This window comes from Zootoca vivipara, chromosome Z (assembly GCF_963506605.1).
Source record: "Zootoca vivipara chromosome Z, rZooViv1.1, whole genome shotgun sequence".
Classification (NCBI taxonomy): domain Eukaryota; kingdom Metazoa; phylum Chordata; class Lepidosauria; order Squamata; family Lacertidae; genus Zootoca; species Zootoca vivipara.
The window spans coordinates 36,911,760-37,200,117 of record NC_083294.1 but is presented as its reverse complement, the minus strand read 5'-3'; the positions used below and the strand labels follow the sequence as shown (position 1 = coordinate 37,200,117).

At 43.1% G+C, this 288,358-nt stretch overlaps 2 protein-coding genes across 3 annotated transcripts; one reads left to right on the top strand and one right to left on the bottom strand.

Moving 5' to 3' along the window:
* The first annotated feature begins 74,545 nt into the window (after positions 1-74,545).
* GRIA3 (glutamate ionotropic receptor AMPA type subunit 3) lies at positions 74,546-269,289 on the top strand. 2 transcript variants are annotated; one of them, XM_035112435.2, is made up of 16 exons: positions 74,546-75,278; positions 77,930-78,088; positions 123,175-123,414; positions 164,729-164,916; positions 181,215-181,268; positions 184,792-184,953; positions 191,169-191,336; positions 191,979-192,083; positions 195,487-195,594; positions 196,720-196,926; positions 205,234-205,610; positions 217,421-217,619; positions 232,977-233,224; positions 259,317-259,431; positions 262,332-262,596; positions 266,583-269,289. In XM_035112435.2, the coding sequence occupies exons 1-15, from the start codon at positions 75,188-75,190 to the stop codon at positions 262,575-262,577; spliced, it is 2,667 nt and encodes an 888-aa protein (XP_034968326.1). In that variant the 5' UTR covers positions 74,546-75,187; the 3' UTR covers positions 262,578-262,596; positions 266,583-269,289. The 2 variants fall into 2 exon arrangements, with proteins under 2 accessions (XP_034968326.1, XP_034968325.1); XM_035112434.2 differs by lacking the exons at positions 181,215-181,268; positions 259,317-259,431; positions 262,332-262,596; positions 266,583-269,289 and having other exon boundaries at positions 232,977-233,821.
* On the bottom strand, positions 251,483-252,832 carry LOC118083703 (mothers against decapentaplegic homolog 3-like). Its single transcript, XM_035112436.1, has 2 exons — positions 252,350-252,832; positions 251,483-252,262 (listed from the first exon to the last, which is right to left on the bottom strand). The coding sequence occupies exons 1-2, from the start codon at positions 252,830-252,832 to the stop codon at positions 251,483-251,485; spliced, it is 1,263 nt and encodes a 420-aa protein (XP_034968327.1).
* Positions 269,290-288,358: the final 19,069 nt, after the last annotated feature.

Genomic DNA, 288,358 nt, shown 5'->3' with positions numbered 1-288,358 from the left:
GGAGGCATGATCAGGGCACATTCCAGCCAGGCAAAAACACTCAATGAGTGTGAAGAGCAGGGCCACTGAGAGGCATGGCCTGGGGTGGCTGGGAAGAGTGTGTGACTTGGATTGAGTACTGATGCTTGGTTAGCGAGGTTTAGAAGCCTGAATTTCCCCACCAGTCTTGACATTTTTTAGCTCTGATTTAAATCATGCTTTGTTAGCAAGTATGGTAAAAGACCAGAGTTTGATCTTGGCTTGTTTCAGCCTCACAGCCCAGTTCAGACTTAACAACAGCATCATAAGAGCAAAAAACAGGAAACTGATTCTTGAGATCTCATCCTTAAAATATCATCAGAGATTGGGGAGTGTATGAGCTTTGAGCCTGAGCAGAATGCTAAACTATAGCTTGGCATTATGGCTGAACAAAGCCTAAATAATTTGCCCGTTCAGTAGAAGAAGGCCACCCAAGACAGAATCAATACGGAGATTATACAATATTTCTGAACACATTTCTGCTGTCACAGAAATTGGCATTACATGTTTGGTGTACTTATCTGCAAAAGTGGGCTTGTGGTTTCTCCAGTGGTATGGTGACTACAATCCTGCATTTTGTTAATGCATTTTGTCTTTGCAAAAACCAACCAACCAACCATGACCTGCTGACTGTGAGATTGAACGCATGATTGACAAGAAAAGGAAGGCCTTTCAGATCTGGCAAAGAGATAGAACCTGTGCCACTAAGGAAAAAAACCCTATGCCAATGCTAAGGCTGAGGTCAAAGAAGAACCAGAGAACTAAAAAACACCTGGTGGATAAAATAAGCTCAAGAAATCCAGCACTTAGCCGACACTCATGATGCACAGAGTTTTTTTAAAGCCACAAAGACCATCTATAGACCAATAAACCATGGCATATGCCCCCTACGCTCAGCAGACGGTATCACACTTCTAAAAGATAAAGAAGCTATTGCACTGTGCTGGAAAGAACATTACCAACATCTCCTTAACCGCAACTCCCCTGTAGCTGCTGAGGTCCTCTCACAAATTCCGCAAAAACAAGTTAGAGATGAGCTTGCAGTATCTCCAAATATGGGAGAGTTGTGTACAGCTATTAACCAAATGAAAAACAACAAAGCCAGTGGACCTGATGGGAAACCTGCCAAAATCTTCAAAGTGGGCGGAATTGAACTTACACAACAATTTCACAAGCTCATCGAAAAAATCTGGGAAAGAGAAGAAATCCCAGAAGACTTTAGGGATGCCATAATTATCAATCTCTTTTAAAAAGGTGACAGAACTGATTGTGGAAACTATTGAGGCATCTCTCTATTAGCTGCGGCTGGCAAAATTCTTGCAAGGATCTTAGCAAACCGCCTCATAACAATATCTGAGGTGACCCTTCCTGAATCCCAAAATGGTTTTCAGCCCTCTAGGGGGACAGTGGACATGATTTTCACCGCTCGACAGCTTCAAGAAAAATGCAGAGAGAAAAACCAACCCCTGTATATGGCATTTATTGACTTGACTAAGGCTTTCGACACTGTAAATCGTAATGCCCTGTAGACTGTCCTTCTGAAAATTGGCTGCCCAGATAAATTTGTAAACATCATTCGGCTTCTCCATGACAATATGACAGCAACAATCACAGATAACAATAGCTCTCAAAGTGAACCATTCACAGTGGGATCAGGTGTTAAACAGGGTTGTGTTATTGCCCCAACTCTATTCATTATTTTCATTGCCATGATCCTACACTTTGTCAAAGGGAAACTCCCCACCGGAGTAGAAATCATATATTGAACAGATGGAAAGCTCTTCAATTCAAAACCACAACCGCACCCTGCAGCGTTATCACTGATTTGATCCTGGCTTAATTGCATGACCTCTTGCCCATGAGTTCACTGCTTTTTCTTGTGAATTTCTTGAAAAGGAAGTGCTAAAACTCACAGTGAATGCCTCCCTTTCTCTTAGAATGGCAATGGCACCCACTTGAGAGGTACCGGAACCCACATGAGAAGAGCAGGAACTGAGTTCTGGTGAGTTCCCCCTGGGGGAAAAGCCCTGCTTGGGGCCCTTAGTAGCATCAGGGAATCAAAAATATTCCTATAACACTAAAACTAACCCATTGCATTCCTTCCTGTAAAATATTTAATAACTCTGCTTTCACAACTGAGTTCTAGTGGGTTTGGTGGAATTGCTCCACTGTTGGTGCAGCTTGCAGGGGAAGATAGGGGAGTGGAAGTGGCAATATAGGCTCCAGGAGTATCTTGGCATTGTGCCAATCCGGTGCTTCTCCTGGTATATTTGTACTGCATTGAAACTTGCCACCATAGCACTGCTCCCTCTCTTCGTCGCTGTATTCTGCAGTGACTCAGCCAGACAGAGGTTCCAGATGAGTGATGCAGTCCCACCTTGCCTCTCGGTGCTGCTGGAAACAACTATGGATAGTACTAATTCTAAAAAGGAAAGTGACTGGGTGCCAAATGAGTGTGTACCATCTAGAGAAAGCTTGTGTCCCTGGCTCCACCTGTGTTGAATCGGCTTATGCAATTCAGAATGGAAGCAGACGGCAGGCACATCACAGGCATTTGCCTGCAGGGGTAACTGTTCAAAATGACTCCAAGTAAGTGAGCCAAGCCACATGGTATGGTCTTGAATAACACATGAGTTCCTGTTTTGCTCACTAGAATCTGCTTCATAACTCATACAAAATTGCATTCCCTGTTGTGTGCAGTAGGCTTTTAAAGGCACAGTTAGCCTCTGGCAAAATACAGCCTACTTGCAGGGGTCTAACATGCCAGGGAAAGGGAATGTCCAATTATTCAAAACTTGGGGTTGGGGGAGAGAAAGGCAGGCAGGCAATGTGGACACATTCTTTGATTACTCATGAAAGGAGTTTGATCTTATCCCAGTAGTCAGAATTGTAACTCCTCAGTTGCAAACCTGTTGTTAGACATGCTAGGCTGCTATTTTTTTCTTCTTCAGTAGGTGTAATGATGTGCTGCTTCCAATTCCTTTGGCTGAAGGGACTTTGAATGCACAAGCTATGCTTGTTGCTCTGATGGAAAGTGGTAGTGGGGAACATGGAGTACATGAGGATTCAGTGGCTTGAATGGACCCAGCTCTTCACTGGATTGAATTAAAATGTGGGTGAATTCAGAAAAAGGGGAGCTCAAAAAACCTGCACGCCAATACAAGTTGGGTCAAAATGCTTCCAAAATTGGCCCTCTTGTGTATGCTATTTGTAAATAATGTATCTTTATAGTACTATTCATTAAAAATATCAGAGGTTTACAGCAGTAAACTTGTAAAATAACCCTATAGAAATTTATGGTTATAAAACCATAAACTAAACATACAGTAATTTAAAATCAGAAATCAGCTAACTGTTATGGAAGAATGGGTTCTTAATTGCCTGCGTAAACCTGCCATAATATAAAGGTTTTCAGCAGGCATTTAAAGGATGGCACAGAAGGCACCCAATGAATCCCCACTGGCAGAGTATTTCACAAGACTGGGCCAATGAAACTAAAGGTTCAGTTTTTTGTTGCTGTCAAATGAGCCTTGCCAACTTGGGGAACAATCAATGACGTTTCTGCAGATTAGCTCAGTGATCAAGCTGGGATATAAGGGTTCAGGGAGTCCCTCAGATACCCTGGATCTAAGTTGTTTATGGCTTTGTAAGTTAATCAAAGGACCTTGAACCTGGCTCAGTAGCAGATAGGCAGCCAGGGCGAAAGTTTTAACAATTGTGTCACATGTCAGTCAGATGCACCCATCAGCAGAGTGGCCACCACATTCAGCCCAACATCAGCCTCACACAATGTGCATTGCAGTTATTCAGCCTGAATGTTACCAATGCATGGATTACAGTGGTCAAGATTGTGGGATACCCAGCCTCATATAACCCATATGCTTAAGTCAAATTAATGCATGAAGAGGTTAAGTCCATAGAGTAAGATGTTCCTGCCAGGCTTAGTGAGGTCACTTCCTACCTTGGGAGGAAATGGGTAATTAAGCCTTGAGTCTACATCAGAAGATCAGGTTGCTCCAGCTCATACCACATGGCTATCACAAGCTACTCTTGAGTTCCTAAATTTAGGAACTTTCACCACTTTGTAATTAAGCCAAGTTTTATGATCTGTGCAACTTTTTCTGAATGCTGTATGGAAAAGCAAAATCTGACATTTGGAGTGTTTGTAAGTTAACTTACTACATGTGTGCTCTTTTTCTATGCTTTTCTATGCTAGGGAAAAGAGGAAATTTGGAACTCACTCTAAAAGGCATATAACAGCCTTTTATTTCCACACTTTACTTTGCTACATGTTTTGTGAATTTAAATTTCTGCTGGGGTTCTCTTGTCCAAGAATTGTATTTTGGCACCTAAGAATTCACTTTTCTATATTGTTTTCCTTGAACCAACCAAAATATACCTGTCCAAGAATGGCTGTATTAGGGATGGGTGAATCTGTTCATTGCAGGTTCTCATATTTCTCAATTATAAATTTGGTTCTCCACATCAGCATGCTATTTTTTAATATGAAAATTCAGCAGCCACCCCACCTCATAATCCACAATATAAATGAGAAGGAAACCAAGGTTTGACACCTTGTCAAAATTGTTCCCTTTCTGATGATTGGCAAAAAACCCAGTCACAGTGAAAGTGAGATAGAGGTGTTGGTGTTGCACACACAGTCCTTTTAAGAATCCTGGCCCTTGGTTTGTGTCCTTGCAAATACTATTTTTTTTGGGGGGGGGGGTCCCATGAAGCTGAATTGTGCACTCTGATCTCCAAAGAATCAGAAGCATTTTCATTTTGATTTTCTATTTCTTGCCCCACCTCCCTTCAGGGTTTGTTTTGCATTGCCCTCTTCAAAATCCCAGGGTCCTTGCCTAGAGCTCTCTGGGAATCCAAGAAATTTACACCAGGAATAAATTTAGTCTTTTCAATCCCTTTCTCTCCATGCTAGCTGTTTCTATTCAGCTCTCCTCAAAGATGCTCATCCAGGTATTACTGGAGGTAGAGGGGGGTGTATTTTCATTTCAAACTGTAACAGTTTATCAGCCACCTAGAGAATAGGTTTATGACCCTCCTTTCCCTAAGCAATACAAGATCCCCCTGCAAATCCTTCGCTGCTTTAGAAGATGCTCAGGCATTGTTATGCCTTCCTCCCTCCCCAGCCCCTGTTCCATGGAGCTGAGCTGGATTTGCAATAACACACGGTGAGCATCAAAGGAAAAATCAAACTCATTTGTCAATTGGTAGTTACCCTAGAGAGAAAGAAGCTGGCCACCTTATCTGTGTGGGTGTTCTTGGTTTTTCGTAATGCCTTCAAAAAGGAAAAAGGAAATAAAAAGATTTCCCACACAATAGGACTCAAGCATCAGCCTGCCAAAATCAGCACCCTGAGTTGTCTTGGCAAAGAGATACAGTGGAAAATTTCAACCTGACATTTAGAAGACAGCAGAAACAATTTAGATTACAGTTACAAATTAGTGAAGCCTCCCCTCCCTCTCTTCATAGATCTTTCCCTCATCCTAACAGAATCTGCTGAGATTCTGAGGCATGTGCTATGCCTCTCTATGGAGTGGCACAGCACCTAAGCAAATCTGTAATGTATATATGCTATACAGATATACTCAGATCATTCAGTTTGTTGAGGTAAGATATTTGCTGAGGAGGAGGTAGAGGAACATCCATTTAACCGTTGCAAATTGTTAAGGTCTAGTCAGAAATGGCATAATCTACAGCCCAAGGCTAGAACTATAAGCAGCCAACAGCTATCTTCTTGTTGTGTTTGCAAAACAGAACTATGAGGAGGCAATTTGCAAGCCAGAAGCGACTGAGCAGGTGTTTAACCCTTCTCTGCATGTAATTGTTACGTTGCGTCTACTCCCCAAACTGCTCCCCGTTCTGTTTTCCAGGAGCATTTCAGTTGCTGACACAGGGGTAAAACCTCATACGAGGAAAGAGTGGCAGGAGAAAGACACACAGTTGCTGTAGTATAGCAGCAAGCAAGGAAGAATTAAAGCTTATTCCTCCAACCTGCTGCTTCTCTGCTGCAGACCTCCCATGCCTAATGCAGCATTGCAGTGTCAGAGTCCAAGCCTAGCAAGACTCCAGGAGGATTTCAGGTGTGGAATTCTGAGACCTTCGGTGCACCAGGGATCCTGAAGATCTTGCTGTTCTAGTCAATCAGCCTGGTTAAAGAGCCCCAAGAACACCTTGCCTGGGCTCCCAAGTACCCCACAAACCATACCTGGATTCCCAGCCTCTACTCCAGCACCTGCCCTTGAAGCAGATGCAAGGTGTTGAGAAGAAATTCAGTTTCTACTCAATTCTGCATTTCCTTAAGCAATACACAGGCAAAAACACAGCACTCTGTCAAAATTCACAGTTCTGCAAATTTTGTAATGCAATCCTCCAACCAATAATGTGTAGAAAAATGCACCTATTCGTGGACAGAGACTATGTCAAGTCAAGAGCTGGTGGTGGAGGAGGAGGGCTTGCCTGGTGACTAGAGGGCTTCATTACAAGGGAACTGCTTGGGAAGATGGAAAAGCCAGAGAAGGACGGTTAATCTAAAGCATTTTTCACTCTGCTCTTATTTTTTTTAAAGGGCCTTACATATGATTAAGAAAAACAAGACTGTGACTGCCCTCACACAAAACAGACATGGCACACGAAAAAGAGCAAGGAAGAGGAAAACAAGTATGCTCAGACATTTTAGTGGCATGAACCGTAAAATAAATTTACTGTACATGCTCTGAATAACCTCAACAGGCTGGTTCCTGTGATGAGTTCAGCACCTCCCAATTCCTACAGTAGTTTTGCAGCAATTTTTTTTTAAAAAAAAGTTTTGATTTTTTCTTCTTCTTTAAAGTGAGATATGGAACAATTAAAAAAATACAGGATGGATAGCTGAAGCAAAGCGATAGTGAGAAAGGCAAAACTGACTGCTGAACCAGTATATGCTTTGCTTGCATGTGCGTATACCAATGTTTCATGAAATAAAGAGAGGAGGGAGGCAGTACATAAAACCAAGAGACTTGCTGTGGTTAATCAAGGGTGTTTGTGGGGTGTGAGGGAGAGAGAAATAATGTTTCTTGATATAGTAGTTAGTTTGATGGCAAAAGATTATAAATCTGGAGGAGATGACTGAAGGAGAGGACTAGACTAAGAGAGAAGGGAAACACTTGGGAGATTTCAGCCTGTATCTCCTCAGGTATTTATGGGAGCCACTGCCCAGAAGCGTGAGCTGAAGGGCAAGAGGCTATCAGCTGTGGCTCTCAGCCATCATTAAGCTATCAGTTGGGCAATCCTTGTTGACCCTAAACTGTGATGTGTTCTGGATCTGGTTGTCTGTTTTAGCATACTTGGTGAAATAGATTGTGAACTGTACATTTTAAGGTATTGGTTTTTACTGTATTGTTTATATTCGTTGTTCCCTGCTGGCGGAACCCACTCCTTAAAACCCACACCCCTCATTTAGAAGCACCCCTCTTTCATTGGGGAAGGCAGCCGCTAAAGTGGGAAGCACATGTCAGTTCTGGATTTATGATGGACTTTTCTTCCTAACTTCAAGTATATGTGCTTTTATCTCTAATCAGATAAAATAAGATATTACAACAGCCTCATGCACAGCTTGCTGTGTGTCCTCTTTTAACAGTAGATCTGTCTTCACCCCGAGACTAATGCAACAGCGGCACATTCACCCACATTCTTGTCAGCTTGATCTGCTAAGGTGCTCACAGCCAGTTAGCAGAGCAAATTCTGCCGGAGTGTGTAAATAAGCAAACACTGTTAAGCACAATACAAAGCAAATTGTTTTGCTGAAGGATACAGTGTAGGGGCACACGAGGAGTAAATTACATGTGGTCCTAATCCTTCAAAGAAAGTGGCCTGCCTGAGCTCAGTCCACAGCTGCCTTTCCCCTGCTTTCTTTTCTTCCTTCATCTTTGATTGATGCTGCCCAGAAATCATGTCATGAAACAAGATGTTTTCATTAGCTGATCTTTGGCTCAAAGGGGACAGGAATCTATTCTCAATTCTAATGTCTCTGGGCTCTTGTCTGGGCTGGTGCTCATAAAAGAAAAAAGAAAAGAAAAACCCTGAATGAAGCATCCGGAGCAAAGTAAGAAACAATAAACAGATTTGTTGGCTGGTTGAACCTAACGCTGAAATAGACCTACAAGGGGGAGTGCTGGGTAAATTAGATTTGAGGTAGTAATGGATAGGGCAGTGTGAAGACAAATGCAATTTTTGGCAGAGCATCACAGAAGCCCTGTGACACAGTGAGAAGGTGCTGGTCCTCTAGGTAAAGGTAAAGGGACCCCTGATCATTAGCTCCAGTCGTGACCAACTCTGGGGTTGCGGTGTTCATCTCACATTATTGGCGAGGGAGCCGGCGTACAGCTTCCAGGTCATGTGACCAGCATGACAAAGCAGCTTCTGGCGAACCAGAGCAGCACACGGAAACGCCGTTTACCTTCCTGCTGTAGCAGTACCTATTTATCTACTTACACTTTGACATGCTTTCGAACTGCTTGGTTGGCAGGAGCTGGGACCGAGCAATGGGAGCTCATCCCGTCGCAGGGTTTCAAACTGCCGACCTTCTGATCGGCAAGCCCTAGGCTCAGTGGTTTAACCCACAGACCCTTTAATTCTAGTGCTCTGTAACCCAAAGGCAGAGTGATTAATTTTCAGGGATGCAGACATCTAGTGTCTGGAAATTCTTAGGTAAACTCTTCGGCTATGAATCAGCCACCATTTATTCCATTTATTATGTCTATAGCAGCAGCTTTCAGAAACAAGATTGCAGGCACCAACCAAGAGCCCAGTTCCAATTTTCTCCATCCCTCATCTTCCATTCGAACAACACCCGACTTCTCACAACACAGAGCAGGGAACATGCCACCCCACCTGGGAAGCTGAAGAAGTGACACCCCCACAAGTGCCCTGGCAGCACTGGAGAAGCAGCACTGGCAGCAGCACCAGTTTCTAACAAGATCTCACTGGACCCTGGCACCACTTTTGGCACTGCTTCTCTGGCAGAAGAAGAGGTGGTAGGGTGGCTGCCTTTTTTGTTTCACCACCTGAGGCAGCTGCTTTGCTTCACCTTATGGGGCAATTACAAGAAAGTCACTGCAACTTCCTTTCACTGGAACTACATTATTTTCATTTTGCAAATCACACAGGGGTCAGAAAGGTACCAGCCCCACTCTACCTGTTGTGTCAGATCCCATAGCTGGACCTTCACTGAACCTTGTTAGCTTGGGATGGTGGAAGGAGACTGAGAGAAGGTATGATAGCCATCTTCAAATATCTCAAGGGCTGTCACACGGAAGAGAGAACGAGCTTGTTTTCTCCTGCTCTGGAGGGTAGGATTTGAACCAATGACTTCAAGTTACAAGAAAGGAGATTCCAACTAAACATCATGAAAACTTTCTGACTTTAAGAGCTGTTCGACGGTGGTCTCCCTTGGGAGGTTGTGGAGGTTTTTCCTTGGAGGTTTTTAAGCAGAGGTTGGATGGCCATCTGTCATGGATACCTTAGCTGAGATTCCTGCATTGCAGGGGTTGGACAACATGACTCTTGGGGTCCCTTCCACTTCTACGATTCTAAGATTCTATGAGCTGCATCCAACAAAGTCTGGAGACCACAATGTCAGGGAACACTACTCTGATGTGAAGCAAACTTTGAAGAAAAGATATCTAGTTTCCTCTAGAGAAGCATCCATGGTTAGTCAATCAATCTTTATTTACAGTTTTCAGCAATTAAGGCTAATTGTCATGCTCCGGGAGATGCCCTCAGGGGCTGGGGTGCCAGTTACAGAAGACAGAAGCCTTCATCATCAATGAGGGAATGGTTTCAAATACAGCACAGAGCATCAGCCTACAGTTGCAATCGAAATTATTCAAACCCCACTGCAAATCAGGTTGCAATTTCAGCTGAATTTGGAGAAGCCACTTGAAGCATCTGTTGTGTTGAGCTATTTCAATTGCTTTTGTTTTATTTGCTCATTGCAAACAGCTGAAAGTTTGTGAATTTTGATAATAAACTTGATTTGCAATGGGGGCTGAATAATTGCAACTGTAGGTCAAAACATAACCCAGATGCAAGGTCAGGAAACAATCCAAGGTCACAATCACAGGAAGTTAAGTATAGGGAGACAAGAAAAGTCATAAAAATGTATTTCCTCCCAGGAAACGGAGCTTCCCCTACATATCACCAAGCATACTGAAGTGTTAAGAAATGGAGTTCAGTCAGAGTACCTTTTTCTGTGGAGGGGGGTATTTGGAGCTTTTCCTGTATCTAACCCCCCCCCCCCTTTTTAAAAAAGGCCAAATATTATCCAACATTATTTTTTCATGGCTGAAATTCTCCCCACCTGCCTATTCTCCAAAATGTGACATTGTGGAAGATGCAAAATGACAATATATCTGTTTTCCTTGGGGAGGAGAGAATGTCACTGCCATTCACAATGGTGAGCCCCATCCCTGAAAAACTCTTGGAGAATTTCTCCTCCCCTGGAGAAATTCATTGAAATGGCCCTGTTAAGAAGCAGGCAATGAAAAATGATTATAGAGCCAAAGTTTTACCTTATCCAAGAAATAATTCCCTGGATACTTCATAATTTAACATTCTGAAAATGAGAAAACAGAGTAGCCTTCTCACCCTAAATCACCTTTATGATAATGGAAGTTTTGGTTGTTGGTTTTTTTTATTAAATTTCTTCACAAGATAAATTCTCAGCTCTACAGAGGTCAATGATTCCATTCTTTGCACCATTTCTATGATTTAGATGCCCTGCACAGTTCTTCATCTATATATGTATATATTTTACAGTTAGGGGGGGGAACTCGGTTCATCATCCCATCTGCAGAGATATCCATCTCTCTTTTTTCTTTGCAAAATATTCCCATTTCCAACCAAGCTCTTGAGATACAATTGGAGGAGAATGTATTAATCTCTTAGTCCCTGTGGGAAAGGATTTGGAACACAGAAGAAAACTAGCAACCCATGAAAGGAATAATTTGGATTGTTTGTTTTTACTATGGCAAAGAGAGAGGGATGAACTGAGATGTAAAGAATAAATTATGTATTTGGAGAACCACCCTTGCTTATTGATGAGCAACTTTAAGATTTTTTTCATAGGGGAACAGTTAGGGCCAGAGGCGCTAGCTTACAAGGGCAATAGGGGGGTGATACCACATGCATGACATCTTGACGTCATGCATGTGTGCATCACATGTCCTCTCCAAGCTGGGCAGAAGCTTCTCAGGCTTTGGGAAGGAGACACTAGGGGAACCTTTAGGGGACTAGCCTAGTCCCTCTAGTCCACTGACCACGCATCACTGCAGTAAGAGGTGTTTCAGTAATAGTGGTCTGGAGCCAAAAAGGCAGTCAGGTGAAGCTAGGCAGTCCAACACTAACTCAGCAATGCATTGGAGAGAAAAAAAGAGTGCTGTTGTGCTCATGTTCTGCTTACGTGCTTTCCACAGGCATTTGGTTGGCCACTGTGGGAGCAGGGAGTTAAGAGTGACCACCAGCATGATCCAGTAGGTTTTTCTTAAGCCAGCAACTTTATAGGAAGAGGTAGGTTGTTACTTGCCTCCTGTGTCACATTACCCTTGCATGTACAAGGACATAAGAAGACAAGCCATTGGCAGGCGGATTTAGGGCAGTATGACTGGTCCCCCCCCCCACACACACACAGCATGCTGAGCTGAGGCGGCAACTTCCCATCTCCTTCTCAAAGCCTAGTTAGCAGTTGCCCAGCTTTGGAGAGGAGGTAGGAGGTCTCTAGGACCCTGCCAGAGCCTTGTGCCTCCTTCCCAAAGCCCGACACCTCACTTAGCCAGCTTTGGGAAGACAGTGCAAGAGCTGGGGAAGAGCGTCAAATTTTTATCTCACACAGGACATCATATTACAAAGGCCTGGCCCTGCCATTGGTCCCACCCCCCCCCAGTCCAGCACACCTAGTTCCAGATTTCTGGGGGCCCTTGGGCGCAGGACATCAATGGGTCCTTGTCTGTTTGCTTTCCTTCTCAAACCACACTCCTACTCCCTCTTGGCCTCGTCAGACAATATGGCAACCCTCAATATGGCAATCCTCTATCATCAAATACTGTAACAAAAATATAAAATGTTGAGCTTATTTCCTCATCATTGAATGGATACACCACTTCTACACGTCAACAATAACCCCTTGAGTCTCTCTAGTATAATCTCACCCTTTACTGGAGATAAAATCATAACCTTCTCAAAGGCAAGCAAGTAAATCAATAACATTTGGTATTATAGCAACTCCCATATAAACATAAAAAGAACCCTGGTTGATAGATGAATGAATGGGCAAAGGATGGCCACTTTCTGTTCTCATAGTGGTCAACCAGATAAGTGAGCCTTGAGGGGGTTTCCCACCCCTAATTTAGGCCTCTGAAGTTTAAAGCTAGTACTTTGAATTGGGCGTGGAAATGGACTGGAAGCTCTGGTGGACTGGCCCATGAGAAAAGCCATTGTCCAACCTTACATGGAGGGCTACAAATTTCTCATCCCTGATTTAGGGCCTTAAAGGTCAACGCCAGCACTTTTAACTGGGCCCTGCGGCAATGCAGGTGATTCTCCTGCACATGGCACTGAGCCGAGGGAGCACAAAACACTGACACAGTAGCTCTGAGAGCATGCGCAGAGTGGGAGGGCACAAAAGTTTGTCCTCGCCCAGGGTGCCATATTACCAACACCCACCCCTGGCTGCAGCCTCCCCTCTCTTTCACCATATGCTTTTCTCTCAATCAGACTCCCGCTCAGTATCAAAACCCAGCTGGCAGGATTTTGATACCAGAAAAGAAGCTGCAAGGAAGTACGCCACAATCGAAATGAAAGGTTTAGCCACCTCCAGTCATGCTTCTACTTCCATATACCTGTCTGGGGCAGACCTGGATTGAATAAGAATTTTTAAAAGCCCTGCTAGTTCAACCCTATATTCCACTGAGGCCAGTATCCTGTTTACCACAGTGCCCAGTGAGATGCTTCCAGGAAGCTGACAAGCAGTGCCCTTGCTTGGCAGGAACTAATATTCAGAAGCATTTTGTTTCTGGAGCTGTCTACATTGTCTTCATGACTCACATGGCTTCAGTCCTACCATCTGCCAGCTGAGGCTCTGAGTGAAACATCACAATCCTGCTAACACACTCACAGACTGGGACATAACATAGGAAGCTTAGCTTATACCAAGTCAGACCACTGGCCCATCTTGCTCAGTACTGTCTACACTGGCAGGCAGAAACTCGAGTTGGAGATATTGAGAATTGGACCTGAGCTCTTTCACATGTGTGTACTACTTAGCAACTGACCCATCTGCACAAACCAGACTTTTGGATAAGGAAAAGCCGCTTCAATCTCCTACAACAATCTCCTGTGGGTGTATCAGGGCAATCAAACCATAAAAAATTCTCTTTTCATACATTGATCTCCCTTTCTGGCTCAGGGTCTCAGTCTTGGTTGTTTGTTTTTAAAATGTATTTTAATAAAGATTTCTTGTTTACAAAAGTATGTGCAATGTATCTTTTTTTCAAGTTACATTTTCTACAGATCAGTTTCATTTGTTGAGACATTAGTGTTACATTAAGAAGAAAAAGGGGGAAAGAGGTGAAAGGGGGAATGGTGAGTGGGGGTGGGGTCGGGTGGTGATGTTTCTATTTTACTTAATGTAAGTGTGGTGTTTTGTGTCAGCGTCGTTTGTGCCGGTTCTCTGTGATTCGCTTGTGTTCCTTTGGTGTTGATAGAGGTTGGGGGTTGGCCTAGGCTAGGGTGTGGTTGTTCATTTGTGATTGGCTGTGGTGAACTTTGTTTTCATGTGTGAATGGGGTGGGTGGATGTTTTGGATCAGGTTAGCCATATTGATTTGTATGGTGTCAGTAGATTCTTGTCATTGTCTTATTGGGCTATGAAGGGGAGCCATACCGGGGTGAAGGTGTCTTCTTCTATTTGTCCCCGTGTCAGTTTCAGTTTATTGGTTAATTTTTCTAGTAAGGCTGTTTTGGGGCCTCTGTCTTGTTGATAGGCATAGGGTATATGACTGGGGTCAGCAAGCTTTTTAAGTCCCCAGGCACAACTTAGACTTTTGAGTGAGTGCCATGAGTGCAACCCCCTCTAGGCACTTCTCTCCCTGTCCCCCAGATCACCCCCTCCAACAAAAGAGAAGGAGAGGGAGGGAGGGAGAGGGAATGTACACATTTTGTTTTTCCAAGAGATCTGGGTGGAAGTTGCACATAGAAGAATCGGTGTGAGCTTCGAACAGCACACAGATCTGGAAGGGGACGCAGGAAACAGCACTGCTGTTGAAACTTTCTCCTTGAGTCCTATGTACTTTTCAAGGAGAACAGGCTAACCACCCTCACAACCTCACAGCCAAGGAGGCAGTGAGTAAAGGGAAGCTTAGAGGTTTCATAGGTGCTAGGGGAAGATTTCGAGGGTGCCTTTGGGCCCCAGGCACCATGTTAGCAACCTCTGCTTTATGGAGAAGCCAGTATTACATAACAGTCACAATAAGCTTTCACATTTGCATAGTCAGACCACTGATGAAGCACAGTGCCAAGTCTGATATGCAGCTAACACAAGAGATGACTAGCAAACCAGGCAGAGCGAAGATTAGGACTTAATGTTCAGAGACATCATCTGGTACAGCCTTTCCTGGAACAGACCACAAGTAGGCTTTGACATGTTTGAATGCTCCTTCACTCCCTAGATGCAGAAAATCAGCCTCCAAAGAATGCTACTGAAGTGCTTGCTTTCCACTGACATCTCTCCCTGAATATATATGAGCCCATATACAGAACTGTGTAGCATAACTCAGTATATATATCTCTCTGTGTATGTATGTATCAATTAGTGTCTTTAAAATATGCATGTATCTTGCTTGAAGGGAGTTACTGAAAAGAAAGTGTACTTATATGAGTGCAGCTGGGAAGCTGATGAATTTGGTAAATAGCCAACACAAAGGAAGTGGGGGATTTCAAGCATAATGGGTGATTTGGAAGAAGGGACTAAGATTTGAGTTGGAGGAGGATTTCAGATGGTGTTTTAAGAGGCCTTCATAAAAGAGAAACAGACAGGCAATCAGAAAGGAAGCAACAGGAAATGAGGATTTAAATGTTAAATATTTTAAGCATAATCTCTGTGGGCAGCACTGCCTAAACTCCCTGCATAACAGACATAAAATGAAAGACGGCTAACAGGCCCCCAAGAAAGAAAACTTTTACTGAATAAAAATAAACTGTAGCTAATGTTTTTATCTGAGCTTCTGGCATTTGTAACTTGAATATTTTATTTTTAAAAAACTGTATTTCTTGAAAGAGTAGATACTTCAACCGATGACGAAAGCTGTGGCACGTGGATAGAGCAGATGCTGTTTGCACACAGAAAGTCCCAGGTCCAGCCCCTCAAATTTCTGAAGACTCAGCCTGGAGAGCTGCTGGCAGTCATTGTAGACCAGGTGCAGAGAACCATTGACTTTCCAGTGCTGCTGAACTACAGCTCCCATCAGCCATGCTTAGTGGGGCTGATGGGAGTTGTAGTTCAGCAACAACTGGCGGACCACAGGTTTGCCATGCCTGAGGAAGTGGGAAGAAACTGTGGTTCTCCAGATGTTATTGGACTCTGGTTCTCATATGCCTCAGCAGCAAGGCCAATGTTTAGAGAGGGTGGGGTTGGTAGTCTAATGAAATGTAGAAGACTAGTTTCCCACACCCTAGTGGAGGTAGTGTTGCGGCTGACTTGTAATGCAGTATAATATCCTGCATTACAAAAATGAGCTAGCTACCTAGGCTTTTTCACTGTGTGGCAAGAAGCATTTTCAGCTAGTAATGTCTGCACATTGACCAACTGTTAAAGAAATAGGATCAGAGCCCAATTTTAAAAGTTGATAACTATGGAAAGGATAGATAGTAGAGCACACTGGTTAGGTACATTATTTGGGTAGGCTGTAAGGAAGGCCTACCGTTACTCTCAGACCCGTTACTCATTATTCTTTTGTATAATGCTAACTAATATGAATATATTTACCATCGGTTCATTGTCATATAAAACCACCATTTCTGTAGTAATATACTAGTAATATGTTTGAAATAAATAAAATTAACAGTTCATGTATATGTGGCTGGGGGAGAGATTACAGTAAATGATTATATATAATATATATCTGACTGAATTCTCCCCCACCCCAGCCACACACATATTCAGTTGTTATTTTTTAAAAATAACATATTACTGGTATGATTTTTTTGTATACAAATCCAGGTTTCTACCTGCCCTAGGTGTGTGTATGGACAATGTAAGTGGATAGAGACACTCTCACATGCGCTCCTGATGTTGCGGGCAAATTTGAGGACGATCGGGTAAGCGGTTGTGGAGAAAGGTTCGTTGGAACAAACATGCACCCTCTACATTCATTTATAGATAGATAGATAGATAGATAGATAGATAGATAGATAGATAGATACCGGTAGATAGATGTTTCCTGCCTGGTCCTCTGTGATTCTTTTGAGAATCTTCCTTGAGGAGGTCTAATAAACACATTGCCGAACAGGTGGAAATATATCTGAATGTTGTAATATCTCTTAGAACTGATTGTGTTAGCTCCTAGCTTGTTACCAATTGGGGATGGAAGTAGAAATTTTCCATGCAGAAGGTCCTGGGTCCAATCTGCACCATTTCCAGGTAGGGCTGGAAAAATCCCCCATCTGAAACCTTGGAGAGCTGCCGCCAGTCAGTGTCAACATAGAAAAACTGTCTTATAGTGAGCCAGACCACCGGTCCATCTGACTCAGGATTGTCTACACTGACCTGCAGCAACTCTCCCAGTCCTAGGGTTCTCTCCCAGTCCTACCTGGCATCTTCTGCATGTAAAGTAAATGCTCTATCTCTGAGCTACAGCCCTTCCAGCAGTAGGCGAGCTTGGATTAAGCAGGCCCTTGTGTTCCTATGGAAAGATGCTCCGTGAACAATGTGTCTTCCTCTCTGATCCCCTCTGCACATTGACTACCTCATTTTTCCTCCATCCGCACAGCATTAGAATCTTGTAACAGAAGGGTCTTAGCTTCATTGACAGGCAAATTCCATATCGCAGGGCCTCAAACCTACACTATGGGAGAATTCAAGGCTGGCAAACTCAGCACATTTCCTGTGCAGCATTTATACCTTTCCACTCTTTTTCACACCATGAGGCAGCTTCGCCCCTCCCCCTATTCTCTAAACAGAATTCTAAAATATCTCTCTGGGCATTTTTTGTTTACAAAGAGTATATTTTCTATTATATTGCTGCACCCCCACCCTCACTTTTTCTTCAAGGGGAGTGACCTCTGAACATGACATCTTTTTGTAGAGCTGCAAAGAGGGTGGTTTCCCCCCCCCTTCCTGTGTCTGTTGCTGCTCAAAATAATGGAATGGCTTTAAATAGAGAGGTTAAAGGTCTGTTCGGCGAGGGCAGCTTCATACATATTTATTTGTATTTGATGGCAGGGAAAGAGAAACCAAGACTCACAACAGGATTGTTGAATGATAAAACAATGTGCTTACTTTATACACCACCAAGGGCTGTATCTGATTGTCTTAAATGCCCTACATCTTGTTCTGCAGTCCATAGCCCTTTCTGGGGCAAAGGTGTGGCAACATTCTCCACCCAAGGGCCACATTACTTTCTGGGCAACCTTCTGGAGGCCTCATTTCAGTGGTGGGTGGGGCCATATGCAAAAGTGGGAGGAATGGGGAGGTTGATGAATTTTACTTTTGTACAGTAGGCTGATTTCTACTCACACTCAAACATCCCTCTCTAGCCTCAATCCAGGCAATCAAGAGACATTGATCACAACACACAGGGTGATTCTCAAGTGTGTGGCTTAGGGAGGGGGAGGGTGTCTCTGGGTAGAGTCCTGAGGGCCATATAGAAAGGCCTTGGGGGGGGTCTCATTTAGGTACCCAGGCCTGAAGTTCCCCACTGCTGTTCTTTGGAGTGAATGCATTGCATTCCTGAATTGCAGGGGCTGAACTAAATGACCCTCAGTGTTCCTTCCAACTTGACAGTTTCTGACCTGGTTAGAGACTATAATTCAGAACCTTTCTGCTCACTGGAGAAGTCCACGGTTCATTTCCCAGTATAGGTAGACAGCAGTACTTTTATTTTATTTTTTATTATTCAATAAATTTGTATACCACCCTTCATCCAAGATCACAGGGTGGTTTACAATATAAAAACACTAAACAATAACCCCTCAACAGCTTAAAAGGTCATATATTGCATAATTAGCCAAAGGCCTAGGAGAAGAGGAATGTTTTGGCCTGGTACCTAAAAATATGGATCGAAGGTGCCAGGGGAGAGCATTCAAAAATGGGAAGCCACCACAGAAAAGGCCCTTTTTTCTGTTGCCACCCTCTAGACTTCTTCTCATGCAGGAGGCACATGAAGAAGATTATTTCAGGGTTTGATATGGAGAAAAGCAGTTATTGAGTTTTTAGAATGATGCAAAGTGGAGGATCATATTCGGAAAAGGTTGGGAATGTGTCTTATCTGAAGTTGCTGTATAACTCAGTCTCTCAATGTTCATGGCCCATACACCTGCCAGGAAGCTCCTTGCATCAGAGGACTGACCTATCACTATGTCCCTTACTTACACATGCATAAATGATTCTAGTTACAAGTAGGTAGCCGTGTTGGTCTGAGTCGAAGCAAAATAAAAAAATTCCTTCAGTAGTACATTAAAGACCAACTAAGTTTTTATTTTGGTATGAGCTTTCGTGTGCATGCACACGAAAGCTCATACCAAAATAAAAACTTAGTTGGTCTTTAAGGTGCTACTGAAGGAATTTTTTTATTATGCATCAATGAGTTAGACAAAAATCAAAAAGGACTAAGACTATCAATGGCAACTAGCCATGATGGCTGCAAGAACATAAGAGGAGCTTGCTGGATCAGGCCAATGGCCCTTCTAATCTCACAGTAGACAACCAGGTGCCTGTGGGAAACCAGGGAGCAGAACATGAGCACAAGAGCACTCCATGAATTTGTCCAATCCACTTTTAAAGCTATCCAAGTTGGTGACCATCACTGCCTCCTGGGGGAGTGAGTTTTATAGTTGGACTACATGCTGCTATGTTCTAGCTCCAGTGTTAGAGGAAGTATGCCTCTGAATACCAGTTGCTGGGATCTACAAGTGAAGAGATCACTGTTGTACTCAGGTTCTGCTTGTGAGCTTCCCATGGGCATCTGGTTGGCCACTGAGAGAACAGAATGCTAGACGAAATGGGTCTTTGGCCTCATCCAGCAGGGCATTTCTTATGTTCTTAAACCTGTCAAAAGAGTATATACAACACTCTATGCTGTATCCACCATACATTTTTTAAAACCAAAACCAAAACAAATTCTAGCCACTTGGAGCAATCCTTCACCAGCACTTTCTTCATATATTTTTCCAGTTGCTCCCTAGCATAGTTGTGGATGTGTGTGCTGGATCCAACCGTATTGGTGGAGAGAACCCTATGAGCTTTTTTACATTAAATGGCCTCCTCACTAGGAAGGAGAATGCTGATTTGGATTGAATAATGTTCCACAATTAGAACAAATCTGCAGGGCCAATCCTTAATCTACACCAGGGATACCAAACCACATCCAGGCAACTCTATCTAGCCCTTGGGACCCTTAGGCTATATCCTCTTCCCAGCTGCAACTGCTCGGGCTCATAATTCATGGACCCTTCATTTGACTGTTTTTGCTTGACCATAATATTTCACCGAACTCTGAGAAGGACTCTAGTGTGTCTGGATGTTGTATAGATACTGGTGTGTGATAAGAACATAAGATGGACCCTCTGGATCAAGCCAATGGCCCATCTTATCCAACATGCCATTCCCACAATCGCCAACCAGATGACTGTGGGAAGCCTGCCAAGCTGGACATGAGACAGTGGAGACAGAACATAGCCAATCATGGCTAGTACCCACTGATGGCCTTGTCCTCCATGAATTTGTCTAACCCTTTTTTAAAATAATAATAATAAAAAGCCATCCATGTTGGTGGCTATCACTGCCTCCTGTGTGGGTGAGTTCCATATTCAACTATGCACTACATAAAGAATTACTTTATTTCATCTCTAAGAACCTAAACATGGTGGTGTGCTTAGAGACCAGCCTACTGTACAAAGGTAAAATTGACACTCATTGCTCTACCCACTTTTACTTATGGCCTTATTCAGCACTAGCATGTGGCCCCTGGAAAGCTGCTTGGAAGGGAATGAGGTCCTTAGACTGAAAAAGGCTCCCCACCCATGAACAGCCCTTCACATGTGGTTGCATTATTCATGCACATAAAGCACAGCCATGTGAGAAGGTGCTACAGGGGAACAGCTACGACATGAGCGAATGAATGCAAGAAAGAGGCCTCAAGAGAATGCTGAAGGAACTTGACTACAATAGGAAGAAATGAAAAGGCGCTGCAATGGAGGTCCTTGCTAGATTATCTTAAATCTCTTTTGTAATCTCATCAGCATTACAAGTCTGGTCAGGCGCAGTTCAATCATGTTGCCTCTGTATTTGAGCTAGATATATATACTGTACATGGTATTTTTAAAATTAGTTGCCTGCGATTTATGGATTAAACTAAGAGAGACACAGAGCATCTTAAATCAATTCAGAGCTTTGTGTTAAATTACCTGGTGCCGAAGTATATTCTGGATGGCAGAATTCTTAATTGCACTGGTTAAAATGTATTTTAGTAGTACATGCTAAGCGGGGGGGGGGGCGCTTTGTGAATAACGCATTCAAAAGAGACCTAGCCAGCCCAGATCCTATGGTACAAGGATGTACCAGACTGATCCATCCTAGTCATATGTTTTCAAATATTCTGCCAGAAAGCTATAGCTATCCAGCGCTGACTCTACACCCAAGGAGATTGGGTCTGGCAAAGGGACCTCTGCTGACCCCTCCGATATCATTGCACCCCAAAAATTGTTTACCTGCTGCTGCCGGTGGTAGTGGTAGCAGCAACACTTTAATCTGTGTCAAGTGACTGCAAACAGTGACTTGACAAACATCTGGCAGAAGGCCAGGAGAGACTCTGAAGCATGATTTTTAAAAGAATATAGAAGCCAAGCCAAAGAATCTATTTGCATATGTTCAAAGGGTTGGGCTTGTACTAGTTGCTGGCACAAGTTGGTTTTAACTAAGGTTCAGCAGCAGCTCTCCTTCTTGGCTGTGGGAGTCCTTTATTAAGAAATGACCACTTTGGGTGTACACAGTGCAATCCTATACTTGCCTGCTACCCATAAGTGAGCTGCTTTGAGTTCAGTGGGGCTTAAATGTGCAAAGGGCTCCAGTCTCCCTAAGTGACAAGGGTTAGAAAATCAGAATTGGTAGAATCTACATGCAGTCTACAATATGGGAGTGGATTTAAATGCAAGCTTTCAAATCATCAACTGAAAATCATAAGATACCTACAAAATTTATGTTATTCAATGCCATATAGCAGGAATAGGGGAACCTGTTGCCCTCCAGCTCCTGTAAGCTCAAAACAACGGGGGGGGGGGGGTTGCGGCTGCTTCTGTGCTTCTTTCCATGCCTATTTGTGTTTGATTTAATCACTTTAAATCAGCTAACAGATTTTGACATTTTAAACTGGGGCTTAAATATTTTTGACAAATAAATTGGGGAGTAGTTTCAATGAGAACAAATTTGGAAGCATTTCTGCAAAAAAAATAAAAAATAAAAAAGAATAAAACCCAAACAGTCGATGAAGCTGCAACTGCCACGTTCATTATCTCAACCAACCTGTAACAGCCTTTGTAGATTTGCAGCTGCTGTCCAGAGCTCTGCCCATTTTAACCATCAGGTGGAATATGCTATCAAATAAAAATGAAATAAAATGCCCCCTTTTCATTTACTGAACTAGTAAACACAGAGTCAGCTCTGCTCCAGTTTCTATTAGACTTGGTGAAATGCATTTTGTGTTGTTTTTTCGGCAGCCTGAGTCATTTTTAAAAAAGTAATGAATTTTTTAGTGTTATTCAGTGTTTTATATTTTCAAAGACAGTAAAAACACGAGAAGAGCCTGCTGGGTCAGGCCAATGATTCCTCCAGTCCAGCATCCTGTTCTCACAGAGGCTGGCCAGATGTGTGCAGGAAACCTTCAAGCAGGACCCAAGCACAAGAGCATCCTCCCCACTCCATGGTTTCCAGCGACGGTTATTCAGAAGCATTACTGCCTCTGACTATGGAGCCAGAGCACAGCCATCATGACTACTAGGCATTTGATAGCCTTTGCCTCCATGATATATAAATGCTTTACCACTTAATAAAAAGAACTCTAGTAGATTTGAATAAAAATAGCAATTAAAAGTTTTTAAAACATAGGCATGATATAATTATCCAAATATAGACAAAACCATCCCTAATGAAATGGCACAGCTAGGTAGGTTTATCTAACCAAAAAGGTTTTTTTTAGCAGGCATCAAAAGCAGCACAATGAAGCTGCCTGCCTAATATCAATAGCACTGCATATTAGGCAGGGCGTTCCATAAAATTGGTGCTTCCATATTAAAAGATTATTTTATTGCAAGTGAAGAATGAATGTGCCAGTTCCAAGTGGGCACATATGGGATAAGGCAGCCTTTAAAGAAAACTACCAGTAGTCTCAAGCTGCTGAGGGCTTTACATGTTAATAAGAGCACCTTGAATTTGGTCATCAGTAGCAATGTGGCCCAGGTGGCGCTGTGGTTAAACCACTGAGCCTAGGGCTTGCTGATCAGAAGGTCGGCGGTTCGAATCCCTGTGATGGGGTGAGCTCCCGTTGCTTGGTCCCAGCTCCTGCCAACCTAGCAGTTTGAAAGCACGTCAAAATGCATGTAGATAAATAGGAATCGCTACAGCGGGAAGGTAAACAGCGTTTCCATGTGCTGCTCTGGTTTGCCAGAAGCAGCTTTGTCATGCTGGCCACATGACCTGGAAGCTATACGCTGGCTCCCTCGGCCAATAATGCGAGATGAGCGCGCAACCCCAGAGTCGGTCACGACTGGACCTAATGGTCAGGGGTCCCTTTACCTAGCAATGTGGCAGCCAGCCAGTTAAGATCTTTGAGGCTGGAGTTAAAGGAAGGTGCCCAGTCATGCCAGCATGCAACAGCAGCCACACCCCAAGAACTAGGGTTGCCATGTTTCAAAAGGGGGGGGGACCAAGGCACCACCTCATGATTTTCTGACTGACTAGCCTAAGATCCAGGACAAAGCACCCCCCGGACGCCAATTCTACCTTTGAAATCTTGACAGGAACAGCTTTGACTGGCCAGCTAAACCAGGTAGTCTCAACCCATTGGTGTGTTAGAGACTTCCTGGGCATGAAAAGACAGTCTCCAGTGGACTGAGTGGATGAAACCTCTAGTGGGTCCAACAGTCAAGAAGATGGTTTCTGCACGTGCTGCAGAGAGGGGCAGATGGGGCTTGTCAACCTGTGAAGCTAGTCCATCTAGGAGAAGGAAAACTCTGATCCTAAACTTCTGCTGCCTTGAGGAATATCTTTGGAAGAAGAAAAAAGCTAAGGAGTAAACCCTACACAAATCCAAAAACCATTATTTTCCCCAATGTTCTTAAACAGAGCGGCACTGCTGGCCTTGCCTCTGGCACCAAGCATCTCACTGAGCACCCCTAAGTGTCAATCTGCACCAAGGAAGCCTGCAGACGACCAGCTGCTCAAATGCAGACTGTCACGTTATTGATAATGCTGTGTATCCTTATTTTAGAACTTATTATGATTAAATGTGGAAATTGTTCAAATTGGTTGTGTACTTTTTGATGTGTTTTATTTATTGTTTATGATTATTTTTGTTATATTATATATATTTATATTATAAATTTGTTTCATGCTGTAAGCCACCTTGAGCATGGTTTTAACTATGGAAAGGTGGCATACAAATAAAATAATGAATGAATGAATAACCCAGATCATGCTGGTGCCTACATGCAAGCAGATGCTCATGCATAATGATCCCCAAAAGCAGGTGTCTGAACCAATTTTCAGAAGCCCTGGGTCAGCAATGCAGTCTTAGGAAGCTGCCTTATACAGTCATACCTCGGTTTAAGTACGCCTCGGTTTGAGTATTTTCAGTTTAAGTACTCCGTGGACCTGTCTGGAACAGATTAATCCACTTTCCATTACTTTCAATGGGAAAGTTCGCTTCAGGTTAAGTACACTTCAGGTTAAGTATGGACTTCCAGAACCAATTACACTCATACTTCGGGTTAAGTACACTTCAGGTTGAGTACTCCACGGACTGTCTGGAATGGATTAATCCACTTTCCATTACTTTCAATGGGAAAGTTCGCTTCAGGTTAAGTATGCTTCAGGGGTTTTTTTTGGTGTTTTTTTTAAAGTAAACTTTATTGAATCATTTTTAAAAACAAGTCCAGTAAAATTATATGTGCACAGAATCCATACAACAAATATAAAAATAAAACCACTTCCCAACTCTTAACGTGTCGCTTATTTCTCCTATTCACTATATTCTTGCGTTGTCATTTCTCCATTTATATCATATTAATATAATTCCCTTTCCTTTTCACTTGATTCTTTTAACAAAAAACCCCTATTCTCCTCTAACTTAAACAGACCCTTAACTCAGTTTGGATATTCTTCTTCCTAAAATATTCTTCCACATAATCCCACTTTCTAATCAATTTCTGTTTCGATACATTTCTTATTACGGCAGTCATTTTATCCAGATTCATAAATTCAACTAATTTTATCTGCCATTCTGCTACCCCTGGTGCTTCTTCTTTTTTCCAATTCTGACCTATCAATAATCGTGCTTCTGCACATCCATAAAGAAAAATATCTCTTCTATCCTTAGGAAGGTTTTCTGGGAGCAGACTTAATAAAAAGTATTCCGGTTTTCTTTTAAAAGTAACTTTCACTATTTTTTTTAATTCCTCATAGACATCCCCCCAAAATTTTTTAATTTTAATACAACCCCACCAGCAATGCATATAATCACCTATTCTGTTACTTCACTTCCAACAATTTTTATCAGCATTTTTATATATTTTGGCAATCTTATCCGGAGTAAGGTGCCAACGATAAAGCATTTTCAGCATATTTTCTTTGATTCCTTCGCAGGCCGTGAATTTCATTGTTCTCTTCAACAGATATGCTTCAGGTTAAGTACTCCACGGACTGTCTGGAATGGATTAATCCACTTTCCATTACTTTCAATGGGAAAGTTCGCTTCAGGTTAAGTACGCTTCAGGTTAAGTACAGACTTCCGGAACCAATTGTGTTTGTAAACCAAGGTACCACTGTATTGAATTAGACCATTTGTCCATCTAGCTCAGAGTTGTCTACACTGAATGGCAGAGGCTCTCTGGGATTTCAGACAGTGGGCTTTCCCACTGGGACCTTCTGTGTGCAAAGCAGATGCTCTTCCATGAAACTACAGCCATTTGACTTGTTTCCTGGTAACTGCATGGAGCTTTGAAGGGGAAATATCAGGTCCTTCCATTTCCCAGTAATGGACATCTATCAGATGTTTATTGCATAGAAGGATGAGATGAAGCATTAAACTTCTTGCCTATCTCCCCCCCCCCCCGTTTTCTTTCCTTTTCCTTCTTCCAGTTGACTAAATCCTTCTACTCACAAAAATATCTAGGAAGGTTTCACTCAGCTGAAAACCTATGCATAAATATTATATGAGCTCTATTGACCAAAATAAATATATACAGCTTCTCTTCTAATGGGCATTTTGAAGAGTCAGGAAGAGTTTTGATGACATGGGACATTATCCCAGCACTTGGCTCTCTCTCAGCGCTGACACAAGGTACTGGAGGAGGAGGAGGAGAAAACAGCAAACCTGAATGCAGTCCCCCCCCCCTGCTCTGCGCCAATTCTATGAACTTTCCTTTAGGTTACAGCGTTGTGGAGAGAGTATTCATCCTATAGTTTCAGGGCATGGCACAGGAATTGTCTGCATGGTCCTGGCTGGCATTGATCCTGTTCAATTTTTCCACAGCTTCCAATATTGTTCATCATGGTGGGCCCATTATCAAGATTCCTCTGGAGTCATTCTTGCACTTGTTCTTAGCAGTGAGTCAACTAAAGCTGCTGTAAGGCAAAGATTTGTCATCGCTGTTCCACAAGAAAGCATGAAGAGCCCTGCAGGACAGGACCAAAGGTCAATGTAACACAGCATCCTCTTTCCCACAGTGGCCAATCAGATGCCAGCCAGAGCAGCTGTGCTCAGGTTCTGCTTACAGGCTTCCCATTGGGGCATCTGGATAGCCACTGTGAGAAGAGAATGCTGCACTAGATGGACCTTTGGCCTGATCCAACAAGCCTCCCATCAGGTTCTCATGCCTCTGTGCCTCTTATGTTCCAAAGTATGGAACAAAGTAAGTGAAATCAACCTCCAAGAATGTGTGTAATCAATCTAAACCAGTAGCCATCAACACATTTCCTGGCAGTGAATTTCATCAATTCTGATGGTTGCAAGGAAATAAATTGCAGGTTGCAGAGAAAGAAAAATTCCCTGGATGCAAAGATTCAGGTTTGGGGCAATTACTCTTTGGTGAGAGAGCCCAGCAGAGATTTAAAATTACAAAATATGCAGCAGAGTAAAGCATGGAAATATATGTTGTTAGGCCTTTAAAACATGCCCCTCCATGGGGCTGTCCCTGAATAAGTCTGGCCCAACTCATAGCTGCGGACATGCCTTGGACCTGGTGTTTACCTCTATGGATGTTGGTGATCTGACATTAAGTAAAAGCGAAACAAAAGAAGCGCCATGGTCAGATCACTTTCTGGTGCAACTGCACTTCTCCGCAACCCTTCCTCTCTGCAGGGAGGTGGGACCGATTCGGATGGTCTGCCCCCGCTACTTAATGGATCCAATTGGCTTCCAGAGAGTGGTAGGGGATGTTTTATCCCATGTTGATGGCCTTTCAGCTGCTTCCCTGGTGGCCTGCTGGAATGCGGAGTTAACCAGGGCTATTGACTGTCTGGCTCCGAAGCGCCCTCTCCGATTGCATGGAGCCCGGACAGCCCCGTGGTTTTCGCCGTAGCTGAGGGTGATGAAACAGTCGTTGAGACGGCTAGAGCGCCGGTGGTGGAAAACTCATTCTGAATCAGACTGGACACGGGCTAGAGCTCAACTTCGACCCTAAAGGTAAAGGTAAAGGGACCCCTGACCATTAGGTCCAGTCGTGACCGACTCTGGGGTTGCGCGCTCATCTCGCATTATTGGCCGAGGGAGCCGGTGTATAGCTTCCAGGTCATGTGGCCAGCATGACAAAGACGCTTCTGGCAAACCAGAGCAGCACGTGGAAACGCTGTTTACCTTCCCACTGTAGTGGTTCCTATTTATCTACTTGCATTTTGACGTGCTTTAGAACTGCGAGGTTGGCAAGAGCTGGGACCAAGCAACGGGAGCTCACCCCATCACAGGGATTCAAACCGCCGACCTTCTGATCAGCAAGCCCCTAGGCTCAGTGGTTTAACCCACAGCACCACCTGGGTCCCTCGAGCCTACCAAGTGGCAATGGCGACGGCACAGAGGACCTTCTTCACCGTTTCTATTGCATCTGCAGAAAACAGCAGCAGGAGACTGTTCCAAGTGGTTCGCAATCTATCCGAACCACCTTTGTCATCGGGGCCTGGTAGGGACCCCATTATCACCTGCAATGCTTTTGCAAAATTTTTTTTGCGGATAAAGTCTCTCAGATTCGGAGGGAGGTAGACGCCACCGTGGGAGCAGGGCCGGGGCGGGAGAGTGCTGGATCCCTTTCTAGTCATGTTTCATGGGATCAATTTCAATCTGTTACCTCTGAGGATGTGGACAGGCTGCTTGGACGAGTGAAACCGACCACCTGTCTCCTTGACCCTTGCCCATCCTGGCTAATAAAAGCTAGCCGGGAAGGGCTGGGCGAAGGGCTCCGCAGGGTGGTAAATGCTTCCCGCTATGAGGGAGTCTTCCCAGCCCCGCTGAAAGAGACGGTCATTGAACCACTTCTTAAAAGAAACATCTTTAGACCCGGCCAATATGGCCAACTATCGCCCAGTCTCAAATCTACCATTCTTGGGCAAGGTGATTGAGCGAGTCAATGTAACACAGCATCCTCTTTCCCACAGTGGCCAATCAGATGCCAGTCAGAGCAGCTGTGCTCAGGTTCTGCTTACAGGTTGCAAGGAAATTATATATATATATATATATATATATATATATATATATATATATATAATTTCTGGTGTATTACCTCAACTCATTAGGGGAATAGCTGCCCCACATGCTTGGCCAGGGTTGATGGAAGTTGGTTCAACAACATATGAAGGGTTACAGGTTCCCATTCCACAGCGTTTGTATGCCATGGGTTTCTAAGATTTAGAAGCAGTGCCTTTTTAGTGGTGACCTCTTCACTGTGGAACTCCCTGCTCAGGGAAACCCCCTAAGTTCTTTCTCTCTCTTCCATACTCATGGATTTTTGGAGACCAACCATAACATTCATTTTGTGAATTCTCGTGAAGGAGGAATGGTGTGAACCAGGAATCTAGCTACTACTCCAAGCAGCTTGCATTTTTATTGAACTGTAGGAATCGAAGTGCTTCTAGGTGCATTAAGAATTATTAGAGTTATACAGGAACTGAAAAGACTTCAACACTAGATCATCCTTGATTTTGTTGTTGCTTTTGTTTTGTTTCTCATCCCTCTTTGACTGTGATCTATTCAATATGGGACTACTTATCTAGTGATACAGATTCATCAGTACAATACTGCCTATTGAGCTTGTGAGCTTAGAGGCAAGTTAAAAGCAAGTGCCATAAAAACACAATGTGAAACATTTGCCAGGTTGATTAGACTGTTGTAATGCACCTGTAATTTTCCCACAGCCATGTTGCAATGGGGAAATAGTCCCAAGGGGAGATATTATGGTTTCTAATTTTGTTCATCTTTCACTCTGTCCGTTTATAGGGTGCTGAATCCTTAACAATGCAGCTCCTACATAGGAGCAAGCCAGTGGGGGGCAGCAGTGCTATGGGCCTGCCCTCCTAGCATCACTGAACTTGCCTGTACAGTATGGTGGAGTGGTACAAGTGCACTGGCAGGAGCACAATAGGAGACTTCACTGTCATTCCTGCACTGCCCTGATCCTACCACTGCACTGTCCTAGCACATGGCAACACTGCTGTTACTGGGATTGCAAGGTCTTCCCCTCCCCTCTCCACTCATGGTTCTGCACCATTAACAATCTAGAACCTCCAGTCAATGCACACGTAGTCCTGGTGAGGTCATCGGATAGGTGTCCATAAGAACACAAGAAGAGCCCTGGCTTACTTGTTCAGCATTCTGTTCCAAACAGTTGCCAGCCAGGTGCCTTTAGGAAATCCAGTTGGAGGAATTGGGAGTAATAGCCTTTTCCACTTGCGATTCCCAGTGATTGGTATTCAGAGGCACATGGAATATATTTGGTCCTGGAGGTAGTATATTCATTCATAAAACCAGAAGAGCATTTCGTAACATGGGGCATGCTTTCAAAAGTATTGTTTAATGCAGAAGTAGCCAATGGGATGTTCTTCTGGTATTTTGGACTACAGTCCCCATCAGCCTCAGCCCGCATGGCCGATGGATCAGGGAAGATGGGAGTTGTAGTCAACAACATCTAGAGGGCACTACATTGGCTACTCCTGGTTTAAAGAAGGGTATGCTACTAAAGTTCCTTTGTCTTGCGTTATGTGAAGGCCAGTATAGCCAAATCACAGCTGAACTGAAAAGTGCCCATAAACATAATAGAGCTTGCAAAAGGAGAACAGAGATGGATTCAGTCAATTTTTTCCTTAGGGGAACTCTTAAAAAAAAACTCAACAAACTAGTTGCAGATTTTATTTTATTTTCCCCAGAAAGGAACAAAATGCAGGGGAAAAAATAGCTACAGTGTTTGTGAAGGATGGTAATGTCCCCCCCCCCATACACACACACACACACACTCACCAATGACATCCAGCAGTGGAGATTTGAGTATCTTTCTCTTCCATCAGTTTTCCTCCAAATGTGGAGAATCTGGATTACTAGTCTTTCTTCAAATGTATCTTAGTTCTTTGTTCCTAAAAAACAACAACCCTCCACTCCCAACACAGAATTTATAATAAAACCTCTTTCCCATGGATAGGCAAAGTAAGGCCCGGGGGCCAGATCTGGCCCAATCGCCTTCTAAACCCGGCCCGCGAATGGTCTGGGAATCAGCATGTTTTTACATGAATAGAATGTGTCCTTTTATTTAAAATGCATCTCTGGGTTATTTGTGAGGCATAGGAAATCGTTCATCATCCCCCCCCCAAAAAAATATAGACTGGCCCCCCACAAGGTCTGAGGGACTGTGGACCGGCCGCCTGCTGAAAAAGTTTGCTGGCCCCTGCTCTTACCCCTTAGTATATCAGCAACATTACTGCAGCAGAATATTTTAAAATAGTTTCACATGGTGAAACAGGAAATGACCTATCCAGATGATGTGATGATTTTCTTGCATCTTTTACTCTCTATGTGTCTTTTCCTTCCTTCCTTTTCCACTTCATTCCATTTCCTCCTCACACAGGTTTGTTGTTGTGTCATCAACATTCCACTGAGTTTTTCTAAACCCTGTTTGTTCTTTAGTAAACCCCAAGGATCCTCTTGAGTCTGCTGGATCCTCCCTCTTAAGTATAGATGCTGCTGTTTGGGCTACATAAGTACAGACACTTTCCCCCAGAAACAGAATATAAGAAGACATTGCACTTGACTGAGAAGCATAGCTATCCTGGCTGAACTTTTGGGTGCTCGATCCAATAGTCCCACTAACACACACACACACATACACACACACACACACACACACACACACACAGACTGCTCACAGGAGGACTATAGGGTTGTGTTATAAACTGCAAAACATAACCAAAGTATGCCAGAGTGTTTTCACTGGTTTCACTGGTTTTATATTTAGAACAGGTGTTGGGTATCTGGCTTTCCATATGTTGCTGAAATTCAACTTCCATCATCTCCAAAAAACTAGAGATGATGAACATTGTAGTTTGGCAACATATGGAAGGCCAAAGGCTCTCCATTCCTGCCTTAGGAACTTGCTCTACTTGTACCTAATAGCCCTTTCCATGTTTACTCAGAAGTAAATCCCATTATGTCTAATGGGGCTTATTCCCAGATGAGGGTGCATAGGATTGCATTGTTAGTCTACCTGAAAGTATTCCAGTAAAATGAAAAACACCTATCAGTAGAATGACTGCTAATGGAAATCTAACGTAGCCAGAATGTAATTAATTTCCTCTGAATCTCAACTACTCAAAATATAAGCATTTAATTGGCCTGGTTTGTACTTTAATAGAATGTGTTCACTTTATGTCTTTTAACAAGCTATGCCAAGTTATATAAAAATTGGGCATCCAATTGAAACCTCTTTCATTTACAGATACCTCCCAAATGAAAAGTTAATACACCAGTTGTAAAGAGAAATTACTACAAAATTATTCGAAAGCATGGAGAATTACTTATACCTAAAGGGCACAAACTCACAAAGGAAAGAGGAACAAAGTATACATTACTTTAAAAAAAAAATAGTGCTGTGACCTGGCCTCAACATTGCTCTTGAGTGGAGAATTCTCTGGCAGAGATCTCATATTAGAATAACTTGCCAAGCACGTGGATAGGGGAATCCAACATGATGATCTGCCATCATACTTAGCCATACTTGGCTGGGGATGTGGTCCAACAACATCTGAAGAACCATAGGTTCCCCATCCTTGCTTTAATGACCTTTTGTCCATCTACCCTCTGGAAGTCTCCACTCCCTGGTATCTGTGTCCTTCACCATATAGGACAAGAATGAGGAAAGTGTGGCCTTACAGATGATGTTGGACTACAACTCCCATCATCCATGACCATCAACCAGACTGGATGGAGACAATGGGTGCTGAAGTTCAATACCTCGAAGGCTAAAATCTCCATCCCTGACCAAACAGGTCTTTCACCGATCCTGAATTTGCCCCACACTCTAAAAAAGTGTGGGAAACATAGGAATATAAGAAAAAACCCACTGGAGCTTCCTGTGGGAATATCTAGTCCAATGCTCTATTCCCTGAATAGTGAACCAGATGTCTATGGGAAGCCCACAGGCAGGACATGAGCATAGTAGCTCATGTTCCATTGCAATTGGTATTCAGAGAAACAGTGCCTCTGATACTAGAGGTAATATGTAGCAGTTATGACTAGTAGATTTGGAAGGTCCTTTATCAGCCTTTATCGGCATAAGGGCTCTCAAAGCATGGGGCCCAGATTGTTGCACTGATTCTCCCACTCTCAAAGGGCTGCCAGTGTGGTTGGGTGAGGCTAGTGAGGGGCTTGACCAGGGCCTTACCTGGCCCCCGTTGGAGTTGGCCCTGCTTACCTTACACCTGAGGGACCCAGGTGGCGCAGTGGGTTAAACCACTGAGCCTAGGGCTTGCTGATCAGAAGGTCAGCGGTTCGAATCCCTGTGACGGGGTGAGCTCCCGTTGCTCGGTCCCAGCTCCTGCCAACCTAGCAGTTTGAAAGCACGTCAAAGTGCAAGTAGATAAATAGGAACCGCTACAGCGGGAAGGTAAATGGCATTTCTGTGTGCTGCTCTGGTTCTCCAGAAGTGGCTTTGTCATGAAGTGGCCACATGACCTAGAAGCTATACGCCGGCTCCCTCGGCCAATAATGCGAGATGAGCACGCAACCCCAGAGTCGGTCACGACTGGACCTAATGGTCAGGGGTCCCTTTACCTTTACCTTTCTACAGTAGGCTGAAAAAGTGTCTCTACCCTGCAGAAAGAGTCCAGAAAAAACCCTGATAATACATTACTGGATAAATTGAACAAAAACAGAACATAATATAAAGAGAAATAAATACAGAGATCTGTCTTTCTTAATTTGGGCCTCAAAGCAGGAAGACTTACAACTGCACATACAGGAGAACTCCCACAGAGCTACACAGCCAATCAGAAGAGGAGTTACCTTGGCAAAGATCATGCCGCTCTGACTGGTTGCTAGGCAATACCTCCACCATCACCATTCTTGGTTGGCTAATTAACTGTAAACTGTAAACGGAATTAACCCCAAGGTTACTAACTGACTGATTCCAATAAGTCAGTGGCCTCTCCCTCACTGTTCTTCTTCAAGCAAAGGTTGGACAGCTAACTGCTGGAGATGCTGTACCTCTGGATTTCCTGCATTGCACATATGATTGAACTCAATGCCCCTACAAGGACCCTTCCAACTCTATAATTCTTCTTCACCTTTGAAAAAAGCCACTGTGGCCAAATACTATGGGCACAGTATTTCAAAGCAAAAAACAAGTTTGGAACAGGTACTATAGAACCCATAGTTAATATTTTGAACATCTTTAGAAGGAATGACCTAAGAGACATTTCCAACATTCTGCTCTCAGTAGTGATTATGATCATCATCATATTTAACTAGTAAACAAAAAAAGCCACAATGAGCCTGTTGGTGATGCAATTTTCAGTGGTATGAGCAGTGAGCACTGGGGATGACAGTGCTGGGAGATTCCAGCTGGGCACATTGTACTGGCTCCATGAAAGATTCAGCAGTGCTGCAAGAGAAAAAAAATGCCTGGAGAAAAGTATCTATAATGAAGTTGTTTAAATCTGAGTTTATGGAGATTTGACGCATGAAGGATTTCCCAAGTTATTAAGCAGCAAGATTAATAGCTTCTTAAGTTTCAGCAGTGGCAAACAGAAAAGTCACACACTTCTTTTCTTCTTTCTCTTTCTTTCTGCAAACAACAAACTTTATCTCTCTAGCTGCAAACAAAGTCAGTTGGTAGAACATGGGCCTCCTTGATGGTCTTACTAAACGTAACCCATCAACATCTTGTAACCCATCAACATCAACTGGATGGTGGAGACAAGTTCAGCAGCAGTAGCAAATTGAATCTGATTAGTTTTGCTGTAGCCTGATAATATAATAATATTATCAGTTTGTGGTAGCATAGAGGTAGGCTTTATTCACTAGTGTGGAATGCCCGCTCTGCTGAAATACAATACTCTTGGGTATTGGCATACCATCAACTCTTGAAGACAAGTATTCCCCTGAAATTGAACTTCCTGATTTAATTGTTTTAATTGCTCTTTTAAACTTTTTTTAAAAAATTGTTACACTTTTTAATAGGCTTGTTTTTATTATATATGTTTAATTATGGATGTTTCTCATGTTTTCATGAAATTGTTCTATTGAGGGTTTGTTTTTGTTTTTTTGAACTTGTAAACCACTTCAAAATCATTTTGGCATGTAAGCAGCATTTTTAAAAAAATGAAAATGAAAATAATTTGTAGACTGGTATAGTACAGTGCCTGGAAGTATGAGCTACACATTAGGAAGCCCCCAGTTTGACTCTCATTTCTACCATGAACTCACTAGGTGGCCTTAGTTCTCCCAACTGCTCATCCTATATAATAAAGTGCAAGTGTCTCTGCGTCCAGTATTCCCTGTGTCCCTGGGTTTGCGCTACTGCGCATGTGCCCCACGGACACAGGGACTGGACGCACACAGAGCCCAATCCCCGCGTACTCCCCGTCCCCGCGCACTCACTCGTGCCCTCAAGCGGGGGGGGCGGAATGCGGTTCTCTCTCCCTCAACGGCTTCCCCTCCAAACCGCCGTTCCGTGCCTCGCCTCCCGACTAACGGCGCGAGCGGAAGAGGGAAAGGGACCGCGAGGGATTGTGACATGAGCGCGCGATGGAGCCACCATTCCCCACCCCCACCCCATCGCCGCATCCCAACCCCTCCTCCCACCCGGCGGTTCAGATAGCCGTAAAAAGACTGAGGCAAGGCGGGCTCGGCTCTGGGTGGGTTGGGAAAGGCAGGCGGGCGGGGGGAGATGCTACGATGTCGGGGGAAGCACACAATGGACACAGAGACACAAACAGCCTAGAGCGCCATGGGAGGGGCCGGAGAGTCCCGAGCCTCTGGGATGCAGCAGTGCTCTGTAGGACTTTGAATCCTCCTCCTGTTGTCGTGGCTCGGCGCCTGGAACTGGCTGCTGTTGCCGCTGCCGCTGCTGCTGCTGCTGCTGCTGAAGCACCGACAAAGCACCCAGCAGCGCCCCCTCCCTGACAATCCTTTGTGCTCTTTCTCCCTCTTTGTCATCTAGAGTCACAAGGGTACCTCTTCTCCATCTGTAGGTGCCAGCCTTACAGTCCCCTGGCCTCTCCTCATCCTCTTCCCATGATCTGTCTAGGGCTTCCAAACCATCCCAAACCTGAATGGAGCTGAAGGGCCCAGATCAACCTCATTGTATTTCGGATTGCAGTATCCATTTGAAGAGGTTCCACAAATGCAATCACTGGCTCACATTTCAAGTTTCCTCCTATAATGCCAAGAGTATAGGAGCTCAATCTATGGACTGTAATGAAGTGCATGAAATGAAAGAATCACATTTCAAATGCCACACACCACCAGCACAACTGTAGCTGCCTTCAAGACAGCCAAGGTCTCTCAAAGATGCACCACTCCTTCACCTCACATGGCTTGCCAAAAGAAAGAGAAGGATAGAAGACATAAGAAAAAAAATTACATAGAGCAAAAAGCCCAACATTGTTATGGAAACAAGTGTAGGGCTAAAATAATAAATGGATTCCATTCATTTTTTGTTTTAAGGAAAGAAAGAATCACACATTCCAGCAAAAGGTTAGGTTTCCTTAAGCCTAATTGCTTTCAGTGGGATTTAAGTGTATGTAAGGGTTGTGGCCATTCACCATGACTGTCACGTTCCCAATTTGTCAATAAAATCAAGCTCAAACAAACATGCCATGCATCGCTTCATGAAAGATGGAAATGATTGTTTGCCTTCCTCCTGGGAAAAGGTACCTCATAACACAAGAATTCCAAACCATCCAACAAAATTAATTGGCAATATGTCTGGGACAATGATAAGGAGTCTCATTACAGGAGACACATTTATGGAATTAACTGTAAAATGTGGGGATGAGCACAGGCTTTCAAGTAGGATTTGCTAAATCCATTGTGGAGGATAGGTATATCAGTATCATGACCCCATAGTCCAGCAGCATTCACAATACAGAATTGGATGCTAGAAAGTTCCCAGTTGAGGAGCTGGACCAGGTTTGGGTTTGGGGACTGCTGCTGGAGATCAAGAGACCTCTGGAAGACAGGAGTTTATAGAATAACCTTCCATAGTACCAGAATCTATACAGCCAGAACCAAGACCATCACAGGCACCTTTCCCTCCCAGAGTACCACACCAGTTCAGAGGCACAGGGAGTATACAGAACTCAGGAACAGGGAAGGGGTGCCCATCTTCAGACCATCACATGGGCTCTTTCAAAATCTAATTTACTGAGTAGTGGTGAAACTTTAGAGAGGTAGTCTGGGGGCAAAGGCTTTAAAACCGAGGCAAGGAAATTTGGGCCCTTCATATGTTACTGGGTTTCAACTCCCACCAAGCTCAGTCAGTGGGGCCAATTGTCCAACATCCTTGTGGAGGAGAGCTCTAAGGTTCTCCTGGAAAAATCTGAATATTCCTTTTAACTTCTTTGGAGAAAGTTGCTTAGTCAGAGCTCTCCATGGTCCTGAAACTCCTAACCTGTCTGGCATCACCCCACCAGCTCTGGCACAATATCTGGCCAGGACAATAGCAATAAATTGCTATTAGGCTTCATAGCTTAATGGAACTTCCACCTTCAGTACATCATTGAATACCAGTTTCTTGGGTGACCAACAGCTTGTAATTAACTAAGTTGCATAATCTCTACCTTCTTCATTGTACAGTAGAAAATGCAACATATTGATTTTTATCAATGTAAACACTGAGCAAGACATTGCATTATTTGATTATTGTATTATTTGGTTTTTTTAAAAAATAAATAAATGATATATAGATAATAAATAGATGGCTAGACAGACAGACAGACAGACAGACAGACAGGCATTGTCTTCATGTCCTGTCCATGGACTTCCCACAAAAATGTGACTGACAGCTATAGATAACAGCATGCTGGACTATATTAGGGATGTGGAACTTTTGGCCTTCCAGATATTGTTGGACTACAGTTCGAGTTGATCCCAATCAACATGGCCAATGGTCAAGGGTGATGGATGTTGTAATTCAACAACATCTGGAGCTCTATATGGACTTCTGGTCTGGCCCACTAGGGCTTTTGTTGTTTTATGAAGCATAAAATTCACCTGTGGACCATGGATAAGTCTCTACCTCTAAACTAAATCTATTTCATTGGTTGTTGTGAGGATAAAACAGGGGTGTCAATATACACAGAGCATGGTTATTTTTTTAAAAAAAAATGGTGGTTAATAAATATTTTTATTAAATGGATAAAAAATAAACAGAGCTCTGTAGATGAAAACTTGGCAATATAATGTGGGTCAGTTTACACATCAATATCTATCACTTGATAGCTACAGCATCAAGCGATGTCCTGTGTGCATAATAAAGCCATCACAGACAGAACTTGCATCAGATCACTGGAATCTCTAAGTTTGATGCCTTCTCAATAAGCATTTTGAAAGCATTTGCTGCCTGGAAGCATGTGTTGCATTTTGAAATAAGAAAAAGAAAAAGCCTGTTTTCATAGGAACGGTTTGATTCCATTAAACACTCTCCAGAATAACAATTGCTGAGAGCTGAAGAAATATTACATAATGGTTTCTAGAGCCATAGCTTGTGCAAGATGTCATTATGTCGTCATTTAGATGGTTAATGGCTTTTATTGGGAGATGACATTGTAAAACACAATTGCCTAGAGAGGAATGGATGTAGTTTGGTCCAAAGCTATGTAATAACAATGGTTTAGCAAAGGTAAGATTATTATTTTTCCTCCTATGACTAAGAACAATTTGTTGTATACTGCATCTCCTCAAGTGCTAGCCGTTTCAGTTAATTCAGGAATTGGGAACCTGTAACCTTCCAAATGTTGCTGGACCAGAATTCACATGCCCCTAATGCTTGACTATGCTGGGGAGAACTGATGAGAGGTGGAGTCCAGCAACATCTAGAGGGCCACAGGTTAACCACCCCTTAGTTCAAGCATCCAGTAGTTGGTCCTCAATTGTTGAGTGACAGGAAACTGCATGATCTACATGGATGTGTCAAGTGCCTGTCATCTTCAAAGGTAACCAGTCATTGATAAGAAACAAAGAAGAAGGAATTCAGCTAAAGATCTATCTATGGGTCCCAGGATATGGTCTGAAGATTATGCGGCTGCCACCTTGCTGGAGCATGGGTCTGGTCAGTGCCAAGATAGGTGACTTCCTGGGAACTACTTGTACACTGTCTTTAGTGCTATGGTGTAAGAAAATGGACTATAAGTGTAAGATAAATAAATAAACAACACTGTGTCTGTCCCAGAGCAACTGAATTTTAGAAGCATACCTCTTATAAATATGTCTTTTCTACTTCACTCTCATGATGGCCAAGAACTGTTGCCAGACCTATTATTTTCCAATAATTTGTCTATTTCCCTTTTGGAAGCCACCTTAAACCACCACTGCAACTTGTAGGTAGTAAATTCTATAAGGTAAAGGAATCCATACGCAACAGAAACATACACAAATCATTTATGGCAAAGGATGCTTCACTAGCTCATTTTCTGTCTGAAACCTTTTACCCTGAATCATTTCCATTGGCTGGCACACACACAAAATCCCACATGTAAAATTCAATCAATTTTCTTCCATTTTATTTTGGGGTTTTTAGTCCTGGGCACTTCTTAATGTACAGAAAGGAAACTGTATGAAGTAAGCGGATAATATGTAAGAACACTGTTACTTCTGTGCAGGTGCTAATGTCCTAGAAGGACTTTGTTCTAGGTCTACTCCTGTGCAAAATTCTGCAATGGAAAGTGGAGCAGGGGTATAACTGCAACCCTAAGTGTCTGGGCTAGGGGGCTCCTAATTTCAAAAATAGAAACAGCAGTATCAACATAACTTAAGATTTGCATAACTTCAATAGAGCAAGGAAGAATGAGCACTCCTTTATTACCTAGCTGTAGACAAATATACACCAGAAAGTCCTTCCTATTGAGGCCAGTGTGATTTACAGTATCAACCTAAATATCTGAAGAAGTGTGCATGCACATGAAAGCTCATACCAATGACCAATGGGTTTCTAAGGTGCTACTGGAATGATTTTTTGTATTTTGTTTCAACTACATCAGACCCACATGGCTACCTACCTGTAACCTGAATAACAGACATTAGCAATCTAAACAATGACGTAATTACATATTTCATATGCTTTGGTGCTGGAAGTCACTATGCCATATATCATCAGAAAGGTAGAATTCTATTTCAACAGAGTATTCTTTAATGGATTAAAACCTTTCAGATGAAACGTGCATTTCTGTAAAATACAGCACATACTTTTGTGCAGCAAATGCTTTCAACATGCTGACTGAGAAGTCATTAACCTCAGGGACATCAGTGATCCGACACTAAGTGACTATTTCATGCAAAATCTCAATGTCTTTCAAGTTCATCCTTCTCCCAGATCAGATTGCCTTCTTATCATGCTACTTTGTCATCGTCCCTCTACCACCAACATAGTGCTGCTTTGGACAGCTAACTGCTGCTATCTAAATCTGCCAATATGTCCTTATTTAACCTGGGATTACTGTAAACTATTGAAATCCACAGAATTTACTTCCAGTAAGTAAGTACGCATAAGGCTAGGCTGCACCTCCTTTGTTTCCAACTATTATCTGCTATATATTTTGGAAAGTTGTTTGTTTGTTGATATCAAAATCAAATTTTCCATTATGATTCCTGAGATCAATGAGCAGGTTTTCATCTATGGATATAACTGGGTGTCGATCTTAAGCAAGATGGCAGACAGAACCTTTCAAAACTGCAGATGGTGATGATTTGCTTTCTTCAAATTCCTGAGCAATGACAAATTCAAGACAGCTAGTATTAAAGATAATTAACCATGTACATATTCTTTTTTTGCTGCTGGTGAAGAATGAGTCCTCAAGGTGGCTTATAACAGACTGTTATAAAACACAGTTTCAAACAAAGTAAATTCTCCTGTATGTAAATTCACATACAACCCCCTGACTCTTGCGCCTCTGGCCAATGATGTAGCCAGAACATGCTTCTCCCCTTTTGGAGCCTGAGAGCAACTGGCATTTAAAGCAGACTGTTCTTTTAAGTACATAAAAGGTCTAGGTTAGGTGTGGGTTGACGCTTCTTCCACTGTGGGGTTCTTCCTGGGAGGCAGAGAGCCCACCCTAACAGTAACCCTTAGTCCAGAGGAAGGAATATTTTTCAGACTGAAAGCTACTTTCTTATTTGGACAATCTTCCAGGGTCTACATTCCAGAATAGGGTGGGGTCAAGTCAAAAGTGACGAGAGCAATGAATGTAAACACACTTTCACACCTGTCCTCCATCCAGGGAGGCAAGAAGCACTGTCCTAGTTCAAGGACACACTCCAACCATCTAACCACTTAAGGGCCAGTGGGGTATGTGGCCTGGGGAGAGTTATGAGCAGGCATCCCCAAACTTCGGCCCTCCAGATGTTTTGGACTACAATTCCCATCTTCCCCAACCACTGGTCCTGTTAGCTAGGGGTCATGGGAGTTGTAGGCCAAAACATCTGGAGGGCCGCAGTTTGGGGATGTCTGGTTATTAGGGACTGAAAGAGAGGCTGGAGGACTGCATACAGCCCAATGGGCCTAAGATTTCCCATTCTTGTTATAATCCTTGTTTGATTAGATGCCAGGAGAGGATATATTTATTAGGTATTATCCTCCCTGGGACCCAGGTGGCGCTGTGGGTTAAATCACTGAGCCTAGGGCTTGCTGATCAGAAGGTCGGCGGTTCGAATCCCTGTGACGGGGTGAGCTCCCGTTGCTTGGTCCCCGCTCCTGCCAACCTAGCAGTTCGAAAGCACGTCAAAATGCAAGTAGATAAATAGGAACCGCTACAGCGGGAAGGTAAACGGCATTTCCATGTGCTGCTCTGGTTTGCCAGAAGCGGCTTTGTCATGCTGGCCACATGACCTGGAAGCTATACGCCGGCTCCCTTGGCCAATAATGCGAGATGAGCGCGCAACCCCAGAGTCGGTCATGACTGGACCTAATGGTCAGGGGTCCCTTTACCTTTATTATCCTCCCTCCCTCACGTATGTGAGTTCAACAGAGTGCTTAAAGGGAAACTTAGGTAGGTTAGTTTTAGCCTTTTAGTATAAGAAATCCAAGATGCTGAAACTGGATTTTTGCCTTAAACTGGATTTTTTCTGGTATGACCTCCTGTTCCTCCATTTAAAATAAAACCCACCAACATCATCACATACAAAGAATGTTATAAAAGGGTTTTTTAAAAAATAAAATAAATAACATTTACTCACTCAGAATAGGTTTTGAAGAGTAACAGGTGCAGGAGCATGACGCAGGCAGGCTTAAATAGGTAATTAAGTTACTAAGGCATAGGAAGTCTAGTTTAAAAATGTAGCCAGTGATGCAGGTGCTGTCAGGTTGCAGACATGGTGGAAAAGAATGGAAAGAGAGTATGCCCAGACAGGGAGCAGCATATACCTTCTTCCTGTCAGGGCACAAAAGGGAAATGACGAGTGTATGTATCTCAGAGGGTTCTCTCTAGTAAGTTCACAGAAAAGCTCTGTGAGCCTCAGCCCCTTCATGAGCCTATCTGGCAAAACATGAATTGTTGGTTTGACTGCGTTAAATACCCCACAAATCCTACACACTGGAACTAAGATCCACTTTAATGAATGGGGCTCCACTTTAATGAAGAAAGGCATTGAATCACACTGCAGACCAATGTCCTTCTGCAACTGTTCTGCTGAGATAGTAACTTATTTGTTCATCTCTTAACACAAGTGTAAGGAGTAGGAGCCAAAAATGTTTTTACTCACATAGAAAACAAAAAATTATTAAGCGTGCTAATCCTTGCATGCCAGGCTTGATTAGGCTACAAACACCCTTGGAAGATTTTAGTTCTGCAGGTCTGTAACACCACATTATTTTGACCGAAGCCACATTTGCCAGGATAGCAAGGAAACATTTGTCCGTAATAACAACAAGTGTGTCTTCTTCATTCCATGGACAATCAATTTTCACATCAAGGGTTGAAATATGTATATGTATCTTACCTATTTTGAGTCTATATCTCATTAACTCATTTGGTTGAACAGAGGGAAAAAGCAAGATTTTTTTTGTTGTGGGGGGAAGCATCGCTTTCCTCTAAATGACCTTTCCCTCAACAAATATACCATTTAATTGAAACAAGAAACAAACGTTCCCCTGCTGTATATTTACTCAGAAACTTTTATAAAGGTCAAGCAGAAACAATTGTAAATGTGGCATTTAGCCTTTAGTATTTTGAAAAGTATTAATTGAATCTCCACATATACAAAGGGTACATTGCCTTTGTGTAGTCAGGAAACTTTGGAATAAAGAACAGTTCCCCCACCCAATAGAAATAATATTTCTGTTTTCCTGCTCTTTTTAAGATGTTTTTAAGATGTTTTTAAGATTGCTTTCTGATCTAAACAAACTGCAGCAGATTTCTTTTAAAACAAGAGAATATATTTTAAAATCCAAACTTTGAGTGGTATATTCATGCTCACAACCACCTTACGTTACACAGCAGTACGGAGTCAACTATTCCTTTGTGAAAGCATGATGCCACATTGCTTGCTTTTATCCTTATAGTGTTTGAATACCTAATTAGTCTTTGAAAGCAAGGTGCAGGCATTATCAAGCAAATGCTCAGGCCTACACTCCTACAATGGGGTTGCTTTTGCTCCCTGGAGTTTCCTCGTCCTCGTTTCTTTACTGTCACTGCCCATTCACCTCCCTCTCTGGATAAAAAAAAGCTGTGCCCAAGGTTCAACAACAACATTAATTTGCCTTGACCTCTCACTCTACAGGTAGGCATGTCCAAAGTCTGTTTGGGGGCCTAATCCGGCCCTCTGGTCAGTTTAACCTGGCCCCTGTGGCAGTTTATTTCTTGGGGTAAAATCCTTTAAAAAACCCTCAACTTAGGGGTAAAATCATAAAAAGCTCAACCACTCCAACCCTAAGAAAGGTCAACAACTTTTGTTGGCCCTTTGGTCGGCCCCCGTGGCCCTTCACTTCATCAAATCTGGCCCTCTTTGAAAAAAGTTTGGACAGCACTGCTCTACGGAATGGGCACCCTGAACAGCAATGAGGAGATGGTGGCAACTTTTAAGGAGGCAGAAACACAGAGGGCACCTTTGCCCACAGGCCCCCTTTAACTTGAAGCTGGCAAATGTATTTGGGAGGCATATATATGCTATAGAAATGCTAAACATTTCTATAGGAAATAGTTTCTGCATAATACAATTATGTTTTTCATTTGAGTGCCAGGCATCTTGCATAACATTTTGAAAATGCATCTTCTATAAATTGTTGCTTTTTCTTTCACAGTAATTATGAGTGATGACAGCTAGGTATAGACTGCTATATCCTGACCACATTTGGATTCTTCTTAGGGGCATCATGCCACTTCCTGGTTGTTTGATGTATGTTGGCTCCCAATGTGTGTCCAGGCGCAATTCAAAGGACTACACATTACCTTTTGTTGGTGGCACCACAAGGGCTGCCCTTAAAGCTGCAAGCTTCATGATCCACTGCAATCAGAAATCTATTTGTAATAGTACACATCTATCTGAGCAGTAGCAGTTTCTGAAGTTGCATAATGGCACATCCATGACTTCTTTTGGAAGAGGAGGCAAACATTAGCAGTGCATTGGGAAATTGTTTACAGTGAGAGCTGCATTCTTTTCTGGACAACTTTCCAAGAAGAAGAAGAAGAGTTTGGATTTGATATCCCGCTTTATCACTACCCGAAGGAGTCTCAAAGCGGCTAATAATCTCCTTTCCCTTCCTCCCCCACAACAGACACCCTGTGAGGTGAGTGAGGCTGAGAGACTTCAGAGAAGTGTGGCTAGCCCAAGGTCACCCAGCAGCTGCATGTGGAGGAGCGGAGACACGAACCTGGTTCCCCAGATTACAAGTCTACCGCTCTTAACCACTACACCACACTGGCTCTCACATGTCAGTGGTGTGGTCATGGCAAGATATAAATTTTACCTTGTGCAGCTGCCTACTTTCGACAAATGCATGCACCTCTCTATCCTTCAACCAAAATCACTTCAGGATGGTGTGAAGCAGGGCTGTGGATTGAAGAGACAGTGTGTGGATTGGAGAGCGTTCCAAGGACCAGACAGAAATGCTTGGAGCACTACAACTGGCCCATCTGCCTGAGATTTCCCACCCCTCCACTTAGCATGGTTATATTTTAACAACATGCCTCTCCTGATTCAGACATACACTCTCTGGATATGGTCTAAAGTAAGATGAGGCTACAACCTTGTGGAAGACAAGCAGGTCTGAGACTGCTCAGTGCCTGGGGATGTGACCACCTGGGAATCACATGTACACTGCTACCTTACGTTTTATGGTGGAAAAAAGGCAGGGTATAATGTAAGTTGGTTTTTTTTAAGTATTTGGCAAGTGTGCACAGGGCTCAAAATTACTGTTTATTATTTGTTCCTAAAAACTCATTTGCCAGTGCCGAAGAAACAATAATTCAGCAAATAGACCCCATTCCAAGAGCAGCCAGCAAAGAAAGGATTTACAAAAATCCAATAAAAAGCTTACATTTTTGTCACCATGTGATAACATTTCAAAGTAGTATGAGGAAGGGGTGAGGGAGAGGGAGGGAGAATGTGCTTAATAGAATTAGCCAGGGAATTGGATGCTCGAATATTTCAGTCAGATTAATGTTAATCTTAGCATGATTTACAACATAAAGGGAGCTTAGAGAATAAACACAGCAGACTTAATTCATCCCTGGAGTAACTTCATTAACTCCAGTGATGCTACTCTAGGCATAAATCTGGCCTGAGCCTCTAGGAGCAAGTTGGTGAAGTTCCTATTCTAGCTAAACTCTTTTTGGAGGAACATGTTTTAGGAAGGACTATGTGCAAACACTGGTCAGAAGTCAAGAATTGATAAAGAAAATGTCAAAAGCATGCCCTCCAAAGGCATCAAAGGGATGACAAACTTTGAACATCTGCACCCACATGTTCCATTGCTATCATTACAATCAAGAGGAATTATGGGGAACAAACAAAGGTCTCCATCCTCTGGACTGTAGCTCAGTGGTAAGGTATCTGCTTTGCATGCAGAAGGTCCCAGACACTGCTGTCTGAAACCTGGGGCGCTACTGCCACTATACTGAGCTAGATGGACCAATGGTCTGACTTAGTATAAGGCAACTTCCTTTGCTCTCTGCATCAATCAACTGATGGGCACTGAAAGTGCGCCCCCTTGAACTCTGATTGTACATGTGATTTGTATCCACACTGTGCCTGCAACTGGACTTCAGAGAAGTTGCTCTCAGCAATGATCAGCTGATTAGCACTGAGAGTAGTCAGTACCTGACATTATGATATCAAAAGAGGCATTCTCTCGTCTGAGTATGAAAGAAGGGAGAATACTTCTTTCAAAATGGTTTTCCATAGCAGACATCATTCAGAAGATGCATTCCCTTCAACACGAGAGAAAGACCATAGCTCAGTTGTAGAGCATCTGCTTTGCTTGGAGAACATTCCAGGTTCAGTCCCTGGTATCTGCAGGTAGGGCAGGGTACAGTTAGGGCTAAGAGTGCACCTAGTCTGAAATCCTGGAGAGCTGTTGCCAGTCGGTTTAGACAGTACTGAGTTAGGTGGACCAAGGGTCTGGCTCAGTATAAGCACCATTCTTTGCATCTATCTTATTTTAGGAGCAGGATGATAGTTCAATAGTAGAGCATCTGTTTCATAGAAGGTCCCGGGTTCAATTCTCAGCATGTCCAGGTAGGACTAGCAGCGATCCTTACCTGAAAAGCTGCTGATAGACAGTGCAGGCAATACTGAGCTAGAAGGACCAATGGGAAATTCTGATGTCCATTGAGACCAGTATTCACTGACAATAATGTTTTACAGTCTCACACATGTTTTCCCCAGCCTTACTACATAGTATTTTTAACTGCATTCTGCTCCTGGGCATAACATGTTTTGGAGATAAGCAAACATGTTTCCTTCTCTTGAGTTTTTGCTTAATGCATGTGCTATTTTATTTATTGTTTATGACTACTTTTGTTATGTTTGTAAATTTGTGTTTTTTCATATTGTATGCCACCTTGAGCATGGTTTTGGCTATTGAAAGACAGCATACAAATAAAACAATGTATGTATGTGTATATGTTACTTTAAACCACCAAAGGGCACTGTTTTTCTAGGAATCTAGTCAACACTTGCTTGTAGTATTTGCTGAGTCATTTTGTTTGCTGTTCTATCCAGACAAGATGTGCTCTATTTTTATATCCTCTCCACTTATACTGTAAATAGTTCCTGCATAAATAGAGCCTTTGAACTCCAGACTGCAAGTGATTATTCCAATCTAATTCACTCAAGCTGCAGGGTCTGCTAACAGGGTTACCCACCCATGATGTAGGCAACAGTGAAATAGATGAACCAATGGTCTGACTAAATATGAGGCTGCTTCTGCTGTTTCTAGATTATCTTCAGGTGTTGGTCATTACTTTAATTCATATTGAAAACTGAGTACCTCAATGATAACAACATCATATTTGTCGCTGTCCCTGTGGGGCAATTAATTACTGCAGAAATCCATCCATTAGACTATTGGGTATATGAGTGTGAGTGATCTAAAAACAATAGCAAATGGCTAGGCAATTTAGGAAAATGAAACCCATCAATTTATGGGGCTAGATAAATTAAATCATGAATTTGAACAGCCACACATTCCATTGCTTTAGAGGAGGGGAGGGGGAGACTTGCCAGAGATTAGTATGATCACAAGTCACTCAAAAGAGATACCTTTTTCAAGCCAATTATTCTGGATTAACCCTACTGCCTTCAGCATTTTGATGTACCTCTCTAGTTAACTCTTCACATAACAGTCTTGTTCCAGCTTTAATTCCAAGGGACTGGCCGTGTGCTGCAATTAGTGGACTAAGATTGGGATGCACACAGCTCAATCTGTATCAAAAGATAAATTTGTTTGTTTGTTGTTTGATTTTTTGATTTCTACCCCATTGTTCATGCAACAGACCACAGGTAGGTTTGGAATATCAATCCACCAATTGCAGCACCTCATAAAATGCAGTTTAAAATTAACAACAATCTACAACAGGTATGATTATTACCTTTGCTCATTCCAGCTACACAAAAGTCAAATGAAATGCTCAGCCTAAGGAAGTTCTCCTGGCCCCATCACTGCTTGCCTTTCAACAGACAACTAGGGATTGTATCCAGTTTTAGAGCAGACCCACTAAAATTAATGGACACAACTATTTAAGGTCTATTAATTTTAGTGGTTCTGCTCTGAATATGAGTAATTTTTTATTTGTTGTTTAGTTGTTTAGTCGTGTTCGGCTCTTCGTGACCCCATGGACCATAGCACGCCAGGCTATTTTAAGTATATTTTTATTCTGTTGTGAAATTGCTTTGAGGTCTTCATAGGAAGCAATTCATAAATGGAAACAACAATGTACTGTATTCGGACCCAGCACTAACAACTGCAATTCTATATCTAGTTTCCCTAAACCCCACTGAGCAAGACTTGGTTTTAAGTGGACATGAATAGAATTGTGCTGTTAGGCTGAATTCCTGTGCCCACTAACATGGGCATGAGTCCCATTGAACTGAGTGCAAGTGAGCCTTGTTTAAAGTTAGACTGGATTACTTTTTCTTTCCAGCAGGCTTTCTCAACCTTGGTCAATACTGCTGCTCTTTTCACGCTGATTCTGATCTGTTGTTCAAGAACAATTCATTGCAGGGGGTTGGACTAGATGACCCTTGGGGCCATTCCAACTCTAAGATTCCATGATTCAATCCTAAGTGAGGACACACACACACACACACACACACACACACACACACACACACCAATTAAAAGCAATTGGAGGAATTTAGTTACAGCATCATGCCAGCATAGCCGATGTCAGCAAATTCTGCCAGAAACAGAAGCAAGAGCAGAATTTGCTGCGATTCACATGTTTATCCAAGGTTAGAAATGGAAGTCATGCAAGTGAACATGAGTGGCATTTGCTATTATTGGTTTTTTAGTTATGTAAATAATTACATTATTTTCTGCAAGTTTTTGGCAGTTCTCTTCCACTGAAATGAATTATGTAAATGAATTATGTAATTAATTAGGTTAGTTTCAGCCATAGCATATAGCAAGAGGAACAACATAAGTTTTAGTAGAAGGTGATCTATAGTAGAACAAAACAGCACTGATTGTGATGAACTTAGGATGGGATAGAAATCTCTGCCTCTTTACATCCCTAGCTGAGGGATCTTAATTAGGGCAATGGAGCAGTTTGGGAAACAGTAGGTCCATAGCTTGTTCTGTCCCCATTCACATCTTGACCATGCACTTACTACGACTAGCAAGAATACCACTAGTGGTGACTTTCTGCCTGCTCCACACACACACACAATGGCAAATGGAGGGCAAATGGAGGCTGTTGTCCTCCATTTATTGTCTGACCATAACTCCATTCCTGCTCATTGGCTATGCTGTCTGAAGATGGTGGGAGTTTGTGTCCAAGAACATCTGGAGGACCAAAAGTCTCCATCTATGCACCAGTCCCCTTTAGCAAGCAACATCAAAGGGTTAGAGCTGCTTGCTTATTTTTGTTTTGTGTGATCTATCATCTATATCATCTATCTATCTATCTATCTATCTATCTATCTATCTATCTATGAATATGAGAGAAAATAGATGAAGAAATAAAAAGGAATGTATGTAGCTGCATACCCCATGAGATATACCTTAGTATGCCATTTCTGGGAATATATAAAAGAAAATGAAATGTGAGCAGGATGGATGCAAGAGGTAGCAGTATTACCTCTTTTCACAGGCAAGTGAAAGGTATTTGATCTTTCTCTCGCTTTGATTACCTGGCATATTATTCCCTTAAGGTTATTTTTGCTAGTCAAGAACATGAGACCTCGTAGTTGCCACAATGTGAAATAGATATAAAGCTCCGTGTTGCAGGAAATCCAACCTTGCAAATGTAGATGATTGTAGGAGCACAGCACAATTACCCGTATTCTCTCTTTGGTACAAGGTTCCATATACAGTACTTCACTTTCGAGTCCTCAAACTCATCTTTGCAATTATTATTTTTATAGTGTTGCCACTAAAAATGCAGTCTTGGATGTGATGTGAAGGGTGGGAGGGTGCAAGGAAGGGAAAATCCAGCAATACAAAGAAGCACTTTTATAGTAATATGCTTTAAACTGGGTTCTGTCTTATTAGGTGCTATTTGGGCAGAATTGCAGTGGTTAATATGAGGTGGGAAAGATCAGCTACCATGAGTCCACAGGGCAATTTGCCCAGCATAATTATACTTACCTGAATCCAATTAGCTGACTGCACCAGCACATCAAAGTTATTCTGACTGTAACAGCAAACTCTAATTATGTTTAGCAGGTTAGGACTGTTTGTCCATTTCGCCCATTCACAACGCTTTAAGGGAGCTGTTGCTTCAGCAGTGAAGCCACTCAGATTTGGAGCTTATGTAAGGCAGGAATGAGGAACCTTGTTTAGCCTGAGAGCTTAGTGGGTAGCTTTTCAGGAATCACATGCTAGTGGTGTGTGGGGCAATGGACATGACTCTTGGCTTTGAAAAGGAGTCTACAGTCCAACCATGCAAAATCCAGAGGTTTCTACATGGACATGTCTCCATCCAGATGTAGTTCAAAGACACATTCTGGAGGGTCATTGAAGGGTGTGGCCTGAAGAGCAAATGCCTTCTATCCAAACCATTTCCAGTTCAATGCTTGGCATCTTCAGGAAAATATGGGTAAAGAACACCTGTCCGAAACCTTGGAGAGCAACTGCCAGTCAGTATACACCTTGGTGCCCTCCAGATGTTTTGGACCAACTTGCATTTGCCAATGGGCAGAGATGTTGGGGGTTGTAGTTCAAATGAGCTAGGTGGACTATTGATTTGACTTGCTGTAAGACAGCTTCCAGCATAAGGCAGCTGGTAAATATTGCCACATTTACGGCAATCCCCCAAATATACCTCTCTGCTCCAGCAGCAAAATATACTATATATATTCAAGGTGTGCAATCTGTGATCAGTTTTTACTGTAAACCCAAGGGATTTGCGGGTGAAATATAGCAATGCACGCAGATTCTGCAGAGGCTGATTTGCATATGAATAAATTGCCATGTACAAAAAAAGGCTAGGAGAGGCAAATCGCTGAGACGGCTAGAGCGCCGGTGGCGGAAAACTCACTCTGAATCAGACCGGACACGGACTAGAGCTCAACATCGAGCCTACCAGTCTCCACCATTCCTCCTCTGCCCAGTCCCCGACAGAACACCTCATTTGGGGGGAGGGACAGGTTCTGAGAGACTCTCCAGTGGCAGCGTGGCAGTCAGCTGTTGCTCGGGCTCTGCCTGCTCAATGCTACCTGGCTCCTCACCTCCCATTATTTCCCAACTTCTTCCCTCTTCTTCTTCCCCTGGGGTGTACCCTGTGTTGAACCAGTCCTATAGATCTATACTATCTGCCCCTTCCTCCTCTCTGGAGGGCTCCTGGGGAAGTGGTCTCCACATCTCCTCTTCATCTGCCCAGTCCCTGGCACTGGCATTTCCAATTAGGGCTGGCAGAAACCCTGGAAAGGCACAGTTAGAATAAACAATACTGACCCAGATGAACCCAATGGCATATCTAAAGCAGTGTCCTATGTTCAAGGCCTGAGTAGAAATCATAATTTTTACTGTTCTGAAATCCTGCCAGACTTAAGAAGGGACACCAAGGGCCTTGACTATCATCACAAGTTCTATGTGAACTGTAGAACTCTCGAAAGACTGCCATGTGTACAGAGAAGATTCATTGGCCGAGGGTTTGGGGTGGATTTCTTACATGCGGTAGAACTGTGTGGTTTTGTGGTTGTAACAAAATGACATCTTTCAAACATGGCAGAAGCTCATTACCATAAACTTTGTAGTGTAGATGATTAATGTAGCACAGACTTCTGCTCATTCTCTGTCCAAATTCTGATAGCCGGACAGGCTTAAACAAATGTGTGAAAACACACCAATGGTGAGCAGGAGATCTAGGATCATTTGTATGACATTCATCTGTCTTACTTTAAATATTTATTATTCCCCAGTGCTTTTGAAAAAATAAAATAAAAATAGAAATGAATGCAACCCAAAAGAGAAGAAAGTTTACAAGGCCCAGAGACAATGAGAACAGAATTATTATTTTAGTCATGTTGCACGTAAGTCATGCAGTATTTATACTTACCTGTTGCTTGCTTCTTCAGCTGCTCCAGGCTCTCAACTTACTTTTGATTAAGGTGTCGGGTGCCATCCTCATGATGGGCTGGCAGTGAATCCTTCAGGCAATTTAAACAAAAAACTGAAAGGGGTGTGTGAAATATAAGCATTGAACAGTAAGTAGAAGTATGTGATACAAAGCACACCTCAAGTGCCATTCATGGATCTAATCCTATAGAAGGAGTGGGGAATCTCAGGCCAGAGGTCTGCTGCCCTCCAGGCCTCTTCATCTGGACTCTTTCCAGTCCACACCCCAACCTCATCCACTTCCCACACTGGCTCTGTTTTACCTAAGTGTTTTTGTAAGGCTGGGACCCTTGAACTCTGATAATGATTTTTACTATCCTGGATGGAGAATGGAGAGGGATGTGTAGGTAGAGAAAGTAGTGTACTGAAGAAAGATAAAATTTATATTCATAACTCCACCTATTTTGGCTCTGGCCCCACCCACCCTGACGTGTGGCCGTGGCAGGTTTCCCAGAAAGAAAGGCAACCCTAGGGGTGAAAGGTGTTCCCTACTCATGCAATGTACCAAATGCATCTTTCTTTTCAAAATTCACACTTCTCTGAATTTTGTAGGCCAGTTCTCCAACCAAACTATGTGTACACAAATGTGTGTGTTAGGGGAAAGTGTGTGTGGAAATGCATATATTAATTCAGAGGAACATTACATCAGAGGAAATTGCTTTGTAAACATGCAAGCAGAATTGCACACAAAACTCAGAAAATCAAGAGAGTTGTATACCCAAAATGCTGATGAATTTGGGAAGGACTTTTTTTAAAAAAAAGGTTACTGATTTGAAAATGTGGTGAAATGAATGATTGGAAAGATGAGGAATGGAGAGAAACCAAACTGAGAGAAACCAAAATGAGCAAATCTGTCAATCCCTATTGCCTACTCCAACTTTATTTTGTACCTGAAAGAGACGCTATGACTTTAGTACATACCAATAGCCCCAAGTAGTTCATTAGGGTTTTCTGGTTCAGGCCCTGGAATCTTGCCTCTGCAGTATCTTATCTGTTCACAGTGTACCTCACCAAAGACTACTGTGAAGCATAGCAGTCATGGAATAGAAGTCCTCTTGCAAATCAGGAATTGGTAAGTAGCAGGAAGCACATTAGGAATAAATGGGAGTTCTCCAATTGGAGAGATAACAGGAAGCAGAGTCCCTCAAGGATCAGTTTTGGGATCTGTGCTTTTAAACTTGTTTGTAAACCATCTAGAGTTAGGGGTGAGCAGTGAAGTGGTTGAATTTGCTGATGATACCAAATTGTTCAGGGTTCTTGAAACAGAAAGAGATTGCAAAAAGCTATGAAAGGACCTCTCCAAACTGAGTGAATATGTGGGGAAATGGCAAATGCAATTCAGTGCAAATAAAAAATATAAAAAATCTTAAATTCACAACAACAACATCATTTATTGCATTAGCCGTATGGCCATAGCACAAGTACAGACAGGCAACTGTCGCACAACAATAAAACTACAACAAATACAATTAGAACATTAAATATAAAATCCAAGTAAATGCAACTGGTTGGGTGAAGGCAAAAGGAATGCATGTTGGGTAAAAATATAACGGGAATTTACATAGGACTAGGGCCTGGCTGGTTGGCCAGGAAAGTGCCCCTGAGTTTAAGGGCCTGTAGAATATAGATAGCTACGTCATGTGAAACCAAGGGGTTGAGGTCCACCAGTAAAAACTTCATGCGATCGATGTCCCGTAAGATGGTCGTTGGGATTGAAAGGAGAAGCCTGGATCTTACTGGGTCATATAGGGAACAGTAAAAGAAAAAATGTATATAGTCCTCTATCATTCCCTCATTGCATGGGCAGAGTCGGAGGTTCGGTGGTGTGTTGGAAAAAGCACCGTGTAAGAATTCTGTAGGTATGGCGTGGAATCGGGCTAGTGTGAAAGCCCTTCTTAGCTTGGGGTTTGTTAAATCACACAAATAGTGGGCCAGAGATGTAACTGTCTTCACGTGGGGAAGCCACGTGGAAATTTTAGCCGCCTTAGATTGTGCTAGGTCGAAAGCTTCATCCCTAGCTAAGATCCAGCTATGGATTTTGTTGTTATCCCATGAAGTCAGGGCAGCAAAGTCTGGAAGAGAATAACGAACACAAATGGATTCCATAGCCTTAGACCAGCTGCTGCTGCCGGTGAGGGCTGTAAAGGCTTGTCTGGCTAGTGGATTTTTTTGAATATCTGCGAGGGATTTATAGTAGATAACAATCCTGGTGTGGGCCCTTGCTACTATAGATGGTAGTCCCAATTCTAGTCTCAATTGGGCAGCCATGGTCCCATTAGGGAGACCCAAGATCTTTCTTGCCAGGAGATTCTGCAGGGTCTCCAATCGCTGGAGTACATTCATGTTCCAACCCCATATTTCCACCCCGTCGAGCAGCATTGGGGGTATTTTACTAATATAGATATTTCTGGTCGGTGCTACCAGTTGGCCACCGATTCCGAAGAAAAATTTCACTTAGGCACCAATGACCCAGCGAGCAGCCAAAATAGTCGTGTTTAAATGGGCTGTCCAGGATAATCTATGGTGGAAAGTGATGCCCAAGTATTTAAAAACTGAGCATTGGTCGATAGTATGGCCCTCGAGGATCCACGAAGGATTTGGTTTTGTCTTGCCGAAAGGGATTATTTTAGTTTTTGAAAAGTTGATCGTTAGGAGGTTTTCTTCACAGAATTTCATGACTCCTCTCATCAAGTTGTTAAGTCCCCCCTTTGTTAGTGAGAGGACTGCCATGTCATTGGCGTACAGTAGGATAGGAATTTTTGCTTGTTGCAAGGATGGGGCCAGTTGGTTAAGAGCTTTAATGGCTGTTTTTATATCATTTATGTAAAAATTAAAGAGGAAGGGAGCCAGAAGGCAGCCTTGTTTGACGCCTCTGGCAATGGGAAAAGGACAGGAGAGAGTTCCCTGGGGGCCGAATTTCACTCTAGCGGATATATCGGAGTGGATTTCCATTAATAGCCTTAGGGGCCTTTTGTCAATGTTGGTTTCACTGAGCTTCTGCCAGAGTCTAGATCTGTTGATGGAGTCGAAGGCGGAGGACAGATCGACAAAGGCTACATAGATCTTGGAGTGGAACTTGGTTTGATATTTGTCGATTATAGATTGGAGGACTAGGCAGTGGCCGGAGGTGTTATGGCCTTTCCGAAAACCCGCTTGTTCTGGGTGGAATAGACTAATTTCATCAGCCCAGTTGGTCAGCTTCTCTAGGAGAAGTCTAGTATAGATCTTATAGGGTATATCCAGAAGACTTATACACACATACATTCACGGGGTCTGAACTGGTGGTGACTAACCAGGAACAAAACCTTGGAGCATGATGAAGATGTTGACCCAGTTTGCAGCAACTGTGAAAAAAGGCAAATTCCATACTAGGGATTGTTTAGGAAATGAACTGAAAGTAAAACTGCTGGTATTATAAAACACTGATAAACAAATCTATGCTTCAACCACATTTGGAATACTGTGTACTGTTCTGGTCACCTCAGGGTACTGCAAAGTTGGGAAAGGTTCAGAAAAGGGCAACCAAAATGATCAATAGGATAGAGTGACTAGCCCAGGAAGAAAGGTTACATCATCTGGAACTTTTTAGGCAAGTAAGAAGTGACATGACAGAAATTTATCAAATTAAATCTATTAAAGTTTTTCTCCCTCTCTCATAACACCAGAACTCATGGACATCCAATGAAGCTGAATGCTGGAAGATTCAGGACAGAAATAATAAAGTACTTCTTCATGTAATGCAGTGGTTCCCAACAGGTGGTCCGGGGACCCCCAGGGGTCCGCGAGCTATGCCAGAGGGGTCCGCAAGATGCTATTAGAATAAAAAATAAATTAAATATATTTCGTATGATAACAGATTTTTTGTTTTGGCCGCTTCCTGCATGAGCAGAGTCTAGCGCAAAACTAGAATTAGATAGAGGCAGTAGTTCTGCTGTATGCCGTTAGGTGGCGCATTACAAACACTACTGTTTTGCAAAGAGGAAGCGCGTGCATTCTACTAACGCTCACCTCCCCAAGATGCTTTGTGCGCGTCGGCTTCATATGTGTGCTACTGCGCAGGTACCCTGTCTTCTCCATTCCCCTCCCTCCTCCCTGGTGCGCGCTGCCTCTTTGCAAAACAGTAGTGTTTGTAAACGAAGCGTTGTTTTTCGCGGAAGCTACAGTTCGTGTAGTTAAAAATGGACCGTTGGTTAAAAAGTGGTTCGTTAAAATGACAAAGGCCTACAGATGAAGAGGAAGATAATGCATTTGATGTTCAAGCAACTGTAAAAAACGTATACATATAAAATATAAAAAGACTCTTAATTTGGCTCTCACTTTTTAATTTTAGGATTAGGAATTAATGGGGGTCCTTGTCACAATAGCGGCTCAATGAGGGGTCCTCGAGAAAATTTTGTTGGGAACCCTTGATGTAATGCATAATTAAACACTTAGAACTCACTCCCCCACACGAGGCAGTGATAGCCACCAACTTGGATGGCTTTAAAAGAGGATTGGACAAATTCATGGAGGACAAGGCGATCAGTGGCAGCTAGCCACAATGACTGCACCCACCTCCACAGCTAGAAACCACAGGAGAGGGTTCTGCTTTAAGGCTTCCCACAGGGATCCTGTTGGCCACCGTGAGAATAGAAAATAGAAACGCTATTAGCCTGATCCAGCAGGTTTAATGCTGTTCCGACAATCTTCTCTCTTCTCTCACCCCTCTGGGGGATATCCTGTCTTCAGGATCTTTCAATCCAGCACTACCTCAGGCACCATAGTTGTTGCATTGGGATCCAATTGGCTCTTCTTCATGGGAACCTAATATATCTTTTATCTTGTGCATTGCCAGGACAGAGTTCTCTCTCCAAGATGCTGCTCTGAGCAGTATAGCTTCTAAGCAGAGGTAAAGCTGAATACTTTATAGCAGAGCTACCAGAACCACATGTTAAAGTTTCTAGACAATGAGGATGTACCCTAAATACTGCTAATGTTTCCTGTTATGCTGTAGGATAACATGGTTGGGATAGGAAGTAAGCATCTTTCAAGTTCTATTGACATCAGTAAATCCTCAAGGGGATATAGCTGCTATGATAGAGACTATGCTACATTGTCTGAGACTCATGTATCCCTTTTTGAACTTAAGGTCTATGATAAATTTAGTGCTGTCATCCTTCTTAAAAACTATGAAGATAATAGAATAGAGGGCCTGAAAGCACAGGAGGCCACCACCACACTGACATGAAGCAGATCTCAATCTAGCCAGTGCCTAGATGTGAGACCATCTGGGAAATCCTTGTATATGCTACCTCAAGTTCCATGATGAAATATATGAGATATAAATTTTAGATGAACTGGGCTTATCACTCTGAATTTATGTAGATATTGTTCATTCACCTGGACCATTAAGATGTGTTTCCATCAGCAGCAATGAGGAGCCAGTGTCACTCTGGATAAAAACATGACTCCAACTCCCATCATCACTGATAAAATACTATGGTGACTAGGGCTGATGGAAGTTGTATCCAGAGACATCCATAGGCCTAAAAGCATCCCACTGCCCCTTTTTGGCAATGGAATATTGGTAGATCTTTGCCAGTCCAGCCAGAGTTCTTTAAATCACTAGTTCTCAGCAGGTGGGTTGTAAGCCACAATGGGTCACACCTTGAACTAAATTGGGGTCATACGTGTCATCCTTTACACTAGAGTCATCTGCATTTCCTTTCTTTGAGGGGCTTAGCTTACTATTATTATTTTTAAGTGAGAGAGCTGAGGAACATGTGGCCCTCTAGATGTTGTTGGACTACATCTCTCATCATTCTTGCCCATTGACTATGCTGGCTGAAGTCTAACAACATCTGTAGGGTCACAGGTTCCTCATCTCTGCTAAAGGCTGCTTCAGCATCAGAGGGCTTAGGGGAAAAAATTTCCTTAGAGTGCTCAAATTCCAGAGAAGAGTGCATGCAAATGGCTTAGTGGACGCACTTGGTCTGGTTTTGAAGCTCGCCAGACACTGCAGTAAACCTGCAGTCTCCCTCCCACTGCATCTGGCAATACAGAGAACTTTCTAATTCTGCATCTCTTTGGATTTTCAACACTTGGCAAGTACAAGAGCAGTAACAGAACAAGCATTATTTCTCCATACTTTTACCCGAAACTGCATTCCAGGAATAGAGGAGTTAGGCCTGATTAAGGACTGTAGAGTTTAATTCCAAACTGTTCTTGCCTTTATTCCTCCCGTTTGCCAAAGAAGCAGTGGACTCCCCACCCCCACCTGCTCCAAAGAACAATGGAAATGTGCACTTGCTAATCAGGAGATTCTACAATAGTGCTTTTTAATATTTTAAAACCTTACAACAGCACTCCTAAATTTACAGCACCAAAGAGTCCCATCTAGCGATGCCATTAGATTAATCTGCTCTCTCCCTCAGTTGCATGATTATGCTTGGAACAAAGATAGTGTTGGTGTATTCTTTGTTCAATTTAATAGGTCCAGGCACTTTCCTAAAGCACTGCAGTGGATCAATTGGAGTTAATTATTATACAAGATTAAACAGCAAATAACTACAGTACATCAAAGTAATGCAGGAAAGAATTGCCTGAACAACACAAAAGGAAAGAATTTCAAAGTTAAGCTGGGCATTATCCTTAATTTACCCCATTGTGCCTAAATGGCCAACACAGCATCAATGGTTTGACTGTCCAATGCAATTCTGGTGCAGGTGAGATGGTGTTTGCATGTCAAGGCCCCCAAACCAGCCCCTTGTTAGAATAAAATTCACACTGACAAAGAATTTTGGTTTAAGGTTATTGGGCAAAATTTTAGGCCACAACTTTATTGATTACGGAAATGTGAGCAGTATTGGCTTAGGCACTGGCAAAGGACTATATTGGACTCCTGCCCCCTTTGCAGGAAATCAGTAAGGGTAAACTACCAACGAAGGAGCCATATCAGGGGAACCCACCTTCAACTGTCCTTGGTGTTCCCAGAGGCCTGGCATGGCCCTAGCCCCTCAAGCGGACTTTGGACAGGATCCAGGCCCTGGATTCCTTTAACAAAATACCCTTGGTTAATGGAGGGGCAGGCGATGGCTGACCTCCCTTCCCGCACAAATCAATGAGCCAATGCCTAACCATCCCCATCGTTCTGCCTGGACACTGAGGTCTAGTACCAAGGGCCTTCTGGCGGTTCCCTCGTTGCGAGAAGCCAAGTTGCAGGGAACCAGGCAGAGGGCCTTCTCGGTAGTGGCACCCGCCCTGTGGAATGCCCTCCCATCAGATGTCAAAGAGAAAAACAGCTACCAGATTTTTAGAAGACATCTGAAGGCAGCCCTGTTTAGGGAGGCTTTTAATGTTTAATTGATTATTTTATTTTATTTTTCTGTTGGAAACCACCCAGAGTGGCTAGGGAAACCCAGCCAGATGGGCGAGGTATAAATAATATATTATTATTATTATTATTATTATTATTATTATTATTATTCCACCAAACCTTACAAAGTTTTGATGATTGCTAAGAGGTAGGCGAAAACCAAGTGGCCAGTGCCAATCTGCCAAATGGAAAAATTCCTACCTGGCCCCCGTTCCAAGACAGGCAACTAACCAAAGTCCAAAGCAAGGGCAGAGGACATCTAAAAGAAAGGGCAGGTGGGCGGGTGTTTGGCAGCGCAAAGCAGGTGCCTGACACGTGTCATGCTGCCACTTTTATATCCCCCCACAATCACCCCACACAAAAGTCATTGGCCAAGAAGCCGGGTGAACATGGTGCCACCCTGGCATGATGGCATTACTCCGCCCATGCGGGGGGGGGAGCAACTGGCCTGGGGATCTGCCCACAACCAGGACCATCCTTAAAGATGATCCCACTTAGTATCCAGAAAGAGTTGGTCTCTGATTTCAAAGTTAGGAAGCAAGCCTGGTGCAATAGCCTTTTGTAGCCTTTGTCAAGCTGTAACAGCTGAGTCTTTGTGGTCATGTAAGGACAGTTCTGATGTGGCTGATTTCCCCCCTTGCAATTCCCTACTTTGGCCAGAGCTAGGTGGAGGTGGGGGGGGCAGGAACCAGCTAAGGGGACAGGATCCATCAGGATGAGAAGCTTAGGATGCAGAAGATATTTAGCCCAGCCAACTGATTTCCTTATCTGCCAGGCTCAGCTAGTGTTAAGTCCCTAACTCCTGCTCAGCTGGGGGGGGGGATGTCCTGTATCACATTCCAGCTCAGCCAGGTGAGCTTGTGTGAACCCCCCAAAAGGGGCATTCTGGAGGCACAGTGTGCCTGAACAAGAGAGGAGGGGCTTAGGCTGGATCCTAACTCTGGTCAGCTTGGTCAGCTTGGTCTTGTTCAGCTTGGTCATGTGCAACTTGGCATAGAACAGTGTTTCAAAGTTTTCTCTCTGTAGTCTTAGGCAGAGCAGCAGCCACCATGTTGCGAAATGAGCTTTGCATCTGGTGTAACTTTATGGGGGCTTAACATACACTGACTTGCTCTACACCAGCTTATTGTGTATATGATTGCTTCCTAAATATCCCTCATGTCACCAGCTAGAATTCACTGTAAGTGCATGGGTTTTCCAGAAATTTTTGAACTGGGAAAATTTCCAGTATTTTTCTAGATTTTTTCCAGATTTGTTATTCCCACCAACCCCAAAAAATTATCCAATGCCCTGGTCTAATCAAAGCTTCTTTTTTCCCAGTAGCTAAAATTTTTGGGTGAAAATAGGTGATTTAGAGAAACACACAATGTAGTTTAAATGTTGTATTCAGAGTCAAAGCTTCGCTTGGAATTAGTTTTTATTGAAATACTTGCCAATATTTTAAGATACAACAGTTCAATAGCATGCATGTCCCTTAAGATTTAAGGGCTGTATATCATAAGCATGCATGCTTCATAGGGGTTGTCAGCTAAAAGAGGTTAATTGCGACTTTGAAACCGCCCAGCCTGATTTTCTGTGCATTGTGCTATTAATTAATTCTAATTTAAAGAATTTATTGGAAATGAACATATGTATGTGGAAAAGCCTGTTGGTGGTCTGAAAAAATCTAGCATAAATTTATCATAATGTATGGAGCTTCCATGGCACATAAAAAATATGATGCTTATGAAAAGTATCAGTTCATATAATAAACAGCAAGTCATCAGCTAAAGCGTTCCTGGAGATAACCTGTTAAGTGATGTAGACGTTTGTTGAAAGTCCCTCACTGGAAATGAATTACTGTAAATAGCATTCCTGATTTTGCCTAAACAGATTGTTGGAATAAAGTAAAGATGTTTGAGGAATTCAATCTTTATAAATTTTGATATGAATTAATCCAATAAACACCTCCCCAACTATTAGGCTGATCAGAACATAGTTACCACTGACTTTCCCAATTCCCAATGTTTCCAAACAAATAAAAAAGTCATTAGCTTTAAATATGCATCAAAATGCATTGTCAAAATACATATCTTAAAATAAAATGCATTTTAAAAACATGTATTTAAATGCAAATATTTGTGGATTTTGTTTTTTTAAAAAAATTACAGCAGATTTCCCATGTGGAAACTGAATGGAACCGACTTATGGGTGAACATATTGAGAGTGACACAGGCTAGAACTAGATTTATTCCTTATCACTTACCATCTATTTGGTACAGAAAATGCAAGGTCCAGTTTGAAACATGTGTACACATAGCTTCAGAACAAAACAATCAGGCTTGGTCCAAAGCAATAAAAATGGAAGAGTTCACACAAAAAAGGTAGCTTTGCTGTAACAGTTATTTTTTATTTATTTGTTTTATTTGTAAACATTTATATACCACTAGACCTAAGAGAGGGAAAATACCATAGCTGTGGACAGCATGAAATCAAGAATACATTCATAAAACAAGTATACATGGGGAAGGTGTGTAGCTCAGTGGTATAGTATCTGCCTGGCATGCACAAAGTCCCAGGTCCAATCCCTGGCATCTCCAGGTAGCACTGGGAAAGACTCCTGGTCTGAAACTCCAGGAAGTCACTGGCAGCCAGTGTAGATAGGGCAGAGCTGGATGGACCAATGGTCTTTTGAAAGGGACATCAAAGGTCATTTAGTTCAACTCCCTGTAATGCAAGAATGTCAGCTAAACCATCCATGACAGATGGCCATCCAACCTCTGCTTAAAAACATCCAAGGAAGGAGAGTCCACACTCTCCCGAGGGAGTCCGTTCCACTGTCAAACAGCTCTTATTATCAGAAAGTTCTCCCGATGTTTAGTTGGAATCCCTTTTCTTGTAACCTGAAGCCATTGTTTCAAGTCCTACCCTCCAGAGCAGGAGAAAACAAACTTGTTTCTTTCCAGGCTAAACATGCCCAACTCCCTCAACTGTTCCTCATAAGGCTTGACTTCTAGACCACTGTTTCCCAACCGGGGGGCCCAGGATATTCCAAGGGGACTACAGATGAAAAGTCCATAAATGGGGGGGGCACAGTATGAGGTTAGATGGTTGATAATCTTTGTTTCCTTCTTCTGCACACATTCCAGCTTGTCAACATCCTTCTTAAATTGTGGTGCCCGGAATTGGACACAATGTTCCAGGTGTGGTCTGACCAAAACAGAATAGAGTAATACTATTATTTCCCTCGATCTTGACACTATACCTCTGTTGATGCAGCCTAGAATAGTGTTAGCTATTCTGTTTACTCATGTTAAGTTTGTGGTCCACCAAGACCCCTAGATCTTTTTCACTTGTACTGCTAGTAAGCCAGGTTCAATCCTTGACATCTCCAGGTAGGTCTAGGAAAGCTCCCTCTCTGAAACCTTGTAGAACTACTGCCAATTACTGTAGACAATAGTGGGCTAAGATGGACCACTAGTCTGACCAAGTATTAGATACCTTCTTATCCTCCTATGTTCATCTGAAGCACTTTCCAAAAGTCAGGTCCTGGACATAAGATGGTAAAGTGTAAAATGTCCCTGGAGATAACCTGTTCTTACCTGCCCTTGTGCAAGAGGTTGAACATGCAGAACTAACTCTTGGGATTTAGTTTCACTTTCCTCATACAACATTCAGATGCAGGGATTAAAACAGCCCTTGTGTTGAAGAGAAGAACACCTCTGAATTCAGACCACATCTTTGTTTCCACAAAGCAACATTCAAAAGATTGTGTTTTCCTATTGACTTGCATGTTAAATGTGATAGAAAGGAACACCATCTTCTTTTAGAAAAATAAATGTAATAAGTTTTCAAATTAGTCTCCATAAAATGCCAATTACATGAGAGACAGGTTAAAATTAATACCACAGTTAATTAGATAATATATTTGACTATAGCAGCTCTAATTAAAATCCTAATTGGTTTTTCACCACTTATCCTATTGTTGGCACTTAAAAAAAATTAAACATTTCTTGTTAATTTCACTGGTGCACTTTTCATGCTTGGACTACCCCAAACCCCAAAATTTCCAACCCACCCACCTGCATCCAACCTGCTCTATAAATCAGGCATCCCCAAACTGCGGCCCTCTAGATGTTTTGACCTACAACTCCCATGATCCCTAGATAACAGGACCAGTGGTCGGGGAATTGGGAATTGCAGTCCAAAACATCTGGAGGGCCGAAGTTTGGGGGTGCCTGCTATAAATGATGAACTGTGTGGTACATAAGGAATAAAGAGTTGTGGGTATTTTTAGTTATACTTTAGTTTCCCAGATACAATGTCACACAGCCGTTAAGCCTGCAGCCAAATATACATATGTGAGTTGTCTGAGATCAAACAGATCCCAGAAAGCAATTCTAAGCATACTTACTAAGGAATAGGCTCCACTGAACACAGTGGGAATTTCTTTTCAGGGAAACACATATAGGATTACATTGCACAATTTTCCATAGTATAGTGTACTAGCAAAGAGTCAGGAAATCCCCAGCTGAGCAAAAAATGATTTTCTTGGGTTTGTGTGTTGATGCTTTCTTAAGGCCTTGATGGCTGGTGGCTACTAGACCACATCACTTGGGGAGATTTAAAGGAAACAGTTTGTCAGTGGCGCGTAAGGGGGGGGGAGTAGTAGGTCCTAGGCAAGGAGAAAGCTTGGGGTGTTCCAAGGGTATGCTGGATATTTCTCTTCTATGATTCTATTTGGCTATAGTTTCCCCGACTACTGCTTAATTTCTCCTTCTCCCAGCCAATCAGGGACCATATGAGGAAAAGGATGACATCATGATACAGTCAGATTAGGACATACAGACAGGAGTTCAAGGGTGGCAGTGGAACCTGTGTGTATGTTGTGTTAGAAGCTGCCAGGGCTAAAATGAGGAACCTCCAAATTTATGTGCTTTGGACTCATTTAGTAAGCTACAAAGACTTAGGAATGGATGGATCAGTCCCTCATATTACACATGTACTGGCTCTATTCGCTTTGTGGCTCCCACTGAAGACTTTCCTCTTTCAACAATTGGAGATGTTCTTGTTCTATCTGTTGATATGTATACTGGATTTGAAAATTGTGTTTATATATGTAATTGCTTTAGCTGTATTTGTATATGTAATTGTTTTTATGCCTGCAATCATTTTAACTGCTTTTATATTTTTTATTGTAGTATGAAATCACTTCAGGCGGCTTCATAAGAAGTGATTCATCCATCCATTCATTAAATTATTATTATTATTATTATTATTATTATTATTATTATTATTATTTCCTGTCTGTGTCAATTTGGCATATGTTCATACATAAAGGTAAAGGGACCCCTGACCATTAGATCCAGTCACGGACAACTCTGGGGTTGCGGCGCTCATCTTGCTTTATTGACCAAGGAATGGTACCAATTTATCTACTTGCACTTCGTGCTTTCGAACTGCTAGGTTGGCAGGAGAAGGGATCGAGCAACGGGAGCTCACCCTGTTGTGGGGATTCGAATCGCTGACCTTCTGATCGGCAAGCCCTAGGCTCTGTGGTTTAGCCCACAGTGCCACCGGCATCCCATGTTCATACATAGGCTTCTTCTAATCCGTTTCTGCATTAGTCTGCATTTCTAAAAGAAGTATGAGAGTTTTATTCCAATATGTATTTTATCACAAACTGTATATTTAAATACATATTTTTGCACGCTGAATGCATTTCTAAATGTGTGTACATTGAGCTAAAAGACACATCAATATACTTATTTTTACATGCCTAACTACTTTTTTTCCATCTGGGAGCAGGATCACAACTTTCAGTTCATGAAACAATGGACCTACTTGCCCATGTCCCACAAAAGAGGAATAGCACCACCACAAACAAAGGGTACAGGTTAGCACACAGAGAAGGAGACGGCAGAGGATGAGATGGTTGGACAGTGTTCTTGAAGCTACGAACATGAGTTTGACCAAACTGCGGGAGGCAGTGCAAGACAGGAGTGCCTGGCGTGCTATGGTCCATGGGGTCACAAAGAGTCGGACACGACTAAATGACTAAACAACAACAACAACAACAACAACAACAACAATATATATGCATGCTTGCAAATTGAAAAGTTATCCCTAGAATTTAATAGAAACACAATGCAACTCACCATAGTGTGTCTGACTGTGACCAGGTGACATGTGCATCTGCTCAGTCTGCTGTCCATGTGCTAACTCTTGAGGGGCAAATTTGAAATCCCTGGTCTCCCTTTTTTATGTTATTTATCTTTCAGCTGCACTTGAACCACACAGCCCTTTGAACAGAGGGTTTATTCAAATAGAGGACTGTCTTCTGTAAGGCAGGACACATAGCATCCTACCGGTAGTACCGAGTGCTACAATTGCACCCATAGCCACATTAACACTCTCTTCTTCTTCTTTGGACAATTTGCTCCCTCTTTAATTCCCTTTCATCTTTGTTATTATCAGTGCTACTATCACACAATCTGCAAAAATAACCTGGTCTCCTTTGGAATTAATCAGGTTGTAGCTAATCAAACCACAGGCATTAGCATAAAGTTCAGTTAATTGTCTCTCCTCTGCTTTATGGGGAAATAACCATAGAGAAGCGGCATATTTCTGATTAGATGAAAGGCTCTTTGGTTAGTACTTTTTTTAAAAGAAAAGAAAAAGAAAAAATAAGCTGTAAGATACAATAGAATCAGCCTTCCTTGCCAGCAATAGATAGTTTTAGGAGAATCAAAAGGAAAGGGATGGTCATTGTCTTACTCAGAAACCTCTCATACAATTAAAAAATAGAAATGGGAAAACTGTATGTGTCTATAGATATACCAGAATTTTGAGCCCCCTATTCCCCGCTTTCTATGAGCCTTTGCCCCTACTGTTCATTGTCTCACAAACAAAGCTTCATGTGTGTTACTCCGTTTCATTCTTGAGGATCACAAAAGAATGTTTTAGCAGACTTGAAGCCACTTTGCCTTTCGAGGGAGAATGCATTCAATATTTCTTCACCTCCCCATAATTTCTACAGCTGAAGGCAGCCGTGAAGCTCCCTCCTTTCTCCATTCTCCTATATACACAGAGTATGGCACTGGACCGGTCCTATTCTGTTCTAATCCTAATGAGTAACCGCAACCCCAGAGCTGTCCGCGACTGGACCTAACACTCAGGACCTACCTTTACTTTTTAACCCACCAGGCATGGTGGAGCAAGTAAAGTCAGTTGCTGCAGCACCAAGGACAGCTCCCAGTGAGCAACGTTTTCTGAAAGGGGTTGGGAGTGAACTGGAACCTTTTGAGCCTGTAGCTCCACTCCACATGTCATATGCACTCCCAACACCCCCTTTGTTTGAAAACTGCAGCCTCTTAAAGGACCATCCCTCTGGCCCAAAAATATGCCTTTTTTTCTTTTCTTTTCTTTTGAAATTTTTTTATTAGATTTTACATGAAAAAGGAAAAAAGGAAAAAAGGAAAATTTAAAAAAGAAATACAAAAATGCAGAACAATATTATCACATCTTATTTCTTCAAACTTCTTCCCTTCCCCTTCTTCCGTCCTTATTAATAATTAACTCATAACATTTCCAAATCTTAACTAGACATCATAGAATTACATCTTATCTTCCATTTCATACCTTATTCATAAATGATTCTTATTCATTTTATATAGGAGAGTGAAGGAAAAATATAAAGAAAAAACCCAAAATAATAGTAAAAAGACATAATCATATTTTCCAATTTCTAATCTAAACATTTTGCTCAAACCTTCCCCCCCCCGCTGTATTCCCAACATTTTATTTTCAATCTCATTCTCTTTCTGCCCCCCACCTGCTTCCTTCTCCCCCTCTCTCACTGGGGTGACAACCTTTTTGTTTTTCCCCTTTTGGGGGGACTTTTGGATCAAGTCCCTTCGCTGTTCCACCCCTCCCACCGGTGAAACAGTGATTTCTTCTTCATCCTCTTCTGTCTCAAAAATCAGTTCTGTTGGTTCAGCAGTCTGTAATTATTGCGTTTCCTTCAGGATTGCGGTTCTCCTCTGTCATTTCCAGAATTTCCTCTGATTCAAAATTTGTTTCTATTAGTTCATCAGTCCTCTCCTCCATGCTTGTTGGAACACCTTTAGGATTGCGAATCTCCTCTGTCATTTCCAGAATTGTTATCAAAATCAAGTCCCAAGGTGTACCATTCTTCTCACATTCCAGAACCTTCTCTTCCTTCCATGGTGCTCTCCGCCTCCATATTTGTGGCAGAGCAGGAAGGGGTGTTGTTATTGTCCATGTATTATATTTTCCAAATGTAAAAAGAATAAAGTCCCGTCTGAACTGGATCCAGCCTCTATTTTTTAACTTTCTCTCTTATTATCCAGTCTCAGGTTCAACACTGAGTAGCCTTGAGGTCTATTTTTTAAAGCTTCCTCTTTTACTTGTCTGCAGCTCTCAGTCTCAGACTCGTATAAACAATCACATTCTTTTCCATTGTGACGTCATAAAGACGGCTAGCCAATCCTTCCTTTGACCCGACTCCAAGTTCACGGGGGGTTTCCCCCTTGTCAAATCACAGTCTTTTGCAGAGATTTATACACACTTTATCTTTTTCCCTTACTCTGCATCAGGAAAAAGTTCTTTAAAAAAGATTTTTGGGCTTTCCCCAGCTTTACTGCATCGTCCATTACTCAAGGGGGGGGGGGCTGACTTCCCTTTTAAGCCTCCTCCCAGCGCCAATTATCCAGTCCAATTCATAAATTTTTGACTTACTTGATCCAAATCTCTTCTTTTTAAGGGAAAAAATCTGCCGCTTGCAGGCTGTAGGCTTGGAGCTTTGCTTCTTGGAGGTAACGTTGGTGCTCAAAGTGGCTCCCATGACTGCGACTCCGCTGGCTCTCGGGGCTCTTACTAGCTTACCGGGCAGCGGAGGAGTCGCTCCTGGAGCACCGCCGAGCTTTTCTGCCCCCAGGACACTCTAATCAGGGTTCTACGGGGGTCTGCATCGCCCTCACGGAATCCCCCCCCCTCCGCAAGCCAGAAACCTCGGAGCTCGAGGTTTTTGCGCGTCTTCACCAGCGCGGCAAACCGGAAGTCCTTTCTCCTTTGTTCATAGCCTCTCACCTGATGCATTGTTGAAATGCCAAAGTAGTGTGGGAGGCACTCAGTTCATCAGGGCCAAAGGTAGCTGCTGCACTGGCTCCCGGTGGAGTACAGGATCAGGTTTAAGGTGCTGGTTTTGACCTTTAAAGGCTTATGCGGCATAGGACCCTCGTACCTATGGAACCGCCTCTACTGGTATGTCCCGTGGAGGACCTTAAGGTCCACAAATAACAACATTCTGGAGATTCCAAGCCATAAGGTGGTTAGATTGGTCTCGACTAGGGCCAGGGCCTTTTCAGTACTTGGTGGAACGCTCTTTCACAGGAGACTAGGGCCCTGTGGGATTCGTCATCTTTCCGCAGGGCCTGCAAGACAGAGCTGTTCTGCCTGGCCTTTGGGTTGGATTCAGTCTGACCCCTGTGTTTTCCTCCCTCATGGTTTTTATTTATGGGCTATGTAAAATGAGGCTGCATATTAAATTTTAAATTTTAATATTGTATTTTAATCTGTATGTTAATTAATTGTTTTCTTTTCTTTTATGTCTTATTGTAATTTTATTGGTGTTAGCCTCCCTGAGCCCGGTTTTGACTGGGGAGGGTGGAGTATGAATAAAGAAAAGAAAAGAAAGAACATTCTAGCTCTGGTTCTACAAGCCCTGGTGCTATGGGATCCTTCCTGTCTGTCTCAGGTTCAGTGTAGCCCTGATCACCAGCATCAGGCTAAGACAGCCAAGAACCCGGTCCAGCTCCTCTAACTCACTGCTGGGTTCCATCTAAAGAACAGCTCTGGAGTTGAAGGTGCTCTCAGCATAGTGCTTTCCTCTGGACAATTCCAGCTTTCTCAAAGACAATAGCAGTACAGGCAGGCACCAGCAGCATGCAGTTGCCCTGTGCCCTAGATGCCATGCTAAATTCTTATGATCCTTCATCTTTACACCAAACTTGAGCCAGATAGCACTTCAAATAAAGGACACCTTCAAACAAAGGACGGATACCCTGGCAGCCCTTCAAACAGGGGGACTGTCTGCTGTAAAGCAGGACACATGGATAACCTATTTCCATCTGTGAAATGTTGGATGGTATGGAAATATGGTCCAGAGCATCAAAGACAGACTTTTCCTACAGGCAAGCAGTAGCTTTCAATTATAGTCAATGGCAACAGTAGCCATGTGTGGGAGGGAGACAAAACAAGGAAAGAGAGGGAGGCCATGTGCAAAAAATGCCTCCCTTTGAATATCTTCCCTGATACATAATTAAATTTGCTGTATGATGAAGCTCTGGGAAAGGTTCCCTGTGGCAGTCCAGAAACATACCCCATTTAGCTGGTAGAAGCTGCCATAACATCAACAGCAAAATAAAATAAAATAAATAAATAAAATCTTCAACTTGTACCCAAATTCCACCTAACATGAAATTCCTAGGTGAATATTGGGGTTCCTGGTCAGACAAAACGCTTAGGAAATGTTGAGAAAAGCTCAGTATTTCTGAATCAGGTAGTAAATGGGTTTTACACATACCTAATCTGTATTTTTATATACAGTATATTTCTTCCAAAGCTGTGGGCCTTTCGTTTCCTAAAACATTTCCTCAGGTTTAAGTGTTTGATTTGTCAGAAAATATGGGTTATGCTAGGAATGGGTAACTCATGGCCCTCCAGCCATTGTTGTACAACAATTACCATCCCTGATCTTGGTGGCTGGGGCTGATGGGTGTTTAAATCCAGCTGCAGCAGGAGAGTCCAATCCAGCTACAGCGGCTTACCATCCATGGCTTACACAACTCAAATTATTGTGTTTATTGGTTAACCGAAGGATCCCATGGTCCAGTTTAATATATTTTTTTCACTTCCTATTAACTTTCTATATTGTTTGCTTATGGACTGTATGGCATCTGATTCCCCAAAGAACCTAGCACACAACGGGCAAAAAATAATAACTAAAATACGGGAGCATTGGGAAAAGGGAATTAAAGCAGATATTGGGGAAATGCATTAAACTAGATTAGTCATATATATATTCCGTGAGCTTGTTTTTAATGTACTTACTAGTACAGGAGACCATCACCTCTTTTTTTGCTATAAAAGATGTTGGGAAAGAAATGTTGGGAAAGATGTTGGGAGTTAAAAGATGGATGGTTTACTTTGGCAATATTCTGAGCAAGCAAAGCTTGAGGCCCTATTGCTCTAATACCAACAGCCACACTTCTGTTGAATGAACTTGTAAACATGATTCTTTCACTTCCCAACAGAGAGAGAGAAAGGAAAAAGGAAAGCACCTCAAAAGCTAGGCATGGTCTGCATATATAGCAGAATGGGTTGGTCATAGCTGTCAACCTTCAGATTTGAAAATAAGGGATCAGCAGCCTCACCTGTCCCAGGGACAGTCTATGGTATATCTAACAATCCAGGATAGTAGTGGGAAACGGCGCTGGAATAAGGGAATTTCCAGCAAAAAAAAGGAAGGTTGACAGCTGTGGGGTTGGTAAATCATTGAATTGTAGAGTTTGAAGGGACCACTAGGGTCCTCTAGTCCAACCCCCTGCGGTGTAGGAATCTTTTGCCCAATGTGGGGCTTGATCCCATGGCCCTGATATTAAGAGTCTCATGCTCTACCAACTCAGCTATCCCATATTTTATGCATATTAAAACTCTGCCCCCCACACCAAACTGCCCTTGGTTAGCCTCTCAGCCACATTTTATCTGTCACTCTGTTGTTTTAGTCTGTCTCAATCTTCAGTTTATGGATTGATTATATTGTTTGGGTTAATATTTTGTAGCAGAATATTTGAAAGTGGTAACCCCCCCCCCCACACACACAGAGAGAGAGAGAGAGAGAGAGATGGGGAGAGGGAGGGAGGGAGGGAAAGAGAAAATACAGACATACATTAAAAGTACATCCTGCCCCCCCTCCCAATAAAAATGATCCTAGGTTCTGTAGTTCATTAAGTGGGCTGGGAATTGCAGCTCTGTGAAGGGTAAACTACAGTTCCCTAAATTATTCTGGGGAAGTTGTGTGCTTTATATATGCTTTAACCACATACAGTGTCCATTGCCCAAAATCTGGACTGGTATAATCTATTCTACTACATTTTCACCCTTCGTTTGGATGCATACATAGACCCAGAAGCAGAGAATGCTGGAAGGAATATTTGCTGCTAGTAATAGAACATACTTGCAGGCCACTAAAATGGGAACAGCTGCATTTAGGAAAGAGCAGTGGTAGAACACACACTTTGCATGCAGAAGATCCCAGGTTCGGTCTTTGCATTTCCAAATAAAAAAAATCAGGTAGTGGATGATGAGAAGGACAGACCTGCTTGAGGCTCTGGAGAGCCATTGCCAGTCATAGTAGGCAATATTGTGCAAGATAAGTGAATGACCTGACAGGGTATGAAAGGTAGCTTCCTACATTTCTATAAAAAAATATTTTTATTTTGCATTTGCTCAGGAATGAAAGAGATTACTTGAAAGGTCTGTTCATTCCCCCCACACACACCCTTTTTAAGGAATCTCATGCAGAGCTGAGAAAAGAAGAGAGCAGCAAAATCTATAGACAGATAAACATGAAACAAATGCAGCATCTTTAACCCAGCAGGACTGTGCTTGGCCGTAGTTACGCAGAAATAAGAAGTGAGGCCTTTCAGAAAGGCCAGAATCCTGTATTCTAATAGGGTTGCCAAGTCCTGCTTTTCTGTCTTGAGCTACAGTTCATTTTGCAGAGATTAGCAGGTGAAGCATTGCAACATGTATAAGATAAGTCTGATTGCCTGATAATACTTGATCTTATGGCTTTAACTCATTTTTAGTTTCATTGCACAGTATTAAGTCTTCTGCGCAATGTTTAGAGACAACTTTGGTTAAGTGAGAAACAAATTGCCAAAATACATAAATAAATGTTGGTGGATCAAGCGCCTGTTGAAATGCATACAAGCAGAAGTCACTAAAAAAAAGTTGGCAACCCTACTTTTCATTGGGAAATGTACCTGCACAGCTCATTCTCACTGGAGTCCAGAATGCTGCAGTGAATAGTCTTAGACCAGGGTGTTCTGAGCCTGAAGTGTTGTTCTTCCACAAAGCCCATTGCATGGTGCTAGGTCAGTCTTTTCATTCCCTTTTCATTCCCAGATCCAATTTGGCATCCCCCACATGCATTTGCGTATACACACAGGCTGGGAGCCTCAATGGCATCCCTCTGGAGGCTTCACCCAGGGCAAAAAAAAACCCCAGCTAGCTCACCCCACCCCACCCCCCGGTAGCTACAGCTCTGCCAGATCCTTCCACTCCCTGACTGCCATTTTCAGCCCTAGCTCTTCTTATTTTCTGATGCCCCCACTCCCACGCACTCTTATCTTCAGTTATCCCATCCTGCATTTCCAAAGTTAGCCCAAGTACACATTCTTGGGATGACACGATATTATTCAGGGCAATAACAACATGGTAGACGGTACCCAGGAAGGAACTATGTGGGTACCACTCTCAAACTGCACACAACTTAGAGGCCATCAATTTGGGTGGCTTTCAAATGGGATTAGACAAATCCATGGAGGCTAAGGTTTTCAATGCCTGCTAGTCATATATAGTCATATATACCAGGGGTGGATGGAAAGTAAAGATAAGGATTTACTGATAGTTCTTTTCAATGAGAAAGGTGGCAATCCCTGGCATCTCCAAGCAAGAAACTCTGGGGAGCTGCTGGCGGTCAGCTATCATACTTGGTAACTGGTCTGACTCAGTAATTAGGCAGTTTCCTCTTGCAAGCAAATGCTACTGGAGTATTCAACTAGGACCTGGGAGACCAAGCTTCACACCCCGATTCAACCATGAAGCCCAGCTGGTGATCTTGGGCCAGTCAGCATCTTTCAGCCTAACCTACCTCACAGAGTTGTTTTGGGAATAAATAAAGGGAAGAGGTATGTAAGCCACCTTGGAGAACAAGTGGGATAGAAAGGTAGTGAATAACCTAAAATAAAATAACTTGCATCTTTCAGATAACATGATGCAGCACCACTGGTGGTTGCACAATGGTTTAAGCTTTAATGCTAAACAAACTTCACTGGGGAATAAACCCCATTAGAAGCAGTGCAGCTTACTTCTGAGTAAACATGCGTAGAAGAGCACTTGCCAAGCCAGCTCTGTAAAGAGCTTTTATGCTTCATTTTCTTCAAAGCCTTTACATTCCTTGCCCTAAAGTCTCCCTTTTTTTATTATTCTGTTTCCAGAAGCTCCATTGGATATGTCTCTAGCTGCTCCTGTGCATGTTTATGTCCTTTCACCATTTAGGCAGAGGGTCAGGGAGGGGGAGGGGGAGATCCAACCATCTTAACTCCTTCTTTGTGCCTTTCTTAGATTGTGCAGAAGAAAGGTTAGTTGTCCAGCACAGGCACCAGTGTGTTTTGCAGGGCTGGGGAAATACTGACATCCCTATTGAAATCCTCTCTTCAGCAGAGCATTCCCTGCCCAAGCCTAGAAGTACACCTCACTACCTGCACTCACTCTCCCCATGACGGCCTGAGAGCCCAGATCCTATGAATGTCTACCAGAAAGAAGCATCACTGTATCTAAGAGGAGCTTATTTCAATGTAAGCGTACATGCAGAGTGGCGACCTGATCCTATGCAACTGATGGGGGTGGGGACCTTTGGCCCTCCAGATGCTGCTGAACTACAACTCCCATCATCCCTGGCCATTGTCTATGCTTGCTGTGACTAATGAGAGATGTAATACCTAGAAGCCAAAGGTTCCCAATCCTTGCTATGCAGGATAAGAAGGGGGAGGGGGTCTCATTGTTGTTCAATAGGGATTACTCCCAAAGAAATGTGCACAGCAATTGCAGCTCATCCTATGCAGCTTCCATCAGAAAGACAAAAACCTAAGAAAAGCCTGTCTAGATCAGGCCAATGGCCCATATAGTCCAGCATCCTATTATCACAGTGGCCAACCAGGTACCTGTGGGAAGGTGACAGGGAAGACCCAAGCCTAAGAAAACTCTTCCTCCTGAATTAAAACCCAATTGGTTGCAGGTACTAGACTCCATCTCCCATCTCCCTGACCATTGGGCTAGGCCAGTTGTAGGACTGATGAGAGCTGGACTAGCTGGATGGCATCCTGTTGGCTACCCTGGTGACTTTGGTGCTCCTTAGGCTGTACTCCTTGGTCCAGGTGTACGGACAGGGGAACAGCCTTGAGGCACAGGTGCCTTGCTCCTGGGGAGAGCAGGAAGGGCCTTAGCTTGGTGATAGAGCACGTGCTTTGCATGCAGAAGGTCCACAGGTTCAATTCCTGTCATCTCCAGGGGAAATGTCCTCTGCCTGAAACCTTGGAGAGCCGCTGCCACTCAATGCAGACAATGCTGAGCTAGATGGTCCAAATGAATATGTTTCCTAACACTCCTCACCCCCCACCTTTCCGTGTGCTTGCCTTCCTCTCCTGCAATCCCTCTCTTCCCCTCCCCCCACCTTTCTCATCTCCCCTTCGTGCCATCGCCCTGTCTCTTGGCTATATCTCCCTCTTTTCTTTCTTTCTTCCTCTCTCTCTCTCTTCCTTCCTTCCTTTCTCCCCCTCCTCCTCCCAGAGATGGAATGCGAGAAAGAGTCGATGCAGCTTTAAAGGGGCCAGCTTTAAAGGAAGGTCCACGTGAGCCTCGGTGTGTTGCCATTGATCGCATCTCCCGGCGTTGCAGCAGCAGCCCGCCTGCCTCTCTCTCACACACTCTCTCTCTCACTTGCCGGTGAAACTGACACACATCGAGACGCCGCGTTTTGCGGGGCTCTTGCGGCAGTTCGTGCGGGGAGCCTGAAAAGGGGACGACCCGCGCTCAAGCGGCAGCAGATGAAGTTTTGAGTTGTGAGCCCCCGCGTGGCCCGATCGGGGGCGGCTCGCTCTTTGGGGGAAAGAAGGCAGGCAGGCGAGCAGACGGGCGGGCAGGCAGGCGAGCGAGGTGGGGGCGATCGTTTGCTTGGCTCGCCCCACCATCTTTGCGTAGGGGAAGAGGGGGAGAGGCAAGCGTAGTCCCAGCTCGGCTGCGCTGTAAGCTCCTCCAAGCCAATGAGCCTTTTCAGGCTGGAGTGAAGAAGGGAGGAACGAGGGAGAAAAAGAGGGCGAAGAACGGGAGGGAGTGAGGGAAGGAAGGAAGGAAGAAAGGAAGGAAGAAAGGAAGGAAGGAAGGAAGGGGGTCTTACTTCTGAGGCTCCCCACATTTGCGCCGATGCCCATCTGGTCAGTTTCGTCGTAGGGACTGAACTGCAGGGGACGAAGAAGAACCGAGCGAAACGAAAACTAGACGAACAGAAGAAGAAGAAAATATTAATATGGGTCAGCCGGTGCCTCCAACTATTTTCCTCGTGCTGGTGGGGCTTCTGGGGGAGTCGCTCGGAGGATTTCCAAACACCATCAGTATAGGTAAGAAGCTCCTATCACTTTCCAAAGCGCCTAATTTATTATTATTAGTGTTAGTGTTGTTAGTATTAGTATTAGCGCTTCGAGGTTATACTGAAAGAAAATGGAAAGAAGTCCATGATAGTAGTGGCGATGTGGGGGGGGGTCCTACCTTTTCATCTCAAACTCGTGTAACCCACTGCCTTTCTTCTTTCCACTCCCCCCACCCCACCGCCACTCCCGCAAGGATCCCCCAAGACAGGCACTCGCTAAAAGAAACTGTCAATTGCTTTAAAATTAAAATTAAAATGCAGCACTGCATACCTTTGGACAGCTTAATAATGTGTGGAGGGTGGGCAGCGCTGGGACGGAAGCCTGGATTGCGGTACCATTATTAACAGTACTATGAGACTTGCAGTCTCATTTGAAACCGTGATTTATTTATGTTAAAGACCCCCCCCCACCTCTTGATTTGATCGTCGATCGGGGTGCTATTCTCGTTAAATAATTGTCTGCAAGCCCTCACCCAGTGGAAAAGCAAAACTTTCACTCATCTCCCCCAAAAATGGGGCTAGAGAGGCGCCGTGTCTTATCACTCTATTTCCCCCGCAATCCAGCTGAATCCAAAACTTCCTCTTGTCTCCCCCTCTCTCTCCCTGGTCCCCACTCAACAAGATTCACGAGGCACGTAACTCTGCAGTTTAATGGAGTACGCTTTTGTAACTCAAAAGCTCTTCTAAAACCTCTAAACATTGTCTTGTTTGCAGACGCGGGGGGGGGGGACGGTGTGTGAGTCTAGCTGATGGACCCAAATGTGCCAAGACTAATAGGACCAAGCTATCGAAAATGGCACAACCATCCATCGGGTGTCTGGTGTGTGTGTGTTGGGCTGGCACGGAGCGAGGAGTGGGGGGGGAGTGGGGGCGGTTGGAGCGGACAAACCGAGGGGAGCGTGCAGGCAGATGGCTAAAATAATCAATTCCTTGTCTGCCTGCATATGTCATCAAACGAGCGTTGCATCCAATGTATGGGGGGGGGGGGGAGGCTGTTCCGCGAGTGGGAGTGCAAAGTTCCCTCCCACTGGGGTTCTGGGGCATTGAGAAATGCCAAGCCGTGTTTAAAAATAGCGTTGTATTCATTTAGCGTAAGGCACCGTTTTACCTCGGTTAGCTCCCCCCCCCCCTTCCGTTTGCGGCTGTAGCCTTCCCTACATGGCTGCAGAAGGAACAGGCAAGGGTGGTAGCGATACATAGGAAGCTCCCTTGGAATGCATCCCATGGATGCGCTGAAAGTCAGGCCATTGGTCCATCTGACTCACTGCCGTCTACACTGGCTGGCAGTGGCTCTCGAGGGTCCTTATTCCAGCCCTACCCGGGGATGGTGCTGGGGATTAAACCTTGGACCATCTTGCGGCTGAAGCAGATGGTCTTTTGTTTCTTCATCTCTGGGGGAAGGGGGGTTGACTTCCTGCCCCCCGCACAATAAAAATAACAAGAATAAATTCAGTTTGAAGGGTACACCCCATTGCCTTCTCCTTCACTGCTTCTAAGGCGAGATCCATGCCAGTCTTTGTGGGGAAGACCTCTGTGCGCATTGCTGTTCAAAACTTTGTCCGTGCATAACGTGTGTCTGCTATGTGTTGCTCCGGGACCAAAACAGAACCCTTTTGAACCCTCCAGTTGATACCTGGAGCCAAGACATATCACGTAGATTGACCCTAAAACCTTTGCAGAAGCCTGCTAGCCCCCCAGGGTCCATGGAGCCTTATGCCATGCATATCTGATCTTTATCTGTGTTTACTCAGAAGTCCCACTAAATTCGGTGTGTGTGTGTATGTGTGTGTTCTTCGGTATATCTACACCATAGTTTAAGCCCGTAATCACACTGCAATCCTGTGCCCTCTTATCTGGGAATAAGCTCCATTGAACTCAGGATGATTTACTTCTAAGTAGGCATGTACAGGATGGCAGTGTTAAAGGTCCTTTCCTATGCGTGCCTGCTTGGAAGTAAGAACCAGTTGGAACTCCTTCCAGGCAAGGCTGCAGTTGGGTTTCTGCATCATTACCAGAGAACAAGCCCCACTGAATGTGCATTTAAGTAAGCATACATAGGAATAGGCTGAACATGTTCATGGTTGGGGGTTGGGGGGAGCCATATTGATATTGGTAGGATTTGTTTCAGCTTGCTTGTTTAAAGTACTTGTTTGCTCTGAATGCAAAGCCCTAAAAGAATACAGTACCTTAAGGTTCTGTTGTGAGCCACCAGCATATATGAGGCATATAAACTGCAGGCAGCAATTGTATGCATACCTGTGGGTTAGGAATCCCTCACTCAGTGAGATTTGCTCCAGAGTAAGCATAGTTGCTAATGGGCTAGAGAAGCCTAATCCCATCCCTGTTTCCTTGGAAGTCAGTGGGGCTTGCTTCTAGGTAAACATGCACAAGATTCCAACCTTGCAAGTGAGATAGAGATTGTGTGTACATGTTTCACATAAACCCTAGTTGTAAGCTGCATTATATGTTTGAATACATTGCTTTAGATATGGAATATAGTATTTTTGCTGTGTGATGCTTGGTGATAAGCATCAATTGCATAGCATATTCCCAACACAGTTGAAAATATGCATATATTTTTACCCAAGCAAATAAACAAATGCTGTTTCTTCTGCCTTACAGGGGGACTTTTCATGAGAAACACAGTCCAGGAGCACAGCGCATTCCGATTTGCTGTACAGTTATACAACACAAACCAGAATTTTACAGAAAAACCTTTTCACTTGAACTACCATGTTGACCACCTGGATTCCTCCAACAGTTTTTCAGTAACAAATGCATGTAAGTAGCTAGCTGGATTTTTCATATTATAGCTGCTGCCTGTTTATAGACAGATTCCCCAACTCCACCCTTCAAACACATTATCTCCCTCTTGCCCTGAAAAGCTATCTAGAACTGCATTTCATGTTTGGTAAAACTAGATTGCAGCAAGACATCATTCATTGCTCTTGCAGCATTTTTAATGCATGCTACTGTTGGGATCATGAATATGGTTTTGGCTCACCCCCCCTTCACCCGCACACACACACACACACACACACACCAATAAATCTGACGGAAGCAATTCCAAGTAAGACACATTTTCATGTGCCTCTGTTGCTTTGATGCGGAGATTATAAGCAGCATTTAGCAAAGCATGGATAGGAGTGTGAGCAAGTAGGTGGGGATTATTTCACAAATAATGTCTCTCAGGAACAAAATGTGGAGGAAGCTTTTTGAAGTGACCTTGAGGGTGGCAGAGGGAAATAAGCTTACTGGCCTCCTTCTGCCTTAAAAACAGCATTTCTTCTTGCTGAGAATGCCTTGATAAAAAACCAGTGTGACTGTGCAAACTGATGGATGCCCTAGGAACTGAAGGGTGGGAGGAGAATTGGTGAAGAAAGCCTGACAGTCTGGAGAAATTAGCACTGCAAATGCATGTGTGTTTTTCATAACTCTTGATGTTTCACAAGAGAAAAAGGGTGACTAGTGAGGGAGAGATTGAGGCAATCAGACATGGAATGAATATAGTGTGGTCAAGGAAAGCAAGTGAGTTCTGCATTCTGTTACATTGCAGCCTGTTAGAAGGCCCATCTTAATATTTGGGGATCTGTTTTTGTTTGGGAGAAGGATGACGTTTACAGCAACAAGAGCATCTCTGGCTGTATGCCAACCTCTTATCTTAAATCCAAGGAAGCTGTTTAGGAAGCAGACAAAAGGAGGGCTGTTTAATTCCAGTGACCTTCCGCACTGAAAGCTTAGTTGGTGTCTGATTTCAGACTTGGATTATTTGAACAGTAGACCCTTGGGTACACTTGGGTCAAGGGTAGATTTCTCAGACTGGATGGTGGACCGCACAATTCCAATTGGTGCGGTGCTGGTTTTAAAATGTAAGAGATTCATATCTTGCCCTTTCCGCCCAGAGGTTCAAGGTGACACAAACCTGGGTCTCCCCAGTTCTAGTCTAGGGACCTTACAGCCCAGGGGTGATCCAACGTGGTACCTTCCAGGTGTTTTTACACTGTCAACTCCCAACAGCCCAAGCCAGCATAGTCAATGGTTAGGGATGATAGGAGTTGGAGTTCAAGAACATCTGGAAGCCACCACTACACCATGTCAGCTCTCATGCCCTGCTGCCAAGAACCACTCTCTGTGATGGTGCTTCACCTCTTTTTATAGAAGCTTTGGTGGGCAGCAAGGAGGCTGGATTTGGTCTTGCATCTACCAGTTGCTGTTCCCTACCTTAAGGCATTTTCTTTAAAGAAAATAAAAATAAATCCTTACTCTTAAGCAAATAATTCAATTAGTTATCATGGTAACATTTGTATAAAATGTTTCCCCTGGACCTTCCAATTGAACTGGTGATGGTGGTGTGTGGGAGAATAACATGATCCTATTGCAAGATGTCCCAGGGACATGAAAATTATTGGGCAAGGAAGAAGAGGAGGAGTTTGGATTTGATATCCCGCTTTATCACTACCCTAAGGAGTCTCAAAGCGGCTAACATTCTCCTTTCCCTTCCTCTCCCACAACAAACACTCTGAGAGACTTCAGAGAAGTGTGACTAGCCCAAGGTCACCCAGCAGCTGCATGTATGAGTCTACCACTCTTAACCACTACACCACACTGGCTCTCAAAGTGAGCTTAGTTTTAAGGAAGCCTTTTGCTGCTGCACAGACCCTTGTAGGGAGGCTCCTAGTTGTGCAATTCCATCCTATTGGTTTATGTTTTGTTTTGTGTAGGATTAACAGTTCAAGCTCTTTGGAAGTTTAAATGAAAATTCCAATAGTCTTTTTTATAATGAAGGTTCCTAGTTTTTTTAACCAGCCATTGAAACTGTGACAATAACAGCAGCATATGTGTGGACCTTAGCAGGATTCTTTTAATGCTATGGAAAGCTACATCTGCTGGTTTCTGCAATGTTAAAGGCACAAAAGCAGGACACACTTGTTTCTCTGGTCAGTTGGCAAGTACCCCCACCCCCCCCCCAATAAAACCCTATGTCTAGATTTGGAGTTTTATTTTAATAATCCTGTCCTTCCTAAATGGCTCTCTTAACACATATCTGAGTAGTAATCCTTAATGAATGTAATCCCTTCAAGAGGCCCTATCTCAAACATAGTTCCCTTTAAAATATCAATTATATGGATTTAAACTAAAGGCACTGTACTTTTATGATAATTGGCTATTAACTACTTACTTTTTTAAAAAAAATACAAAACTGCTGCTTGGATCCTATGAAGGGTGCCTCAAGGTGTCCTTTTAATGGCATGCATTATTATTTTTTGTGTTCATGATGCTATTGGAACAGTCCTGAGTGATCCCACATCCAATACTGTTTCATTTACAACCACCACATGTTCTGTAACTTCCTGCTGAAACCTGTAACATTCTATACACCAAATGTTTGTTTCTGCCACCCTTGTTGCTCTATAAGCAATAATGTGGCAGCATTTGGGAAGCATCACAGAAAAACCAATAGAGCAGAATAAATCCACCACTGGTGCATTTATATTGTGGCAAAAACATGCCAGCCCAATGTATTTAGGCACCTGAAGCAAACCACAAAATGCTGCCCACCCCTGTCAGGGAAGAAGGGGTGAGTGAAGATCGTCATCAGGAACAAGGGGAAAATAAAGATCTACAAGAGGAACATTGGGGGGGGGAGGAAACCAGCAGCACTTCCTATTAGCTGAGACTGCTGTACAGGTGACTTGGGGTGGGGGTAGCTAAGGAAGCAGCAGATCCAGCTTCCAAAGAGCATGCCACAGCCATTGCTGCTACCACAGCAGGGAGAGATGTATTCCTTGGAGGCTGGATTGGCTGCCCCTGTGAATCCTACCACCTGAAGCTGTCACCTCAGCTTGCCTTATGGATGGGCCACTGAAAACATGTCACAGAATAAACCTTCAATAAAACTCCAGAGTTGCTTGCAAAGCTGGTTTAAAACACTTGTCGATCTAAGATGGAAAATAAACACCATTCCTTCTTCTTTTGGTTAAACAAACACACACACCTAATGATAAAATAATTGGCCCCTTGCTGCTCTTCCGTGGCATCCAAAGTAATCATTCTGCTTTATAATTACCCTCATTTTAAGAATATAAGAGCCCTTTCAGCCAAACCCCAAAGTCATCCAGTGCAGCAGCATTATATAAGCTAATAGTGATATCTGGTTACAATGGTTATGTAGGCAAAATGAGGTTACTGAAAAAATAGAAAGAGGTGCTGCCATGTTGGGATCTGTCTCAAGAGACAATAGAGTGTAGCTGGGAGTGAAATCAAACTACTGCAGTAGAAGTGCTGAAGTGACTTCCCTGGGGAGCAAGCCTGGGCAGTGTGTATGGAGGTATTGTGCTGCCCAGACAACACAACCCTCCCCCTATTGACCTTGCTGATGTGGTTCAAAGGAAAGCAGAGCAATGCATTTGGCACCAGCCAGTCTGTAAGAGCTGCTGGAAGGAGGCTACAAGGCACCATCCAAGGAGCATGGTACTGCCATGTTTAGGAGGGGAGGCTTTAAGAGAGTGCAGTGCCCTTTCCCGTCAGCTCAGTAAGGGCTGAGAATGCTCCATGGCCACAGGGTGTTAAGCATCACTTGGCAGAGGAATAGAAAACTGGGGAGAGATGGCAAATGGAATGGACAATCTTGAGAGACAGCCTGGCTGGCTGGAATGGAGCAGACCACAAGTGCAGGAGCTCTCAACTTAGCAATATCTTATTGCAGATCCCATTTTAGAAGCTTCAGGAAAGAGGGTACCAGTCATGTGCTCCTGAGCATAAAAGCAATAGCCCACCCTCACTGCTATTCAGTGGCATACTGCCTCTAAACATGGAGGTTTTATACCGGTATATCTATCTCAGTGCATAATCCTCATTTGTCTAACCCCTTTGAAAGCTATTCTAGATATTTGCCATGGAACTCCATGCATGAATTGTACCTGGAGAGAAGCAGGGCTTTATCTTCACTCTTCTGAATACTACCAATCAGAATGGAATTGAATAGTTTATTAAATGCTCAGGAGCATATATCATGCATTATATTACTTGTTGCAGTAGCACTTGATCTTCTTGAATGCATCCCTAATCCAATTAGAAAATAACATTGTAATGTCAAGGTGTATTTCTCCTCCACAACGGCATATTTTAACATCACTAGAACTGCAATTCTTTTCACTAGGACTAAGCCCCACTAGGTGCACTTAATTTTGAGTAAACAGAGTTGCACTGTTGGTTGCTTGTTACTGCCCTTATTTGCCCATACATGTGGTTAGTGTGATTATAGGGTGCATTTCATGCTTGCTTATGGCAATCTAGTCTGCTTTAGCAATTAAGCATTTGTAAAGGAAACAAAAGCATGCTTATTTTTCCTCAAGTTGCACCCTATATTGGACCATGAGTTCCATCCAGGCCAGAGATGAGAAGCTACAGACTTCCAAATGCAGCTGAATTCCAATTCCCATAGCCCCAGCCAGCACAGCCAATGGTCAGGGCTGATGGGAGTTGTGGTCTAACAAAAACATGTAGGGCCACAAATTCCCCATCACTAATCCTAGTCCAATGTCCTGCTTTAAAGAGTGGCCAGCGGCATCCTTTTGGGAAGCTTAAAGGCAAAGCACGATGTAGTCTTCCCCTCTTTGTTTCAAGCATCTGATATTCAGTGGCAAACTCCGTCAGCTCATGGGTGTATCCACAGCTTAAAGTTGCTGTAGGATACTTTAACTTGTCTCTTGAATTCAAGGGGAAGGTCTGTGACTTTCTGGAAGAGCACTTTGCATGCAGAAGATCCCTAATATGATTCATGGTACCTTCAGATAGAGCTGGGGAAGATCCCCAGCACAAACCTTGGAAAATCACTGCTAGGCAGTGTAGGCCATGCTGAGCTAGATGGATCAATGGTTTGACATGGTATAAAGAAACTGTCTAAGCCATATCTTCTGTCAATGGAATTCCTTACATGCCTTTTGAAAAGAAGTTATGTCTCTTTATTTGGCAGTAGATTTGCAACAGACTATTCAATACAAGTGGCCCAGCAAATTTGTATCTGATATGATATGTGAAGGTAAACATTTTCTTTTTTTTCTCTGCATCCTATTCTCCTGGAGCATCTGTGGCTAAGTACACAGAAGAAAGGGTAGGGGAAAGTGACCTTGTCTGGAATAAAAAGCTCAGTTGACGATGTATTACAGTGGGTGGAAATACATTATTTGCAGTCCTGCCCACTGAACACTGAAGTCTTTGCAGCTACAAATAAATATCCAGAAAGGCCACTACTATTCTCAGATCTGAAAGTAATTTGTTTCCGTAAAGTCATAATGCTCATGCATACAAATATGCCCTAGTTCCCCAAAGTCTATACAAATTAGCCACTGCCAATCCCTTATCCTTATTAATGAGCTAATGCTTTTTTATGTTTTGGCTACATTTTCCTACAATTGTGTGGCTTCTCTTGGACAATCACCTTCCCTCAAGGGCTACCATGTGATATTTGCCTTTGATATTTGCAACTGAAAATGAAAAAGTTGCAGTGACTCTACCGTGATTTGGGGTTTATCTACACTGCAGATTAAACAGACTGTTTAGTCCATCCTTGCGCCCTTCAGGTGTTTTGGACAAATCCCATCAGCTTTAGCTAGTATAGCCATGTTCCCTTCAGCACCAGCTTCATGCAGCCCATGAGACCACCAGGTTAGGAAAAGATGGTAGTTACATTCCCTTCCTTAGGGGACTTTGGGAAATGTAATTCTGCGAAGAGTGGTTGGGGGACCAACTCAGTGCTTTGCCAAATTACCTTCCTTGGGTGCAATTAGAGTGATAGGTATAAAACCAATATAAGTTTATACTATAAATAGAGCCCCGTCATAATGAATACTGCAAGGGACAAGGTGGTCGGATTACTATTATTCTTTTATCACTAAATTCTATAATATGTTTTAAATTGGGATGGTGCTAAATGTTCAGGTCCTTGGTTCCTATTTTGTTTTAACCATCCCTTTCTCTTTCAGCTGGGGCACTTGTAAAGGTATCAAGTGGTATATTGTTCTTCCTAAAGACATTTGAAGATGTTTTCACCCTAATAGTTTCACTATTTGATCCTAGGGTAAAATCATCCTAGGTTGTTGGGGGGGGGTGCGCGCGTGTGTGTGCAAAATTTGATTCCCACTGGGTTGTTAAAATGCCTATACAAATATTTTGCATTCCAAAGATAGCCAGATAATCATTGCTGTTTTTATTTGTTATTTTGCTTTTTAAAAATAATGCCACCTTGTTTTCAATGTTTGCTTCTATCAGTATTTTTAAATCGATATTTAAATGACATGTATTTTTTCCTATGGAGTGAGCAATGTATAAATTAAGTAAATAGATACAGAATTATTATTATTATTAGCCACCCAGCATACGGTAGGAAACCACTTTATACCATTGGTCCATCTGGCTCAGTATTGCTTACATCAACTGGCAGTGGCTCTCCAGGATTTCAAACCAGGAGTCATTCCTAGCTGTATCTGGAGATGCCAGGGATTGAACTGGGGATCTTCTTCATGCAAGGCAGATGCTCTATCACTGAGCTATGGCCCTTCCTCCCTGGGGAATCCAGGTGCAGTGCTCTGTTCAGTGAAGGATCAGTCAGGGATGCAATGGTTATATGTTTCATCCACAGCCACCCTGGCTGATGTCTAGATGGCTCCTCCTTAAGTACCTTCAGCAATTGACAGCTCCTCCCCACCCCACCCCCGGCAAGGCAGTCTGCTCTGCTATCGAGCAGTTATTAGTGTTAGAAAGTTTCTTGTTTGGCTGACATTTCCTTCCGTACAACCTTCACTCTGCCCTCTGGTGTAACCAAGGGCACTTTCAGGGTGCCCAGAGCTCTGGCACTTAACAGGGCATGTCTTAAGGGCTGGTCAGCTTGCAGTGTCATATAACTATAAATGGAGATCTAAATGGAGGTTTGTGACTGTGGAGGCCGAATGATAAGGAAACATTCATACCAGGAAGATTGTCCTAAGATTTGAAATGATGATCTCTTGAAAACATTTTCTAATTTGATCAAGGAGGAAGAAAACTCATTTCTTATGCCGTATCCGGTTTACTGCAACCTGGTGCACATCTGAGGTAGCATAGACTTACCTGGGGAAACAGGGAAGGGAAAATGGACTATTCGCTAAAAGGTATCATCTATTTTCAGAGGCAGAACTACTCATGAGATTGTGTGTGTAAGCACTCCCCCCTTTTCCAGTTAACTTGCTACATAAACCTGTAGTATTTTTTCTTGGCATACCATGTTTCTTATCTTGTTGTAAACACCTATCTGGGGTATAGAGGAGAGATGCTGTACTAAGCTGTAGCTCAGTGGTGGAGCATCTGCTTTGCCTGCATGATCCAGATCCAACCCCCAGCATCTCCAGGTAGGGCTGGGAAAGGCTCCTTATCTGAAACCTTGGAGAGCCACTGCCAGTCAGTGTAGGCAACAGCAGTCAGATGGGCAAATGTTCTGTTGGCAATAATGTGACTGTTCTACAGCTTTGGGTTCTCTCTCTTCCTTGGGGAATGGGAAATGCCAAATGAAGCTGCTAACTTGCTTTGCAAGTCTGACGAGTGCATAAGTCAACATAAGCAGGTGGATACAGAGGCATTGCAGGGTTCAGCTCACATTTGAAGTGAGACATCTTTGTTGGAGTATATTGAGACAGAGCAGCTTAAATGCATAATTCCATCTGTAGCATGTCTACCTGTTTGTGTATACATATATATTCCCTCTCTCTGAGCTTAATTCAAAACCTCCGGTGTCTTTTACTGTTAGGTTTTCAATTATGTTTAACATTCTGTTGCTCCTATTCCCTCAAAATAAAGCACTGCTTGTGTCTTTTTCTGTTCTGCTCTTGTAGTGCACTATACTACATTGCTCCAGCCACTGCAGTGTCAGCTCATTAGCACTCAGATCGCATATTCTCTCTCTCTCTCTCTCTCTCTCTCTCTCTGCACTGTCATCGCAAAGAAAAAGGCTGTTGTACACCTTTATGGTCAACAAATGTGGTCTTGGATTATGCACCATTTGCAGGGGATATTCAGAAACCCAAGCCTTGGATTACTTCACCCACCCCGCTCTGGAATTTTCCTAGGGAAAAGGGTTAGCTTTAATACTTAAAACCCTGCAAGAAAATTGGTTGATCTTAGTGGAGGTGGGGCCTATTTTAAAAAAAGCTTTAGTTGTACGATGCAGATGATCTCTGATCAACAGTTAGCCACCTTGACCAATCTGCAGGCCACCCTCTATTCTCATTCCTCTTATTAAATTTCCTTGTAGGTATCTCTTCAAAATCTTCAGCTAGCCCACAATGAGAGATAACAAATGTTGATCTGTCTGCATCCTAGATGCAGATGCCACAGCATTTCCTCCTTTGCCAACCAAAGGGGAAGAGAGCATAATTACCCAATTATCCTTGTTTGCCGAGATCCATTTAGATGTTTGTTTGGGTGCTTCTCATCAAATGAGGGGTTTTGTAGCTTTTCTTCACTATTTCTCCTCAGTGGTGTGGTGTGTTCCCCCCCCCCTTTGATTCGTTTTCAAGCATTCAGAGGGTTGCGATTTTACAGAACAAAAACTTGGCATGTTTAGATGTAGTGGATAGTGTTACAGGACCTGATATGACCCACAACTTGGAGAGATCATTTAAAGAAGGAAAATGCCTTTACTCCCTGCTCTGTGCACCACCTTTCTTGTCTGTTGCTGTTCCTCATTGTTTCCACTAGACAAACAACTTGCTTTCCTTGCCTCTGGGTGTTTGTTTTCTTTCTTTCTTTCTTTCTTTCTTTCTTTCTTTCTTTCTTTCTTTCTTTCTTTCTTTCTTTCAAGCCAGCTGATAAAGCAATGATGATGCAAACTGGTCATTTGACTGCTGCCAAAGATGCCTCTGTTTTAAGGACATTAAAAGAGGAAGGGGGTAGAGAGAGAGGATAAGGGCTAGCAATTGAAAGTGCAAATCACTCTTAGGTACCTCAAAGGAAGGGATGCGGGTGGCGCTGTGGTCTAAACCACTGAGTCTTGGGCTTGCTGATCAAAAGGTTGGTGGTTCGAATCCCTGTGACTGGGTGAGCTCCCGTTGCTTGGTCCCTGCTCCTGCCCACCCAGCAGTTCAAAAGCACATCAAAGTGCAAGTAGATAAATAGGTACCACTCCAGCAGGAAGGTAAATGGCATTTCTGTGCACTGCTCTAGTTTTGCCAGAAGCGGCTTAGTCATGCTGGCCACATGACCTGGAAAAACTGTCTGCGGACAAACGTCAGCTCCCTCGGCCTGTAAAGCGAGATGAGCACCTCAACCCCAGAGTCATTCACAACTGGACTTAACTGTCAGGGGTCCCTTTACCTTTACCTTACCTCAAAGGATAGCCCTCTCCACTGAGACACTCTAAATGTTGGTTATGTTTTGAGAAGCTCAGTTTATATAGGGCTCCTGTGTTGTCCCAGACATCCAGACACTGGCCAGATTGGGGGCTTCTGCTAAGCTTTAAATGATAATGGCATCAATTAACCCAGCCTTCACGTTAGTGCAGGTGTGGTGAACATGTGGTCCTCCAGCTGTTGCTGAGCTATGCCTCCCAACATCCCTGGCTGTTGGCTATGCTTGCTGGAGCTTATGGCAGTTGTCCATAAGCATCTGGAGGACCAAAGGTTCCCTGCACCTGTTTTAGTTAGTGCCCTTCTCCTCCCTTACCCTCCTGTACTGCTGCAGTTACAATTAGCAGGATGCTCCATGATTACTTCTCCTCCTGCTATCTGGATCTCATTAAGTCTCTGACCAATCTCTGGCCTCACTAAAGATGAATTCATAGAACAACAAGAAGTGGTGACAGGTGCAAAGGCTTTGATACAGATGAAGCTACCCTTAAAGTCAGTGGTTCATAAATCTGTCTGTCCATGGACACACTTGACTGTAGCTACCCACCTGTAAAATACAAACAAGGACTGCTGGTGTGTTGATGACCTGTGAATGACTAGAGACATATTTTCAGCATTTATATATATGGTCCCCAAGACTAAATTCTCCCAGGTTACACTCACATCATAAATTAAAGCAGTGCTATGTCACTATAACAGCCAGGGCGTTCCCTGCTCCAAAACATTCCTGGGAGCTATGGTCTGTTAAGAGAGCTGAGAATTGTTAGGACTTGTACAGCTTACACAGCTAAAATTACCAGCACCCTTAAGAAACTACAATTTCCATTATTCTTTTGGGGAAGCCATGACAGTTAAAGTGGTGTAAGAGTACCTTAAATGAATTCTGCAGATGTCTTATTATTGACCATCTGCATCTGAGAACCTTTTCACTATGTTTGATGCAAAATGTGAACTGCATTGCCTTTCTCTAAGAGGAGTATGGCCAGTAGTGATTGTAGCTTTACTTCTTATGTTTTGAGTATTCTTCACTGGAGCAGAAAGCGCCTGAGTTCTTACTTAAACAAGAAGCCTGGGGACTTTCATCCTTTGCCACTGAGGTCTTTGAGAGTTTTATTTCCCATTGACTTCAGGAGGAACAAGACCCAAACCCACTGGGAATATTCACATGAGAAAGCTGCACAGCAAGCCAAATCTTTGACAAATTTGGTACATGAGACAGCAGTTCAGATCCAAGGGAGCATAGAGGTGCATGGCAAGCAAGGGAAAAACAGAATGCTCAACATAAATGGCTATTTTAAACTGAAGGTTTAGAGTAGGGAGAGAGAATCTCCTATTTGAATAAATACCAGGAGCCTGCATTGGGACTTTCCTTTTGCAATGGTACGTAAAGCAGGTCTGGAGAACCTTTGGCTTTCTTGATATTGCTAAAATATCCCAGCAGGCATGGCATAATGGGAGTTACTGTTCAATAATACATGGAGAGCCAACTGGTTTTTTTAATGCATGCACAATGACTGATCAACCTAAGCTTACAACTTGAAATTAGAGAGTTGTGAGGGACCTTGGAAGTCATATAGTCTAATAAATTTTGGCACATAATGGTATAAATAATATAAACAACAACCCCTGCACAATGCAGGATCAAAAATGTGCAATGCAGCCACAGCATCCCAGAAAGAAGACTGCCCAGACTTTACTTATATATCTCCAGCAAAGGGCAGCCCACCATGTCCTGAGACTAATGTTGAATCCTGACAAGACAGAAGTACTGTTCTTGGGGGACAGGGGGCAGGTTGGTGTGGAGGACTCCCTGGTCCTGAATGGAGTAATGAGTAACTGTACCCCTGAAGGACCAGGTGCGCAGCCTGGGAGTCATTTTGGACACACAGCTGTCTGTGGAGGTACAGGTCAATTCTGTGTCCAGGGCGGCTGTCTACCAGCTCCATCTGGTATGCAGGCTGAGACCCTACCTGCCTGTGGACTGTCTCGCCAGAGTGGCGCACGCTCTAGTTATCTCCTGCTTGGACTACTGCAATGCGCTCTACGTGGGGCTACCTTTGAAGGTGACCCAGAAACTACAACTAATCCAGAATGCGGCAGCTAGACTGGTGACTGGGGGCGCCCGCTGAGACCATATAACACCAGTCCTGAAACACCTACATTGGCTCCCAGTATGTTTCCAAGCACGATTCAAAGTGTTGGTGTTGACCTTTAAAGCCCTAAACAGCCTCGGTCCAGTATACCTGAAGGAGCATCTCTTCCCCCCCCCCCACTGTTCTGCCCGGACACTGAGGTCCAGCTCCGAGGGCCTTCTGGCTGTTCCCTCACTGCGAGAAATGAGGGAACCAGGCAGAAGGCCTTCTTGGGAGTGGTGCCCACCCTGTGGAACGCCCTCCCATCAGATGTCAAAGAGATAAACAACTACCTGACATTTAGAAGACATCTGAAGGCAGTCCTGTTTAGGGAAGTTTTTAATGTGTGACATTTGAATGTATTTTTAATCTTTGTTGGAAGCCGCCCAGAGTGGCTGGGGAAACCCAGCCAGATGGGCGGGGTACAAATATATTATTATTATTATTATTATTGCTATAATTTTTTCCTAAAGCTTATCTGAAATCTTTCCTTGCAAGCCTGCTCCATCTACCTTATGACAACCCTGTATGGCAGCCCTATATTTAAACACAGCTGTAATATTTCCTCTTAATCTTCCCTTCGCCTGCCTAAACTTACCCAGCTCCATCAATCATTCTCCATAGGACTTAGTTTCCAGACTTCCTCACTATTCCGGTTGCCCTCTGCTGGACACACTCCAATTAGGGCAATGATGGGAAACTTGTTGTCTAACAATATCTGGGATGCTAACATCTCCCATCACCCCTGACCCCTGGCAGTGCTGCCTCGTGCTGAAAGGAGTTGGCATGAAACGTGTTTCTCCACCCTGAGTTAAGGGAAGGGTCATGATTCAATGGCAGAGCTTATGCTTTGCATGCAAAAGGCTGATGGTTGAATCCCTAGCTTCTCCAGCTAGGGCTGGTAGAGATTCCTCTCTGAAACTCTGAAGAGCCTTTGCCAGTCTCTGCAGAAAATATTGAACTGGATGAACCAATTAAATAATTCAGTATAAGTCTGCATCCTGTGTTTGTCAACAACTAACCTTTTGGCTGTTACAAATCCCCAGCTTTGTTTGGGACGACACAGGGAAATAAGATTGCCCTATGGACCCATTAGTTACAACAAGTAGATGTATTGGCTTGGTTTGGATCCAGTGAATATAGTACCAAATAAGTACTAAACTTTTTGAAGATGACATTGCCACTCATTTTTCTTCTTCTTAAAACACCAACACTAACGCACTTCACATGTTTAGCCTATTGGGTCACTGTGTAATATGAAACTTCACCTGAAAACTCCCTAGTTGAGTGTCTGATTTGAAATAAACAAAAGGCCAGAAAACTGGAACAAAAGGGAATTGCAGTCACATGGGGAGAGGGACCAGGTAGGTGACCACAGCTTCTCCTCTGCTGCTCCTCAGTTTTGCTATATTGATTGCATTTGTTTTGAAGCTGCCAAACTTCTCGTTGTCTAATTAACTTTGCTTAATGTCAAAAGAGCAGCCCTGTCATCAACCTCTTTCACACATCTGAAATATCAGGCAATGCTAACTCTGGCTTCAAGGTTGACATTTTCATTGCAATTCAGATTAGGTCACCCTTGGAGAAACTTTAGATGAATATAATTAGCAGATTGAGGAAGTCTCCTGCATTGAGCCACCATGGGATATTTGCTTTTCTCAGCATGCATATAATTTAATGCTTACCAAGAGGGGAGAGGGAAAATGCCAAAAATGTCACATCACAAGTCAGCATACCTCCATTATTCCTGTTACTTGTTGGAATGTGGATACATCAGTTCTCCTTCTACCTGCTAAAATTTAGGTCCTGAGCAGTAGATTTCCTTTTTAAACACTATGCCAATTGCATGAAAAATACAGTGGATGTCCTGTGCAGCTGGTCTCAGGGTTCACAGAGTAGCTAGGCTGGAACACTGTTGCCATATATTGGCAGGGCAGCTTAGCCCCCATGCTGGGAACCTCATTTTGTTAAAGCTGCTGAGAATTATTGTTAGGAGACCCTGATTCTCCTCAGAGAGCTTATTGAAAAGAGGGATTGATTGTTCAACCACTCTGGAAGCTGTAGCTCTCAGGGAGGGAAAGGAGTCTCCTGGCAACTCTCAGTACCCTTCGCAAACTACAGTCTTCATGATTTTTTGAGGGAAACCATGACTGTTTAAAGTGATATGATGGTGCTTTAAATGTGTAGTACAGATATGGCTTTAGTGATTTGGTAAATCAGGGTCTGGCTTAGACAAGGCAAGCTCAGACAGAACCTTGGACAGATCACTGTGTGAAAGCTGGCTGAAATGTTCTTACCCAAGGCGACAAGCTGCTGATTCAGCAAAATGTATGGAAAGGCCTTAAGAGGAACTGTGTGTGTGTCCTTGGGGGGCTACTACCTTATTCTACATTCATTAGAATTGGGAGTGAGTTTTCTAAAACAATATCCACTAGCTTGGAAGGATGGAGAGTGAGATAGCAACCCGGGCAAATGGCATGTTGTCCACAATTGGCATCCTCCTCTGTGCTGAGTACAGTTAGAGGGTGACAGTAATTTGTATTATGGAATTGTATATCTAGTACAAGATAAGGCAAGTTGAAGGGTCATTTTTGGAACGTCATCATTGAACTATTTAAAGAAATCTGTCTCCTTTCCTCAAACGTTAGTAGAAGCAGTATCCATCTAGAATGGCACCCTGCAGGTGGTATGGAATGTATGTGGCATGACATTGCCTTGGACAGCCCTGGCACCAGTTTCGGGGGAGACTGGCAAAGCAATATGCAGGTTTATCTACAGACAGCCACCAGCAGTAGTGCTGCATTCTACGCTGGTGTGTGTAACCCACCCACCATTGTAAATACACACAATGCTCCCAATATCATTCCAGCAGTATGAATGAAATAACCTACAGATGGCTCTCAGGATCAGCATTGCATGGTGGTGGTCCCCACTACTTTTAATTTCATTGTTTGCAGATATAATGAAAAGAAAGAAGGGATGTCAGCTCACATCAATAAGAATCAACCCCAATTTCAATATACATATACATATTTCAATATACATATATTAATAGGCATTGTCTATAGGTCGCAGGTGGTGCTGTGAGTTAAACCACAGAGCCTAGGGCTTGCTGATCAGAAGGCCGGTGGTTCGAATCCCCGTGACGGGGTGAGCTCCCATTGCTTGGTCCCAGCTCCTGCCAACCTAGCAGTTCGAAAGCATGTTAAAGTGCAAGTAGATAAATAAGTGCAAGTAGATAAATAGGTACCGCTCTGGCGGGAAGGTAAACGCATTTCCGTGTGCTGCTCTGGTTTGCCAGAAGCGGCTTTGTCATGCTGGCCTCATGACCTGGAAGCTGTATGCCAGCTCCCTCAGCCAATCTGTATTTTTATATTTTGTTGGAAGCCGCCCAGAGTGGCTGGGGGAACCCGGCCAGATGGGCGGGGTATAAATAATAAATTATTATTATTATTATTATTATTATTATTATTATTATTATTATTATTATAACACGAGATGAGTGGCGCAGAGTCATTCGCGACTGGACCTAATGGTCAGGGGTCCTTTTTACCTTTATATATGTCCAAAAAGATATGCAAATGAGATGGATACCTCCAAATTTTTTTTATTTAAAAATGCAGTAAAATCTTCAGACCATTGAGTAAAGTATGGTGGGTGTTTATCCTTCAAACTTTGCAGTAGAAGTCTATTTGTAACTGCAAGGACTCGCAATTGTTAGTAGGTCCCCAGACCCACCATTGTATGATGAGCAACTTTTTAGCTATTTAAATCCAAGAATGAGGCCTCTTGTTGAAATATGCTAGTGTCTATGGCATCAGTAACCACTAAAAGGAAGTCCCAAAATTTATTAAAGGGCAAAGCCAACTGGTGCAAGACAAGTGTTCCTTATGAAATTAGTTTTTAAGATCCACTAGATGTTAACAAAGAGAAAAAGAGTGGAAGAAGCTGCTTTTATATCTGCTTTACTGTGGTCTCCTGAGAGAGAGACAATGCGGACATTTGAAACTTACCTGGAATTTGATACATTAACCCTTTGTGGGAAAATTGCTTTTTGTCTTGCATCAGCATGGCTTTGACCCCTTTTTGTTGCTTTTCCATGAGAGAAGTTGGCCCTTTGAGATGACTGTATCCTAGAGCATGTGTCCTAAATCAGAGGAAGTGAGCCCAAGACCCCACAGATTATTTACTTATTTATCAGGAACTCTTTATAATCTGCCCTTCACTCAAAGGTACTACTGTGGAACAATGAAATTAAACAAAATATATATGCAGTGCCACCTTGTCCCTCCCAAAGGTAGCTGAGGGTCAGCTGTAGACATCACTGGTGGGATAACATTAATCATGCTTCTTTCCAGGTGTAACAAGACTATGAACATCTGAATGCTATCCATCCAGATTCACTACAATGACAGGATCCAACATGCCAACCTGCATTCAAAACCTACATTCTTAGATACTTTCTCCCAAATATTCCAGTTTTGCTTGGCTTTTAATCAATGTCACAGTGATGGAACATAATGATAAGCAATGTGTGCTGTGTGGTGCATGAATTCATTTTGTATACACTGACTGTTGTGTATGCAAAGGGTAGACAAAGGTATATGAGGGTAGGTACAGACTAGGAAAGAAGCACACCAAATCAGACCTTGATATGCTTGTGCCAGGAATCAAAGTCTGACAGCTGGGGAGATTCCCAAAGATTTAATGGTTTCCTGCAAATGTAGCTGCTTTACATATATATCTTTAAAAAATAAAATAAAGCTTTCTTTTTAGAACAAATTCAGCCTTGTCGGCTGGTAAGAAAAGCTTTACAGTGCAAGCTGTGATCTATCTGTGTCCCTGGAGCCACAGGGGGCAGAACCACAAAGAAAAGGGTGAGCCTCTAACATTCACACTGAAAAGAAGGGCCTATTTTATACTCCAAGGCCTAATTATGAACAGTTTAAGAGCTAACATTCTTTTTATCCCTTTCACTATTGATTAGCATTGGCACAGAACGCAAGCTGGCACGATTGGAAGCTGTGCTCAAGGGCAGTAGTGCTCATGTGATGATTCTGCAGTGCAAGGGCACCAGTTGCCTGGAAATCTCTTCGGGATTCTGGCTTGTGCTGATTTCGGACATGTGATTCTTATAGGGTATGCATAAGCCATGATGCCAGACAGGCAGAAATATATTGTGTAAACTGCTTCAGTTATTCTACAGACCGCTCCTGAAGAAGGAACCTTGTGTTCTGAAGCACATTGAACTGTAATAAATCTTCTGAGAACAAATTTATCCTTCCTGCACTATTTCTTTCCTTTTTGCTGGGTAGAAATGCTTCTCAAGTTGTCACCAGCCCTCTTTGCCTGAGGAACATGTCATTTCCAAGGAAGCTGAATGCTGGAAAATTCAGGTGAACTAAAGAAACTACTTCTTCACACAGTGCATAGTTAAACTATTCCCATAAGAGGTACCAACCTTAGATGAATTCATGAAAAAGGCTATCAGTGGGCACAAGTCATGAAGCAGTATGTCTTTGCATACCAGTTGCTGGGAATCACAAATAGAGAATGTGCTGTTGCATTCAGGTCTTGCTTGTGAGCTTCTCATGGCCATCTGGTTGGCCACTGTGAGAACAAGATGCTGGACTAGATGGGCCATTGGCCTGATCCAGCAGAGCTTTACTTATGTTCTTATGGTATACTTCTTAAGACTTCCAATCATGTTCTTATTAACTCTGAGCTTATTTTCCATCCTAACTCTTCCTTGCCTCCTTGCAACCTCTTTGGCTGTGTCCTGCTCTTTGGCTGTGTCCTGCTCCTTGCTACCCTTGCCCTAGGGCAGATCTTCAGCCAACCCTTTCTTCTCTCCCTTGCCACAATTCCTTGCCAGCTTCAGGTAAATCCCAGTGACTGAATCTCTGTTCATCAGGGATTCACCACATATGGCATAGGCTCATTTATTGAACTTTCCCCATACTAGCGATCTCTCTATCTCGAGTTGGTGATTTGTTAATTATGTTAAGTCTTGATCCTTGGCCCCATCTATCTAAGGCTATGGACCGGGTCTCCTATGACCCAGTGAGTGGTGGATGTGTGCACTATTATGAAGAAGAAGCTGCTAAAAATGGGTGTTGAAAACTTAATGGTGCCTGAGTACCACCCATTAAGCATTCTTAATGCACACTTGTACCTGTGTAGTGTTTCCAGCGCTGCTTGGATGATCTTTAAGATTTGTCAGTTGTTGAGCCAGTGCTTGGTCTGTTTGATTTCATCTAGTGGAAGCTCCAGGGATCAAGATACAGCCCTTGTACTCATTGTACATTCAGAATACTCTGGTCTTTTAGTCCTGATCTCCAGCTCACATGAAGCTTAGTGAATTCACATTTGCACATACATATTCCATCACCTTTGTTCCCCTGCTTTCTTCCACATTCTAGATCATAAAGCTCCTTGGGGCAGTAATCCCCCCCCCAGCTTATTTTGACCTCCAAAGCTTCATTGATGACAACAATGGATAATAATATAAATATACAAAAATGATGACTAGGCTGCACTCATCTTGCAATTAAGCTCAGCCATTCGGGTTTTGAGTTTTGGACAGGCCAATAAAATACAGTGAAACTGCTGATTGTTTGACAACTTTGCCACTTCTTTGAAAGAACTTTGCACTGATTTGTATTTACAGGGCTATTCATTTTGCCCTGGCAGTTGCACAATGCAGCTATTATGAGAATATGAAATGATGCCCTGAGTTATACCTTCCTTGCATGCCGAAAATAACAAGCTTTCTTCTTATGACTCTTTTTAGTGGTGGATGAATTTGAGAGCCATTCATCACTCGAGAGTACTTTAGGATGCTTAAAAGGAAAGGATAATAGGGTATTTCTGCTTTAAGAATCAAAAGATTACTATAATGCTTTCAAAAACAGACAGAGTTAAGAAAAGGAATAATTTTGCACTGATAAAGAACAAACTCAAAAAGCAGTGGCTTGTTGGCATGAACAAACATCTGCTGCATAGACCAAGGGACAAAAAAAAAACCCACTTTATTAAAAATTAAATACCCGTACTCTTTCTCCAGTGGTGGCTAAAAACTAACACAACTGGTGGGACCATAGGCAGAGCAGCTAATGTGGGGCCAGTCGTCTGACTCTTGATTACCCACCCACCCCCATCCTTTTCCCTTGCAAAAATGCAGTGGACAGCTAAGTAATTTTCAGACACACACATCAGATATTTAAGACACAGCTACTGAAGATAAATGTTGGATACCCTAGAATTTTTACAGCTCTAGGAGTTGTCATCAAATACCTAGATATGCTTGTGTTTCCCACGCCCACCCCAAGTTCTTGTTATAACAAGAGAGATGAAAAGAAAAGACTCCAGGACAATGGGGAATTTATAAAAATGGTTCTGTGGGTTACAAGGCTGCTGTGCTCTTTCTTTGGAACTTAGGGTTCAGGAAAAACAAGAGCAGCGGCAGCAACAACAACAGCAGCTGTGCTTTCCTTCTATGTCTTAGACATTGTTTATTAGGTTCAAGCAGTATTCAATGGTCCATTATAGCCTGCCAATCTTAGGGCCACCCTTAACCCTAAACTACAACACAGTGCTGCTTCCCCACACAAACACACACACACAAATCATATATTTCCATCTTGTTCATTGTTTGCTTTCTCTGTCTTTTTTATTATCAATATTTTATTAAATTAATTTCAGTTATATTGATGAAAGATAAGGAAAGGGGGGAAAGTGAAAAAACTACATAGATAAAGAAATATATAGTAAAGGACCCCTGGACAGTTAAGTCCAACTGAATTTGAGTATGGGGTACAGCACTCATCTCCGCTTTCAGGACAAGGGAGCCAGCGTTTATCCACAGACAGTTATCCAGCCAACACGACTAAACCACTTCTGGTGCAATGGGACAGTGTAATGATTTACCTTCCCACCACAGCGGTACCTATTTATCTATTTGCACTGGTATGCTTCCGAACTGCTAGGTTGGCAGGAGCTGGGACAGATGGCAGATGCCATGTTTAGATTAGCAGCCATTGCAGAAGTTGAGACAGAAGATTCTGTAAGTAATGCATTATGGATTTTTTTCTTTATTTCATTTCCTCCAAACATCTTCAGCTATATTGGGCAACTCTGGTTCTAGTACACTTGAGGCCCGAATAGCAAAAGTAAATAATATAGGGAGCCAACATTCCATCAAGCTCAGTTTGGCCAATACATTGGCAGTAGCTCTCCAGGGAACACTTACAGTCCTGCCTGGAGTTGCCAGGGGGTGTACATTCTGCATGCAGAGCAAATGTCCTACCACTGAGTCATGGCCTTTGCCTAAGAAGTAGGGCTTCGAAAGTGCTCCAAACGTGACATAATCCTAGTTTCCCTTTCTGGTTCTAAGATAAGAAGTGAAAATGACAGTTATGCCTTTCCTTGAGAATCTGCTATACTTCAGCATCCTCAATAACCATTATTATTGCCTTTCTGAAATCTGAGAGAGAGAGAGAGAGAGAGAGAGAGAGAGAGAGAGAGAGAGAGAAACTCTGGCAATCTTTTTATTTTTTTATTTTGTTTAAGCTAACCCTAAAAAGGTTGCTATTTCTCATGCTGTCACTTAGCTAATGGTGTGTATATTCGCTTCCAATGCTCTTCAGTCACCTACTTCTCTTAGTGTTGAATTCTCCAGAGAGATGCTCAGCAGATGGCTGTTGGGCTGCTGTTTCTCTGTTCTTATCATCTGCAATCTGTTGCTCTCAATCAGAATCTTCAAGCAAAATATATTTGTCACTCCCCCTAACAGCAAACCAGGTTGGTGAGTGCCGATAGAAACTGAGGGGAAATGGGGCCACGGAATAACAAGAGGGAAGTAAAGGCAAGCTTGAGGGAACCCTGAAATATGAAAAAAGTGCAAACTTTATTTTAAAAAAATGCCTAAGGAGTCACCCCAAAAAACCCCACAGCATAATTAGGAATGTGCTGATTAGCAGTCATCAAATGTTGGGTGTCAGTTGGGGAAAATGAAAAACTGAATGAGGGAGAGGGATATTCTGCTTCAGCTCCCTGTTGTATCTTGAAGCAGGTCACAGCTAGCTCACAGAACTCCTGAATGGGATCACGCATGATAGGCAGGGCCAGCCCAAGACATTTTAGCACCTGAGGCGAACCACAAAATGGCGCCCTTGCACCAGGGAAGAAGGGGTGACTGAGTATCTTCATCAGGAACAAGGGAGAAATAAAGATCAACAAGAGGAATGGGGGGGGGGAGCAGCACTTCCTATTCACCAAGAGGCTGCTGTAGAGGTGGCTTGGGGTCAGGGCCGGATTTAGGTTTGCTGAGGCCCTAAGCTACTGGAGGTAATGGGGCCCTTTATATGCTCAGCTCTCCCTTGTCAACAACAAATTGTCACTGTTTTTTGTGGATGGTAATTTATGGACTTAATAGGTATCTAAAGCCATTTTATTTGTTTTTTTTATCTTATATTTTGGAAATGTACATCCACTTTTTTGTCATTTAAGAAGAAGAAGAGTTGGGTTTGATATCCTGCTTTATCACTACCCTAAGAAGTCAAAAAGTGGCTAACAATCTCCTTTCCCTTCCTCCGCTGTGAGGTGAGTGGGGCTGAGAGACTTTAGAGAAGTGTGACTAGACCAAGGTCACCTAGCAGCTGCATGTGGAGGAGCGGAGGTGTGAACCTGGTTCACCAAATTACGATTCCACTGCTCTCTCTTTAGATTTTTTTGGGCCCCCAAGAGAGTGGGGCCCTAAGCTATACCTTATTTAGCTTATACATAAATCCAGCACTGCTTGGGGTGCAAGCAGTAGATCCAACCTCCAAGGAGCACACCACAGCCATTGCTGTTATTGCAGCTGCAGTATCAGTGGACAATGCATTCCATGGAGGCCAGATCTGCTGGCCCTGTGGATTCTGCCACCCGAGACAATCGCCTCACAGGTGGGCTAACTCTCCTGATAGCAGGTGAGGACATAGGAGCCAACTCCTAGGGGCCAAGGGATCTTCGCCCCCAAATAAAATATTTGAGGGGGTGCCCCCCCCCAAGTTGATGGACATTGCTATTCAAATGCTGTCCTTGTGCCTCATCATGTGATCAATTATTCAGGGCAGGGCAGGGCTTACTTGGCCACCCCCAAGTTTGCACCCCAGGCTGAGGATAAGCTGCAGCATTTTCTCATTTGTTCCTTTCCTGCCATGTTAGAAGTAACTTGAGGAAGTGGCCGAAAATGGGTTCTCGTGTTCCAACTCTTAATTGCCCTGGCTAAAGCAGGATCCAGAATTATGAAACAGACCACAGCAAGGCAGGGACCCCACAAAGAGAGGCTTGGAAAGAGATGGAATTGTTAGTCAAAAACACATTGTAGGAATGCTTGGATAATTATAGAACTGCTTGATCTAAACAGGATTCAAATATTCTCACCTGCAGTCTTGTGCATTAAGTTAAGATTGCAGAGAAATCTATGGATGAAAAGTCCATTCGTATGCCTCTGCTCCTGGAGGCCAGGTCATCCTTTTGTTTCTGATGAGAAATGAGGGGATTAATTTGAGCATTGGCCATGTCTGTGCATTCTTCTTCCTAATGTTCTATTAATATTTTTCTAAGCACTGCTTAATGCCAGGATTGGCTTCTAAATGGTTTACAAGTATCACAATGGACGGCATAGACATTAAAATAAGCATTTATAATTAAAATACACAATGAAATAAACCCATTAAAATGTACACATCCATAATTAAAATATGCAATGGAGTGATCCCATCAAAACAATGCTGTAATTAAAACTGCATACTTGGGTCAAGAGATCAGGGGAAGGCCTGTGTACATAGATGCATCTTCTAAAACAAGTGGAATACCAATGCAAATAGGGCGCTGTCTTAATTGAGCAGGGAATGAATTCCATAGTGCTGGCACCACCAGTGAAAAGGCCTAATGGGTCCATGCACCTCTCTACTGTGGGTGGTGTTGCTTGCCTGACTACTACTACTACTACTATATATGATACTGGAGGACAGCTCCAATGTTGCTTCTTCATAAAGTTCTGTCAACCAGTTCAGAAACAGAGCTGGGGATGGGGAATTCAATTTGGTTTGTCTGATAGGCAAACTTACATTTTCTGCAACAATATGCAGACTGAATCCACACTTCTTCAGATTTTACATCTCAATTCCCCAGCCAAGTAATCTGTACAAAAATGCAATTATTAGTGAAAGCAGCAAATAAAATGTGCTATATTAGAGGAAATTGCTTTGCAAAAATATGTATATTAGGCAAAACTGCATGCAAAAAAGTGCATGCTGGGGGGGGGACACACCACTCTAAAATGCTGATTGATTTCCATGAGGACTTTTTGTAAAACAAAACAAAAAACAAAACCCCAAACTAATGTGGGAATGTGGAGAACATTAAACCAGAAAAGTCAGAAAGTGAAATCAACAGATTTGTCCATCCCTACACAAAGGTTTACTTTAGTAAATACAACTGGGATTTATGTGTTTGTGTCCATTGGTAACTGTACCTTCAAAATACAATAATGAGAGGAAGAGAGAAAACTGAATTAAAGAAAACTCATACATTGGTCAATTCCACACATTTTGTAGGAAAGAGCTGTTTTATGACAGTGCTTTCTCCATGTACCTGATCAGATTGCGATTTTTCAATGCATGCACATGAAACACCACCAGTATAAAACACCTGTACAGGTATTTACTGCAGCAATCATAATTTTCAGAGCTACACTAATCTCTTATCATTTCTGCAGGAGACCAAGACTTCCATTACATTAACAGCAACAACACTTGCCTATGAATCCTGCAGGAAAGAAAATGTGTTCTTATACACAGCAGGATGGGAAAGATCGACCGGGCGCTATAATAATTGCCAAATGTCAGTGAATCTTGTGATTGCCTCTGCTTAATCATTGCCAGGGTTTTCTCTGACCAGACTTATTCAGTATTAATACACAATTAGAATATCTACACACATTAATACATAAACATTAATATACACATTAATACACAAACAAAATATTTGTGTGAGATATGAACTCCTACTGTTCATGAAATGGATGGTTTTAGAACACAACACAGTAGGTGTTCAGCCTTCTTGAATTAAAACAACAGGCAATTTTTGCTGTTCCACTATACTGTCATATTAAAGCAACAGATATTCTTTTGTCATAGTAAACACCAATAACTCATTTCATTATTATTATTTATGTTTACTGCAAAGGAAGCTAGAAAGGCAGATCACATCAAGGAACTATAAAGTTTTAAAAGGTTGGCTACTGGAATTTTTTGTTTGTTTGTTTTTTGTTTGTTTGTTTAATTAGAAAATGAACTTTTAGGAAGTCCCTGGCAACCTAGGAAGTGAAATTACTCTTTCAGAGTTTGTGCCTTTATGGCAAATTTTCCACCTTGGAAATGGATGCTGAGTAGGGATATAAAGGTAAAGGGACCCCTGACCATTAGGTCCAGTCGTGACCGACTCTGGGGTTGCGCGCTCATCTCCCATTATTGGCCGAGGGAGCCAGCGTATAGTTTCCAGGTCATGTGGCCAGCATGACAAAGCCACTTCTGGCGAACCAGAGCAGCAGACGGAAACGCCGTTTACCTTCCCGCTGTAGACGTTCCTATTTATCTACTTGCATTTTGATGTGCTTTCGAACTGCTAGGTTGGCAGGAGCTGGGACCGAGCAACGGGAGCTCACCCCACCACAGGGATTCGAACCGCTGACCTTCTGATCAGCAAGCCCTAGGCTCAGTGTTTTAACCCACTGTGTCCCAAGTAGGAGGCAGCAATTTCCAACCGATCCTGTCTTTGCTGCAATAGGCTCTGTTTCCATTCTTCCATTCCAGTTCCATACAGTTCCATACAGTCTAGAGTCTCTTTTTATATATCTGCTATGGCCAAAACTAACATAATTGTGTAATCAATTTTAATGGAAGGGAAGCATTTAAAATGATACAGATAATAATGTAATTATTTACATAACATTTGCAGACTAAAATAACGATAGCTAATACTGCTCCTATTCACTTGCATGATTTCTGTTTCTGTATGACGAGCTTGCAAATTGCAGCAATTTCCACTCCTATTCCTGTTTCTGAAAGAATTCCCCGACACCCCTAATTCCTAGTAAACATGTTTAGAGGCTAGGTTACAAAAACCAGGAATGATTTTCTACCTGTTCACCACTACAGTCTATTTGATTTCTTATCCTGCCTTTTGATCCAGAAAGATCTTCAAGGTGGCTTACATAAAAAAAAAAATCTGATGCAATAACATGAGAGATCTTTGTATCTTCCCCAGCAAATGTCAGCTAGAAAGGTTATGTAAACTGACTCCACTCAAAATATTCTATGCAAGGTTATAGTGAAGTTCTGTGCCTGGTGCTTGTATCCATGGAAGTCTATTTACACATGCCAAGGCATCACTTGTTGTGCATCACTTGTGTGTCTGAACCAGTCCTTGCTGGGAGGAAGCTGAATCTGTTAACTGACTCTGTTGAAAAGCATTGTCTTTTATACGGCAAAATGAAAAGTCTGAGTTGTGGCATCAGATCTGCAGGGTACAATTCGCATCATGGTAACTTGATTGATGCTGTCACCATAAATATGCATTGTTCCTTGGCTCTGGTTGAGTTGCTTCTGATGTTAACTATACATGGAGTTTAATTATTGAAATTGAAAGACATGACTAATTTAAGCATATTAATTCCAATGAGTCTACTCTGAATGGGATTTAGTTGACTACAACCACACCTATTTTTCCTCCGTGAATGGGATTAACTATGGTGGGGGTGGGGGTGAAGTAACAATTAAGTTCTCTGTAGCTTCATGGTGTTATTGTGGAACTGTATTTTCTCTACAAATTACCCCTTTGTTACTCCTTTATCTCTCTTTGTGAGCCTTGTGGGAATTTCACAGCCCAAAGATAGCGACAGCTGCCACCTATTGCTTAGCAGTCATATTTCTGTGACCTGATCACAGGAAAAAGACAGGGCAAAGATGGATAGTGAGATAGATTTGCCCTCCTATTTGAACTTACGAAAACATTAGGCACTATTCTTATTTACTTTCTTCACAGGATTCCCTAAAGTGCAAGAAAATGTCAGGTTTGGTCCCCCCCCCTTTTTTCCTTTAAATGCTTTTGATCCATCCTTAATGGTAACTTTTCCTGATACAATTTCATTTCTGCCAGTCAAAACTACACAGAGTGGCAGATTGACTTCATTCTCAGTTTTCCTAAGTCATAAACATGGAAAAAACTTCAGAAAAGAATTATAACATTCCTCCCCCATCAAACTCATTTTGCTGCAACAACAAGAAAAGAAGCTGAGAGAGGAGAAACATAGCAATAAAATAAAAAGGGGTGAGGAAGGTATAAGGAGAGCCCTGCCGGATCAGGCCTTGGGCCCTTTTGGGTGCATTCAGACCAATGCACTAATTTTCCTGGTTATATTGCTAGCACTGCTGCCCTGGCTTACAACGTACATTTCACTCTGCATTAGCTGCCATGTTATGGAACCATGGCTTTTTGACTAATATTGCCAACATGTCATGCTACATTTCATTCAAACCAATGGGTGTGGTGTGATACAACAGCAGACATCACAAAACATGTCACCACCCCCCAAACACATTACGTATGCTCAGATATGCTTCTTTCTCCCCCCCCCCCCTTGATTCATCCATAAAGGTGCTGGGAAAGAACTATATATAATTATCTGGGTTAATGGGATTGCAAATGGATTTCTTTTTCTGGGAGCAATTAACATGGAAATGAGTGCCAAGCTTCCATTAGATTCTCCTAGATTTTCAGAAGTTTTTTTCCCCTTTTTTGTTGTTGTTTTTCCATCGTAGGAAAGATTACATGACTAATCAGGTAAGTCCTACTCAGAGTAGGGCTTGGCTAACTCTGATTTTTTAATCTTTTTTTTTTAATTAATTTTTATTGATTTTGCATATTAACAAAGCAAAGAAATAAACACTTAAACAAAAAAATAACATGTTTTCCTCCTTCTTCCAACCCACCCCCCATGAGGTATTCCCATGGACAGTGTGCAGTCGAAGGTGGTGCATCTTATAGTTGGGTTTGTCCCCACCCCCCCTTCTCTCCCCAGAACCCCCCCCCTGCCACCGAGAGATCCTAGGGATATAAGAAGAGAGCGGGTGGGTGTTCACCCAACTATTTATCTAAACTTGATCAAAAATCACCCAAAAAGAGGAAAAAAAAGAAAAACCACAGGAATAGGGAAAAAAAAGAAAAGGAAAAAAGAACAGCTGCAAAAAAAAAAAGAAAAAAAAGAACAAATGCAAAAACAAAGAGGAACAATTATTAATTATTCCTTTCTTTTCTTTTTTTTAAAATCATTGTATTATTATGGGCTTCCCCTACCTCCCCCTTTTTCTGATTTTCATCTTTAACTCCATTTTAGCAGTTTTCTTCTCATATTCCCCATTCTATTTTCCAAACTCTCTAAACTTACTTCAATAGTATCCTTATTTCTATTAAATTTATTTTCTAACATCTTTTCCCATTCCCTCCCTCCCCTCCTCCCCCCAGCACTCCCTCTGCCACCGAGAGCCCCAGAGGAGAGAAAGGGAGAGGCAATGGTTCTTTTTCCAATTGGGATTTCCCTCCCTCCCCGCCCCAGGAGCCCCCCCTGCCACCAGGAGCTCCCCGCGCGCAGAGGGCCGACAAGAGGTCCAGAACCCCCAACCGTCCCTTCAATCATTCATCTTACCAAATTCTCTTTTTTGATACTTCTAAATAACTCCTAAATCTTATTTCTAACTTATCAATTTTCCCTTTTTTTTCCCATGCCCCAATTTCCCCCCCCCAGAACTCCCATAATTTTAAAAACCTTTTTACATTCCCAATTCTAGATTTTGTCTTTATCCTCGATTCTTTCCTCTCTATCCCCTGATCCCGGCCTTCCCCTTCCAGTCCAGCAAGTCCAAAGTCCGTGGTCCAGTTTTCAGTCCTTTTTTATCCATCCTATTAAACAACAAATATTCCTCCTTCATCCCACCCCCTTCCTGACCAATTTTTCAATCCAGTCTTCTCTGTTCTCTCCCCCCCATAAGTCCCTTCTTCTTTGCATGATGCTTTTCTTGTGAGTTTTTTGTCTCTTCAAAAATTCTTGCTTGTTCCCCTCCTGAGGAGGGTTAATTCCACTCTCAGCTAAGTCTTTATTCATTGACAAGTCCTGTATTTCATCATCATTTACTTCAATTGTGTTATAAATCGGTTCATCTGTCTGTTTATCCTCATGCACCATTTCTTGAAGTATTTCATCCTCCTGTAAATCTTGATCTTGGTTTGTTCCTTCCAATTGTTGTTGAGTCTTATACATATTAATTCTCATTTCCCACAAGAGTCTCAAAACTTTCTCCTGGAAGCCAGGTGTGTAATCTTCTGTTGGCATTTTTCTAGCTTTTCAAGGGCAGAGCAAGACTTGGAAAACAGGAAGTGGTTACAAGTTGCAGTTCTTCCACATAGCCCAAACTGGATACAGTATATTCTCAAATATCAAACCAAAAGTTTTAAAATGTCAATTCCTTCCTTTCACTCACCCCATTATATTCCACTCGCTGTTCTGTTCGGGGTGCTGAATTTCAGGGTACAGAGGGGGGTCTCTTCTTCAGCTAAATATATTTGCAGGGATTCTTATTGTCTATAACAGTTCTCCCCCCTAACCCTGCCTCAGGAGGAGAGTCTTTAGTCAGTCCTTGGAGATATTCAAACAATAAAGTTTTTAGCCCCCGGCACTGGGATTCCTCCTTAAGCTGCTTTCCTTTTTAGATCAGTAAGGGGGAGATCGGCTTCCGTTTTTTAAATCTCACCCCCATTCCAAATCTCAAATCCAATTTTAAATCTTTAAGTCCTTTTTACTCACGGTCTCTCAATTTCCTGATTTCTTCTTTGGAAAAATCCAGCGCTCTCCGCCTCCGGCACGGAGCTTCTCCCTGCGAGGGTAGCGATGGCGCTCCAAAATGGCCCCCGCGACTGCGACCCTTCTCGCTCCGGAGCTCTTATTAGAGCCTACCGGAGAGTTGGGGAGTCGGGATTGGGGCGCTGCTTGGCTAATTCTGCCCCCAGAACGCGCGATCTGGGGTTCTTTGGGGTGCAGCGGCGCTCCCGCTGCTTCCCCCTCCCTTGCAGAGACGGGTCGCCTCGGAGCTCGAGACGAACCCCGCCGGACGGCGCTGGCGCTGAACCGGAAGCCTGATTTTTTAATCTCAGTGGGTCTTCTGTGAGTATGATTCAGCTGTATACAGCCTTTGCATATCACTTTGTCAGGTGATGTCCATACCCATGTAGGACATCATGTTAGTATTTCATTCTGTGGGGGGGCCACACACACACACACACACACAGCATTACTGGCCCAGAGGGCTTTTGAAATAGCTTGGAGCTGAGACCAAATGCAACATGAGCACCACATATAAAAGATGTGAGCAGAACCTTCAGTAAAGCAGAATAATCTGAGCAAAGGGGGTGCTCAGGTATCTCTGGCTGGCCTAGAACCTCAAATATTGGCCTAGAACATCTCATTATTTTAGCCTGTAACATGTTGAGGGTCCAGTGGTGCCATCAGACCAGCACTTTGGGACAGAGGTCCAAGGTTCCACCCTCCAGAATGGGTAGGAGGGCTATCAAATACAGCCATGCTGGCTTCCGACAATTTGAAACAAGTGAAATAATATGCATTGCCATCTAAAGCATTTTGAGGAGAGAGTCATTGAAAGAATGCACCCACCCCAGGGATGAGGCACAATTAGTAGTCAACTTTGGGACAGTTGACAGAAGTAGAGTTGAAAAAGTTAAAGTTCATGGGGCAGAAACGGTGACCTAATTTGTTTTTCCTTAAAAAAACAAACTCATTTCCAGACATGTGCAAAGTGCTAGTGGGGGGGGGATCTAGGATGAGGCAGATGTTGTGAAGGTGGGCGAGAGACAGAATTTGGCCTAAATAAATAATACGCTGCTGAGCATGTGAGCACATTCAGTGCCTTTTAGCATTTCTAAGTAAAGAGACAGATGTCACTAGAAATGCAAGGGAGGGAGAGCAGATGTTTGCCATGGACCCATAAAAATTCCCCTGCGAAAGCATTTTTCTCTTTGGTCTCTTTCTCTTTGAATTTTGCGAAAATTTTGCTAATCTTATCATGTCATATGGGTGGAAGTGTCCTCCATGCTATACTACCACACCCACAATATATTATTTAAGATAATAGAAATCTAATATGTGGGAGAAATTCAAGTCGTGGCACATTGCAAGGCAAATCTGTCTGACTTGCAGTTTCTGAAACAGTACACCAGCCCAAACTCAGCCATCCTCTGAAATTTGCTGTCCTCTGAATTTTGCAATGCTGTTCTTCAGGCAAGTAATGTGCACAGGAATCAACACACTACTGTAACATGTGGATAAAATGCATATGTTAGTGAGAAAAGCATGCAAAAGTCCATTATTTTAGGGTACACTGCTTTGCAGAAATGTGTGTATCGTGCAAAATTACATACAAAATGGGTACAATAAAAAAGAAATTGCGTTAAAATGCGGATGAATTGTCGTGTGGACATACTGGTGTAGAAATGTTGATAACGGGATTTAAGGCTGGAAAAACAGCAAACTCCAATGGACTTTCAAGCATTTTAAATAATGTTAATGTGCCCTTCATTGTCAAGGAGACAATCCCAGGGCAGGGTACATTTAAAGTGAAACAACAGATCGAGCATCGGGCAAGGAAAGCTAAAATATACACAATCACCATCCTCTTCCATCAAGCAATTGAATCAGGCCCAGGCACTAATAGCCAGAAAAAAGCTGGACAAATAACTTTAGCTGGCACAGAAAGCTCAATCCTTATCTCAAAAATGTGGAGATTCTAGGGCTGGGGTGCCACCACTGAAAGAGCCCTGTGTAAATATTTAGCACAGGGGTGGGAACCTCCCCAGCCCTTTCCAGGCCACAGTCCTCCCCAGCCTTGCTTCTTACCTCCTGTGAGTGTTTTTGCTTTACTGGCATGTGTCCTCTAATAATGTCTCTTGACTGCCTAGATAGAGAATAAGGAGGCAGGGAGGAAACTAGCCTGCTGTACAGGAGTAAAAACAACATTTGTTCTGCCCACTTTTGACTCTGGCCCCACCCAGCACTGGCATGTGGCCCCTGGAGAGTTGCCCAGATGGAAATAGTCTGAAAAATGGTCTGAAAAAAATATAACATTACCCTGGTTTAGAAGGTAGTATTAGCAGCAGCATGCTAACTGCACCAAACTTCTATTTGTGATCTGTGCTCTGTACATATTGTGATTCTCTCCACTTCAATTATGTCACCTTAAACATGTTGCTAACCAAACAGAAAGTTTAGAAGGGCATAATGATTTTGCCCCATCTAAGCAAAACAAGGCCTGGGCTAATGTCATGGCTTGGTGGCAGTTTATGCATGTGTGTGTGTGTGTGTGTGTGTGTGCGCGCACACACACACACACACACACACACACACACACACTGGATGAACTGCATTATAGAGCTACAAAGGCAATATTGGCTTGATTACATTCTTGAGAGAACTGATTGCCTTCTGATTGCATTCTTCCTGATTGCTTTCCTTGCTGTTAATAATCAGGGGCATCCTTTTGCTCCCTGTTCAAAGTCAACAGTGGGAAACCTGTGACCTTGCAGATTTTCTTGGACCACTCCTCCCAACTTCACTGACTAGTGGACATGCTGGGAGCTGAAATCCAGCAACATCTTAGGGTGCCACAAGGAGTGCCTACTTGGCCCTGCGATCCTGGGTGTCCAGAGCTGTGGATGCCATGCAGCATGCATGGCCCTAGCAGACCTATGCCAGAGTGCCAGTCTTGTTCTGGAGCCTTCTGTTCAACGGTGTAGGCAGCACAATCTTTTAAAATAAAATAAAATGAATATTATAAATATTTATCTTGCCCTCCTCCTCTGATTTCCATTCCTGGGAATTCCAGTCCAGTCCTGAATTCCCAGTGCTGGGAAAAGGCTACTTCTGGAAAAATCAGTATATAATTAGAGATTATATTTCACTTGTCCCTCATCAGTACTGTATAGATGTTATTCAGGCTGTGTTTAATTCGTCTCCCCCAACTCAGGCTGGCTACTTATTGTGGAGCAAGAGTGGGAGGAAATGGCTTGGGGATATTTGCAGAAGTGGTGTCTCTGTATGTGAAGTATTCAGTCATTCATCTATTCTCCACCCCCATCCCCACACCCAATACTGCCCGCCCTACTTGTTGTCTCAGCAAACATAACTTTGGGAGGGCTCTTATGTTGAGGGAGCTGTAGTCTTAAATCCTCCTCAAGTTCTATCTGTCTGCTCCAGTTTTCCCAGGTCTGATCCTACCGATCAGTACCGTGTTTCTCCAAAAATAAGACACCATCTTATATTTATTTTTCCTCAACAAAAACCACTATGGCTTATTTTCAGGGGGTGTCTTATTTTTTTCCTCCTCCCCCTGCCGTGGCCGGCATTGCTGCTGCGCCTATCAATATGTCTTATTTTCGGGGTATGCCTTATATTCCTTGAATGCTTAAAAATCCTGCTATGGCTTATTTTATGGGTATGTCTTAAAATATGAGAAAAGGGGTACTTACCATGCAATACCAGCCCAGCAATGTCCAAATATAAGTTTTTTAATATCCAGTGTCTCTTCCTTGCTGTTGATGGGACCTAAGGAGGCTAGAATATAACTGAATCTACCATTCCTTACAATCAGAATGAATTCAATTCAGCCTCTTTGACAATCGCTTTTTAAAAAATGAAGCTCAGTTGTGTTCGTTGTTTCCAATGCCATTGTTGTCCAAGGTAAGGTTTGTACTGAGTGATAACAACACTGACTGTGGAAGCATGAATTTGTTCATGGAGATGAAAAAGTTGACAATAGCTTTAACAAAACCCACTATCTTTCTGTTCTTTGAACTGCTACTTCTTGGAAAATGAGGTCTCTTGTCGCTCCTCATTTTTGAAGAGACACTTTACTTAATCTGTTGAATCCGCCTGTGAAACTGTATTATCCTACTTTTCCAAGCATGGGTACTAGAAGGATGCCAAGGATGCATCAATAAATCTGTTCAACCAGCTTGTAAGTTTGGGGCAAAATAACCTCTATATATTTTTCAAGTTCAAAGAGGTAAAGGTAAGCTAGAAATTGTGATTTGGGCCATCTGCATGGAATACCTTTTTGCATTAAAAGGAAGACTGATTTTATTGCAGTATTATTTTTCATGTACTTATCAACACTTCTGCTCTGAAAAGTAAGTCATCCACCTATCCGAAATGCAAGGTCACTCCCTTTAGTAGCAAAGTCCATCGTTAAATGTCAATAAAATTACATGCAAAGTGGAGCCACCCAAAAACAAAGAGGAAAATATCAGCATACTTTGAACAGCATAAACATGTTTTTTGGCAGGGGTGGGGAACAGATACAGAACTGACTCACTCTCTGCAGGGCAGATCCTCTCACCTATCAATCACAAGACATCCTATGATGTCAGGTGTCAGAATTCAAAAGAAGAATTGGGAGTATACTCAATGCACTCCTGGTTCCTCCTTTGCTGCCCGGGACTGAATTCAAGCTACAGCTGACAATATTCCTGCTGAACGCAGGTCTTGCTTTCAGCAAATTCAGCTCTGATTGCAAGCCTTGGCTCCACCCTTTCTGGGAGCTCTGATCAGGAACTCCCAAGTGGAGGTGATGCAAGTGGGTTTTGCAATCTGTGCTGAATTTAAATCAATCCTAATCATTGTGCCATGTGTTCCCCTCCTGTGCCTTAGATCCTGAAGCCTGCTTGGAAGCAGAAGGCTCAGAAAACTCTTTCCAGTTGATCTCTCCAGAAATTCCTCAAGGGTGTTGCCACACCATGCTAGGTCTATCCTTGCATCCTGTAACTCAAGTTGGTGTACTTAGATTTCTCCCAATACCCTGTGAAGTACCATAGGGTGATAGAGAATGACTGAATGAACAGAGATATGAACTGTAGTCCAAGACCAGCTATCTACTGAGTACGTTATAGTTGCTTGCATACCTCTCTGATCACAATAGCAATTTGGGTTCAGTGGGGCAGAGAGAGAAGGAGAGAGAGAGAGAGAGAGAGAGAGAGAGAGAGAGAGAGAGAGAGAGACTTTCCCAAGGCCAACCACTGAACATATTGTCTGAACTGGGATTTGAATCTTGCTCTGCGCATATGACCCAAGCCATCAGATTTTGACCTCTGCCTCTTCCGAAAATGCAAAATGCATTTTGAAAGCAGCAATGACTCCTTCGCTGTGCAATCAGATACTCATTGTTCAGTTTCCCTCCCTGTTTCTGGTGTGCACATTACTCAGCAGTGCACCAGACATCTCTTTTGTTATGTGTCAATTAACTGAGCTCGATAAATACTGATTATGCATAATTTACATTGAGAAATCTTTTTCTTTTCCTGTGAATGTGTTTGGTTTTTGGTTTTTTAAAGATGATGAATTGTCCTGTGTTATTATGTTGAAGAAGAAGGGCCCTTTTGACGGCTAAAATTGATGCAGCATCTGGATCATACCCCCTGCACCTTTGGGAAGACTCATGGGTCAATTCCCACAAAAGACTGAACCTTTGTCCTCCTCTAGGGATAGACATGCAATCACAAATACTGCCGCTTCTTCTTCTTCTTCTTCTTCTTCTTCTTCTTCTTCTTCTTCTTCTTCTTCTTCTTCTTCGCTTTCTGGTCTTTTCTGGACTAAATGTGCGAGGAGGTTATTGTTTATATTGTATGTATACATTGTTAGAGCCTGCAGATTTGACAGATTTCTTCTGATTCTAGTGCAGAGCTGGAGAACCTGTTGCCCTCTCGATGTTACTAGACTATGGGTCCCATCACCCCTGATTGTTAGTCATGCCGGCTGTGGGCGACGGAAGCTGAGAGTCCAAGGTTACATCCAACACCATACATTTAATGCACATTTATACCACAGTTACTGCTTTCCCTCAAAGTATCCTGAGGACTGTAGTTTAGCCCTTCAAAGAACTATAATTCTCAACATCCATAACATCCCAGGATTATTTGGGGACCCAACAGCATCAGAAAAGCCACAGGTTCTCTCGTCCTGCCCTGCTCTCGTAGATGCTTATTGTGGAAGAACAATATTACAAAATTATTATTGCTAGCAGTATCTGTTGGAAAACTAACCAGGGATGGTAAGATCTGGTCAGCTGACCAACATATATTAATTGCCCTAAGTTAACCATGCCAATTGATTTTGGTGGGTCTACTCTGGGTAGGACTAGCTTTTACTACAACTCCTAGATTAGTGGTCCTCCTCCTTGTTCAATGACTTCATGGTGAAATAACACACTTTTTTCCTTTCATAAAGAGGACTCAATTCCTGTGATTCGGCAAAGAAGCCATTAAGCAAAGGTGCATTTCATAAACTAGAGCCCAACAGCTGCTTTGGAGCTGTGAAGTTAAATGATAGCTCCCTCTGGAAATGGCCCCTTGCAATAGATATTCCAGAATTGATCCATGAATGCAACATACAGCATTATTCTAAGTATTCTTTTAATGGATATAAGCCTACAGTTGTATATTAGTCTAGCAGGTGCCTTACACTGCCAATTGATTTTATTTTCTTTCTCATTTTTTCCTTCCCTTATGCTATAAAATTCTTGTTTAACTGTTTGATTATTATTTAAAGTATTGATCCAGCAAATGGTGTACAATGCAGTTGGGGCAACAACAACAAAAATAATAATACATCCAAGAGGGAGGGATCACCTGGTATATAAACAAGCAATAGGCAGCATTTGACCTGTCAGAAATTTTGTCTGGCCTAGTGGCACAAAATTAGGAGATTTCAGCTTTTATTTTCTCTTTTTCCATTTGAGAAAAACAAACAAATGAATGACTAGTATAAAACTCTCAGAATACTTTTTTTCTGAGATAATTTGTGTGACTTCCCTTTTACACACTCATACCCACACACACACACACCCAGAAAAAGAAAGGCTATGGCCCTTCCCCCAAACGCACCACAATATCCACCCAATGGTGACCAGACACAGAAATCTGCTGCTGTCAGGCTCCAGTTTTGGCTGACACTCATCTTCAACATATTGAGCTAGCTTTGTGTGTTGGTGAAGACATTAATCTGCATACTGTTCTCTCTCCTTAAAAAATATATTTAAAAAAAACCAAATTGCCTGGTTGTCCTCCTTTTTAAGACCTTGGGAATTAAGGAAACCTGCTTGCTGGCTTGACAGCAAGGAAATTTTACTTGAACAGAATGGAAAATTAGGTGTAGCTGTGTAACCCCTGTCTCCAGCATTTTGCCACAATCTGGCCTAGCTGCAACTGAGCTATTAAAACTCTAATCAGCTTGCCTGCTTACCTGAAATTTGGCCGAGTTCCTAATTGCTAGCCCTTCTAATTAATACCCAGCAAAATAATGAGGATAATTCTTAGTGGTTAGCATTTAAGCATAAATTCTGAGATAAAATTTTTAGTTCATGTTGCAACATCCCACAAAAAACACTATTAATAGCATGGTGGGTTCTTATATATTCTGTTGCTTTTTAATCTGCCCTGATCCTTAAACCTCCATTTTAGATTTTGGCAAAACTCCCACGGGCAGTGGAGGCCAGTTTATTATGTTGTAACTCAAGCCCCATCATCTCCAGGTAGGGCTGGGAATGCCCCTACTCTGAAATACTCAAATGCCACCAATCACTGTAGACAACACTGAGCTAGATGGAGCAATTGTCTGATTCGGGATACGACAGCTTCCTTTGTTCTAACACAACCTCACCTGCTCTGCTTTTTTACTTACAGCCATTCAAGAGGGGCACATTGCCTGTCAGCTTCCTCTTTCTCAGTCTCAGGGTCAGCCTTGTAAAACTCACCATGGAGAAGGATGGAGACAAATGTAGAATGAGTTGCCCCTACCTGTCATTGTTTCTGGTGCCACCTACTGGTGGTGTCTTTGCCTTTCACCCAATAGGCACTATCCGCTGTTAGACACAAATTGCCCTCATATCCAGTGAAGACAATTTGTTAAATATTCCTTGGACAAGGAATGTCCTGCTAAAATGCTGGATTCTGCATTCTGGATTCTGTTTTTTTTTAGAATAGAATAAGTAATGTGGGCTGTTGGTTTTTTTTTTTTGAAAAAACAAAAGAGAATAGATTTGTGAACTCAAGGCAAAAATGATGCTTCCTTTATTTTTATATTAAACCTTACAGTAAGCTAAAGGAAAGATGATATTCTGCATGTTTTCCCATATTGAAAATAACATTCTGCAAATAGAAAACTTAGCATGTTAAGGAAAGGATTCTCTCCCCACCCTTCCCCTCAGCATGTCCATTTTCTATAATATGGAGAAATAATCAGACATATGGTAGGTACCTCACCTTGGTCTGGGCTATAAACTTGCTGGCTTGACAATGATGTGCATGTCTACTCAGAAGTAAGCCGCTTTGTGTTCAGTGGACTTGCTTTCACATAAACGTATTGGTGCTTCCATATCAGGTTTAATTTAAGAACACAATAAAAAATATCTTGTTCTCACCATGGCTAACCAGATGCTGACGAGAAGCAAACAAGTAGGATGTGAGCACAACAGCACTCTCCCCACTTGTGATTCTTGCAACTGCAGGTAAAACATGGCTATTGCAGCTAATAGCCTCCTTGAACAGGTAATTGCAAATAAGTCATTGAGATATTGCAGGTACATTGTTGACCACAGAGGTTTGTTCGTTTACTGTGTACTTACATTCTCAAGAGGAAAGACAAATCCAGATTATACAGAGAAAGGAATATGGGCAGGCATTCTGATTCCAATGAAGTTGTATGGATGCTGCAAAAAAACAACAACCAACCTATAATCAAAAAAGCTTTCCCCATAAACACTCGCCTGGCAGTGTCCTATAGAGGATTGCTGCTTTCATACTAGTTTTTCAGTTGCTATGAATGATCTAAGGCAGTGGTCCTATTCCCACATATATGGGAGTAAGCCCCATTATGCTGATTTGTGAAACTCGATTGAGCACAGTGATACTTATCTCTGACTAAACATGAAAGGAAATGCTCTGCATCAATGCATTTGTGGTGTTCAAAGGTGTGGGCCGGAGTATTAAAAATCCAGGCATGACTCTACAGACAATTAAAATATATTGAGGAGTTCTGCCTGTGACCTGTCTTGACCTGGCAGGGAAACTCTTGTTGTCATGTATGAGTTTCAGAATGAGCAACCAATTAGCAAAGAGTGACCAAAGAGTCATTTTCTATCCCAGCTGGTCCTTAGAACAACTTGAAACTAACAGCTTGAACCTGAGTTTGCTTATTCCCTCCCTTACCTCCCACCAAAAGCATCTCCCTTTTGTGTCATGTATTTTTTAAATTGTAAGTGCTCTCTCTCACACACACACCCTCTCATTCTCTCTCTTTAGTGATTTGGGATCTGCTCTGGGAATGTTTCCTGTCTGAATTGTGGGGTAATTTATTGTTTTAATGAATACCTTTTCTGTTTCCAACCTCTGTTTCATGAATGTCTAGCCATGTTGTTGTTGGTTCATCTATGCAGCTTTTAATTTCCAGGAGGAGAGATGCCAAAATGATCTGCCTGGAAACTTTATCATAAAAACCCCACCACTTCCTTCCAATCCCTCATATCTGTGACTTTATACTTACTTGGGTCCATCTAGGTCAGGCATCCCCAAACTTCGGCCCTCCAGATGTTTTGGAGTACAATTCCCATCATCCCTGACCACTGGTCCTGTTAGCTAGGGATCATGGGAGTTGTAGGCCAAAACATCTGGAGGGCCGCAGTTTGGGAATGCCTGATCTAGGTCAATGTTGTCTGCAGCTCTCCAGGGTCTTAAGGGAATGTTTCCAGCCCTACTAGGAGATGCTTGGGTTTGAACCCAGGACCTGCAAGCCAGACAAGTGTTCTCACTGAGCCACAGCCCTCTGAAGTTGCTGAAGGCTTATCTTGTCTGTTCTCTGTGTGTTTCAGGATTAAGATCTGACAATGGGCTGAAGCTTCTGAGCCCTAGCCTAAATTAAGACCTGCAATACTTTCTGCTCAAGCAGAAGGAGCTGTCCAAGGTGCTAGAGGTCTTTTTTAAAAAAGATTGTTTTAGCAGGAGATGCCAAAGACTGAACAGGGGTCTTCTACATGCACTCTACCCCTGAGCAATGTCCCTTGACCATCAATTATCAGGCTGCATTAAGCTAAAACAACGGACAAGCTATCAGACCTTAAGGAATGTTATTAAATAGCTGCAGCGTTTATATAGAAACTCTGACACTGCCTGTTCTGAGGTTATTTTAAAATGCTGCAACCTTTCCATTTTGATGATGCCCAAACATCTATTAATACTACAGTTATTTATATAATTAATTGTAGTTAAAGTCTTTTTCTGATTTTAAGGGGGGAAGTGTCCCAACTACCTGAAATATCCTAAGTCAGTGGATCCCATCAAAAAATTCCCTATGGAATGCTTGAAAATTGCTGAGCATCTTCACAAAGAACTTAATGATTTTGCTCCCTGTTGTTTCAGAATTGCAGTGGTCTTTTTAAGCTCTCCCCCTCCCTCTTTCTTACTGCTTCCTCCATTCCCATGTATTGAATCTCCACTCCTTTCAAGTGCCTTGACAGCCTCTTTTAGCAGCTTGGGACTTTTGTGCAGCTTTACTCCTCTGAGGATGAGAAGGCAGAGTCTCTTCTCACCCTCCACTACCTCCACAGACCACCTGAAGCTCAATGGTGGTCTATAGACCCATGCTTTGGGAACCTCTGACTTAAGTGAGCAAAATGATGGTACTGCTTTTAAAATGAGTGAGGTATCCCTGAGTTATTTAAGCCAGAGAGGATCTAGCAGAGGGAGGGAGTTTGGAGGGCTTTTGTTCAAATCTGGCAGGTTGCAGACTAAAGTGCCAATTTCATGCTTGAGTTTCTCTCCCTTCCCCCCACCCCAAAATAAAAAAACCCAACTCTTCTGCATAATGTTTAGCTTCCTAGGCAATCTGCTCAAATAAAGGCTGCATCATGGCTCAACGTCTACACAAATTTTGGCTTTGTGAACTAAGCTCAGAAATGAAGCAGCAAACAAATACTGGTTTGCAAATGTAAGCACGTCTCTTTTTGTCCTGCACTTTATTGAAAATAGCTCTTGCTATTCTGTCGCAATGCCCTCCCCCGGCAGCTTAGAATGAGGGTTTCAAAAACAACTCCCTCTCCAAAGAATCCAGACAATCATATAGTACAAATGGAACAGCAATGTGTGGAGTTTTCTCTATTATACAGGTATTAGTATAACAGGGAGGGGGAACCTGGTGCCTTGTTGGACTTCAACTCCCATCATCCTTGACCATTGGCCATGCTGGCTAGGGCTGCTGGGAGTTGGAGTCCCACAACATCTGGTGAGCTGTAGGTTCCACACCCATGTCATTTCGCCTCCTTCTGTCTTACATAATGCCATTTCTAGGAATGGCGGCATTGCCAACATACTGAAAAAAGTCTTCCCTGAATCCACATTTGATGCTCCATTTCTCTGCCACTCTTTTCTTAACCTTTCAGTTTTGAATAAGAAGGATGCTCATAAAATGCCCCCCCCCTCCTAGAGAAGAAAACAAGAACAAAAACAGAAATGCAGCAGCAGCATACTCCTGCACGCAACAGAGGCTAGTCCATTAGGGTGAATGGGGGCACTGACCAACCAAACTCAACTTGTTTTCAGCCACCTCCCTGCTTTCTTTCTGACAAGTTCAAGCACTGTCAGCTTTCCACCTCCTTAGTCTCAGTGTTGTCGTTACAGAACTCATAAGGGAGGAGGATGGAGATGAAACTGGAATTAGTTGGCTCAGCCTGCCAATGGCTCTGCATCTACCATTGCCTCCTCCACCACTGTTTCCATCTGATGTCCAAAGACCAAATGGTGGCAGCAAATGAATCTCTCTCTCTCTCTCTCTCTCTCTCTCTCTCTCTCTCTCTCTCTGGTATTCGACAGATAATGTTCTATCTCTGGTCATCACATACCTAAGCTCTTCAGGCTCTTGCATATACCGTAACTTGCCATAGGGCATGATGCAGTCATAATTGCTGATCACTTACAACAGGTCAGTGGGATTTACTCCTGCATAAATGTATATAGGAGTAGAGAATCTTTCTGTGTCTTCCATGTTGAGGTGTAGACTGTAAGCCCCTCAGGACAGGGAACTGCTGTCTTTTGTTGCTGTTGATATGCTTTATTTTAATAGCACAATAAATGTATTGGTGGTGGTATACTTATTATAATTATTTATTATTAGCATGTTAACAACCGCTTTGGCTACACCTTCATGACCTTTTTGCCCTGCTGCCACATAGCCACTACCCCTTTAGATCCAAACATCACTGCTTTGCATTCAGAAGGTGCTAGGTTCAATCACTGGTTTCTGAGGTTACAAGGAGCAGATAATGATACGTTTAGTGCTCCTTGAGGGTTCTGCATTGCAGTGTAGAATTCAGTTCCATCTACTTTGCAAGTCCATTTCTGCAAATGGCTAACCACAGCATATAAACGAGGTGAGAGGCGCGGCAGAAAAATATCAATGTTAGATAACCAGCATGCAGATCATTAGAGAGTCGCTCTGTGTTTTGCTTCATGCAAGTGGAACTAAAGCATGCAAAATCGATGGGATCTGTAGGTACACTAGGATCAAATGCTGCCATGGTTATCCTACCCTAAAAATAGCCTTGTAAATGTGATGTCTTCAGTTTGTGCTGGGATGTTTTTAGAATTCCACCAGATTCAGACAGAGAGACAAGCCCACAAAGCCATTGTTATAGTGCAGTTCTCCAGCCGGGCAATTTGTACCCCCAAAATGCCTATACTAGGGTAAAGCATGCATAAAAATGCATATATTTGCAAAAAATAGCATACAAAAATGAATTAGGGAAACCTGCTTTGCAAGAGAGAGAGAGAGAGAGAGAGAGAGAGAGAGAGAGAGAGAGAGAGAGAGAGAGAGAGAGAGAGAGTATATTAGACAAAATAGTGTTGAAAAAATGTATATATTAGGAGAAATCCATACTGACATGCTGACAAATTTTCATAAGGAATTCAGAAACTGATGTTTAAATATGAAAACCTAAATTTAAAACTTGAGAAGCTGAGTGAAGTCAAAATTGACAGATTCACACGTTCCTAGGCTCAGCCTACCTGGACCTGCTCCTACTTCTTCCCATGTCATCCTTAGCAAATATTCCTATCTGTTCCAGTACTAGCAACTGCAGCACAGAGGAGAGAGATCTTCTGTGCATTTTAAATCACGTACTGTCCTTCACTGAACTGTCAAAAGGACAATCCACTCTGCTGAGAAATTCCCTGTACTGGAAAGACTAAGATAAAAATAAAAATGATTAGTGTCCTTAAAAAACATAATCCTCTGAAATAAATATTACAGTGTTACATGAATAAAAATGGAAAGCATTTCTAAGGAGCAATAATTATTAAGGAGATGAGCCTGTTGAGGCCAGAATTTATTTAAATAATATTTTATTGCTGTTTGCTCCATCATGACTTACCAAAACTGCTTATTTAATAACCTGTTTATGAGCTTCCCGTTCTGACCACATTTCAAATGGAGATGAAAAATGCATTGATGCTGTTGGGCAGTGGGGAGAGGGGAGGGAGGGCTTTACCTGAATTACATGGAAGCAGTAGGGAAGGGCAGCAGACAGAGAGTTGCTCTGCATTTTTCTTCATGCAAACAGCACTAAAGCATATGTAGAATGGATGGGAATTTAGTGTACAGTGCAGGTAAAGGGAGAGATCAAATACCACAATGGTTATCCTGCCTTAAGAAAAGCCTTGTAAATATGCTGTCTTTAGTACCTGCTGGCTTTATCCCACATTCTTCACATTCTAAACTTAAAAGTCCATTTGCTTTTTATTTGCATGCATGCATTCTGATCAGCATCTAAGTAAGCCAGATGTGTTCCCTGCAGCAATCACAGTCTTCTATTTATACAGTATATTATAAAACAACCATCTGAGAGAATCCTCTTCCTTACAGTTTGGTATGTATGTGTGGTAGATGAGGCTCAAATATTGTTGCCAGATCTAAAGAGGTTTTCAGTGCAATCCCATGCAGGTCTACTTGGAGGTAATTCCCATTGAGTTAAAAGGGATGTATCCCTAAGGTGACCCAGGTGGCGCCGTGGGTTAAACCACTGAGCCTAGGGCTTGCTGATCAGAAGGTTGGCAGTTCGAATCCCTGTGACGGGGTGAGCTCCCGTTGCTTGGTCCCAGCTCCTGCCAACCTAGCAGTTCGAAAGCACGTCAAAATGCAAGTAGATAAATAGGAACCTCTACAGTGGGAAGGTAAACGGTGTTTCCATGTGCTGCTCTGGTTTGCCAGAAGCGGCTTTGTCATGCTGGCCACATGACCTGGAAGCTATACGCCGACTCCCTCGGCCAATAATGTGAGATGAGCATGCAACCCCAGAGTCGGTCATGACTGGACCTAATGGTCCCTTTACCTTTTATCCCTAAGTAAGTATGGTTGTCTAGCTAGTTGAAGGTGGCAGTTCCAAACTTTTGAAGGTCACCAGATTCAGGAAGGCTATTGTGTAAGACTGCACCTTAAGGAGAGAAAGGAGCTAGGGACAGGGTAGGCAACTCAGGCAGAAGAACCACTCACCCATAGTGCCTCTGTGATTCAAGCTCAGCTCGCTTTTGCTCAGATCCATGGAGTTACCCAAGAGCAGTCATCCCCAAACTTTGGCCCTCCAGATGTTTTGGACTACAATTACCATCTTCCCCGACCACTGATCCTGTTAGCTAGGGATCATGGGAGTTGTAGGCCAAAACATCTGGAGGGCCGCAGTTTGGGGATGACTGCCCAAGAGTTTGGGGATGACTGCCCACAGAGTTTGGGGATGACTGCCCAATTTTCCACTTGGATCCATTGTTAGAAGCAAGACTTTTACTCTGCTGTGCACATTCAGAAACACCCCTCGTTGTAAAATTATAAGACTATCAACCATTTCTACAAGTAATTTTTGAGTGCTTCAACTGTAAATTCTCATGACCAAGCCTGGACTCTTGGGTATACATAATATGCATTCTTACCATTGAGCTATTGCCATTGGGTGACAAAGAGCCATGGGTTGCAGGAATGATTATTTGCAGATGATAGTGCTTATTCGCCTCCCACCCATGAACACTCAAATGTTTCCCCCCCACACACACACTCTATCTGCCTGTAAGCTAGTTTACGATATTAGGTGTTTATTTGTTTACAATGTTGAAAAATCCTCTTTCTTTCTTTCATATACACTGTATACTTTTAGCAAAAGATCTAACAGTTCTCTTCAATCTTGGGGAGGAAGCAAGTGTAGTATTCTATGTGCTTTTATATCTTCATTTCAGCTCCTGAAGCTGCTCTTAACATTTTGTTTTTCATTAAAGTGTGTTCTTTATTTCCTTGATGTGTCTGGTGATGATCGACTCTTTATCCAAATGCACCTGCCCTTTTCTTAATATCCACATGCCCTTTTTGCTTTGTATTCATTCACAGTGTGTAACCACTCCAGAATAAAATCTATTCTTACCAGTTTTATATTTTTGCATCTGTGTTTCACAAGGATGAGAAAAAATGTGTTTTAGTTTCTCTTTCCTAAGAAGTACTCTTTAAGGTGCTACCCCTGATTCTATGTCAATGAGCTATTGTGGGTGATCTTTTTTGCCTTTAAAAATTACTTTATCAGGCTTTAGAGATTCTAAATATTATGATTTGTGGAAATAATGAATGCTCTTGGGATGGTACTTGGGAATGCAGCATCCTGTATTTACTGCAAAGGTTGTAGCCTCTATCCCTTGCAATTATTCCTCCACGAATCTTAGGCAGTAAAATATATCATTACTAGGAAATGGTTGGTTTCCAAATACAATGAAGATTATAGCTGTAAAGGGTCTTTCAGATGGCACAAAACAGATTTTCAAAAACAGATGCATAGAATGAGGTCTTCATAGATATTAAATGCTAAGGGTTCATAAGTTCCACTTATCTGTTTTGAAACATAAATTATTATTATTATTGCTTTTTTAAATGTAAAATTAGCAATAGAAGAATTCTAGTGAACCAAGCTTATGAGTCACTCCATTCTAAAACTGGATTTTCTTATTGGCCTGAAAGCAAAGCAAAGAGCAATCATATTTGCAACTTGCCTTGTTAGTGAAGATGATTGTGACTTGCTTGCTATATAAGCATCACTGAAACTTCATCATGTTTCTCAAACATTGTCATCCATCCTTGCCCATCCCTGATTTGTAACAGCATTGTTCTTTTGTCTCTTAGTCTGTTCGCAGTTTTCCAGGGGCGTGTATGCCATCTTTGGATTCTACGACCAGATGTCGATGAACACACTGACGTCTTTCTGTGGGGCGCTGCACACATCTTTCATCACTCCCAGTTACCCAACTGATGCTGATGTGCAATTTGTCATTCAAATGCGCCCAGCTCTGAAGGGAGCCATCTTGAGCCTCCTGACTTACTACAACTGGGAGAAGTTTGTGTACCTCTATGACACAGAAAGAGGTAAGACAATCCCTTTGTACTCGCTGCACTTCCCTCTTTCTGCTCCTACACACAAGGTGTTTTATCTAACAGAATTTGTATACTGGATAATCATCGTGATAGCTAAGCAGTTTCTTTCCTTGGTCATTTAATGATCTGAGAGCTAGCCTGGTATTGTGTTGTACTAGGGTTCATATCCAGGGTTTAAATCCCTACTTGGCCATGAAGCTCACTGGGTGACCATGGGACAATCATCAGCTCTCAGTCTAACCTACCTCACAAGTTTGTGTGGGGATTAAATGAGCCAGGGGAGAACACCATGTGTGTCATGCTGAGTTCCCTAGAGAGAAAAGTGGGGTATAAATAAATATTGCAATAAAAATGCAAAGAATAAATAAATAACAGTTAGATATGTCCTGGCAACAGGCAGCTCCCTAGCCAGATCTGGTCTAGGTTGCATCAGCATGCCAAAGGTTCTAAAGCTAACTCTCAGCTGTCAAAATAAGCCACCTTGGGGCCTGAGGGTTCTTAGTCCTCTTCCTTAGTTCTCATTGTGGCTCTGTGATGTGGGGAGGTGAAACCTGGATGCTAGTACTTAAGATGCTAAATACAAGAAGCAGCGTAACAATGAAGTAATATTTATTTTTACTAAGCAAATATTAGCGAGGTCCAATAATAATAGCATTTTAAAAAAGCAGTGTGATTGAGCCATGATTGGAGCCCATCACAATGCTATGCTAAGGCCTGGTTCTCATAAATAGCAAATGAGGTAGTGACACTGTGTCTGGATTATACCACTTCAGCCTGCATAGTGAGGTGGCAGCTCATTTAACTGAATAATCCCAAGTACCAAAAGAGAAAAAGAAATAATCACAGAGAAACCTGTGCAAAGAACCTGGGATGTCAAGAGGGAGAGATGCTAGTTTCCCCTTCTTAGAAATCCAGCTGGGGTTTATATCTCTATGCTCTTCCTTATCTCAAACTAATTGCTTTCTGCACACAAAGGATGGGCAGAGCAGTACATTTTGGACCAGAGTCCATATTACAGGTGCCCATTCAAAAGCCCATTCTGTCCCATTTCTGCATTATTCAAGGAAATGGAATTGCTCCCCTGTGAGGAAAGGTTACATTTAGGGTTTTTTAGTTTAGAGAAAGGACACGTAAGAGGCGACTTGATGGAGGTGTATAGAATAATGCATATCATGAAGAAAGTGGATAGAGACAGGAAGATTTGCTGGAAGATTTAGGAGAGGCAGAAGAAAGCACTTCTTCACAGTGCTATCACACAAGAGTCAGTGGTGGTCACCAACTTGGATGACTTTAAAAGAGAATTAGATAAATTCATGGAGCGCAAGGTTACCTGGTCACAATGGCTATTTTCCACTTCCATTGTTGGCAGCAGTGGGCAGAGTGCTGTGATGCTCAAGTTTTTCTGGCAGGCTTTCCATGGGCATCTGATTGGCCACTGTGAGAATCTGATGCTGGGCCAGATGAGGCTGTGGTCTGATCCAGCAGGGTTTTTCTCATGTTCTTTTTTTTTTATGTGATGTATTTGTATGCATGTGGGCACACACACACACACACATACATACAGTTTGTGGGGTGTGTGTGTGTGTGTGTGTGTGTGTGTGTTTCTCCATATGAAAATGCATACTTAAATACACGTTTGAATCCATATGAAATTTTATATTTAAATACATGTTTCCATATGCATTATGTATTTCCAAGCATACCTTATCCTAAAATATTCATTTTATACTCAAGTTTATTTTTATATCTAAAAATGAGATTGTTGTATTGTGTGTCCTAACTGTGGATGCTTATATTTCCACGTCTGTGTAACTGGTTTTTATACCTGTAAGCTGCTTAGAAGTCTATTTTGGCCTTCAGTGGTATAGACAGTGCTTTTTTTCTTTAAAAAAATGTTTAGGGTTACTCTCATTTTCCTACTCATATTGAAATACTGCCCCTCAATGAGGCCAAACTTAGATTCACAAAATGTTTAGGAATATGCTTACCCCTGCGTACCCCCAGAGAAAATAAGCACTGGGTATACGTTAAATAATAATAAAAATTAAATAAATAATTCTAACACACTTTGGCACAATTTGATTAGGCAAGAATTGTATCACAAAATTTGGAGGAAACCTGAGTGATTTTCTGATCTATTCATTAGTCCAGCAGCTTGGTTTACTGAAAAGCATGGACCAAACAAAAACAAAAGCTGTCCTCTGTCCCAACTCTATACTGATTTAGAGTTCTGCTGCCTCTTTATATAAGGCCAAAGTGACGATTTGGGTACCACCATCAAGAAGCAAAGAGCTGAGTTTCAATAGAGTGAAGCTTTTCAGCTTTGGGGTTTCTTGTGGGCTGATAAAGTCTGTGCAAAGCTGATAACAAATCCTTTGGGTGTGGGCTAAAATGACCGGCACATCACTCTTTTATCGGGGGGGGGGCTGTATTCTATTCTGCACAGCAGTTTTATGACCCACAAGTCAGTAGTGGTAAGTGTGGCCAGAGGCAAAAGTTGTTGGAGCAATAACAGTAAATTTTACTTCTGCAGTGTAGGCTAGTTTCTACTGCAATCACATGTCTCTCTATATCCACCATCCAGGCAAACAAGAGGCATTATCAGAATTTAATGACATGTTCCAGCCAGGCAAAAACATTTGAGGAGAACTCATAGCAGGGCTGGTGAGAGGTGTGTGGCCTGGGGAGAGTCACAAGACCACATTTTACCCCGAGGCCTGAGATTTCCCATCCATAGTATATGGTAGGGAGCAGGGAAGAATAATGCTATCACTTGCTTTATATGCACCTTTTAGTACAGATTGTATGTTAAATTTAGCAGAGCTCGAGGAACAAAAAGACATCTCAAAGCAAATTGCTGAGATACACACTCATACAAATATAAAGTTCACTGTAGTGTTTTTTCCCAAATTTTTGCTAAAAATGAGGTGCTGGTACTCATATCTTGATAACAATGCCAAGGGTGATTGAGGCAAGGGTACAGTATACCACTGGGCACCATCACACACAAAAAAACACTGCTCTTATCTAATCCAAGACAGTATCACAAGCTCCAAAATTAGTTGCTACTTGGAAACCGCAGGCTAGGTATTCAAATAGCTTTGACTACCCACAGATTTCAGATAGGGGGGAAAAACTGGCTTGGAGCTACTCCGCTTTTTCTTTTAGCTGGGGAAGAGAACTTGGTCTGATTTTGTAAATATCTATAAAAATATAATTGCCTTACAGTTTCACCAAAAAAAGCAAAGACAGTTTGTGTTTTGGGCAGATACAACCCCAGTCAGAACATCTGTTTCATCTTTTTTGTGCTGTTAATGCCCTGTGAGGATATCTTTCCCAGACTAAGAAATTAAAGAAGTGTTGTAATTACTGCCTGAGGTCTTTAAATCCATAAAATGTAATAGAGATGCTTAGTCCCCAATACACACACACACTCATATGCACAGCTCAGTTGCTAGTTGTTGTTTGGGAAGTGTGCCCTGATTCACTTTGTAATATAGGCCTATCAGCACATCCTCATGCACAGGTGGGTGGGGGTGGACATGGCTTGCAGGTAATGCACATGCTTTCTATGCAAGTGGTTCCAGGTTCAATCTCCAGGAAAACATCTGTTAAAAGGTTTAGGTGGTAGGTGATGGGAAAAGACTCTGCCTTAGACTCAGAAGAATCACTGCCACAGTACACAAAACTGGACTAGGTCTGATATAAGACAACTTCCAGTTTTCCTAGTGGTGTGTATTTTAATTAACCTGTAGCTGTAGATCTGTAGACTGGCTACAGCAGAGAGTGTGCTGTCATCTAAAACTGAACTCTCTCAGTCAAGGAAGGCAGAAATCTTGCTCCATCTAATATTGACTTTGCTACTAGGGTACTAGAGCGAGCTATGTACAATTGTTCAGCATTCTTGCTCCATGGTTGATGAATGATCAAAGGATGCCGCAATCGACCCCCCAACCCATGAAAACCTCTTTGTCTCTACCATGTCCCACCTTGAAAATGCCCTTGCACAGTGTAGCTTTTGCAGAAGGTCTATAGCTCAGTGGCAAAGCACATGTTCTGCATGCAGAAAGTCCCAGTTGTGACCACTGGTATCTAGGGTTGCCACCTTTGGTCGGGTAAAATAAGGGAAAGGTCAGGCAAAATAAAGGACAGGTTAGGGGTGGGAACTTGGGGGGGCACACATTCTCATGACACCCAATCCTTGCCTACCGGCTTCTTCACCACCCTGGTCTTGCTCTTCCCCTCGACTCGTGTAGATGGACAGGGTCCAGGGATAGATAGCTGGCTCCCATAGGAAACTTGAGCTGCAGCTCCTAACTCTCTCCTTTGTTGCAATTGGAAGATACTCGAGAAGGAGAAGGGATGAGGGAGGAGAAGTCAGCTCAGGGTGGTGGAGGGGACCAAGCAGTGGCAGACCCACACCATGCTAGACCAATGGGCAGCAGCTGGCTGAGGAGGAGCACCAGTGAGAGGGAAGGAAGGAGGAGCAAGGGAGGGAGGGAGGGGTCACTCCTTACCCCTTCTCTCTCGTACTGTACCAGGCTCCTCATCAGCGGCACCAACAGTGATGCAACCGCCATTTCGGACCAGCCGAGCTCAAATATGGGAGGGGGACATCCCATTTTAAGTCCAAATGGGACAGGGGACACTTTTGTTTAAAAGCATGATGATCCCATTTTCTAGGGACAAGGTGGCAACCCTACTGGTATCCCCAGTTACAAGGTTCAGGTAATGGACAGTGTCTCTGCTAGAGACTCCAGAGTGGTATGGTAAGTCAGGAATAGACAGTGCTAGGTTTAATGGAGATATAGTTTGTACTGGTATGAAGGGTTCTGTGTTCCACACATTCAAATGTGCATCACAACATAGATGTATCTCTGGTTCTGGTACCCAGGTCCTTCTGCTAGTGATGCCCAGGATAATCTCTCCATGAAATCTCAAAGCCTGTAGAATCCACCAGGCATGGTATGAGAAGGATGTCAGCTCAGGTCTTTCCAATGAGCAATCTAAACTGGCCCACCCAGAACTCTTGGCTCCCTCTGAGAGATTTGAGAACACAGAGGGCGCAATCTAAGGCTGCTCAAGTGCTGGAACTGAAGAGCACCAGCTTGGTGGATTTTTGTTCTAAGACCACATGAAAGTCAGTAGAATTTCCAAGAGCAAGCTGGAGTTGCAGGACAAGTGCATTACCTTTTGGAGCAGGAGACCCTAAATCCCATCTTCTTGAGAGTTGTAACTGTATTTGACAGCATCTGAAACATTTGGCAGTTTGGGTAGGCTGCCTAATCTATTGTGATGGGTCTTCAAATAAGGGAGCATCACAAGAGCCTCCCCAGTAATTGTGGGGAGTCATTGCTTGTATCAGATGGTTCAGTAAAAGACTTCATATATGTCACTGCCAAAATCCCACTGAAAATTGGGGAGGGCGGGCAAGGAGAGGAATCTGGAACTGTCATACTTTTTAATAATTTGTTCTGTCAAATCTTTGCTTGCTCGGGGCACTACTGGGAGACGGTACTGAGCAATTTTCTGTCGGTTCTTGAAATACATTATCATTTAAATACAATCTCTCTCTCAGTGTGTAAACATTATTAGCTTACTAGGCTGTTGTTAGAATGGGGTGATCGGTGAGAAATCGCAGACTGTTGAGCTGTTTCCTCCTTGGTTTGACTATTGAGTTGCTGGGAAAGACAGATAGAAAGCATTAAACTGTGGATTTACCAGTGGAATGGCAAGTAGCATATTACAGGTGTTTGCAAAATGGAATGTGTTTTTGTGGAAGGGTATATTATATTGTAAGCTCCTTGGAAGACAGGGACTTATTTTGCTCATGTTCTGTAAAGAGCTGCAGCGCTGTAATCTAAGTCCTTAACACTGTGCCACACTTTGGGGCGATCAAAATTCGAAACACAGGATGCAAACTTGGTTTCAGCATGGCTAGGGCCACTAAGGATGAAGAGCAAGCTTAAATCCTCTGCTGTAACTGAGCCCATAGGATATACCCAGGTTTAGTTGTACCTAGAGTGGATCCATTGGAAATACTGCTACTTAAAATTGAGTTATGGTTTCAGTGGGTCTACTCTAAGCATTATAAGGTCTCACTCCAACCCTTTATTTTCTCCCTTTAATGAATATATATATATATATATATATATATATATATATATATATATACACATACATACATATATGGGGGGCATAGAGAGTTGCCTTAAGAAGACAAAAAGATCTCTGCTTGGGCAAGAGGCTTCCCCTGCATTTGCTCTGTATCCACTGCCCTGCACATATTCGAAATAGGATAAGGCGTAAATCCTATACAAATCTGGAGTAGAGTCCCTAAGATGGTTGGAGGAAACTCATATGCCTCCTTCTACCAACTCCTGCTGGTGTAAAACATTTTGCTCTGCTTTCCTTTGGACCACATCAGTGGGTCCGGCATGTCAGGAAGGGTCTTATTGTGTGGGCAACCCAGGGCCTCCATGCATACTGGCCCAAGCTTGCACCCCATGGAGGTCACTTCAGTGCTGTTAACACAGCATTTGCTCTCCAGCAACGGGTATTCAATGGAATATTTCAGGTTTGGGGAATGTGACACTCCAGCTTCTATATCTGGCCCTGCCTGGAAAGGAATGCAGCCCTCAGACTGAAAGAGGGTTACCTGCTTCAGGTGTATCGGAATTGCAGATGGAGGTTCCACTTGATAATTATGACTAAATGCTGCTGTAGGCTCCAGGTTTCCACCTAAAGTATCAGCAAGTGATGAGAAAGGCTTCTGCCTAAGACCCTAAGGAATTCTTGCTACTGAGAGTGAGAGTCCTTCATTTGAAGGGTTGTTCAGTCCTACTCCAGTTTAAAGTTAAAGAGCCCTAAGAAGGGTGAATAAGTGCCTTGAACTTATGCGTCAGCAATTAACACCTGGGCAATAGCCTAAGATGGCAGACAGGATGCTTGGCTATAGTAAGAAAAACATTCACATTCTGTTTAAGTTCGTTCTGAATTGGCACCAAGACATTCAATGTGGAATTCAATGTAGCACTAAACAGATAGTTCCCAGGGAGAAAGCATTTTCTCCCTCTGTTCTGCAAAATCCCCAAACACTCGAGAGCAAATCTGGGGGATGTGTGGGAAAAACCCCACTGTACCAATGAGAGTCCATTCACTGGTTTCTTCTACTAGCGGAGTAAGGTAGCTTAATCTGGTCCATAAATTAGTACACACACACACACACACGCACACACACACACACACAAATGAAAATATGGCTCCTCTTTTTCTGGCAATGATTTGGGACCACCTACATATCAGAGTAGATAATTCTGGTCTAGATGGGCAGATACTCTCTTCTAAGACAGCTTCCCATACATGAAGAGCAAGCTGTGAAGAACTACATACAAAAACTCATGCTTCAGTATAGCATCTGATTTGCATGCAAAAGGTATTGGGTTCAATTCCCAGTATCTCCAGGTAGGACCGGGAATGTTCTCTGACTGAAGTTCTGGAGAACCACCACCAGTCAGTGCATATAATACTGAGATAGATGGGTCAAAACTCTGACTTAGTATAAGACAGCTACCTATGTTCCTATTCAAATGAGAGTAACAGTCAGCTGAGAATAAATAAAGATGCAATAATATTATCCATACTATCTTTGCATATTCTCATCTAAACAGGTAGAGAATCAGACTTTAAAGGCCTAATTTTGACTCTACAAGCAAAGAGGGTGGGAGGAATTTAAGTCAGCAATTACTGTACTGTTTTCTTACTTCATTGCTAAGTAGACCACAGGGTAAAACACCATGGTGGAAAATCTATTAATTTGATGTACAGAGCAGCCATGTTGAGAGTCATGTTTAAATGCAAAATGAATGGGTTTTTTTCATAGTTCTTGGGGGGCTGCTAAGTCGGTATTTATCCTAAACAATGATGGTGGGGTTTGTGCTGCTTTCATAATCACACCTCCTTCACAAATAAGAGGCAAAACTTCCTAGACGTATAGCCAAATAATTTATTACCATCATGCAATGGGACACGATCCATGGAGGCAAGAAGATGTCATACATTGAAAAAATATTTCCTGAAGATCTAAAGCAGGTATTTCACTACTACTTTTAACAAGTCTTTTTTTAGTTTTGGTCAGTTTTAGTCATATGTATGCATTTATTTTTCATTATAAAATAAACATCACAATAAACACCACAAAATACCATAGTGGTGCACAACAATAAAAATACAGCAAATAAAAACAGATAAAACAGTTCTCAAAAGAACTCAACCTTCTAGGGAAGCCTATAAGCCACTGAGCAGAAAGTGCGGTCCTGCTTTGCTAGTCATGGATTCCCCCAAAGGATCCTGGGAACTGTAGTTTGTTAAGAGTGCTGAGAGTTCAGAAAATACTCCTATTCCGCTCTCAGAGGTTCATTTCCATAGTGGTTTAACAATCAATCCCGCTACCCAAGGAAAGCTGGGAATTTAGCTCTGTAAGGGAAATAGGGGCCTCCTAACAAATAGCAGAACCCTTAAACTCAAGTTCCTGGGATTCTTTGGGAGGAGTCATGACCCTTTAAGGTGGTATAATGTTCCTGCCTTAACTGTGTGGTGCAGATAGGACCTTCATCTGGTGGCTCACAGACTCTGCAGGCCTCGCTACTTCATCCTTCTAAGGCCTCCCAAGCACATTTTGAGCATGAGACAAGCATGGTGTGTTATGAGATAGGAGATAGGTGCAGAGTACTTCAGCTTAGCACAGAAAACTGGGAATGGGCTATGAACAAAAGAAAAAAATTAGAAATAATGTCTAAAATTCTCCAAAGGTTCTCATGCACTGATCAATATCACCAAGATTAAAAAGGAAAGCAAACGGAATTCATTAGGGCATAAAGAGAGGCAGCACTGAATGCAATATCTGCATGGAAGGCAATTCCAGTGCGCGGCCATTTGAGAGTTGCAGACATGCCATGTGTATAAGCAGGAGCTTGTTTTAATACACCCTATTTAAATATTAACCAGATCATAAATATGCATGCTTGCTTGAGCTACTCTCACAGAACAGGATAAAGCATGTTTAATTTTCATGGTATGTGTAGATATGTAAATAATTTAAGGGAAAGATACTTTGTTCACTGAATTTTTGGAATGCATCTGTGGACCAATTCTAGCAACAAACATGCATGCAAATGAAATGATGGTTCCCCTCACCTTCCTCTACTTGGTTCTACCCCTGACCTCAACCCCCACCATCAGCACCATTCAAGGATATTTGTTATGTCCCTATAGTAAATATATATCGTAACCCTTTTTCTCTCCATTTCTCTCCTTGATTTATTTTACCACCAACTCTTGTGTGTGTGTGTGTGTGTGTGTGTGTAATATATTCTCATTCTGACTTTCTTGTGGACAATGTAATTCATTCATAAGTGTATGTATGTATGTATGTATGTACGTATTCACTATGTCAAATAAATCAAAAATAAGAAATATAACACAAAACCATACAATAAATAAATTAAATAAAAATGTTAAAAACAAACATCAATTAACCATTGTTGAAGGATATGTTCTTAATTGGCCTGGTGAAACAGAAATGTTTTCAGCAGGCCTTTAAATGTTGGCCCCAAAGGGTGAACCTTATTGGCAGAGTATTCCATGGGATGGGGCCAATGACACTGAAGGTTTGGTTTCTTGTTTGGTCTCTGAGCACAGTAACTTGGGAAATGACTGTCAATGCTCCTGCAGATGATCTCAGTGATCAAGCTGGGATATAAGGGTTCTATAAACGGCAGAACTTACCTTTCACGTGATCTGACTCCTCTCCCGCAATACCCTTTTTTGCTTTTCTTCTATGTTGCCATCTGCAAAAGACATGTTTATGTCAATTCATGTTTCAGTTTACGTGCATGTTTATGTTACTGTTTTCTTATATTATCTGGTTAGTCAGTACTTAACTGAAAACACCAGCAAGCAAACCAATACACACACACGCAAACATAAAACACAAAATCATCAGAATTGGAAAAATAACAGGTTCACATGGGGGATAGTACCCAAAAAAGGCTTTTGTCTCCAGCAGTGATTGGTCAGTTCAATCCAGGAAGCTGAGCAACATGAAGGCCACCTCCCCTTGTTTTTCTTCCATTAGTGGATATTCCACTGATTATCCCAGAACATGGAGGTCCTGTTTATTGGCTACTGCACTATGATTAATGGCCATTGCTGGACCTACCATTGATTGGGTTGTCACAGAGATGGTCACACATTGAGAGAGTGAGTCAAGTTACAAATGGACAAAACATTGAGGGGGTTGATGGGGCTGAGGGGGAAGGAGTGAATTAATAATCTAGAACCTGCCTTTTCTGTAAGACATAGGTATTCAGGCAAAGCTACAGGCTGCATGTGATTGGGTACACAGGAGAATCGGTAGGTTTCTGCAACTAAGGGGTGGGTGCCACACATTAAAGGGGAACCTAAAATTTATGAGAAGACTATAAGGCGGGTAAGCAACACCTTTCAGCCCAAGGGTCTTTCTGAGCAGCTTTCTAAAGGCAATATGTCAGTGGGGGATGGGGGCAGGTATTAAAGTGGGAAACACAACAAACGCAAAATTCACCATTGTCACAGAACTCTCCATTTGGCTCACTCAGTCATCTTCCCCCAACTATGCCCACCTGCCCATCTGTTCTCATAAGTGATGTCAGGTAGACAGAACTGGAGATTGCACCTGGAAAAGCAGGTTTGAGCTCTCCATATATCGGTGGATGGGCAGAGGAGTTCATTCCTGCTTGGTTAGGGTTCACAAGTTACTTCCCAACAGGGAACTTGCTGGTACACCTGAATCCTGCAGAAACCAGGACCAAACTCCCTGCATGTCAGCTGATATATGGGGAGTTCAATCCTGCTTGGTCCCCTATCTCCACAGGTCAATTTTAACAAGTGGGCAGGACCAGTCACCAGTCGTCATGATTCCAGATGATTTTCAAAAAAAATATTGAAGAAAAAGAATTTTTAAACAATACAAATTACTGTACCAATAACATAGCCAATTACAATTTTCCCCCTTTTCCCCCTCCCATCCCTCCGTCTCCTACCCTCTCCCACCCTCTAAGGCAGGGGTAGGCAACCTAAGGCCCGTGGGCCGGATGCGGCCCAATCGCCTTCTAAATCCAGCCCACAGACGGTCCGGGAATCAGCATGTTTTTACATGAGTAGAATGTGTCCTTTTATTTAAAATGCATCTCTGGGTTATTTGTGGGCCCTGCCTGGTGTTTTTACATGAGTAGAATGTGTCCTTTTATTTAAAATGCATCTCTGGGTTATTTGTGGGGCCTGCCTGGTGTTTTTACATGAGTAGAATGCATCCTTTTATTTAAAAATGCTTCTCTGGGTTATTTGTGGGGCATAGGAATTCGTTCATTTTCCCCCCAAATTATAGTCCAGCCCCCCACAAGGTCTGAGGGATGGTGGACCGGCCCACAGCTGAAAAAGGTTGCTGACCCCTGCTCTAAGGACTTCCCTCAGCTCCCCTCTCTGATTTGTTTGTACATATTGGTTTCTGCATGTTATAAAATTGTACATATCATTGCCTTATCTATCATATGTTCTACTAATAAATTGTGGGTAGTTATTCAAAACCTGCCAAGGAGTCCAAATCCTTTTTTTTTGTCTTTTTAAATAATTTGTAAAAAGTTCCCATTCTTCTTTGAAGTCACAGTTGTCCTTCTTACGTAGTTTATATATCATCTTTGCCAACCCCTCATCAGTTTTTCTTGCCATTGTTCTTTCGTTGGGATTTCCTCATTCTTCCATCTTTGTGCTAACAAGACTCTTGCCACTGTTGTAGCATACATCTCCCAGAAATTTTTGACTTCTTTACTTCCCACCACATATGATATAAAGTGCCTTCTTTTTCTTTACATTTCCAACATATGCTTGACCCAGTTTTATACATTTTTGCCATTTTAACTGGTGTAATATACCATCTGTACATCATTTTCATGTAGTTTTCCTTCAAAAGAGAACAATCTGTAAATTTCAAATCTACCTTCCCAATCCTCAAATTGTATGTTGTGTCCTATATTTTGCACCCATTTAATCATAACTGATTTGACCTCTTCATCTTTCATTTCCCATTCTAGCAGAATACTGTATGCTTTCTTCAATAGTTTCACTTCTTCTATAACCCCCTTTTGAAATCTGGGGATTGTATAGTTAAACTCTTTTTTATCTTCCTTGAACATCTCATTTAACTGTCTATAATGCAACCAACTCTGAAAATGTTCTTTAATTTCTTTGTAGTCTTTTAATTTCCATTTTCCTTCTTGATCTTTCAATAGATCTCTATATGTAGGCCAATTTCCCTTTTTGCCAAGCGGTTTGAGTAACGAAGCTTCTATTGGTGATAACCACCAAGGTGTTTTTTGTTCTATTAAATCCTTATACCTTTCCCACACTCTCATTAATGATTTCCTAATTATATGGTCGGGACCCAGGTGCATAGCTGCCAAGTATCCCGTTTCCGCCGGGAAAACCCCTTTTTTCTTACCATTTCCTGGCGGTCTCCCGTTTAGTGAAAAATCCCGGTATTGTCCCTTAAATCGGCTTCTGCCTGGCGGCCATTTTTCTGGTGCCGCTTTGCCCTTCTATGGGCACCAGAAAATGGCGGCGCCGGAAGTCGATTCCACGCATGACCGGAAGTTGCGTGACGTGACTTCCGGTGGCAATTTGCCCTTCTATGGGCATCAGAAAATGGCGGCGGCGGCGCCGGAAGTCGCTTTTACGTGTTTCCGGTCATGCGCGGAAGCCACTTCCAGCGCCGCCATCTTCTGGTGCCCATAGAAGGGCGAAGCGCCACCGGAAGTTGCGTCACGCAACTTCCGGTCATGCGCGCACTGCCGATCCCGGATCTTTACGTCCCGAACTTGGCAGGTATGCCCAGGTGGTGCTGTGGGTTAAACCACAGAGTCTAGGGCTTGCTGATCAGAAGGTCGGCGGTTCGAATCCCTGCAACGGGGTGAGCTCCCGTTGCTCGGTCCCAGCTCCTGCCCACCTAGCAGTTCAAAAGCACATCAAAGTGCAACTAGATAAATAGGGACTGCTCCGGCGGGAAGGTAAACGGCGTTTCCGTGCGCTGCTCTGGTTTGCCAGAAGCAGCTTTGTCATGCTGACCACATGACCCGGAAGCTGTCTGTGGACAAACGCTGGCTCCCTCGGCCTATAGAGCGAGATGAGCGCTGCAACCCCAGAGTCGGACACGATTGGACCTGATGGTCACGGGCCCCTTCTAATTCTATGGTTATAAAATCCTTCATGTACTTTCCCTTTCCCATACCATAAGTATGCATGCCATCCATATCTATTGTCATGTCCTTCCAAATCTAATGCTTCTTCCTTTTCCAGTTTTATCCAGTCCCCCATTAAAAAAATAACAGTGTGGAGATGAATCCTTAGGGTTGCTGTGTATAAACATTTCCGCAGCTTCTCCTTTTCATATATCAAGGTGAAGGAAGAGCAGAAAAACTGCAGGTGCTTCAGTTAGTATTGCCAAGTGTAAGACTTGCTACTGTAAAGATGGAACAGACAGGGGCTGATTAATTCTGCCATTCTTTCTATTATTTAGATGCCTAGAGCAATATATTGCATCCAAAATGCACATCTGACATTAATCATGGCGGAAGCCCCAGTTGACTTCCATAGAGCTACTCATCTGCTTAAATTTTAAGAGAAGGATTGATCCCCTTTACCACGCTCTTCAATGAAATATTTGGTGTTGCAGCATTAGACAAATTACTTGTGAGGTCTTGCCAGTAGTGTGCTGGCCATTTTCTGCCGCCTGCTCTCGAAACCCCAGGCACTCAAATTATAGAAGTGGGGTCCTGCAACAAAATGTTGCAGACCTTTAGTCCATCAAGCTCAGTACTGTATACACTGGCTGACAGTGTGTCTCTAGGGTTTCAGACAGGGCACATTCCTGACCCAACCTGGATATGCCAGGAATTTAACTTGGGACCTTCTGCATGCTAGGCAGCTGCTATACTACTGAGCTATACAGCCTTCCTGGCTTCTGTTGAGAGTTCATATCACTCCATTCTCTCACCAGCACCCAAACCTTCACTCAGCATTCTGAGCTCACTGTGGCCGCTCAGTCCTCATTTTGGTTCTCCCTCCCTGTCTCTGTGTGCACACAAATGTAAATTCTTGGATTTAGTTTCATTAGTTTTATAGGCAACTCCCATTTATTTATTGAATTTCTATCCTACCCCTTCCTCCAAAATCTGCAGAGCAATGCAAACATTGTGGTCTTCTTTTTTAAGCATTTTAAGCATCAAATAAATGTGCTAATTGCACAGGCAGCATAGGACACTGGCAAGGAGATACATAAAACATGAGACTGGTGTATTTCGTCTCCTCAGAAGACAGTAGCAGCTAGGGCTCACATTAGTGTTTAAAACCCTCAACAACTTACATCTGAGACTATCTCCATCCCTACCAACTGGCTTGAGTGTTAAGATTTATAGACCCGTGGTACTTCCTCCATCCACAAAAGTGTGGGATATGGTGGCCCAGGAGAGGACATTCTCTGGGGCAGCCCCTACATTGTGGAACTCCCTCCCCATGGAGGCATGCTTAGCATCTTCCACTATACGTACAAGTTTTTGCTCTATGCTGCGGATACACTTCTTTACCTTGGCCCTTGGCAATTAAGGTATTTTGCTTTGCGGGTCCAACCTTGTTTGCTGAATTTATATTGTTTTGTCCCACATGGAATGGTTTTATGTGTTTTCTAATTGTTATGGTTTTGTTGTTGTCGTTTAGTCGTGTCCGACTCTTCGTGACCCGATGGACCAGAGCACGCCAGGCACTCCTGTCTTCCACTGCCTCCCACAGTTTGGTCAGACTCATGTTAGTAGCTTCAAGATCACTGTCCAACCATCTCGTCCTCTGCCGTCCCCTTCTCCTAGTGCCCTCAATCTTTCCCAACATCAGGGTCTTTTCCAGGGAGTCTTCTCTTCTCATGAGGTGGCCAAAGTATTGGAGCCTCAGCTTCACGATCTCTCCTTCCAGTGAGCACTCAGGGCTGATTTCCTTCAGAATGGATAGGTTTGATCTTCTTGCAGTCCATGGGACTCTCAAGAGTCTCCTCCAGCACCATAATTCAAAAGCATCAATTCTTCAGCGATCAGCCTTCTTCATGGTCCAGCTTTCACTTCCATACATCACTACTGGGAAAACCATACCTTTAACTATACGGACCTTTGTAGGCAAGGTGATGTCTCTGCTTTTTAAGATGTTGTCTAGGTTTGTCATTGCTTTTCTCCCAAGAAGCAGGCGTCTTTTAATTTCGTGACTGCTGTCACCATCTGCAGTGATCAAGGAGCCCAAGAAAGTAAAATCTCTCACTGCCTCCATTTCTTTCCCTTCTATTTGCCAGGAGGTGATGGGACCAGTGGCCATGATCATGGTTTTTTTGATGTTGAGCTTCAGACCTTTTTTTTGCGCTCTCCTCTTTCACCCTCATTAAAAGGTTCTTTAATTCCTCCTCACTTTCTGCCATCAAGGTTGTGTCATCTGCATACCAGATGGTTTTATGGTTATGGTTGTGGTTGTGGTTGTGGTTTTATCTGTTATGGTTATGGTTTTATCTGTTTTTATAACTATATTTTCTGTGAGAGGGGTGAGTGAGAAAACTTATAAATAAATAGTAAGCCCAACCAAATTACATACGAATTATAATTAGCAGTATATACACCATTTGTTAATTTATTTATTTATTGCACATTGACTGTTAAAGCTTTTTTTAAAAAAGAAGAAGCAACAACGCCATTTTTTTTCAGTGCAGAAAACATACATTCTTTCCCTAAGGACATTTAACCACAGCTTCTCAGTGTGAACCAGGAAATTGTTCATCCAGACAATGAGAGGGGTTCTCCTCACGTTTTCTACAGCTGTATGTCTTCCTTCATCTTCCTTTTCCAGTTACTGCATTCCATTCCCCCCTCCCCAGTATTTTGCTTTTCAGTCAGTCTACAGATGGCAGCTGAGTATTTATTGGACAGTTTGGGAGTTTTCCCTCTCTCCTTTCTGAAGACTTCTGCAAACCTTGGGGGTTATTCTGAGTCTGCTAATATCTCCCTCTTGCCCATGGGGGAAGCCATTTTTGCTTCATTTGTACAAGCACAAAAAGACTTGATTCAGAAACTGGCAAGGATGACAGCTGATAGCCGCTTTGTATATAGAAGCAAACAGCTACAGGCCCCTTCCTATAGAATGATGAGGGATACAGTCACTTCATGCAAACTCTACCTCTTTGGCACTAAAATGAGGCTGATAATTTCTTGTACTGAGCCAAAGCATGTAGTACTTCTATTATTATTATTATTATTATTATTATTATTATTATTATTATTATTCTAGAGTTTACTCCTCAAAATTCACACAATGGAATCAACTGTTTTCTCTTACCTGTTTAATTATCCATGTCATGTTTTCTGGGAAAGTATTAATTCCCTTAGTGGAGCATAATGATGACTCAGATGTTTTATTAAGGGGGGGGGACACAAACATGACAAACTTTGTGCATCTGGAGGATGAAATGACCTCGTTTTGAATTACTTTTAAAGCAATTTGTAAAGTGTTTCCCTCTTACAAAGATGGATTTTGTTTGGCATTCCAATGAGATGTTTAAAATCATAGTCATCCCTCCTCCTTCATATATCTTCTTGCCTCTAGTGAGTCACAGCTTAATTTCCTAGCGAATGTGGTAAACAGACTATATTGTATTCTTGGGGAAATTCTCCTTGTAAAGTGAATATGGATTGGTTCAATACAATCCAGAGAATCAGATAAATCTGTGAGTAACAGCTGAGGGGGTAGTGGGGTGGGAGAGCTGAAGTCCTCATGCCATGGAATGGACTCCTTTGGAAGGTGGAGAACTCTCCTTCATTAGAGGTTTTTAAACAGATGTTGGAAGGCCATCCCAGTCAGAGATTCTTTTGATGCAATTCCTGCATTGTAGGGGTTGTACTAGATAACCCTTGGAGTCCATTGGGCAGCTCCCAACAGAATATTAAAAACACGATAAAACATCAAACATTAAAAACTTCCCTAAAGAGGGCTGCCTTCTAAACGTCAGGTGTCATCTTTGACATCTGATGGGAGGGCGTTCCACAGGGCGGGCGCCATCTGCCTGGTTCCCCGTAACCTCACTTCTCGTAGTGAGGGAACCACCAGAAGGCCCTCGGAGCTGGACCTCGGTGTCCAGGCTGAACAATGGGGTTGGAGACGCTCCTTACAGGGCCGTGGCCATTTAGGGCTTTAAAGGTCAGCACCAACACTTTGAATTGTGCTCAGAAACTCAAAAATTTCAACTCAACAAGTCTGTGATTCTGTGCCCTGCTTGTGAATTTTCTTGAGACATTTGGTTTGCTTGTGTGAGTAACAGAAAACTGGGCTAGATGAGCCATTGGCCTAAAACAGGAGGGCTCTTCTGGATTCTACCAGCTGCCAATCCATTGTTTACATGAATGAAATGCATTATTCTGGAAGGCAACATGGCTGTTCCGGCTTGACCTGAACGGAAGCGCTCCCCCCCCCCTTTTTTTTTGGCTAGTACCACAAAATAGGATCTTAGCTTGAGGATTTTGTTACTAAAGGTCAGCATGTTCTCAGGAATTGGCTCCTAGTCAAGGCTTGGTGTCATTAACAATGTCTACATGCTATTGATGCTGACAGCAATACATAGTTAGACAGAGAAAGATTGTGAAAAGAGCTGGATTTGGATTGTATTATCAATTAATTAATTATATTATTAAATCTGCAGACAGATTTAATAATATAGTTAATTACATTATTGTTATATGATTGCGCACCATTAATTTAAATGGGGTGCACCATCAATAATAATTGTTTGTGTAGTGGGGGAAATAATAGCGAATTGCAGACTGTAGAAGAAAATGATGGCAGCAAATATTGATTGTATTTGCCTGCCTGATTACCATTCCTACTTGCAGATGGACTCACAAAGTGACCCAGCTCCTAGTACCATTCCTCATTTCCATGGAATTCCCTGACATATCCAGGAAGATCTCAAGCTAGCCTTTCTCATGGACAGAAAAACATGGAAGAGGGAGCCATTTTGATGAACATTTTCTCAAGGAAGTGCTTTTTTTTCTGAGCCACTTCCACTCAGCTCTAGTCTAAATTTTCCAAATGTGCTACAAGAAATCAGCCCTGGGTCCCCCAAAAGCACTGATTGGCTAATAGAAACTTGTAGCAAACATCTCTGTCTGCCTCAGAGCATAGTGTAGCCCAGGAGCCAGACTTGTAACTAATGAAAACATAAACCCCAGCTCTGTTTCCTTAGCCCCATAGGGAGCATATTTTATTAGACTCATAAATTTGAGTTTAGCTACTGGGGCTGCTGCTACGGCAAGGCATGACACTTGGATAAAAGGCAGATCCTCCTGGGAAGGTTAAAGGAGTCCCAAGCACCAGTTGTTAAGGATTCTGCAGGAGTCTTGCAACTGTATGTCACAAAAGCTTTAACATGTCTTTTGCCTTTGAGATAGTTCTGTCAATGCCACACACGGCACCTGATGGTATCGCTAGTCTAGTATACGTGCGCCTATCTACATGAATGTTACTGAGACTGGAGATGTGTTTACTGAGAGTATTTAATTCAGTGGGTTTATAGAGATGGCTCTGCCTAGCAGCTGGCAGGTTGGTCTTATTTACTTTCTTCCTCTCTCTGCTGCCGAGATGGCAATTGGCAACAGGCTTCTGAGTCTTTTTACTGTCTAATGAAGGGATTAGACCTGGGTCACCCCTCGATTGAGTCTGCCCCCTCCCCCCCAAAAAAAACCCTTTTAGCCCAGGGCCACATTTCCTTCTGAGCAATCTTCTGGGCGCTACGTGACTGCGGTGGGTGGGGCCAATGTGAGGTAAGTCGTACATGTCATCATCTGAGGCCCTTCTTCATGAGAGGTCTGGAAGGTGGCTATGCAGGAGCAAGCCCTTTCTGCAGTAACAGGCAAAATCATTCTGCTTATCCCAGGCCTTTAGCTAATCAAACAATCTATGAGATTTTAAGTTATGAGGGGGCATTGTTTTGGTTGTTAGTATGTTATGTATTTTTGTGTTTTTATATTGTAATCCAGCCTCTTGGATTAAGGGCAGTATAGAAATGCAATTAATAAAGTGGGACATGGGTGGCGCTGTGGGTTAAACCACAGAGCCTAGGGGTTGCCGATCAGAAGGTCGGTGGTTCGAATCCCCATGAAGAGGTGAGCTCCCATTGCTCGGTCCCAGCTCCTGCCAACCTAGCAGTTCAAAAGCACGTCAAAGTGCAAGTAGATAAATAGGTACCGCTGCTGCGGGAAGGTAAACGGCGTTTCCGTGTGCTGCTCTGGTTCGCCAGAAGCGGCTTTGTCATGCTGGCCACATGACCTGGAAGCTGTACACTGGCTCCCTCGGCCAATAATGTGAGATGAGCACCGCAACCTCAGAGTTGGTCACGACTGGACCTAATGGTCAGGGGTCCCTTTACCTTACTACTATGGTACTACTACTAGTAGTAGTAGTAGTAGTAGTAGTAGTAGTAAAATGGTACTACTATGTAGTACTATGGTACTACTACTAGTAGTACTAGTAGTAGTAGTAGTAGTAAAATACCTCCCATCCTTCTTCCTCTGCCCCAGCCTCCTCTCCTGCTTAAGTCCTCTCTTCATCCTAATCAGCAGCAGAAGCATTGGATTTCCAGACCTGACAAGGAGGAAGGCAGCCAGGCAGAGGCCCCAAGACTGGCAGGCAGGTGTGTCCATTAAACTAGGGGGCTGCTGCAGTCTGTTCAAGCCATCTGTTTCTGTCTGTGGCTTGCTGGAGCTGCCTATCAAGGTCCCCTGGCCACACAGCAGTTAGCAGCGCCATCTGTTGGTAGCCATACAAACTATGGCATGACAACAGCCTTACACAAATATAGATATAGAAATATCACACACTTGTGTCCAAAAGAAATTGCTCAAAGTGACTATTGAGATATGAACAGACAGACACACATTAAACTTCATCATTAAAACAATTATCAGAAACAGCCACAATAAAAGCCAGATGGTGTTTTTTTTTACTTGTCCAATGTCTATAGGATACCTTCATTTCGAAAAGATGCAGTCACAAAATAGCACCAAAAAGGATGGAGTAGGAGAGAAATCCATATAACAACCATGAAATGAAACTTGCGCAAACACCACATAAAATAATAATAATATGGGGGTAGATGATAATACGGTTTCATCTTTGATCTTCCAAAACTCTCACAAAATGAATTGCCACTTCTTCTTTCAATATCCACTCACTTGTTATAAGTTCTGGGTAGTTCTCTACATTCTAGCCATTTATGCTCAGCATGAATCCCTGAGATGCGGACACATCCACGCATTCCCCTAATGTAATGTGGGCAATTTCTTTAGTAATGCCATTATTTTTAAATAGCAATGCATGAAACTCAGACTGTCACTGTGTACATTACAGCTGCCTTGAGGCAGCTATTGCTTATGTATCATTCGGCTTCTCCCCCTTCCTTTGCTTTTCTCCCTCGCCTCTCAAAATCTCTCCTTTTCTCAGAAATAATATCAAGCATCATTTCCTCTCCTGCCCACCCACCCCAACCCCCACTCCCATTCCTACTCTGCATCCCTTCAGGGTAGCCATCTGAATGCCTGTGACACATGAGGAGGAAATAGGTTAAGAAACTGAAGAAAATGGTATACATAAATCAGAAACTCTGTATAAAGGGGGGGGCTCTGTATAAAAACTGTTCTTCCTTCAAGACAGGCTGTCATTATTGTAGGTTGAGTAGGGAGGCTGAGATGGACATTAGGCTTTTAATTTCTTTAATAAGAGCTTCACCTAAATGTGGATGGATGATTGTGGGTGCAGGCAAATGTGCAAGGCTGATCGATAATGTGTATTGCTTAGCTATTTTCTGTCAGGTGAAATGAAGGTGAAGATGTTGCCTGGTTGCAGGAAGGAGGAGGTGGTCAGAACACTGGTTGACAGGAGAGTCAGTACAACTAACTACTACACCACACAGGGTGCAGTCAACTAATGCCGCAAGATCTGGTGACAGCCACTCACCTAGACAAATTTAGAGGAAGGCCCACCACAGTGGAGCATCTGCTCTGCTCAAAGGAAGTCCCAGGTTTGGTCCACAACATATCCAGGCAGGGCTTGGAGAGACCTTTGCCTCAAACCCTGTTGCAGGTCGGTGTAGATAATACTGAGCCAGGGTTGGTGTTAGGCAATATGGTGCCCTGTGCAAGGACAAAATCCCCCCCCCCAAAAAAAAATGATGACAGAGCAAACCCAGCTACCCTACCAGGTTGAGACTAAAAATATGCTAGATCCCTCGCAAAGACTAGTTTCTTAATACAGTTAGATATGTTGTGCTCATCTCTGATAGATTAATCCTATATTGAGCAGTTCTCCTCATTTGTCCGTGTGGAGGTTATGACACTGTAGTTGAGAGACTCTCCCCAACACACACACACACACACACTATAGTTTTCTATCGGTTTCCCTACAGCAAAAGGATCCTCCCCTCACCTTGACAGAGCAAATTCATTGTACAAGAATGTTGACCTGCTTTCTTTGTGTGCCTTTGATGAAGGTGCTCTCTCTCACACACTACCCTACTCCATGGCAAGTAAGAGCCATTATCCTAATTCAAGGACACTGTGCAAAAGGACCAGGCAAAAGCGCCCAAGGAAAGGATGGCCAGGAAGAGCTTCCCATCCCTGAGCTAGATAATCTGATTTGCTTTAAGGCAGCTTACAACTTTCCTGACTGGCAAGGACAATTCTGGCTGAATCTCACCATGTATAAATATTTACATTCCCCAATAATTGTTAACATCTTTTATTATTTTTTTCATGTTCTGAGCACATTTATTCCAAACTTTGGCTCAGAATGTCTTTACAGCAGTTGGCGCTTGCTGGAGAACAGTTCCCCAAAGCATACTTTGTGCCATCTCCCCCCCCCCCCGGTCTCTCCAAAGAAAAGAAAATGAAAAAATGTTTATTACTTACATTGAGCCATCAGTGTGCATGCTACAAGAGATCTCCAACTCCAAGGAGCTAACATTTGTTAGCAGAAACAACAAAGGAAGGGGAGATAAGAAGACAGGAAAGCATCTATGTGTAGAGAATATCCTCTCACAGAGGAAATCTGCAGACAGAATGCACAAAGGCTGAGGGGGGTGGCAGAACTTAGAACCTTGTAGACCACAAGGTTCTAGGGCTCCATCTGTACTATGCATTTTAAGCTGTATCATAACACCTTAAGCAGCCATGACTTCCCCCAAAGAATCCTGGAAACTGTAGTTTGTTAAGGGTGCTGAGAGTTGTTAGGAGAGCCATATTGCCCTTAGGGGGCTTCAATTCCCAGAAAGAATCATTGTTTCGACACTGGTGATTTTTGCTTATTCCAGTGCACTGGTATTAGTTTGCCTGTCTTCCCAAGCGATGTGTAAATTTTTTCGGAGACACCATTGATGGAATCTTTCAAGGAGTTGGAGATGGTGTTCATAAGAGGTCCATGTTTCACAAACATACAGTAAGGTTAGTACTAGTTACAGGTAGGTAGCTGTGTTGGTCTGCCATAGTTGAAACAAAATTTAAAAATTCCTTCCAGTAGCACCTTAGAGACCAACTAAGTTTGTTATTGGTATGAGCGTTTGTGTGCATGAACACTGCACACAGGTTACAGACGCTTCAGGTTACAGACTCTGCTAACCCAGAAATAGTACCTTGGGTTAAGAACTTTGCTTTAGGATGAGAACAGAAATCGCATGGTGGCAGCACAGCAGCAGCGGGAGGCCCCATTAGCTAAAGTGGTACCTCAGGTTAAGAACAGTTTCAGGTTAAGAACAGACCTCCAGAATGAATCAAGTTCTTAACCCAAAGTACCACTGTATTTGGGGGGTGAGATCCATAACTGTTTAAAGTGGCATGATACTGCTTTAAATATACAGTATAGTGCTTCTGGGGTGCAGGGTGCAAAGGTGCACCTCCTACTGTAACCTTTAGTTGTTGCAAAGGGCTGTCAGGTGTTTGTGGGGAGCCATGGTGCTTCTGTGGTGCAAAGCAAGGATAGCTAACCCGGTTCCCTTCAGGCATTGTCCAGATAGGACTACAACTCCCATCACAACCCCCCCCCCCCGGCCAGCATGGCCTATGAGGAGGGAAGGTGGGATTTGTAGTTAGGGGTGGGGGAGAAAATTTATTCACCTCTTACTTACAAGGTTATCCTACCCAATTTGTTCTTTCTGAAACAATACATGAATGGAAAATCCTTCCAGTGTGATGTAGTGGTTAAGAGTGGTAGACGCATAATCTGGGGAACCGGGTTCGCGTCTCTGCTCCTCCACATGCAGCTGATGCAGCTGCTGGGTGACCTTGGGCCAGTCACACTTCTCTGAAGTCTCTCAGCCTCACTCACCTCACAGAAAGTTCATTGTGGGGGAGGAAGGGAAAGGAGAATGTTAGGCGCTTTGAGACTCCTTCGGGTAGTGATAGTGGGATATCAGATCCAAACTCCTCCTCCTCCTCCTCCTCCTCCTCCTCTTCAAAATTCACACTTCTTCCCATTTTGCACTGGCATTCTCCAACAGAGTAATGTGTGTAGGAACACATATACTAGGGTATGACGTGCACAGAAGTGCATGTATTCGTGAAAACGACACATGAAAATGCATTCCATTTGGGGAAATTGATTTGCAAATATTCGGTAAAATTGCATAGGAATATGTGTTTATTAGGAGAAATGTGTACTAAAATGGGCCAATTTGCTTTCATGAGGGCTTTTTAAAAGACATGTGTATCCATGCGCACACACACACACAAATTTAGAGAACTGAACTTAAGACTGGGAAAAATAAGAAACTGGGAGAAATCAAAACTAACAGAATTTCCTATCCCTACTTGTCCAACAATATCTTGAGGACACCACACTGGCTTCCACTGGTCTAAAGCTACTACCTTCAGTGAAACCAAAGTGCCCACATTTGAAGGGGGTGGTTTGATGTTCACTGAAGGTGACTTCAGTGGAGTTCCTTCACATCCTACTGACAGATGGAGACTTTACTCTTTTTTGTATGTACCGGTAAGTCATGCTTAAAATTGTCGCTCCAGCAGCAACAAAATTGTTCTTGGGTATCCATTGTTAAGAGCTGTATAGTTTTGCCTAGCAACCACATTTACTTAAAGAAGAATCACTTGCATTTTCATGCATATAATTGCTTTGAGTGTCAGTGGCCTTACTCTATAAATAGTGCCGGCATCTTTACAAAGTGTTTTTCCAATGAGTTTGCTGGTCTTTCTGATCTCTGCAAAAGACACATGCAAATCAAACAGTACACCAAAATGGAACATGGGCCAGATTATATTGTGAAAAATCCAGCAATACCTGCTTGCTGGTTGGTAACATTGTAGTGTTTAGACAAGAGTGAATCTCTATCTCCCCTCTTAAAACTTAGTGGTAAGGTGGAAGTTGAATGAGTAGTGTTTCCTCTGAATCCAACTTGCCTTGTTAACCAGCACAATACTGTACTAGAGTTGGTGCAATTTTACCTGATTGGACTCCTGTAGTTTTATTTTAGTTCTAACTGTGCGAATAGTGGCATTCTAGCTTCCTGACTGACTTGTCCGCTACACCTTCCATGACACATAAAACATGTTGAAAACAATGCAAAAATGTTGAGCTTCCTTTCACATCGAGGGAGAAAGACTGCTTAGAACTCTGAGCTGTTTACATCAGCATAAATATATTTTAAAAATGCACATAAAATATAGTACTTTTCGGAGGGTTTTTTTAAAAAATCAAAACAATATGTATTTTAATCAATATATTATCATTGTAATCAGACAGTTAATACTCACATCAATTTACTTGATTTCTGACATTCTGATACTGAATCTAAAGTAAATTTATTCCATTCTTCCAGTGAGTCACCTTTTTGTTACATTTGATAGATAAACACTAAGATATGAAGAGGGAGAGTGATTGTTAGCAGGGAGGTCTGGTGAAAATGAAGTACAAGAATTAGAGATAATGATGATCATGTGAAAGTAGGTTTGACTCTGCAAGTTGTTTGACTCCACCTCCCATCATCCCTGACAATCGGTCATCTTAGCTGGGACTGATGGCAGTTGGAGTCCAAGAACAATTGAAAAGTCATGCATTCCTCATCCCCAACCAACAACAAAGCTCTAAGATATTAAAACAAGTCTTGTGTGTTCCTAGACCGCATGTGCACCATACATTTTAAAGCAATACCATACCACTATAAACAGCCATGACTTCTTCCTTGAAATGCTGAGAACTGTAGGGTGTTAAGGGTGCTGAAAATTGTCAGGCAATCCTTATTCCCCTCAGAGAGCTACAATTCCCCCACAAAAATGAATTGATTGTAAAAAAAACCACTTTGCAAATTGTAGCTCTGTGATGGAAATATGGGTCTCCTCAGAACTCTTAGCACCTTTAACAAACTACATCTCGTAGGATTCTTTGGAGAGGAGTTACGACTGTTTATAGTGGCATGATACTCCTTTAAATGTATGCTGCAGATGGATCCTAAGATAATTATTTGGTTCTTGGACATAGGTAGAATGTCAAGGTGATAAACTGACTTAATGAAGTATGCAAAATAATGTATTCATATATATATATATTCATTTGTTAAAATGTTTGTTTGTTTGTTTGTTTGTTTAGGAAGTCTTTCTAATCCAAGTATTACTAGGTGATGACGCAAGTAAAACTTTTCTCTTGTATTAAAAATTTAATGTTTTTTTTGTAAATTGCTTAGAGGTTCTACTTGCAATCAGTGCTACATAAATTCTGTTAGATAGATGAATAATTTATTAGACTTAAGCAGCCAAGTTTTTGCCTGCAGGCCACAAGCCAGACAATCAAAGTACAATCAGAGCAGCCCCATTCCAGTGGCTGCCTAACATTGCAGTCCTAAGCAACTGTCCTTCGAAGAAAGGGCTGTCAAATCCAGTGGAAGGTTGTATCTGACTAAACCTGCTTAGGATCAGTCTATCAGAGAGTTAAATTAATGGGCAAGGGGGTGGAGCTAACCTTTCCTTTCCCAGATTGACTGCCAGGCATATTCTCAAAAGGAAATATTTGAATTTGATGCATCAGGGTTGTGTGTTTGTTTCCTTTTTAATGGTGCCTTGGAGCAACTAGAAACACATAATCCCTTTGCTTTCTTAATTGGATTTGGGCATTCCACTATTGTGAATTGCTTTGCAAAACGCATATCGGAGCCTCTTGCCTCAGGAGTTCAATTAGAGTATGTCCGTCTCTTCTTAGCATTTCTGCAAGACAATTTCTAAACCTTAGCTCAGGTTTTGTTGTTGATCAGCCATCAAATGAGAAGCTTGCAGAAGCTGGACTTTTCAGCACTGTATCCATTAATTTATGTTCCAAGAGATGGCTTCAGCTGTGGAGATTCTGGCCTAAGCTTGGAAAGGGGAATAGGTTCAGATCAGTAGCTCTGATTCCATCAAGCACACAAGGTGAGTCAACATACGGCAGATTTAGCTTCAGGAAAGGCCAGGGTTCAGGAATTGAATAGGGATATATAAATACCGGTAGCTCCATGTGGAAGTCAAGCTGGAGACTCATACAGCCAGAACTCACTGGAACTCAGTTCTGGCACCTCTCACATGGACACCGTTGCTATTATAAGATTAAGAGCCTCACCCCCACCTCCATTTTCTTTGCTGCATTCCCCTGGGAAATCCCACTGATTACCACTAAGTCTTGATGTTTGTTCCAATTCAGTGGTAAATAATGTTGTTGTTTTTCCATGGGAAACTGTGGGGCAAATGTAAAACCACTCAGACTTGTGCCTAGAAAGCATGGGGCAAGCAGAAAACCATTTGGACCCACACACAGAGAGAAGTGTGGATGAGCCCTAAGCCTTAAATGGCAGCTGCAACTCCACCTGGGTAGGAGTCTCCACATTTAAAGGGGACTGGTTTTGACAGTCATCAGCTCCAATGAGTCAGTTGAGAGTGTGATTTCATTAGGGCTTCTGAACTGGAGTCTTGGAGTCAGAGCAGAGCAAAATCTCTAGGCCTAAGAAATGAGCTCCTGGATATCTGGGGCTGGCTCTGAAACAATGCCCATTCTGCATCCCAGGCTCGACACCTGAAGTGGAGAAGTCCAAGCAGAGTATTAATGAAAGTCTGACTCTTTAAATTAGGTTTGTTTGTTTGCTTCTGCGTTTCCTCTCCTCCATATACTGGTTGCTATGGAGATCAGGCCTAGCTGGGAATAACTGGATTTTCAACCCTCAATAGCTTGGCTTTCTTATTCTCCTTCCACACCCAACATTCTTGTGACAGTGCACATTTCTTTAGTTCTCCATTGTAGGATGCATGGATGAGGAGTCCTCTGCATAGTGGAACATGCTTTATTATTGCTGTTCTTATTAAAAGAAGATGAGTGGATTAAGTATTTGGACATTAAAGATTTCTACCCCACCCTAATCCATAACAACTCCCAAAGTAGTTTACTTAAGATCAATAAAAATAGCACATTCCCTGTCCATAAGCTTATAATGTGAAGGACATGGCACAAAAAGAAAATGGGGTGAGGGAAGAAGAAAACAAGCAAATTCAGACACTAATTCTGAACATTCTACAGTAGTTCTTAGAATGACCAGCTGGAATGGAAACAGATTAGGGAGTGGATAAATCCAACAGATGTGGTATCTCAGCAGAGCCAAGTGAACCTGCTTCAGTAACTCTCAGTGCAGAGGCTCCACAGAATTATGGTATCCAGATAAGGCTCCCCATTATGGAAGGAGGGCAATAGGTAGTGCACACTGTACATGCAGAAGGTCCCAGTTTCAGCTTCCTGTGTTTCTTGTCTGAAGTCCAAGAAAGCCACTGCAAGTGAATACTGAGCTAAGTGGACCAATGGTTTCCTGGCTCAGACAGAGGTAGGTTCCCATATTCATTACCAGTACCCATCTCTCAGTGGTGGAGCACATGTTTTCATTGCAAAATGTCCCAGTTTCCAAACCTGTCATTTCCAGTCTGCTGCCTAAATGAACCCATGCATTGTGAGCTAAATGGGGCAGTAATCTGCCTCAGTCTAAAGCAATTTCCTATGCCCATTGGAGTCCAGAGGCATTCGAGGGAAATAAATATACAGTATATATAACTTACACGAAAATTTTTTTTAATTTTTTTAGAGTGCCAGGTCCTAAATAAAGGGTTTTTAAAAAGGATTCTTTAGCAAAAAAAACCAAACCGAGTCCAGTGTCAGCAGCAATGGACCCTTGAGGCATGGGACCAGGGACATATGAAGTGTGGGGCAGAGTGGGCGATCCGCCCCGGGTACCACTCGGGGGGGTGTGACAAGATGGCCCCTGCCTCCCACCAGCTGTAGAGCGGCTGAGGGCGCACGCAGTCAGTATGGGCGCCGCTCGTGTGCCATCCGTACAGCCACTGTGTGTGAGTGGCAGCCCATACAGACTGCGCATGTGCGGCATCCCATACGGAGTGCGCACGCACGACAGCCCATACGGTCGCCACATGTGCGCACTCCATACGGGATGCCGCACATGCACAGTCCATACGGACACTGCGCATGCGTCACCAAGTGGTTCGTCCCACCCCGGGTGCTGGAGAGGGTTCCTTCGCCACTGCATGGGGCCCCTGGCATTTGTCCTACCACATCAGGTGCTGACACCAGACTTGCTTGCTGTAAATCTTGCCCTCCACTAATGAAATCTCTTTCCCTGTCTCTCTACTGATATCTGAAAGGGCACTGCTGTGTTGAGATGATATTACACCACATCCTCTGCAATGAAGCACAGAGAGAATGCACATGCTTTGCTTGGCTCTTCAAACCAATGAAGTCGAGAACAAGTTTCTGAGAGCAATGGAGGTGCAAATTGAAAATTGATGAAGATCAGTAACCTAAATGAGGGTGGTTCTGATTATTTAAACTGAAGATTGAAGTCACTAAATGGTCTTGATTTGCACCCCACTCAAATCAATTCTTGTGCTTGCACTCAATCTTGATTTCAATCCATCCGTCCCAAAGGGTGCAGTTCAAGTCTTCATGCAGAAACCTTGAGCATTAAAGAATGAAAATACCATTAAGTTCCAGTGGCGATGTTTGCTATTAGGGAACAACTGCTAACAAAACATCTGCTACGCTACCACTTTCAGTTGCAGCTTGCCCTACACCCCACTGCTGGTGTTTTTTATAAAGAAAGGAACCTCCTCTGAGGCAATTTCCTAATTACCCCTGATAATTAGAAAACACATGTTGCAAAGCTCCTTTCTGCCTGCAGTAGCCACTAGTAATAATTTATTATTATTATTATTATTATTATTATTATTATTATTATTATTATTATTCCCGGCCTCCCCAGCAAACACTGAATATATAATGCATTAAAAAAAACACAGCTCAAAAACACAGTAAAATCAAAATAAAATTAAGTGGCCAACCCACGAATCATAGCCATGAAGGTAGGAATATTAAATATTCGCCAGGCCTGGTCACCCATGCTGGTCCCATATGGGCCAATAGAAAGGGCCAAGGGGGCCACTTACATACAGGGTTTCATGAAAAGAAGAGGGTCAGACTGGGCCTGGACCAAAGGCCTGGCAGAACAGCTCTGTCTTGCAAGCCCTGCAGAAAGATGTCAAATCCCGCAGGGCCCTGGTCTCTTGTGGCAGAGTGTTCCACCAGGCCGGGGCCACGGCCGAAAAGGCCCTGGCCCTGGTCGAGGCCAGTCTAACCTGCTTGAGGCCCGGGACCTCCAAAGTATTATTATTTGCAGACCATAAGGTCCTCTGCAGCGCATACCAGGAGAGGCACTCCCATAGGTACAAGGGTCCTAGATCGTATGGGGCAGGCATAGATAAACTCAGCCCTCCAGATGTTTTGGGACTACAACTCCCATCATACCTGACCATTGGTCCTGTTAGCTAGGGATGGTGGGAGTTGTAGTCCCAAAACATCTGGAGGGCCAAGTTTGCCTATGCCTGGTATAGGGTTTTAAAGGAATAACATTACTGTACTAGAACAAAGTATTGTGCTTTCTTCTTTGAAGAGCAACATATTTAACATTTTGTAGATGAAAACTGAAACACTTGCATTATTGAAGGGATGTGGAGCCTTTTTCAGTCCAAAGGCCACATTTCCTCATTGGCATCTTCCAGGGGTCATGTGTGCCAGTGATCGGTGGGGCCAGAAGCAAAGTAAGTGGAGCAATTAATGCAACTTTGGCCAGCAAGCTACATTCCATTCATCCCAAACTCATAGGTTTCTATACATATCATTCCATCCAGCCAAGTAAGAGGTGCTGGAGCGATGGGGTGAAACCCAGAGGTCTACCTGCCTTTTTTTTTGTCTGCTGTATCCTGTATTCATTTTCCCAACAATGGCCTATCATGCAATGGCTTCTGAACATAGCTGCCAAGTTTTCCCTTTTCTCACGAGGAAGCCTATTCAGCATAATGGAAAATCCCTTTAAAAAAGGGATAACTTGGCAGCTATGCTTCTGAAACAAGAGGAGTTGATAAATTAACCACCAAAGTTTCTTTTTCTCTTTTTGAAACTCAGAAAGTTTTAGCATAGGGAATGAGAACCTTTGGCTCTCCATATGTTGCTGAACTACACCCCTCATCAGTCTTGGCCATTGTCCATGCTTACTGGGGCTGATGGGAATTGTAGTTTTGCCCTCAGTCTATGGAGGTGTCTGGTTCACCCTTCAAGGACTCAAGTTTTAGGTCAGAGATAGGCACGGGACTCAGCGATCTCTGTTGCATTACCTTTAGTCACCTTTCAGCCCTCTGTGAGCTTGAGTGTGGCTTTGTGAAGTGGGGAATCTCCTCCATTCATGGAAATTTCCAACACATTTCAGGGTCTAAAGCACACCTGTATAAGTAAACACATTATCCTGTTTTGTATTGTGGAGGGTGGGTGATTGCAGGGCGTACAACCAACAGAACAGAACAATCAGAAATACAGAACAGGATATTAACAGTAATCTTTGCTGTGACTATAGGGACAGATCCATACCATACATTTAAAGCACATGGCTTCTCCCTGCCCCCCCCCAAAAGAATTCTGGGAGCTTTAGTTTTTAAGGGTACTGGAGATTGTAGGTTTGTGAGGGGGGCCCTTGATTCTTTGGGGTTTGTCATGTGCTTTAAATGTGTATTGGAATGCATTTGAAATACATTGTAAGCATTCCCCCATGTTTTTCTCTGGAATCAGAGTATCAATGTTGGACTCCAGCCCCCATCATCCTCAGCCAGCATGGCCAATGGACAGGGATGGTGGGAGTTGTAGTCCAACAACATCTGGAGGACCACAGGTCCCCCACCTTTGTCTTAGAAGAAATACTGCTTCCATGATTCTAGCCTTAATAAATCTCAACAGAAGGGTTGTGATTAAATGGATGGCAAAAGGTAGTGAGAGAATTTGGTGTAGTCCCTGGAGTTATTCCAAGCCTGTAATATCTGCAAGCAAATAATTAGCCATTTTACATGTTTTTTCCCCACCTCCTCCTTTGAGGCAACTGTACTGTGGCTCACGGGCAACACTGACCTGGTTTCTTATCTTTCCCTTCCTCTTTTTGCACAGATATAAATATCATAGTGAGGCAATATTAAATAAACATCTTTTCTGCTTTGTATGTGAAATAAACAAGAAAAGAGAAGCATCCGATTCACAGGGTGAGGTGGGGAACTGAGAACACTAATACACTTCCCACTCAATTTGTATTGTACCCTATCTGCTTAACACCTTACCTTCTTGCTTTGAATGCTCCAGTTAAATATATAGAGGAGAATCTACTGCTGTAAGAATGTCCGGTGGAACACCCACAGAGTCTTAATGCTGGAGCCCAGACAATGCTTTATTTCATATACCTTGTTAATTCTAAAACTGTGCATAGGGGCTGAGCTATGGTCACAATCCCTCTCAAATTGCACATGGTGGGAAGGGTTCCGTCGAACTCTTCACAGTATGTCACTATTGCCATCCCTCTCCCACCATGCTGCCCCTGTGCTGAAGCTGTGCTAAACTGCTTATTTCAAAACTAAGACCAAAATGTTCCTCGAAGCATCCAGCAGTCCGCTTCCCACCCAATGGAGATCTAGTCCTTGCAGGACTGCAATGATCACACAGCATTGCATAAGAGGAATGCATCTAAGGATCTTCCTCCAAGCAAATGGGAGTGTTGTAGACTGTTCCATGGAGTTTGGGACCAGATATGTTCCTCTACAAAGAAACCAATTCTAGTGCTGTGCCAAAAATTCTCTAGTGGTTGTTGTTTTAGCTATTTCCCATCAATAAATGTGAAAATATATAGTATTTCACAAGAAGTTCTGGAAGGAGGATTATATGAAATATTACATGGGAAACTTAGAAAGGACATTGAGTTATGGTGTATTTATAAGTAATAGTGAAGATAATGGAATGTAAGACTAAGTGAGGAAGTGGGGAAATCTTCAGGCGTGGCTGAGGGAAGTCAAAAAATTGAATAAGATATGAATGTATGTAATGAGATATTTGGAAATTATATGCTACATATATATGTATATATGTATATATAACATTTCAAAGTTATCCAAGGGGCGAGAACATTTCCATGAAATACTCATGGGAGTGGTACTGTGTTTGTGTTATGCTTGCCTACCATTTGAGGGGGACAAGCAGGGGTGAAGGAAGGCGTCGTGACACATGGGGCGGGGCGCCGCTACGTAGGGCGCATGCGCTGTCCATAGCAACACCGCACATGCGGTGTACATAGCGGTTTGCCGCCACCACCTCTCCAGTGCTGTACGGATGGTGCCGGGTCCCTCTGCTCTCGGCTGCAGCTGTGAACAAAGGATCCTCCATTTGCGGCTGTAGTGGTGACGGAGGGATCCCGGCACCATCCATACGGTACTGGAGTGGCAGCGGCAAACCGCTATACAGCACATGTACTGTACATAGCGGTTTGCTGCCAGTGCTGGGATCCTCTGCTCATGGCTGCAGCCGCGAACGGAGGATCCTCCACATGTGGCTGCAGCAGCACAATGGCTGTTCACGCCGCTGCGAGCCCCCGTGGGGTGACTTATTGTCACCCCTGCAGACACGGCACCCAGGCGAACCGCCCCCCGCCCCCACCCTGTTGCGATGCCACTGGGGACAAGGGGTGTTTATGAGCACCCTTTATTTCATTCTGCCAATCATCTCACCCTGCAGCTTTCCTAGCTGCCCATGTTCTGATAAAAGGGAAACCAAGGGAAAACATCATGGGGTAATTATTTCCATAAGGTGGTTTTGTTTGAGGGTTTTTGAGATCAGGAAGCAGGGGTAGCCAGGGAGACTGCAGAGTGCTGAATAAAATATTTGCTGGGAACGAAAAGAAAAACATATACCACTTTCAACTATGAAGAACATAGTTATTGGACTGATTTGCATGTAGTATGCCAAGTTATCCATGGATTATTATTAATGCCATTGTAAACAGTGTATGTAAATTTCAGAGTACTTTTTGATGACCACTTCTTTAAAACAAAATTCAACTTCACGTAAATGTGCAGGCACAGAATTCCTGTTACAAAGTTGAATAGTGAAGGATGACATGTTCCCTGACAGAACTGGTAGGTTTTTGCTTTGGGGTGGTTGTTTTATTTCTGGTTTAAAATTATTAGCATATTCTAATGACAATATCAAGGTGGATTCAGAAATATATATTAAAGTTTAGCAAGAGGAGGTACATATTTATTCACTCTTGATGACTGGAGGTTAGGCATCAAGAATCTTTTGACGAAATAGGAAGACAATTCAGCCAGCCAAATATTTGACTTTTCTGGGACATTTATCTAAGACTTGCTAAGCTAACATACTCTTATAAATGTTGAATATGAATTTCCATTCGTGGCTTGATTAACATAATCTCCTGCGATTGTTTCTTCAAACGAATATTATTTATCATTATTTAAACTCAGCAGTTTCTGGACTTTTGTTCTCTCTTTTTAAGCGTTATTCAGCATTATTCAGGCTTGCGTAATGAAAACTTGATTCACTTTATCAGTAAGATTACTGCATGCATTTGAAATTACATTTATTACATTTTTATCATGCCCTTCCACCTTGGAGCTCAGGGTGGCACTTGCTCCCCACAGGAATCCTGTGTGGCAAGAAAACGTGGCAAGTCAGGTGAAGCAGGTGATCCTAGCTGGCCCCTAGATCTGGTGGGTTCCAGATGGTAGCTATGGGGCTGTATTCTTCAAGGTAATGGGTCTGGAGCCATGTTGTGATGGCGAGCAAGGGACGAGCAAGCCACTTGTCACCAACCACCTTTTTCTCCCTGCTCAGCAGGCTGTGAGGAGAGGGCTAGATTGTTCCTGCCAAAGATCTTGTGCCAATTGCTAGCAGAAGATCTTTCTCCCTCCCACATTCATTGCTCCATCCCTTTTGGCTTGTTTCCATGTTTCCCCAGTCCTGACCTCCTTTTCTCCTGCAAAACGTCACCCCAAAGGCACAGAAAATTAAGCTGCTCCTGTCAGCTGCCATTTGTTGTCTTTTCCCAGAATGCTTCACCCTGGCTACCATCACTCCCCACCCCTGGCAATGCTCCAGAATTATCCTGCATTGCTGAATGGGGGGGGCACCAAATAGCAGCTTCCAGAAATGGCTACAGATGTCTGCTCTGTCGCTGCCACCAAAAGCAAATAAAAAAAAAATGGGGTTGGGGCTGGGGTTTTGTTTTGTTTATTTTTAAAAAATAAAAGTGGGTGCCACAACAAAACAAATGCAAATGAATAAGGCATGAAATGAACTAGACCAGCAGAAATGACTGGAATCCCAGTGCCGTGTGTGTGTGTGTGTGTGTGTGTGTGTGTGTGTGTGTAATCTTGCATACCCCTTCAGAGGGGGAGCAGGCTTTTGTCAACGGCAGAATGCCCTTCACAGCTAAGAGAGCCAATCTGGCTTGAGAGTCAAATAAATTAATTAACTCTTTGCAATTTTCTTGGAAATAGTTCCATAAGCCAAATGTACCTTTTGAGGGTGTTGAATGTGCTTCTGGCAATTGTGAAGCTGCCAGCAGCAGCAGCAGCAGCATCTCACCTCCAGCTGAGAGCCACCTGATTATAGGTTTGGGTATCCCTGCATCTAGGCACTCAACCCTCCTGGAACACAGATCAACCGTCTCACCCAGTGCATGAGGTTATCTGCTAACCTGGTAATTACTAACTGCAGGATTCCTAATTAGATCCCTTTTCCTTAAATAAATACATAAACATGGGCAGATGTGTTCATCTGCATCTTCAGTTAGGCACCAGCAGCTAAAGAGAGGGGGAATTTTTTTTACACATATACACAGAGAGGCGTGGGGAGAGAGAAATGCTTTTGATTTTGTGCATTCCAGATTGCTGGGCATATTTTTAAAACCTGGGGTATATTCAGTTCAGTTCACATTTAAAGATAAACCTACCTAACTCACACTTCAGAACAAATTTCTGAAATGATGTACGAACCGAAACACAGGCATCCTTCGAGATTCCCACGCCTTAAAGTTTTGCAATGCATTTCTCCAGGCAGGTAATGTTTACAAAAATGCATATACTAAGGGAAAGCATTGTATTTGTGAAAATAACATTTAAAAAAATCATTATATCTCTTTGCAAAAATGTGTATATTAGGCATAATTGCCTGAACACCCATTGAGGGGAGTGGGGTGGGCTGGAGAAGAAGAGCAGCTAGCTACAGAAGACGGATTTAAATTACTGGTGCCTTCTTGCACTAATGTGCTTGATGGCTGTCCTAAAGATTTTCATGCTTCCAAAGATATGCGCTAATATGGTCCACTGGATGCAAGCCCTTATCGGATCTATCATTTCTTCAGTTGCATTCACAACAGTGCTATCTGACCAAGCACAACTATATAAAAAATTCGTTCAGTCCTGCTAGACATGGAATTTTATGTAACTGAATGAGCTCTTCAGTGGAAAAAGTATTATTTTCCTCTTGCTGCTCAGCTTGCTTTTGAAAAGAGAGATTCTCACACACTTTTAGAGTGCTATTAAACTGGGCAAATAGGCCTCTTTTGTCTGTGTAGTGGTATTATCAGAGCAACAGTATCTGTCTAAAATTGTAGGCAAAATGTGTTTATTTTTTTCCCCTTTGACAGCGATATATCAGTTTTGTTTGCATTTGGGATAGAGGGAGGCATTGCACTTGCAGCAACCTACAGTTCTATGATTCCATGAGCAGGAGGTTTAGACCACACTTACAACTGCATTAAGGTGGTAAGAAAATAGTTCCTGGTGCAGAATCTATGACAGCCCTCCTGCATGACCAGAGCAGCCCTATACTTACTTACTCAGAAATTAGTTCCGTGACTGAGTCCCATTGATAATAAACCTGTGAGTCTTTAAAGTTCCACAAGAAGACTGGTGTTTTTGCAGCAACAGTGTAGCACAGCTGTCACAGAACCATACAGTTGGAATCGTACAGGGGGGCAGGTTCATCTAGTTCAGGCATCCCCAAACTTCAGCCCTCCCGATGTTTTGGACTACAATTCCATAGCTGCCAAGTTCTCCCTTTTTTAAAGGGAATTTTTTTTAAGGGAAATTCCCTTATGTTGAATAGGCTTCCTTGCGAGAAAAGGAAAAACATCTGGCGGGGTGCCTGATCTAGTTCAACCCCTGATGTGCCACAGTGGTCAGTGTTAGACTAGAAGAAGACCCAGGGTCAAATCCCCACTCCCAACACAAAGGCCATGGGGTGGGGTGTGCTTGGGCCAATCACTGTCTCTCAATCTAATCTATCTCACAGGGTTGTTACATGGATAGAGTGGAGCGGAATAGAGGCCCTGATCTCACTGGGGAAAAGTCAGTAATAGGAATATAATATATATATTTTTAAAAATGGCCACCCAGTGTCTCTCTCTATCTCTCTCCTTCACTAGAGATATTTAAGCAATCTCCTCGTGAAGCACTCTGTTCCATAGGCAAATAACTCTTGTTGTTAATGCATTTCACCCAATGTTTAGCTGAAATCACAATAGCTGATATTGCTTCATCCACACTACACATTGAAAGTACATTGAAAATACATGGCTTCACCCAAAGAATCCTGATAGAGTTACACCTCTAACAAACTACCAGGAGTTCTCGGGGGGGGGGGGAGTCATGTGCTTTCAATGTGTCTTAAATGTGTGGAATGGATGTTGCCACTGATTACTCCGGTTTGCTTTGGTTCGCCTCCAGACTTGTCAGATCTTTGTACAGAAGCTGCCAGCAACTGAATCTGGACCTTAAGGATACAAAGGGTTTTGTTTTTTTTACCCCATAGGTAAAAGGTTTTTTTTTTTTTTACCCCATGTGTCACCAACACGGGCACACATCCTTGGTGTCCTCAGGGTCCCATCTCCACAAAGAATTATTTGGGCAAAATAAGGCTTTTTTAATCTCCTTGGAGGGGGTGATTTGTGACTAAGGCTAAGGGAGAAATGTGTATTTAAAGTCAAATCTATCAAATCTGCACATTTTTGAAACAGAGACATAGCTATATCCTTGTAAAAAATTGTGATGAAGCTCTCAAAAAACATATCTATCAGGAGAATATGTACGCAAAAATGAAGATAATTGTTAAAGAAAATCACTAAAATTAATTGTATTCAGGCAAATTGCTTTAAAAATGTGTACATTGGTCAAAACTGCATATAAAAATGTGTTTGTTGGGAGAAATTCATACTAAAATGCTGGTGGTTCATGTGCATTTTTTAAAAAAAAAATCTGCAAATTGCTGCAATGTGTGAAGAACTGAATTTAAGACTGGTAAAATGAGAAAGCTGAGAGGATCTAAACAGACTTCCATCCCTGCTTGTGGCATGCATGTTTCTCCAGTTTGCAAACATGCCATTTGGCCCCCAAAGGCCGGTGACCTAGCTTTAACCACTGACCTATGCCTCCCCAAGAATCTTGTCTCTGAAATTTTGGAAAGTATGAGTGCATACAACAGCTGTGTGGCAGTGAAGCAAGACTCCAGGTATATTGGCAGGTTCCCTTAGGGACGAGATGTACAATATTAAACACTCCTTAAGCAAAAGCAATAAAAGGCCAATTTTTTTCCCCACTTAGCTTTAAAAACCAGCATAAATTTCCCTTTAATTGCACTTGGAGTTTTCAATTATAAGAATGTCTCATTTGTAAGCTGTCTGCTAACCCAAGCCTTGTACCTGCTCGTTCTATAGCATGTAGCAGAATCGTAATGCTGCCTCAGACATCACAGCCATCTTTGTAAAATATGATGTTAAGGAAGGCTGAGTTCATTGTACCATACATATGTAAATGCCTCTCTTTCAGTGGTCTCAGGGGAGAGGGGAAGCCAGACCGTATTCCCAAGCACAGCATGTATTAATTGTACGGCAATAAAGTGCACACGTACAAACTCAAGAACGTTCAAGAAGCATTAAGCAACCAAAGTCAGGACATCATTAAGGGAACCAGAAAGCCCTGCTCAGAAGTTATATTTAAAAGATGCTGCATTGGGAACTGCCTGGACTGAAGCTCATTTACAAAGGGCAGACAACCCAACCTGTAAACCAGGTAATGTGAGGAGTAATTTTCAGCCCAAGGCCTACATTTCCTTCTGGGTGGCCTTTTGAGGACCACTGGCCAGAAGCAGAAGTGGACAGAGCAACAAATATAAAAGTTACCTTTGCATAGTAAGCTGGCTTCTACACACTGATGTGAGCCCAACTGGTGTGTGGCTTGGGGAAGAGTTTCACAGGCTGGACAAAGAGCCATTGTTGGCATCCATCTGTTTCAAGAGACAACGGAGTGCACCTCCAGAGTCAAATCGTTGGAGAATTATAGTGCCTGCTGTGGATGAAGAAACCGGTAACTCAGAGCTGCTGCCTCCCATGTTGTTTTTGCTGTGTTAGCAGCACCAAAGTGACCTTCCACAGTGCACAAGCCTGGGCAGTCAAAACCCCCCTCTTAGCCTCACTGATGTGGCCCAAAGCAATGCATTTGCCACCAGTTTGGCTGCAGAAGTTGCTGGAAGGAGGCAAACATGACACCATCCAACCATTTTAGGAACTCCACTCCAGATTTGTTTAGGGTTTACTCCTTCACCTTTTCTTCTTCCAAAGATATCCTGCAAGGCAGCAGAGGTTTATGATCAGAGTTTTTCTTTTCCTAGTTGGGTTCCCTTCCCAGGCTGATGAACCGATCTGCCCCTCACTTACCTCCGCAGCACATGCAGAAACTACCTTCTTAACGGTTGGACCCACTATGGGTCTCATCCGCTCAATCCACTGGAGCCTGTCTTTGCATGCAGGGGAAGTCACTAACTCACTGAGAGTTTGAGACCCATTGGCCACCCTCACCTGGTTTAGCCAGCCAGTCAGAGGCCATAGAGAGCAGCAGCATACCACTTCAGATTCTCATGGCTTCCCAAAAAGAAACTTGGGAAATGTAGTTTGTTAAAAGTGTTGAGAGTTATGAGGAAGCATCCCTCCATTCCCCTAATAGAGCTACAATTCCCTGTGTTCCCTGAAAAGAGGGTCTGAGTGTTACACTACTCTGAAAACTGTAGCTCTGGAAGTGGAATAACAACTCTCAGTACCCTTAAGAACCTACACTTCCCAGGATTCTTTGGGGGAAGCTATGACTGTTTAAAATGGTATGGCACTGCTTGCAGAATAAAGTGCAGATGAGACCTGTTAAATCCACCCACGGCCCTGGACTGAATCCCTATCATTAGTAAATAATGGCTTCTTAAATGAAGTCAGGGGACATTGCCCTCCTGCTATAAGAGACCATAGCAAGATTGCAGCCCCTCCCCCCTAAAAAAAAAGCTTCCATGCAGATAGCCTTCAAGAATGAGATTATTCTCCCCAGCTGTTCCACAATTAGCTCTCAGCAGTTTGCTCAAATTCAGTCTACGTCCCAGCCACAGTTGTTCACAAGGAATGAATGGTCCACTTGCAAGCGTAAATTTCCCACTGTGCTGCTCTTTGTTCGTTTTATGCTGCCTCCCTGCTCTGCTGAAGCTGTTAAATGAGTCGATATTACCTTAATATGAGCTCTAAAGGTGTTATTTAATGCCATTACATTCTCCATTTTAAAAAAAGAAAGAAATGCACTACATGAACGGGGGGGGGGGGGACGACCGCACACCTCTGAATACCAGTAAAACCACGTCTACATTACTTGCCTTGAGATAATTGCCACAATATTTTAATTGCCATTTTCTCCTTATGTAGAGCTCAGTCTGTGCTAGTTATTGGACAGACCGCACCTCCCAATCAATTCCAGTACTGCTCCGTGCCACCTTGGAAATCTGATAATGTCAAACAGAAGCTACTTCATGTAATATAAGGCTCCACCGGTACTATACATTCAAAGCAGTATCATACCGCTTGAAACAGTTATGGTCTCCCCCAAATAATCCTGGGAGCTGGAGTTTGTTACACCTTCCACTGAACATACAAAGATCAATGCTGGGGTGGAAAACATGATCCTCACAATTTCAGTGAGCATATTTTGAAGGTGTGAACATGACTTTTCAAGTTGTCCTTTGGGCTGCTGATTAGGCCAGGGATGGGGAAACTCAAATGTGCCCCCCCCCAAGGTCTATCTGGCCCTTGGAAGCCTTCCCTGGGCTATGCCTTTTCCCTAGCCACATTTCCTCTCCCTAGGTCTTGACCCTTACCAGCCCTACTTTTCACTCTCCAGTTTTTCCCAACCTGGAAGGTGGCCTTGAACTTGACTGGATGGAGGTTAAAGAGGGGTGTACATGTGTCTGTACTGCACTTTTACTGCTCTGCCCACCTTTCCATCTCTGGCATGTGATTCCTGGAAGGTTGCGCAGAATAGATTCCCTCCGCAACATCAAGCTGATTGCATCATGAGGTCATCTAAAGGAAGTTACGCTGGTTTGTTGGTGTGTGAGTGTGTGGGTGTGGGTGTACCTGGTCTATGGCAGCAGGATGAATGGACTTGAAAATTGTCAAGGCACGTGTTAAATGTTTCATGAACAATCTCTATGTCTTGGCAACTCTGCTAAATCCAGAGGGTTACTACAAGCAGGAGGGAAATTACAACTGGATTTCTATTGTTCACAGAATGCTCGCAGGTCATTAATTTTACTGGGTTATAAACACTGCAGCTGTTTCCAGATGAAGCAGGAGATTTCTTTCCTTCTTTGTTTTTAAATCAATTTGTCCCCACTTTCTGTTTTTAAGTCTTCTTTCCCCCTTTTCTTTCCCCAGGATTTTCCATTCTTCAGGCAATTATGGAAGCCGCCGTGCAAAATAATTGGCAAGTGACTGCCCGATCCGTGGGAAGCATAAAAGATGTTCAGGAGTTCAAGGCAATCATTGAGGAAATGGACAAGCGGCAGGAGAAAAGATACTTGATTGACTGCGAGGTTGAAAGAATAAACACCATTTTGGAACAGGTAGGTGATGGGCAAAGAACTTCCCTTTTTGTAATGGGCATATCATTGTGCAACAGTTTTATGCATAATGCACATTGCACTCCACCTTACCGGATGTGTGAATTGAAGGATTGGGCTGCCTGCTGTTGTTACCAAGCATTGTGAGCCATCCTGTATTGGGCCTGCAGCACCACTGTTGCCTATTCAGAAGAAAATTATGTTGGAGAGAGAGATTTGGGAGAGATTTGGGAGAGGCGCGGGTGGCGCTGTGGGTTAAACCACAGAGCCTAGGGCTTGCCGATCAGAAGGTCAGCGGTTCAAATCCCTGCGACGGGGTGAGCTCCCGTTGCTCGGTCCCAGCTCCTGCCAACCTACATAGCTGCCAAGTTTTCCCTTTTCTCGCGAGGAAGCCTATTCAGCATAATGGAAAATCCCTTTTAAAAAGGGATAACTTGGCAGCTATGCCAACCTAGCAGTTCGAAAGCACGTCAAAGTGCAAGTAGATAAATAAGTACTGCTACAGCGGGAAGGTAAATGGCGTTTCCGTGTGCTGCTCTGGTTCGCCAGAAGTGGCTTTGTCATGCTGGCCACATGACCTGGAAGCTGTACGCCGGCTCACTCGGCCAATAATGCAAGATGAGTGCTGCAACCCCAGAGTCAGTCACAACTGGACCTAATGGTCAGGGGTCCCTTTACCTTTACCTACTCTCCAAAAGCAGAGTTAAGCACAATGTTATTGTTCCAAGCACATTAAAACTTTGTTAGATTTATATTGGCTCTTATCCACCTTTAAACAAACATTCACCACAAAAATATCTAGGCCAGAATAAATCACAGAAACTTACCTTTGCAGATAAGTGACTGTTTTACTCATAGGGTTTCTAGAAGTTGCATCAAATGAGTCTCCATCTGCTGGCAGTAAAATAAAGATAAAAAATATTCCAGATGACTTAAAAATAAATGTACTTGGTTTTCTTACCAAAAGGATCATATACTATTTGGGTTAGCAAACATACAGGGTTTTACAGAGATTCAATTCATTTACATGCAGCATTTGCTGAGTTCGGAGAACAAACAAAAAGGGGGGGAAATAAGGAGGCAAAAGCTGCTGGGAGCAAGCAAAGCAGTACTCGCTGGCAACATGAGCTCATGGCTCACTTTAACCCCTTTTTTACATGCAAGGGTGAATCAGTAACAATTTACTGCACCATCACTTTTTGTTCATTCATTATTTAAAGCATGTTTACCTTGATCTTCAGACAAAAAGCCCTATTCCTTTTTTCCTAGCAATGGCTTTTGCAGCCTGGCATGATGGTGGAGTGATGTAGTGCTGGCGTTCTGACCTTGGGGGTGATTCCTATCCCATGTGGCTGTGCTGACAGCTGAGCAAAACTCATGAGACCCTAATTATCACCCAATATGGGCTCTCAGGGACAGGCCTCCACTGCAGAGAGTGAAGACTTCACTCCCATGGGAAGCTGCTTTATACTTAGACTATTAATCCATCTGGTTCAATGTTGTCTTCAATGAGTGGCAGCTGCTCTCCTGGATTTCAGGGAAACCTTACCTTGAAATACTGGGGAATGAAGATACAAAGCATGTTCTAATACTGAGCTATGGTCCTTTCCCAACTGTGCCCTGTTGTGACAACACAGCTCTCATAATTCTGCATTTGAGATCATTATTTCTAAATAGGGTTGTTAGAGAGGGCTGTTTGTTTGTTTGTTTGTTTGTTTGTAGGTTGGGGAAAGAGCTAGCAGAATATGCACTGGACTGTTTTTAAAGCTTGATCTGTGGCAATTTGGAATACAATAAAATCATTGGATTAAAAGTGCACCATATGATAGATTATGAACCACCAGGGTTGTCCTCCTGCACTTTCTGTGAAATGTCATCAGTGCTCATGGCGCTATCTAAATAATATATGAAGAATTCAATTTATTGAATCAAGTATTCGACTTTACAGCTTGGAATTTAATGGAAAGTCACAACTGCAGCCGAACTGTAAATTTGTTTACTAGGAAATCAGTATCACTAAGTTCAGCAGGGCTTTCATTCCTGGGAAGCATGCTTAGGTTTGTTGCCTAAAATTTCACAGAGCATTAGCATATTTTCCTGAGCAAATTTTCCATTATTGACTGATGGCAAACTAGCCTCCCCGCTATAAGCAATTCGGGAGAAGCGCTGAAGATGTGAATTGGTTCCGACAGCATTCAGCTCCAATCAAGCTGTGTGTTGAATCTGCATGGGTAACTGGGGAGCTTGGGTCATACATATCCTGCTGCTTTTGAACTTAGCAGGAACATTGCAAGAGAGCCATGATGTTGAATTGCATTGCAAAAAGCTAAGCTTTTTGGTGATGATTGGGAATTACCCATAAACATCCTTGGTTGTATTTTTTTATCTGATTTACACTGAAGATCCTATTGGTTCATCTTCTGATCCTTTCATACAGATGTAGCAGAACTGCAGGTTTCTCAACCTGAAAGACCTGGAATAGGATCCTTTCCAAACAATGGTACTGATCCCTGGCATTACTGGGAATCTGAACTAACAGTTATGAATTTAGCTCACACATGCTACATAGAACCCCAAAAGGGTTTGGCGGTTTGATAGTAGGGATGGGGAATAATTATGATTTAGTTCATATTGAAAGACTAACCTACTTAATTCTCACTTTCCGAAAAAGTACACAGAAACACAGCCATCTTTTAAAATTCTTACTCCTCTGAAAGTTGGGATGCAGTTCTTTAATCAAGTAAAGTGTACAAAAGGGAAAATGGAAATTGGGACAGAAGTGCTATCATTTTGATTCATAAAACTAATGCAATAAATCACATGTCTGAATGCACCGAGGAAAAACTAAAATTATATTGAGAAGAGGGAGCAGACTTTCACTCTATTGCTCTAGAAGGCAAGATCAGAAGCAGTCGGTTTCTAACTACTGTGGACCAGGAAAAAGACCTTGGGGTCTTATTGGATGGCTCCATGAAGATGTCAACCCTGTGTGTAGCAGCTGTGAAAAATGGGTGGCAGCTGTTGGAAAAAGTGCATTCTAGGGATCATTAGGAAAGGGGTTGAAAATGAAATTGTCATTGTCATAAGGTCATTATGCACATGTATTGTAAGCCTGCACTTGGAATACTATGTACAGTTCTGGAGAAGATGAACAGGGAGAAGTCTGTGATAATACTAAAACTGATAAATCCAATGAAACTGAATGTTGAAAGATTCAAGACAAAACGAATGAAACTACTGTGGAACCTTGGTTTTTTAATGCAATCCATTCCAGAAGACTGTTCAAGTTCCGAAACATTCAAAAACCAAGAACTCAATATGGAAGCCTCAAAACGGAAAAATTAACACGAAAAACTCAATACGGAAGCATTCAAAAAGAGAAGCATTTAGGTGGAAACAAGGGACCCAGGTGGCGCTGTGGTTAAACCACTGAGCCTAGGGCTTGCTGATCAGAAGGTCAGCGGTTCGAATCCCTGTGACGGGGTGAGCTCCCGTTGCTTGGTCCCAGCTCCTGCCCACCTAGCAGTTTGAAAGCACATCAAAATGGAAGTAGATAAATAGGAACCGCTACAGCGGGAAGGTAAACGGCGTTTCCATGTGCTGCTCTGGTTTGCCCGAAGCGGCTTTGTCATGCTGGCCACATGACCTGGAAGCTGTACGCCGGCTCCCTTGGCCAATAATGCGAGATGAGCGTGCAACCCCAGAGTCGGTCACGACTGGACCTAATGGTCAGGGGTCCCTTTACCTTTACCTTTACCTATGGTGGAAACAGCTACCAATGGCATGATGACTATATGCTACTTCCAGGATCAGAGACACCATATTATTGCTTCACTGTCGAATGCAGTATACGCCTGGATCCCAGCTGTTGGGAAGGGTGCTGTTACACTTAGGCACTGATTGCACGCTTCCTAGAGGCATCACTCCCTCTAATAGCAAACTTGTGATGAGTACCAAAAGGACTGGTGTCAAAGCAGGGCTAGGAGGAAACAAGAGCTGTCTCCAATCAGGTGCCATCAAGATATTTAGAACTATTAAATTCGCTCCCACCAGAAGTAGCAATGGCCACCAATGTGGATGGCTTTAAAGGGTCTTTAGACAAATTCATGATGGACAAGACTGTCAATGGTTACTAGCCATTCAGGCTGTGCTCTGTGTCCACTGTCAGAGGCAGTATGTCTCTGAACACCAGTTGCAGGGAAACACACTCAGGCCCTGCTTGCAAGCTTCCCAGTGGCATGTGATCAGCCACAGTGAGAATAGGATGCTGGTCTGTGTGCGATTTTGGCCTTGCCTAGAAAGGTTCTGTCCTTAATAGCCAGGATGCTGCTGCTACTCCACTGCTGCCAGTATGCTTCCAAGCACAATTCAAAGTGTTGGTGCTGACCCTTTGAACCCTAAGCAGCCTCAGCCCAGTATACCTGAAGGAGCACCTTCACCCCCATTGTTCAGCCCAGACACTGAGGTCCAGCACCGAGAACCTTCTGGAGGTTCCCTCCTTGCGAGAAGTGAGGTTATGGGGAACCAAGCAGAGGGCCTTCTTGGTAGTGGTGTCCACCCTGTGGAACACCCTTCCATCTGATGTCAAATAAATAAACAACTATCTGATGTTTAGAAGACATCTGAAGGCAACCCTGTTTAGGGAAGTTTCTAATAACTGATGTTTTAATGTATTTTTAATCTTTTGTTGGAAGCCAGCCAGATGGGCAGGGTATAAATAATAATTTATTATTATTATTATTATTATTATTATTATTATTATTATTATTATATCTTCCACCTGATGTGCTCAACTCATTCTGCCTAGTGGCAGCAATCTGCCCTAAGATCTGCCCTTGCTTTCCCAGACAGGATTGATCTACCCCTGGGTTTACTTGCTGTGTGGTTTACATTTTCTTTCTTTGAAAGTGTTTGCTTCCTTATTTCCAGCTCAACTCCTTATCACCACACAAGGTAAATAAATAAATAAGACAATCTCAGGGAAATTTTAAACACTTCTTAGATCTCTGCATAGGGATAGTCAAGGGGAAAGGAGAGGTCCTTTCTTCTTGGCAACTGTGTTTGGCTGATAATGCAGCACTGTGGGGTGGGATTACTCTGGATTTGCATATTTTGGATTGTCTTTTTCCGTTAAGCTTAGAAGAGAATTTACCCAGCCAAAGGAAAGGAAAGCAAGCAAAAGAATTGAAATGAATTATATATGCCGTTGGTGCTTTTCGCTTTCTCTGGAGAATGAGTTTAGCATGTGCTTTCACACATTCTTGATCACTATGGCACCATTTCTTAGACATTTAAAATGGGAGGTTCATTTCACTCTTATGTCTTGAAGATTTTATTTTTTTATTTTTTTAAAAGCTAGAATTAGCCATTGTGTGAGTCAAGCCCAGAATGCCTTATTTGGATGCAGACCAAGGTAGGTCCCAAATCAATGTAAGACGAAGTCCAGCATAGCTAACTTGAATTCCTTTGGTTTCAGCCCACAACTCCTTCAGAGGCATAATGGGAGAAGTCTTCTCTGAGAGTGGTTCATTTTGCATGGTGTGGAAACAGTGGGCAGGGAGAGTTTTCTCCTCCCTATCTCATTAGCACTAGAACTTGGATTCACCCAATGAAACTAATTGGTGATTGAGTCAGGACAAACAAAGGGAGTCACTTCACCCAGTGCCTAACTCGTTTATGAGATGTGCTGCCACAAAAAGAGGTGGTGACAATCACTTGGATTTGAAGGCGTTAAAGGAGGACATGACACACTCATTGCTACTTTTAAAACAGTGAAGGGGGGACTGTAAAGGACATTTTCTAATGAATGTAGTAGATGGAGCATAACAATATGTCATAGGGCCCTGAGTAACAACAGTTAGTATGTGAATGTGGATAGAATGAAGGAGCATATTCCTGTCTTATACTGAGTCAGATACTTGGTTCTTTACCCTCAATACTGTCCACATTCAGCCTGGAGCCTCTCTTGGTTTTAACTGGAGTTTTCAGGAACTGAACCTGGCATCTTCTGCATACAAAGCAAGTGCTCTATCACTGAGCTATGGCCCTTCCCAGTCACGTCCCGCATCTCCTCCAAAAGAAAATATAGAAACTGTGATTTAACAGGTACAGGCAGGTGCCAGAAAAAATAGAGGCAGGCCCTGGTAGATATGGACAGTTGAGATATAAGGCTGCAAACGAGAATGCTCCTGTGAAATATAAGCAGTGCTGTTTGCATTTACATCAGTTATAGTCTGGAAGGCTACCCCCAGTCTGCACATATGGGACTTGTGCAGCCCTACGTGGAGATGATGGGGAATGAAACTGAAACTTTCTGCATGCAAAGATGTTACTCTAGCACTGAGCTTCAGCCCCGTCCCCTGCTTCACAGGCACACCACTGTTTTCACCTGTGAAACATTGCATGGCAATGGCAGACTCCAGGCTTTAAAATTTCAGTGCTGCCCTGTGCAGTGCCACCTCTTACCTTTTGTTTTTCATCATTGTTGCAGCACCCAATGCAAGCAAACTGGACACAAAATGCTGCAACATGGAAAAACAGCAGGAAAAAAACCCATACCCAAAATTGTGTGGGTATGTGCTTCCCTCATCAGCCACCCCATCAGTTAAAAATGGGTTCCTGCATCAGCCACTACTGTGCTTGCTCACAGAGAGAAGCTCTTACTGTCTCCCCTCCGTTCAGAGTGGAAGGGAAGGTCGTTGTCCAATCCTAGCTTCCAATAAAATGTTGGCATTTTTTAGGGGAAGGGAAGACAAAAAATGGCCAAGCAGGAAACTGTTTCCTGTGCATTGTGGGCTTTTGAAGGGATATGTACTGAAGTAGTGGTGGGCACACTGGCACAGATGCTACATTGAGCACCCCTGCTGTAAGCCTAAAAAAACTCAGTGGTTCCATGCAAGCAAATCCTGTGTTCCAGTCCTAACATTTACATCTTTGTTCAGCTTAAAATGAAAGATCATACATGTTGTTCTCTTTGTAGGCATTACCTTAATTTCTGCATCTGTCTCTCAACTCAAGCATTGGGGTGGAAACTTCACTCGCAAGTAGAGTCACTCCTTAATTAGTTTCCAAGGCAACCTCTGGAAAAAAGAGGAACTTGGTTAAACTGAGTAGGAGAAAGCAGATGAAAACATGGCAATGTCAAATGATAAGATAATGCCCTAAGAATCGGCTTTTTGCAAGTAGCTCGGTAGATGGAGCGTTTGCTCCATGTGCAAAAGATCCCAAGTTCAATCCCCAGCATCTGCAAGAATGATTTCAGAAGATCCCTGATTGAAAATCGGAACAGCCTCTACCAATCAGTATTGACAGTACTGAGCTAGCTGAACCAATGACCTGACTCAGTAGAAAGCAGCTTCCTATTCTGCAATAGCTCTTCCTTCCAATGAATGTGTCCAGAACAAAGAGGTGAAAATCTCCTCCTGCCTTTGTCCCACTTGGTTCTTGTGTTACACTTCATATAGTTCTAGGTTCTCCTATGTAGAAAAAGTGACGCATGAATTACATGTGAGCAAATGCAAAGCTACCAACCCCCCACCCCCAACTGCTTCCTTGCAAGTAAATCTGCCAGTGGGTAAAACCCCCAACCATTACATGTTATGGTTCAGGTTTTTCCAAGGAGCAATCTTCCATTTACTTTATCTATTAAATGTATTTGTATTCCACTCACAGTTTGTTCCGGTGCCTCTGGGTAACCTACATAGCCTGCTTTCCTTATATTGTCACATCAACTTTTTGAGGTAGATTAGGACGAGAGTGAGTGAGTTGCTCAAGGGCTCCCAGTGAAAGATGTCAACTACATAAATTAACTCTGCCCCCTTAACAGCAGGTGGGCATATAAAAATTAAAATTAAGTAGACAGGGATTTTTTTCTGGTACTGAGGAAGAGTAATAGGGAAAGTTCCCCAGGAACTAGCCAAAGTATTCTGAACTGTCACCCTTTCCAAGTAAGATGCAATCACATATCAGCAAAATCAGGTTGCATAATTTTAATTGATTGGGAAGTTTTACACAACAAGCCTGCTTCCTCCAAAAGGTTGGTATTTTTAAGCTAAAGAATAGGAGAAATGTGCTGAAAAATGTGGGATAGCGCTTGCTTTGGCTCCATGTCATTGAACATGTCTGCAAACAAATCAGAAGGAATGTTTATGAAATAGCTTGCAATATCTAATCTCCTGCACAAACAAAACAAGAGAAATGCTCAATAAATGGGTCATCAGGAAGTGCCCTGACATGAAAACTCTCTATCATTTTACATCCTACTTGCTGCTCCTAGAGAAGTTGTAAGTTAGGTTTCCTAAAACCACAGCTGGGCAGAATGCTATTATCTCAGAAATAACATTTTTGGAAATAGTGCTGCCTTAGATGAATCCCATTCTTGATCAATTCCCCAGGGTTATATTAAGTTTGCCCAGCTGATCTCATCCTCTGTTATAGCCTTCACCATCCTGGTTCACCCCTGGAGTTTTGGACTACAACTCCCATCAACCCCAAGCAGCATGACCAATTGTCGGGGATGATGGGAGTCCTGTCCAAATCATTGTGCAGGAACCAGATTGGGGGAGTCTGCTCTAATTGTCTCAAAAACAACAACACGGGAGTGCCTAGAAAGCCTAGCATACAGAAAAATCTTCTTTAAATGCCTTGATTTCAATGTGAATGTTAAATGCACATTTTGGCTATTTGCTAGATGTCACCGTTAGCGCTGCAGTCATAAAAGAAGAGCAGCCTATTCGTTTTTAAAAATAAAATAATGAACTAAAACAAAAAATGGTAGACCACACAGAAGGTTCTAGTGAAAACAAAGAAAGAAAGAAAAAAGACTGTAATCAGACTATGCTTCTTTGGGTGCATCTTACAACCATTTTCAGTAACCCATAAAAACTGCTGTCTGTCCATTGGAATAGTACCTCATTGTATGGTGCTTCTGCAGAATGAGAAAAATGCATTGGAGCAGGTCGATCTCTCATTGCCACCCCTGCTTAAGAGGCATATTTCTATGAGTTGTCACTTACTGCAAAACCCATGAAAATCTTTAGCAATGCCATGTGTCATCTTCAATATTTTATCTGGTGGAGAAATATAATGGGCTCAGGAATATCTGAAATGTCACCTTTGGAAGCGGCAAATAGAAAAAAGAAAACACGGCAGCAAATGGTTTAACCCTCATTTTAAAAGATAAGCATGGATCATTAGGCATTGATAGATCTGGGGAGCTGAACGCAATGCATTCACCATGTCTATCCTATATCCCTCAGTAAAACTATTGTTGAGACAGTTCCAAGGCTGGCACTAGGCCCTCAGAACAGGAGGGACCTCCATGCCCCACTTTCCCTGGCCGACCCCATCATATCTGCTTTTCTTCCTTTCTATTCTAGAAAATTGTGTGAATGATACAGTTCTCTGTAGTCCTGGTGGTTTTTCAGCATCACCCACCCTCCAAATACCCCAATGTTTTCCATACCACTTAACAGCAACAAACACACTTCCATCATATCAGAGGCCCATCTTTGTCCCAGGAATTCCCAGTGTGTTGAGGGAAAACAAAGATGGTGGCTGGGAAGCTTCTGAGATGAGAGTTCAATGTCTGTTACTGAGCATCAACAAGGGAAGGGAGGATGAAAAGCCATAAGGGCTGCAGAGCAATTAGACTCTACCACCAAATTTCCATAACCAGGTGATTAAAAAAAAAGCTCTTTCTTTCCTCTTAAAACACCCCATAAACTTGAGAGGATGATCTGGGTTCCACTGAGTTCCACTGGGCACCATTGCTGGCACCAGCATTGTACAGTTATATAACATACCTACAAGTTGGAAATTATGAAATTCATCCAAGGGCAGGGGAGAGAGCAGATCAGTTCTGTATGCCACTAGATTTCTTATGAAGTACAGTGGTACCTAGGTTTACCAATTTAATCCGTTCCGGAAGTCCGTTCTTAAACCGAAGCATTCTTAAACCAAGGAGTGCTTTCCCATAGCAGCGGGGGACTCAATTTACAAATGGAACAAACTCAACAGGAAGCAAAACACGTTCTGCTTCCAAGGCAAAGTTCACAAAACCAAAACACCTACTTCCGGGTTCGCAGCATTCTTAATCCAAGTTCATAAACTAAGCTGTTCTTAAACCAAGGTACCACTGTATTAATTTCTTAAGGGTTAATGTTTCCTAGTTCTGCTGGATTGTTTCCTATTTCTGCTGGATCTCTCAGCGACCTTTGACACCATAGACCATAACATCCTTCTGGACCGTCTAGAGGGGCTGGGAGCTGGGGGGCACTGTCATACCGTGGTTCTGCTCCTTCCTCCTGCGCCGTGTTCAGAAAGTGGTGTTGGGGGATGAGTGTTCAGACCCCTGGGCACTCACTTGTGGGGTGCCTCAGGGTTCCGTTCTCTCCCCCATACTTTTTAATATCTATATGAAGCCACTGGGAGAGATCATCAGGGGGTTGGGGCTGGGTGTTCATCAGTATGCAGATGACACCCAGCTCTACCTTTCTTTTAAATCAGAACCAGTGAAGGCGGTGAAGGTCCTGTGTGAGTGCCTGGAGGCGGTTGGAGGATGGAAGGCGGCTAATGGATTGAAGTTGAATCCTGACAAGACAGAAGTACTGTTTTGGGGGGACAGGAGGCGGGCAGGTGTGGAGGATTCCCTGGTCTTGAATGGGGTAACTGTGCCCCTGAAGGACCAGGTGCGCAACCTGGGAGTCATTTTGGACTCACAGCTGTCAATGGAGGCACAGGTTAATTCTGTGTCCAGGGCGGCTGTCTACCAGCTCCATCTGGTACGCAGGTTGAGACCCTACCTGCCCGCAGACTGTCTCGCCAGAGTGGTGCACGCTCTGGTTAAGTCTCGCTTGGACTACTGCAATGCGCTCTACCTTTGAAGGTGACCCGGAAACTACAATTAATCCAGAATGCGGCAGCTAGACTGGTGACTGGGAGTGGCCGCCCAGTACGTTTCCGAGCACAATTCAAAGTGTTGGTACTGACGTTTAAAGCCCTAAACAGCCTTGGTCCTGTAAACCCGAAGGAGCGCCTCCACCCCCACCATTCAGCCCAGACACTGAGATCCAGCACCGAGGGCCTTCTGGCGGTTCCCTCATTGCGAGAAGTGAGGTTACAGGGAACCAGACAGAGGGCCTTCTAGGTAGTGGCACCCGCCCTGTGGAACGCCCTCCCAGCAGATGTCAAGGCAATAAGTAACTATTCTACTTTCAGAAGACAGCTGAAGGCGGCCCTGTTTAGGGAAGTTTTTAATGTTTGATGCTGTACTGTTTTTAATATTCGTTTGGAAGCCGCCCAGAGTGGCTGGGGAAACCCAGCCAGATGGGCGGGGTATAAATAATAAATTGTTGTTGTTGTTGTTGTTGTTGTTATCATCATCATCATCATCATTATAAAGAAAAAGGCTTCTGTTGTTGTTTACCTGCCTGTCTTGCACAATCAAAATAAATAAGCTGGCTAAGCTAAGGAGCTGAACAAAGATTCTCTGCTCTCATTGTAACAATTCTGTCAGTTTTCCCTCTAGGTTGCTAGACTCAAAAAAATGTATACACAGTTGAAAAGATTTATATGTTCTGCTTCTGTATTTCTGCTTTGTGGAAAGGCATTATCAAATTCATTTGCTCCTGTAGGGCCAACGCCAGTGTGGCTGATTGGTTCTGATAAGCTTGCCTCTCTTTCCATTCAGATTGCTGCAATGTTTTCACAGGCTTACATGCCGTTAGCTCTAGGCTAGGAAGATGTGCTGAATTCTAAAAGTACTATTAGGGCCTAATTAAGTCATTTTCCCTCTAACGAGCTTCGATTTCACCACATATATAAAACAAAACCTGATAACTTTCTTCTGGAAATGCTGCTATTTTCTCAAGCAGGGATTTGGCCGCTGCTGCACAGTGATCTTAGAACCACATGGTGCTTTCAGACTCTCTGCAGGAAATCTATTAGATTTCACAGAAGCTACACAGAGTGTCAGGTGCCCTGTGCCATGGACACAGCAAGGCAGGGCTGGGTAGGGCAACATCAGAGCAATGAACTGAACAGACGTGGTGGAATAAGGAGGAAGTTTCAGGGTGCAGTTTCAGGGTGCCAGGGGTGCCAACTTGAATAAAATATTGGGGGGACCCAGGTGAGAACCCGCCCTGCACAATCAATCACAAGATGCAGCAGGCACACACCATTTGAATGGCAGGGTCCATCAATTGAGGGGGAGCCCTGAAATATTTTCTTGGGGGGCTGAAACGACCTCATCCCCAAGAGGTTGGCTCCAATGCTACCAGTAATGTATGGTGAGGCACCCAGCATGCCTGGTCCCTTCCTCATTATTGGGAGTGCCTTTTAAGTCAATCAACCCTTTTTAAAAGAGAAAAAAGGATTCTGTTCTCTGTAAGTTGTTATTGGTTTGGTTGACACCAACCATCTTGTTCTACCTAATCACTTTGCTTTACTGACTTCGAAACTTGCAGAGTGTGTATGCAACGGTTGCCATATTTCAAACATATTTCAAATCATATTTCATTGCCATGATCCTACACTTTGTCGGCGGGAAACTCCCCACCGGAGTAGAAATCATATATTGAACAGATGGAAAGCTCTTCAATCTGAACAGGCTGAAAGCAAAAAAGTAAGGTTACCATAACTTCCGTCATAGAGCTTCAGTATGCTGATGACAACGTAGTGTGCGCATGCTCAGAGGATGACCTCCAAACCATCCTAAATATCTTTGCAGAAGCTTATGAAAAGCTTGGCCTATCACTCAACATCCAAAAAACCAAAGTGCAGCACCACAAATCCAACTCAGTGGTGTAACGTTGGAAAATGTAGATCACTTCTCCTACCTGGCTGTTACCTTTCCACAAGGGCCAACATTGATGCCGAAATCCAGCATCACCTGAGCTATGCGAGTGTGGCTTTCTCCCGAATGAAGTGCAGAGTATTTGAGGACCGGGACATTCGCAGGGAAACCACAAAGCTATTGTACTACCATGCTTGTGAAACATGGACCACTTAAAAATGGAAAGCGTAATGCTGGTGGTCAACAAAAGAGGTTGTACTACCAACCTTACTACAGTGGTACCTCACAAGGCGAATGCCTCGCGCAATGAAAAACTCGCAAGACAAAAGTGTTTTGCGGTGTTTTTGGTGACTCGCAAGATGAAGTTTTCTATGGCCGTGCTTCGCAAGATGATTTTTTTTCCCAGGGTTTTTTGTTTTTGTTTTGTTTTGTTTGCCACAGCAAACCGCGCTTCACAAGACAACATTATTGCAAGATGAAGCGACTCGCAGAACAAATTAATTTTGTCTTGCGAGGCACCACTGTATATGCTTGTGAAACATGGACCACTTATAAATGCCATCTCCAACTCCTCGAAAGATTCCATCAACGGTGTCTCCGAAAAATTTTACACATCACTTGGGAAGACAGGCGAACTAATATCAGTGTACCGGAAGAAGCAAAGATCACCAGTGTTGAAGCAATGATTCTTCAACATCAACTTCGTTGGACTGGTCATGTTGTGCGGATGCCTGATGATCATCTTCCAAAGCAACTACTCTATTCCAAACTTAAAAATGGAAAGCGTAATGCTGGTGGCCAACAAAAGAGGTTTAAAGACTGTCTCAAGGCAAATCTTTACAAATGTAGTATAAACACTGACAACTGGGAAACACTGGCCTGTGAGCGCTCTAGTTGGAGAACAACCTTTACCAAAGGTGACATAGGCTTAGAAGACACTCGATCTCAGGACGCAAAGGAGAAACGTGCTAAGAGGAAGGCACGCTTGGCAAATCCACACCATGATCAACTCCCGCCTGGAAACCAATGTCCCCACTGTGGAAGGATGTGTGGATCCAGAATTGGCCTTCACAGTCACTTATGGACTCATTGTTAAAATCGTGTTTATGGAAGACAATCTTACTCATCTACGAGTGATCGCCAAAGAAGAAGATTTCAAACAGTGAAAGTTGTTGACCTTTTTGGGGCAAAGTTGTTGGGCTTTGGGGGCAAAAATGCACAAAAAAAATTTCACTTTTAAAGCTATTTTTTATGGGAAGTCGGCAAAACAGCTCTGCCAACATAGGCTGCTATACGTCCAGATTTTCCTGGACATTTTGCCCTAATTTGCACCTGGACACTGCTGCAGTATTCTGGATATGTCCAGGAAATCCCAGACATATGGTAACCCTAGTGTATACGTGCACGTGCAATTGTTAACGTACTCCTGGTATTCTTATTGTGCAGCTGAGCACATCATTTAAAAAAAAACCTCAGATATGCAATCAAAACAGCTTTGCCAAATAGAGGGTAATTAATGAACTGTTTGCCGTTTGCACATAGAAATGACTGGATTCGGCTGTGTGGGTAGCAGACATTCAAAGAGCAGCTGCAAAAGATTGTTCCCACTTAATCCTGGCAAGAGAAAGGCAAACTAAATGTAATAACATGGCATTTTCTATGTAGAAGCAGAGGGAAAGGTAGGGTGGGTTCTGTTATTTTCCTCCAATAGAATTATCTGTCTCTGAAATCTAAATGAGCACTACTTCATTCTGATTATTAACTTTGCCTTCCAGTATATATTTTGAAAAGTTGTTTGTCCATCTGCTATGCATTTGAACACCTCTTAAGATCATGCCACCAAAATCTGCACATATCAGAGATTAGGAATTTGTGAAGCTCCAGATCTTCTTGGACCGTAGGTCCCATCAATTCTGACTGAGGCTAATGGCTGTTAGAGTTCAACAACATCTGGAGGGCCCCAGGCTTCCCATCCCTTGTCTGTATAAAAATATAAAAGTATATTATTTGGGGACAGGTTACTGACTGTTCTGATTGGCAAAGGTTGACCAAGGTCTCAGGACTAACAGCCTTTGTAACTGGAGGTGCCATGGACTGAAACTGAATCCTTCTGCATGCAACATCTACTGCTGAGCCACTGGTTTACAATTTTGTCTAACTTCACAGTTATGGAACACATACGTTTAGTCAATTCTGTATTACACATGTATGTGTATAAATATATACTACATGCAAGATTCAAAAGAAAGAGATAACATTACGGAACAGACTCTCCTGTTTCCTACACATTTTTCTGGTGTGGTTTCCAGGTATCACATTTGGACTGCAGGCTGGATGTTGGTCATCCATTATGCTTTGAACCTGTGAGTGTGGCAAAGGCTTTGTCCTTATAGAGGTTACCAACCTAGCTTAATTACTCACTCTGCCAATAATAACTGCTTTGTGCTGACCAATAAAACACAGGGACAGTGCTGCAGAGGCAAAAACTCTGGAAAAGATGAACAGCTTTGTTTAAAGTACTTAACAACACATGCCTCATTCCTTAACAACTCAGGGAGATTTCTCCATAGAAACCTAACCACATATCTTGAGTCATTGTGTTGTTCTGCACCAAGAACTTCCAAGGTTCCCAGGAGTTCCCAGTGTGGCTCAAGGAGATATGGAAGCCTTCTCTGTGGTCTTTTGCCTGTTCTGTAGATACAAGTCAACACTTAGATGCCACTGTCACCAAGCAATGGATGTTCATTTGTGAAGTTGCCCTAAGTATAGGTTGCCAAGAGAGCTTGTTGAGCTTCCATCTTGGGGAGGAAAGTGAGAAGTGTCACTTGGACAAAAGCTGGGGAGCGGCCATTGTTCAGTTGCATGCAGATGGTCACAAGTTCAATCCTATCATCTCTAGTGAAGGCTAGGAGATAACTCTTTCTGAACCATTGGAGAGCCACTGCTAGTCATTGTGGATAATACAGTGGTGGGTAGACCAGTGGTTTGATTCAGTATGTTCCTATGCAGGATTCACATTAAGGTGTTCCTACCACCACCACCACCACCACCACCCCAAAGATCTGTAGACTCCGTGTTTCTTTTGCAGTCAGCAGTTCCAAGCAGAGATCTATGCAAGACTAGACAGAGATTAATATGTTGCTTACATGAACAATGTGTTCTATACCCAGTCAAGGAATCCTCACCATTCTCAGTATCTGTGCAAGGCTAACATGACCTGGGGAATAGGCACCCATGATCACAAAGTAGAAAATCTACCATCAGATACATTCCAGCACAAGGTTCCATTCATTTCAAAAACAGAATTTTCATGGGAGAAGTCCTTTCTTGTGAGTTTTTGTGCAGCACTTCCCTGCGTGGAAGGCAATGTGAATAGCAGAGGTCACCACAGAAATCCTTGCACGTGTGCCTCAAAGTCAACATCACCTTATGCTTGCCTTTTTATTCATGTGGAATTTCCTGCAGCTAAATAATGTGTCTTTTTTCCCTTTCTTTATCCCTTATACAGGTTGCAACCCTTAGTAAACATTCCAGAAGTTATCACTACATGCTTGCTAATCTGGTAAGACCTTCTGTCTCTCTCTCCCTCCCTCTCTCTCTATCTATTTATCTATCAATGTAGGAGATTTAGCATGACTGCAGGAAATAACATAGTGACCTTTAAGTCATGCCATTCCTAATTGCCCAAGCAAACTGAAGGATGGTCACTAGAATCTGATGAATTGTGTGCAACTAGTTCCATATTCCCAGGATTAATGTTTCAAACCACCTCACTCTTTAGAATAAAAGCAAGAGTGGTACACCAGCCAGGAAGCTAGCTTAGCAGCCCTTCCCCATCCAGTGAGCTGCTTCTGATGAAGACATCCTATCCAGATCACAAGAAGCAATCCTTACACTCAACCCTAAGCAATTCAGGCTGTATCTGGAGCCCTCTGTCCAGTTCACAAGACAATGACAAAGTGGAATAGGTCTAGAGGTGGGTGACTAGGGCCTCAGCTGCACTATACATTAAAAGCATCATTATACCACTTTAAAGAGTGAGCTTCCCCCAAATAATCCTGGGAACTGTAGGTTGTTAGAGGGGCTGAGAATTGTTTGGATGTCCCTTTTCCCCTCACAAAGCTACCATCTCCAGAGTTCCCCACGAAGAGGGATTGACAAACCACTATGAGAATTGAAGTACTTCTTTATATAGCACGCACAGTAGTTAACTATGGAATTCACCCTTTTGCCCGAGGCAGTGATGGTCACCAACTTAGAGGACTTTTTATATTTTTTTAAAAAGACAAATTCATGGCAGATAAGCCCTCAATGGCTACTGACCATAATGTCTAAACTCTCTCTCCACAGTCAGAAGAAGTGTGCTTCTGAACACCAGTTGCTGGAAACCACAGGAGAGGAGGTTGTTGCATTCTGGTCCTCCTTGCAGGTTTCATACAGCCATCTGGTTGGCTGCTGTGAGCACAGGATGCTGGACTAGATGGGCTGTTGGCCTGATCCAGCCAGGATCTTGTTATCCTCTCTTAAAATGAGCCCAGAAGGGAATAGGAAGTCAGTGAAGACTGAAATCTTGGCAAATTTCTTTTGTATTTAAGGGACATTTCAAAAAGGTTCCATCGAGCATGTGCAAAACTCAAGGCATTTCTAAAGCACCTATTTGAATCCTGGCCAGAATGTATTTTCCAGCCCTTGATGTGTGGCTTTGGAACAATGCTAGAACTGGGATGTCATGATCATTTGTACTCAGTGACTGCCTCTTGGCTTTTTACTGAAGCTTCCCTGCCCTAACAATCTGAAACTAATTCATAATTTGTATTTCATCTCAAATTATGCCACTGAGAATCCAGATCTCCTTTATAATGTTTCAACCTCACTGCTAAGAAGTACGACATTGTGCTTGGTTATTTTACAGTTGTTACGAAGACTCAAAGTTAATCCATAATTCTATCTTGCCAAGTTGTCAAGCTGCTTAACAATTCATTTGTCCAATTCCAGGCAGTACATCTAAAGCTTATTGTGGAGAGAGTAAGATATATCTTGTTTCATATATTAAATTTCATATATTTAATATATTTCATATATTAAATAACTAGGTATGGTGTCAGTCTATTTTTAAGAGGGCCAGCCCATTTTGGCACCTGAAATGAACCACAGGGAGCAAGGGGAAAGTGAAGGTCTACACCAGGAATAAGCAGGGATTAAAGTTCTACATCAGAAACAGGGGTGGAGGTGGGCATCAAATCAACCTTTGATGGTTGAAGTGTTAATCAAAGGCTGTTGCTTGAGGGAAAGGGGTCCACTCTAAATCATGGACAGGAGACCCCAGAAAGCAACCCCCACCATTTCCTCTTTAATGATTGGGGGGGGGGAGTCAGCAGGCTGCTATGGAAGCAGCATTTGAGGAGCCCTGCTGAGGTGTGCTCCAGTTGTTTCTGCCACCGCGGTGGTGGTCATGGTGGATGTATTCCTTGAAGGCCAGATCTATTGCCCCTGTGGATCCTGCCGCCCAAGGCGGTTGCCTCACTTTGCCTCATGACTAGGCCAGCCCTGATTTTTAACATATACTTTATAACAGGTTTTTCCCAAGGTTTTCTTCTTATGGCATGAGAGACAGACAGACAGAGAGAGAGAGAGAGAGAGTTTTGAAAGTCTTCTCTCCACTTCCCATGTGTTGCACGCCACCCTAATCTCTGAGCGGTGTGAGATTCCAGGGGTTCCAGGCGTTTACCCAGGGTTTCCTTGGGGAATGAGGCACAACAGACTGTGGTGTCTTTGTGATACATGGTTCATTTTCACATATATGCAACCTGAGCCTGCAATGGAGGTGTTTGCAGCACCAATACCCCAAAAGGGTCTTGCTCCTCCCATAGCCACAGCCTTGGTAGGGCCAGCCTGCAAGCACACACTGTTTGCTGAGATCCTTACAAAAGATGCTGGACTGTAGAAGTTGGCTAAATACAGCAATGCGTGATCTTAAGTGATGTGGGATTACTGAATCTGGATCAATTAAATTATTCCCACTCACCATTCACAAAAAGGGCCTGGTTAATGTAAAATAAAAAATATAAACAGGAAAGAGTATAATCAAGGTTATAAAACATAGGAGAGGTAAAAAAAGAAAGGTAGGATTTTCCTCATAAATAGAGAGCATATAATGTAGTAAAATAAAAGCAACAAAACACAGAATGAAAGCAAAATTTGTGATCTGGTGGGGGAAGAGAGTTTTGTATGTATTTGAATTTGACACTTAAGAAATGAAATCCCACCAAACAGCATAGAAATGTTCTCTACAATAGCCAGAGTCCACATAGCCTTAGACTATGACAAGAGGTTTAAGTTCTGTAGTGTCTTCTGGGCCAAATAGGTTTGTCTTGTAGCCAGCATCCATGTTAAGAAGAAGTTCCATAGATTGGGAAGATGTGGTTTGATCATCCCACAAGTTCAAAAGGGTGAGTTGCAGGGAGGCTTGCTACTGCAACCACACCAACAATCTTGAGGATATTTGATGTCATATGAGAAAACTGCACTGTGGTGCCACCTACACAGAATTTTCAGACAACAGTCCCTTAAATAAGGTGGTGCTTATTTATAAGGCTTAGACACATAATTGCATCCCACTTAGGATAATCTGTTTTCAATTGTAGGTCCTTCTACTAGCTACAATGTCTATGTTCTATTTATCTGTCACGGGCAATATGCCTCTGAACACCAGTTGCTGGAAATCGCAGGTGAACAGAGTGCTCCTGTGGTCAGGTCCTGCTTGCAGGCTTCCAATAGACATCTGGTTGGATACTATGAGAAGAGGATGTTGGGCTAGATGGGTCATTGGCTTGGTCCAACAGGCTCTTCTTTTATTTTATGTATCTATACTGCATTTCTGAATTTCAAAACAGTTATTTTTTTGTATTCCAAAAAAATGAATAAATGTATTTCTAATTCTCTCTCTTCCAACTTGAAAGCAACAGTTTATACATCCAGCAGCATAAAGTGGTTAAGCTGTTCCTGGCATGTGCCTCCTTAGGATGGAGACTGCAAGATTGTTTCCAGGTCAAAACAAAAAAAAAATATTTCTATTGTCTTTCTAGGGTTTTACAGATATTTCACTGGAAAGAGTGGTACAAGGAGGTGCCAATGTAACTGGATTTCAGATTATTAATAATGACAATCCAATGGTCCAGCAGTTTATGCAGCGCTGGGTGAGACTTGATGAACGAGAATTCCCTGAAGCAAAAAATTCTCCGCTAAAGGTAAGTGTTGTGGAGCAGTGACAGAATGGGTAAGAAATAGGAGTCTATAGCTTTCTCAGGGTAGATCCCGGATCTGAAAAAGTTGGAGGCTACTATGCTAAAACACATGAACTATGAAGGCCGAAATGAAAAGTTATGGATATTGGGTGACCACTTTTAAAACCATGACCATTGTGGCAATTCCTCTTCTTTCCCTCACCACTAATTTGTACCACTGACTTTGCTCTCTGAGATCTCAGGTAGGAAGCCTTTCTCAGCTGTATTGGAGATGCAGCTTCTTGGAACTCAATACCTGTTGACTGATGCCAATTGATATCTGCTGAATGAACACTGTGTTAGACAGACCATGTACATATTAGGTAAAATGTCATACAAAAATGTGTGTGGTGAGAGAAATTTCCACGAAATGCTAAAAACCTTTACAATAGCTTTTTTGCAAATGTGATATAGTCAAACCTCGGTTGTCGAACTTAATCCATTCTGGAAGACCATTCAACTTCCGAAACATTCAACAACTAAGGCATGGCTTCCGATTGGTTGCAGGAGCTTCTTGCACTCAAGTGGAAGCTGCATTGGACATTCGAGTTCCAAAAAACATTTGAAAACCAGAGCATTTACTTCTGGGTTTTCGGCATTCGGGAGCCAAAATAATGGAGGCATTCGAGAACAGAGGTTTGACTGCACTGAACTTAAGACTTGTAAACTGAGAGAAACCAAAACTGACATATTCACCCATTCCTACTTGGGGGCAGGACAGTGCTATCTTGTCCAATCCAGTGCAAAAAGCATTGCAGTGTGTCGTGTATCAGAGCTCTGTAGTGTAATTTACTATAGTTTAGGCCTAAAAATAACTGATTTGGGGGTCAGGGGCAAAAAAAGTACTCCTCTGGCTTTAAAAAAATATTCTTATTGTTGGGTATCGCTCAGGAACTAAACTAATATTTGCACATCTGAGGAAGTGTGCATCTACATGAGAGCTTATACCCATAACAAACTTAATTGGTCTCTAAGGTGCCACTGGACAATTTTATTAATTTTTTTATTTATGTCAGACCAACACGGCTACCTACCTGAATCTAATATTTGCACAGATTTACTCCTGATTTGTTAAATTTGTACAGTGTTTATGAAAGAGACAGCCACTCCCCTTTAGAAAACCATCCTGACAAATGAATGTACAATTGTCTGGGACTAAGAAATGTAATTGGCTAGAGACTAATGCCCTGGTGTGTTGATTTATTCAGTATTTCATCTACTCTTTCCTTCTTCCCTCGCTGGCTTTCCTTTGCATGCTCATGCATTTGTTAGTAGAATACAAATAAAATAGAAAATTTGATTTGTTTCTTGGCATGATTCCAAGGAGGATGCATTTGGGTTTCTGATCATTAAAGCAGGCCTGGCCCGAGGGAGACAATACCACTGTGTGAGCTTTATATAGTAATAGATTGGACAGCTCTTACAAAACCCCTTTCTTGTAAGAGCAAAAGTCGACTCTAATGCTCAGTTGTGTGGTGGAGATGTTCTGTGATATTTGCTAGTTTTTAACTTTTTAAAAGAAGCTCTAACAAAAAACAAACTAACATGTGAAACAGAAGAAGCATTAGTTAGTTACGGTAGTTGTTAGTTAGTTAGTTAGTTAGTTAGTTAGTTAGTTAGTTAGTTAGTTAGTTTATTAAATATCCTCCCAGATATATTTGGGCTACCAACTATCTAGAGAATGGGTAGGCAAACTAAGGCCAGGATCCGGCCCAATCACCTTCTAAATCCGGCCCGCAGATGGTCTGGGAATCGGTGTGTTTTTACATGAGTAGAATGTGTGCTTTTATTTAAAATGCATCTGGGTTATTTGTGGGACATAGGAATTTGTTCATATTTTTTTTCAAAATATAGTCTGGGCCCCCACAAGCTCTGAGGGACAGTGGATGAAAAAGTTTGCTGACCCCTGATCTAGAGTGCTATGGAAATGGGTTGCAATTTAAAACTCAGGAGCCTGATTCCCTCAGATATTGCCTATTTGTCTTAGAAATACACAGCTATTCAGAGAGGACATATTTAGTTCTTTATGGGCTTCTAAGCAAAGGCGGTCTTTTTAAGGGCAAAATAATGTTATAGGGTTTGTGTAGCTGCTGGGAGCAGTGATCAAGTGCTTCCTCGACTTGGGCCACATTCACACCATACATTTAAAGCACTTTATACAGCCATGGTGCCCCCCCAAAAGAATTATGGGAGCTGTAGTTTGTTAAGGCTGCTGAGAGTTGTTAGAAGACTCCCATTCCCCTCCCAGAGCTAAAGTTCCCAGAGTTGTTTAGCCATTCTTCTTCCCAGGGTACCTTTAGGAAGGGAATAGGGAGTCTACTAAGAACTCTCAGCACCCTTAGGAAACTGTAGCTCCCAGGCAGTGGCATAGCAGGGGGGGGCAATGGGGGCGGGTCGCCCCAGGTGCAACCCTGGAGGAGGGGTAACACTCGGTACCCCCCACACACACTGGGGAACTTTTTTTCTGTTGCGTGAGATTTTTCCACTGTTCTTATATGTTCTTTCAATTCTGGTTTCATATCTGAAGTCGGTTTTGTTCTGTAAGCTCTAGGGGTTTTTTTGCAATTCATGTTTTTCACTTTTCACCAGAGCTAGAGCCAGAGCCAGAGCCGCGTGGGGGGTGAAAAAAAATTCTGCACCAGGTACCACCTGGGCTTGCTACGCCTCCGCTCCCAGGATCCTTTGGGGGGAGCTATCATTATTTAAAGTGCTTTAAATGTGTGGTTTGGCTGTGGCTTTGGTGACATCATTCCACCATTTAGCTTAGTAGAAGTGAAAGAGGAGATAAAGGGAATTTTTACCGTGCTCATGTTTTGAGAGGTTGCCACCCAGTGTCCATAGGGTTTTATCCTATAATATGTGATGGGGTTGGGGAAAGGAGGGTTAGTGATTTGTGGGTTTTTTTGTTATTGTTTTTAGTATATTTTCTGTGTTTTTATCTTGTATTTTTATGCTGTGAAATGCCCTAAGAGGTGGTATACAAATTAAATAAAGAATAGTCCTATGCATAGTAGAACCACTGAAGTTAATAGACATGGCTAACTTAAGCCCATTAATTCCTTTGGGTCTACTCTGAGTAGTACTTGGTTCACTACGACCCACTACTTTTCATATTAGCCTTTAACTCAGAGTTGGTATGTTGTAGCACAGTAGTCTTCAACTTTTTCAGAACCCACCTTCAACATTAGCTTCAGCCATGCTATTAAAATCATACACATCCTTCTTTCTCTCTGTGTTCCTGCTTCTCCCTCTTCTCTGGTTCATACATAATGCTAAGCCATGGTTTGTTTAGCCAAACTATGGTTATTCTGAATGTGTAAACCTAGCCCAGCAGACTAACTATTGTTTATTGTCTACCAACAAACATAAAGCAAAGCCATGGGTTGTTGATGGCTCACAAACCATTACTTGTTTTAACTACATTATGATATGGTGCCTGAATCCAACAGCCTTGTTTAATCATGGTTTGTTAGGTCACCCACCATAGACATTGGTCAGGCAAGACTAGCTGGATATAAGCCATGGCTGGTTCATTCATCCGTGAAATGACTCAGCAAGCCAGAAAGCAACAGCAACCCACCAGCTGGGAACCTAGCCCAGTGGCTCTTCCCTAGCCGTTGAGAAGCTTCTGCGGTAGCCACAGAGGTTCTCTGCACAATTTAGAATCCTGCGTAATCAGGGTTCTAAATCACATGGGGAGTCTCCAGCTACAGTAATTTTGTCAACTCTGAATATTCAACTACAAAGAAATGGAATGCCGACCACAGAAAGCAATCTATTCAGAATATAAGCAAATCTCTAGTTTTGAAGAGTTGGGTTTTCTTTTCCTTTTTAAGTCTTTCTCTGAAATAAATTCAATTCACTGGCAAAAATAATAATAATCATTTAGAGATCTTACCCTTCCTGTGAACAGGAATGTTTATCAGATTTATAACCTCAATAAGAACAGTAATTCTGAACCGTATGAGAAAGCAGTGAAAGTGGTGTGTTTTCGTTGTTTTCCTAAAGGAAAAAAACAGATTTATTGCTGGCTACATATTTGAGTTAATAGAAAATACGGTCCAGAGAGATGTAATTCATAGTCGCTGTGCATTTAACACCAGACAGCCTATATTGGCTAGCTCATTGTTTAACAAAAAAGAAAAAAACTGCAAGCAAAAAGAGGACAGAAAGAGATGTTATATAGAATATATAACATCTCTTTGGTTTATAGGCAGAAAAATGTCATGAATAGACCCTGCACCTAATGAGGCCTTGAATTTTGTTTTACGTGAGTGGTTACCAACTTTTCTTGGCAAATCTGTGCCACACATCAAGTTAAAAATTTGAGATAGTGCCTCTGCAGTGTGCACCACAACAACTATGCAACATCCTGCTATTCTGAGAGGGTTTTAAAACAAATCTATGACCCAGGAAACAGGCATAGTAGTATAAGGAGCTACCGTACACCCAGTGCTTTTTTCTTGGGGGGGTGCATACCCCTAAACATTTTGTGAATCATTGTACTTTTGTCCACCCCCATCATTCTGCCCGGACACTGAAATCCAGCGCCGAGGGCCTTCTGGCGGTTCCCTCGCTACGAGAAGCCAAGTTACAGGAAAACAGGCAGAGGGCCTTATCGGTAGTGGCACCCACCCTGTGGAATACCCTCCCACCAGAGGTCAAAGAGAACAACAATTACCAGACCTTTAGAAGGCATCTTAAGGCAGCCCTGTTTAGGGAAGCTTTTAATGTTTGATGGATTTCTATATTTTAATATTTTGTTGGAAGCCGCCCAGAGTGGCTGGGGGAACCTGGCCAGATGGGTGGGGTATAAATAAATTATTATTATTATTATTATTATTATTATTATTATTATTATTTATTATATTTATTTTTTCCAATTTGAACTATAAAATGGTGATTTTCTTGAGTGAAAATGAGAGTACCACTAAACTTTTTGGGGGGGGGGTGGGGAGCACTGCTTATACCAAGTCAGAGCACTGGCCCAACTAGGCTAGTATTGTCTATGCTGACTAGCAGCAGCTCTCCAGCATTTTACTAATGGGCCATTCCCAGCCCCATCTGCAGATTCTGGAAATTGGACCTTGGACCTTCTGCATGCAAAACAAGTGCTCTACCCCTGAGCAAGAGCAGGGGCAAAGCAGCCAGGCATGCAGCCTAGGTCCATTGCCAGGTGAGTGGTCTCTTTGCTTTCTCTCCAGGTATGTCACACATCAGAACTGGATCCTCCAATGTGTGTCGATCCTTCTGGTAGCTGCTCTATGGCAGGTACCAGAAGCCATGTTACCTTCTCTCTCATGCTCACCTGCCCACTCTCTTGCTCTGGAGGTGCTGAGAGTTCCTGCCCAAAATACCTGGAAGGCTGGCACAGATACAACATGGTGCCCTCCAGAAGTTGTGGGCAACACCTCCCATCACTCCTAACCATTGGACATGCTGGCTGGATGATGGGAGTTGGAGTCCAAGACAACTGGAGGGCAGCAGGCTGGATGCCCTGATGTAGATGGATGAGTATAAGGCAGCTCCCTATAACATTGCAGCAGATGGTAACACCTCACAAAAAACCACTGCATATTGAAAGGTGAGAGATGTGGTAAAATAAATAAACACTATAGAAGGAAGGGGAGGGAAAGTGCTAGTAGACACAACTTCCAAAAGCACCAAAAATAATTTTGGGAGGAGCTGGTGAAGAATGACAGAGAGGAAGGAATCATTTGGGTCTCCCAAATAGGGGCTACGGGAGGAAGACATCTCCTTGAGATCGGCATAATTAATATGGAATAAGATAACCCAGCAGAACTACATACGCAGATGACACTTTATTGTTGCTGTTGTTGGTTTTATTTTGTTCTGGACTAGTCTCTTGTTAAGCCTCCATTAATATTTTTCGACACGAACGACAATATAAAGGTAAATGTGAATGTAAAGGAAAGGAAAGGAAATATTTATTGTTACAGTCAATGACCAGCATGAATATGAAGGAAAACGTAAACCCCTTCTTCCTCCTGTGTCAAGAATTATGTAATTACAAAATGAAGTTTGACATCTCCAGGGATGTGGGCTAGTTAGGGTGACTACTCCAGGCTGAAGAACAAATGAACACAGGGAGCAAAACTGGGTTTGAAGCTGTTACCAAAATGCAGTTTATCAAACTGTCTCTTTTGCATCTTCTTCAGTACACATCTGCACTGACCCATGATGCCATACTAGTCATAGCAGAAGCTTTCCGGTACCTCCGAAGGCAGCGTGTTGATGTCTCCCGGAGAGGTAGTGCTGGAGATTGCCTAGCAAACCCTGCTGTGCCTTGGAGCCAAGGGATTGATATAGAAAGAGCACTGAAAATGGTAAGGACAAAAGCAATGACGACACCAACCTAAATCCTAATGTATTTGGCTATATAGGTTATCTTTAGGGGATCCAAGAAATGTGTTTGACTGTGCATGCAGCTGTAAAGTACACAACCTGGCTTTGCCATGCAAAATGTATTGCCTTTATTTTACCTGATACCTTACAATGTCATGTAAACAGGTTGTCTGTATTCAGACCAGGGTTGCCAACTTGAATAAAATATCAAGGGGGGCCCAAGTGTGCCCCACCCTGCATCAATCACATCATGTGGTGCACGGAAACCACTTTAATGGCAATACCCATCAAATTTGGCACCCCCAGCCCCCTCAAATATTTTAGGGGGGCACACGAAGGGACCTCCTCCCCTACAAGCTGGCTCCTATGATTCAGCATGTGTTGAACACAATTCCCTGGAAAATCTACACTACAATCTTTGTTGACATTTTGTGTGTATAATGTAGGTATTTATTTAAATACAAGAAGACAGGTCCCTGCCCCAAAGAACATACATTCTAAAATTCACCATGGGGGAAACAATGGAAGAAATGAAGAAGGAGTAGATTGGGGGAAGATTATTTCAGATCTGTGGGCATTTTATTCCTTTCAATGACAGTAAGCTGTGGTTTATCATTGCTAAGGTTCAAGTGCAAGGAATGACAGGAAATATCCAATTTGACACCTACGGACGTAGAACTAATTATACAATTGATGTTTATGAAATGAGACCTGGAGGACCACGGAAGGTAAGCCACACATGGGCAAATGTGTATTTACTCTCCCAGCTCAGCCCTGCTTCTACCATGAGTTTAAAATAGAAGAAAATATCAGCTAAAAAAACAGAAATATTTTAATAGAGTCATTGGGGACAAGCAGACTTCTAACTTATGGGGGCTTCCTTTTTATTTTGTTTATTATTTTTAGAAAACATCATATACCAGGTTTCCTTTATAAATTTACAAATCTCACAACAATATATAATATGCATAAAACCATTAAACGCAATAAATAGCGTATAAGAACTTAAGAAGAGCCTCATGTGCCTATAGGAAGCCCCAAAGCAGGATCTGAGAGCACTTGTGGTTGCATTGGAGGGGGGTTGGACTAGATGACCTTTAGGACCCCTTCCAACTCTACATTACTATGGTTCTATGATTCCCAGCAACTGATATTCAGGGCTATACTGCCTCTGACAACAATGTGGGATCAGTTACCTCACATTTCCTGGGTGTCTGGCCTCCTCAGATGGTTCATGGCTGTACCACATGCCCCTGAGGTGCACTTACTTTATACTAGATCCCAGGATTTTAGGGTTGAATATCTAGCCGCCTGGATTCAGTTGCTAGCTGAATTTAGACAGGTACCCAGTGTTGTGGTGCTTAGGTGCCTACTGAAGCTGTTTTTCTTTGAGAAGGCTTTCCATGAAGTGTGACCCTGTTATTTATGAAATAATCAATTGTTGTCTTGCTTTTGTGGTTTGCAGAAATGGTTTTTAACTGTATCCAGAAATGTGTTTGGTTTTGTATTTTATCTTATTTTAATCTTGTTCTACACTACTTTGACGGCCTAGGCTGGAAAGCAGTTTATAAATTTGTGAAATAAAATAAATGAGATTAAAGCCCCACCTGTAGATCTCTGCAATCCTTTAAGGTGAACAGGTGATGAAAGCCATGTGCCACTTAATACTGGTCTGGTATGGATCAGGACCCTGCCGGATCAGGACCCATCACAGTGGCCAACAAAATGCCCATGGGAAACCCACAAGCAAGACCTGAACACTCTCCCCTCCTGTGATTTCCAGCAAGGGTTATTAAAAATGTTGGGGGGGGGGCAGGGCAGCAGACTAAGGGCTTATCCACACTTGCCTTTTCTCCACTTTGGAGCAAACAGCAAACCCCCCCACACACACACACACACACAAAATCTAAATTGCCACATGTTTCACTTGTTTGCTCCAACTGAGCTTTAAATAATGGATTTTCATGGGGAAAGCTCTAGGGCAAAAAAGAAGAGCACTCAGACATAGAGCTTTAAAGCATGGACCCAGGGCTGTCTTAAGCGCCCCTGGCGCCGTGGTGCACTGGATCCCTCCGGGACCCTCCCGCCCCATTTCCCAGTGTGGTGGGTGGGTGGGTGCAGCACGCAGCGCGGCTGCCACAGGCGCTGCTGCGCGATGGGCGGGCACAGCGCGGTTGCCGTGGGAGCAGCTGCGCGGCGGACCGGCGGACCGGCCGGCCAGCGGGCGGGCGCAACTCGCGGCGCCCTCCTGGCGGGCCAGCGCCATGGTGCCCTGCGCCACCCAGCCTGGCTGTAGGGCCGGCCCTGCATGGACCTGTGCCTAGAAAGAGCAGGGCAAAAGAAAAGTGTTGATAAGCCCTAGATCTAAAAAGCTTAAGTTACAGAAAGGGAGATTTTGGTTGATTGTTAGGAGTCAGGCCTTCAAGGTAAGAGTGGTTCATCAATGGAACCAATTAGCTAAAGCAGGGGTAGGCAACCTACAGCCCGTGGGCCAGATGCGGCCCAATTGCCTTCTCAATCTGGCCCACAGACGGTTCAGGAATCAGCGTGTTTTTACATGAGTAGAATGTGTCCTTTTATTTAAAACTAGTGGAATTCAGCCCGTTTAAAAACGGGCGCTAGAGCGCGTGTCTCGGCAGAAGCCGGGGCCGCGGCGCCACCTCCTCGGCCAGGACACCATGGGCGCTGCTAGGAAAAGGAGAGGTGTCGGGGCTCAGGCAGCCAAGGGGCGGAAAGGAGGCGGCGGTGGGTGGATCCCAGGGCCAGCGAGCCTACTCCTCCTCTTCCAGCAGCCAGCCAGAGGCTATGGCGACGCCCGTGAGGAGCCGCGAGGGGCGGCCGGAGCTGCCGGGAGATGGGAGGAGGGGGTCCCACCATTGTCGCGCTCCTGCTGCTGCTGCTGGAGGAGGAGGAGGAGGAGGAGGAAGGAAGGAGCCCGGAGCTCGAGGCGGCCTCCCCGGCGGCCCCCTCGGCTCGACGCCCGCCGCCTCCTCAGCTGCACATGGCAGCGGTGACTCTGCCGCTTCCCCGGTGTCTCTGCCGCTTCCCCGGTGTCTCCGGCCCGAGTCCTGGCGCCGCTGCCTGGCCCGAAGGAGCCTCCGCCGGGGCGAAGGCAAGCGAGGCGCTGAGTTGCAGCTCTCTTTCCCCGGCGCCGCTTCCTGCCTTTGCCCCCGGCCTGAGAGGCGGCAGTTCCTGGCGGCTGCTTGCCGTCATGTCCCACCAGACCGGCATCCAAGGTACTGAGCCCCTTGGTCTGCTGGTCGTAGGGGGGGGAAGGGGGCTAAAGCAGCCTCCTCCTCCTCCTCGCTCTTTAGCGCAAGCACACTGAGGCGCTTGTCCGGCCGGGAGCGGCAGTTGGCAGAGGGGTGGGGGGGGAGAGCATGTGCGCGTGTGTGTACGTTGTCTCTGCTGTCCAATCCCTGTGTCCCTGGGGCCCATGCGCAGTACCCCAGGGACACACGGGACAACTGGACGCAGGGACAACTTGGACATTATTATATAGGATGCATCTCTGGGTTATTTGTGGGGCATAGGAATTCATTCATATTTTTTTCCAAAATATAGTCCGGTCCACCACATGGTCTGAGAGACGGTGGACCAGCCCACAGCTGGAAAAGGTTGCTGACCCCTGAGCTAGAGGGCTGGCAGGCTCTGCCTCACTGCAGCTCTTCAAACAGAGACTGTATAGCCATGTGTTGCAATGCCCTCTAGAATCCCTACATCAAGCAGTGGATTGGAGTACATATCCTACCAGACAGACAGACAGACAGACAGACACACACACACACACACACCAGTCTATAGATGACCTATTGAATGAATGGAGGAAGTACATATAACATTAAGAATGGATATCTTGAAATGTTCTCTTGACAAACACTTATTGCAAGACATATCAAAAAGAGAGGGAAAGCACTCCTAAAAAATAAATACTGTACCTTTAACAAAAACCCTTTGAATTTTTTTTTGCATGTGTGTCTTGTGCTAATTTATGTAAAGCACCAGGAGTGCCAATCAGCAGGGCTGTCATTATCCCCACAGTGGCCCAGCGAATTGCATGGAGTGGCTGGTGAAATATTAACACAGTTGAAATGCAATGTGCTAATTTGGCTGTGTTCTCTTCAATTACAGGCCGGCTACTGGAATGAATACGAGAGGTTTGTGCCAGCAGTAGACCCCACAGTCTCCAATGACACTTCCTCTGTCGAGAACAGGACCATCGTGGTCACAACCATCCTTGTAAGTTCTGGAGCAGCCGGTTTGTAACTAGAAAATAGAAGTCTTAGAAAAAGATTGTTCTCTCCAAAAGTGTATAAACCAGTCATGCTTCTCCTTTAGTTATCTCCTTTCTAACCTCAAGAAGCCCCAAACACTTTACCATTGCCTTGTACTGTATGGGAGGTGCCAAAAAGACCCATAGGTCTGCATTGGGAGAGTCTTTCCCACCCCCTCTAAGAAGTAAACCCTACACAAATCTCTAAGACAGTTGGGTGGTGCCTTGTACACCTCCTTCCAGCAACTCCTGCGGCCAAGCTGGTGCCAAATGTACTGCTGTGCTTTCTTTTGGACAACATCAGCAAGGCCAAGAGGCGGGTCTTGTCATCTGGGCAACCCAGGTCCTCCATACATTCTGCCCAGGTTTGCACCCCAGGGAGGTCACTTTGGTGCTGCTAATGCAGCAGTTTGATTTCACCCCCAGAGGCACATTCCACTGTCTCTAGAGACAGACGGAGGCCAACAATGGCTGCTTACAGGGAGATGAGTGTGCAAGGGGTTTTCTTCAAGGTAAAAGCTAATAGATTATCCAAATACGGCCCTTTATTCTCTTCCATTTCGGCTTACTTCCAGCATTTCTGAGATAGTGCTGCAGATGAAGATGGTCACCTGCAAACTAGGGAGAGGAGAAAAATTTGGTTCAGTTCACATTTAAAGTTAGATCTACCCTATTTGCATTTGGAGAACAATGCAGTTCTCCAGTTGTGTACACAACTGTATGCTTGGTAAGGCATGCATTGAGAAGCATACATTAGTGGAAACAATACACAAAAATACAGTCAGAAAAATAAAATGATGTGTGTTTTAGATAAAATTGCATACGAATGTGTATGCACTTAGAATAAATTCACCCTAATTTCATGAGGACTTTAAAAAATTGAATTTGCAAACTGGTGTAGGAATATGGGGAACTGAATTTAGATTGGGGGGAAATGAGAAACTGAGAGAAAACAAAATTTGCAGGTTTGCCCGTCTCTGCTTCACACACACCCTGCAGACTCCAGACACATTTTTAATAGAAGATGTATGTATATTAAAACTGGGGGGAAAGGACTTTGGTTTTTGTTTTCACCCCCTGTCATTTCACAGGAAGCACCCTACGTGATGCGCAAGCAATCTCCTGACCAAAAGGGAGGAAATGAAAAGTACGAAGGCTATTGTGTTGATCTAGCTTATGAAATAGCAAAGCACGTTGGGATAAAATATGAACTGTCCATTGTCCCCGATGGGAAATACGGAGCAAGGGATCCTGACACTAAAATGTGGAATGGCATGGTGGGTGAGCTGGTCTATGGGGTAAGTTTCCATTGAACTTTTTGTGCATATATTGTGGTTTTGCTTAACCATATGATGGAATGGACAACAAAGCCAAGCAGGGCCCAATTTCTATAATCTATACTGGCAAAGCTCCATAGATGTGCATGCAGGAACATAAATGTGCAAAGAAAGTAAGAAATATCACTTTGGGATATACAGTACTGTGGTGAATGTCCAAAACCTGAGCATAATGTGTCTCTTTGGTCTGTCACCTGTTGACCATTCTCAATTACGTGACTTCATCATTTCAAGCATTCACTCAAATTTTCTTTAGGACAGCTGCAAATTGGGTGAACCTGAAAAAAATTAGTATTATGCTGGTATAGCTGTCACGGCTACTCCTTTCCAAAGGAATTCTTGGGAATTCCACCATCCTGCATAGGGTTCCATGACGGTTAAACCAAGTAACATCTAGAATATAAAGATATTTGTATTTGTTGTATGCATTGTATGTGTTGTATGCAAAACTGTTTCCATTGCTGCCGCCTTCCACCAAAAACTACATTATTCCTCCCAACATCCAGTATGACAATACGGATGTTATGTCCATATGCACAATAATTATGTATGTTATCTTGTCATTGCATTGCAATGAATGGGGTGGAATAATGGAAAGCAAAAATTGGGAGGGGCTGTTTAATCAATTACATATTGCTTATAGACTGAAAGCATAAACAGCAGCAATTGCCAATTGTATTCACTGGAATGATTTATGTTATGGCCATTGGACAAACAAGTGAACATTGCTCCTGTTTCTGTTTTCATGGGAATTCTCTGACATCCTTATGTAGATGTGACCTTAGCAGGTTTAAAGGGATCTCAGACAGAAGAAGAGAGTAAGCATTTTGCCTTATGGACTGAAAACAGGACAAGAAGTGATTGTTTCAAATTACAGAGAGGTAGGCTTAGGTTAACCAAGAGGGAGAGCTTCCCGGATATAAAAGCTCTTGAGCAATTAAAGAAATGGAGTGGAAGCCAATACCACCCTGTTCTGTTCTGGCTCTGCGGCTGACTTGCTGAGTGATGTTTGACCATGTAGTTAACCTCAAGGAGCCTGACATTTTACCCAGGGTAAAATGTGGATGAATGATACAAGCTCAGTCTCACCCAGCAAGGATTTTGTAAAACACCTGGAGACTTCATGATGAAAATGTTCTTGCCCGGTGTGAAAAGCTATTCCTCTCCACTCAAATTGGAACCATCCCTGCTTCTGTGAGCATGTCAGCAACCCTCATCTGGGCTGGCGATCGTTCAATCATCTCAGCTGCCAGGAGGAGAAAGTAGACTTAATGGTGTTATGTTATACATGTAGTTTACTCCAAAGTAAGCCCCACTTTATTCAGCGGGACATAAATATGTGTGAAATAGCCTTAGTCATTTTAGTGCTGAGGCAGGTAATATTAACTTTGGTCAGCATTTGATGTGTTATTTGTGGATTATACATTAAGTAGAATTACATGGTAAAGTGTTTTTCTCAGAGTGGTTATTACTTTGGGCTGCAGGTAAATATATATACTCTCTCTCTCTCTCTCTCTCTCTCTCTCTCTCTCTATATATATATATATATATATATATATATATATATATATATATATATATGAGAATGCCTGCTGGATGGGGCAAATGTCCCATATAGTCTAGCATCCTGTTCTCACAGTGGCCAGAAAAGAAATCTGTAAGGATTAGGAGACTTTTACGCTTTAGCAAGGTCTGTATCTGGCAATGGAGCACAGCAACTCTTTTCTGTAGGTTTTACCCCTATGAGGCAGTTGCAGTGGCTGAAGTTCCCCCCTTTCCACAGCTCCCAGATATCCTCCTTTCCCGTGTCCTCCCCAGCAATATGAGACTTTGCCAATGTGCCTGTCTCTGCTCCTCCCTCTTCATACCTCTTCTGTTTGTGGGAGACCAGGGCGAGAGGGGAGCTCACCACAGCAGGAAGGAGAGACACCTTGGCTTCTTCACCAGCCTGGCTAATCTCTGCCTCTTCGCCCACCTTCTCCAGCCTCTGCTTCTCCTTCTGATTCTGGACTGCCACAGCCTCTCCCAGCTCACTAAGCCCTGTTACCCCTTCAGCTGCCAACACCTCCTCTTCCTGGTCTTCTCCCTCTGACCCCACCACCACTCTCCAGGCTCAGAGCCATCTTCCCTTGGGGGTCCCCCAACTGGTGCCTCCTACCATTCCTGTGTCCATTCAGTCCATGACATCATACACACACACACACACCTCTATCTTCCATCTAGGGAAGCAAGAAGCATTATCAGAATTCTATGCAGGCAAAACAAAACAAAAACCCAAGGAGGGTGTGGCTAGGGACTGTGTGGCTAGGGCAGGCATAGGCAACCTTGGCTCTCCAGATGTTTTGGAACTACAACTCCCATGATCCCTGACCACTGGCCCTGTTAGCTAGGGATCATTGGAGTTGTAGTTCCAAAACATCTGGAGAGCCAAGGTTGCCTATGCCTGGGCTAGGGAGTGTGTGTGGCCTGGGGAAGAGAGGTCTGGAGGGCTGTGGGCATGAGGCTCCCATTCCCTGACCTAGGGGTCCTCCCCTTTCATTGGGCCCTGACAGACGTCTGAATATTGTCCCACATGAAGTGATTTCCCCAGAACTGCTCAGTTAGTGCCAGCTCCAAGTTTTGGCCAAGATATTCTCAACAGGCCCATTTTCTCTTTGGCGTTGCAACCACTGTCCCTTCCTTCACTTGTCAGTCTGCCAAGCTGTCCTAAGGGAGAGCAGAAGACATGTAGATGTGATGCTTCTGCATCTCCTAACAGACTGCCTGCTCAGAAAAGGCAGGTGAATAGGTAGCAGTAATGAATAGGAGAAGAGGCAGAACCAGGGGGCTCCAAGGGTTGACGGAGGGGTAGCCTGCATGGGTGCGGAACTTAGCAGCGACTTGACAATGCTGAACCCTGATGCTCCATGCTCCGTGCGATTCGGCATCCATACCTCTTGGATTCTCCTCAACCGCTAGCCACATCTGACCTACTTTTCTCATGACCACACTGGCAATATCATTTCAGTTTGGGATCTGCTTACATGTCTCCCTACAGCAGATGCATCCAGTGAATGATAAAAGAGTTTGCAAACAACGAAATCTCCGTGCAAAAGCCAGACTTCTGTAGGGTAGTTCGTCTCAGTTCAAAAATCTCCCTTGATCTTCTGGGATTAGTACAACTCAGAAGGCTGTTGTTCTGGTGTGTTGCAGAGAGCCTCGGGTGTGTTACGTGAACATGATTGCACTTCTCAACCTCTCTCCACAGGGAGCACAATAGCTCTGAGTGTTAGGCAGGCAATGATACTTTGGTTTTTTTTAACAAAACAGGAAGGCAGACTTCTCTGCCTGAGCAGATCTGGATAGAGAGGACTTCCACATTGCTGATGAACAAAGGTGGATTGATCATGTTTTCATTCATATGTCAGGTCCATTCTACTTTTGCACCAATCTGTTTTTTTTATCATAAAATAAGTACTTTACACATGTATTTTATCAAAACCTTTCTTCTCAAAAAAGATGTTTAAATTAGGTTATCTCAATATGGACATTTCTTAAAGTACTGTTTCCTAAAATATGTTTCTTTCTCTTTTTTGCACATTTTGGTGTGAAACTAAGAGCTGTATTGAAAAATTTGGAGAAATGTGAAACCCAAAGGGAAATTACTTTCCAAACCATGTAGTTTATGTTTGTGTGACTGGTTTTGAATTTATTTATTTTATTAAACGTATATCTTGCCCTTCTTCCCAAAGGTGCCCAGGGCAGCAAACCTTCCTCTGATAACAAAAAGCAATATAAAATATAATTAAAACATATTTAAAACATTTAAAAACTTTTATGTTTTGACAGCTGCTTATAAGCCTGTTTGGCAGGCAAACCCATTGTGCCCAAGAGCCCTCCATAGCCTGAATCTGGCATTGCTTCTGCTACTCTTCTTCCTTGCCAGCCAGTTGCTCCAGCTACCTTCCCCCAGCACTCAAATACAGGGCCGGCCCACCCTTGAGGCAAGGCAAGGTGACTGCCTCAGGCTGCAAGATCTACAGGGACAGCAGGTCCAGATGTAGATCTTTCTTCCCTCCTTGTTCCTGGTGTAGATCTGCACTCACCCCTTCTTCCCTTGACAGGGACAGAGGCACCATTTTGTGGTTTGCATCAGGTGCCAAATTGTCTTTAGCTAGCCCTGGAGCACAGCTCCTTTAGCTCTTATCCTATATAATAATATCCAAGTTTCTCTGCGTCCAGTCCCTGTGTCCAGGGGATTGCGCTACTGCACATGTGCCCCACGGACAGCCGTTGGGACTTGGAGTGCAGAGACACTTTGGAGAGGGGAGCTTGGTGCCCGCTCGGTCCGGCAGGGAGACGAGCCAGGCTGAGGCGGCGAAGCGGGCACGAGGACCACCCGTTCCCCATTGCTGGGCGCTGCTGCTGCTGCTGCTTTGTAGGTCCTGACGGGAGAGGTGGGCCCGGCCTCCTCAGGGCGCAGCTTGGTGGCTCATCCACGCGAGGAGCGACGCCGGTGGGAGAGAGAATGAGGCGGGCAGGCCGCTGCGGGGCTCGAGCCAGGCTGAGGTAGGAGGTCCGGGAAGGGAATTCGTAGGGCTGCTTGCTGGCCTCGGTGGAGGAGGAAAGAAAGTGAGGCCTTCTCCAAACTCCTACCCCATCGGGTCAGTTCTATCTGTTGGGACTTGGAGCGCAGACCCGCCGCTTCATCAGCTCTGTGCATGTCCCCAAGGTTGCTAGAGCAACAGGTCTGCTCTAGCACCCGTTATTTTAACGGGCTTCATGATACTAGTTTATTATAAAGTTATAGGGAGCATGAATTGGCCAAAATATGGGGAGAGCCTAGGGTAGGGCTTTTGAATTTAATTAAGGAACACCCCTGCCACTGGTTCCTTCTTCCATATAATTCAGCGCTAATGTTCTGCCCTCAAAGTAAGGTTCTGGGTACATTTTTACTACATGGGGAAACAGATGCGGGGAAAGGTTGCAAGGGGAACATAATAGGTGGGAGGATTAAGCTCCCTCCTTCCTGTTACTCTTTTTACTGCAAATCATGCCCTTTCCCCCAATTTGCAGCTTTTTCTGCTGCCAAATATGTAATTTGCTCATAATGTGCTTGATCATCCCATGGTCTGCAGCATTCAAGTAGCCCCAAGTTGGGTGCATTTGCTTAGACAAAATTTTACCTTGACAAGAAGGAAGGAAATAAATCAGGAAATTGGTAAGCAAATACTAGGGAACCTGCCACATTCTGCAATCAGGAAAGGTGATTCCTTTAACCATGATATGAATTATGCAAATAGGCACATTTTCCCTTTTGCTTACTTTGTATAATGCGTTCTCTCACTCCTTGTCCTTGAGAGGGGAAAGGGATGGGTTGATGGGCACTAGAGCTCATCCCTGATTATTCAACTAGTCTTCTGGATTTAAGCAGACACTTTGCCATACATTTCCAAGCTTATCTCCACACCCATAAGAACTAGAACCTTTGCTTTCTGTATTTAAATGAAAGCTGAACTTTGCCCCCATGGCCTTAAGGATTAGAGTTTTTTAAAAAAATTAAGACAGCCATCACTCAACCTAATATGACTTGCACCAGAGCCAGGGGAAGGGAGTGTGCAGTTTGGTTCCTTCTACACTCCCTTTTTCATACCATTATTCTTCACAGAATAATGAAATTCACACTCATTTTCCCCCCACTGCCAGCAATAGAGAGGCAGAAACATATGGCAGTTCAGAGGTGCAGGGGGCTTAATAATAAAATGCCCACAAGGCCATTTGAAGATGAGCTCCCCTATAAAACTGCTCATTATGGTAGATACACTTTTCATTCAAAAGATGGCTTTACTTTCTCTCAGGAGCTTAGGAGCCTGTCAGAAAAGTCAAGGGCAAAGAGCTTTTGCATTTCTCTCAATGCCCCTGTGTGTCTTGTCTGGAAAAACGATTGTCTTATTTTGTATGCACGGTATTAATTTTGAACAACTATGCTACCACCACCACCAGCAGCAGCAGCAGCAGCAGCAAGGAACGGGGTCTGAAGGAAGCTGGTCTGTTGTGAAGTCAGTTCCTGCAACAGCCAAGCTGAGCGGTTGCATAATTCATTATTTTGGCTTGTGTTTGTCCACTGTGTGCTTAAACTGTCACAGCAGACAAGTGGCTCCCTATGAAGCGGGCCAAGGCAGTCTAGCTGATGCGTATCCACATTGCGGCTTCTTCTGATGCTACCTTAGTAGCGTGAGCACTGCAGCAGTGTGCGTCCTTCACAGAGCAAAGCTGGGAATTTGTGTCTCTTTCCCCAGAAGTTGCTCTTGCATATATCTGAAACAACCTAAAGGCGCCAATATGTCCTTTCCTGCTGATATAATGAAATGGCCAGACAGTCCATAATTTGCTAGATGAGCCCTAATTAAGAACATAAGAAGAGTTCCATCTAGTCCATTGCCTTGTTTCCCACAATGGCCAATTGGAAGCATTCAAGCATGGCTTGAAGACAAACAGCCCTCTCTCCCTGCTGTTGCTCCCTAGCAAGCACCATTCAGTGGTATACTACATTTAAACATGGAAGCTCCATCCAGGCATCATGATGAACAGGTCTGTGTTTCCCTTTAAATTTGACTAAATCCCTGCTACTTTGTTCAAAACCCACCTTTTGCATAAAGCACACACACACCCCATTTATTTTATTACGTTTAATTTATTTAATACGGTACCTTTCCTTTCTTCAGTCATGGAACCCAAGGCACCGCTTAGTGTCAGCAATGGGGTGGCCTCACTTTCCTTCAGACCATTATCCCCAGCCAGCATGACCTCAAGGACAATGGGAGCTGTGGTCCAAAAACATCAGGAGGTCACCAGGTTGAGGAAGGCTGTGTTTGCACATTTATTAAGTGTATAGAGCACAGGCTAAATTGAGCCTGGACTCAGTTTCTGAAATGAAACTTCCCAGCTTCCTCCTGCCACCCCCACCCCTGGCACTGTTCATAGCATTAAAAATGTAGGTTCATGTTTTTGTGCAAAGACCTGGCTATCTTGATTACCTTGGCAGAAAGCATTCATCCTTTTTTTATAAGCTGTTTCAATTTGGGGACAGATCCTCTTCCCTAGTGAGTTCTCACCTCCTTCGACATCTTTTGAACAATTGTTTCAATATCAAATCTGTGTCAGAGTCATGCATAACCTCATTTTTACCCTATTTTCGAGACTTTGCCTCTTGGGGTCAGTTTCTGCTTTCGGTTGAAAGCATTGGACCATTTTGCCTATGGGTCTTCACTACATTATGGGCCCTCGCTCAAACATTACTGGGTTGGCATGTATGTGTGCGTTTGGGGGGGGGGCGTGGAGCAGAATGCCAGAACTTTACTTGGTTTCAAACGCCTTAAATAGCAACTGAACAGGATGGTGTTATCCCCCACCAAAACTAAGAAAGGAAAAAAGGCAATAGGCTGTATGCATTCTGCAAAAGTGCAGGACGATAACAGGAGATAGTATTAACCACAGAACACAAGCTTCCTGATTCTTTTTGTTTGTTTGTTTCTAGCCTTTGTGAGCTCCAAAGATTGGCTTGAAGATGTTTGAGCAATGACTGGGGGGTTCCTAGATGCTAGAAGAGTGGCGGCAGGATAAGCTTTCCACACTTTCAAAACATATGGGCACTTATACTGATTATTATAGCTCTGTCTTGGGGATCACTGAAGTACTGTATGTGAAGCAATGTAAGGAATCATAAGGGGTATAAATTACCTAAGAACTACTGAGATATAATATGTGGGAGGTGTTGGCTTGGGTGGCTTTTAAAGAGGATTAGACAAATTCATGGGAGATAAAGCTCTTGCTGGCCACAGACCACAATGGCTACGTTCTACCTGCGCAGTTAGGAGGCAAGTGGGGAGAGAACAATTGCACTCAGGTGCTGCTTACAGAGTAAGAACAGCATGAGGGAATAGATGGGCTCTTATGACATGAGTGCAACAGCACCCTCCCCTCTTGCAATTTCCAAGAACTGGTCTTCAGATACACACTGCCTCCAATACTGCTGGAAGGGCATAGCAATTGTAGTCATTAACCACTGCTGGCTTTATCCTCCATGAGTGTCTCTAATCCTCATTTAAAGCCATCAAGCCTTTGCCTCCATGATGCCCTCCATAGGTTTTGGCTGAGGGTGATAGGAACTGGAGGTCACCAGGTTAGCAGAAAGGCTGATCTATATAAATGCCTTTTGTTTTTATGCAAAGATGGCAGGGATACCTGGCTGTAATTCTCTCTTCTCTTTTCTGTGTGTTGTCTTTTCAGAGAGCAGATATTGCAGTTGCCCCACTGACTATAACTTTGGTCCGAGAAGAAGTCATAGACTTTTCCAAGCCATTTATGAGCCTGGGCATTTCCATCATGATCAAGAAGCCCCAAAAGTCTAAACCGGGTGTCTTCTCCTTCCTGGATCCTTTGGCCTATGAAATTTGGATGTGTATAGTCTTTGCTTACATTGGAGTCAGCGTGGTTCTGTTCCTAGTCAGCAGATTCAGCCCTTACGAGTGGCATTTGGAGGACAACCAGGAAGAACCACGAGACCCTCAGAACCCTCCTGACCCTCCAAATGAGTTTGGAATATTTAACAGCCTTTGGTTTTCCCTGGGTGCCTTTATGCAGCAAGGATGCGATATTTCTCCAAGGTTTGTTTTTTTCCACTCCATATCACACTCCCATCACCTTTTTGCATTTTATGGTCGTTGGCTGATGCCATGGTGCATATATGCTTCTTTCTCAAACATGCTTTCCAAATTTTTATTTTGACATTCCATCCAATGCTAAGCTTCCTCCATCAAGCCACAATTGCTTGCCGGCGTTCGCCCTCGAAAAGAAATGTTTGTGACGGGCATTGCTTTTCAATGCCTCTCATCCGTGCATCACTGCCAGAACTTATATACACCATGTTGAGACTGTAAAATGCATCGGGTTTTTACATCTTTCAGCAATACTTGGAGGGTTACCGTGTTTTTGCTGCATCTCTCATTTTACGGTCATCTGCTTGGTGCATATAACACTTTGATTTCTGCTTTGCAAAACAAGAGCCAATGCCTTTGCAAAGCCACACATGCAACAGCATTTTAAAAATAAAAATAGAAACCCTCTATGCTGCTCGCCATTATTCACACTAGCTTTTTGAGTTTTCGTCATGCCTTCATCTTCTTGTCTTTTTTTCCTCTCATCCATGACTTACGTTGTTATCTGATATTCATTCCTTCATACATATCCTCCAGAATTGTTATGTCTTGCCTTGTGTACGTGTTGTTCTGAAAAACATATTTGCTCGGATCTCCCAGTCTGTTAAACATAGTTCAGAGCCTTGACTGACAATGTTACGTTGGGACATGTCAGGGACACTAGATAAATGCAGATTGAATGTAAGTTGGAACAGCAGCAGCAACAAAAACAACAACAAAAATTCAAATAGCCAGCTTACAATAAAAAATGTATCATTTCCAATCTCTATAAATACAAGGGTTAAAGCTTTTGAAATAATGCAAAGAGGAGACTTGGATTGTCTTTGTGAGGCCTCCTTCTCACCACTCATTATGGCTACAGCCCCAATCCATACTGTCTTTGTAATAAAGGCTGCCATGTTTCAAATCCTCTATTTCGTTAAAAAAATTAATAAATCTTATTTGTATTAGATCTTGGTATGGCACATCTCAGCAATCCTGTTAAAAGAGGCAATGCTTTTGAATTTTAAAGACACTTAAAAAAAAAAAGCTTTTAGTTACAGTTTTACAAAACTGGAGATTTACCTTAGGGCACCCTCCACATTACAGTGTGTCCTGTGCCAAGAAAAAATGGATCTGAAACCTGGGCCAGGGGGCAGGGGGCAGATTCCCCAAAATTATTGGAAACCATTGAAAGTACAGTGGTACCTCAGGTTACAAACTTAATTCATTCCGGAGGTCCATTATTAACCCAAAACTGTTCTTAACCTGAGGCGCGCTTTTGCTAATGGGGCCTCCCACCGCCGCTGCGCGATTTCCATTCTCATCCTGGAGCAAAGTTCTCAACCCAAGGTACTACTTCTGGGTTAGCAGAATTTGTAACCCGAAGTGTTTGTAACCAGAAGCTTTTGTAACCTGAGGTACCACTGTACTCAATTAACTGAAGTTCACTCCCCCCTAGCTGGAGGCAGACCCCCCCCCCATGATTTCTGAACTTAAGGGGGCAATCTCCTAAAAAAGGTCAACAAATTTGGCTGCTCCCCCTAAGAAAAATCCTACTACTGGCTACTCCCATGATCCAAAAGGTTTTCTGCTTGTCCAATGCTTTCTAGACACAGGTCTGAGCAGTTTTCAGTTGCTTCCCCTGCCCCTACTTTCCCTGGGAAAACCCACTCTTTACTGCTGAATGGAGCAAATGTCAATACTTGGAAAACCCAACTGATGTTTGCTTCTATTCAGCAGCAAAGAGCGGGATTCCCCTGGGGGAAGCAGTGGGACAGCAGAAGGGCTTACCCTTCTGCACTGGCCCAAGCTTAAAAGCTCCATATCTAAGCGATTGCCCGCAAACATCAATTCAAGTTTTCTGTGGGTTGCCATTTGCTCTGATTGAGCTTCAAAAAGCAGGTTTTCTCAGGGAAAGCTTCTGAGCAAAAAAAGGGGGGGGCTCATAAACATAGCCTTAAAGCCTAGAATGAGCAGGGGAAAGGCAAGTGTGGATGAGCCCTAAGTCTGAATGAGCCCTTATTCTTTGAGACTGAACTATGCAAACACAAAAGCTTTTTAACAGAAGTGTGTTGCGATGTATTGATGAAATTTGAAAAGGGAGCATGGACATAGCCAGGATTGGGGGGGGCAGGCCTTTTGTTGGGAGGGGCAGAACCTCAGTTAGCTATGTGTTTTTATTGATTGGGGGGCCAGCTGCCCCTCCCTGCCACCGCCCCTCCCTCCTTGCCGCCACCCCACCCTGGCTATACCCATGGAAGGGAGATTTATGTAGCTTCTCTGGTGAAATTGCCCCCTGCTCTATTGAAAGCTACTTTCTATCAGGCCAGGCTATGTAGACCACAGTTATCTACTCTCAGTGGCAGCCAGAGGAGGATGCTCAATTAGGGCAAATGGGGCGCTGCCCCATCAATTTCAGTCTTCTTTCCACAATCTGCACCTGTCTGCCTTCTTATTTGCAACTATTCCAGAGAAATAACACTGCCCATCAACTTCTCCACCATAAGTCTTTCCCTTGTAGGATTTAACAAGTAGGAGTATGGAAACAAAAGGAGAATTAGTTGGTTCTGCGTGCCATTAGTTATAACTCTGCCTATCATTAGCTCTGGTTCCACCTACCACTGGTCCTCCTGCCTTCTCCCCTCCCAGTCCCATTGAGTACCAGCCACCAGTAGCTCTCCAGAGTCCCATCACCTGGTGCCTGAAACTTCCACCTGAAGATGCCTGGGATTCATGTAGACCTGCATGCAGAGTTGCCATAAGTCGTACTTTACAGGGGACAGTATTCTGTCTGAAGTGCTTCTCCTTTTCCCATGCCTTTCCCATGCCTAGAAAGTGCTGGGCTTTCTAGGCATGGGTCTGAGTGGTTTTGCCTTTGCCCTGCTGCTTCCCCCTGGAAAACCCACTCTTTAGCACCAAATTGGAACAAATGGCAATATGCAGAAAACCCAGTTGCTATTTGTTCTGATTCAACACTAAACCATTGGTTTCTCCAGGGGAACGAGATGGGGATGAACGCCAGATTGGGTTTAAAGGTAAAGAGCCATTAGAAGGGAGATCTAGGGCCTTGATGTTGTGCATCAACAGTTAGCACCTAGGTAGCAGGTTCAACATGCAAACAAGCCACCTGTTCACTATCTTCCCCAGTATGGGAAGTTATATGATATTTCATATGCAATGCTGTATCCTATTTTCTCTCCCCTTTTTGGCCATACCTATGTTGCTACCCTAGCACATGTGCTGTCAGTCAGTGCTTTTTTCCTGGGGGTATTGAAGGGTACGCAGTACCAGCTCCTCTTTTTTAAAAAAAAGAAAAGAAAAGCACTATTTCAAAGTGTGGCACTTACTGTAACGTCTTCATGGTGAGTACCAGCACCATTTTTCCAGAAGAAAAGCACTGTTGTCAGCGTGTAATGATCTCTCCTTTTCATTGCTATTAGTTGCAGAGTGGGAGTCAGGTGCCCTCTTGTACCTATTTCCCCATCTTCAGGGACTAACTACAAAGACAGGGGTGGATTTTTTAGGAGACCTATATAATATTTGCAAGAACAAAAAATCAAGACTGTGGATCTAGATGGCAAAGAGTTCTGATGAAATTAAATGGGACTGGAGCAGAATTCACACAAAGCCGTGACTGCTTGTTTGTTATAGTCACATTAAGATCCAGACCTTATGATCTGTCCAGCTGTTTATGTGCAATGCCTCTATAAGGATTTGTTGATGGTCAAACAAATTTCTGTCATAATACCCTTCTGTATATGAGTAGCTTATAGCCTCCTTCATGTGCCCGTGTGCTTTGTAGTTTAATCCTGAAACCTGTAATGAGTCCCTGCCTCTCTGCTTGCTGTTAAGATAGTGTGTAGTGATAGCATTTAAATTGCTGTTGACCATGTGTTCACCCATTAAAGGACCGGGAAAATAAGCATGAGGCATCACATGGAAAGCTGCAGGCTTTATATTTGTTTCCACTAGACCTATTTTTCAGCTGTAAATAGAATCCCATAGGATTTCTGTTAGGCTCTTTAGATGACTCTTAACATGTTCAGCAATCTCTGTTTTGCATAATGAATGGGACATTTTCTCTTCTTATCAATGTCCCAATTTTGGATGCTTCAAGAAGGCCTATGAAAGATCAAAGTCACTGTAATATACATATCAGTCTATGAGTAGCTAGTGTTATTAAAGTTTCCAACCCAATCTTGGCTGCTCCCCATGCCTGAGTATTAGTGGGGGGGGGCAATTCAAGAAAGCCCAACATTTTGTCAATAATTAGCACTGTGTTGTGGCCAAACCACACAATGAAACATCAGAAGATTTACCCACGATTCAATACAATTAATTAATATTTTATTTATGCATAAGAACCTTTCTGCCTCTGCCTTTCAGCTCAGAAGGGTCCCCAAGGCAACTCATAATAATAAAATATAAATACATATACAATATGACAATAAAAATTGTAGACACATTTTTTTAAATAACAAATGCCAGAGAGCATTAAAGGAGAAGTGAATGAAACAGAATATGTAGTGGGATTTACAACACATAGTAAACCAGCTTGTAGAAATAAGGGGGGGAGACTTGCCTCCCTGTCAATAAGCCATAAGAGAGGGAACATCCCAGGCCTCTCTAAGGAAGCAATTCCACACTCTGGGTGCTGCAACTGAGAAGGTCCTGTCCTATATCAGGAAACAAACCAGAGTGCTGTCTTAGCATTACATGTAAACCAATGCTAATGGTTTGTTTCTCTCCATACATACCTCAAGAGTGCTCCATAGTATCTTCTTCTTGCGGTTTGAAGAAGAGAAACAATGAGCATCGGTTAGCACAGGCATCCCCAAACTGCGGCCATACAGATGTTTTGGCCTACAACTCCTGTGATTCCTAGCTAACAGGACCAGTGGTCAGGGAAGATGGGGATTGTAGTCCAAAACATCTGGAGGGCCAAAGTTTGGGGGTGCCTGGGTTAGCACATAATGGCTTGTTTCAGTATGGCATAGCAAAGGGAGGCAGGTTGGCATGATTTGAGTAGCATGCATGCACCAGCATGCTTGCTCATTCCTGGTAAGCCATAGTTTTTAAACATTGGTTCACCATTATGTACAAACCAGTCCAATGATTCTTATTGCTAAAGAGCCAATCCACTTTTGAAGCAGAACAGAGGCATGTTTCTTCAGCAGTGGGAACTGCTCATGGGTGGAGGACAATGAGCCAAACCTCTACTGCACATACTTCCCCCCCCCCCCACACACACACACAATTGCATACCCTTCCTGTGGATCCCATCCACTGCTCTGTAAATGTGAAAAAGCTGAACAAGGTTTTCATTCATTCAGAAGATACTGAGCCTATAGTCTGTTTTTCAATATCACTAGTTAAAGGAGTTTAAGTCCTCCGGTGTGAGTTTTGTTGGAGTACATTTATGGAATGAAAGCATGCAGAGCTGTTAGACAGACGAGAATTCTGGGAGAGACTTCACTGTTGGACTTCCTGACCTAGACACTTTCAAGTTGCCTTTGTGTGAAACAGCCAGAACACCTAATGCCTAGTTAGACCTATAATGGGTGAGTATTTGGTGTGGAAATTCCTGAGGGTATGCCCTTACTAATGTTAGATTTTTAGCTGGAATGAGCTATACACTGCAATGGAATCCTCATGAGAATTAGCATTTGTCCAGGAAATTGAGTTCTGTTAGATGTTAATGATTATCATTCATTCATTCATTCATTCACTCACTCATTCATTCATTTTATCCTTCCTCATATGGTCCCTAACCCATACACACATTTAAAGCAGTGTTGTACCCCTTTAAGCAGCCATGGCTTCCCTCAAAGAGGCCTGAGAACAGTGATTCATCCTTCACAGTTCCTAGAACCCTTAACAACTACAATCCCTAAGATTCAATGGGGTAACACATGTGTATTGAATTTGCTTTGAATGCATAGCATAGGCTGCTGGAGAGATGCCTTCTGCACAGTACAGTTCTGCACCTCTCGCTATGCTTATCCCTCCCACCATACATTTAAAATGCATTTAAAGCACAGAGCTCTATAATTAATTAAGGTCACATTCACACCTTACATTTTAAACACATGTGTTACCCCATTGAATCTTAGGGAATGTGACCTTAATTAATTACAGATGTGTGGGGTGGAGGATCCCTACTGGGAAGGCAGCACTTGGGGAGGGCTAGGGAGACTTTTCTCTCCGCTTGTCTCTTCAGAAAGGACCCATTCAGGTTGCAGTGAGTTTTGTTTCTATATAGTTTTTTATGGTTATTTATTTATTTATTTATTTATTTATTCATTCATTCATTCATTCATTCATTCATTTATACTCAGTTATTGGAATGGGAGTGCTGCAACTCTCAGGTCCTGTTTGCAGGCCTCCAAGGGTCCAGAATCCTGTACACACAATGGCCCACCAGACCCCTAAGGGAAGCCTGCAAACAGGACCTGAGAGCAGCAGGCTGTCCCATTCCAGCAAATGGTGGATGCAAATGCTTTAGAACATGAGAAGAGCCTGCTGGATTGGGCCAATGGCCCATCTAGTCCAGCACCCGTCTTTCACAGTGGCCAACCAGATGCAAATAGAAGGTCTGTAAGCAGGACTGGGCAATACCTCTCCCCCCCCCCCCCGCAGATCCCAACAACTGGCTTTCAGAAGAAGCATAGTGATTCCAACAAGAGGAGGTAGAACATAGCCAACTCAGCTGCTAGCCACTGATAGTCTGACCCTGAAGGAATTTTCCTAATCCTTTTAGAAAGTTGGTAGATATTTTGAAATGCTTAAAGGACATAAACAAGCAAACAGGAATCTCAGTGGGGTGGAAAATCTCCATGGCTACAGATATGAGAAAACCAAGGCCAGTCAGCATATTCTCCTTGCACCTACAAATCTCTTTACATAGCACTTTTAGATCCCAGCCTGCATCTCTATATCTTTGTCCTTTCTTCCCCCCCCCAAAAAAAAACAGCTACAGAAATACTTTGTGGCCATCAAGAATCATGCCAACTGACTTCAACAGAAGTAAATGGGATTAAAAATGCTCCAGATTAGAGTGCCTAATGACAATTTGTCTAAATCAGAGATGCATAATTTGAAGTCAAGAGTATAGTTAAACATTCACGATGTTCCCATTAAAGATTGAGTATATGGCTATATATAATGTTCTGTAAATATAATGTAATTGTTGCATAAAATGCATCTGTTTTGTCCTTCTTGTTAACATGCTATTATTTTAACAACATGCATCCACTCAAATTTTCCTCTCAAGGTATGCTATTTACTTTGATTTCATGATAATAGCTAAAGTTCATTTGTTGAGGAAGGTGCTCTTAACTGCAATTGATTTTGTGCTTATTTTCATGTATCTGACCACTCTATGTACTTTGCATAAATACTATTGAGTGGACGGGTGCAATTTAGAGGGATTGGGGAAACCACTGACTTTTATAATCCTAAAGTTTGTTTTTGGGACCAGGGATTTGGGGTTCAGAAAAATATTGGTACTCCTTGCAGATTATATCATTATAGCTGGGTAGCTTAGTTGGTTAGAGCATGGTGCTGATAATGCCAAGGTTGCAGGTTCGATCTGCTGCATATTCCTGCATTGCAGGGGGTTGGACTAGATGATCCTCAGGGTCCGTTCCAGCTCAGTGAGTCTATGTTCTGTGTCATTAATTTGAAATCTGGTGTGCATGCAGTCCACAAATTTAAATTGCAGAGATAATGGGTTTCATCTAACTAATTTCTACTTAGAGTAGAACCATTAAAATTAAGGAACCTAAATTAGTCATGCCTATTAGCTTCAATTGGTCTACTCTGAGTCAGACTAGCATTGAATACAGCCCAATGTACTTGAGAGGCCATGAGTATCCTACTGGTGAAAGCTCTGAGCTTTGTAGTCTTCTCAAAGACCAAGAGAATACAACCCCAATATAATTTGGACAAGTCATTATTGTAGGCCGCACATTGGGATTGGTATTCTATTCTAGCCTAGATTCCAGTGTTCTGAAAGTGAAGGATGGAGGTGTGCTTCTTTTATCGTGGTCAGGCCATTACTCGCTGTAGGTTTTCTGATTACAGGTTTTCCATCCATCTACCAGGGTGGAAGTCCAGTTAAGTTGATTCACCCTTGGAGACTTATGGGCCCAACTGGTTTCCAGACTGCTCTCTTCTGTTCCTGTTAACAATAGCTCTTGGGTGGGTGGTTGCTGTGGGGAAGGGGCAGCTAGTATAAGGGGTATCCACTCTTATGGTTTAATCAAATTTAAGTAAGTCTCTCCCTGGTTTACTGGGCTGGGGTCTGCACCAAACGATGATAACTAGGTTTGTTATTGGTATGAGCTTTTGTGTGCAGGCACACTTCTTCAGATACCTGTGCATGCACAAGAAAGCTCATACCAATGACAAACTTAGTTGGTCTCTAAGGTGCTACTGGAAGGAATTCTTTTATTTTGTTTCGACTACGGCAGACCAACACGGCTACCTACCTGTAACTAAATGATAACTATAAGCCTGAGGGAGGGAAAGTCTCACAACATGAAGCATTTAAGAAAGTAAAGCTCACATGCTGAATTAATTAGTGACTATGAAGTGGTGCCATGCACATCACCAATATGTTGATGCAAACAAACATCAGTAAAGGGGGAATCATTGGTTGAACAGGGTTCCATATTGTGTGGAATCCTTCATGAGTCCAGCTGTACACAATGAACGATATTCCTTTTCAGCCACCTATGTCAAAGCACACACATTTGGCATGACTTCAGGGATGGGTCTAGCACAGTGTTTCCCAACCAGTGTGCCTCCAGATGTTTTGGGACTACAACTCCCATCATTCCTGACCACTGGTCTTGCTAGCTAGGGATGATGGGGGTTGTAGTCCCAAAACATCTGGAGGCACACTGGTTGGGAAACACTGATCTAGCGAGCACAGTTCCAACCCCTGCATATGTGTTGATTTGATGCATTAGTGTTATTTCCTGAATTGTGTGTTAGCCATACTCTAGTGGCTGGTGCAAAGAAGGTTGTTTTTTTTCCTTCACCACCCAGTGAACTAATGCAAAATCATATCTCTGGATTTCTGGTGATGAAAAAGTTTTCTTATAATGGCTTGGCTTATTATAAATTCATTCTGCGTTTTTATAAATTTGCTCAGGAGAATGAAGTGACTAAATATTTGCAGTCCTCTTCCGGGACAATGCTGGCTAAAATGGAAATCTGCCAGAGACTCAATTGCTAAAGTGGAATATGCATGCTTTGGAACATTGGGTTTTAGACATGCAAATTCCAATTAACATAAAATACACATCTCCTCATGTCTCTCTGTGTTGGACTTAGATACTCAAAGTTCCAATAGGATCCGATCAAGAAAGCTTGCTGATACATACTTTCCCCCCAAAAAAATTACATATTTCCATTCACTGAATATATTACATTTATATTTCCTTAATCTGGCAATATAGAACAGTTATTTCATTTCTAAAATTGCACAAGTGCTCCTGTTAAGCAGAAGAAAATGACCAAAAGAAATAGTAATTGGGGAAGGTCCATAGTGAGTCACATTTTGAAAAGTTTTCTTCAAAAATGAACAACACCCCCGCCCCCAGAAATGGGAAACTGCCTTACACCAAATCAGACCATTGGCCCATTTATCATAGTATTGTCTACACTGACTGGGTTGGCTGTCTAGGGGGCAACTCCCAGAAATGCCAGGTGTTGAACCTGAGACCTTCCTAATAATAATAATAATAATAATAATAATAATAATAATAATAATAATTTATTTATACCCCACCCATCTGGCTGGGTTTCCCCAGCCCCTCTGGGCGGCTTCCAACAAAACATTAAAATACAATAATCTATTAAAGCTTCCCTAAACGGGACTGCCTTCAGATTCTCCTAAAAGTCTGGTAGTTGTTTTTCTCTTTGACATCTGGTGGTAGGGCATTCCACAGGGAGGGTGCCTCTACTGAGAAGGCCCTCTGCCTGGTTCCCTGTAACTTGGCTTCTTGCAGTGAGGGAACTGCCAGAAGGCCCTCGGCGCTGGACCTGAATGTCCGGGTAGAACAATGGGGGTGGAGACACTCCTTTAGGTATACTGGGCCGAGGCCGTTTAGGGCTTTAAAGGACAACACCAACACTTTGAATTGTGCCTGGAAACGTACTGGGAGCCAATGTAGGTCTTTCATGACCGTTGTCTCAGTGGCTGCTCCCAGTCACCAGTCTAGCTACTGCATTCAGGATTAGTTGTAGTTTCCGGGTCACCTTCAAAGGTAGCCCCACATAGAGCGCATTGCAGTAGTCCAAGTGAGAGATAACTAGAGCATGCACCACTCTGGCAAGACAGTCCACGGGTAGGTAGGGTTTCAGCCTAGTGGAACGTGCAATCTGTACACTAAAAATATGCAAGGAACAGTTTGTGCAGGCAGAGCCTACACACATAGAGGTTTTTTTATATATGTAAGTATTGTACAGACAGCCTGGTCAATGTAGCTGGCAAGCAAAGCTCCAGAATTGGAAAAGTATTGATGTCAGAGGTGGTAAAAGGCTGAGGGAAGTCAATGAGGAAAGAACTCTGTGGGTAGGAAGGGAGCTGAGAGTTAAAGAGGAGGAGGAGGAGGAGGATATGAGTCCTCCTTTCCGTTGACATTCTCAGGGAAGGACTGTTGGGAGAAAGTTCATTTTGACTCTGATGTATATGAATGTTGCATGCAATGGGGATATTGTTGGGGTTGGGGTGAGAGAGAGAGAGAGAGAGTGGCCATTTACATTCAACAAGTGTAAGGTAAATAGTTGAGGTGAGCACCATTAATATTTCATATGTGACTTTCAACAAATGTGCAGTCTGCATACCTGTGTGTATGCGATAGTTGAGTTGTGATCCAGTACACTTGTTCACACAAACATATGTACAGATGTAGAGGCAACTTGTACATGTGCTCAGTGTAGCATGTGAATAACGAGAGGGAGAGGGAGGGGGAGAGGGAGAGAGAAGTGGAGTGGGAGAGGTATTTACACGCACACACGCACACAAAGCCATACTTTCTCTAGAGTTCAATGCATGCTAATAACTCACACATGTTCTACAGGATAGTTACAATGAATGGAAACAAAAGCAAACAGAGGGTGGATGGGGTGCTCCCCCATAGCATTTTGGAACTGGTTCTCGCCATGCATGGTTGGGGGCCTAGATTGGCCTGTAGCCTTCCTGGAGTAGAACAGTCAAGGGCCAGGTGAGTTGAATTAGCAGTCACGGGATATGAGTTGTTAATTTGGCTAGAGATACAATAAGATTTATTGAAAGGGAAGGGATCAAGCTAGGCAGGAGGAGCAGGAGGAAAGATGCTATGGGGTTCCACCCTTGCATAGATTAAAGACAGCCAGAGCTCTGCCCAAAAAAGGATAGTAGCCATGGTGAGACCTATTTCTCTCTTGCCTCTACCCACTGGGTGAATGGATTGTCAGCCCATTAGGTGTATCATAATAGGGGTTTTGGCACTGGAGTTACCTTCAAGCCTGTTTGGTGGTTTTCATGCCGTGATTATTGATGGTGTTGTGGCCTCTTTTATTGCCAACATGGGTGTCTACCTCTCTCTCTCTCTCTCTCTCTCTCTCTCACTCTCACTCTCTCACTCTCACTCTCTCTCTCTCTCTCTCTCTCTCTCTCTCTCTCTCACACACACACACACACACACAAAACAACATCTTCTCTTCTCAAAAAAGATCAAAGACTTGCTTTTATAACCGATATAACCTCATCTCCTCTTTCTTAGATCTCTCTCAGGGCGAATTGTTGGCGGCGTCTGGTGGTTCTTCACCCTCATCATTATCTCTTCCTACACTGCCAACCTTGCTGCCTTCCTTACGGTGGAAAGGATGGTGTCTCCCATAGAAAGTGCTGAGGACTTGGCTAAGCAGACCGAAATAGCCTATGGAACTCTGGATTCAGGTTCAACCAAAGAATTTTTTAGAGTAAGTTTCCTGGTTTTTGTTACAAAGACTAAACTATTTCATTATTATTATTATTATTATTATTATTATTATTATTATTATTATTATTATTTTAAAAACATGCTTTTATTGATTTTGCATATAAAAATACAATCAGCAATAACAATCCAAAATCTAAATCAAAATGCAGAATAAAATATGCATAAAGATGTAAATGAATAATAACGAATCATACCCCTCCCTTTCCCTCCCAGAACCCTACCCGTCCACCATCCTCACCCTCACCATTAAGGAGTGGGATAAGAGGGTGGACCTATTAACTCCTTCTTGTACTTAATTTTATTTCCTTCCTCAAACTTCCCGCCTTCCCCGATGCATTTTATTCGTCTTAATTTTGAACGTACGTAACACAATACACTTATCTATATCAAATATCAAATGCGTTCATATTTCTTATCGCACCAATATTTTACTGTCCAAACGTCTACTATCCCGCCACATTTAAGTTTCAGTCCGGCAATAAAACAGGTAATATTCCTTTACAATATTTTTCCACATATAATTTATATTTTTCCCACTTTACAGCAAAATTTTGTTTTGATTTACCTCGAATATTATTAGTCAGAATGGCCATTTCCGCTAATTCTTGTAACTTGCCCTGCCAATCACATACTGTGGGGACCTCTATTTCTTTCCAACTCTTGGCGACCAGAATCCTGGCCGCCGCTGTTGCGTATAAGAATAATTCCTTCATTGGGTTCGGTATGTCTTTCCCTATTATACTTAATAATAGTGTCTCCGGTCTTTTTTGAAATGATATTCCAAGCATTTTTTTTTATTTCTTCATATATCAGCCCCCAGAACTTTTTTATTTTCTCACAAGTCCACCACATGTGGTACAGAGTGCCCCTACTCCCCCCACACCTCCAGCACAGACTTGATAAGTTTTTATAAATTTTTGAGAGTCTGGAAGGAGTAAGGTACCAACGATGTTGCATCTTTAACATATTTTCTCTAATAGCATAACTAGCGGTAAAATTTATTTCTACTTTCCAAAGGTGTTCCCATTCCTCCATCGTTATAGGCCGGCCAAAGTCTTGGGCCCATTTTATCATACTCACTTTAGTTGCCTCGTCCATTACTCCCCATTCTAACAGAAGCCTATACATTCTGGATATTGTCTTTGTCTTATTATTCATCAAATCGCTCTCCAGTCTTGATGGGTTTTTTTGAAATCCTATTTCTTTGTCTTTTTTATACAACTCGTATGTTTAGTGATATTCAATCCAAGTTGTGAAGTAAGTTTTCACTTCCTCATATTTTTTTATTTTCTTTTGGCCCTCATGTTCTGTCAATAGAGTATTGTACGTTGCCCAGCCCCTTTTCATGTTTCTCCTTTTTACCGCTAGCGCTTCTAGTGGGGATACCCAATTTGGTGTCTTTGGTACTAGGAACCTCTTGTACTTTTCCCATACTTTATATAACGAATATCTTATTATATGATTTGTGAAAGCACTATCATTATTATTATTATTATTATTATTATTATTATTATTATTAAATCACCCTTTATTCATTCGGCATGTGTATGTGGAGAAGGATTGCAGCTACTGGAGCTGCTCCATCTTCAGCCTAACACATGAACGTAATCTATGTGCATGAAACCTACATGCATGTAGGCACTGTGTGTGCAATTAAAAGCTCTGCAAAAGTTTCATGGAGAGAGGCTATGGATGTAGGGGAGAAGGTCCTAGCTCAATAGCAGAGCAGCTCAGACAGTAAGAATATGAGACTCCTAATACCAAGGTCATGGATTTGAACCCCACATTGGGCAGAAATGTTCCTGAACTTCAGGGGGTTGGGCTAAATGGCTCTCCAACTCTATGATTCCATGAGTCTATGGTTCTACATACCTTCCTTGAAGAAGGTCCCAGGCTCAAATTTGGCACCCCCAGGTAAAGACGAAAAGACTCCTAACTGAAACACTGTAAAGCAGCTGCCAGTCAGCATAGGCAACATAGGTAGAAATGGTGCTGACCTCCAGACAATGCTGGGCTCAAATCAGTGCCATCTTGCATGGCCAGTTGTCAAGGATGAGCGGAGTTGTAGATGGACCATACCACTTGGTACAAGGCAGCTTCCTATGTTCCTGTAGATGTGGCCCTGTTCAGGGTGGAGGGAAGATCCAGCAGGTACATTTCTCCTCCCCTTTTGATGTGATCACTATATGCTGATAAGTCTCAAAAGAATCTTTGTATATGTAAATATGCTTAACATTCCAGTAGCAGGCCTGGTATGGTACACTGTAAGTTTGTTTTAGAGGGAGTCTTTTCATAATTAAGTGACCTCGTTAACATGCCATGGCAAACCATAGTTAATGGATTGCCTTTCTGCTCATGTGGAGAGGAAACAAACCATGTTCCCTGGCCCAGCATTAGGTCTGAACCAGAGACCATGGTTTATCTCGACAATATGTATGGTTTGTTCTTGGCTTACTGACTATGGTTTGCTGTAGCAAAGCTAAACAAGAACCCTGATTGGAACATAGCACAAAGCCAGAGATTGTGATTCATTAGTTGGCAGTACAAGCAGGAAGGAGTGAACCAGCCCTCTTAGGCCCCTCTTAGATACTACTTAAGGCGATATCAAACTACCTTTGGCTTTCCACAAAGAATCCCAGGAACTGTAATTTGTAAAGAGTGCTCAGAATTGTTGGGATTCAAAGAGCTACCCCCCATTAACTGCAGCTTGTCATGCTGTTCAAACATAACAAGCTGTGGAGAGCCACAATTATGGCTTGTTTGAAATAAGCCACTTAAGAGACATGGCAGCTGGATTGTTTTGGCCAAATCATAGTTCAGATTAACCACAATTTAGGGTTTGGACACAACACTAAACTGTGGTTAATCAAAGCTAAAAGGAAATGTTTGCAGTCTCTGCACAGTTGCACAAGAAGAGATAGGTATATGAGCTCATATCTCAATAATTTTGCATTATACCAGGGCTAGGCAAAATGGTGTTCTCCATATGTTGTTAGACTCCAACTCCCATCAGCCCCAGCCAGCATAACTAATGCTTAGGTATGATGAGAGTTGAAGTCCAACAACATCTGGAGGATACCCCTGCATTAAACCATAGTTTATTGTGATGCCCATTTATTGTGAACATTACAATAAACTATGGTTTAATGCAGGGGTGTGTCATCCATGTGTTATTGAACTACAGTACAGCTGCAGTGAGTGATTAGCTGAAAACTCCCCCCACCATCTCTCCAGTTCTTCCTGCACCTTATATCTAGGAGTCTGTGCAACAAAGTCTCAACGCAAACACTCAAGGATATTTCCTTAGTGCTTTTTGGCAACTGTCTATTTTCATCTGCTATCTCCCTCTCCAGAGAATTGGATGCTATGACCCTTCTGTTGTCTTCAAACTGTGATTCAAGGGGTGGGTGGGTGGGTGGGTGTGGGTGTTTTAAATAAAGATCAATTGCTGGCAGATAGGAAAAGATGGGGGTGCATGCACCCCCTCTTCTGTTATCTAAAAAGAAATCGTTCCTTTGAAGTAATGAAAGGCAAGTGTTGTTACAAGGTGTACCAAAAAGGAAATCATTAAATATCTGAATGCTGCAATGTACAATTAAAAGAACTGGGTGCTTTATTGCTATGTCTCTTGGAGGAAGATGCATCTGGAATTCTAAATAATATGTAAAGAGAAATCTAGTGCAATCAAGAGGAGGAGTTGGTAGAAGAGATGAAATTGACTGTGGCAGCTTAACTTGGGACTCCTCTGACAGCTAAAATAAGCACTTATGTACCTTACAACTTGGGGTCATAGTCAGGCTAAGACCTTGGGTGTTTGGATTTCAAATGGAACGTTTTCAGATAAAAAGTCCACTGAGGGCTGAAGACTTGGGTTGGGTCTGGGCCCAGAGTTAGGGCTTAAGCAGGAGATAGAGCAAGGGTGGGGATGCTGTGGGACTGCAACGTCCATTGCCCCTAGCCATTGGCCATGCTGGGGGAGGCTGAAGGGTGTTGAAGTCCAACAACTTCTAAAGGGTCATTGGTTCTTAATCCCTGAGCATGAGCTGAGGAAACAGGCTGATGCTGAAATGCATTGGACAGGAGGTCTTACTCTGTTGACTAGGTATGGGAGAATGTGACATTCTATTTTTTAATACTACATTGTTTACTGTTTCTTTACCCTTGAGTCCTTATCAGGGAGAAAGACAGGATGGTGGTGGTAGTGGTGGTGGTGGTGGTGATAAGGCGCGCCTGGCACTACCTGGGGATTTGTTGAAATATTGTGATCCCTGGTATGATTCAGCAAAGATCCATAGTGCCCAGCATCCTGTACAGTGGTACCTCAGGTTAAGAACTTACCGGTAATTCGTTCTGGAGGTCCATTCTTAACCTGAAACTGTTCTTAACCTGAGGTACCACTTTAACTAATGGAGCCTCCTTCTGTCGCCACGCAATTTCTGTTCTCATCCTGAAGCAAATTCTTAGCCCGAGGTGTTATTTCTGGGTTAGCGGAGTCTGTAACCTGAAGCGTCTGTAACCTGAAGCGTCTGTAACCCAAGGTACCACTGTAGATGCCTCCTGGAAGCCTATGACCATGAAGGCAATTGTGCCTCAAATAGTCTTCCTTTCCAGCAATTGATAGAGAGTCAGATACTGCCTTTGAACCTGGAGCTTCTCTACAGTCACTATGGTTGATAGCTGTTAACAGACTGCTCGTTTTCATCCATAAATTTGTCTAATCCCCCTTTTAAAGCCATTTAGGTGGATGGCCATCACCACATCTTGTAGCATTGCACTCCACAAATTACATATTCTGTGGAGGTGTACTTCCTTGTGTTTCACTGGATCACCCACATCCAGATTCTAAAGTCATGAAATGAGGGATCTATTTTGCCTTAACCCCTTGTTCTCAACCTGCATCTTGTTATACCCCACCTTTGTTCCAAGCTAAAAAGCAATGAACACTTCAGCCTTTCCTCATATGACACATGCTCCTGTCCTTTGGTTGTTTGGATTGCTCCTTTCTGCTCATTGGCAATCTTCTTCCTCTTTCTTTCTGTGCTCAGAGGAGTATTCTGGTGCCTGAGCACAGATATGTCACTCAGCAAGTTCTTGGAAAAATGAAGTTCTTGGTTCATGTCCTAGAATCTCTGGCACGTAGCCATGTGCAGGTGAGAGGTGCCTAGGTTAGTCCAGTGTTTGGCCTCATTAGCAAAGCCCCAAAGCATTAGTCACTGATGTTGTGGTGTTGTTTTTAATGAAATGAGGAACACTTATTATTTGAAAGTGGAATCACACCAGCAATTCATTTTATGTGAACAGATGGTAATGAATTTCATCTGCTTCAGGACTGGGCATCATCCAGCCAGCAACCTGTTTTATACTGCTGACTGTTTCCCTAGCCATCATAATGGTTTGGTGGCTGGCAGTACTCAAACTTTATAAGCCAAACATTCCCATTCTTTTTTTTTAAAAAAAAAAAAAAACACCCTGAGTTCTCATGATATGGTGTTCTCATCTGTAGAACATACTTTATGCTCCAAATAGCTACTGAGCTCGTGCAGCTTCCCAACTACAAGTTATCTGGCAACCAAAGGATTCCACTTAGTTATGTTGGCCACATGACCCAGAAAAACTGTCTGTGGACAAACGCCGGCTCCCTCGGCCTGTATAGCGAGATGAGCAGCACAACCCCAGAGTTGTCTGTGACTGGACTTACCTGCCAGGGGTCCTTTACCTTTTTTTTGTTTTACTTATTTCTAGTTAGCAACACTAGGCCCTTTTGCAGCAATGCAACACTTACGAGGGTGGTGCTATAAATGGCAGTCAATGGGTTTCGTGCACTTTTATCCACATTCTGGAATGCTTTTATCCCGATGGGATAGACATTAGGAATGTTTTAGCATTTTTAGTGTAATCCTTGATTCTATTAAAAATAAACCCTTTTATTTCAAAATGTCCGAGGTGATCTTCTACCTCTGCTGTCCAATGCAGTATACCTCAGTATGTCTGTTGCTAGGAGTTGCAAGTGATGAGAGTGCCATTGCAGTCAGGTTCTGTTTGTGGGCTTCCCATAGACACCAAGTTGGCCACTGTGAGAACAGGATGCTGGACTAAATGGGGCCATTGGCTTGATCTAGCAGGCTCCTGTGGTGTAGTGGTTAGAGTGTTGGGTTAGGACCTGGGAGACCAGGGTTCAAATTGCCACTCAGCCATGAAGCTCCCGGCTGACCTTGGGCTTGTGACTGTATTCCTTAGCCTAACCTACCTCACAGGGTTATTGTGAGGATAAAATGGGGAGAACTACTGTATGTATGTCACCTTTAGCTCCTTGGAGTACAAAGTTATTGTTGTTTTGACAGCACATTGCATGACTAAAAACTGAATTCATTGCTATTGGCCTTAGGAGAATGTAATTATTGTGTTAAAGTTGCATAATGAATCTGATTCTTTCAGTACATCAGAATTAACAAGAGGATGATAGAATCCATAATTAGCACAAAAATAGCATGGTGTTGCCATTTGTTTTTGATAATTCCAGTAGATCCAAGTGACCCTTGCACCCAGTTACCTCGCTGTCTCTCTTACACACACACACACACACCACATACACACAGTGCATTTTAAAGCAGGAATGGGGAACCTTTTTCAGTTACACTCTCTTCCAGACAACCTTCCAGGGGACACATACCAGCGGTGGGCAGGACACAAAGCAAAAGTAGGTGGAGCAATTAAAGTAGTCTAGTTACCTCTCTACCCTCCCTCTAAGCAAGCAAGAACCATTATTGAATCTCAATGGCACATTCTAGTCAGGCAAAAAACACTCAAAGAGGGTGCACATCAGGCCAAGGGGAAAGGAATGTGGCCAGGGAATGGGTGCAACCTGTGGAAAATACCAAGTACCAGACAGAGGGGTCCAGAGGCCTGCATTCAGTCCCCAGGGTTGAAGTTCCCTACTCACAGAATTTAGTGGGAAATTCAGAAGTGCAGAGTAACTTCATTATGGTCTCAGCCACACACTCTTCTAAGATTATACAATATTCTAAGATTATACACGAATAATCATTAGAGGGACCCAGGTGGCGCTGTGGTTAAACCACTGAGCCTAGGGCTTGCTGATCAGAAGGTCGGCGGTTCGAATCCCTGTGACGGGGAGAGCTCCCGTTGCTTGGTCCCAGCTCCTGCCAACCTAGCAGTTCGAAAGCACGTCAAAATGCAAGTAGATAAATAGGAACCGCTACAGCGGGAAGGTAAACGGCGTTTCCATGTGCTGCTCTGGTTTGCCAGAAGCGGCTTTTCATGCTGGCCACATGACCTGGAAGCTATACGCCGGCTCCCTCGGCCAATAATGCGAGATGAGCGCGCAACCCCAGAGTCGGTCACGACTGGACCTAATGGTCAGGGGTCCCTTTACCTTTACCTAATCATTAGAGATGCATTGTAATGACCAATGCAGGTCTCCATATGTTGCTTTTCAGCTAGATCTACTTTTTCATGCATATGTACATGGGCAAATGATTTGGAATGTTCCAATATCTTCTTTTGGAGTGGCATGCTTTTCTTGAAGTTCCATTGTATGTGGCAGAACTTGCACACCATTTTCTTGAAACTGAAGTGTTTCAATATTGTGTTTTCAATATTGCCAAGAGCTTAACTTTGGAGCATACAGGAAAAACCACTACACCTTTACACACAGCTCCCTTCACTCTGGCTTCAGTTAGTGCAAAGAGTGAGAATATTCCTTTTCAGTGGCTACAAATTTCCTTTTTCATGTTGATTAGGCATCTCTAGGTTGCTGAAGACAGAGACCCTACTAGGGCCCTGCTGTAGAAATAGTAACAGGGCCTCGACCTCTTGGACCCCAGACTACTGCACCTCTGCCCACTCCTGGTCCTAAAGTGAAATCTTTTATATCTTCATAGCAAAATTTGGCATGGCTGATAAATGGTCTCTTTGACTTGCATCCTGCAAATCTTCCCTCCACTCCATTTAACCTTTAATTGTGATTTGCAACACACACATAAGCAAATTTCACTCACTATCTCATGAATATTTGCTTGCAGAAGACACTTACTGTGAGACCTGAGACTTTGTGCAGGTCAGAGAGCAAAGCATGAATTGCAAAGTTGTTGCAGCAGAGCTTCAGCTAACGGGTTAACTTGGTAGCTAGGAGAATGTATCACTAGAGCAAAGCAGTCAGAGCCCCAGGGAAATGCAATCACTCCCTGTTCCCGTGTTCTACTTTTGGGAGAACTACGTGATAATGATAGTGACATTGCCTGAGATAGTTAAGGCTCCATATTCTTCCCCCCACCCCCTAACTTACTGTACCACTTTATATAACTGCTGTGTCACATGAATAGGTGCTTGTTAGAAGAAAATATATAGCTTCTCAGTAGGGACACAAGTGTGCAGGTGATGAGTTGGTTAGATTATTAATTGATGAAAGACCTTTTGAGCGATTGAAGAGGCGCCCTAAATGAATAATAGGTATTTTTACAACTTTTTTTTTAAAAAAAAGCTTACAAACATCACGAATGGTAGATCCTTTCACAGAAGAGAAGTCCAGCTCTGTACTGTATATGCCTCACTTAGGATGGCAAAGAATCCTTCAGAACTTTAGAGACTACCATTGATTATTATGGCATAAGCTGCTTGAAGTGTTTTCCTGTGTCTGCATGCATTGGATGGAGTAGAATGTAATCTATGAAAGCTTGTATCAAGGGAGGGGATTCTTTTTCAGCCTGGGGGCTGCATTGCCTTCTGGGCAGCCTTTTGGGGGAGGCCACATGTCAGTGGTGGTGAGAGGCCAGAGGCAAAAGCGGACAAAGCAACAAATGTAATATACCTTTGTACAGCATACTTATCCAGTCCTATCTTTCCTTTATCAAGTCACTCAAAAAGCTGTATCAGAACTCAAGGACGCATTCCAATCAGGCTAAAAAACAGGGTCTGTGATGGGGAGAGTGCTGAGAGCCTGGAGTGACGCATTTGGCCCCAGATCCTGTGTTTCCCCACCCCAGCTTGCACCATAATAAATTTTTTATTCTTTAAGGCACCACAATAGCTTTCTTTCTTTCTTTCTTTCTTTCTTTCTTTCTTTCTTTCTTTCTTTCTTTCTTTCTTGTTTTTGCTGCTGCTGACCAAAACAGCTACCCATCCAGGCATTTTTTAATATAATGATAACAGACACAATGCATGTCAAAACCCAAAAACGACAATTGTTAAATTACTTGCTTACTTACTTACTGCCCAAATAACTTGCCTTCTACAACACAAAACTGTCCAAATTCACCTGAGGCTTTGAGACACTTGGAATGGAGCAGTCCAGTTTCCACATTAGTGTCTGCTTGGCATGGTCGAGATCACTGGGGGGTGCCATAGCTACGGGGGGGGCTAGCTGGGTTTTTTGCCCTGGGTGAAGCCTCCAGAGGGGTGCCATTGAGGCTCCCAGCCTGTGTGTGCATGTGGGGTGGCGCCAAACTGTGTCTTTGACCTGGGTGAAATAAAGCCTAGTTTTGCCTGTGCACTGGGACTGGTTCTTGGTTTTTTTCCATCTCTCTCTGTGTGCATGTTAGAGTGAATAGAAGGCAACTTGGCAGGGCTGGGGAATCTTAGACCCGGTGGCTTCTCTATTTTGGCCTAGGGAATTTCTTAAGGCCACACCCCTTGCCTCTAGGCCACAAGCCCCCTCCTTAGGCCACACCCCTTACAAGGCATGCTACTCTGGTGCTTTTGGCTGGCTGGAATGTGCCCTTGAACTGCAACAATGGTCTTGCTTGCCTAGGTGAAGAGATGTTTGTGGGTTGGGGGGGGTTGTAGAAACCTCTTTCTTATGTACTACGCTTGGATCCTAGAACAATAGGCAAGTAGGATTCTAGAATGCAACAACTGATTGGCTTGCAGGAGAAGACCAATCAGGCTCCAGGACAGGACCGTCTTAAGTATATTTGGCGCCCTGGCGCCATGGTGCGACGGATCCCTCCGGTGCCCCCGCCCTGACCCGTTTCCCAGCGCGGCAGGCGGGCGGAGCTGCGCGGGCGCAGCACACAGCGCAGCGGGCGGGCGGGCAGGCGCCCTGGCGCCCTGCACCACCCAGCCTGGCCGTAGGGCCGGCCCTGCTCCAGGAAGAAGTTAATCAGCCTATTGGGCTGGTAGGATCGTAGAATGCAACAACTGGTTGGCCTGTAGGAAAAGACCAATCAGGCCCCCATGCTTAAATACTTCTTTGAATCTTCCTGCCACACTTGCCGTCCTCTCCTGCCACACCAGGGTGGTGCGTCCCCAACTCACAAGCCACTCCATACTCAAAAGCCGCCAAAGTTGCTCTTGGGCACTTTCTGTGTCATCCTAATCAACTGCTGAAGGTAGTTGTGCAAATGAAAAGGGAAGAACCCCTACATATTCTGGGACTACAACAAGGTGCAATAAGCAGTTAACATCCATAAAGTTGGGTGCCCATTTGGCCAAAGCACCAGATTCTGTGCAGGATGAAATGATGTTTGTTATTTTCCTGCTCTATCCTGCTCTATCTTTGGGGACAGGAGATTCATTGGAGAAAGGATTCTTTGCTTGTATCCTCTGGGCATCTCACTTAGCCTCTGAGCTCTTAGCATTGTACACCGCACTAGGTTTCCAGAGCAATCTTGTAATGCTCCCAGGGCCTAACAATTTCTTCCCTGCAGGCAAAGCAAGAAAATATAGGAAGTGATAGCAGTCCCAGCACACAGAAGGATCTCTCTTATTCTTAACTATTGCTTACCAAGAACAAACCTTGGTCACAGCTAGGGAGGGGGGGGAGAATTCAATTTAGTTCACATTTAATGACAAACCTACTTAATTCATGCTTTCCAAAACATGGGAACCAAAATACCCACCATCCTTCAAAATTCACACTCTGCTGCGTTTTTTTTAAATAAAAAATCAAAATCAAGATTCTCTGTGCTCTGCTCCACTCCCTCTTTCTTCCTGCCCAGGGTAGTCCTACCTTCTGCCTGCACCTCAGAGCTGGGTCAGCAGCCTCTCCTCCTCCTCGCTTGCTCTCCAGCAACCACTACAAGCTGCCCAAGGGAAGAGGGTGGTAGCGATGGCCAGGGAGAGGTCAGGGAGAAGCCAGGGGGAGGCAACAGAATGTTCCCTTGCAGCTGCAGCTGCCACCACTACCTAGGACAAGCACCGGCTCAACCTCCTTCCCAAGCTTGGCGACAGTGAAGGAAATAGGGACATTCCACTGGTGGAGGAAATAGGGACATTCCAGGCTCAAATGTGAACCTGGCTGGCTTTTCTAATTTTGGGACTGTCCCTGGTTAATAGGGACACTTGGAGAGTGTGTTGTTCTGATTGAGTGCTAAAGAACGGGTTTTCTTGGGGAAAGACAAAACTGCTCAGACCCATGGCTAGAACGCACAGGACAAGTGGGAAAACTGCTCAGACCTGCCCTTTCTATGCATGCGACAAATGGAAATGTGGATGAGCCCTAGCTCTGGTCTAGAGGACTTTAGACAGTCCTAATTGGAGATGCTGGAGATCTTATTTGGGGATTTAGTGGAGCCTTATGGGTTGAATCCAACTAAGTTTTTACCCACAGTTGCCCCACTGAAATTAATGGACTTATGTTAGCCACATCCTACTTTGAGTAGAACTAACAATGAATACATGCAAAGCTCTATTACTGAGCCAAGTAGCTCAAGGCACTTGTCTGTTTTCTGCAGTGAAAATAGTGTGGTAGTCTTCTTAATTATTTCTGGAGGAGTTTCCGAAGGAGCATCAGGAGTTGCTGATAATGTCTATTTATAATCTACAATAAACATTTGGTTGTAGAAGGTAGTTTTAATCTCTCTGAAGGCCTACATGAAAGACTTAGAAATATGTTTGCATTTGAACTGTCCCTAAAAACTCACACATGCAAAACAACCCCCCAGAAAGCTATCATCTTTATCTCTTGAAGTTGTAAGAAAAATCTGCCTCTGGACTTCTAAAGAGCAGTATCAAAAAAAGGAAAATGGATTTTGCAGAGTACATAAGAGAAATCACTTCCATTTGTGGGCTTCAACACTTGGCTTCTCTCCATGTGTTTATGATGAGGGCAAGCTGAATGTAGGAAGCTGGATCGGAAGGAAGTCTTTTATGTACCACTGCATTTACACCAGGATACAATAATTACTTCAGGCCACTGAACCCACTTGAGTTGAGATCAGAGTAATAGGGAAAGGACTGTAGCACAGTACAGAGCACATGCTTTTACATGCAAAAGGCCACAGGTGATGGTGATGGTGATGATTTCAGTCACTTGAAACATAAGAAGTCACCAAGGAACTTGCAGGATCTTAAAGCATGACATTAAAAAATCAGAAAAAAGAACAGTGCATTGTAATAAAAGCAAAACAGCAGCAAGCCCCATTGTGTTCATTTGCCAGCCTGATTTGGATTCCAGTGGGCATTTGTTCCTCTACAAACCAGCAAAACTCACTGCAATGCCAGCCTGGGAAAACACCCATTTCCAGGTGTGGTTTGAATATAAACAATGCCTGCAAATGGCCAGCTTCAAAGGGGCTTGCTGTCAAAGCCCATCAGCTGATCAGTGATGTCGCTGAGCTGTGCTTGCAAAGAAACAATCAGGGCACGCTTGAAGTTCCCCAACATTCCGTTGCAGCTGCATCTTATATATGACATCTGGTGTGGGGCCGGTGGGTGTGGTTTAAAGAAAATGGCCAGACAAGGAACCCTGCCATGCCTGCTTAAGCCCATGGACCTGATTTTGCTCACAGCAGACTAAAAGTTTGAAATAGAGAGTTATATTACTGATGGTCTTGGGAGGCTCACTGATTTCCTGCAAAAGGTTTGAACAATGTGCACTGCTAAAACAGTTGCTTACTATTTAATACAGTGTTTTAGTATACCCTCCCTGCTGTGTATATCATCAGCCAAACTGAACTCCTGTGGTCTCAGGGCTGCATTTGAATCTACTCAATGGAATGTGAAATCCCATTTTCTTTTTCTTTTTTTCCTGGCGTGGGGATTCCGTGATGGGGCAGGGTGGAATTTTAACTGCTGCTTTCTCCTTGCTGGGCCAGCGGTTCAGAGAAGAAGAGTGCTACCAGAAGAAAAATTAACAACCCTACCTGGGGCTAACAAATTTGAACTATGTTTTCCATACTTGTTCCCCATCAGCTCTTATCAGCCAGTCGCCCTTTTTTTATGTAAAAAGGCAGAGACACACAACCCAATTCACCCATAACAGCACAGATGCAGGGAGAATAAATATAGATGCCCTATTTGTGCTCTCTTGTGAACCTTGACTATCAGATTCAGGTTCCACACAGGTGTTTGCAACGAGGCCTGCACCATTTATCCTAGACCAGAGAAGGGAAACCTGTGGTTCTCCGGTGATTGTTGGAGTCCAGCTCAGCTCCAGCCAAGGATGTTGACAGCAACTTCTGGAGGGCCACAGTCTGTCCTGTGGGAAGAAGAGGGGGGGGAGGCTGCATTATTCTTAAGGGGAGAATGCTTAGCTAGCTCACTCCCAGTGCATCTGGTTGGCCCTCGCCCAGCAGTGTAGCTAGCCACCTGGGTGCCCGATGCAGCACGGGTCCTGCAGCCAGGGGCGGGGCGAACTGCCCATCGGGGTGAGGCAAGCCAATGCAGGGCGCACTGTGTTGAGCCTCTCCGCAGCAGACTCCCCCTCAGCTGTAGGGCGGCTGAGCTGAGGAGCAGACAAAAGCCCTGGGCTGCTCGAAAAAGCAGCACGGAGCTTGCAGGCAGTCCGCCCGCCACCTCCCCCTCAGGAGATCCAGGTCCTGCGGTGTGGCGCTCAGTGCCTCACACCTCACCTAGCTACCAGTGGCGAAGGAAGGGGATGCGGTAGGTGCGGGAGTGTTTTGGTTTTTTTAAGTGTCATGAGCCTAATTTTTAATTATTTATTTTTAAAACACACATTTTTGCCATTTTGTCGCACACACCCCTCAGTGATGACACCCGCACCGCACCCGCCTTCGTACACCCACTGCCACATCATATGGTCTGGTTAGCTCCTATGATCTATGGATTTTTGCATGGTAATTCTGCACATTCAGTGGATTTTATGATGCTTTGGTATTGTAGGATGATTTATTGTATTTAATGTTTCCACTTCATTTGCATAGCAGCCAACCAGTCTAGGGGCTGAGGTCCATTCAGACCCCCAGTAAAATATTCGAGGGCTCCGGAGCCCCCAAAGTTGAAGAGCATTGCCATTCAAATGGTGTGTGTGTGCCCCATGTCATATGATCAGTTATGCAGGACGGGGCTTAACCTATTCCCCTCCCCATCTTCAATATTTCATTGAAGTTGGCACCCCTGCTCACTTGTCTAGATTTTGTCTTTTATATAGTATTGCTTAATTTTGCTGGATTTGGGGGGCATTGGAAGCTGCCTTATACTGAGTCAAACCACTAGCTCACCAAGCACAGTATTGTTTAATTTATTTATACATATGTGTTTTTTTAAAAAAATATATATTATTTCATTTTTAAAATATCAAAGTGGTTTACAACAAAAATGCATAAAGCCATACCGTAAGAACTATCTCTAGAAGTCTGCACTGACTTTCAGGTAGTCTCTCCCAGCCTTACCAAGAGGTGTCAGGGATTGAACCTGCCTGGGACCTTCTGCATGCAAAGCAGGTGTTCTACCCCTCAGCTAGGGCCCCTCCCAAAACCGTAAATCTCTTTCTGATCTCTTTCTTGATGAAAAATGGTACAAAAATATTTGTATGAACGAATTAAACATTTGAAGAAAATAGATCAGAAGCAGGGAGAATGGCCTATGCTAGTGGTTCCCAAACCATTTCCCCTATGGACCTCCTGAAAATTTCCAAGAAATTTGGCAGACCACTTAATGATATTTCTGCTTGTTTTAGCGATTTCAAAGAAGTGTTCTAGATGCTTTATTGTTTTTTTAATTGCATTTTTATTTCTTCCTTTATTTCTTGTGTTGCATTTTACTTTATTAGACTTTGAATTCTATAGAATTCAACTGTTACACAATAAAATGCAATATAAGAGATAAAAGAAGCAACAAAAGAAATGTGAAGTCTGAAGAAGTGTGCATGCACACAAAAGCTTATACCCAGAACAAACGTAGTTAGTCTCTAAGGTGCTACTGGACAATTTTTTCATTTTTTTCATTTTTTTCAACAAAAATACAGTTAAATATCATCATGAGTATTCATTGCAGACATTCCACGGACCACCTGAAGGAAGCTCAGTGGTCTACAGGCCACAGTTTGGGAACCCCTGGACCCTGCTAAGAATTTTGTAAAGTGAGAAATTGCATGTTAACCTTTCCTTCTTCCTCCACCCCACCTTCCTATCTTCTACAGAGATCCAAAATAGCTGTCTATGAGAAAATGTGGTCGTACATGAAGTCAGCAGAGCCATCTGTATTTGCCAAAACAACAGCGGACGGGGTGGCCCGCGTGAGGAAATCTAAGGGGAAGTTTGCCTTCCTGCTCGAATCGACCATGAATGAGTACATTGAACAACGGAAGCCTTGTGACACAATGAAAGTTGGTGGGAACCTGGATTCCAAAGGCTATGGTGTAGCAACTCCCAAAGGCTCAGCATTAAGGTGGGTGGAATAATATAACAATATCCATGTTGTTATAGTATTCCACCTACCCTGATGTATTGTGTTGTCTTTTTCTTTCTTGTGGATTTGAGGTAAACTTAAAAAAGTTTTCAACAAAAAATCAGTATTCCATGAAGTTAAATAAGACGGTAAATTATGGTTTCATTGACTTTAATGCATCCATTTTTTTTCTAAATGTTCTCTCCGTGTTGTCCTTTCCGATTGTTTGTTGCTGTTTTTAATTTTACAGTCCAGTGGCTTTTTTCAATTTAAATGGTAAAAGCCCAACTTAAAAACCGCCATACGTGACGGGTGTTAATTGCATGACGTGGTGTTCTCGTCGCCTCTTTTTTTAAAATCTCCTCCTCCTCCTCCTCCTCCTTCTCCTTCTTATTTTTTCTCAAAAGACAATTTCCCCATCCCGCACACTTCCGTTTTTTAAGCAAATGTTTAGATCCTCCATGCCACCTTTCCAATATTTAAACCCTGTTATTTGCTGTAACAAACACGTTCTCTATATAGCTCCATCTCCCTGTGAAAAACCAAAAAGAAAAGAGAGAGAGAGAGAAAGAAAAGAGGAAACAAAAATTACCGGCCAATTTGTCCTCCTTCTGCTCCTTTCTTTATACGTTTTTTAACGACTTTAACCGAGCATCTGTGCATTATTCTTACGAGTTATGTTTTATCGTTTCAAGAAATGCTGTTAACCTGGCAGTATTAAAACTGAATGAGCAAGGCCTCTTGGACAAATTGAAAAACAAATGGTGGTACGACAAAGGAGAGTGCGGCAGCGGGGGAGGTGACTCCAAGGTCAGCCTCAATGTCACCACAATCGGGTACCTTAGTCAAGAGTAATCGGCAAGGCTGTTATTTTATGCATCAGGGAAAAAAGAGCCTGGAAGATGAGAAACCATATTGAAACCATCATGTTCAAGTCACTTGCTTCTCCAGTAGCTTGCATGGCTCAGGGAGGGGGGGGGGTTTCTTTCTTCCCCCCTTCCTTTGCACTGCTACCATTGCAATCAATCCTGGGTCCTTATTTAACTAACAGAGAGAAAGAGAGAAGAAACCAGACTGAGGGATTCATCCAATGTTTGTCATACTCAAGGTAGGCCCACTGAAATTAGTGGGCATGGTTAACTGAGGTCTGTTAATGGCAATGGGTCTGCTCTGAGTATAACTTCGTTGGATGCAGTCCAGGGAATCCTCTCTTGTTGCATTCGTTGAGTTGGATGTAGTTATATGATGGGTTACGGGTTGAGTGGGATAGGTGATATGAGTCTCTGCTTATACACCAGCGGTTTTTACTGGGTCGCCCGTCCCCGTTTGTATGTGGCCTCTGGTAGGTGTGGCAGGCAGATATTTTTCAAGGATTCACTCTTCAGATTCCAGCCAAGGTTGCCAAATGTTAGCCTTGTGTCTCCATTGCATATCTAGCACAGGGCACTGAGTATTTCCAAAAAAAATCAGAATTTTCGCAAGTTACATATTAAAGACTAAGAAAATGTGGGGGGATATTTAAGTTTAGAAAGTTACATTTAAAAAATCATATTGTTTCTGGATTTGCTGGCTCTTTAAGCTGATAGTTTTTCATTGCTAATTTTTAATATGTATTGTTGTACATATATAGCTCAGGTAAGGTTAATGGATACTAGGATAGTTAAATAACCAGATGCTCAGCTTGTGATTTGTTAGAAAGAAAGAAACAATATCCATGTTGAATTTTTAAAGACACGTTTTTTAAAATTCGGTTGCTACTTCCTTCCCTGACAAAATACCCCGTGCCTTCGAGATTTGCAGATCCTCCAAGTGTCCCTGTTTACCACGAACAGTCCCGGATTTACTGAAGCCATCCCAGTTTCTGATTTGATCTCAGAATGTCCCACTTTTCTTTAGGACATCCTTATTTTCATTGGAGAAATGTTAGCGAGTATGGTTTTATGTAACCCAAGGAGATAAGCAACTATGCAACCTTTAGAAGACATCTGAAGGCGTCCCTGTTCTCATTGGAGATGTGTTGAATGCTATGGATTTGCCTAAAAGGTGCATAGGAGTTTCCCCCACCAGCAGATATTGTGATGATGCTATGCAAGTAGGCATTGTGGTGTGCATTGTTTGAAGGTGATACACCCATGGCTTGTTCCTGCAATACAATGCATGTTTCAGTTTCACAGCCCTTTATCAAATCTAATAACCCAGCTAGGAAAGGGATATTTCATTAAATTAATCCCATTAATTGAAAAGTTATACCCTGAAGAATTCCATTAAATTCTCTGGGCTGCTGTTCCCCTCCCCCCCTCCATGCAATCTACTCTTTAAAAAAAAAAGAGCCAACAATAATTTGTAATTATTTTCTGTAGTTAACAAACCCACTTGCAGGAAGATTATTGATGGGAAAACGTGCAGGCAGTTAATACAGCTCCCCCCTGAATTTCTTCATAAATGATGCTTCTATCAGCAGAGCAAGTGCAATAATCGTTTACTTTAATCATATTGGATAGCAGCAAAAGCTGTATATGATTAAAACAAAGGAAGTTTTATGCCATTTTCTTCACTTCTCTAGTCATTACCACCGGGAATAAAAGCTAGGGTTGGGGAAATATCCAAGTATACATCTGAGCTCAAAGGCTTATTCCGTAGCCCAACATTTACTTTAATGTAACTGATGTGAGTTTATGAAATACTTAAATTCCCTCTTGTTCATGCTGTCGTATTAGTTAAGGTGTCCAGAAGGAGTAGAATTTGGCTTGCAAATGCAATGCTGAAGCAGATCACAACCTTCTTTTGAGAGTCTAGGTAAAAAGATATGTTACTGCCTCTGAATAATGTGATATGGCTGGTTTGTTTGTTTGTTTGTTTTACATTTATATCCTTCCATTCCTCCAAGGAGCTCAGAGTGTGGGAGGGGCATACACAGTTCTCCCCTTCCCCCATTTTATCCTTACAAAACAAACATGTGAGGTAAGTTAGACTGAGCCCTATTGACTGGCCCCAGTCAAGTTTCATGGCTGAGTGGGGGTTGAACTCTGGTCTCCTGGGGCCTAGTCTGTTGCTCTAACCACTACACTATATTGGCTCTCAGTGAATAGTATTCATGGTGACCATATAGTGCCTCTGAATACCAGTTGCTGAGGAACAATGGTGGGAGCAAGCTATTGCTTTCTTTTCCAGCTTGTGGGCTTCCTGTTGTTGTTTAGTCATTTAGTGGTGTCCGACTCTTCATGACCCCATGGACCATAGCACGCCAGGCACTCCTGTCTTGCACTGCCTCCCGCAGTTTGGTCAAACTCATGTTCGAGAACACTGTCCAACCATCTCGTCCTCTGTCGTCCCCTTCTCCTAGTGCCCTCAATCTTTCCCAACATCAGGGTCTTTTCCAGGGATTCTTCTCTTCTCATGAGGTGGCCAAAGTATTGGAGCCTCAGCTTCACGATCTGTCCTTCCAGTGAGCACTCAGGGCCAATTTCTTTCAGAATGGATAGGTTTGATCTTCTAGCAGTCCATGGGACTCTCAAGAGTCTCCTCCAGCACCATAATTCAAAAGCATCAATTCTTCGGCGATCAGCCTTCTTTATGGTCCAGCTCTCACTTCCATACATCACTACTGGGAATGTGGGCTTCCTAGATGCATCCAACTGGTGACTCTCATTTTCATTTTCAAATCAGGGCAGACATCAAATAAAAGTCAGATTCTGTTCATTCATGCCAAGCAGAAGAGAATTCTTGCCCTACTTGGCATCTGGTTTGGTCACTGTGAGAACAGGATGCTAGACTGCAGGCCTTTCTTATGCTTAAAAAAAACCAGATGTAGACTTCAGTTATAACATGGAGATGAAGCTGAAAGTCCAAATCCACCCACCAAAACATTCCATTTGGCTTCCAGCAAAGCTCTGCATGACCCAAAGGCTCACGCACTATTTGAAAGCTTTAAACCTCACCCTTGCTTGCAAACATAAACTAAGCATTGGCTTATCAAACCTAAGAATGTTATGTAATCAACATACAAAACAAGGGTCCGTATAGCAAGCAAAACTGTATTTAAAGAAAAAAGATAAAACAACCACAGCAAGGAAAACAAAATCTAGACACTATGCCTGGACAAATAAGAAAGTGTTAGTCTCTATCTCCAAAACAAATTTTAAAAAATGTTGGGGAAAATGTTCCACAATCAGGGAATTATTTTGGAAAAGTCCATCCATGGCTGCCATCCATTCTTTCTATGTCAGGTTTAGGGAACCTGCTGTTAGGGATATGGGTGAGATTTGATTCAGTCTGCTCAGTTCACAGTACAAAGCGAACCTATCTAATTCATATTTTCCAAAGCAATGTCAAGCCAAAACACAGCCCTTCTTTGAAATTTGCACTTCTCCCAGTTTTGCAGTGCAGTTGTCCAGCCAAGACAGCTCACATCTTTTGCAGGGGTCGAATGGCACTTATATGCAAAAGTACAAGCCTGTCCCCTCAGGAGCAGAAACTGCCCCCTCAGGAGCAGTCTTACCCAGAGCCGGAAAACCAGGCAGGTCTTACCTACTCCCTCTAAGCAATGTATAGAGCTTTTGAGCTCTTAGACTTGGTTAGCAGGCTCTGAGTATGTGTCAGGCTCTCAAAATCTTGCAGGGCTGTCCAAGTTCCTATGAGATCTCTCCCATCCAGAACCCATGCAAGAGCTTCCCAGAGCCTAGTAAACTAGTTTCAGAACTTAAAAGTTATTTCCATGCCAGGAAGACCCTGTGCAAAAAGAGCTTTTTAGCTCTCCACCTTCCATGCATCTAATTTGTGTGATTTCAGCCAGCCAGCCTTCAACCACGTAAAATTAAAATTGCACATGTTAAGCAAGCAGGAGTTGAGAGTTACCTGTATGTACAAAAATTCATATACAGTAGTGGGGCAAATTGGGGATTAAAATGCATGTACTTGTGAAAATACATGTACTTGGCATGCTTTGGTCCATAGGGTTACGAAGAGTCAGACAGGACTAAACAACTAAACAATAACAACTTATGAAAATGACATATAAAAATACAGTACATTATATTAGGGGAAATTGCATTGCAAAAATGTGTAAGGCAAAGTTGCATGCAAACATTATATTGTGCTAAAAAGCTGATGAGTTTTTATGGGGGCTTTAAAAAAAGAATTTCAAATTGATGAGGAAATGCGGAGAACTGAGCTTATGACTGGAAGAATGAGAAACAGAGGAAACTGCAGTTGACAGATTTGCCAGTCCCTATCTGTGGCTCTCTAGATGTTGCTGGACTCCAACTCCCATCAGATCCAACCAGCAGGGTCAATGGTCAGGAGTGGTATGAGTGGTAGTACAGCAACATCTGGAGAGTCACAGCTTTGCTCCCTCCTTCTTATAGGTCCTTACCCTCCCTGAATGTGCCATGTCCTTTTCTAGAGCCATTTAAGCTCCTGTGACCATTACCACTCCTTGTGGCAATAAATTAAGTGAATTAATTATGCAGGAACTTCTGTTAAGCAGGGGAAGTAAACAAACAAACAAAACACTGGAAATGCCCAAGTGTTTGGGTGCTCTGGAGGAGCTCTTTGTATTTGACCATCTGTGCTGGCCAAATGCTCTCAGCATTTACCCTTTATATAAAATGGAAATGGAAATAAGAACCTATATTTCCCTGTTCCGAACCAGCAAATTGCTCCCTTGCTCCCTTGCTTGCTTGCATTATTGTGTGTTTGTTCTTGAGCACAAAAGCTGCTCCTAAGAACCAGAAGTCATCAGCTCTAAACCTCCATCATCCAGGCCAAGTCACCTGGGAATATAATATGGGTCAAGCCAGTTGTTGGTGCCAGATGTATACACATTTTCATCAAAGAATTAACGGTGCCCTTTAAAACTGCTTAAAGGCTGGCATGATGTTGCTTTTTGATATAAAAAGAAACAGAAATAGGCCTCCCCCAATTTTCTTTTTTCTTTTTTTGTCTTGGGCCAATGTTTTGGAGCATCTTTTGGAGATAGCTTTTGCTCAAAATAGCTTCTTTTTCTAAAGTGACATTTTATAAACATTTAATATTGCATACAGTAATGTCTTTGTGTACAACACTCTAAAAGCATTTATTCCCTACTGTAATTAAGACAGTTCAGCCACAATTGTTCAAGCAATATCCCCCCCCCCATCTCCAAGATTACACATCTTTCAAGGAAATGCTCCAGAGTTAGCTTCAGGATTTTGCAAGACACGTGGCAAGCAAAGAATTCTCTTGCTTTCCTTTCAACCTTCCCAGGTGACTAGTCCTTTTGAAGTGATGACTGGTCTTGGCAGCCCAGCAAATGTTGAATGGTACTACTATCCTCTGGAGTTGCCCATTAATATCCTCAGTGTCTAAGCTATATAGGGGAGGGTTATAGCTCAGAGATAGAATCCATGCTTTGCATGCAGAAGGTCCTGGGTTCAATCCCTAGTGTCTCCATGTCAGGCTGGGAGGATTTTTTTTCTGAAACCCTGGAGAGCCACTAATAGTCAGTATAGACAAAACTGAGCTAGGTGTGTCAATGGTCTGACTTTCCATAAAGCAGCTTCCTATGTTCCTATCATAATTCACACTTACTGGATTCATTCTTAAACCAGTTGCCCATATATTTTCATGGTAATTCCAGAACAACCTAAATTTCTTCTTTTAAATTATTTGACTTTAATTTGTGTAGCGCCTTTCTATATTACTGCACACAAGGCGGTTTACAAGCTGAAGAAACAACAAAATAGACACTAAAGATCATATACCTAATAACAATCTGATCCAATACAAAAAAGCCATAATAAAAACAGCTTTAAAATAAACAACATATAAAATAAAGCAATGTTCAATAATCCATTAGAATATAAAAGTAAACTGTAAAATTAAATGTCAGCAAATAATAATTAAATGGTTAACAATCACAATAAAGATTTAATAAATTATAATCAATAAAAATAATGGCAAGTCACAATTCATAAAATACCACAAAACATGCAAAACCATGTAAAAGGATCAAACTGCGAAACAAGGACAGCTTCTAGGAATGGCCCAAGATTTTCCACCACCTGAGGGTGATGATTCAAATAGTAACACAGACACATCAGCACTGCTTACCTTATGAAAAAAGTATTCTGTCCACCTTGCATACAAAAGGTGCTTGGTTTAATTCCTGGCATCTCCTGATTGAGATGGGAACAATTCCTGCCTGAAACCCTGAAAATCTGCTGCCCAAACGTGACCTGTTTGGGCCAGTGGTATAACTCTGTGTAAGGCGGCTTCCTGTGATTAATGCAGGGGTAGGCAACCTAAGGCCCATGGGCCGGGTGCGGCCCAATCGCCTTCTCAATCCGGCCCGCGGATGGTCCAGGAATCAGCATGTTTTTACATGAGTAGAATGTGTCCTTTTATTCAAAATGCATCTCTGGGTTATTTGTGGGGCCTGCCTAGATTTTTTTTTACATGAGTAGAATGTGTGCTTTTATTTAAAATGCATCTCTGGGCTATTTGTGGGGCATAGGAATTAGTTCGTGATTTGTTTGTTTTTTCAAAATATAGTCCAGCCCACGGCTGGAAAAGGTTGCTGACCCCTGGCTTAATGTGATTTATTTAATTATTTATTTATTTAATTATTTATTTATTGAAAATATTTCTATCCTGCTGTCCTGTTCAAAAAACAAACAAACAAACAAAAACCAACTTGAGGCACTGCAACCAATTTGGAAAATGATAACGTCACAGAAAAGAGAGAAGCAATCAAAAAGTTTGAAGTCAGGAGCACAGGAGCTAAAAACAGAATTCCACATTCTCATTCCCATACCTAGACCTATTGGGTAGTTTCCCAGAGTAGGTCCGTTGAAAATAATGGGCATGATGACTCACTTTGGTTACCTATTTCATTTTAACTGAAAAGTTACAGGCAACCCTATTGGCCATATCCGCATTATTGGCCATTTGAAGAGGTCCATGCAAATCCCTGGTATTTTATGGCCTTGGCTTTTCCAGTTCGGTCCTCTTCCTGCTGTCATGTAGACACCGTTACCCATATTTTAAACCCCCTCCTCTAAAGCATAAAAACAAATGAACAAATGAACTGTTGAATTGCATACATACCTGAAACATCCCAGCGTACACAGACACCTTCCTGCTTTCATGTCAGAGCCCTCACTGGATAACTACCATGATGTTCTGTTAAATCAGCAGAACCTGTTTCCACATAATGGGCTTAAAATAGGGCCAAATGCATGCTTAATGACAGGTCTGTTTTTCTGACTTTTCCTCATGGGAGGCCCCCTACCTTCTCTGCTCCAAGGCTTCCTCCGCCTCGCATCTCAGGTTTGGCACTTTGTAATTTTGCACCTACCTACACTAATCTTTCATACCAAGTTCTTATTATGAACTTAAATAAGTATTTATTAACCCACACATTTCCTCCCACTCTGTGCTTCTCATGGTTGTGATGTATTGATAATAATAAAGTGACAGTCTGGTTAAATTTGACACTCAGGGAATCTAATGTGGAAGGATCTCAGAGATTCTACTGAACACCTCTGTGCACATGTCAACAGCCTCCATGCAGTTGGCTCAAGTCAGTGTGAAAAGGTTGCTGGACCTTAGACCAAGCCAGACTCCTGTCCCTCCTTTGGAGGTGAATAATTTAATGCAACGATAGGGAACTGGATTTGGTCACCAGACCAATCCTTCTCTCCCCCACCCCCTGCAGGGCTGCCCAACTCTGTCACCTGACAATCACAATGACATCAGATGACCATTTTCACCCACATGGCTTCGAATTAAGCTGTGTTGGTGCAACCCCCAATGATTAGCTACATTTAGGAGCTTGCAAACCCCATTTTGGCCCCATGATGTCTACTACTGACCACACCTGCTATGTTATCAGGTGTAGGACAGGTGGACATTTGTCCAAAATGACCTTCTGGGCAAAATGAGGATTGGTGGACCATAAGGCTCATGGACCAGATATTTGTAGAGCAGAAGGTCCTAGATTCGGTTCGTTCTGTCTCTAGTAAAAAGATCAGGTAGTAGATATTTATAGTCTCAGGCAACATGGAAGGCTTTAAAAGAGGATTAGATAAATTCATGAAGAATAAGACTTATCAAGCAACATTTGACCTACAGTCTGCAGGGACATCACCTGCTCACCAGAAATTCTCAAATATTTTAAGACCCTGAGATTAAATCTGCAGGCTCCCTTAGTACCCTTAGGTGCTGCTCATCAAGCCAGGAGATTTGAATTCATTTAAAGTAACTACCAGGTGTTCTCTTACCACCTCTTTTCCTATCTTGGGTTGCTGCTCCCTCCTTCCTTTGTTTATTCTGTTATCACCAAGTTGGACACAGCTTTCCTTTTGGGTCAGAGGCAGAATGGGTGTTGAGCAGTTCCACCTTCTTTCTGTCACCCAACAATATTTCTCTGTCTTCTCCATGCAGAGGACCCACTACTTGCTTGTTCTTCCTCTTGCTTCAAACATCGCAAAGGAACCCTTTTTTATTATTTTTACCCTTCTTGCAAGTCTGAGCTGATTTATTAGTGCTTTTTGCTCACATGACCTTCTCCCTGCAACTGTTGGCTCTTCATGTATATATACTCTTCCTTCATTTGTGTATACTCTTTCCCCTTTCTTCCATTTCTTATACATGCCATTCTTAAATCTTAGCTCATTTGTAAGCTTCTTATGCAGCCACACCAGTCGCTTTAAATGCTTCCCACTTTTCTCTCCTGTTGCAATTGTCTGCATTTGTGCCTTCAATTTTTCACCTTTAAGAAACCCTCATCTATCTTGGACTCACTTCTTTTGAGTATTTCTGACCATGGGATCTCAACCCAGTAGTTCCTTCAGCTTATTGAAATTGGCCTTCTTAAAGTCCAGAATGCACGTCCAACTACACTCAGCTTTCCCTTTCCCTTGTCTCTGGATCATGAAACCCAAAAGGACATGATCACTTCCTCCCAAGGTTCCCTTCGTCAATCAGTTCTTCCCAGGTGAGATGATGTTAGTGCATGAGCACCAACACTTAGGGTTCCTTTTCTCTGTCTCAGCAGAGTTCCTCAGAAAGTCTTCCTGCATCTTCACAGCAGCAGCATTCCTGCCCTCTCTTGGTGAATTTCTGTGACAGGAATAACCACATCACCCATCCAGTTCTTCTCTAAAGTCTTTATTATTTACATTACAAGTTGCATAATACTGCCGGTCTAAATATAAAATAAGAAACAGAACTATATACACTACTCCTTTCAGCCATCCAGCCAGAGAGACAGGCTCACAGCCTTTCACACATTCTGGCAGCCACACTGACTGCCTCACACTTAACTATATTTCTCCAGAATGCCCAAAGACACCTGTTGCTGGGGAGAATTCTTGTTGCTAAGCAGATGTTTTAGGAGTGCCTCAGGGACGTGCTTCAAGGCTCATTTCAAGTTTATTTTGGCAATGCGCCAACAGATGATCCCCTTGTTGCTTCTTCCACCTTTTGGGAAATTGCCAGTGAGGCAATTCAGGAATTTTCTGGAGCTTACATTATTGAAAGAGTGAGTTCGAATTCCTGCGGATATCAGGGTAGCTGAAGTCCTCCATGACTATTAGATCTCTCCTTTTGGAATGCTTGGTAACCTGCTCTAGGAATGCATCATCCAAGTCTTCAGTCTGGCTTGGAGGTCTATAGTAGACACTCACAGTAGGGTCATTTCCCCCTCTCCTACATTTTTTTATCCATTTACCCATTGGCCTGCTCCAGCTGGCTCTTCCTGTGTCCCTATGTATATTGAACTGGTGCTTCCTCAAGAATGAATTCTGATAAACAGTTTGTATATTGACAATCTCAGGCAAATTGTATAAATATCCTAAAACTCAAGAGATGCAAAGTGAATGCTGAGGCTCAGCTAAATCATTATTGTAGTGAATGCCCCCAGAGTATGCGTGTTTGGAGGGGAGGGGATATATCTATTATTGAACATTCCCAAAATTCATCTGGGATTGTCAGTATTCACAAGTGAGTACCAATGCTCATTGTACATGGCCATCAAGGCTTTAGTAGAATATTGCATTCTCTCTTGATTTACAGTCTTAACCAAAGGCCCTACAGAAGTCAGTGATATCTGTGAACTCTTGAATCACACATTACCTTACTCCCGTGGATGAAAGTTAACATGTGAACCTTCTCTTAGAATAGTGAAGAAATAAGTAGCATTGCATGCCAAATGCCATACTTCACTTCTCTGGATACTAGGGTTCTGGTTTTCAGCTTTGTTCCGTTCTGTTCACCGTGGTTTGGCATTCATGTTAGGATAATTATCCCTGCTACAAAACGTGTTTGATTTGCATTACTTTTTAATTTGAAATAAGAATGTGCTTAGAAGCTGCAATCCTTTGCAAACTTATATTAATAAGTCCCATTAAACTCAGTGGGGCTCACTTCTGAGTAGACATGCCTGGGATGGCATACCATGTATCTTATTGGTTAGTGATACAGTGAGATGAAGCACATTTTATTTTCCTTTATGAGAATATATTTCAGAGGAAGGCTCTTTGCTTAGTTTGTTTGGGGACTGAATGCAGGCAACAATTTCACCAAGTGGTAGTTTGCTACAGTGAGATCAAACTGTGCTTCAGTTGCCTGCAGTGATTGGCTAGGGAATTGCATTTGCAGTTGCTAGGGAAAGATCAAAGTTCACCAATAGAGTATCTATTTTGCATATAGAAACTCCCACAGTCAGTTCTCAGCACCTGCAGATAAGACTGGGAGATTCCTCTACAGGTATGTGAAACCCTAGAAAGCTACTCCCAATCAGGGTAGACAATACAGTGCAGACAATGGTTTGAATCAGTATAAGGCCACTTTCTGTGTTCTTAAAACCAGTACAACTGCCTGATTTTTCCAACCCTGTATTGCAAAAATAAATGCTGTATCAGAGAGAAGTGTATAGCACTCTGATACATCTTCTGCTATTATTGATGCAGGTTGCATAGGTGCAATGCTTGGTGGACTGATTGTGGTTTAGACAGTGCTACAGAATTGTGTGCGCGCATAGAAGAGACCTGTGTGCACTCCCATATGTGCCTTTGACATTTCTGCTGTAGCCCCAGTGGCATCTAAACAGACCAGTGAAAACCTATCTTGACATCTCAGAATTTCCAGTGGATAAGGGGAAAGGAAAGAGAAGTCCTTGCAAGTTATTATTTTGCCAACATGCCTTGACAGACCTTGAACTATTTGACAGTATTCTGACAATATCTGAGTACTAGGGCTTGTAAAAAGAAGAAGCAAAAGCAAGATTCAAGCACTTTCCCAGATAATTATTTGCTCAGGAAAAACAAGCACACTTCTTTTTTAACAAATGACTTGATGTCGATCATTTGCCCAATTATCTCTCTCCAAGAGCCAAACAGAGGCAGACAATAAAGGGCCAGGAAAGAAAAGACATGTGATGGAAGACACAGAACAATTTCATTAGCAAATTGAGTCCAAGTGACAGGCATGAGGTTCAAGCACAAAGATCAGACTTGGACAGGTGATTTTTCCTCCAACTTTGAAGAAGGGGTGCAAGATGGAGTTACCACATATTTTTTGATATTCCTTTCTTCTTCTTTATGAGATTATCAATATGTGACATTTTTAAGGCATACCTGTAAACATTAGTGAAACATTAGTCAATAAACAAATAAAGGTAATGCATTGATGGAACAAGTATGTATTGAGAAATAGGTGCATTAATGCAATAGATTGGTGAATGCATTAAGCAGATGAATCAGCAAGGTAAAGTGCTGTTGTATTCAGGTCCTGCTTTTGGGCTTCCTATAGGCATCTGGTTGTCACTGTGAGAGCTGAATGCTGGACAAAATGCGATCTTTTTATGTGAACTCATGAGAGACCTGGGATTGGCTGCAGTTCCCTGGCAGAAATTAACTCATCAAAATTGCATGCAATTTAAAAATGGAAAGGGGTGGAGTACAATTCCAGCATCCACAAGATATTCACATGTCAAAATTCTGAGGATCAACATGAAAGCTTCTGTGTGTGCCAGGACAAATGTCAAGGACCATTGGGCACCTACCAAGGGCCAGCGGTGATCACCAGAGCAGCCTAGGCCCTGTTGCGGCCGCTCTTGCCATTTCCACCTGCTCTGAGGAAGAGCATCAGCCAGTGATGGGAGTGAGCCAAAGTAACAGCAGCTTCCATTGCCTCCTTACTCCTTTTATCTCTCATCAGTGGTGGAGATTGGACAAAATACCAAGTGACAATTGCAAGAAGAAGGACCCATTGAGAGCATTTTGCAACCTGGAACCAACATTACGTTGCCTTCTGATTCACTCTTCCTGTAGTTGTTCTCCCCCTCCCCCTCCTGGAAAACTTGCTGCTGAAAATGTAAGGAACTGCATACCGAAAAGGAAACCAAGGGTGTCCAACTGTTGTGTCTGGAAGTACTTGGGCTGAATCTAAGCCATATTCCCAACTGGCTTCATACACATCCTGGAACCCAGAGCTGAATATTGATAGGGCTACAAGGAGAAAAGGGAACACCTAGCTTAATAGGCAAACAACCACCATTTTAATTCACTGATCCCTGAAGACATGTTGAGTGAAGCTCATGCGCTCAACGTATTTGCATTTCTATAATGAGTTTGGTCTGGTTTTGTTGCAAGAAGCTCCCATGTATTTCATGAAGATCTTGGACCACTGCAGCTAAGCGCATCTACCTCAGAATGGATTGAGCTTCTGTATAGGAGAAGATGTCAAGCGTGCAGAAGTCCTTGGACAACCCAAGACTCAGAAACTCATGGGGAAGGCTTCATAAAAGGGGGAATAAAGCTGCAAAAAAGAAAGGGCAAGAGATTGATTAGGACGTTTATCACAATGCAAGTAAATTAAATCCCGTAAGTGTTTTCACTTTACTCCCTGGATCTCAGAGCAGCTTTCATGTGGCTTCCCAGTGGTGTCCTACTAAGACAGTATACAAATCCAAAGCTGCTTCAGCTGTAGAACTTCATCAAGTATCTCCAGACCATCTCTAAGCAAACTGTTCAAGAGGGGAAAGTTGGAGGCAGATTGTGGAACTCATTGGAGAAAAGCCCCCTCCCCCCAAAATCTCATTTAGGAAGCAGTCATAACTGCCCAAGTAGCCCAGAGGGTCTTTTACAGAGATTGGCAGCCAGAGTGGAAGGTGAGGGGCAGACTTATTGATACAGTACTCTGACCTGGAGCTGGCACAGCAATAGGTCCAAAGCCAACACATGATGGCAGCAGCACTGGCTTGGGATCCAGGCTAGCTCAACCCCAACTTACCCTTGGAACATCCTCTTTTCAGGCTTTCAACTGCCTGCTGCCTGGTGAATCTCTGCCAGCACATCTGCTAGCAGAAGGGGAATCTCTGCACCTTTTGAACAATGCTGGCATCACTCCACAGGTGACAGGAGGATGTCAGAGGTCAGTGTTGCTGCTAGATGGACAACACTGCTGCCCAAAGACCCAGCCCAGAGCAAAGGAAAGGATTTATCTGCCAGTATCGATCTCTCCACCAACATTGAACAGCTCATTTGATGTACTGTGCAATCACTGAGTACAACCCATAGTTAAGCATTTCTCAGTCCCTTTGATTTCATTCTCCCATTAAGCATAGCTGCCAAGTTATCCCTTTTTTAAGGGATTTCCCCTTATGCTGAATAGGCTTCCTCGCGAGAAAAGGGAAAACTTGGCAGCTATGCCATTAAGACAACTGGGTTCTAAGTATTTGCCTGGATCATGTCCAGTAGCATGGTTATGAATTAATGAAGATCCCTGGCAGCAGGGTTGATTTCCTAATCGGACAACTTGTGCATTGTTGCATTAGCACCTATAATATTGTTGGTGTAGAATTTAATATGTGTGGGCTACATTTATAAGAGATACAAGATATAAAGAGGCACCTGTCAAGCCAGATGCTGCCATTGGACATAGATAGCAACATTTTCACAGAGGTGAATGCAAAGATATGCAAAAATAACTTCATCAAATTGCACACACATATTGCTGTTTTCCTTATTATGTATTTTAACTGAGCAGAATGCACCATCTCATGTGGGGGAGGGGTAAATTCCACTGAAAATGGCAGGAAAACTGCATTAAATTCCATCAAGGGAACAGCAGGGATCAAAGGCTAAATGTGCACACTTGAAAGCAACTAAATAAGAAGGGTTTTCAATTGCTCAGAAGGAAACTAATTACAGAAACAAAATAATATATTAATGGAAAATGGAAAAGAATGCTGTGATGTGATGCTGTGTTGCTACAGTTCCTAACTCATCAATGAGATTTAACACTTCAGCTAATTTTCATAGGTTATGAAAGAGGCAACTGAAAATTGCTCCCAACTCCTGATAGGGGAAAAAAGTGTGTTTTTATATTGGGATTACAACTCAGCTGACTGAGGAGTGTTGTTTAAGAGACTGAATACTGATGAATGTCTGCACTTAACTTGCATCTTTGAAAAACACACTTCAGGAAACGGACATGAATATGTTACCCTTGGCCAACATCTGCCTGGATTGGGTCTATTGTCAGTATGAATTGCAACATAAAGAAATATCTGTTCTATAAATCCACAAAGCTGGCTCATGCCATCTAACATCAGCCTAATATTTTCAGCAAGGAGTGGAGATGAACGTTCAGATAATCTCTCCAGAATGAAGCGAAGCACGATCCATTGGGATGAATGGGGTGGATGAGGCACCACCATCCTCAGCCTGCCCTCAGCCAGCTTCCACCTGCTGACTTCCATACTTAAAACCTGCCCAGGAGCTGGAAGTGACTGCCTTCTCATCCCTTCCCTCTCTACATCATGGTAAGCAGCAGTGACACAACCAACCAGAAGCGAGGTGAGCACTGCCACCCAACCATGCCATCTTCTGCAATCGACAGCGATGCTTGACAGTCCACTGAGGACCTCTCTTTTTTGCTGCTTTTCTGGGACTGCAAAATAAAGGAGAGCTTTACAGGGCAAGGCTGGCTGAATGCATTTGGCTTGGTGGGACACATATTCTGCAAAAGAATACCTTAAAATATTCATTTAGCTTCAGCAGGCATCAACATCCTGAGAGATGAATGGGAGAATCGTTGCTTTAATTTTCACACACTTCTATGGATTTGAAACTGCACTTCAAAAGAGATGAAAATGTTTGCCCATTGTACAAGAGTCCTCAACGCCTTAATGAGAGAAAGAATATCTAAATGCACTGTTTGGAAACATATTTGGAAAAAAGAAATTTCAGGAGCACTTAACACCAAGGAAACAGCCTCTCCCCAATTAAATCTCACTGCTATGGCAAATGGAATTGCACAGATGTGTCACTATGTACAGCTTGTACTTCATGTGTCTGTCTTGGCACTTTAGATATTGTAAATGCATTTTAATAAGTCTGTCTATTCAACAAAACTCCAAGGAGAAGCACCTTCAATAGAAACTTCCTTTTAATTTCCTAACTCAAGCTGGGACCCCAGCTGGCCATTGTTTCTATAGCCCAGATTTGGTCAGTAATTTATTTCTTATTCTGAAAAGTAAGGCAAAAGTTGACCCAACAATGTTTTCATTTGCTTTTGCTCTTTACCCACCTCAGCACTTTACCTTAGAACTGTGTTTATCTAGCTCACTTTTGTCCACTCTGACTGGCAATGACTCTCCTTCCTCAGAAGTTTTTAAGCAGAGGCTTGGATGGCCATGGATGCTTTAGCTGAGATTCCTTCATTGCAGGGGGTTGGACTAGATGACCCTTGGTGTACCTTCCAACTCTACAAATCTATGTTTCTATTACTCTTTTTGGGATCTCAAATGAAGGTTTCCCCCATCATCTGCTACCTGATCCTATTAGCTACAGATGCCAAAGATTGAGCCTGAGACCTTTTGTTCATATAGTTTTTATTGGACTTTCAAAACTTACAGAAGGAAAAACAAGGAGGGGAGGAGAAAAAAACCATCATGCAGCATCAGTGCAGACATGGAACATAAATCTTTTGCTGTACTTAACAAGTACTTACACATATTTGAAAAAGAAAATTCTACAGTAATTAGCAATATGATGAGCTCAAGAGGTGGCTCAAAAAAAGATGCTAATCTTAATTTGCTTGCTATCTTATGTGTGCACCATATGAATAGAAATATAAGAGTAAAATATAATCAATATATTAAAAATTAATAGAGCTCTAATAAGAGTAAGGGGAAAATCAAATAGCATGAGTCTGCTAAATCTTGTTGATTGTAATTTCATGTAACCCATACTTTAGCATAGACTGTATATGCATAAACAATATGAAATCAGACAATATTGGAAAAAGCCTGTCATTTTTACTACACAGCCTTAAAAAACGTTCTACAATCATTAGCAGTACTTTTGAACTCAAAAATAATCAAACAAAAATATTAATTTACTTTCTTATGTGTGCACCATTGATTAGAGATTTAAGAGTAAGAGTAAAACATAGTCAATATAATACTAATTAACAGAGATATAATAAGAATAAGGAAAAAAATTAAATCAAATAGCATAAGTGCTAAATTTTGTCAATTGTATTTTCATGTAACCATACTTTAGCATAGGCTTGAAGAATGTTATTCATAAATAATATGAAATCAAACAAAAAGTCTAGCTACCGGTATTACAAAAAGCCTGTCTTTTTTACTAGAACCCCTAGAGACTTGCAGTTTATGGGGATTTTTTTTTTTTCCTTGCCAGACACTTGAGGACCAATGGTCCAAACTGACTAACTCAAATATTTTTCAAAACCTTATTACATACATTATTGCTGCCATCGAAAGGCAGGGGTGAGTTCCTTGTTTTTAAGGTATTTAAGGCACCAGATGCAGAGATGGGACAAGAGTTTTCTTTGCTGCTAGAGAAATCTCCTTAAACACCTTGTCCCGTTATTCTGCAACATTAAGGCATTCATTCCAACTACATTTGCCCACAGGTATCCACTGTGTGGCAGCCCATCCAGCGAGCTTCTCAGATGCATAAGTGAAAACTGGTGTCATCACAGCGGATGCAAAGGGCACCTGCCCGTGGCCAAGTGCTTCGTACTGAGCTAGACATATTAAATATATTTACATTTCAAATAGATTTTTTTATATATCTACTGTTTTAAATCTATTACTTCTCCTTTACCTGTAAATTCGGTCCAGAAACAAACAAAAGAACAGGTTAGAAATGACCATAATGATAATGATTATAACTTAGGTTGCTCTTTGCCAGGAGTGAAACGAATTCCATTTCCTGGTCTTGGCTTCTGCTTCCAACTTCTTTAAGACTTGCTGGAACATTTGGTGTGCGAAGAACAAACCTGGTTCAAGACCTTGTCCATCCACTGCAAGGGGCCGTTCAGATGGATCTCAATCCAGCAGGGAACACTCGTGATCGTCTGCCGCTTGGATTCAGCTCCCCAGCCCTTGACGAAGCTCAGTCGGATGATGCACATCTTCGTCAGCTGGTAGACCGCGTCAAAGCCCTTGGTCGCAGACTGGGACAATTTGGCACCAAATTCTTCCTTGTAGAAAAACTTCAAGTTGCATCCATTTGGAACCTTGATAACAGTGGACGGATCCCATCCAAAGCGCTGGTTACAGATGGCAGACTGGACAAAAACGGGATTCTTGCCAAGGCACTCCGCAAACGCGTCCCCGTCGACGTACTTGAGTCTCACTCCTTTCCCGATGTATCTTCTCATTTGTTCCACCACAGGATCGCGGTTGACATTGGACTGCTGGCCTAAGCAGAAACGGTCAGCATTGATCGGGTCGGTGAAACCATCTACAATAATGGAGCGCTGCGAAGCATGGAAGATCTCCCCAACCCGTTGGCCGAGCTCGTAGTAGGAGATGGAACACCAAAAGGCTGGTTCACAGTACAGGATGGGCTCGGGGTTCAGATTACTGGGTCCAGGGACCGCCAGAGCTTGAGATGTATCCACGCTGTAGTTCACCTGCTGGCTACTACAGGCTCCTGCATTCTCAGGAAGATAATGAAACACAGTGGAAGCTGTTTCTACCGGTACAAAGTTGCTGCTTTCAGGGACAAAACTTGCCTGGAGGTTCGCGTTTCCTTGAGCGTAGTTCGCGTTTCCTTGAGCGTAGTTCGCGTTTCCTTGAGTGTAGTTCGCGTTTCCTTGAGCGTAGTTCGCGTTTCCTTGAGAGTAGTAGCTGTGGTCCTGCATTGGGGGATATGAAGCTGGAGCTTCTGGCTGTATTGGCGGTAGCTGTTGTGTTTCCACTCTCTGAAAGTGATACGGATTCACACAGACTTCAGACTTCATTTTGTGGAAGGCATATTCACACGTTTCAAAGCTAAGCAAATCATGGTGGCTTTGCACATCTGGCCATCGCCACAGCCGGCAGTAGAAAACGTGCGGGAAGTTATTTCCGTAGGTCGCATACATCTGTTCAACCAGAGATCTGGGGATGATGATGCACTTGGTGCCAGTATGCCGAGTGGTGATAGCCGTTTCCAGCTCCTCCAGCTGCTTGGTGCTGTGCGCCTTCTTCACCAAGGTTTTGACAGCATTCTCGTACACCTTGCCATCCTGCTCGTTGTACACGAACATCTTCCAAGCTAGCAAGCGCTTGACGGTGGCGGAATGGAAAAACGGGGTGGACATGGCTGCGTCGGACCCACGCAGCCAAGCGACAGCGGGAAAACGAGAGGAAGCAGGAGGGATGACTTGCCGGCTTCTCTTATTCCAGAGGCACCCGGATAGCAGCGAAGACCAGTCGCGGCTAGGAGATGGGACAGTGCCAAGAGGGGCGCGGGCGCAGCAGCTGCAACACCTGTCTCGCGCCCCAAACTTTCTCCCGATTTCTCTCACTCCTCTGTGAAGGCGCCTCTGCCGGCAAAGGCAAAATCTGCTACTAATACCTCTGCCGGACCCTCCCCCGAACTCCTCCTTATGACCTAGTATCCTATCAACATCCCTTGGAGACAGAAAGTTTGCAGGAGATCTCAGGGCGGGCACAGCCAATCAGAGTTACCAACACTTTGTTGCGTTTGGGAGTGAAGGTTCTCATCCAGTTTAGGATGGCTGCAAGAACTCAATAAATTTAAATTTAAAGCCACCCTGCAAAGGATATTGGGAAGTGTACTTCCTTAAAGAGTATTCCCAAAGAATCCTGTGAGGTTAAACTACAGTTCTCAATATTCTTGGGGGGGGGTGCTTTGAATGTATGGTGTGTAGACAATGTTAAGTTCTGCTTGTGGCAGATGAGTTGGAATTAATAGACCTAAACTAAGCCTGTCCGAAAACTTCCGTGGGTCTACTCTTGAGTAAGACGAACTTTGGATGCAACACCTAGTGCTTAACCCTTTCCACACCCACGAATTCTCCCCTAAAAACTCTCCCTTGGATGTTTTAAAAATGTTTCCCCTCAGATGTACACAGAAATGAATCCCAGCGTGATAGAAAACTCAGGCTGAATGCCCTTGTATGAGCAAATGGACAAATGTGGGAAGATTCATCTCCTGCTGATACTCTCTCCTGCAAACACTTACAGCCTCTGCATTCACATTGACTGGCAGACATGTGGGAAACGCAAGTTTGCTGGTGTAATGTTTAGAATTTGTCAAAAGATCCTGTGGTGCCATTTCCCCATCCCTTGCATGTACAGACAGCACACTGGAGTATTGTGGGGAATAAGAGGTCTGTTTGCACCTCTCATGCCCTTGTCCAATAGAATTGTCCCAAAGGGTCATCTAGTTCAACCAGGAATCTCAACCAAAGCATCCATGACAGATGGCCATCCAACCTCTGCTTAAAAACCTCCAAGGAAGGAGAGTCCACAAACCTCCCAAGGGAGATCATTCCACTGTGGAACAGCTCTTACTGTCAGAAAGTTTTTCTGAATGTTTAGTTGGGATCAGGAATGGTGGGGCGATAGGGGCGCTCTGCCCCGGGCAGTGTGATCCCAAGGGCGCCATCATGGCTGCCCCCGCCCACCCGTACTGGGTGCCCTGCCCCCGCAACACATGCCACGCCCCTACAGGTGGCACACCACGCCCCCAGAATGCACACCAGCCCCGCCCCCGCCTGCTCTCCACCCCCCACCCCCGGTGCCGAAGTATGAAGCTCCGCCACTGGTTGGGATCTCCTTTCTTGTAACTTGAAGCCATTGGTTTGAGTCCTACCCTCCAGAGCAGGAGAAAACAAGCATGCTCCTTCTCCCACGTGATAGTCATTTGAAAATAGCTATCATATCTCTTCACAGTCTCCTCTTTTCCAGGCTAAACATACCCAGCTCATTCAAGCGCACCTAGTAAGGTTTAGTTTCCAGACCCTTGATCATCTTGGTCACCCTTCTCTGCATACATTCCAGCTTGTCAACATTCTTCTTAAACTGTGGTGCCCAGAATTGGACACAGTATTTCAGTTATGGTCTGACCAAGGCAGAATAGAGTGATACTATTACTTCCCTTGATTTGGACACAATACTTATGTTGATGCAGCCTAGAATAGTATTAGCCTTTTTTGCTGCTGCATCACACTGTTGACTCACATTAACCTTGTGGTCCACCAAGACCCCTAGATCCTTTTCACATGTACTCCCAGTAAGGCTGGTGTCCCCCATCCCATATTTGTGCATCTGGTTCTTCCTGCTTAAATGCAGAACCTTACATTTGTACCTATTGAAATTCATTTTCACCCAGTGCAGTTCAATTCACCCCGTTCTGCAATCTGTTAAAGTCATTTTGAATTCTGATTCTGTCTTCTGTGACATTAGCTACCCATCCTAGTTTGTTGTCATCTGCAAATCTGAAGAGAATCCTCTCAATTCCTTCATCCAATTCATTTATAAAGACAGTGAACAACAACGGGCCCAGGACAGAACACTGCAGCACCCCTCTTGTCACTTTTTTCCAGGATGAGGGACCATTAATGGGTTCGGTCAGTCAACCAGCCACAAATCAAAGGCCTTACTGATATCTAGATAAACTATGTCAACAGCAATTAACTTATTCACCTAGTTTGTAATTCCATCAAAAAGAAAAAAAGAAATCTGATTGGTCTTTCATGACTTATTTTTGAGAAACCCATGCTGGGTCTTAGTAATCACAACATCCATTTCTAAATGCTCACAAACTGACTGTTGAATAATCTGGTCTAGGACCTTCCCTGGTATCGATGCCAAACTCACCAGTCAGTAGTTACCTGGGTCTTCCTTTCCACCCCCCTTTTGAAGATGGAGACAACATTTGCCTGCCTCCAATCTGTAGGGACCTCACCTGTTCTCCTAGAATTGTCTTCTCAACTCTCAGCTCATCTGTAAACTCCTTATGCAGGCTCACCGCTTTCCTTAGATGCCTCCCACTTTTATTTCTTGTTGGTATTGCCTGCATTTGGGCCTTCAATATTTCTCCTATTAGAAACTCCCATTCTTCTTGGACCCCCTTCTCATTGAATATTTCTGACCATGGGATCTCACCCAGTAGCTCATTAAGCTTTTTAAAATCACTGTTGCCCTAAACTTGCCCTTTGGGGTGGAGGGTAGTGGAATGGGTATATTTGTTCTAATATTTCATTGCTTTTTACACAAAATTAACATCACCTGTAGTTTGTCCATTTAAAATAGATTTTTGTCAGGATGGTGAAAATGTCCTTGCTGTGCTGTAGTAAATTAACTTCTGTAAAAGGCAGTAATGGTCACCAACCTGGATGGCTTTAAAAAAGGATTAGACAAATTTGTGGAATGTAAGGTTATCAATGGCTACAAGCCATGATGGCTATGTTCTGCTTCCCCTATCAGAGGCAGTAACGCTTCTGAATACCAGCTGCTGAAAGCTACAGGAGGGGAGAGTGCTCTTGTGTCAGCTCCTGCTTGTGAGCTTCGTATGGCCATCTGGTGAGAATAGGATGCTGGCCTGACACAGAAGAGCTCTTGTGTTATCTGTGGGATGCAAAGTTAGGGAAGGCTACACCAAACCCCATGGAATACTTTGATGTTGCTGCAGAGTTCAGAAGTCAGAAACAGGAGCCAAAAATTAAAACTGTTGAATTCCATGCTTCTGCTATTCAACAGTACAAAAGTTAGCATCAAGGCGGGGGGAAGGTTTAGATAAAAACAGGATTCTGGACTTGAAGAGCCACTGGCCTGATCCACCAAGCTTCTCTCATGTACTTACTGTTTAGTGGGTTGTATCCAACTAAGTTCTCCTCAGAATAGACCCAATGAAATGAATTAATCATCATGCCCATTCATTCCAATGGATCTGAGTATATCTAAGGTTGGATGCAACCATTAGTCTGGCAGCGATCAAGTATGTGTGTGCCTTGTGCACACGAATCAGTTAGTCCACATACACTTAGTAAAGAAGCAAAGCTGTTCAATGGTATTTGCAAATGCTTCAAAGAAGATATGACAGAGCTGTTTGACAATGGAACAGACTCCCTTGGGAGGTGGTGGACTCTCCCTTCCTTGAGTGTATTTAAGCAGAGGTTGGATGGCCATCTATCATTTATGATCTAGTTGAGATTCCTGCATTTAAAGGCGTTGGACTAGAGGACCTCCAAGAGTTTCTTCCAACTACAGTTCTGAGATTCTATGAGGATGAGCCACTGGGAACATGAGCTCAGAAGAAACCAATGGCCATTTCTCTCAGCCACTAGCCACCCCAATTTCATTTGATAATAGTAATTGTTGTTGCTGCTGCAATTTATTACCTAGGTCTCAGGGGGCAGTTTATAACAATTAAAATACAATATTGATATTAAAACACAATGTTGTATAATATTAAAAAACAGTTTCCAACAACTTAACATTTCAAAAATAAGATTGATCCTAAAAATATATTTCAACCTTAGAAATCCTGATTGGAATGGGAGATTCCTTACACACACACACACACACACACACACACACACTACTGGTGCAAACAGCAGGAATGGGAACCCTATCCAGATTGGACTGAAGTAGGGGCAAAGTGTTAAAGCCGGTACATCAGGACCCAAGTCCAGATCAGGACTCCTGTTCCTGTAACTCTGCAACATGCTTTGGAAAAGTGAGCTGCTAGGCTTGTTGCCTAGCAATTCACTAGGGTTAGTTGTTGTGGTTGTGAGATTTTGTGGGAGTCTGCTTTCATCTGGTTGCATATCAAGGCCCTGTGACTGCCCTGTTCCCTGCAAATAACTAGACAACACATGGCATATTGGTTTTGGGGATCAAGTAAGACCACAACTTTATTGGTTACATATGTGAGGTTTGACCAAATGCATTGTGGTAAACAATGGCTCATGCCACTCCTGCTCGTCCACTGGGAGTATTTCTAAAGGTGAAGCTGGTGGGTGGAGGGGGGATCGCTCTATGACCTACGTCAAATCAGGGCATCCCCCAAGCAGTCTCCATTGGAGGAGGGGTATGCCCCTAGTCCCCATCTGGTCATTGGACAGGAGCCACTCCTCCCAGGTCCTTTTAACAGGATACCCTTAGCCATGGAGGAGCAGATGGAGACTACAACCTCCCTTCCAACGAAGACTAGGCATACCCAATGCCTACCCACCTCTCAAAGTTGTGGTGATTAATGAAGTCACTGGAATCCAAGCAGCACTAGTTGCTCCAGCTGTCAAGCATTATTTCCATAGAAAGTGGTTAATTTTATTCATTCATTCTGAGCTTCTGGGGGAAACATATCCTACTGTAGCTCAGTCTGTTAGAGGCTGCATCCAATCTTAGTCCTATTCAGAGTAGATTCTTTGAAATTAATGGACAATACTTAATATAAGATCATTAATTACTCTACTCCGAGTAGAACTCAGTTGGAAGCAGCTCTAGGATTTATATCCTGCTTTGTGTTGTGGTTGATCATCAGACTACAGAGCATGTGTAATCCAATCCATCCATTATTTCTCAAATGTGTGGTCCCACACTGTTCCCATAACAACAACAAGAAACCGTTTCATCATTCAGCTGTCCCACATCATGGCTCCCTTTTTACAGACCTTGCCAGAGAGAGGTTTGTGTCCAGAATTTAGGGAAACTCACACTTCCTTAGTAAGGTATGTATTCGGTTAACATCTCTCATAAACAGCTTGAGACTTTCTAGCTTGTTTGAATTTCTCTCCCTATTCTTTTGTTTGTTTCCTTCTTTTGAATATAAGACAAGGGAAACAAGCTGAAATATTTTCAAAGTGCACATATCATGTGGCCAGTAGATATTTGAAGATGGCTATCATATCTCCTCTCAGTCTCCTCTTTCCCAGGCTACACATACACAGCTCCTTCAACCATTCCTCATAAGGCTTAATTCCCACACCCTTAATCATCTTGGTCACCTTCCTCTGCACAAGTTCCAGCTTGAATCCTTCTTAAATTGTGGCACCCAGAACTGGACACAGTACTCCAGGTGTGATCTCACCAAGCCCACATGAGGTTCTATTTATGCTAGTCATAAGAAGGAAATCCATTTTATATATCTATTGAGCTTTCCTGTGCCACCAGATCAGAGATAAAAGTGACTGTAGATAATTTCTACATGCAACAGTGCAGAAAACTGCATTGTGATCTCTTTTGACATACCACTGTACAAAGGGATTACCCGCAGCTGCATCACTAGAAATTCTCTGCAAATATACTGGATAACCCAATCTTATTCATCAGCTGGATGCATAGGTGAAGTGGAATGGGGGTGGGTGAGTAGAAAAACATTCATCAGCACTGGCTGAAACAAAGAGGTATTCTTTCTGTTAGTTCAATAAGCAACCTTTTGAGTGCAATCTTCTTTTTCCTCCAACTCCCATCTATTGCAAAGCTACTGCAAGCTGACTAAAGGTACTCACCGGGGGAGAAAGAAAAAAAAGAAAAAGGGGGTGGAAAAAAACTGGGGAGAATTGAACCACTTTGTTTCCATGGAGTTTATTTAACAGTGTGTGCCGATTACTCAAAGCGATATGGGCAGGACCTGGTGATCTAGCGATGCTCTAGAATTTTAACTTTTAAGGGGTTTACGATTCCAGTTTGCCTGCAGTACGAGATAATTTCTTTTGACATTTGTGGCCAGGAACCCTGCTTTATCGCTTTGTATAGTTTTTAAGTAGTTTAAAGCTTGAATAACATAAAATAACATAATATAATGTTATTTATGTTATTTCCCACGTGAAGAACTCCTGTAAACCTTGCAGTATTGAAACTCAGTGAACAAGGCATCTTAGACAAGCTGAAAAACAAATGGTGGTACGATAAGGGTGAATGTGGCGCCAAGGACTCGGGAAGTAAGGTCAGTCGCTGAAGGTCTTTTTGTACTGATTAGCAATCACATATATATTTATATATATATATATTTTTGACCCACTGTTTTATTTTATACCAAAATGATTCTCCAAAGTTAAATATTTACATTCTAAAGCTTTGAGGAAAACACACCCCATCCCCGTCAAAAAAGGGCAGGGATTTTTATTTTTATTTTATTTTTAAGAGAACTCCATTTTTATATAAAAAAAACTCAGTAAAAATGACAGCCTTTTTCTTTTGCAGTATCAAAGGCGCTAGTTGTAAGTACATTTTTTAATATATATACTCAGGTTGACCCCTCCCTCAAAAAAAAAAGAATCTCAAACTGGTATCTCTACTTTAATATATACCTACAGAAGTTCCGTTTGAGTCCATGTATGATTTTATTAGCCTCCAGTTTGCCTTTATTTTCCATAAATTTTCAAAACTCATCGATTTTATTACGAAATTTCGTAACTCCTTTCCATGCACAATGATGGTTTTTGAACAACAAATGCATGAGTGTTAAGGATGGATATTTTTCAGAGGACATCACATTAATAAGCATGACATATCCTTTTTTTAAAAAAAGAAAGTTTGGAGGGGTTTATTTTTTTAATCTATATATAATAGCGCACTATTTTATTGCTGGTTCATTCCATAAATCTTAGCCATTCAATTTTTTTTTATGATTATTCATCAAACCATTTTGCTACTGTATTACTCACATTCCATACCAGAAACTTTTGCCACTGCGTACTTTGATTTCCCTTTTATGGTATGGCTTTCAGCTTGTCACAAGCTTCACACACAAATTATGTTGCTGGGGCGGTGGGTGTGGACCAGCCCAGTGGGGACTTCTCCAGTGGAACTTCCATAAGTTTGAAATGGATACTCCATATGTAGAAGTAACCATGGGGGTTTCCATCCATAAACGCTTTTCCTTCTTGATTTGGGAGAAAACATTATGCTTACCTGCTGTGATGAAACATGGAGATGTATATAATGGAACAATTTCAAAAGGAAAAAGAATTGAAATACCCAACCAGTATTAAATACTGTACTGATTTGGATGCATTTCTAAGGCACCAAACAACAGCCTGATGTCCAGTTCCCATTGCAAATAGATGAGAATTGAACACCTGCCTTTTGTTTGTGCCTTTGAAAAATTACTGTAATAATGACCATAATAAGAATTACTAGAAGTTTTTTTAGAGGGCTCCATTTTCTGGTCCTACTGAAGTCAACTGATGAGTATTGATTCCAGTAGGGCTTGGATATGGCTTCTTATTAAGGTGAACTTTGGGCCGATGGATGTTTGAATGCACCATTGCAGGATCAGCCTCTTTGTAACTCAAACCTAAAACCAAAAAATCAGAAAGAACTCAAAATTTATTAAGACAGCCAAGCCCAGTCTTCTAAAGTGTGTTTGTTTTCCCCTGGCTGGAAGGAACTCATCTATTTTGGGGTGTGGTTTTCATTGTTTGGTTTTCAGACATTTGGGGGGGGGAGTGTCTCCAAATTCAAAAGACATTTTGCAACTGCTTAAAGATTTTTGGTGAGCTGAGGCTTAACCTGCAACTTTTTAAAGAGTCAGTTTCAAATTTCTGCCGCAAATTGGTCTGGAATCCAGATTGACATCAATTACTCAGGCCTTGCCTACATGAGAGAGCTGTGTTGGTTTTAGATGAAATCAGTTGTCAGACTGGAGCAAGCCCCTGTGTGTGGACTGCTTTTTTGTTAATTAGAATGGCTTGTTGCCACTTTCTGCTTGCTGAGTTAAGTTTTGCAATTCTTATAACCGTGGAGGCTCATTTAGTCCTGCAACATTAACAGCTGCTGATAGTTTAGTCACTGGTTGCAATGTGAGTCTTGGCTGGGAGGAGAACCCAGTCCCACAAGCCCAAAAGCAGTCTGTCCACTCTGAGACTTTAACCAGTTTGACTCAATCAGTTTGAATTCATATTCCAATGCACACCTGCACAGCCTTCTCATGTTGACAAGCCTTCTGATTTTCTTTGTGTCACAGCTCAAACCATAAGTATTCAAACAATTGAGAAACCATGTAGCAGGTAATCCAATTCAGCAGCAAAATGGTTATGATGGTGTCTCAAAACAGACAGAGAAATCATTAATATTATTTTTTTCAAACAAAAGGCTTCCCCCATTGCCTTGATGGTACACCTTAGACAGTATAGATTGATTAATATTTTAAGCTGGGAGTTTTGTTTGTTTGTTCAACCCCAGAAACTCAAGTGAGAGCATAGGATTATTTAGCTCAGCCTGAAAGTAACTGACCAGCTTCATCAAACAGCAACTGTTGCTACCAGATGTTAAAAAAGTATTTTAAAAAAGTGATTCTTTTCCTCTACATTCTCCAATATCAACAAAATTAAAGGCCTGCCTTTAATTTTTTAATGAAAAAGCAGTTTTTTTCTGAATTCACCATGCTGTGTTCTGCCCCGCTCTAGAGGGGGGAAATATTTAAAAGATCAATAGAAAGGTTCAGGTTAGCACAGTGATATTCACCATGAAGCTGTGTGTAGTCAGCTACAAAGTGAATACCACTGGTTTAGGGAACAATCCATATTGTTACCAGATACTGTATAGTTAGTATCAAGTAGGGGGAGATAAAACATTATTTCCTGGGTGTTCCTGCCTTAAGCTCTTTCATGTCATGGGACATTATTTGTGAGATGAATCTGGCAAGAGTGTTTTGGTTCAGCTGGTTACCTCTGAAATTGATGTAAAGATTTGGGTACAAAGAGTTCTAAGCTGCAAAATAGTGAGAGTGAGTTGTCTAAATGCACATTTAGGCCTTCAAAGCTAGACACCTCTAGAAAGATGTTGTCCTCCTGTCTCTTTCCTTCCCACTGCAAAACTAACCAACTGGTTCATTTTTCTTAGGACAAGACAAGCGCTCTGAGCCTGAGCAATGTTGCTGGGGTTTTCTATATTCTTGTCGGAGGTCTCGGCCTTGCCATGACGGTGGCCTTGATAGAGTTCTGTTACAAGTCTCGGGCCGAGTCCAAACGAATGAAACTCACAAAGAACACACAAAACTTTAAGCCTGCTCCTGCACCCAATACCCAGAATTATGCTACGTACAGAGAAGGCTACAACGTGTATGGAACAGAAAGTGTTAAGATCTAGTGGTACGGCTAAAGGTCCAGTAAGCAAATCAACTGGTTTATGTTTTTGGTGTTCCCTGTGGTGATGTGTTGTTGGTGTTGTGTTCCCCAACGTGGAGTAACATCTCAGGATTATGCACATCAGAAATGGGACACAACACAGTTGATGCCTTTCCAATATGTGCTCTAGCAATGCCATGGGAAAGGCAGTAGTTGATTGGCAGAGCACCTGATTCACATGCAGGAAGTCCTAGTTTTGTCTCCAGCCCTCTGGCTGGGAGAGAACCATGTCTGAAATACTGAGAGGCCACTGCAAGTTATACCCAATGAGACTGGTCAACATTCCGACTCAGTATAAGGCGGCTTCCCCACCTTTAATTCCCAAACAAGTATTGGATTACTTCTTAAACCATTTGCCATCCTGGATTTTCACTATGATGCCAGGACACTTTGAATAGCAGCTTCTAGTGCTGGTCCAGGACTTGCCACAACTTGAAAGATCATCTACTGTAAATAAAAACAGCACACACACACCAGCGCATACTCAATGAAAAAACATCCCAAATTTATTAGCTGCCATGACTGGATGCATTAACATTGCAGCCTCCAACAATCACCTTAGTGCATCAAAAATTAATGTTACAAATCACACACACACACACAAATATGAAACACACACAAATATAAAACAAGAACACATGATGTTTAAATCAGTCATTAAAAATCATAATAAAAAATAAATTGAATTTGTTTGCCCTTAAGAGGGGCCCTTAAATTTGTCTCCTGAACCAGCTGCCTCATTTTATCCTCACTGGAAGGTCAGCCCTGAAAACTTTGGCACTGGGCACCGCAGGTCTTGCCAGGATATCATCATGCCCTCCAGCCTTACACATAGAGATGGACATCATTGATTATTCTTTCCTGACTTTCTTATGATCTTTTCCCCTTTCATTTATTAAAGGGAACTGTGGTGACTTCAGGTAAGTGCATTCTGGAGGTGTCTTCCCTGCTGCCAAAGCCGTGGGGGTGGGGGGGTGGGTAACACACTGACTTTCTACAATTATGTGATTTGTATAAGCAGCAAAGGGGACACAGGTGGTGCTGTGGGTTAAACCACAGAGCCTAGGGCTTGCTGATCAGAAGGTCGGCAGTTCGAATCCCTGCGACAGGGTGAGCTCCCATTGCTGGGTCCCAGCTCCTGCCAACCTAGCAGTTTGAAAGCATGTCGAAGTGCAAGTAGATAAATAGGTACCGCTACAGCAGGAAGGCAAAAGGCATTTCCGTGTGCTGCTCTGGTTCGCCAGAAGCAGCTTTGTCATGCTGGCCACATGACCTGGAAGCTGTACGCCGGCTCCCTCGGCCAATAACACAAAATGAGCACTGCAACCCCAGAGTTGGTCACGACTGGACCTAATGGTCAGGGGTCCCTTTACCTTTACCTTTTATAAGCAGCAAGGGTGAATGACAAGTCTGTATGTACATGGGAGTAGGAGTAGGGGTAGGGGAATCTCCTGGTAAAGACAAGGGCAGAATTCTCATTTATTGCTTTCTAACAATGAGTAAGGACTTACCCACACTAACCCTTTTTTCATGCTTTCCTGGCCCAGTCCAACACTTTAAAGCTCTGTGTTCGAGCACCCTTTTGTCTTTCTTTCTTTTTGGCTCCAGAGCTTTGCTCCCTGTAAAAACACACTTTCAAAAGCTGAATCAGAGCAAAGGACAATCTGCAGAAAACCGTTTGTGGACCGTTGCCTGGAATGAGTGGGGCAAGAAGTGGATAAGCCCTAACTCCTATCTCTACTGCATTTGAAAGGTCACAGTAATGTGCTATAGCTTTAGCAATCATCATTTCTCTAGCTATAAGTCATAACATAGATAAAATGGCATTCAGAATTCAGCTATGAATTCGACTCTCTATTTTCTGCCAGTGCAAGCAAGGAAGAATGCAAGGTGACATAATTTTCCTTGTCTGATAGCAGAAAACAAACAGGTTCACTTGATGTAACAGAAATTCCTCCATGGCTAAACTCAGATTCTCCCCCACCCCAATTTAAATACAAGGTAATATAATGACAACATCCTCTGTGGCTGTTCCAAAAGTAATTTCTCACAATGGCCATCCAGGAAGGCGAAGGTCATAACATTAATTCTTAATTCAGTAAGGCAATTCTACATGGAGCTGAGGTTATTACTCCAAATAGGTAGATACAGCCTAGATCAGGCATGTCAAACCTGCGGCCCTCCAGATGTTTTGGACTACAATTCCCATCTTCCCCAACCACTGGTCCTGCTAGCTAGGGATCATGGGAGTTGTAGGCCAAAACATCTGGAGGGCCACAGGTTTGACATGCCTGGCCTAGATAATCTCAAAGAAAGGTTAGTTAGCATATCAGTACGGTAAATAAGCTTTCCTGCACCAGAGAAGCTTTAACAACAATATGCAGGATTTCCCAACCTTGGGTCTCCAGCTGATTTGGACTACAATTCCCATCATCCCTGATCACTGGTCCTGCTAACTAGGGATGGTTGGATTTGTAGTCTCAAAACAGCTGGAGACCCAAGGTTGGGAAACCCTGATTTAGACATTGACTGGATCTTTGTTGTCTAGCAAGCGCATGCAAAGCAACAGCAGCCTGCTGAATTGGTATCGCTGAGTGAGAGTGATAGGCTATGAGTTATGCTCAGTAGTAGGACATCTGCTTTGCATGCAGAAAGCCCCAAGGTCAATCTCTGGCATCTTCAGAGAGAACTGGGAGAGGCCCTTGTTTGAAACCTTGGAGAGCTACTGCCTATTAGTATAGGTAATAGTAATATAGTTGGATTAATGGCCTGATTCAGAGTCAGGCAGCTTCCTATGTTTCTTAAATCCCCTTTGCAAACTCATCTGCAACCCTTGAATAATAATTATTTATTTATTTATTTATTTATTTATTTATAGCCCGCCCATCTGGCTGAGTTTCCCCAGCCACTCTGAAGACAGCTACATATATGGGGTTCACATTCTACATTCCATGAGTTCATTATTTGTGTACCTGTATACACACTTAGAATCATAGAATTGTACAGTTGGAAGGGATCCGGAGGATCATGTAGTCCAACCCTGTACAATGCAGGAATCTCAACAAGATCGTACACAACAGATGGCCAACCTTTGCTTAAAAACCTCCAAGGACGAAGAGTCCACCCCTAGGGGGATCTGTTCCACTATTGAACAGTTCTTACTGTCAGAAAGTTCTTCCTGATAATGAGTTGGAATTTCCCTTCTTGTAGATTGAAGCCATTGGTTCGGGGCCAAGGCTCCAGAACAGGAGAAAAGAAGCTTGCTCCATCTCCCATGTAACAGCCTTTTAGATATTTGAAGATGGCTATCATCTCTCCTCTCAATCTCCTCTTTTCCAGGCTAAATGTACCCAGCTCCTTCAAGCAGTTCTAGTAAGGCTTAGTTTCCAGACCCTTGATTATCTTGGCTGCCCTCTTCTGCACACATTCCTGCTTGTCAACATCCTTCTTAAATTTTGGTGCCCAGAATTGGACGCAGTATTTCAAGTGTGGTCTGACCAAGGCAGAATAGAGTGGGACTATTACTTCCCTTCATCTGGACACTGTACTTCTGTTGATGCAGCCTAGAATAGCATTAGAGGGTTTTTTTGGCTGCTGCATCACACTGTTGAGTCAAGTTAAGCCTGTGGTAACTCGACTATCTTTACAGTTATTCACATGTAGCCTTCAGCAAGTGTACAGTCTGTGTCCCTGTGTGTTCAAGAGTTGAGCTGTACACATCAGCAAGTGTACATTCTTTCACTCAAACACTTGTTCATGTGTAGAGACAGCTTGCACCGGTGTTCAGTGTAATGTGTGAACAAGTCCTCTGTTTAGTTGGATTTTGTGATGCTATGTATTTTTCAGTATAATGCTCAAGTAGCTAATGTTCAGATCATTTCTTCCTTCATCCCTGGTTTTCACCTATGTCTTCGTGGTAACCTCCCTCTCATGGGACAGAGCTGAGATAGTTGCATTCTCATTGCAGATCCCGCACTTATGATGACATGCAAAGGAAGGAGCTACCAAGATCCCAGCAACTTCAGTGATCCTGACCACCTGAGCCAATTTTACTCCCTCCCAGATGTCGGGTCTGACACATTATTGACGATGGTGCAATGAACTCTTCATAGGAATTTTATTTTTTCCTTCAGTGCCTTACAGGAAATTCTTAAGACTCAAAAACAATGCAAACCATCAAAAAATAGTCTTGCTTTGCTTGAAAACAAAACAAAACAACAACTACTACAAGAAGAACACAGATTGATAAGAAGATGATATTCTCATACATGGAAAGAGAAAGAGAGAAAAGTATTCTTGTAAAAATAATTTTAACAAAAGTTCAACAGAAGCCATTCTTTGATACCACTGCACAGTATATATGGACGTTAATTCTTTTGAAAAGAGACAAAAGGTTTTCAAGTGCCCCCTTTTATCAAAATATTAAGCTGTTCTTAATATTATGCCTCAGAATACCACTGCTTATATTCTTAGGGCAGCCTGTTAACCTAACTCTGTGATTTCCTGTCACAATGTGTTGCTTTGTTCCTTCCTTTGTGATGGTAAGGATCCTCTTTTGCCATTTCCGCTCTAGATCCTGCCTCACGTTTTAAGAAAATGCATATATCTGCTCCAACAAGTGAATGTAACATACAAAAAAAGGATGAAAATATGTGGAGGGGGGGAGGAGGTGTGTCAACCAATCAAAATAAAACATCATGGAGGCTCATGCATCAATTTGTCAAGGAAGGACCTGGTGTATCTTACAAAGGAAAGTTTTCAAGAAGGAAAACACAAGAGGACAGACAGGCTAGAAATGCACCCATGTCCTCTATCATCTGCAAGTGCATTCTTATTTTTATTATTAAAACAAAGAAATAGCATCACTAGTTTTGAGAAGAATTCATTCCATTCCATTTCCTGCCACGTTTCACGTTTCTGTGCGATATATCTTTTGGATGTTTATTGCTGGCACCTTTGTCCCCTTCTCCATTCAGCATTTAATATCAAATGATTATAAGTGAGAGGACTGAAGACTACAGTTGTCCCGCATAACACAGTTTCAGAATCTCCACCTTTTCTTTTCTTTTTTCCTTTTCCTTTTGTAATAGTTAGGATGATGATGATGATGATGATGATGATGATAACTTTTTTTAAAAAAAAATCTAGCACTGTGCTCAAACGATGCTTTGTGGATCAGCCTCGCTTTGTAAAAAACTAAAATTAAAAACATAACACAGGATGGTACCTCAAAAGAGACCAGCTGGTCCGACTTGTAACAAAACACTCTAGCATTACTATTGCTGGTAGTTATTATATTCTCAGCTGCTGCCAATCATAATTTCATGGCTACTTTTTTCCTTTCCTTTCTGAAAGATACTTAGGGTTCATCTTCAGTTTTCCTAACAGATATAACGCATTCCAGTATATACAGCTTAAGATACGGACTGCATTTATTGCCTTACAGCTTTTTCAGATGTAGGATGCGCTCCACCATAGAGTCTAGCAGAAGTTGACAACATTGGAAGAGCTCAGGGGCAGAGCATGTGGCTGGAGTGAGAGAGGATTCCCAGGTCCGATCCCTGGAATCTCTAAATGTAAAAGACCTCAGGTAACAGGGTGAAGGAAGACCTCTGAGTCTGGGATCTTGGGGAGATTTTTGCTCCTTAGAGTAGACATCCTTACCAAGATGGACAAATGGTCTGACTCATTATGAAGCAGCATCATATGTTCATAAGCTGCATCTTTAAACAAAAACAAACAAACCCCATTGTCATTTACCAGATAGACAGAATACTGTACAAGTTAAAGGAGTCATCTACATACTAATTACCTCTAATTATGACAATATGTGCAACTGGTAGTTCAGCAAAGGGTTTCATTTCACTGGTAACATACTGGATATTAAACAAAATTTTAAGAAATATTATGAATAATATATTTTTTCTTTAAAATCAAAAAAGGAAAAAATGTTTGAAAGAGGTCACTGAATATATTTGATAGCTCATTAGAACAAGGCATATAAAGGTCACTGATGATATATTTGATAGTTCATTAAATCAAGGGATATACTATAGGACTTGGGGGGGATACGTTTTCACAAATGTAACATTAAAAAACAAAAATCATCAGAGAAAATTCTCCCATAGAATAAGCTGCTGCTCATGTTTTTACAGAGGTATTAAGCAAAAAGAAGCTGTACTTTTTCATGAAACTGTGATTCTCAATTTCTGAATGCTATAATGTTCCAGCAAAAGGAAATGCAAAGCTGTGCAAAATGTTGTATTTAAGTTTTAAAAAAAGGAAAAAATAGACATTTTCTTAGATGCTGTATAAAAAGAAATGTATGTTTGTCAAATGAAAATAATTTTTCAGAGTGGAGACTTCACACTAGTGAAGGGTTTGGTAAAAGGGTTGTTATTTTTAAAAACATGCATGTTTAAATAATTAAAAAGTGTCAATTGCTAAAAAAAAAAAAATCCTGCTACTAACTTCAAGCTCTGGAAGTTCAGCAGTAACCAGTTGAAAATATTTTATTTTTACCCTTTTGTTTTTAAAAACAACAACAAATCTTTTTTAGGTTATTTCTTTATTTGGTTGTTAAAATTGCACTTCAGTGAACAGAAGAAGAAGAAAAAACCCTGCCGAGTGAAACTCATGGCTGTCAAAAGTGTAAAACTGCATGTGTGGGCATAAATTCCTAAGCCTCATTTGAATGAGGCATTGTACAAAGAGTTTTAATACATTTTGTAAATAAAATTGTAAAGAAAACAAAATTTAAAAAAACTGATTCTGAACTTTTGCCTACAGCAAACACTTGGCTCAGTAGCCTGTTTCACGGATATTCCTGGCAACTTACACCCAAGCAACTGCAATAGTTTCCACCATTCTCAAGAACCCTTTAAAAAAAGGAAAGAAAGAAAGAACAAGGTTCTAGGCCTCATCAATACAGGAAAAACCTGGGGGTATACTTGGCATTTCCAAAATAAAACTATGGCAGCAATTGCTCACAGGTTCACTAAATACAGTTTTTATCAAAAGGAATTAGTTGTGTTGAAATGACAAAATAGCCATCCACACAATCACCTAGGCAACTATCAGGGCTCATCTCAGTCTCCTGTATTAGGTGGCTGGGTCTTTGAGCCACCATTTAAGAAATCCCCACAGTTCTCCAGATTGCTACTTCATTAGGGGAATTATGGGAAATTTTACATGGCATCTTCTAGTTAGGGATGAGGGAGACATTTGAATTCAGCTCACATTTGAAGGTGCACTTACCTAATCTCCACTTTCTGAAACAAGACACCAACCAAAACATAGCTGTCCTTTGAAATCTGCTTTTCTGAGAATTTTGCAATGTGGTTCTCCAACCAAGATGCAGGGGGAAGGTTGGCTGGGATGAGCTGGAATCAGACCTATAGGATCCCACATACTGTTGGTTCCAGATTTCAGATGGCTTCTTAGGCATGACACCGTCTATGGCGCCCCATCCTCAATGTATCTATTTCCTCACTGCAGCAGATCCAACAGGGTTCTTGTCAGACAGCCCACTTCTGGGGTGAAGACCATCTACAGATGCCTGATCATGCTGACCCCCTGTCACCAGAGGTGAAGCAACCTGCTGCAGTACCCGGAGCAGCGCTCATTCCAGGGGGTGTGGCATGTGTCCCAGGGGTATGGTGTGTGTCCTGGGGGGTGCCGCCAATTGGGGGTCGGCATTTTGTCACACACACACACACACACACACCCTTTGGAATGGCACCCAGGGTGCCCCCCGAATGCCTCTGCCTGTCACCAGGCTTGGTCACATAAACTATCCTACTTAAAGAAACAGCTCCTTTCTGCAACATATTTAACCAGCAGTATGGTCATTTCTACAAAGACTGTGGGGAAGTTTGCCTTGGCCCATAGTCAGTCCTACAAAGAGTCTTGCAGTGGGACCAATAGGTGGTGAGCAGAATTGGCAGCAGGTGAGATGTGATGTGGAAAACCCAGCAGAAAGGTCCCTTGCTCATCTCTTGCCCATCTGACTCCTACACCCTGTATGCCCACAACCAGTGTGGACTGGTTCATTAATTCAAATGGGGCACTGCCCCACCAACCTCTGCACTCAGCCAGTCTCACCACCTGCCTACTCTCTGCTTACAACCAGTACTGTTGGCAGCTTCCTCCTTGGTGTTGGGGTTGTAGAACTCAGAAGGGAAGAGGATGGGGCCAAAACCAGGATCAGTTGGCTCAGCCTGCCATTGGCTCTGACTCCATCTACTGTTGTGCTCCTTGCCTTCTGCTTTAGCAGACCATATGGGCACCAGCCATCTCTGTCAACAATGTGCAATGGCAGGTAGGCACTTAGGAACACAGATAGGTGTGTTTTAGAACACAAACCACCCTTCAGATTATGTGGTGACAGTAAGACAGTAAGAAGCCTGGTCAGAACGCACATTAAGGCCCATCATCTATGGACACTGTAAGGTTTTTTGCATGTGTTAAGGGCTGGTCCAACACATTTTGCCACTTGAGGTGAACCCCAAAACAGCACATCCCCTCCCTGCCAGGTGAGAAGGGATGAATGAAGATCTGCATTGGGAGCAACAGGGTAATAAAGGACTGACTTCAGGATCTGTTGCCCCTGGGTATCCTGCTGCCTGAGGTGGATGGGACGGCCCTGCATGTTTTCCAACTGATCCTCTTTGGAAGAGACCAACAGTCCCTGTTTTCTAACCCCTGTAAATCACTGTTCCTCACTTATCCAAACATTTGTCTTGTAGGGATGCCCTGGTGAAATGGTCAGTGTGAGTTTGCTGGCACTCTCATTCTTTTTCCCAAGGACTGGGAATCCTGTGGCCCTCTAGATGTTGTTTGACTCCAGCTTCCATCAGACCCAGCCTCCATAGGCATTGGTCAGGGGTGATGGGAGGTGGAGTTGTAAAAACAACTGGAGGGCCACAAATGCCCCAACTCATATATAGCTGCTTCTCTAGAGTTTCAAGAGAGTGCCTTTATAGGAGGCTGCCGTCTACTGAGTCAGACCATTGGGCCATCTTGCTCAGTATTGTCCACACTGACTGGCAGCAGCTCTCCAGGGTTTCAGGCAGGTTTTCTTTCCTTGCCCCATCTTGACCTGCTGAGGTAGGATTTTGGGACCTTCTATAAGAAAAGTAGATTGATTTATGGCCCCTCTCAAACATGAGGCCTCAACACTAAGGTACCTTGCTGTGACCAGCAGACCACTTCACATGTACACAGCAACCACCAGGTTATATTTGAGCTGCTGGTCATTTATTTTGGGATAATTATTCTTTCCTTACTATATCAAGAAGAAAGAGCCTTAATGTATTTAAATCTGTGGAAGACTGGCTTTTGTAGAGTACATGAGCACAGCAGGCAGAGCGAGGGAAGACCACTCTAGGGAAGTCCGAGCGCAGCATCAGAGCACACACTTAATAATAATAATAATAATAATAATAATAATAATAATAATAATAATAATTTATTATTTATACTCCGCCCATCTGGCTGGGTTTCCCCAGCCACTCTGGGTGGCTTCCAACAGAAAAATAAAACACAATAATCTATTAAACATTAAAAGCCTCCCTGAACAGGGCTGCCTTCAGATGTCTTCTAAAAGTCTGGTAGTTGTTTTCCTCTTTGACATCTGTTGGGAGGGTGTTCCACAGGGCAGGCGCCACCACCGAGAAGGCCCTCTGCCTAGTTCCCTGCAACTTGGCTTCTCGCAATGAGGAAACGGCCAGAAGGCCCTCGGTGCTGGACCTCAGTGTCTGGGCAGAATGATGGAGGTGGAGACACTCCTTCAGGTATACTGGACCGAGGCCATTTAGGGCTTTAAAGGTCAGCACCAACACTTTGAATTGTGCTCGGAAACGTACTGGGAGCCAATGTAGATCTTTCAAGACCGGTGTTATGTGGTCTTGGCGGCTGCTCCCAGTCACCAGTCTAGCTGCCGCATTCTGGATTAGTTGTAGTTTCCGAGTCACCTTCAAGGGTAGCCCCACGTAGAGCGCATTGCAGTAGTCCAAGCGGGAGATAACTAGAGCATGCACCACTCTTGCTAGACAGTCTGCAGGCAGGTAGGGTCTCAGCCTGCGTACCAGATGGAGCTGATAGACAGCTGCCCTGGACACAGAATTGACCTGCATAAGGTTCCAGTTTGAATCTCCAGCATATCCAGAACGGGGGGATAGATCAGAGGTAGCAGTTGATCTGCCTAAGAAGCTGAAGAAGGTTACAGCTCAGTGGCCAGATTACCGACACATGTGCCTTGATTTTTTTTTTTAAAGTATTATATGAAAACACCCTAGTTTTCATCTCTGAAAATCCAGGTGATTCTCCCAGGAGATACGCAGAGACTCTGCATGGACAGGTTGACATACAAGGTTCCCTAAGGTTGTGATCGTAAGGTGAGGGTGTGGAAATGAGTGTGGAAGAGCATGTTTGTTTGTTTATTTGTTTGTTTTGCTTTTTTGTTTTGTTTTTGCTTTTTTAAATTAAAAAAGCATTTCCCTTCCATTGAGCACAAAGAGAGGAAGAAATACAAGGGAGAGAGCCACTCCAGCTCCTGAGCTGATCTAGAATGAAAGGATGGAATGGCTCAGAGGCCATCATCCCTAACATCCCAGGTAGGGCTGGGAAAGATTTCCCTTCTGAAATCCTGGAGATCTGCTGCCATTCAGTGTAAATAACACTGAGCTAGATGTCTATAGGCAGTTTCCTATGCACATCTAAAATTACCCTAGCTTTGGGGATGGGATGGTAGACAGCAAAGATACCTGACCCTTCAGATTCAATCCTTCTATGGACACTGGAGAGCCAACATTAGATGGACTGCAACATCACAAAAGTTTCTGCAGCAGTGGAGAAGGTGTGACCCAGTATCAGCCTTGCCGAGGTTGGAGATCTCTGTCTGGGGGGGAGGGGACACCAAATCCAATGTAGCCTATAGCCCAGCAGTGGAATCTTCTTGACCAGGTGGGCTGTATCCGTGCCGACCACATACCACATATCACTTGATGACTCACTAATGAGGATTGAAATCTTGAGCAGAGAGTTTAATCCTGCTCTCTCCAAGGATCTGAGGCTGAGCTGGATTTAGCCTGTTGATAAGCAGGTGATTAAATCATGCTGCTTCGATTGTGCACACCCAACTTCCCTGTCGGGAACAGGTAGGTGCAACAGATGCAGAAACCCACCCCATGCCCATCAGCTAGTCTCACCTGCCCATTAGAGTGATGGTTGAGAGATGGGCAAGGTTTGGGGGGAAAGGGCCTTGTGGGTCAAATTAGACCCCTGGCAGGCCAAGATTGGCCCTGGGCCAGAGATGCCCTGCCACTGCTGCGGGCCATCAGACAACCTCCCAGGGACCAAAGAATTGCAGCCTTAGCCCTGTTGTAAGAGAAGACAAATCCTAGATGCAAGGTTATTTCTGAAATTTGTCACCTAGCTACATTCAGCTCAACGCAGCAAGATGAATCTATTTATGTACTGAACCTCCCACACAGTATGCACACAGAGAGATGCATGTTAAGGAACAATATTATATTCCTTGTTAGCAACTTCATTTCATGCTCAAAATTTAATCAGACCCAGACAGGTGTGTTGTTGGTTCCTCCCCACCCCCACCATACCCCCATCCTTCAAAGCAAAATGTGCTTGCCTTCCTTTATTTCCAGACTCAGTGCAAAATATGGTGGAATCCAGCAAGCAGAACCAACCGCATGCTGGTGATTGATATTCTAACCAACGAAGCACATGTCAAAATTACCAGCATGGCACTGAGAACCGGGCTGTTAATTTGTTGGACGTTTCTGACTGTGAGAGTTATAGAAGTGTGAAAGAAACTGTAATGACAGACTAATAAATAAAGCCCTCGCTGTGCAAGCAGCCCTTTGCACAGCTATTCCAGCTGCAAGCTGCTGTGTGCTACAAGAAGCTAGGAAATTGGCACATTTAAATTGAGCTGGCGGCTGTCTTCCCAAAGAGGTGGAGGAGCATGTAGGTCTCAGGTTGCGCTCATTGCACATGGGGGTGCTTTCCTGGAGAACTGAGGCTCTAGCATATTTGAAAGAAGCAGCAAACATTACTTAAAGGAGCATATCTGCACTATAAACTTACAATGCATTCAGGCATGGGATATTATTGTGTATTCATACAATGCTAGCACTCCTGGGCCATTTTCTAACGTTGCTTTTGCCCTGCCCATTGTATTATGGAACTGTATTCTTTCCCTGTCATCTCCCACCCCCACCATGCTACATAGCCACATGTAAGAGAGGACATAAGTACAGTACTACCGCACAGAGTACAGTTATCTGTTTGAAAGACTGTCAGCCGAGAGCTGTCCGTTCAAAGAAGTAATCTTGCAGAAGGGCTGTCCAAGTCATGCTTAGAGTTAAACAAGCGTATGAAAAGAGATCAGGGACTTGAAGCTGTTCATCAATTGTCAGCACCTGAGCAGTGAATTCAGCAGGAATTCAACAGGTCACCAGGTCTTAATCTTCCTCACTATGTATTTCTCTTTCAATTGCTGTGATTATTCCTAAATGTGCACCTCCTAATTAGTATGTGAAGGTTTTATGCAAATCAGTGTCCTCCCAGCAGTACATATTGGACACTCTATCTCCCCCCCCCAAAAAAACCCCCAACAATATTGGATTTAACATTTCCTCCACCCCCCCTCTCTCATTTTGATTGCCCTTTCAATCAAGACTAGCAACTTTCTTTTAAAAAGCCAAAAAGGTTCACAAAAGCACAAGCTCAAACGATCTCGGAAAATATCTTGGAATCTGCTACTTTGAAAATAAATCAAATGGGATCATATCCCTCTGATGTGCAAATTGTCTATTTCAGAGCAAAGTGTGATAAGCTTAACTGCTAGAAATAAGCAGAAATGAAAGCCAACAGAATAATAGTTGTTTCTGGGCGTTGTAATGAAATTGCAGCATTCCTCAGTGAATCTTGGCTTAAAATCTATGCTCTTTTGGAATCTGTAGAACACAAACAAGTATTGGAAGTAAGCTATTAAGCTTAGAATCTTTTGTTACCATAGAGGATTTATTATTCCTTGGCGTTATCAAAATACCAAATAAGGTTGTTTCAGATTACAATACTGTTTAAAGTGTGTGTGTGCGCGCGCGCATGTAGCAGCAGCAGCGGAGCTTTAAGAAAAAGCCACAGAGATAGCCTATTGACGTTTGGCAGTTTTATTTAGTTATACATGTAAAAACAATTCTAACCAATGTTTTAAGATCTCTAAGTGCTATACAAAGGCACAACAAAAGCACAAAGCAGTACCACAAAAATGGAGGTACAACATAATGCATAAAAGAATATTATAAAAACCTATAAAAGTTCGGTTGCTAGGACTAAAGGTTATAAAGAACTGAATGTTGGAGAGATAAAATGATAGAACATTAAAATGTTAGAGAGTGGGGAGGGAGGGAGGGGGGGAGGCGTGGAATATACAGGCATTTGAAACTGTAGAATGAAGACCCAGAAAGGTGAAAGGTAAGAAGAGTCATTCTGAATCACCCCAATTACCTAATTAGTACAGCATTCTGTCTCCCACAGTGACCAACCAGATGATTCTGTGAAGGCCACAAACCATATTGAGAGAGCCCACATGTTTTAATGGACACAGTGATGGATTCTGCAATGTGAAGGGAACACACTGATGGTACTTGAGCACATTAAGTTATTGAAGGTAAAAACCACAAGAAGGATCTCATCCTTGCATGCAACGTAACTCATTCAGGACGGGCCAAGAAATTTTGTTGTCCATGTCTTGGAAGGAAGCCATTAAGCTAAGGAAACTTGAGCAAGGCTGCCCTGAATTCAACTGGACTAGTAGCTGAATGTTGTTTCAGCATTTGCTCTAGCAGACTTGAGGACATTGGGTTACTTTACAATAAGCATGGAGAACCCCAGGCCCAGAGGCCAAAAGCAGCCCTCCAAGCATTTCTATGTGACCCTTAAGACTCTTACCCCACAAGAACCTTGGGAATATAGAAGGAAATATCAGGAAGACAGCAAAGTCTGCCTTGAAACTATGGGCATTTCAGTCTACTGGGGCAGAGCATAAATGGCCCAGGACCAGAATATCTTTATGAACCACTTCCTCCCATGAGGGGATGGTTCATAGAACAATCATATCCTATATAATAAAGTCCCTGTTTCTCTGCATCCAGATTCCGTGTGTCCCGTTTTCCGCGCTACTGAGCATGTCCCCCACGGACACAGGGATTGGACACAGAGACTGGACGCACACAGAGCCGGGGGGGGGGAGCGGAATGCGGTTCTCTCTCCCTCAACGGCTTCCCCTCCAAACTGCCGTTCCGCACCTCGCCTCCCGGTTAATGGCGCGAGGGGAAGAGGGGAAGGGACCGTGAGGGATTGAGACATGAGCTGCCGGGGCGTTCGTGTCCCCGCCGCCGCCGTTCCCCACCCCCACCCCATCGCCGCATCCCAACCCCTCCCCCCACCTGGCGTGTGGCGGGCTCAGCTCTGGGTGGGTTGGGAAAGGCGAGGAGAAGGAAATAGGAAAGATAGCCAAAGGGTATGACCTTCGTTCCATATAGCCCTACCCAGTGCTGAGGTCAACATCAGAGGCACTGCTCCATGTCTCTCTGCCAAGAAACTGACGGTGGGCATAAGGAAGCAGCGTCTTTTCTGTGGTGCCATCACAATTCTGGAATGTGATCCCAAGGAAGGTCTACTAGCTTTCTAAAAAGATTGTTTCAAAACATGTATTAGGAATATATGATAGTTGATTTTACAATTATACCATATTACAGCCTAATGAGGCAGCTGCCTGTTGTGTAGTGGGTCTTCAGTGATTTCAGCGGTGCAGATAGGTAAGAACAGGTAAAAGTCAGAACCAGGGCCGTCTCTAGGCCTGGGCTGGGTGGCGCAATGCACCAGGGCGCCTGGCCACCAGGGGCGCCGCTGCGCCGCCAGATAGGTGGTGTTTGCACTGCTGCGCCAGACAGCTGATGAGAAGGACTTTCCTCCCTGATGAGAAGGACTTTCCTCCCTGATGAGAAGGACTTTCCTCCCTTCCGGAGGGAAGTGATTGTGTGTGTGGCCCGCCTCCCGCCAGAACGCCTGGCCACCAGGGGCGCTGCTGCGCCGCCATACAGCTCCTCACGCAACGCTATTACGCTTTTAAATTTGTTGGCACCCAGCAGCCACTGAGGCTGCCGCCGCCACTGCGTGGATGCCGGGCGAACCTGGTGGACTACCTGGGGAGCCGCTGCCCTCCCCCAGCGATCGTGCCAGGCTGGAGCCAAGGGCGCCTGCCCATCGACCGGGTGGAGCTCCGAGGCCCTGGGGTAGCCCGGCCTGCGGAGCAGCGGTGCTCTAGAGGGGAAGAGGGAGGGCCCCAGCCGGCGTGCTCACACTGCCTGAGCGGCTCCCAAGCCGCCAAGAGCCGCCCAAACCACCGCCGACGCTGCACAGGTGCTGGGGGAACCTGGAGCCACTACCCCCTCCAATGATCGCACCAGGCCAGAGCTGAGTGTGCCCAGCCATCATCCCAACAAATAAATGTTGAGTTCAGGCCAGAGGGAAATTGGGGGGGGCGTTGGAGGGATTTTTGCACCATGGCGCTGGATACCCTTAAGACGGCCCTGGCCAGAACACAGGAATGGGGAAAATTGGGGCTTATAATAATACAGAGGACTAGCAGGGAAAAGATACATTTTGGCGGGAACCAATGGCACGGATTCCCTCCCGCGGAAGCCAATCCGGCAGAAGATCCAAATCCTGCACCCTGAACCAGCAAATGATAGACGTTCCCGCTGGAACTTGTACATTAAAATAAACTCTGTAATACAATACAATACTTGGCTGTGCTATTACTTTAATACACAACACTGCCTGGTTTATTTTATTTGTTTATTTGCAAGTTAGAGCTCTTAATCAAGTTATTTAATTGTCGCAATGCTCCGTTAGATATTTGTTTGATGCCATGGCTATTTTGTCTATTGGTTAGTTGCTTTGATTGATTCTTAACAGGGAAATGGGATAAAAAGCCACTGCACCTGGCTTCAATATCAAAGTGAAAAGTGGGGTGATCGGTCCCACCCAATCAGTTCATATGTTGCAGTTTAGCTCCAACTTCCTCAGCCATTATCAATTAGCAGCTACAGTATCCCACCTGGCTAACATCGGTGGTTATGAGAACTGCTTTTGTAGTTTTCCTAATTGGTGTCTGAGTGTTCTCCGTCCCTTTCTTCTTTTGAAAGATTGAAAGCCTTCTAGAATTATTACCGTATAAGCCTGAATATAAGCCTCACTTTCCCCCCCAAATTCCGGCCATGAAAAGTTAAAGTGTGGCTTATGTTCGCAACCTTATGGTATGCAGCCAGGAGCGCAGGGCAAACAGCACCAGGAGCGCAGCAAAGCAGCACCCACCCCGCTTGCAGTTTCCCCATCCTCTTCCCCCAAGGCTGAGAAGGGAGAGAGTGAGGAAGGAGAAAGGCCAATGGCAACACAGCAGGGCTCCCTGGCTCTCCCCCCCTCCCCAGTCTACAGCCTGGAGCAGTGAGGAATGGAGTGACTTATATTCAGAGGGGTTCTTTCCCCCCCCTCCAATTTTAAAGGTGTGGCTTATTTTTGGGTGCGGCTTATATTCAAGCCAATACGGAATTATTATTTATTAAATTTGTATACCACCCTGATACCTGCAGGTCTCAAGGCAGTTCACAAAAGAGGGCTTTCTGTTTTTGTTTTTAACCTCCAGTACGTTTTAGGTGCTTTATAAATGATAAATAAAATAATGAGTTGGAACCAAGCAAGCAAGCAAGAACTATGCTATTACAAGTCACTGCAATATTACAGCTTCACAGGTTTAAGGAAATCAGGCTTCCAGGAAAAAAGAAAGGAGAAAAGAAAGCATTAGGTTAAAATCTAGGAGCAAGTTCTGTTAATTTCAACCTACTCAGTATCAGTCCTTCAACTTTAGAAGCATTTTAATTTTCTAAGCTTTGTGGAAGATGTATTAATTTGGAGCAATACTGACATTTAGTGGCCATTTAAGGCTGGCACAAAATACTGGCATTGGAACTGAATGACCAACCAAATAGCAATTCATGATCAGTAAAGGTTCTGGCTTGGAATTATAAAGGAGACAGCAACAAAACAGAAAACACCTACAAACCAATTCTTGCAAATATATCACATGTGCAAAGGAGTCTGAAATCCAGATAGAAAGGAACAGAGGAAGCTGCTTTGTACCGAGTCAGACCAGAGGTGGATTTAGGAGAGTGTGAGTGATTCACCCACACTGAGCACAGAGCTGAAAGGGCACCACAGGGGGGTGTCACAACTTAGAACAAGGCAAGAGGTGGGGGGGCACCAAATTTTGCCATTGCACCGGGGGGGGGGCACTGCTGAAATTTGAAAGCCTGAAGTCCGCAACTGTTGACACTGACTGGCAGCTGCTCTTTAGAGCTTCAGGCAGGTGTCTCTCTCTCCCAGCGCTACCTGAAGAGTCTGAGGATTGAACCTGGGACCTTCTACATGCAATGCAGATGCTCTAGCACTGAGCTACAGCTCTTATCCTAAAAAGATTCAGGGCTGATTTGAATAGGTTTAATGGGACCGGTCAGACGGCTTACATTTTCTCACAAGCTAAACCTGCCAGGCAGGCCAGATCATACTTCTGTTTTGTAGCTGAAAGCACATCCCCTCAGAGCTAATGCTTTCAAGGTTGCAACACCCTCCAACATTTCTCTGATGAAAATAGGGACATCCCATTCCATAATGATAATTTCACTATTTATACCCCACACATCTTACTGGGTTGCCCCAGCCACTCCGGGCAGCTTCCAATATATATAAAAACATAATAATAATAATAATAATAATAATAATAATAATTTTTATACCCCGCCCATCTGGCTGGGTTTCCCCAGCCACTCTGGGCGGCTTCCAACAGAAAAATAAAATAAAATAATCTATTAAACATTAAAAGCCTCTCTAAACAGAGCTGCCTTCAGATGTCTTCTAAAAATCTGGTAGCTGTTTTCCTCTTTGACATCTGATGGGAGGGCATTCCACAGGGCGGACGCCACTACCGAGAAGGCCCTCTGCCTAGTTCCCTGTAGCTTCACGTCTCACAGCAGAAGGCCCTTGGAGCTAGACCTCAGTGTCTAGGCTGAGTGATGGGTGAAGACATTCAGGTATACTGGGACGAGGCCGTTTAGGGCTTTGAAGGTCAGCACCAACACTTTGAATTGTGCTCGGAAGCGTACTGGGAGCCAATGTAGATCTTTCAAGAGCGGTGTTATGTGGTCTTGGCGGCTGCTCCCAGTCACCAGTCTAGCTGCTGCATTCTGGATTAGTTGAGAGTCCAGGGGTCTGAACACTCATCCCCCACCACCACTTTCTGAACACGACCCAGGAGGAAGGAGCGGAACCACTGTATGACAGTGCTCCCAGCTCCCAACCCCTCTAGACGGTCCAGAAGGATGTTATGGTCGATGGTGTCAAAAGCCGCTGAGAGATCCAGCAGAACTAGGAAACAGCTATCACCTTTAATAAAACATTAAGCATGTTTTTTAAAAAAACTTCCCTATATACAGGATTGCCTTCAGACGGTTCAGGGGTCGGATGACTCCATAACCTCCAACATTTCTTCAATGAAAATAGGGGCATCCTAAGGAAAAGTGGGATATTCTGGGATCAATTCAGAAACTGAGATGGCTTCTCTAAATCAGGGACGTCCCTGGAAAATAGAGACACTTGGAGGATCTGAGGTTGCCAAGAAAAGTATCTTTCAACCATCAAAAGCCTGAGAAGGTTGTGTCAACACTAGCTGGGCAGCATCCAGCAGTAGCACCACAATAAGATATTTCCTGCTGGTTGTTGGGCTTGAGATGCTTGGTGCTGGAAGATGTGCTGTTTTTAAGCACTTTTAAACAGTTTTAAAGCTGTTTGGGGCTTTGGGTTGTTGAATACCATCCCAATCTCCAAGTAGTATGGGATTCCAGGGGTTCCAGGCACTTACCCAGGGTTTGGTTTCCTTGGAATGAGGGGCAGTGGAGACTGTAGTGTTTTACATATACAGTATGCAAACTGAGCCAATGGTGGAGGGGTTCACAGCATTAACACCCCAGGAACATTTTGCTTCTCTCAAAGCCGTAGTCTGGGATTCCAACAGAAATTAGGCATGATTCTGTCTCCCAGCTGCCCACCTTGTTGTCTGCAAACTTCTCATCACTCAGCTCTGCTTTCAATGGTCTAAACTGAGACCACCCTTTATATCCACCTCAGCCAAAAGAAGGGAACATTTATAGATGGTACCTAACACCCCCCTCTCTCCCCTCTTATCTCTCCCCCCCACAGCCTCACACTATCTATAGCAGTAGTGTGTCAAATTGCATACAGCTGACCTGTAAAATAGATTCTATGAACTGAAATTGGAGGTGCTATATGTACTTTTTATAACCCTAAAATCTTCCAATATATATATATATATATATATATATATTTAATTGCCTTTGTCTCTCTAATTACCTGCCCTAGGCACCCCAGCCAAGGAGGGCATATGTCTGATAGTTGATCCTTTGTTGACAAAAGAAAGCACTTACAGCAACTCCCATGGTGCTCTGGGTACACATGCATCCATACTTCTATCCCCTCGGCACCTGGCCCCAGGTCTGTGCCCTGTAGAGCAGTTGCAGCAGCAGCAATGGGACCACACCCTGCTCTCCAGCTTATGTACCCTTATCTGACAGGGCATGCGCATGCCATGGAAGTCATCCCTCTTCGAGTTCTTCCTGGTTCTAGGAGACAGCAGGACAGGTGGTGGGATGGCAGGGAGGCGACTGGCCAGTCCCTCACCTGAACAGTCTCTTCTGCCTCTTCTGCACCTCCCTCCATCTCAGACTTAGATCCTTCCTCGTCCCCCCATCCTGGCTCTGGCCTTGCAAACAGTGCCAGACCCGATAACTCACTGGGCCCTTCTCCTGGGTCAATCCCCTGGCCCCCTGCTTCCACCCCACACACTTCAGAGCCCTGCCAGTCCCTGACACTACCTGTGAGTAAATGGGGACCCACCCATCTATCGTCTGGCACAGAACCATTTCCTTTGTTACCTGAATAACCCATGCTTAGTAGTAGTAGTAGTAGTAGTAAAAGGTAAAGGTAACGGGACCCCTGACCATTAGGTCCAGTTGTGACCGACTCTGGGGTTGCTCGCTCATCTCGCATTATTGGCCAAGGGAGCCAGCGTATAGCTTCCAGGTCATGTGGCCAGCATGACAAAGCCGCTTCTGGCAAACCAGAGCAGCCCACGGAAACGCTGTTTACCTTCCCGCTGTAGCGGTTCCTATTTATCTACTTGCATTTTGACATGCTTTCGAACTGCTAGGTTGGCAGGAGCTGGGACCAAGCAACAGGAGCTCACCCCGTCACAGGGATTTGAACCGCTGACCTTCTGATCAGCAAGCCCTAGGCTCAGTGGTTTAACCACAGCGCCACCTGGGTCCCTAGTAGTAGTAGTAGTAAACAAATTAATTAATTAATTAATAATAATAATAATAATAATAATAATAATAATAATAATACTTTAATAATTTTATTATTTATACCCCACCTATCTGGCTGGGTTTCCTCAGCCACTTTGGGTGGCTCCCAACAGAACACTAAAAATAGAATGAAACTTCAAACATTAAAAACTTCCTAGCTGCCCTGGACACAGAATTGAGCTGCACCTCCATGGACAGCTGAGTCTAAAATGACTCCCAGGCTGTGCACCTTGTCTTTCAGGGGCACAGTTACCCCATTCAGGACCAGGGAGTCCTCCACACCTGCCCGCCTCCTGTCCCCCCACAAACAGTACTTCTGTCTTGTCAGGATTCAACGTCAAGGCCATTACCTCGCCAGGAAGCTTGCCTGCCTAGACCAGGAATTTGAATCCTTGCTTAGATTTTAGCACTTCCTGGATCCAAGAATTAGAAGGTTCTTAACATACAGCCTAACACGCACATAAGACCCTCTCAACACTATGCTAGTACTAACACACTGAACTGGGACTGATAACTCACTGGCAGACAGGGCAGTACTTTCAGGTACTGGTACAAGGTCCCTCCCAATGGGCTGCCTCATTTAGCAGCCTAGCTCAGGGGTCAGCAACCTTCTTCAGCCGTGGTCCGGTCCACCAACCCTCAGACCATGTGGTAGGCTGGACTATTTTTTTGGGGGGGGGACCAATTCCTATTCCCCACAAATACCCCAGAGATGCATTTTAAATAAAAGCACATATTCTACTCATGTAAAAATACACTGATTCCCAGACCATCAGTGAGAAGGTATTTGGGCCGCATCAAGCCCATGGGCCTTAAGTTGCCTACCGCTGGTCTAGCTAGAAGAAGCAACCTACACTAGTGACAGTCTCCTGGTTGTCTTCAAGGGCAGCCCCACATACAGCACATTATAGTTGTCCAGGCAAGAGGTCACCAGAGTATGAACAAATTTGGCCATGGTTTCTTACTCAATAATAGATGGAAAATCTTTGACTGTTCTGATTGGGAAGAGAAGCTAACTTTCAAGGATTATATAGATCATTTGTGAGGCCAGCTCAATAAAGCAGAGTGAGGCAGCAATGGGGCGGGGGCACAGGAAGGATATGTGTGCTACATGCTCTTGCAATGTGCCCCCTAAGCTAGCCTGCTGCGATTGCCAGTGTTGAAGTCAGATTCAATTGTCATCCTGGTCAGCTTTAGTACAAGGCCTGGGGAGCTTGTATTAAATGATTGGGAGCTACGGTAAAGTGATCTTTAGTGCCTAGAAAACGCTCTTTCTGCTATTTGGAGTGCCACAACCACCTTCTATTAATGTAGGAATTTGATGAGATGCAGAAGAAGGCAAGAGAGTGATTCCTCGTTCCCCTACCCCATTAAGATTTGGCATTGATTAGAACTTAGGCAACTGCTAAGTCTGTCACAGCCATACATATTTAGATCTGCCTGCCCCCCCCCCAAGTTCTAGACATTGTAATTTTAACTGTCACAGAGCCAGAGTTCCCAGCAACTTTAACAAACTATAGTTCTTGAAATTGTTTGCAGAAAGTAATGTGCTTAAAACGTGTGACCAGGAGAGACTCAGAAACAAGTTGATGGTTCTACCTCAGCAGCCTCCCCATCAGTTTGGTGACCTAGAGATGTTTTGACTGGAGCCGTCTGTGGCTGATGGCACTTGGAATCCTACAACATCTAGAAGTTGGGGAAGGTTGGCATTGTAGGCCCAGGTTGCAATGTAATGTCACTGACCTTCAGAGTTTGACAGCACTATAAGAAATTCGCTTACAGATCAATCCAGATGAATTGGATTCCTTAGGTTGGCTTGGAAGAAATCCCACCCCCAAGCTGCTTTAGAAAGCAGAGGTGTTTGTTGTTGGCTTGTGGGAGATCAAGCCAAGGCCTTTTGAATGATTTGTGGGTTCCTTTGCCAATACTGGCTTTGAATTCCAGAGAAGGGCAGCACATGCAGGTTGCCAGGAATCAACAAATGTAAATGAAAGAGCTGCATTTTGATTTCTAGCCAATAAATGAAGAGCATTTACTAAATGTTCAGAGGCTGCGTTGAAAAGCACCACTTGCCACAACCAGCTAAATGATTTCCAAAGTGCCCAGAAGTTAACGGGATCCAAATATAGGCTGAGCAAATTAAGAGATTTTGTCTGACGGGGTCAATCAGTGCCAGACTAATCCAAGGATGCCAGCAAACCATTAGCCTTGGCTTTTCATCCACGTCAGTTTAAACCAGGGGTGGGGACCCTCCAGCTCGTGGGCCAAATTCAGTCTGCCAGGGGTCCCAATTCACCCTGTGTGGCTGTTTTTCTCAAGCCACAGCTACTTGACATTATATGACATCAGGTGTCAGGCAGGGAAAGCCACCGGTGGAAAGGAACAAGCAGGAGCCTTGAAGTGTAGCTTCCATTTCTCCACCCATGTGTTAGGCTTGTGTTTGCTGCTTTTAAATCTTGCGCCCAACGCAAGTCATGCCAAGGTTGGCTGCGTGCTAGGGAAGCACCCACTCATTTTAAACCAGGGGTCCCCAGACTTACCGGCGTTTGGGCCGCTTCCCACCGCGCCGATCGCGCGGCGGGCCAGAGGACGGGGGAGCACGCGCCCGTGCGCATGCGCACGGGTGCTTACTGGCACGGCGGCGCGCTTCCAGGGTGGAAAAAGCACCGAAAATCCGTTGTGCGCATGCGTATGGGCCCCCCCCGACCCGGAAGTGCACCAGATATGACCTATTCCGGGTCGGGAGAGGCCCATACGCATGCGCACAAAGGATTTTCGGCGCTTTTTTTCTGACCCGGAAGAGCGCTGCCGCGCTGCGCGCCGTAAGAGCGGGTGGCGGCGGGGGTCGTCGCGGGCCGGATTGGCAGGCCAATTGGGCCGCATCTGGCCCCCGGGCCGTAGTCTGGGGACCCCTGTTTTAAACCATAGTCATGGTTTGCAGGCAGACATGCAGCATGCTGGTGCACAAGGCAAAAACTGAGAGTGCTTCACTCACCAGACAAACCATGAGTGGCAAGATAAGAACATTGTTTACAGCTTGTGGTTTCTTTGGAGAGAAATAACTCATAAGCCCAAATTCAGGTGCAACACAGGCAGGTGCAGAGGAGAAAAGCACTGTGCGTTCAACTTCAAAACTTAAACTATGGTTACAACTAGTGTGCGAACCAGGCCTTATCTAAGCACATGAGAAATATGCTGATTTAGGACCAATCTGCGTATTGCAAACAAATGTAAGAAAGTCAGGCTGCAGTCACATGTGCCATCATGCAATGTGAAATCTGGAATACTTTCTGTCCCAAATGAAGTCTGTTTAGGCTATGCCAGAGTAAGGTTTGCCCCTGGTCATCTAAAATGTAAAGGTTTATTTTACTGGCAGTGAATTATTCAGCGTAGCTGTAAATCCCTTGAAAAATTTCATTCAGCTGCTTACCAGGCATTACTTTAGAGAAACATATTTTACAGACACTTTTTAATGAAATAAGTATCTCCAAAATACAGATTATGATGATAGTCAGCATCCCCCAATCCTAATAAATTTTTGAGGACCACATTATTCGGGCTTTAACATATCTTCCACTTCACTTCAGTTCCTAAATGAAGTGGAACTTAAGGGTAAATACAGTTCAATATGCTTGACTTGTGGGGGACTTCTTTTTGCATCATGTCTGGAAAGTAGTGAAAGTAGTGAAAATGCCTGCACTGCATTCCCTAACCCCCCCCCCCCCCCAGCATTAAGACAAGGCTATAGACTTCAAGAGATGCAGACTACAGCCTTTTTATTTCAAGTGCCATAAATCAAAGGGAATAGTGTTTCAGATTTCAAAAACAAAAACACCACAAGAACAAGCCAACAGAAAGCCAAACAGAAAGTACAAATTTGCTCCTCACCCCCAAAAGGCCTGGGGTGTTGTGTGCAAAGAGCAAAGTTTACACACAATTTAGCTATTCAAAGCTCTGAATAGGGGTATCTCTGCTTCCTGGATTTATTAAAACCCTTTACAATGACAGAAAATTAAACATTTAACCAATTACATCCCCTCTCTGCCAGAGAAATCATTACAAATCAGCTGGAGAGGAGTCTGATTTCCAGACACTTGTTTTTTTGTAAGCAGCCCATAATTTTATTTTCCAGACTGGGTCAATAAAGAACAATCTCTGCGCGCACAGCTGAATTGATTTTACTGAGTCTCAATGGCCCTTGGTTTAAGGGTGTGTGTTTCTTAAAAACCCATCCAATGCACCAGTTATGGGTTGCTCTTTTTAAAAAGCACAGTATGGCCTCAAACTCTCAGGATAATCCAGCCAGAACAATTCAACACCTGTTGTTTCTCCTGATATATCCTTGGCAGTCATACACAAAGCGAAACAAGCCGATTGCATTTTTCCAAACTTCAATTACAAATCAGCTCTGAAAGCCTTCATCACCACCCCCTTTTTAACAGTTCTTGTGAGTGTGCTAATCATAAAAAAATGATGGGATACACTTCTGTGGAAGCTCTTGTGTTGCATGAGAACATCATTTTAGATGCAAAACCCACATAAAACTTAACCTTGCAGCCCTTTTATGCTGCTGCAGACAACTTGACAATTTTCTCTTGGTGCTCTTGACTCTGCTCCCAGCCCACTTCTTTCATTATAGACATAGATATTAAAAGTCATGCTAACTAATTGGCGTTTCTATCTGCTCCTCTCCATCCTGTATTGGTCATGAAGACAAAATTGTTTGGTTGAAATAGGGGGTGGATGACATATCAGGTAAAAGCTGGTTTCTTTTATCAAAAGGAGAGGCAGAGTTTATGTAAACGATGAGCATAACAGAACTCCAGCAAGGGACCCAGCTATACAGCTGCAAATATGATTTTTAAGTACAAATGTGACACTAGATGGTGATGGTGAGCTTATGGCAAATTCAATATATTTCCCAAAACCCTTAAAAAGCAAACAAATATTTGCACAGTGTTTTTCATTGCTTTAGGTCTAGTCCTAGCTGCACCACTGCTTGGGCTGCAATATTCCTTAAAGCTTATGAAATAAAACAAAAACATATTAGGTGTCAAAGTGGACTGAAGAGGAGGAGGAGGAGGAGGAGGAGGAGGAGGAGGAGGAGGAGGAGGAGGAGGAGGAGGAGGAGGAGGAGGAGGAGGAGGAGGAGGAGGAGGAGGAGGATTGGATTTGATATCCCGCTTTATCACTACCTGAAGGAGTCTCAAAGCGGCTA

What these genes read in the sequence shown, in the direction of transcription:
- LOC118083703 (XM_035112436.1), bottom strand. Translation starts at nt 252,832, where the DNA reads ATGTCCACCCCGTTTTTCCATTCCGCCACCGTCAAGCGCTTGCTAGCT. An exon ending in CTCAAGGAAACGCGAACTAC is followed by an intron (nt 252,263 to 252,349) that starts GCTCAAGGAAAC and finishes GCGAACCTCCAG; the next exon opens with GCAAGTTTTGTCCCTGAAAG.
- GRIA3 (XM_035112435.2), top strand. Translation starts at nt 75,188, where the DNA reads ATGGGTCAGCCGGTGCCTCCAACTATTTTCCTCGTGCTGGTGGGGCTT. An exon ending in CCTCTATGACACAGAAAGAG is followed by an intron (nt 123,415 to 164,728) that starts GTAAGACAATCC and finishes TTCTTTCCCCAG; the next exon opens with GATTTTCCATTCTTCAGGCA. An exon ending in TAAACACCATTTTGGAACAG is followed by an intron (nt 164,917 to 181,214) that starts GTAGGTGATGGG and finishes TCCCTTATACAG; the next exon opens with GTTGCAACCCTTAGTAAACA.